Source organism: Pararge aegeria, chromosome 7 (assembly GCF_905163445.1).
Source record: "Pararge aegeria chromosome 7, ilParAegt1.1, whole genome shotgun sequence".
Taxonomy (NCBI): Eukaryota; Metazoa; Arthropoda; class Insecta; order Lepidoptera; family Nymphalidae; genus Pararge; species Pararge aegeria.
The window spans coordinates 19,790,446-20,014,103 of record NC_053186.1 but is presented as its reverse complement, the minus strand read 5'-3'; the positions used below and the strand labels follow the sequence as shown (position 1 = coordinate 20,014,103).

At 37.9% G+C, this 223,658-nt stretch overlaps 9 protein-coding genes and 1 long non-coding RNA gene across 17 annotated transcripts; 5 read left to right on the top strand and 5 right to left on the bottom strand.

The window, feature by feature from the left end:
* Nucleotides 1–6,489: 6,489 nt before the first annotated feature.
* LOC120625068 (E3 ubiquitin-protein ligase TRIM33) lies at nucleotides 6,490–22,586 on the bottom strand. Its single transcript, XM_039891980.1, has 19 exons — nucleotides 22,104–22,586; nucleotides 19,862–20,090; nucleotides 19,663–19,779; nucleotides 18,978–19,089; nucleotides 18,522–18,630; nucleotides 18,164–18,274; nucleotides 17,673–17,821; nucleotides 15,984–16,291; nucleotides 14,177–14,361; nucleotides 13,999–14,016; nucleotides 13,028–13,130; nucleotides 12,793–12,933; nucleotides 12,023–12,253; nucleotides 11,636–11,760; nucleotides 9,157–9,343; nucleotides 8,717–8,858; nucleotides 7,953–8,193; nucleotides 7,202–7,333; nucleotides 6,490–6,742 (listed from the first exon to the last, which is right to left on the bottom strand). The coding sequence occupies exons 1-19, from the start codon at nucleotides 22,245–22,247 to the stop codon at nucleotides 6,608–6,610; spliced, it is 2,919 nt and encodes a 972-aa protein (XP_039747914.1). The 5' UTR covers nucleotides 22,248–22,586; the 3' UTR covers nucleotides 6,490–6,607.
* Nucleotides 22,587–23,132: 546 nt separating this feature from the next.
* LOC120624865 (ADP-ribosylation factor GTPase-activating protein 3) lies at nucleotides 23,133–35,592 on the top strand. Of its 2 annotated transcripts, XM_039891612.1 has the most exons (11): nucleotides 23,133–23,262; nucleotides 23,335–23,526; nucleotides 25,358–25,489; nucleotides 25,883–25,990; nucleotides 26,900–27,031; nucleotides 27,954–28,052; nucleotides 28,139–28,272; nucleotides 28,828–28,941; nucleotides 29,101–29,341; nucleotides 33,075–33,206; nucleotides 33,595–35,592. In XM_039891612.1, exons 1-11 carry the CDS (start codon nucleotides 23,188–23,190, stop codon nucleotides 33,694–33,696), a joined length of 1,461 nt encoding a protein of 486 aa, XP_039747546.1. In that variant the 5' UTR covers nucleotides 23,133–23,187; the 3' UTR covers nucleotides 33,697–35,592. The 2 variants fall into 2 exon arrangements, with proteins under 2 accessions (XP_039747546.1, XP_039747545.1); XM_039891611.1 differs by having other exon boundaries at nucleotides 33,075–33,647.
* Nucleotides 35,593–40,616: 5,024 nt separating this feature from the next.
* LOC120625425 (tRNA:m(4)X modification enzyme TRM13 homolog) lies at nucleotides 40,617–45,071 on the bottom strand. Its single transcript, XM_039892489.1, has 7 exons — nucleotides 44,826–45,071; nucleotides 44,507–44,544; nucleotides 44,186–44,376; nucleotides 43,542–43,736; nucleotides 42,386–42,619; nucleotides 41,537–41,652; nucleotides 40,617–41,384 (listed from the first exon to the last, which is right to left on the bottom strand). Exons 1-7 carry the CDS (start codon nucleotides 44,979–44,981, stop codon nucleotides 40,803–40,805), a joined length of 1,512 nt encoding a protein of 503 aa, XP_039748423.1. The 5' UTR covers nucleotides 44,982–45,071; the 3' UTR covers nucleotides 40,617–40,802.
* Nucleotides 45,072–46,747: 1,676 nt separating this feature from the next.
* Nucleotides 46,748–58,481, top strand: LOC120624930 (prolyl 3-hydroxylase sudestada1). Of its 3 annotated transcripts, none has more exons than XM_039891753.1 (8): nucleotides 46,748–47,061; nucleotides 47,670–47,836; nucleotides 48,599–48,886; nucleotides 49,307–49,513; nucleotides 49,604–49,765; nucleotides 49,848–50,127; nucleotides 50,183–50,412; nucleotides 53,293–58,481. In XM_039891753.1, exons 1-8 carry the CDS (start codon nucleotides 46,839–46,841, stop codon nucleotides 53,572–53,574), a joined length of 1,839 nt encoding a protein of 612 aa, XP_039747687.1. In that variant the 5' UTR covers nucleotides 46,748–46,838; the 3' UTR covers nucleotides 53,575–58,481. The 3 variants fall into 3 exon arrangements, with proteins under 3 accessions (XP_039747687.1, XP_039747686.1, XP_039747688.1); XM_039891752.1 differs by having other exon boundaries at nucleotides 49,598–49,765; XM_039891754.1 differs by lacking the exon at nucleotides 50,183–50,412 and having other exon boundaries at nucleotides 49,598–49,765.
* A 3,701-nt stretch (nucleotides 58,482–62,182) lies between these two features.
* LOC120625283 (cytochrome b5-like) lies at nucleotides 62,183–169,718 on the top strand. The gene is made up of 6 exons (XM_039892302.1): nucleotides 62,183–62,720; nucleotides 153,493–153,602; nucleotides 153,855–153,968; nucleotides 160,121–160,240; nucleotides 162,830–162,955; nucleotides 167,747–169,718. Coding segments are annotated over exons 1-6 (591 nt in total). The 5' UTR covers nucleotides 62,183–62,719; the 3' UTR covers nucleotides 167,867–169,718.
* LOC120625282 (prothoracicostatic peptides-like) lies at nucleotides 73,690–146,893 on the bottom strand. Of its 3 annotated transcripts, none has more exons than XM_039892298.1 (7): nucleotides 146,841–146,893; nucleotides 97,265–97,351; nucleotides 88,084–88,533; nucleotides 87,772–87,876; nucleotides 86,050–86,158; nucleotides 82,297–82,407; nucleotides 73,690–74,641 (listed from the first exon to the last, which is right to left on the bottom strand). In XM_039892298.1, the coding sequence occupies exons 2-7, from the start codon at nucleotides 97,349–97,351 to the stop codon at nucleotides 74,619–74,621; spliced, it is 885 nt and encodes a 294-aa protein (XP_039748232.1). In that variant the 5' UTR covers nucleotides 146,841–146,893; the 3' UTR covers nucleotides 73,690–74,618. The 3 variants fall into 3 exon arrangements, with proteins under 3 accessions (XP_039748232.1, XP_039748234.1, XP_039748235.1); XM_039892300.1 differs by having other exon boundaries at nucleotides 82,297–82,395; XM_039892301.1 differs by lacking the exon at nucleotides 82,297–82,407.
* Nucleotides 169,719–172,522: 2,804 nt separating the features above from the next.
* On the bottom strand, nucleotides 172,523–177,778 carry LOC120624902 (host cell factor 1-like). The gene has a single exon (XM_039891686.1). The coding sequence runs from the start codon at nucleotides 177,540–177,542 to the stop codon at nucleotides 175,086–175,088; it is 2,457 nt and encodes an 818-aa protein (XP_039747620.1). The 5' UTR covers nucleotides 177,543–177,778; the 3' UTR covers nucleotides 172,523–175,085.
* Nucleotides 177,779–180,979: 3,201 nt separating this feature from the next.
* LOC120625252 lies at nucleotides 180,980–181,696 on the top strand. The gene is made up of 2 exons (XR_005658791.1): nucleotides 180,980–181,232; nucleotides 181,513–181,696. It is a non-coding gene; the product is annotated as an uncharacterized LOC120625252 (long non-coding RNA).
* An 11,129-nt stretch (nucleotides 181,697–192,825) lies between these two features.
* LOC120625309 (chymotrypsin-like elastase family member 2A) lies at nucleotides 192,826–206,317 on the top strand. Of its 3 annotated transcripts, none has more exons than XM_039892335.1 (9): nucleotides 192,826–192,905; nucleotides 194,709–195,033; nucleotides 195,429–195,599; nucleotides 196,891–197,098; nucleotides 199,039–199,148; nucleotides 203,065–203,244; nucleotides 203,457–203,613; nucleotides 204,998–205,038; nucleotides 206,097–206,317. In XM_039892335.1, exons 2-9 carry the CDS (start codon nucleotides 194,773–194,775, stop codon nucleotides 206,277–206,279), a joined length of 1,311 nt encoding a protein of 436 aa, XP_039748269.1. In that variant the 5' UTR covers nucleotides 192,826–192,905; nucleotides 194,709–194,772; the 3' UTR covers nucleotides 206,280–206,317. The 3 variants fall into 3 exon arrangements, with proteins under 3 accessions (XP_039748269.1, XP_039748270.1, XP_039748271.1); XM_039892336.1 differs by having other exon boundaries at nucleotides 192,856–192,875; XM_039892337.1 differs by lacking the exon at nucleotides 192,826–192,905 and having other exon boundaries at nucleotides 194,459–195,033.
* A 1,548-nt stretch (nucleotides 206,318–207,865) lies between these two features.
* LOC120625244 (limulus clotting factor C-like) lies at nucleotides 207,866–218,065 on the bottom strand. The gene is made up of 9 exons (XM_039892248.1): nucleotides 217,635–218,065; nucleotides 216,272–216,445; nucleotides 215,376–215,435; nucleotides 214,480–214,672; nucleotides 213,318–213,433; nucleotides 211,019–211,198; nucleotides 209,171–209,327; nucleotides 208,771–208,811; nucleotides 207,866–208,171 (listed from the first exon to the last, which is right to left on the bottom strand). The coding sequence occupies exons 1-9, from the start codon at nucleotides 217,893–217,895 to the stop codon at nucleotides 207,977–207,979; spliced, it is 1,377 nt and encodes a 458-aa protein (XP_039748182.1). The 5' UTR covers nucleotides 217,896–218,065; the 3' UTR covers nucleotides 207,866–207,976.
* Nucleotides 218,066–223,658: the final 5,593 nt, after the last annotated feature.

Sequence of the window (223,658 nt, the reverse complement as noted above, 5' to 3'; positions counted from 1 at the left end):
GTTCAACCAAACTGTACCACATTTAGCAAATAAAGATGATTTGATTGAACAAAAATTCTCAGTACCAGCCCGGAGTTTGGCAAATGCCGGTGATAATCGTATGCAATAATTATTCATTAATTATTGCATAAGATTCGATAGCTCACCAATCCATTTCGAAGCAGCGTGGTGGGTGCTAGATGCTTTAAACCAAGCCGTGGAACATTGATCACATGACTTGTCTGCGATCTGAAATTTCCTTTTATAGCTATTTTTGCCGCAGGGTAGTCAAATCATTGCTTTCAAAGGAAGGCGACCCATTAGGCCCACTAATCTTTAGCCTTAGCATTAAAAAATATTTTAATTAGTGAAATAGCAAGAGGACTGTCGTAATCTATGTGCATGTATACGAGTACATGTGCACACACAGTGTTAAGCTTACGTACTTTTTGCGGACGAAGTACCCAAGTGCTAGTCATAAGTCTGGTCTAGTAGTAAGTGCTAGAAAATTACCAGGAAAAAGAGGAAAATAATAACTAAAAGCGTCCAATAACTGGCATTTATTTCTAATGTAATGTTATATTATTGAGAGATTATCTAAAATATCAAATGTGTTACATCTAGTGTAGCAGTAGGCCGGCACGCGGCACCGCTCCGGCGAGTCTCACTCGCTGCGGCTCGGCGCGGCCGCCGGACTGCGGCTGTACACTAAACTCTAAACCGACAGATTGAGGGCGACGCCATTGAAAATACTCACTCACTAAGTCGATTTAATTAATAATGGTTAAAAAGTTAACTCAAGTAATTTATCTTGTATATTTTAGTATCTCAGTTTGGGAGTGTCTTGTCGCTTTCCGTGCAGGAGCTCCGTCCAAACTCAGCGTCATTTATCAACAAGAAATAAGACTAACTTGACGATACACATAAAAAAAAAATAATAATCATTCGATTCGAATCGATCGAAACTCTCAATTAAGTTGAGAGATTAGTGTACAGCTGAATTAGTACTATAGAGGTTTGGGTCGGGACCAAACTTTTTAACTCTTCACAGCAGAATGAATGATACCAGGAAACTAATTTAGTCCGTAATAGAAATGATCAAATCAATCAAGGGAATCCACCACTCATGTATTGGTTACTTAATTATAACCAGGACTTAATGTCGCGCACACCGGAACTAAGTAGGTATAGCATTTGTACACGATTTGATCCTGACCCATCTGATAAATTACCTTAGATATTATAAGTATACAAAATGTTCTACATTTCGTTTTATGGGAGTTCAAAACCATTTTTAATAAGAATTCAATAATATTCCGAAAATCCTAAAACAGATTTAAGATGTTAAATCAACTGAAGAGCCTGTACCAAGGCGAGCATCCCGCCCGCCTTCGTAGCAAATTATGCTTAAGTTATGGAGCAACGCGGAACGTTCGAACTTTACATTATAGCGGGAGGAATGTAAAATTAAAACAAATGGTGCTGCCAAGGTTTAAAAATTACAAATATTAAGTTTATTTCATTTGTATACCGGATAATCGAGCGAGCATGTCTCATAGGTGCTCGAATGAGACCGAGTAGCCGCAGCCACGCAGAGCGCGCACTCGTTGGACATTGCCACTAACTTCTCTGTAAGGAGGAGAAAACAAATACCTGCTCCAAGTATTTTAGCTTTGTAGTAAAACCAAAGCAGCAGGTCTCCGACATGTCATTCAAAGTTATGAAATGTATAACAATAACGTTTAACGTTTTCGTTTGTGTCGGTAATTTGGTCCCGCCACGTTTGCTTCATGTCATATGTATTCGTGCGGCACACTCTCGGTTTAAATGATTAACATTTGTAGCAACAACACAACTCCCAGTTCACAGGCAAGTCGGTGGCGCTGTTGGCTCAACAATTTAAAACATCTGACCGCAACACTTACAACACATTGTTTCATATAACAATAATTTAACTTTCGACTAAAACAATTAAGAGTTAGGGAGCCTCGAAGACAAAATGCGTCGCGCCGGAGCACCGCGCTGAGCTGCCCCATCTCACATCGGGCCCCCGCATATTGTAACGTCAACTTATTCGGTATGCAGAGGTGTCTGCCGTAAAGCTTTCAGAGTATGCGGGCGCCGGAGCTCAGAGCTACTCTCAACGACGTAACATTTAAAATAATAATAGTAATTAAATTTCGCATTAAGTAATTTGGTCAATTTATACACTATTCAATTTATATTAACCCATACTCCCAAGCGGTGAATTTTCACCAAAAAGAAAAACCAATCATTGATTTTACAGAACATTATAATATAATTCTTTTGGGCCATGTGTTTTATGTGCACATGCCCCGAACAGCGGAAGGGTCCTGGTATATAATACATGTTTAAACTAAACCAAATGGGAATTACTACCATGGCTTAAAGCAGTAATATTTTTAAAAATTTGACGATTTTGTTATAGATACGCTGAGTCTATTAATACGGCCATTTTCAAATAAAACTGCTAGCGGTAGTAATAAGTCCATGAACATGTCCGCGTAAATAAAGATTCCCAGCTGCTAACTAAATGGCGTGAATTGGAGTGAAATAAAAACCGGCTCATCTCGGTTCTCGCTAGACGAGCAATCGTGTAGCGTATATCAATGGTATTATCCAATCTAGCGTCATAAGTCACTTTCACAAACGAGACCTTAGTTGATCATTGACTCGCAAAATTTAATAATTTAAATCTTGGAAATTAATATCTCTAGGAAAACATTATATGAAGAATAATGAACCGTACTCTTCTCAGACTTTATTCACCAAGTGACGAAACCATACAGGTTTTTGACAATACCTAACGGCTATTTAAGTCTAACTTCTGCTGAGCAAAGTAAAAAAGTACATTTTATAATTTAAAGCTTCGGGTTTAAAGCGATGGTGATAACGAAGATTAATGAGCTGAATTTACAAGTTCGAAATATGTAAGTTAGAGGGATTAAATAAAGACCACTTATTACGATCCGACAGGTTGTCAATAAGGTATAACTTATCATCATTGAAACAATGAATTTATATGAATTAAGTTTTTGTTTTGTTTTATAAAAGGTTTTTACGGATGTAGGTCAGCAATGGGAACGAATGTCGAGGAATTTAATTTATGCGCAGATAAAATAGAGAAATTTTAGTCATGTGATTGGCTAAAATAACGACTATTTCAGTAGTATTTTAAATCCAAATTTCAAAGCAACAAGGCCCGTATTTCGTTGATCAAACACAAACGCTAGATTACTGCTACATACTTTATGCGCTGCACGTGAACATGACTCATCGCAGCTCCTCCTACTGAACGATGAACTCGGCCTACTTCAGTACTCTGGTTCTGTCCAACCATCCCTTAGATAACACATATATCTCAACAGTAAGATGTTGTTACATTTGAAGTCGGCGGTGAGCCACGAAAACGCTAAACGCTAGTTGACGCTGTAACGTAGATCAACAGCGTGTTTGCTGGCGATATTGTTTCTAATTGAATCACAGTCAGAGTTAAAAAACTTTAATATGCTTAAGTACAAAAAGCGGTCTTATCGCTGAAAACGATTTATCACACGATCGCCAGGAAAAGGGATAGATATAATATGTTTATTTAAAAGGATCAATTAAATCTCAGTTATGTGTCAGTTATATTGTGGGACACATTATAACAGTCCTTACGTACATCATATTCAAAGGTAATAACGTCTCCCCGTGCCTAACAATTAACTTAACATAAGGGCGTATGATTTGTGCATCTTTCATATCTAGCTATAGTACAAAATAATCTATGAAAAGCAACATTATATATACGATCGCGATGAAATAACTCGAGTGATATATCACAGTTTAAAAGTAATTAGGTGCGTTACGCGACGGCTGCACTTGTGACGCGCGCGCCGAGCACCGCACACTTCACAGCTACACCGGAAGGGACTCTGTGCACAAGCTATCGGGCGTTGGCGACGCGACGTGGAGGCGTCCGTTTGTATTTAACGGTTAGAAATCGTTAAATCAGCGTCAACGCGAAACGAATATTGTCACTGTAACTTATAAAAGGCGTATTTATAAATTACTTTATTAAAATGGCAATGGTTCTTTCGGTATGTGAGTCATGGATAAACGCCAAAGGTGCCAAAGGTGCTGGCTGCAAAACAGATATTTGGAACGGATTTGTTCTCCCGCAAGTGTACATCGAACGGTAAATGATAACGGATACCGACTCTGTTAATAAACTACTTTGTGATTAAAAATATCATAACATACTAGCATTAGATAATTTCTCGGCGAGAGACAATGTCAACAATGGTTGCAAATAAAAAAGCCAGCCAAAAGTCAATAAATAAAGTTTCATCATGCTTCAAAAGAACGTTTTACCTGCTGGAGTACCATGGCGCCTTCTAAGGTCGGTTCTATTCAACTATTTTTAAACAAAAAGCTTGTGCTACTTCAGATGAAATGATCCAGAGTTTAGTTGTGAAAATGACTTACAGTTAGTAGCATCATATTTGGCTCGAATACTGGGTGTCGGGCGCGAAGTCGGGCGGGCCCAGGCCGCGCATGCCTGTGCGCAACCCATCGCGGCCAACGATGCCGCCGTATCGCAACGGTGCAATTTATCACATTTAACAAAATATAAAGTATGGCGGCGTCACACGACACTCACGACTAAAGGTCACGGATACCTTCCAGCTAAGACTCCGAAACACGTTGTCAGTTTATTGCGAGCTTCATATATTCAATTTTGGCCAGACTTCTCTACTATCATTAATCGCACACTGTCCCCGCATGCCGCATGGCGCGCGGGGACACTGGAGCTTCCAACAATATATTATAATAATTAATAAAACGCCGCTGGTCGCGCATTGCCTGACCTGCGCAGGGTGCTAGTGTGGGACGACGTACGTAGCATTCGATTGCATACTAATTCTAGTTTCTTTCACGCAATCGAATAGGAAGCCGTCGGTAGGTCTCACAAGACACTCGGCTGAAAATACGAACATCGCCATATGCAGGGTGGATTTTTGAAGTGAAAGTACTCTTAATCCTGTGGATAGAAAATTTTACTCAAAGAAAACATTCCCTTATTTTTGAACAGAAAGAAATCTGTTTCAAAGATCGATTAGCTTGCCTCACCCGGAAACGAACCGACAAAAATGTGTCAAAATTTAAACCGGTTGTTTTATTTCATAGATCGTTAGGATCAATAATAAAACCCGATTGGCGCAGTGGGCAACGACCCTGCTTTCTCAGTCCAAGGCCGTGGGTTCGAAAACTACAACTGATTTTTTTTTGTGTGATGAACTAGAGTATTTTTCAGAGTCCGGGTGTTTATATGTATATGACAAGTATTTATGTATATTATTATTCATTTAAATATTCATCAGCCATCCTAGTTCCCGCAACACAAGCTACGCTTACTTTGGGACTAGATGGCGATGTGTGTACTGTCGTAGTATATTTATTATAAGGATGAAATATCTCTAAGAAACTAGTCTACTTGAGAAAAAATTTCTATCCACAGTATTAAGAGAACTTTTCCTTCAGGTGGAATTACAAAATTCCACCCCGTATATATTAAGCGACCTGTTACTTCCTTACAAAGTTAACGATTAGTCTACGGTCGCATAAAAAAAATCATTACTGTAACACGAGCCGTAATGTGCGACCAGCCTTCATAGTGCATATAACATAGTACCATATAACATTCACAACTTGTAGTAGCGAGCTGCGCCGCCGCCTCGAGGTGAAGGCGGTCGCTCGTCAGTCAGCGACCACCTTTACTTCTAACATATAACTTAACCTCTATTCTACCACGTAACATACACGGGAATAGAACCCGGAGCACTTCGGTGCACGCCCTCCACGCCTCGCGAGTCGTAAGCCGCCACAAGATTTGCTACGGACTGTACTTAATGTGCAGTTTAGCTAGAGTTCTAGTTAGCGTGCTCCCGACCTTCGTTAACACTTGGCGACACGGCACGCGTGGCGCGGGTTAAAAATATATTCTTATAGATCTACTATGTTAAAAACGTTAAAATAGTGTCCGCGGTCACTCCGACCGCTCTTCCAGTTCGCAGCACGCGAGTCGCCTCCGCGCGCTCGGCCGGCGGCTCGGCCGGCGGCTCGGCCGGCGGCTCGGCCGGCGGCTCGGCCGGCGCAGCGCAAGAGCCGGTACTGTGCAGTGAGTAGCCACCTCGTCATGCTAGTATCGTCATTATTCAATGTCCCAAGATTCGTCATCGTCAATTCTTTTTAGCAGAAAAGTTACACGATACGGCAGATCCGGTATCGCCTAGAGCAGAAACTCACTGTAAGTTCTCGGAGCGCGCCGTTATATTAGTTTGGAAAATAAATAAATTAAAAATATCAACAACTGACAACACAAATTGTAAAAGTTAAGTCTCTCATATGATATTTTTGTATACTTAAATCACAGTATATATGAAGCGGCATATTTTGTAAATTTCTGCGGATATCCATTTCGGTACAGCGAGAATGCGTGCGGCGCAGGCGCACCCGGCCCTACCAATAGTTGGTTGAAAGGAAGAGTAGTTTGCGCACGGGGAGAAGACAACGGGAGGTGACGGGGAGGTGACGGGGAGGTCACGGGGAGGTGACGGGGAGGTCACGGGGCGCGCGCGCGCTTGCAGGGCGGCTCGCCCTCGCCGGGCCAGTGCGTGTAGTCGGGCAGCCACTTGGCGAGCTGCGCGTCGAAGAACTCCTCCAGCCTCCTGGCGTCCTTGTGGATCTGCGACTCCGCCTGCGACAGGGATTGTTAATATTATTTAATTATCTAATTATTTCGTCCTGTATTCTAATTGTTTTTAAATTGATTCTATGTGTTAATAGCAACCGATGGTTTGTAATATTTGCACGCCAGCTAATGGCAATACACTGTGACTTCGTAATTGATATTTAAATGACATCTATCTATCTATGAAACCGATTTTATTGGGGATGCTCAAAATAAAATAAAAAATTACATAATAAAAGGATTGCTCTATGAGGTATTTTAGTAAATTCATTGTTATTTTCGGTGTACCTAATAAAATCTGGCAAGTGGTTAAATATTTTTATACACATCGCATATGGACTTTGCTCGTGGAGTACTAATTTTGTATAGAGGGCATTTAATTTATTTTTAAATGGTGTAAAATTTTGCAGATTTCATAGATGTATGTATACGGAGGAAAGAGTTAGGTGGCGCGGCGGGGCGCACCGGGTTGTAGCGGTAGGCGTTGCGGAACAGCAGGCGCACGTCGGCCACGAACTGCGCCGCGTGCGTGTAGCGGTCCGCGGCGCGCGGCTGCAGGCGCAGGCGGATCACGTCGAGGCACATGGGCCGCGCGACCTGCGGACAGGCGGCGCTCAGCTCTGGGCTCCCGGCCACTCGCCCGAGTGCACATTGCGGGGAACCGGACTACACGCGGACGAGGGTTACAATATACTACGACATAATCGATTGAAAACAAAGTTCTTGCATATTAAAGTTATGGATGGCATTGCACCCACTCCTGTATACTACAAAAACGTTCGTCCGTCTGTCAGCCAGCTGTATGTAATGAACCGTAACAGATAGAAAGCTGAAATTGGCAGGGTCTTTATTTCTATTGCTGCAATCACTTTGCACATCTGTATCATCTTTATCATTATACTTTAAAAATAAAGAAGTATTATTATTATAATAAAAGTATTAAATTAGGTCATACTATTATAGTATCTTGTACGATGGTACGGAACCCCTCGATCAGTCTAATTACAAAAAAAACTAGCCAGCATTAAATTAAAAAATGTGAATTTCTAAAATAATATATGCATTTCTTCTGCCACACCAAACATTCACAAATGGCGTTTTTTCTGTTCACGGTCGAACAAGACATACTGCGAAACTTCAATACAAGTGTAGCACGCAAATAGATTTTCCCAAGCGAACAACAGCTATCAGTATGAAAGTTTCCAAGCGGCCGCACCTTGGAGTGGTAGTGGCGGTTGTGCAGCGGCACGGGCTCGCGGAAGGGCAGCGACAGCTCGTACTGGCAGTACAACTCCAGCGTGAGGCGCTCCACCACGCGGCGCGTGCGGCCGCGCAGCTCGTTCGCCCCGTCCGCCCCACCCGCCCCGTCCGCCCCGTCCGCCCCGTCCGCCCCGTCCGCCTCGTCCGCCTCGTCCGCGAAGCGCACGCACAGCAGGCACTGCCACGACTCCGTCTCCCTGCGCACGCCGGACATCAGCGGTTTCTCGCAAATGCATACATAAAGTCGTTTAAAAAGGGAGAGAAGAGATATATGAAGAATAGATATATGTTTTTTAATTCGTGTATTTTCGACCAGGTTAAGTTTAAAAAAAATGTACATAAAACAATTCATTTATTTTCAACACATTTATTTTGAAAAAAAAAACGCGATTGGTTATTAGTATTTCACATAATTTAATTGGGATGGCCATATTCAGTATTTAGCCTTATTGACTAACATTGAGAAAAAATAAAACAAATAAACTCTCATGCTGCAAGAAACTTACTCGATTCTTCTAAACTCTATAAAATAAAGCATAAAAGACACCTTCGAACTACCTAATTATTTACTTTTTATGTCATTTAATAACTGATGTAGATGTTTTTAAACATTATCCGGATGAAATTTCACGAGACAAAGTATTTAGTAGTTATAGATATGTAGTTAAGAATTGAAGCATTCTTGTCACTCGGGGGTCTACTCGGTTCTACGGTACTCACTCGGGCAGCTTCTCGATGGTGGGGATGTGGCAGTACTGGTGGAACACCTTGGGGCACTTGTCGCAGCACATGAGCTCTCCGCCGTCCATGCACACGGCGCACCAGTCCTCGTTGGGGTCGCCGGCCGCGCCGCCCGCCTTGCCTGCGCACACTCTCCGTCAGCCGCCGCGCGCTACTCGCCAAGTCGATCAACAATATGGCCCTACAAAATCGATAGTATTCGCCAAATCCACTGTTCGTATTCTTCGGCCTGATTGCGGCCCAACTACGAACGTGGTTTCTGCCTGCCGGATGGCTTGCAGCAAGGAGATTAAAGGTTAGGTTACTCCGGCTGAAATAAACCCTTCATTAGGGTTCCGCGACAAGTATACCCCGAGTAAATAGTAAGCTGGTTACTGAGGACATGAGAAGTTTATGAATGCTATATATTAAAAGGTCACCGGGCCGCGGCTCCGCGTCGGTGGAGGAGTGCACGACGGCGGGCGAGGCCGCGTCGCCGGGCGCCGCCGCCTGCTCCGCCACCACCTGCACGCCGTTGGAGTCCAGCTTGGCGATGGTGGCCATGAGGTCCTGCACCGACTCCGCGCACACCTTGTCCAGCTCCGACACCGAGCCGCCGCCCGCGCCCTGCTCGCGTGGGGAATTGAGAATTACAGCGCCTTTACTATAAACCCATGTTTGGAATGTATTTATTTTATGTATTTTGTATACTCATTGACAGTATACTAACAATCCTTTGATAATAGAATAATGGCCTTTACTAGACTGTGAAAGAAAAGTATGTGATCTATGGCGGTGACGCGAGTTTGCCGAGATCGATTGGCGGGAAAGAAAATTTGGCACGGAATTTAATTTATTAATTAAAGAAAAGAAAAGTATGGTGATAAAACGTTACAAATTGGGAATAAATGATTTATAATGGAAACGATAATACTTAATGAAATATTGTTTTGGCGGAACTATTGTTTGTTGAAAGTTGTTGGTTATGTTGCATAAGATAAGTATATCTCTAATATCCTTTGGGTTATTCAGGTATCATATAGAGAGCCCTAGCATAATTTTTTAGACAGTATATGTAGCAGAGGTTGTTCTACAACTTGTTCCAAAAGTCCTGATGTTAAAAATTCAAAATTCATTTATTGCAAGTAGGCCTAATTATAAGCACTTTTGAAACGTCAAGTCTGTCTGTTTGTAGTTTAGATTCTACCACCGGTTCGGAAGGCAGATTCTACCGAGAAAAAGCCGGCAAGAAACTCAGCAGTTGCTCTTTTCCAACATCAACAATTTACATTTTGCATTTTAACATTCATTTTTCTATCTTGTGAGAGCTGAAAGCGGAGCCGGATGCTTCCAAGCAACCTTGTCATTAAAAAATTCATCAATTGTATAGTAACCTCGCTGTAATAAATGTGTTTTAACAAATTCTTTAAACTTGTGCATTGGCAGGTCCAAAATCACCTTAGGAATCATATTATAAAAGCGTATACTCAATCCCACATTACGCAGACGATATGCAGATGACACTAATTTATGACCATTTCTTGTAAGTCGACTGTTTATGTCCACTTTTTGTTTATAAAGACTAATATGTTGTCTTACAAATACTATATTGTTATAAATATATTGTGAAGCTACAGTAAGTATGCCTATTTCTTTAAACTTCTCACGGAGGGATTCGCGTGATTTAAGTTTATATATTGACCGTACAGCTCTTTTCTGCAATATAAATATAGTTTCGATATCAGCTGCTTTACCCCATAACAAGATTCCATAGGACATAACACTATGAAAGTACGCAAAATAAACTAGCCTAGCTATTTCAACGTCAGTAATCTGTCTAATTTTTCTGACTGCGTAGGCAGCCGAGCTTAGTTTACCCGCTAGTGAATCTATATGGGCACCCCACTGTAGCTTATTATCCAAGGTCACGCCCAGAAAAACTGTGGTAGTCTCTATTTTTAGTGATTCACCATTTATCATTATATTTTTATCAATTTTCTTTACATTTGGTAAGATAAATTCGACACACTTTGTTTTTTTTGCATTTAAAAGTAAGTTGTTAACTGTAAACCAGTGCGACACATGCGACATAACACGGTTTACTTCGTCAGAGTTATCTTTACTCCTATCAGACAATACAATGTCGCATGTTCCACTGACATGGTACGGTAGATCATTTATATACACTAAAAATAGAAAAGGACCCAAAATCGAGCCTTGTGGGACACCCATTGAGGTATTTGAACCCTGAGACTTTACATCATTTATGCAAACTCTTTGGGTTCTATTGCTGAGATAAGAGGCAACCAAATTTAGTGCAACGTTAGTGATAATAGTAGTTATGTTTGACCTGTCTTGTATCTAAGGGCCTAGCGTTATAATATATGACAATGTTGTAATTGTGTTCATAAGTCTTGCTTTAATTGATTGAATAAAAGAAATAAGTTTCTTGCCAGTGGTCTTCTCTGCCGAAGACAGCATGCCGAACTGGAAGTAGAGTCATTTAAAGGTAACAAGTAATATGAATTATAGAGAAGCATAATATAAAGTATTAGAGTCGGTCCAGTTGTTTTATTTTACTCCTTGGGTTAGGGTTATATAATACAGACACAACACTGCTCTAATGCAGGTTGGTGGGATTCAATGATATCACTTTCATTATAAATGTATTTAACTAGAAATTTTATAAATGAATATTTATAAAATGTATACTTAATGAACGAAAAAACCGCATACGAATGCTTCGTGATCGTATCGACTTGGCTTATCATTGAACATACGGGGCACTTTCTTGTGACATATCTGGCGAACACGCCGGGGGAAAATCACCGTGCAATTAATGGTCATCATCAATTATTAATGAGTCCATATGATCGGAGGGCTAATTAGTAATCGGTGCTCGAATGTCGCGGTACTCACGGCGAGGCTGGGGCTGGGCGTCTTGGGGTTGGTGGACGTGACGGCGGAGGAGGCGCGCGCGCGTCCCAGCGTGATCTTGTAGTCCGCGCCCGCGCCCGAAGCCGCGCCGCTCGCCGCCTCCGCGCCTGCGCACAGCGGGGGCTATCGACACTTGTTAAGCGATGCATACAATGCAGATTGAGGTATGAATTTAAACAGCCCTTCGGAGCACTCCTTAAGAGCTACTGACTGGCCGGCTAGTCTGGGATTGTCGAGTGATGCAGAGTAACACGATAGAGTTTCCGATAAATAATAAATTTAAAGCCGATATAGAGTCGCTTCAGTCCGGGCGTGAGGCCCGAACCGGTGTAGCGGCTCGCAGCCGGGCAGTGGGGCCGGCGCCGTTACCGTTGGAGAGCGAGTGCTGCGGGATGTGCCACTTGGCGGGCGCGGCGGCGGGCGGCTGCGCGTGCGGCGCGTGCAGCGCGTGCGGCGCGTGCGGGTGCGGAGGCAGCGCCAGGTGCGGGTGCGGCGCGTGCGGCGCGGGCGAGGGCGTGCGCGGGCCGCCGCTGCGCCGGCCGCTGGCGCCCGGCGCGCCCGCGTTGCTGGCGTACACGTTGTTGGCGTACGCGCCCATCACTGCGGACACACGCGCCGCGGCCGGAGTCACTACCGTATTCAAATTACCTATCCGTCAAATGACAACAAGCTCTGTCATAAGTAACACTTGATTTCACACGTAACTTCTCATTTCGTTTCTAAGGTCATTTGATTAAATATTCACAATAATGAAATAGTGTTCGATTCTCGAGGCGCTCTTAAAGCTCCTTTTGGCAAGCGTGCCTGGGCTAAAATGTGTATGCAAAAAGTGATTATGAAATAGGTAAACCGTTTTGTGTCTGTCGTGATTGTATATCAACGCATACGTTATGGAATATCGAAGTAATGTCAAATATTGTACTGACGTGTAACAGAATTACAAAATTATACTTAAGGATGCATAAGTACATTTCATAAGGATATATTTTTTCGTACAAAACCATATAAAACTTTCTAAGTGTTTACTTATGGTAAGCCTACTGGAGATAAAAGACCGACACGCGCATGTAAAAACTATGGTAGTGGTTTACAGAAAAACTACTATGACTGAGTTGAGTGTGTGTAACGGCGCCACTCACTCTGGTGGTAGGCCTGCTGCATGGCGGGTAGCGCGGCGTGCGCGGCGTGCGTGGCGGCGTGCGTGGAGGCGTGCGTGGCGGGCGCGCGCGCTCGCGCCCCGCCCGCGTTGAGCAGCCCGCGCAGGTTCATCTCGCTCATGCCTGCAAGCAGTGCTCAGTGACGCTCCGGCCTCCCGGGGCGGCGGGCGCGGGGCGGGCGCGGGGCGGGCGCGGGGCGGGCGCGGGGCGGACGTACCGTGCAGGTGGTGCGGGTGCGTGGTGGACGTGACGTGCGGGTGCCGCAGCGGCGTGTGCGCGCGCGCGCGGTGCGCGTAGGCCGGCGCCGCCGCCACGTACGACTGCAACACCACGCGCATTGCGACCACTGCAGTTGCGAAATGGGGCACGCAAAGTCGACGCGACATACGCCGAGCGCCTGCGGGCGAGTGTCGGGCCGCGTTCCGTCCGAACCGACCCGACCTCGAAATTGTATATTAATTAAGAGGTCGGGTCGGTTCGACTTCGGTGAGGTGCTATGAAGTGAAATATCTTAAACGTCCGCGGCTACTTAAACTTCTGTATGATACACTTACTAAAGGAGAGGAAATTGGAATCGGTATGCATTCGTTTTTAAAAACAGTCACATTTAATTTAGAAAAAAGTTTCTCTAAACTTTGGGTTCCGTTGTTCTACAAAGATTTATTAAAAAAACTAATAATTCTTCCTAATGTACGGAAAATAGTAAAATAACAAAATATATTCGAAATTAACAAAAAACTCGACTGCGTAGAACTCTTTTAAATAAATAAAAGTTCATAAACTGATACCCTCCTTCTTTTTGAAGTCGGATAAAAAGTTTAAATAACAAAAATCTTATATTTAAGTAAATGGCGAGCGCTGGCTTTCCCACAATGACAATAATTGTGACCTACACGGTCACAATTATTGTCATTGTCCAACCATCAACATCGTCTGAGCCTACTGGAATTCACTGGCTTCTGTTTTTCTTTTAGTTTTGATTTATTAATATTATTTAAATTTTATTATTCACGTATTCTTTAAATGAGTTTTTACGCAATCGGATGTATAGTTTTTTTTAAATATAAATTTTATTTTAACTATTCGCCGCGCATACGGCAAAAATAAAAAGGTACAAATTGCTAACAATTACAAGGAACTGAGAACAAAGGGTTTCTTTTAATATTATGTAAAAATATTGAAACAAACCTGATATCGTGCCAAAGTCTAAGACATGAAAAGTAACAAAGTGAATTAGATATAATGTGCTAGTTAATACATGAATGCAACACAAATCACGCAGCCTGATTTTGAACCATCAGACACTGTGTCGTGCCGGCCGCTGTGGCACGGGTAGTGGCACGATGGCGCGGCGAGCGGGCGGTACCTGGTGCATGGCCACCTGCTGCAGGGCCACGACGGCGGAGTGCGGCGGCGCGGCGGAGAGGAAGGCGGGCGCGGCGCCGGGCCCCGCGCCGGGCCCCGCGCCGGGCCCCGCGCCGGGCCCCGGGCTGCCGGCCGCGCCGCCGTCCACCTTGCCGTCCACCACGATGGCGCCGATGCTGGACAGCACTGCAACCGGAACACGCCAATTATCGCGACTAGCTGTGCGGCGGAATGCTGCACCGACACTGCTAAGCGACAAACAAGCATAGCGGTAGTTCTGCCCCGGACGAGCTCTGACGATGATGACGATCGCAGGTAAACAGAACGGAGACTAAAGTTTATTGTCGCACTCATGGCCTCGTGTAAGCTCGCCGCACATATCCACACACCCGTATATCTACGAGGTATATCTACGAGGTCCAAAAGTTCGTGGAGTGAAAGGGTTTTAACTAGTTAGCTTTTTAATACAAAAGACAATGAATTTAATAAAATACTGAAATTCAATCAAATGGATATTAGTAGTAGAACACACAAGTTTAGAGATTCTACTGCAGACATTCAAAAGATACAAGGAAAATTGTTAGTAAAGAGTCTGGGAAAACCAAATCTCAAGATGTAAAGTTAAGAGTTAGTTGTCTATACTGTTAATAAAACTGTAACAAACCCAATTCGGTACATTCAAGATAATATATATATATATATATATATATATATTACTCGTATAAAGTAAAGAAAACCTCTTTTCTCGAGTTTATATATCGAACCTTTATTAAAGTCACCAGTGTTATTTACAGTCATAAGTGACATTCAAAAATATATATAATGGTTTGTTTTAACAAGAAATTAAAAGTTGTTTCTTGCATTTTCCCAGGTTAGTGAATATAATGTTTAACCACATGAGTATTGTAATCGGTAGAATACTTTGTAAATAAATCTTGTATTTTCACAGAAACGCGAAATCGTCTTTATTTCAACTACCCATTGAAGGGGATATTATAAACATTATTATATTTATATATATATTAGCGAGCATTGTATCATCGATACTGTACATAACACTGAAAGGGAGATAGCGAGTACTTTTTTAGAATGTTCCTATTTTGTTTAAATATACGAAATAGGGACATTCTAAAAAGTATACACTAAATTCGTCACCTAAGGCAGTCAGAGTTAATAGGGACAACTTTAAAGAGAGCAATGTTTCATTTGAATTTAGTCATAATATATATGCCACAGTTAGTAAACTTCAAGTTCTTCAAATAGGAATAAACCGAAGTCTAAAAGCTAACAATATTGACATCATTGCCCCTAGCATCACTAAGTAATGAATGTGTTGATATAGATACTTTTTAAAATCGAATGAAGCATGGTAAACTTATTCCTCTATTTGAATCCGGAAATAAAATTACATTAACAGTTACAGATCTTTTTCAATCTCACAAGCTATGAGTTAGGTCTTCGAAATAATTATATTCTAACAACTTTTTAATCACTTTAATGTATATAACTCACTTAAAGTAAGGCTCGTCTTAAGCTCGTAGCACGACGGATGCGGGCACTTCAATTAAAAACGATGCTTGGGATAGTTCGCAGAATGTTATGAGTGTTTTTTGTGATCTATCTAAAGCATTCGACCGCATCGAACATCAAAAACGTTGCACTCGATGTAACCGAATGCTCTATGTGGTAGAACCCCAAGAGTATGCATAAAAGAGACAATCTCAGAGTTGAACTACTTTAACGGGTGTCCCACCGGGCTCAATTTCGGGTCCCCTTTAACGAGAGGTGCATTCGGCGGGGGCACTCACCGCGCACGAGGTCGGGCAGCTTGTCTAGCGCCAGCGAGATGCGCACGGGGATCTCGGGGTTGGGGATGTCGGCGCGCCGGCTCTTGATGCGCTGCAGGTGCGCCGACACCGTGCGCTTGCTGTGCAGGATGGCCGTGTCGCTGCCCTGCTCCAGCGCCGTGTTGACGAAGTCCACGCAGTGGTCGGTGATGGCCGCCAGCTGCTCCAGCGCGTCCTTCTTCTCGCTGAGCGTGCGCTGCTTGGCGTCGCACACCTCGTTGAGGCGCAGCACCAGCTGCTTGCCGCGCGTGTTGATGGCGTTGGTGAGCCTGCCGACCGGGCTCACGACACTTTGCATACTCAATGTCAACGTAAGTTGCTATCCCGCAATTATGCTATAAACAGATATTATAACCTAGTCCCTTCAGGACTAGGTTATAATATCTGTTTCATTCTGTCCAAATTTCGTGTGAATGCGATGGGTGTGGTTGGATATGGAGGACGGAACGCCTCAGCGGCCGGCAGCGAACCCATCATTTAAGGCTCAGCTATCCTAAATACATAAAGTGCTGCCACATTTATGAGACTCTCGGTGCTAGGACTAAATAAAAGTTGTCTAAAATGTTCTTCATTACCTTTAGCATATGAATCAACTAAAAGTGCGATTTCGAATCTTCATTTAACGATTACTTTTCTTTGTAAGTGATAGTAGGAGCTGAGACTGATTAATTTTATATAAGAATACACAACTTAAAAATTTTAGTACACTTACACCTAAATTGAATGCCACATGTCTTTCGAAAAACGCAGACGAAGTCGCGGGCAACAGCTAGTGGATGAATAAATGGAAATTAATAGCTGCACTGGATTCCTGTTGCCTTGTCATTTTGTGATTGTCTAACCGCGGGTCCAGCGAGCAGTTAAATTTAAATTCATTTATTTCAAGTAGGCCTACTTTATAAGCACTTTTGAAACGTCAAGTATGTATGTTTGTGTGACTCAACCACCGGTTCGGAAAGCAGATTCTACCGAGAAGAGCCGGCAAGAAACTCAATAGTTGCTGTTTTCCAACAACAACATTTACAATCATTTTGCTATCTTGCGGGAGATGAGAGCGAGGCTGGCTGCTTCCATTCTACCTTGTCATTGAGGAATTCATCAAATGTATAGTAACCTCGCTGTACTAGATGCGTTTTTACACAGTTTTTTAATATATGCATTGGTAGGTCAAGAATTTCTTTTGGAATCATGTTGTAAAAGCGTATACTCAACCCCACAAAGGAGTTCTGCACCTTTCGCAGACGATATGCAGATATCACTAATTTATGACCGTTTCTGATAAGTCGATTGTTAATTTCAGCTTTTGATTTATAAAGAGTAATATTTTGTCTCACAAAGACTATATTATTATAAATGTATTGCGAAGCTACTATAAGAATACCTATTTGTTTAAATTTTTCTCGAAGCGATTCGCGTGATCCAAGTTTATATATTGATCGTACGTAGTAAGGGTCGGCGAACTTCCTGGCAACCCCCATAAACCATAACTTATAAACCAATGATATAATTAATAAATGTTTCTAAAAAGGAATTCGCGTATGGTATTGTACTACTTGAGCGTGCCACGTCCCATTAAGGTGTTTTTAGAAATTGTGTATGTCATTGTTGAGCAGAGTTATGTGTCCTTCGAAAGGATCGGCGGCGACTCACTTGACGACGGTCTGCGTGATCTCGTGCACCAGCGCCTTCTTCTTCTCGGCGATGAGGTGCTGGCGGTCGCGGATCACCTTCATGGCCGAGCCCAGCAGCACGCGCTTGTAGCTCACCTCCGACAGCAGGGCCGCCACGCTGCCGCGCGCCTGCGGGACACGGGCGTGAGTACGTGCGGGATACGGCCGTGAATACGTGCGGGATACGGCCGTGAATACGTGCGGGACACGGGCGAGAGTACGTGCGGGACACGCCCGTGAGTACGTGCGGGACACGGGCGTGAGTACGTGCGGGACACGGGCGTGAGTACGTGCGGGACACGCCCGTGAGTACGTGCGGGACACGCCCGTGAGTACGTGCGGGATTAGCCCGTGAGTACGTGCGGGACACGGGCGTGAGTACGTGCGGGACACGCCCGTGAGTACGTGCGGGACACGCCCGTAAGTACGTGCGGGACACGGGCGTGAGAGAGGCGCGCGGCCGGGGCTCACCTGCGCCGCCATCTCCGTGCTGAACTGGTACTTGTGGTCGCGGTGGTGCTGCAGCTGGCAGTCGCGGCACGTGAGGCGGTCGCACGTCTCGCAGAACAGCGCCAGCCGCTCCTGCGCAGTTACGACAGATATTTATTTATTTACACTCTTTATTTGCACACAAAAAACAGAAGAAGAATAAAAAAAAAAGGCAGAAGTAGCTTAGTAGCGATCTCTGCCAGGCAACCTTAGTATATAACGCAAGTTGCTACGAGAACTTGGCAAAGCCAAACAATGCAGTTACTGAGTTTTCAGTCAATATTTAAAATACACATTGAACAATTCCAGCGGATCGAGATCCGCGGGCCGCTCGCCCTACCTGCGGATGGTCCCGGCAGAACATGTCGTGCGCGGAGCCCTGCGCCGCCGGCAGCTCGGCCGCCGCCTCCTCCCGGGACTTGATGGTGTGGTCCTTCGTGATCTTGAGCCTGCAACAACCGCGCGCTCACTGCCGGCCCCCGCCCGGGCGGCGGGCTGACCCGCACGTATCCTATTGGGGCATCACTTAGCGGGAGTGTTGCCACGTGCTCCGATCGAGAGTGCGAGGAAATGTTGCACGTCAGTTTTATCTGAGCCTGCGACAGCTAAGTGTTTCCTCATCGATCGTGGTGTACGCAAAGGCGTAAGCAAGAGAACACGCATTCGCCAAAAACGCAAATGGTTGGGAGATAATCGAGTGAATTACATTACCAAAAGAAGCGATAACTATGCAGAGATTCCTTAACACAGCATTGTGGTCGTGTAAGGCTCAGTCGAGGTCGGAGTCGGCGCGTACCTCTGGTGCGCGAGCACGCAGTTGTCGCAGATGAACTCTGCGCAGTCGGCGCAGTAGCTGGTGGCGGGCGCGGTGTCGTCGCAGCTGTTGCACTCCAGCTCGCCGGCGGCGCCTGCGGGGAGTACAATATAAAACATATTCAAAACAAGCCACTTTCCTCTACAGCTATTTACGTATCGAGAAATCGATCGATCGAAGTGAAACGACACCATCGGGAATTTGAGTTAAACTCGAATAACAAGGTATATTTTATTTTATCTATTAAGGCCCGACATTTTACTTTAAACGAATACGACATACGACATTAAGTAGCCGCTAGTAAACTTAATCATTCGAATGAACATAAATTGTCAGCAAACATAATAATTTGAACTATAAAACTTTTAATTATAATGAGTTTAAAAATTTAAATTTATATAGTTGTGTTTATTTTAATAAAAAATTGAAATAAACACAAGCATATGTACCCTTATTAAAATTATCTATCAAAGCGGACATAAATGACATATAGAACTTTAAGTAGAACAATTAGAATTTAGAATATATACAGTAGTTTTTTTTTAAATTGAGATAGAGTAATATTAAATAAAATTAAACCCAAGAAATTATTACCAGAGTAGCTATATATTTGATTAGAAAATAAAGCTATTAAGAGCATATTTCGATTGTTTATTTGGCTTCTTACCATTACTGCCCGCTTGCTCCATCTCCATTTTCTCGAGGACGAACCGCTGGTCTATCATGTTGCTGGGCTGGCACTGCAGGCGGCACGCCCCACACGATATCGTTACGCAGTTCGCTCCTGTCGACACGAGCGGCGACAGCATTACATTAAGGCCCCAAGGGTGAGGCCGGAAGTACCGGCCGCAGCGCGTGCCACGTACCCAGGAAGTCGCGGCTGGGCGCCAGCTTCTCCTCGATCTTGAGCTTGACGCAGGGCTCGCAGGCGGAGTGCAGGCACTCCATCAGCTTGGGCGTGCCGTCGGCCTGCGCCAGCGCGCCCTGGCAGAACACGCAGCGCAGCGCCAGCAGCGAGGCGCGCGCGCCCGGCGACGCCAGCGAGTCGGCGCCCTGCTCCGCCTTGGCCACGGGCGCCGCGCCCGCCGCGCCCAGCTGCGGACACTTCGTCACACTCACAAGAACCTCTACTTTGACGACCCTGTATATATTTATATGGAGGCCGCGACTTTTCCTGTGTTCATTCTAGCTGTTCCGGCGATTTCACTCGCGTTTTTAATTAAATTCAAATATGTATAAATTTAATTTAAATATGGTATTTTTATAATAATAATTGCCAGTACTCAATCTCAGTTATTTAAATACCTATTAATTATTTCAATAGCTATAACTTGAAAAATAACTTTTCATACAAACTATGATCCCTTATTTACTTACAATTCCCTCACTTGCATTACTTATTTACTGTACAGGGTACAAAAATGATATTTGTAAACCAACCAAATATTGCAAAGAATCTTGTTTTATCCAAAAAAATAGGCAATATAAGTGCACTGTATCTTAGCGGACATTATTGAAATGAGACAGAAATGCATATTATTATCGAGCCCTACTTATGTATGTAAAAGCAATAAATATAACCACAAAAACCAAAACACACAGTTATCTATTTATTTCCATGATCATGTATTTTGAGTTTTAATATCACATAACTTTGAAAGCAAAGCAAATATATTTTTAACCAACTAACAAAAATAGAGGAGGTTCTCAATTTGGTTGTATTTTTTTTATGTTTGTTAGCTCAGAACTTGTGTCATTTATAAACTGATTTGAAAATTATTTTTTGTTTGAGACAGTATATTTCCCTTGTGGTCCCATTTTCATCATCAAGTCAAAATCTGTTTTAGGTATCCAAGAGAAATGGAGGAAGCTCTTCGAATATTATAGGGTCACCTATTATAGCGAAACAGTAACTATTGAAAATATATATATTATAATTATTTGCAAAAGCACCATTTGCTCAAGTGAAACTGATGATAAAGGCCACGGACGGCAACCAGAACTACACAATAATAACTATTACACTGATTTCACTTTCATTATGGTATGTAGTAGGTAAGCAATTTATGCATGTCATAATGAAGGAGCTGATGGTAAAGTGCCAAGAGAAGTCCTTAAGCATTAACAACCTGGCTTAGGGAAAAGCAATATTTTGTAGAAGGTGTCATGAGTAGTTGACATTTGGCAATTATAACTTAGATATGATTGCAAACCTACCAACTAAGAAGCGTTAAATAAATCTGCATATTATCCTATCCTATAATGCCTATCCTTAAGTTTTTTTTTAACTTGTACTGGAGATTTTGTTCATTTTATATCATCTGCATACTCTATGCATACCCTCTATGCACGCCATTGCTGTCTGAAGTCTTTTAATTCTGAGAATACTCATGCGGTAGCAAGCCAGTATTGAGTGGATGACTATAGAGAATATCAGCAAATTCAGAGATAGCAACTTGTGCTGGTCTGAGAAGGCCCCCACAACCTGATATTCTTATTTAATGATCAAGTCCAATTAAAAGTAACTGTAATTTAAAAGAACAGAGCAGGGTCAAGGCTCCTCTGGTCTAAATCCGCATATTGTTTATTTGGTGGAGGGGCAAAATATGTAGATTTGTTTCTAAATCAATTTAAATAGGTATAAGCAAAACTAGAAATGTATTACTGACTGTGTGAGGATAAATGGCACTGGGACATAATCATTTTTTATTATTACAAGATATTGTGGACCAATGTTGTATACATCTGTAATACCACCGTTACACCAATGTACTACAAAATGATGAAATAAGTTTAGTGCTTTAAAGACCATCTAACATTCGAGCATATATTATTAGCTCATTTTATAAAATGTATTAATTTTCTAAGGTCCTATAAAAGGCATGGTACATTACAATTAGTGGAATTTCTCAATTGTGCAAATGTCTAATTATATCAATTATTCCCACATCATGCTGGTGTCTATCAAAATATACTTAGTAGAACACTAACAAACTTATTGATAAACAAATTAAAATTATGCTCCATTGCAAGGAACAGGTAAGCAAGCATATGTGTCAATTTCTATTTGTTTTGTAACTTTTGTTTTTAAAATGTAGAAGGTCATACGTTATTACGCGAGGCCATGCCATCGCCGAGGTCATCAGGCACCTCCTCCTTGATGGACACTCCGAGCAGCGGGCCCAGGTCCATTAGGGCTCGCTCTATGTCCTCCCCGCACCCTTCGCCGGAAGGAAAACCTGCGTTCTCCATTTGCAAAAGCGCACAGTACACTTTCCAAATTATTTCACTCGCTTGAATCTCATTTTCACTGGGAAAAAGTTAGTCCAGAACTTTCACTCACAGGCCTCGACGCTCGCGCACGTCAACATCACTAATTGAGCACTTAGAGAGTGCGAGATGAGCCTACTGCCACTCGAAAGTGATTTCTAGTGCCCTTGCAAACTGTCAACAAGCAATCGGATGGATTTACTGACGGAAAATATAATAGCATTGAGTCTTCCACACCACGAATATGCAATAAATTCCATTTGTTTTATATATTTAGAGAAATTTTACTAGTATTTATTGTAACGTGCGTCCTTTCAACAATTTCCCTAGCGACGAACTATAGACATTATAGAGTTTTATGTCATTGTTATGGATTTGCCATTATTTTTTATGCTATCATAGAATATATAAAAATAGTAAATTTAATAGAAAAATCCAATTTATCGCAATCACTTGTGAAAGCCAAGTAAAGACAAAGCCTTAAAAATATCGATTTGGTATTTTAGTATTAGTTAAAAACGTTAAATCAAAAATCATGAGTAATTGTATCCTCCTTGATGTTCATCAAGCATAATTTTTTCAATTGTGTTGTGCCGTGGGTCAGAGGTAGTATAGGCCATTCAAACAATCCAGTGGTCTCAATTATCTGTATTATATACAAAGAAGTCAGTGAGTGGTCTAGGCAATTTTACCATAGGACTAGCCTTACGTTATCGTTCCCTTCTATGTAAAATCTGTGTCCTACTCCTTTGTCTGAGAAGACATCAAAATAATGCTCCCTTTTATCATATGGATGGAATCTGTATTAATATTTAAAATAATAGTATCTAATCTGTGTTTGTAATTTATAATAATCTCTGGGTTCTGTGTGTGACATCTTGGTGACATCGTGACAACACGAACACGTCAAAATTCTTGAAAAATGGCTGACTCCGGGCCGAGTAAAAGCGATATTGAAGCAATATTTTTACGGCTACGTTCAATTCCTGCAAATAAAGTGGGTGTCGTTGGTTATCGGTGTAAAGGAATCCATGTTTATTGATTATATTAAACGAGTCGGTGTATACAGGTATGTTTCGACTGCAACGCGAAGAACCCTACGTGGTCGTCGGTGACGTACGGAGTATTCATCTGCCTGGACTGCTCGGCTGTCCACCGCAGTCTCGGGGTGCACCTGACGTTCGTGCGTTCCACGCAGCTGGACACCAACTGGACGTGGAAGCAGCTGCGGAACATGCAGCTGGGCGGCAATGTCAATGCGGTATGTATGACGAAATTTCCCTACGTATATACGTCCTTTTAGTTATTCTTTCCCGTTTCGGAGTGCCACTGCCAAGCTAGCTTTACAAATTGTGCATCTAGATAGAACGCTTTCCATAATGGGCTTGCATGCTCCAGTTATAAGCTCGCTTCAAAGGTTTACCAGGTTTCCTAATATCCAAAGACTTTCAAGAGCGAGGCTGGAGATTCCTGGTAGATATTGATTAGTCTTTGCGATTTTTCTGCATCTGGACACAGAAAGTGTTATTCAAATAACATTTATATTTAGTATAATAGTTGTGGCAGTGCAAAACAGTTTATCTAACTTAGGATTTGTGAATGTAAGGCCCAACTTTGTAATGGGCTAAGGCCAGTCAGTTCAAACCCAAGAAGGAATAAAGCCAAAATATTTGGTTTAAAAAATGACCCAGCTTGCCTTGGTTATTTATACTAGTATAATAAAGTAAACTTTATTTCCCTTTATTGTAACTGAGAAGGCATATAAATGCATAGTACTATCCATACTGGATATCTGTGTGTCTGCCTGCCTATCTGGGCATCACGTGAAAACTACTAAAAGGGTTTAAATAAAATTTGCTATAGTTGTACCTGATATTCCGGGTCAACCGTCAATCCGGGTATAGGATACTTTTTATCCTGATAAACAGTAAGTTTCCTCCGGGAAATGATATGAAATTTTTTACCAATTTTACTTCATAGCTCCGTTAAATTTGAATCGATTTTAATAATTCTTTTTTTATCTGAAAGTGTGTACTATTAAGCATGTATTGTCTAATTTTAATGAAGATCTGATGAATATTGTCAGAGATAAAGGACAAAACTCTTCACAGATAACAGCACATCATAAGGCATATGGGACAACAATCGATGCGTATCCTGGAATAGCTCATAGGCTCATTTTTATTCCGGAAAAGTCAACATCTCCTACAGGATAGCATCGCTATTTTTTCCGTATTTGTCTTTCAAAATCCGCGCAATGGAGTTATAAATTGACATGTTTTTTTAGATAGGCATAGTTGAAATATTATCAGGCTTTTGAGTTTGTTGTATTGATTTAAATTTTTTTTTTGGATTGGTAGTATTAATTAAGGCTATATAACATCACGCTACAACCAATAGTTACCATTATTAATGAGAAATGTTGCAAAAAATATCCTTTTTGAGAGTGTGTAAGCATACAACTACTTTTAGCAGTTAATTCATTCGCGGATGAAGTCGCGCGGGTCCGCTAGTATATTATATATTTATCAACAATGTGGTCAAATATATAAAAAATTCTCAGTTATTATTGCATGCTGATGATATATAAATATTAAAAGTAATTAAAACAGAAAAAGATTGTTATAGTATAGAGGAAGAGTTGAAAAATGTTGCACTATATCATCTACATGACAGAAGGCAGTGTCTTACTTATTTATTAAATAAAATCATAAATAGGATACCAAAACCCTTAAAGAGAAATTGTCAGCAACTGCACATTTCATCCTTCACAAGTTACACATTTTATTTTTATTACTGTAGAAATAGATTTCTCCAAAGGTCATGCGATAGATATAACAATAAATACCAACATATTGGTATATTCTTTTATACGTACGAGAGTGTTTTAAGTCGTGGCCTGCTTTTGGTAGCGAACCTTACCTAACTGTAGAACGTGAGCCTATGTAAATATATACCTACAAATTTGTGGAAACTTAACTGGCTTATTGGAATTATCTTGTCGTATTTTGTAACTATGTAAAATGTGCAATTATTTATTTGGAAAACAAACATTTCCAAATAAATAATTAAAAAAAAAAATATTGTCACAGACACAGTTCTTCCGCACTCACGGACTGGTGACAGATGATGCACGGCAGAAGTACAGTTCACGTGTTGCTCAGATGTACAAAGACAAGCTGAGCACCATGTCTGAGCAGGCTATGAAGACTTATGGAACAAAGGTATGATTTAATCATTAGGTCTATAATCAGATTTAAATTGTTAGGACTTTGCATCATTGCTAACATTAGTGCTACTTCTAGAGCTGAGACTTTATTGAAGCACACTCAAATCTTGCTTAAAGATACTTGGTTTTCTTAGGACTGTGATTACCAAAAGCTTTAACTGTAAAACTATAAAGGTCACCTGGCAATCTTTGGAGTCTTCCGAACTTTGTCTTCTGTTTTGGCTCTTTAAGGGTCATTTAAGATCATTGGTCTTGGTCAGTATCACTAATGGCAAATAATTAACTCTATAGCCCTTCTTTCTAGGATAGGAGTTGCGTGATAATAGAGAAATATTGCACAAAATGATAGTGGTACATAAATAAGACTTATGTTGACTTGATTTCCTAGTTGCACCTGGACCCGGCACCCGCTGAAGTGAAGGAAGCCAAGGAGCAGGAGGTAGACTGGTTTGCGGAGCATGGAAAGCCCACTAACACTAATGAAACTGCAGAGCAGGTAACACCCACTGCCACTAACCACTGTTGCAGCTGCCTTAGTTTCATTGGTTTATTATATTATAGGCAATAGCAACAAACAGAGAGGGCACCTAAATAAAAGTGAAACATTAGATACAAAATAAATGCTACTTATGTCAAAAGCTGTGTAAGGCACTGCAGCTTGTTTAGTTTTATGCAATACAATTTATAGTAATGAAAACCAATGAAATACATTTTATTTCATACTAAGCTTTCTGTCAACACATGATATACAAGAATCATTTTGTTTCTTCTATTTATGATTTGAGCAGAGACATTATTGCCATGTAAACAAGTTAAATAGCTTAGCACTGGTTCCACTTATTGTGAGTTCTATGGATATGTGTGTGAAGAGTTCAAAAGAGTGTAATTTGCTTTGATTATAAAGGCCAGTTAATCTATTGGAGTGCAATAGATCATCTGCTTTACTAAAATGTAGCACTACTCCTCACACTGATTATTAAAAATGATAGCAATATTGTTGGTCATGTCAATATCTCATTCTGATGAGTGTGTGGTTTTAAGATTGTTTTTCATTATTTAACTTTCATCATTGGATGCTGTTGTGCCCCAACAAATTAAGATGTCAATAATAATAATTACTTTATTCATAAATCCATTTTTGCATTTGTGTGTATATTTTTGGCAACTACTTTTACATGTAGGATAGAATTATTATGAAAATAGCGTTTTGGATATTGAGATCATACTTGTCATCCCTAATTTAACATCGGCAACAGTGCGCGACTCGACTAAGCGACGTTGTCGAAACACATCGTCACGTGTATTTATTTCCACAGCATGCCACTTTACAGAAGTAACATGATCTTTTTCTTTTTTTATGAAATAAAAGAATAGTGGATTTAGAATTAGTGGTTGTGTCGCGCAGGTGCCGGCGGGCGGCCAGAGCCTGAGCTCGGAGGCGCGGCTGTGGGGCGCCCCGCACTCGGCCCCGCACTCGGCCCCGCACTCGGCCCCGCACTCGGCCCCGCACGCGGCCCCGCACGCGCGCCGCCCCGGGGTAAGCGCCGTCCGCTCTACGTCACGTTTGACGAGCGCTTTGGTTCCGAGTGAAGATCTTTAGTATATAACTATAAAGTTGTTCTTTGGGCTATGTGTAAGCGGACTACAACTCAATTTTTGCACTTTTGCATAAAAGTAAGATCTCTTGCTCTGGGTCCTAGTATGGTTGATCATATTAAAGCATTCCTAACCAACTAAAGTGAGGATAATTGTTAATACAGAGAGTACATAAACACTACGTTGTTTGTTACGTTATTTAATTTTCTTTTTTCCTCAAGATTATTGTAATGTATTCATGAATAAATGACATAAACGACGAGAAGATAATAACGTAGGTATAGTCCGTTCATCATCACTTGACGCGTGGTCTACTATGTATGTAAGTGGTCTGTGCTCGGAGGAATATGAACAATTGGCGGGTAGTCACGAAACTCATAGGTATGTCGATTTTTTTTAAACCTATTCCTTTTCAAGTCAATAGAATATAAATCTTTTAAAGTTTCTTTGAATTTTTTGGATTTTTTTTCATTAACAATATTTTATTTCCCTTGCAATCGAATCAAAAATCAGTGCCAAATTCGGTCATAACCCGATTTTATAGTTCATTTGAATACAAACGAACGATAAAAGCGATTACGGTACGAATATGGAACTCGAATAAATTTCTTAATCGAAATGAAAAGCTGATCGGCGACTCCGTCATAAAACGTTTCATCCTCGACTTAAATATCGACCCTCGCTTTCGGCTCGGGTGTAACCGTCTCGGATGAAAAGGTTCGTTTTATGTCCTCGTAGTCGTGCCTACTAAGTATTTCATATCGCAACGTACCCGAAGTGCGCATCAATCGCAATGCTCTATCGCATTGCGGCCGGAGCGCCGCAGGGTGTCGTAGAAGTGTTCGCGTGCGTGTTCCCGGCAGGCGGGCGCGCGGCGCGGCGGGCTGGGCGCCACCAAGGTGGCCGCCAACTTCGACGACATCGAGCGCGAGGCCCTCCTGGCCGAGAAGCTGAAGACGGAGGTAAGGCTCGCCCGGCGGGCGGCGCGGACGAGCGGCGCGGACGAGCGGCGCGGACGAGCGGCGCGTGACCGAGGGTTTGCCGGCAGGTGCGGGAGGCGCAGGGCGCGGCCGGCCTCGAGGCGGTGGAGCGGGAGGTGGCGGCGCTGCGCCTGGCGTACCGGCCCGCGCGCCGCCAGGACGAGCGCCTCGGCATCGCCGCCGCCAGCCGCGCCAGCGCCGCGTGAGTACGCGCCGCGCGACTTCCGTTTGGGATCTCGTGGCTAAGAGACGATTGTAAACTGAATTGTCGTTCGTTAAAATCAACTTGAGGATTTATTTGGGAAACACAATGGTTTAAAAATTATATTCGAAGCATATAACCTGATGAAAATGTACGTTTCCATTATCCGTCTGTTGTACCATAGCTTCGCTATGATACTTATGGTAATTGTGAACTTTAAGACCCGTAATTAAAATAACTTCTAACGTCTTCCGAACTAAAGCGACCGGATAATTCCGAGGTTAGTTAGTTTTTTTGTACCATGTTCAAGCAAAATTTAATAAATAAATAGTTTCCCACAAATCCGTGTCTGTGGGTGATATAACTCGATCCAGGCGAATCGCGCAACTTTGTCATAGTAGCAATAGTGTTTACCTGTAATAATATTTGAAAAACTTTAAGGAGCACACTAGCACGAGAGTTATGTTTTATAATCAACTACCCTGTGCAAAGTGATGTGAAAGATGTATCGAGCGTCGAGTTCCGCAGTGGTGTCTAACCGGCGGCTGTGCGCAGGCGCGTGTCGCACTCGGCGGCGGCCGACATGACGGCCATCGAGCAGGAGGGCGCGGCGCCGGCCCGCGCGCCCGCCGACCTGGACGACTTCGGCAGCGTGCTCGTGATGATCAGGTGCGCCCACAGTACATCCGATTCCACCATATGTGCTGTGTTTCCTAGTTTGTGATATGAAATATTTTTTGAAACAACACTTTTTATGAAATACGCAAACGAGCGCAATTATATGAATGCAGCCAAATTCGGTATTAACCTCGAAAACTGTCATCTCAGGAGCGAGCCGTACGGCGGCGGCCGCGGCCTCGAGGCGCTGCTGAGCGAGGCGCCGGGCCGCGCGCTGACCAGCTCGTGGGAGAACATCGAGCCTGAGCCCACGCGCCTCGTGCGCACCATGTTCAGCGAGGAGCGCCCCGCGCGCGCGCGCGCCCGCCGCGCCGACGACGACGACGACTCCGCCGTGCGGAAGTTCGGCGCCGCCAAGTCCATCAGCTCCGCGCAGTTCTTCGGCGAGCAGGTGAGCCGCGGCCTCACGAGGGTGCTACGAAAACCCGATGGGAACCCGGTGTGTAGTAATATACGCGATAGAACTTAGATCGTTGCCTCCCTTCAAAGTATCATTGAAGCTAAATACCTAGGTTCTCAACAATAACAGTTCTCTCTGATGAATATTATTATGTCTTACTTGTAAACCTTTTTAAAAGTAAATAACTTTGCAAGTGATGACATTATACCCCACCGACCCTCAATATAACAGCCTCTCTGGGCCTATACTTTTCACTCTCCCATCTCGAGGTAAAATAAAACAACTGGAAAGACTAATATTTTATATTCTGTTAAGTTAATATGTTCCATACAGCTACTAATTCATATTTATTACTTAAAAATGACTCTCCTACGAGTATACAAACACTTCGGCTGGAGGTGTGGTAGCAACCGGCCGATAGAATTACTCTGCGCGATTTCCGAACGCAGCGTTACCGAATATCCCGTACGCAGCGAGCTTCCGAGTGGCGGAGATAAAATGCCAAAATATCAAGGTTGCGCACGAAGACCTCTCGCTTTGTCTCACTCACTCACGTTGGCTTGCATGGGGCTTATTTTTTACTGCTTTCACCTATAGAAATGTTAGTGTTCTTAGCAGAGACAATCTAAATTATTTAATAATTTATATGGACACAAAAAGCAACGGGTTGAAGTTCGTCAGGATGTCAAATTTGATCAACCTCACACTTCTCCGATACATTGTTGTGATTCACAATTTGAAGTTTGTTATTGTTTGCGGATTAGTGCATTTCATTGATTTTTTTTTCATTATTTATTAAAGTTAATTTTGGTAACAATGTGTTTAAATTGTGTAAAAATTGTTTCTTGTGGCGGGCTCAGGTGTGTGCAAACGTTAATTGGTGAACAAAAGGTAAATTATTTAAATTTTTTGGAAAAAAAAAAACAGCTAATAACATTACAGAAACCTACGCCAGACTTATGTATTTCTAAAACTAGTAAAAATCGTAAGGGACTATCTAATAGTCCGGTATACAATACACGTTGGGTTGTTGGATGCTCCCATTCCAATAAATTATATTGTTGGTATTGCATATTTTTTTCTAATGAAAGAATTCACATAAACATTTGAGTGCTGAAATTTATTTTTTTAATTTCGGCAATTATCAATTGAAATTTCCAATCATAATTCGCGTGTTGACCATAATCGTAGTGATTTTCAAAGATAAGTTGATATTGCCATTTGTCACAACAAGAACTTCCTTTTAGAGGTAATGACGAGTCCAATAGTTCATTAAATAAAGGAAATTTCTTAGAACTTGTAGGTATTGTTACTTTCAAAATACGATCTTGTTTTAGAAAAACATAGATATTTATCTTATAAAATTCAAAATGATATTATTCATTCCGTAGCTGATATAATTAACTCCCGCGTCGATTTTGAAATTAATTTGACATCATTTGTTTCGGAAATTATCGATGAAACTCCCGATGTTAGCAACAGAGAACAGTTATGCGCAATTCTTAAGTATTACTCAGATAACGACATTCATGATCGTTTTCTAAGTTTCATGAATGTGTCTTAAGGTCGTACGTCGGACACACTTGAATAATTTTTTTTAGGGCTTGCCTATCTTCGAAACCCTACGAACGCCACTGCTCCTACCAGTTCAGAATGCTGTCTGAGGCAGAGAAGAACCACTGGCAAGAAACTCTGCCGTTGCTCTTTTATAAACCATGAATATCAGACTTCTAAATACAATTATAACATTGTCTTACATTATAGCGCTAGATCTTCTTATACAATACATATAAACTATGTTAAACCTAATTAAAAACTTTTTAAACATACCATATAGCACCAGGATTTTTGGATCAATCGGTTTATATTAGGTAACAAAACTGATATTATATACTGTATGAAATCAGAAGGCTCTTTGTACGACATATAAATATCCCCAAGGAGCATAAAGATATACTTATTCGAGACCACGAGCTGTAAAAGGGGAGAGTGGGGGAATAACATTAGCCACCGTTATTAGATATTACTCATGATAACCTTCCTGGAAGGTTGGAACCCTGTGTAGTGGCTACAACACTTGCTTCTTAGGAACCACGGGTCCTACAAGTATCTTTACAACCACTTATAAAATTAAAAATAGAAGATCCCTACATCGTACAGCACGAAGAGAAAAAGTGTATGTATACTTATCTTAAACACGGCGATTACCACCGTTTACTTTTTGGCTACTCTTTTCGTCCTGTCCCCTTTTATTCTCCCTCGCCACAGAACACTAACACAGATCATGTCCCTTTTCGAAACTTGGAAATAGACTACAATTGTATCCGTCAAGGCCTTTGAATATGCAAACAATGGTTCTAATTCTGATTGGTTATAAATAAATAATCTGGTGATAATTGGTTGGATAAAGAAGTTTCAATGTGCTGTTTATCAAAATTATAAAGTAATCATAGAACTCTAAATGTTTCTGTGAGTTCTGATCTCTTTAATTTTTATGATGCAACGATGATGGTAATTTACGTCATAACCAGCCGCGTTCCAACCATTCTTTTGATTAGAAAAAATATATGCAACATCAACAAACAATTTATTAGAATGGGAGCATCAAACAGAGTTCTACAGATCCATTAGGATGTCTTTTATTGGCTTAGTATGAGAAATACACAAGCCTGGCGTAGGTTTCGGTGAAGTAAAGAGTTTTTTTTTTAAGAAATTAAAAAAATGTACCTGTAATCGCCAATTATTTTTTGATTTCGCCACAGAAATAATTTGCACACAATTTGAGCTCATATTTAGCAATATTTACTTTAATTTATAAGAAAACAAACCAGTAAAATGCACTATTCAACTCAAAAAAACAATAATAAACTCCTAACTAGTTACTAATCAATAATCATGCATCTGTCAAGTGTCAACTAGTTGTAACACAAATAATAATACGCGTGAAGTTGTTTCAATTCGCTCGCTGGTCATCTTCACTAACTTCAACTAGATTGTCTCTGCTAAATACATTGAAATTTCTATGAGAGAGAGCAATAAAATAAAAGTCCCATATATGCAAATGAGTGACAAAGCGGGGCCTCCGATCGCGTACGAAGACACGCGAAGAGTGCGATAGTGATAGTTCGGCGCGGCGTTCGGCTGGTTGCTACCGGTACCGTACATTATTGAGCAAAAGTTAAAACATTGTATTTATATCCTCAGTTTTAATTATTTTGTTAATTTAATTTCGGAATAGTCTAGAAAGAGATTTATTGTAACGCAAGCCCGGCTTTTCGGTTTGTATGGTAGTACCGCCACTGCATATATGATACCTTTATAACCCAAAGGATATAAGAGATATACTTATCTGATGCAACATCAGGTACCAACATCAACTTATCTGAACTCCATCATCAGTATATACGACTCTTGTTCCGCCACAACAATATTTCATTGAGTATATCGTTTCCGTTATAAAACATCTATTCCCAATTTGTAACGTTTTATCACCATACCTATTTAATATCTTTTTCTCAATTTATTAATTCAAATCCGTGCTAACTTTTCTTTCCCGCCAATCGATCTCGTCAAACTCGCGTCGCCCGCCATAGATCCTATACTTTTCCTCGATAGTCTACAGAAGGCCATTATTATATTTTCAATACACTATCAATGAGTATACAAACTACGATTTGTTGATATATTAAATATAATCATCACGTTCATCACTAACACCCCGCAGGAGCGGCGCGAGCGCAGCGCGGAGCTGGCTCGTTTCGCGGGTAGCAGCGGCATCTCGTCGGCCGAGCTGTTCGCGGGCGAGCGGCCCGCGCGCGCGCCCGGCCTCGGCGTGGCGGCGCCCGACCTGGACGACGTGAGTGCCGCTCCACCTAGGTGTCGCCTTCGTCGGCTCGTTCCAGAGAGAACGACACTTGACAGAAGGACAAAATATAAATTTGGTTTTCTTATAAATCTCTCAAGTTAGGTTATATGGGTTGCCTAGTGAAAATCGATCGGTGAAAGGTAAACGGATGCCTAGGTGTCTTCTTTGATTAGGCGTTTCTTACTTAGGCATTGCCTTTTCTGTCGTTAATGAAAGCATCGCTCTTAAAGTGCCAAAATGGGTTCGCCATCGCGGCGTGTCACGCGTACGCGCTATGTTTGGGCTGTATGTTATTCACGTAGGAATACGAGACTAATAATTGACGGACCGAGCCGATGGGCCCGATGGCGATGGGTGACACTGAGCCGGCGTGTCGCAGGTGCGCGAGTCCGTGCGCGCGGGCGTGTCGCGCGTGGCGGGCCGCCTGTCGTCGCTGGCCAACGGCGTGGTGTCCTCCATCCAGGAGCGCTACGGCTACTGAGGGCGCGCGGCGGCCGGGCCGTGCTGCGGCGGAGCCGAACCATCCGCTCACTGCATTGGGATCATCTGCCCCGTCGAGCGGTTCGTTCGCTACTACGCGAATTCATTTCACAAAAACCTTCAAACCCTCAAATAGTTTTGTTCATTTAAAAAACATTCAATGGTAAGAGAGCCTAATAGAACCACTTGAATTTGTTGAAAATTGACATCGTTATATTTTAAACATCTCTCGAGTAAAATGAGTCCAAATAATAAACATATATTGAACAAACATGCATAATAATCACAAACAAACATTCGCCAATAAGGGTGATTGTGCGCTCGCAAGCAATTCGAACATGAAATACGGTTATGGCAGTCTCAATTAAACCATGTCAAAGTGCATACGTTTTATTTTCTTTAATAGCTAAAATCAGACTTATTACATGAACATAGAAACGTTATTGTTTGGGAAAAACTAAATAATTGGCTTTAAAACTAGCTTTTTATACTTTGAGATGCTTCACGGAGACACAAATGTCGAAATTACGTTACATTACGTTGAGACACTTTATAGACAACTTTATGCCACTGTCAATTTTTGAAGATATATATACTTAATCCTAACTATTTTTAGGTGTTATTCGTTGTGTTGGATATTGTTTTATTATAGTATTGTATCACCAGGCAATAACTAACGTTATGAAAAAATATTTAAGGTTTGAAAGTTTTTGTCAAATTGATTCCCGTAATAGTAGTATAGTCGCTGAACGGTTGCTTGTGTGACTGCTCTATTTTTTACCGGTCTTATAATATAAACAATCTTTTCATTAGTTTACAGTTCGTCATTGACATTGAGGGTTGGAAGTATAAAGTATTTTAAAAAAATAAAAATATAATTGTTTTCATATAAATAAAAACGTAAATAAAGATTTTCACTGTGTATGTTTTTCTTAAACATACTTTATACTAAAAGAGTTGCGAAAAGATATTTTACTTTATAAGACAAGTAGTGAAATGCATTTATGCGGAACCGCTCTGTGGCGCGGTGACGTGGCCGACGTTCGTCGGGCGAGGCAGAGCATCGGAAGTCGCGTTACGTAAAAGGAACGCAGACTGGCTGAATGCGCAATGGAACTTGGAAGTGCGACGGGCTGGTGATTTTATTTATAGACACTAAGATAATTTACGAGAGAAACTGTCTTTCTAATGTTTTTATATATTAATATGTATCAGTGAGGTGAACAAGACTAAGACGCGCTTTTCGGCCGCCTGTGACGTCATCTATATATAACAATTATTACACCCATATTTTTTATGATATGCTTATACAATAACTTTTTTTAATTAGTTCTCTATTCGTTAGTATTCAATGAAATATTAAAAACTTTAAGTATGATTGAGCAGCCGTTTTCTGAACAGCTTTCAATCATTTTCAATAGGGTGACGTTATTATGACAACAAATCGAAAAGTCTTTATTCGAGTCGAATAACGCTTCATATTTGCTAGTAAAATATGCCATTTTACAGGCCTTATGATACGTTTATATATATTTTTCCCGTTAATTGTGAGGTGATAATGAGAGCCACATATTCCGTTAACTTCAAAATAAAGTTGTGAAAGTAAATTATTATCATTTTATTGAATGGCCGAGGTCGGCTCAGCTAAAGGCTTGCTGTTGGCCGTTCGCATGCCGAGGCGCATCATGGCGAATGTTATAAACTAATATTGGACGCACTCAATATCGCATGGTTACACTACATACAACATTCATTATTTCTATTTATACCGAAATTCATTATGAATAAGAAATTAGACTAAAAAATATTGACTCGATTGAATATATATTAATTACTTGTTTTTCGGGAATAAGTCATACGGCGAGAGGTAATAACATCTTGCTGAACACACCACAATGTACTCCTGTATCATTCATTATATCCTTACGTTATTTGTTTAGTATAGGAAAAGTTTTTATAACAAAAATTATAAAACTCAGCACAGATTACATTATAACCTGCAGGTAATGTGTAATGTTAAATACCGTATCGCTTCTCTAAATTGTGGTAGAGCACAGATTACATCATAACCTGCAGGTAATGTGTAATGTTAAATACCGTATCGCTTCTCTAAATTGTGGTAGTGCATTTTACTATAACTTTTAACACATTGAGTTCTCTATCGGCTTACAAAGACTGTCGTATAGACTCGCCATCTTGTGAGAGAAAAGTACGTTAGTCCGAAATTTCGCAGGTATTGCTAGATGAGCTGTTACGGAATCGGTGCGGTACAAAACTTTTTCTATGATAGGGCATAGAAAAAGTTTTGTATGTAATTAATTCTAATTTCTTTTATGTTAGGAAACGGTTAAATGAGAGAGTTAAGTAACAAACATTGAAAACATAGGCAAAATTATTATAAAGTTTTTAGCTTTGTGAAATTCCGGCGGGAGCCGTTAGTTTTGCCAGAATACAAACTTACCGTCACCAGGAGGCAAGCCATCTGTATGCAAAATTTCACCCGTCAGAGCTGTTAAACCGCACACAGGTAGCATAGGTTATAAAAGGGTACATTTTTCAACCCTCCCAGAATGTTTCCCTGGTTCTTTTCCGAATAAAAAGTATTCTAGGATTATCTCTAGGAAGCTAGCTACATTATATACAAAATAACACAGAATTGTATTTCATTCAAAAATACAAAAATAATATTAAATTAATATGGCTGACAATGCTACTTGCTACACCGTGCAAATGGTTTGTGTACCATACAGAAATAATTTTTTATTTGTTATGTATACAGTACAAAGTTACCAAATGGAATCATCCATTTATGAGGTTTTTATGAATTTTAATTTACTGGAGTGAACAGACAGTTGCTAATTTGACTTTGTAAAATAGTGTTGTCACATTATTTTAATAATGATGAAGCTCGGTAGTGGTTCAAGTCACTAAAAAAAGCTAATATTAATTATAATAATTCTAAATATGAATTATAGTAAGGTATTTCAATAGGTATTTATAAATAACTAATTGCAATACTGGCAGATTTATTTAAAAAAATGTTTTTTTTTCCAGTTTACATAGTGAGTATCATCATGTGATTTTTTTACCTTCCATTAAAATCTGATAGTTCAGTAAACGTCAGTTTACTACAGTGAATTAAAAATTCTACTTTAGATATTAAGTGATTTTCCTATTTGATTTGATTTATTTATCTGTATATTTTTAATACTTGATGAGCGATAACGGGCAGGGAATAATTCAAAAAGAATACAAATTATGGTATCGTATTAGAAAAGAGTAAAACTTTTTGTATAATGTCGGTTAGAGGGAAATTTAGCGAAGAGTTCGTCAATAAGGAATATATTGACGCTATCGATACCGAAGTCAGTTTTCAGTCGATGATAAAACTCTACATCAATTATTATATGGCGTAGGTGATGTTCAAATGATTTGCTCATGTTTGTACACAGGGCGGAAATTGACAATGCAAGTGGTGTAGAGTACTGTGTAAATATTGTAACATATAGTAAGTACATTTACTGTAAGGTTTGTTTGTATAGCTGGCTGGTGCTTTCGAATTGGGTTTCAAAGCGACAACGTCAATCATTTCCTCAACTTACACGGTTGAATCCGTTCGATTATCTTGATTTAATGATAACACTTAAGTAAGCATACCGGCGTGTTTGATCCATGCATAACCGTATCCTAAAATGTATTTTGTCAATATCCTCTAGTGCAGAACGAACTGATTGCCAACAATGAGAAAGGTCTTGTTGTCTGTTTAGATTTGAAAGAACGCGTGAGCTTTATGTCACAGCGCAAAAAGACTGCGACATCCGCACAGAGGGAAATTATTGTATCTTATAAAAACTATATTTTTTTATTATATGAACGAAGTTCCTTACGCGACGATGCAGAGTTGTATGTAGAAAATTCGTGGAGTCAGATTTTTAGTTAAGATTTCGGTTTGCTATTATTTCTATATCGGTCGATCTGATCAGTATTAGTTCATTAAACGCATGGTGACATACACACACACACATACAAAAATTTATTACATTTGATTTTTATCGATAGCAAAATTATATCTGAATAATTATTTTCTTTTTACCTCGACTAGAACTTGGAATTAATATTTGTGTCATAAGGAACTTCGTTTCGATCTGGTGTCACGAGACACCACAATTTTATAATTGTATAATTAGATTATATAATATTAATACAAATTTCTGTCCTACTTTTTAGTTACTTTAAAATCTCATATTCTTGCCCTTCGTCAAGATTTACTTCAAATTATGAGGCCTTTTACACAATATACACCAGCGCCGGTGTCCGAGTACTACGCGAGCTGACAGACGCTGGTGATTGGTGATAATCCATTTTTTAAACACCTTCTCTAGACTAGTGGGTCTAAGAGTATTTTTCCATAGCTCCTTATTGAATTTGATGAAGCGATCTACAACATTCCTTCAGCTACAGTTACACGTTGCCGTACGCAGTCTTCTACTATAATACGCACTATTTGACAGCGTTAGTTGTACACCCTGCGCTTATTCTGTATACAGATGACAGGAAGCTTAGCAATTGTCACTAAAGGAATGAATAGATCAGAATGTTCAACCGAAGTATCGCCACATTTTTTGTCTAAAAATGTACAAGTGTAATTTATACAGTACTTTGGCGACATTTTAATTTTGGTCATGTTACGTTTAAGTCAGCCGGCGCGGCGTAGGTGTAAGGAGGTAGAATGTATTAGAATCTATTATTTTAATGTGACTTACTTTGTTACTTCTGTACTGGATTGCCTTTCTTGAGATGTGCGGGGTTTGCCTAATCCATTATTCATAGAATCGCTATATAGGCATGATGACTATTTTTGAAAAACTGGCTTAAGATGTTCGGAATATCTACTATATACAAAACAATCTCACTGAGAACCTATATAAAAACACGTTTGGCAAGATTCATGCATCATATCTTATTAGATGAATACAATATTTAAGTAATTCTTTGTTAGTCATCATGCCTATTCGAATATCAGACCTAAAATTGAAATTCAATTACATTACGAGACCTATAGCAAACGCTTTTGGGTTTAGACTTTTGGCACTCACTTTTTAACTCCGCTATTACATCCTCTTTTATCGAAAGGGACGCAATGCAGTCGCAGTTGTATAATTAAAATCGTTTTATTTTCATGAGGGTGAATAAGTTTACCAAATTCCAATAACATAATTAATTAGTTCTATAATATTTCTATATCTTATCATCGAAATAATAATATATAGTGTAAAAACGAGATTTTTGCAATGAGATTCAACATCTCATTGCAAAACTGGCCGTGGCTGATACTGATGTGGGGACGGTGAACAGAAGTCATCCTATCAAACCATTACCGGCCCACTTCAAGGCACGCATCTGCTCCCACAATGAGAAGAGGTGAAGACCTTAGTCCAACAACAAAACAGACATCCTCATTGTGTAACTCTTCTAACCAGTATGAAGACGACCAGCCCCTTTATTCTTTAAATGTAACTTTTCTGACGGTTGGTAATCAGTCCTCACCATCCAAAAATGGCGATGCATGATGCGGTCTTATTCAGAAATATTATATTGTAACGCCTGAACCCAATGCAAACCTAAAATAAAGCTTTCATATCAATTTTATAAAGACGAGCTCGTGCGCGCCGGGCCGTCGCTTGTATGTAAGATATGGATATTCCGGCATTTGTTTAGCAGTTAACTAAGAACCGATTGTAAAGAAATAATTATTATAGACTTTTAGATAACGATTATTATTGATAAAAATATACAAAACTATATTTTGCTCTCGTTGTTTTATTTAAAACTCGCGCTGAATGTTTCGTTTGTACGTTTTCTGTCGTCGCGATGGTCAACAGTCAGTCCATTTTCTAATTGAATGGAAAAAATGTTCAGTCAAAGCGGTTGCCTTCCGCGCTGTATAACAGATATTACTCGTCGAGGTAAACGCAGTAATTTAAGGTTTTGTTCCATTACGATTCAGCAATCAAGGATTGCAATCAGACCTGCTGGTATTTGGTAAGTGAGATGCAGTCTTAAGGTGGTAATGTGGTAACCTGATAGGTATATAGCAGTTATGTTAAACGCATATCCCTGATAGGTTTCTACGCGACGCCGTACCCGAACGCTAAATCGCTCACCGGCACGTCTTTTCTGTGGGTTGCCTAGCCACGAGCGAAGCCGGACCAGAGAAAATATAGATATAAAAAATTCCCACATTTCCCGTCGGTATCGAACCCTTCCAGGAGTTCAGGGGTTAGAACCACAGCGATCACCGCTGCGCCCAGTGTAGAAAAAAACTAATATGATATATATTAAAAGATACGTTGGCTACCTACCTAATCACTACCGTAAAATTAAGAGGATACACGATGTAACTGAAACTGCACGATAGTTACCCGTGAAAATTGTGTATTCAGTAATAATGTCTTCATTTTAACTGTTGCCAATGTTCAAAAATTGTAACAGACTCGAAAATCACTGACTCATGTGACATGTCCAGCAACCGAAAAATACCGAACACTGAAAACGGTCAAATGTCACTACTGTACGTATAACAATACTAGGTACATATATTTTAATTACATACAAGTAAAACATCTGTATTTTGAAATGACATTACACAAAACAACATCGGTACTTAGGAATATATAATATACTAGCTGTTGCCCGCGACTTCGTCTGCGTTTGATTTTGTTTTTAAAGTATTCAGTATCGCTAAGCCTTAAATGAGTATAGTAGTAGATATATATAACATGTGACTGTCAATTAATTATAGACAAAAAATTTGCAATAAAATAAAATTGCGACTATAATTAAAGATCTAAGCTACCCTATCTCTTAAGTCGGACCAGACTGCTTACGGAGTGCCAATTTTATTTAAAATCGGTTAAGAAGTTTAAGAGTCCATCGCGGACAAACATCGTGACAGGAGATTTATATATATTAAGATATATATCGCACAATAGCGCGATACCATAGGACGATCACGACGTCTGTCATCAGTGAACGTAAACTACGCGAATAACTATAATCTTAAGTATAATTAATGATAGGTAGTTATTCTTCTGGTGAGCGGATCTGTCAACCCACAGACGGCTCGTGCACCGCTAGGCCAGGGCTCGCCAGGGCCGGGGCTCCGGTGGCGCCGGCCCCGCTCGCGGCGCGCCTGCTGGCCACGATGCACAAGTTCTCCGGCGACACGGCGGGCGGCACGTAGCGCACGAGGCGCGCGCGGAAGCCGCGCTCGCGCAGGAACAGCACGCGGCCCCAGTCCAGCAGCGCCTTGGCGCGCCGCCCCGCCGCCGCGCGCCGCGCCCCGCTCGGCCGCGCGGCTGCTGCAGAGTCCTCGTTCATTTCATTGGTGCTGCCATCGTCTCGTGCATTGCTTCGACTGACGCTGTCGGTTTCATTTAGTTCATTGAATTCCATATTACGTCGATGGAGGTCATCGTCGATATGCGACGTCGTAGTGCCCGCGTTGGGATCGTCGACTTCGTGCGTTTCGCTGATACCGAGACTTTCAATATCGTCTGCGTCGGCAGTATCCGGTGAGTTTGCCCGTTTGTGTTGATTTCGTAGGTCGCGGCTCCGGCCGTCGCCGCAGGTCGCCCAGGAGACGATGCCCAGCAGAATGTTGAATTCCTCTGCATCTATGCCTAGTTTCTGAAATAATTCAAAAACCTATTAATAAGAGGTTTTAAGTTTTTCGAAAAGTTTTTTTATTTTGAGATTTATTAATTGTCGGCGAAGTATCTAACGCCTGCAGATGTTAACCCGGGAGGGCGGCGGGACTGATGTCTGACACCGGCGGGTACCTGCAGCGGCGCGGCGGGGTAGGCGGCGCGCGCGCAGCGGTGGTGGCAGCACGTGGCCAGCACGGCGCCGCGCACGCGCGTGGCGCCCGGCGCGCTCAGGCAGCGCAGCGCCAGGTCTGCGGGAACATGTAGCCATGATGCCAAACCAACAACCATCCGAACGTACATACTAGTAGGAGACGATCGGACCTCATCATTTTATTATGAATCAAATCTGATCAGCGTGTGGTGGAGCTCGAAACTGCCATTATTAGATAAAGGTTCCATAAAATACTTCTTTTGCTCTATAAAAAGGAAGGAGTGATACATAGTTAATCTACTATGCGATTAACCGAAGATTGCCTGAAGTAGTGAAGTCGAATATGCTATGAAGTATTGAGTGATGAGGTGATGTGTTAATAGAATCTAGTGGTTACCTAGATCCGATTTTTATGCCATTTTTAGGAAATAGAGAATTTATAATGAATTCTTTGACACTCCGCTTTGAGTTTGTCACAACCGGCCGTGAGTATAGAACGAGGCAGCTTCTTCGTATGCTCATATTTAGCAGCGTGAAACGAAGCCGAGACGACCTACGCAGAATCTTGCAGGCAGAGGGGAACACTGAACCCATTCCTTGTCCTACTGCACGGCACATGCGATAATCAGTTTGTTTAGGTGACTTGTAGAATAATACATTCCTCTGATATTGCAAATATATCTTTTAGTCAATTATAATTATCAACCATCACCGGCCCACGACCGGGCAAACGTATACAGTAAGTCTGTATAATAAAGAATATTAGAGACAAGTACGATGCACGAGATAGACTTGAATCGTGGTGTAAGTGAAAAAGCGTCCTTGTTCACCTGTCGCCGCCCCGCACAGGTGCTTCGCGAAGCCCACGACGGCGTCGCAGGCGCGCACGGCGGGCACGCGCTCCAGACACAGGTGCGCGAGGTCGGCGCGCAGGCGCGTGACGTGCGCGCGCTCGTCGCGCAGCTTGTTGTCGCGCTTGTGGCGCAGCGAGGCGCGGTCCACCAGCAGCACGTGGCTGTCGGCGCCGCGGCCCCACGCGCGCCACGCGAGGAACGACAGCTGGCCTGCCGGCGCAATGTCTATTGTTGGGTGCACTTTTCTAAATGATTGGGAAGGGGTCACGCTATCATTAATTCAGATCATTGAATACACTTTTATTGTACACCAAAGAAAAAAAGTAGTTACAGAGATATAAATACATACCAAGAGAGTACAATTTGGTGGCCTTATCGCTACATAGCGATTTCTTCCAGCCAACCGATGGCGTAAAAGGAAAAAACATAGAAAAGAGGTAGGTGGTGCAATAAATAATATTTAAAATTATACAAATATATAAATAATATATATATAAATATAACTATAATATATATAACATAAATACCTATATAAATAGATAACAAATAACTACCTCAATTTATATGAAATACATAGATAATTAAAATTACACTTAAAATGATCCGCTTCAGCGATGTTCGGCTGATAGAGACAAATAATGATCATTGTATGGTTTCTTCGGAGATCAAAGTGGTAGTGAAATAACTTTACAAAGTTCTCATTACAATATGCTGTGACAACCCCAACATTAAACTACTACTAGGACTACGTAAACGATAAAAAAGCTTGGGTGTAAATTATTGCTCTAACCAGGTTGCTCTTCTAATAATTTAAAATGACATTGTGAGATGGTGATAACAAAAAAAAAAAAAACACCCGGCTAAGTTTGTTGTGGGCTTCTTCTTAGACCAGGACGCGTTTGGAACCCTCGTAGCTTTAGTTTTAAGTTTACGAATGTGGTTATCGCCATCATCTCACTACCGTGTGGTTCTTATGTACGCATCAAAAGTGCCACCTGTGGGCCTACTTGAATAAAGATATTTTTGACTTTGAAAAAAAAAAAAAATTAACAGGGTTGAATGGGATCAGTATAATTTGCCAAAAGCTTTATGGCCTCGCTGAGCTACTGCAACGCTGTGGGTGGACTCGCACCTTTCCCGGCGCCCAGCTCCACGTAGGCGGTGCGGTCGGCCACGAGCTGCTCCTCCTCCACCAGCCGCATCAGACTGGAGGCCTGGCGCAGATGACGGCGCGAGCTTTCCGTGCGCCCCGCCTCACTGAACTCCGGCAGCACCGCACTGTGGATTGGTTGCTCAGGCAGTGCAGTTATCTCGTCTTTCAAGTATTCTGCAAGGAACACATGCGCAATCCTTAGTGTTTGTGGATTGCGGGCTACACCTATTTGACTTGAACTGGAAATATTTCATTCTGATGGCATCTGTTCCAATTTAATTGTTACTCTTTATTCATATTTAGTGCACAGATTAACATTTAAATATTACTACTGAATAAATATTTTGCCTAACTAGCATGTAGCAGCCAGTTTAGTTTGCCAGTTTAATAGCACCAGTGGCAGTGTGCATACCAGATTGTTGTCCAAGGATATGTTTATAAATAAAGTATGTGTATCGATTTTTAAGTCTACGTAGGTGATTTCACATAATTTAATAATAATATTTACACTGTACAATAGGGAGAAGATGGTTTAATTAATAAAATAAAAGCAAAAGCCAATGACTGTCTGTTCTTTAAACTGAAGAAATGATGTTAAACTTGTAAAATGATTATCTACTTACTATCATAAAGCACATTTATTTTGTCAATAACTTGCAATATCTTCTCCGGTGGCAATTTAGCAAGCGGCAAGCGAGGACACTCTCCGGTCTCTGCAGGAGCATTGATATTGTGTACAATGTAGTCAGGTTGCTCTTGTTGTCGAGCATTGCAAATGCTGAGGTGCTTCTCCAACTTGCTAGCGTAGCAGGTACTGGAAGTACACAATCCATCAGCATCTGCCTTAAAGACTAACATTCCTAAATAACATGCAGGATATAAAGTCACTACTCAAAGAATTGGCTGGTTATTACATTTCTATCAACATATAACTTAGTACTTACTGTTTTGGGTCATTAGGGCAGGGTATCCGTGTATCATCCTGTACATTCAAGAACATCATATTGTTAAATAAAGTATGCAAAACAATTTCTAGCCTATAACTTAAATAATCTATTTTAAGGATACATTAAATACTTTAGTTTCCAAGTTAATTATATTTCCATTTCTCTCCATCTCTCGTTCTTATTGATAATTACAAATTTTTCGGAGATCTTAAACTGAATAAAAATAGGATTGAAAGACCACATTACATTCATAGATCGGTTTCAGCTGCTCCTGGGTTAACGATAAAGATTGAAACATATTTAGATTATGTGTTACCTGCCCATCGTCAGTTTTCGGTAAAGGTTCATGCTCTCCACAATAACTTTTCCCTGGTTTTACGGTCATACGACAAAGACGCTTCTTTCTTATCACGAAATGCTGGCATTGTGGACTGATGTAATTATTCTTTACCGTTTTACACGACTCATTCATATTATTATTGTATTTTAAAGCAAGTTTTTTTGAAAAAGTTATTTTGTTTACAATTTATTTTCTGCAATCTTCGCTACCTACAATGAAACGTTTACAAGTACAACAATCATTTTGATGTCAATTTCCAGTTGTCACAATCAGAAAGTGACAATTACCTTTAATGGTGCTTAGACACGGAGCTTTTAATATGTATAGGGTAGGTAAGTTAGAAAAATTAGTAGTAGTTTTGGCAGAATATAAGAATCCAGTCTATGTTGTGGTACCTCATCATTATCATGATCAGCCATGATGCAATGGAACGCACAGACATCATTGTCTGTGCGTTCCATTGCTAAGAATCCTCCTCCTCTTAGATAGGAGGAGGATTTTGAGCATAAACTCCTTAAAACTGCGTTGCTCCAATGCAGATCTTTGTACCAAATTTTATTAAAGTCCGTGTAATCACTTTATGTTGTAGATTATAAATAAAGAATTCCACTTTAGACTTTTAAAACAGGCTCATCCTTTATAATATAATCAAATATAAGTCTTACATTAAGTCATTGTAAATTTTGGATCATCAAAAATTCTATTATAAATAAATATAATTATATTGGATAGAAGCAGGCGTTACTTTGCGAAAATCCATGATATATTAAGAAAATTATGCTTAATTTTTATAGTAGAATAGAATAGAATAGAAAAACTTTATTGCAACACAACACAGTAGGAAAAACACAAGGAAAACAGTAATAGTACTTAGTGCTAGGGTGCAAAGGCGGCCTTATCACTAATAGTGATCTTTTAAAGGCAACCTGAGCGTATGAAGCCGATAAAAGAAGTTACAAAAAATAAAATAAACTTACATGAACATACATATTACATTTACATATTAATTACAAAAATACCAATATAAATTTATATATACCATAATAGATATTTATGATTTATATTTATGCAATTATAAACTTACATAGTCCTCAATTACATAGATAAGTAATAGTATATCATTAAGCAAATAAAGCCGTATTTTCATAATATAATAATAATAGTATTTACAAAATACGGACGTTACTAGTCTATACTAATATTATAATGAGGAAAGATTTTTATGTTTCTATGTACTGAAAGTACTGGACTGATTTAAACTATTTCTTTGTCAAAAGAAAGCTAAACTACGAAGTAACATAGACTCTAAAAATTGGCGATCCTTAAGGAAATTGCAATTATGTAACCAAAAGTAGCAAAATTTTGCCTATAAAGTGCATTACTTGGCATGATAATTATTGATGAAACATAAGTATGTACTACGTTCGCGAAGGAAAATATGTAACTATAAAAGTTAACTCTGAATAGCAGCTTTTATGTTCTAAAATTTTATTAAATCGCCGGTATAAAGAAAAGTGGATTACGTTTGTATCGCAGTATTAATTCTTATTCCAATAAATAATTTTATCACCGCTTACTGAGTAACTGTGAGCCTTCTTGTGTGGTCCTTAGTAAGTAGTGGTAAGCAACCAAACATTTCAAATTAGAGTCTCTTTTTGTGTATAAGTCACTAATGGTCGCAAAACATAATAGGTTGTTTCATATGTGGTTTTGTACAAAGATATTATCTAGATCAATTTGAGCCGATTGAGCTGATTCTTATGTCAAAGGTCTACGCCTTCTTTCGTAGTATTTTGAAAAACATGATTATTTAATACTACGAACAAGGAATTATTTTATTTTCGTTTGTTTTTAGTGTTATTAAACTGGCAATATTGTGTAAAAACGTCAAACGTCAACAAAATTTAGAGGTTAGGCGTCGCATCATTTAGGTTGAGTTTTGGTTTCCTATTGTTTTTTTAGTAGATTATGTAGTGTTTGTGATATAAAATGAGTTCACCGACCAAAGAAACTGAGGAGCCGTCTTCGAGCCACGCTGGGAATGCTGCGGGCAACATCGGCGACGCGACCGCTGCTGAGCGACGACCGCCCGCCAAGCGGCAAATACCCAGTACGGTGATCGAAATATCCGACACGGACAGCGACGACTCGGACGTGTGCGCCGTCAACTCCTACCAGGCCTCTGCGGACGAAGTCAAACGAATCCGAAGAGGTCAGTGCGGCGGCGTTAGCTAATGGCTATGTTTTGTGTTGTTAAAGTAACATACGATTGTTTTGCGCGGGAATACGGCGTATTTGAATTTTTGACCGCATCAAAACAATTACACACATGAATTACCTTATTGTTTTTTTTGGCTTTCTTAATCAATTTATCTATTCATCCAGTACCTACGTTATTTGGCTATGTGTCATACCTGATCTGAATTTTAACCCAATTAATTTAAAAGTGGGCCAGGTAATCATTAAATTAAGATGTAATGAAGATCTTTGGAGGTAAAAGACAGAACTATCGACTCATCAATAAGTTATTTATATTGAGTGCAGTACAAAGTGTACATATTAACCATTGCAAGTGCCTGTCAATTTTTTTTTTATCAATTTAAATGGATACACTAAGACTAGCCGTGAAGGGAGTGGGTCCAGTTTAGGACAAATCTATAGCAAGTCTTGCTATGCAAGTCCCTACCCATGTAGACGTGCCCATGTTGTTATGCAGCACTCTGCCCATAGTTTCTTCTTTAGTAAAAGTCAGTAGGGATGTTTTTAGAAAATGATGTTGTTTATGAAGCAGTTTTAATGTATTTTTGTGTGTTTATATAGAGTATTCGTCCACATCATGCTCATCAGACTACAGTTCCGATTCTGAATCCTCGTGGGAGGATGATTCTATAGTAATTGAAGATAAAATAACAGGCAAAGCTGTGAGAGCACAGCTTAACCCAAGGGCAAACAGGATGGACAATCCAAAGTTAAATTCTAATTTAAAGGTATGTAACTTTCAGTGATGCTATAGAATTGATGACATAGAATTTCAGATCTGAATGTGGATACTGATAAAATGGATTAAATCAAAATAAACTGGTTTAGATTAATGATGTAACATCCTTGCAGATTATCTCAATAGCTATAGCTACAGATTTCATCTATCCACTATGTTGTGAAGTAACTGATCCTATGGGTGCCTTTTCATACTTCTTCTTTCTTCCACAAGTCCTTTACTGTTCAGGCAAAATCAATAAAAATGTTTAAAAAACTTGTAAAAGATCACTTTTTGTCACCATCATCATCTGATCACCTGTCATAGTTCACTGCTCCCTTCTCTTTTTTTCATTTTTATTATTTATGCTAGAGGATAATTATTTAATTTGTTTCATGTTTAATTTATTATATTATTTTTGATTAAATATATTTTTATATATTATATTTATAGGTAGCTACTTATTTGTATATAAATTATATATGTTTATTTAAGTAATTTAATATTTATATAATACTTACTGCCAGTCAGGAGCGTTCATCCTTAACGCTTAGGGAGCATGTTAAGGCAGCTATTACCACTAGTATGTATATTAAACATTAACTTGTATTGCAGCAGAGTAGTGTATAATAAGTCTGTGACCAACAGTGGTATGTTAGTAGGCTGATAATAACACATAAAGATTGAAATTATTACGAGGTATAAGCAATATCCCTTTTTCCTGTAAGAGAGCAGCCCTTTTTCATTTTTAATTGTGCAACATTACTTACAGTCACAAGAAGTGATAGACAAAGTAAAAACATATTGGGAAGAGAATAAAGACCACTCAAGTGCCGAAGTTACCTTGACGTGCAAGCCCTTCCGTCTATGTCGACTGCATGACTTGCTGGAGAACTCTGAGATCATTAACAACATAGTAGATGACATGAACACCTTGGATTGGTCACGGAAGAAGATGGACCTGTATGAGTTTCATCAGACCACAGATTTAGCTAATTTGACATGGCAGCGTAGTATAAGAGGAATTTACGAATTATTGAAGACTGAAGTGATGAGTTTGGTGAGTTGAAATTTTTTATTATCTTTAAAAATTCTTTATTTGATATTCAAAACAAGCTTGCTAACTGGTTTGCACTTTACAAAATAGCGTCAAAATTGAATCAGTAGTGCTAATGATGTCAGTACCAAATTGACAGATATTTCACCCCAGCATTTGATTTAACATAATGTTCCCCTGGTCCTGGGTCTATGTCTATACTTAGTTGTCTAGAACTATCTGTTGTATATAGCGTTAAAAGGATATTGTTAACAACTTATATAACTCAATATAACATGTCATACAAATTAAAAAATATCATCATTAAATCCCATACCTTGCAAAGAAGGGTTTAAGCAAATAGATTAGCAGACTCTGAATTAGATAATAGGTATTTAGTTGTACTCATACAAATAATTTATGATTTTGGTGTGACTATTTCAGGTGTCGCAGGTCACGGGCCTCGAGTTGTCGTCGGTGTCGGCGTCGTGCTCGCTGTACGGGCCCGGGGACCACTTGCTGGTGCACGACGACCGCCTGGGCGACCGGCGCGTGGCCTTCATCCTGTACCTGGCGCCCTGGTCGCCGCGCGCGCCGCCGCCCGCGCTGCGCAACGGCGCGCCCGGCGCCGACGAGCCCGGCGACGTCGACGTGGGTACCGACCGACCCCGCGGGCCACTGCGGCCCCGGCCGAGGGGTCGCGGTTCTGGTGTCGGTCAACGGTGGCGCCGTCAGTTGCAGGTGCGAGAGACCTCGGGCGACGGCTGGGCGCCCAACATGGGAGGCGCGTTGGAGCTGTTCCAGTGCGACGACGAGGGCTGCCCGACGCGCGTGGCGCTGCGGGCCTTCCCCGCCAACAACACGCTGGCCTTCTTCGGCGTGGGGCCCCGCTCCTTCCACCAGGCGAGTGCGCGGTGTCGCTGCCCGCCTTTCACGGCGACGTCTCCGTCGCTCTGGCAATGCCCCCTAACGGTGCGCGCCGCAGGTGGGCGAGGTGCTGTCGCTGGAGCTGCCGCGGCTGTCCATCAACGGCTGGTTCCACGGGCCCGCGCCGCCGGCCGCGCCGGCCGCCGCGCCGCCGCCCGCGCCGCTGGCGCCGCACGCGCAGGTGGTGCTGCTCAACCAGTGGCTGGCGGGCGCGTACCTCAGCCCGCGCGTGCGCGCGCAGGTGCAGGCGCAGATGGAGCGCGCCAGCGAGGCCAGCCTGGGCGACGTGCTGCTGCCGGCGCGCGTGGCGCAGCTGCTGGCGGCGCTGCGGCTGGCGGGTGAGTGCCGCGCGTTGCCGCGCGCCGTCCGCCCGCTCACGCTCGCCTCCCGCAGACGTGGCGTGGGAGCGCTGCGGCCCGGCGCAGCAGCGGCGCTACGAGCGCGTGGCGGCCGCGTGGCTGGCGGCGGGCACGGACGCGCCGGAGCACGAGCACCCCGTGCGCGGCCTGCTGCGCGTGCTCAGCAGCGCCGCCTTCCTGCGCCTGCTGGCCGACTGCACCGACCTGCCGCTGGCGGCCTACCGCCGCCTCGAGCTGCAGCGCTGGCGCGCCGGCGACTTCACGGTAACGCCCGGTGAACCGGACTCGGTTCCGGCTCCCCTCCGCATTCATATAAAAAGTTGGCCTAAATAACTCAATTTCCGTGTAAAAGCTAGCAGAGACCTTCTTTTCAATACAAAGTACGTAAGAAACAGTTCCCTGAATCCTACAAAAGACTTATGTACCTTAAGCAGACGATATGCAGATCACACGAATTTATAACCATTTCTTATAAGTCGCCGGTTTATATCCACTTTTTGTTTCTATAGACTAATAGTTGTATGTCTATATACCTATATCTATAAACTTCTCACGGAGGGATTCGCGATTTAAGTTTATATATTGTAACTTATTATCCAAGGTCACGCCCAGAAAAATGTAGAGGTCTCTATTTTTAGTGATTCAACATTAATCATTAAATTTTTATCAATTTTCATTACATTTGGTAAGATGAATTCGACAAGAAGTGAAACTTCTTTAGAATAGTTGTGATTTCAAACCGGATGCAACGGAAAAAACAATAGAAGATACAAATACAAAAATGTGTAGGATTCAGCCGGCGAAAGAATGAGATAGAACACATGTGTTTAATGCATGTTTTTGCGCTTTCGTATTAGAAAGTTTTAGTATAAGTGTGTTAATTGTTGATGAATTTTTATTTGTGTTATTATTTTCATCTCCTTAATGAATTAATTTTAAAAATATGTCAAAAACTAAAGTTAAAAAAAACAACGCACGCACTGCACTACGGAGTTATATTGTATTGCTTTGTGTTATAATAATTATGGAGGATGAACGATCATGAAAGAGACAGATTTATAGATGACACATGTATGGGAGGGAATGAAACAGACTACATTACACATTTTGTTTCGTATTTAAGTTACCAAGTAAACCGAATAATATCTAGATAAAGAAACAAACATAAATGTATAGGACAGAGTGAGTGAAACTAAATAATAAACCTTACATTTATCCTCATAGTTCTGATTCTCTACATCCACCTCAATCTCTCGTAGGCTACTTTTCAGAAGTTACACTTTTGCTGTGTGTAAATAAATTGCATAGGATTTTGTTGCAGTTAAAAGTAAGATGTTGCCTGTAAACCAGTGCGGCACATGCGACAGAGAACGGTTTACATCGTCAGAGATATGATTACTCCTGTCAGTCTTAAAAATTAGAGATGTATCATCTGCAAACAATACAATGTCACATGTTTCACTGACATAGTACGGTAGATCATTTCTATAAACTAAAAATAGAAAGGGACCCATAATCGAGCCTTGTGGGACCACCCATTGAGATATTTGAACTCTGAGAATTTATACCATTTATGTCAACCTTTTGGGTTCTATTGCTGAGATGAGAGGCAACCGAATTTAGTGCAACGTTTTGAATTGTATGTTTTGTACCATAGTGGCTTAGCTTAAGAAGCAAGGTTTTATGATTAGCACAATCGAATGCTTTAGATAGATCACAAAATTCAAAAAAAATTCAAAATTCATTTATTTCAAGTAGGCCTAATATAAGCACTTTTGAAACGTCAAGTATGCATGTTTGTGTGACTCTACCACCGGTTCGGAAAGCAGATTCTACCGAGAAGAGCCGGCAAGAAACTCAGTAGTTGCTCTTTTCCAACATCAACATTTACAATCATTTTGCTATCTTGCGGGAGATGAGAGCGAGGCTGGCTGCTTCCATTCTACCTTGTCATTGAGGAATTCATCAAATGTATAGTAACCTCGCTGTACTAGATGCGTTTTTACACATTTTTTAAATGTATGCATTGGTAGGTCAAGAATTTCCTTAGGAATCATGTTGTAAAAGCGTATACTCAACCCCACAAAGGAGTTCTGCACCTTTCGCAGACGATATGCAGATATCACTAATTTATGACCGTTTCTGGTAAGTCGATTGTTAATTTCAGCTTTTGATTTATAAAGAGTAATATTTTGCCTCACAAAGACTATATTATTATAAATGTATTGCGAAGCTACTGTAAGAATACCTATTTCTTTAAATTTTTCACGAAGCGATTCGCGTGATCCAAGTTTATATATTGATCGTACGGCTCTTTTCTGTAGTATAAATATACTTTCAATATCTGCAGCTTTTCCCCACAGCAAGATCCCATAGGACATAATACTGTGAAAGTATGCGAAATAAACAAGCCTAGCTGTTTCAACATCGGTAAGCTGTCTAATTTTCCTGATTGCATATGCAGCTGAGCTGAGTTTACTCGCTAGGCTTTCTATATGGGTACCCCACTGTAGTTTACAATCTAAGGTCACTCCTAGAAAAACAGTGGAGTTTTCTATTTTAAGTGTTTCTCCATTTATTATGATGTTTTTATCAATTTTTTTTACGTTAGGCAAAACAAATTCCAAACACTTGGTTTTTTTTGCATTTAAAAGTAAGTTATTAACAGTAAACCAGTCTGACACATGTGACAAAGCACGGTTTACGTCGTCAAAATTATCTTTGTTTCTACATTCACAAAGAACCCCCATGGCGTTCTGTGAAAGTTCCCAGGCATCGTGAACATGTTTTATAAGTTTAGCGCGTGCATCTGTTGTGCTACGGCCTATTAGTTAAGCGATACTGCTCAAGGTGTAGTAAGTTATTCAATTATTTTGCTACCTTTCAAATTTTGTTTTTTCATGTCTCTTGTATGAACTTGTCAACGGAGAGCATGTTTGCGTTGTTTTTTCTTTCGGTGCCACATAAAATGCCAGCTTTAAGTGGCATCGTAAGAAACTCCAAAATTTAACACTAGTTTAATCGGTTTCGATTCGCAAACCTCTGGCTGACCACTTTATTTATTTATTAATTTATAGGCAGCGAGAGTGATCTTATGTTTGCATGTGATTATATGTTTGCATGTCCGCCCGTCGGCTACGACAGCTGCTGCCGCCGCGCGAGCACTACGAGCGGCCGCGCCTGGAGGCCGTGCTGTACCTGGGCGTGCCGGAGCACCCCATCTGCGGCGGCCAGACGCTGTTCGTGGCGCCCGAGGAGGCCGAGGCCGAGGCGGAGACCGCGCTCGTCACGCTGCCGCCGGCGCACAACTCGCTCAACCTGGTGTACTGCGACGCGGGCGCCGCCTGCTTCACCAAGTACCTGAGCAAGCTCACCATGACGCCGCAGGAGCTCTTCTACATCGTCACGTGCACCTACACCGAGTGAACCGCCGTGGGACTTGCGATGCCACTACATTGGTACCATGTCGGTAAAAGCTTTATCGTCTCACTCTGTTGGCAGAGATAATGCAGGAAACATTCTTATTACGATGCAACACGATACACCGCGTTACAGAGTAACTCACAATATGAAGGTCAAGGAAAGATTCCAATTATACAAAGTTCTACTCGATTTATAGAAATAATATACGAGTTGGTAACGCTATTATTAACCGCACCTACTGGACCAATTTGACAGATTTTAGAAAATACTATTTACATCGAAAAAATCGCATGATTCCCGCAAGATTTCTAATAAACGAAATTTTACTTTTATCCAATATTTGTAATGACATGATGGTTCACGAGTTCCTGTTTGAGCGTGAACCTGTGTGTGTGTGAACTTCACAATACAACTTTTTAGAGTATTAACTGTAGAATTTTATCTAAATATAAAATAATATATATAAAAAGTATGCAAAAACACTTCACTGATCATCATGACCAAAGATGGTAGTAGTAGCACAGAATACGCTGTTGCCCGCTCTCCCTTATATTCCCTTAGTCGCCTAGTACGACTCCCGCGGGAAGAGCAGTGGCGGTGGTGGAGTGAAGAGAACACACACGCTCATGAGCACTCACACGTGTTTAAATGCGATTTCAAGTCATTACGATTAGTAAGGGTTGTCGATGTTTTTAGGTTACTTTTATAATATGAAGACTGAAATATCGTTGTTGGAATTTACAATTACTTCTCTAAATCGAGTACAAGGGATAATGTTTACGGCTTGTCTCCTAGTAACCTTTGCATACACATTAAATATAAGTATAACCCACTCGTGTGAAACAACCGGCCTCTTACTATAGCTTAAAGCAGTATTATTTTAGTATTGTTGATGCTGCGGTTTCAGATTTAAAACCTTACAAAAGCGATGAAGTATAGTAGGAAGCCCAATAATTTTCAGTTATACATACAAAACTGATGTAATCAGTTCAAATAATTAGCTTTAAAAAACCATAACAGAATATATATCTAGAGCTAGTACATCCTTTATGCTGCCTATAAAATATTAAATTGTAGGTAGTTATTTAATATATGAGCTGCATAAGAAGAGTTGATAACTTTTTCTCTATCATCGGGCATTGACTGTCACGTATCTAACAACTCCATTGACCTTGTACAACCCGGCTGTTTGCGTCGGGGGTAACTCATATCCCTGCTTAAGTATCAATACTAATGGTAGGCACAGACTGGAATCCGAGAGCCCCCACAATGAAACTTGGCCTGCTCCCGTGCCCACCCTCACCACGCCTCGCGCCCCGTTGGAGTGCTATTCAGCCGTGCACAGTATTATAAAACAAACAGTCTGAACGAAGCGATGATAGCCTAGTGGTTAGAACATCGGCTTCACTTTCGGGGGTCGTATTCGAATCCAATCCACGGTGCATCGAGGGGAAGCCTGCATGCCTGAGATATCTCCATATTCTGAGTAGGCCTTCTCCCTTTAACCCTTCTCATTGGGGGTGGAGGCTCGTGTCCAAATTTTAGTGAGTGTCGTTAATGAAAATTTAAAAGCCTCGCACGTGTGAGACGGCGTAAGTAGACTCACGAAGCATTCTAGAAGTAAACTTTCGGTTATGAAACTGGTTTATTCATTTTGAAACATTGCTGAGTGAACCGTATGAATTGCGCCTGGACGCAGTGCAATCGCGAATAATCTGAATGAGTAGTTGCAACCAGATGGTGACAGGGCCATACTCATCTCGCATTAAGGCTTAAGGCTACTGATTTACTAATGACATTACTAAAAATTACTACCAACCAAATATTGTATCGTCGATGGTTAAGGCACTTAAATATTAAAAGACTATTTTAGTCGTATGGTCGAAATCTATCTATCTTACTCATATTTAAGGTATCTTAAAGGTAACTTGAAGATACCTTAAATATGACCCGCACCAATATTTATTTCGCATCCTGTGGTTAGGACTGTTTGTACATTTGTAAACGAGAACTATGAAATACAATAATATAATGCAAAATTACTTAATAATATTTTTGTATAATAAGTTTTATAACAATGAATTGTACAATAATTAGGGTCATATTGTAGCATAGCGTAATTGGTTCTATAGTGTCGGCGGAGCGTGGATAAAACCGAATAGATAACCTATTTTTATTACAATCTATCTTCACCACAAACTCTCTTTTATCCCAAACTCTCTTTACCACAAACTCTACCACAAAAATCGCTGAAGAAAAATGTTTCAGTACACATTTGGACGGACAATGCTTCCTTCATTTAAAAAAAGGGATGGTTTAACTATAAAGGGATTATCGATTTATAATAAAACTGATTACCTATTAGGGTGTAGTACCTGGTTAAGTCACTCTGACCGTGATCTTAATTAGTAAAAAGGTGAGAGACCAACTCAGTAAATTGAATCTTCCCCCCCTAACCTTGGAGACTTCGTAAATTGAGTTGATCCCGACTATTACTCCTGCAATCAGGTAATAGATTACCAAGATTTAAGGTAACACGATCTCATTGGATTGTTGGTTTGAAGTTAGGTCTCCGAGATGTTCGCGTCTGGACAATGTGTTACCGTTGAATCCCTAACAACAGTATCTGCGCAGCCACGCGTACCTACCGGACCACCTAATCGCCTGACGAGCAGATACACGAAGCGACAGAGCAATAGAAACCATTCTTCTTTGTCGAAGTATCGTCCTTTCCAAAGGGTAGAGGAGAAACTACAAACAAACACACCTGCCTTTTAAATTAAATAAATTTTAATTGATTCTTATTTATCCAAATGAAACTCTTGAACTTTTCGACACTTAGTGGCCTAGGCGTTGCATAATAACATATAACACAGACGTAGAGTTACATGCTGATACATAAACTATACCTATACTTTGCACGTTAAGCGATAAGTGACTGTGATATAATATAGAAGTTTTAATCATAATGATTTATAACTGATGGTTGCACACCTTTATTTTTCCCACGGTACCTATTTAAGATCTACGTACAATTTTCTGAACCCAATTCTACTTATTTATGGGTAATCTACGTAATAAATATTTCCAAATATCTACTTGAATAATTTTCTGCATGTAGGTATAAGGCTGCTGATAAACTGACAAAACGTCGCGTGTGTGTACATACTTAAGAAGTAATGCTTCTTTGGTGATAATGACATGCAATTTTTAATCATTCAAATTCTTCAGTTCAATTGAGTTAGACAAAACACGATCACGAACAAATACACAACTCCTATCTCGGAAGTACCAGTGGTGTCGATCACTCAAATTAAAAGTCTTACATTGATCTCTTCGGTAGCATTGCTCAGCTGAACATATTTAATTTGACCGCATATTCTCTTACATTAGGAAAAATTCAATCTCATCTGATTTTCATAACGCGCCAAAAGAAGTATAACTTCAAAATTTGTGTTCGGTTAATGCTATTGCTCAAATAATCATAAAGCTTATTAAGAGGTAGTATTCAGAACTCACAGACACTACAGGAACATGTATTTGTATACATTCCAGCAAACGGCCCAGCTGGCGTGAGAGTTGACACTATTATATTAGTGCAGTACCCATCGTGGTACCCTCTGTACAGCCATCATACAGCTGTTATGAAATTTTAAATTTTATTGTTAACTTCTTGAGGCAGTTGGGATCGCTGGTCGTATTCTACTACCCAGACGACTGGACTGACTGTAGAAGTGGAGATACTGGTCGGCCATACACCGACTAAACACGCGTGAGTCGAACTGTTGTGTAATTGAATTTGCAGTAAAAAATTGCTGCAAAAATATTAAGCGCATCGTTCGTTACTTTAGTAGCAAAAAGTATGCTATTAATACATGAATTAGTAAAGTTGCCGATTGTGCGAGCCGTATCAGTGTGTGTGTCATAAAACGTACCTAATGTTTTTCGTATTTTAAGAACTTTTTAGAAGAGGCTCCTTCTAAGATAGGTCCCTTATGGTATGCCTCGATATGCCTCAAAGTTTGGTGTCTGTCCTGGATTGTCTCCGCCAAGTTGTTTTCAAAGAATCTGCTCTAAAGAAGTTCTTATAATATGATCCTATTAATTCGATTGTGTAAATAGAGTACATTTTATACAGTATAAGGGCACGTTTCGACTGAATCGTAGATGAGTGGAACGGTTTATCACTTCTCTCTATAGTCTAATTGCATTACATTGCACGTCTCGTCTCCGCGCCAGTGGAAACGCACCCTTAGATAGCGTATCAATGTTGGATACAATTAGTGTTTATTTTGGCACGTTAACTGACTACTATTTATTTTTGTTTGTTTCTAATTGCGTGTTATAACAACATGCGGCTCAAAGACTGCTCTTAGTCTGCTGCCGTGTGCGCGGGCGGCAGTGGCTCGGCTAGCTCTTAGTAATGGCACAAGTTACTTGCTGTACATACGCTTACATTTTTTATTTTATTTGCGAAGTAGTTAAGGGCGTTCCATGCAGATTCATCCGCGGTACAAGCATATTATAGGTTGTAAAAAGACTGTATTTGGAACTGCAAAAGAGTTCCAAGTCACAGTTTGGCTGCAGCCTGGCATTCAAACTGCAATTTTGTAACTGTTTTCCTTTTGTTTTGGCCGGATTTGGATTGGATTGTGGAGTGACGGCTACAACGACTACGACGCTTTCTGATTGGCTGCCACTAGTCTTAGCTCAACAATAGCGATGGTCACAAGTTGCGACTCACGGGCTCCCATTGGAGCGGCGTCGCACCGCAGCAGCCACTGCCGCGCGAGCGAGGCTCGTGAGTGTCACGAGGTCACTTGTGTTTGTGTTCTCAGTGCGCCCGCTGGCGACGTGAATTATAATTTTGTACATATTGCAACTGACTCCTTAAATAAATTATAAGAAATTGATAAGTATCCTTGTTTTTTTGTAACCACCTTAATTTACTGTTATCAATAACCATGTGCTTAACCAAGGTATTTAGATACCTATTCGACTAGTTTGTGTAAAATGAAAATATACGAACACCATTAGACGAGTAGGTATATAAACATGGATCCTACATAAGATTCAGTTCTGTAGACCATTTTTACTGATGGTAAACTTTCGGGTGGGAGCGTTCGGATGACGTAAAATATTATAGTTCTAAATTCCTCTTAGAATGAGAAGGGTTCAGGCCGTAGTCCAGCACGCTGACCAAACGTATACGTGTAGCCGAGTCCTTACGTTTCGTTTACCGGCAATGTCGGCACTCTGCGCTAATCCTGCAGTGGATTAGCCGCTAAGTGTATCACTTCAGTATCTTAATTATTCAGTCGTTTGATACAACAAGAATTAATCAGCACAGCGTACACTTGTATTAACGAATATGGACTGAAAGATCTTCGTTTCTGAGGCTTAAAAATAAATAAATAAAGTATCCAAACAAACAAATTGTAATAAACAGAACTAACAATCAGTTAGGATCAAGGAAATTATACCGCCGAATAATAATAATAATAAATAATAATTATACCGAAATTATAATTATATTATTATATTATTATTATTATTATTATATATTATTATATTATTATATTATTTATTATTATTATTATAAATTATTATTTTATTATTATATTATATTATTATTATTATTATTATTATTATTATATATTATTATATTATTATATTATTTATTATTATTATTATAAATTATTATTTTATTATTATATTATATTATTATTATTATTATTATTATATATTTATTATTTTTTATTAATTATAATTTTATTTATTATTTAATTTCAGACCGGAGGGTACTTCCGGTCTGTCTAAAAATGTCATTTACCACGCGATCTTAATAAACTTCTAGCAAGTTTAGGTATTGCTCTTCCAATGCCGACAACCTATTGACACCATGCTTCCCACCTTAAGCTTCCTTCCGTTTCATAGTCGAGTCCCATCTGATAATAGTATAGCTCCTAACAAACGGGGATTGGCAACACGACATGGGCAACTCAAATTTCACCGAACTCAGATTTCAATACTTGAAAATAGATTCAGAACAGGCTGTACCCAAAAATACGTTATACGACTTTATAAAAGTTAGGCTGTTGATTAATTCCTTAGAACGAAATTAAACATTCCAATAATTAACTATTTATTGCTTTGATTAAATTCTTCGCCTAACCTTTTAACTTCTTAATTTTTTTCAAAAAATTACACAAAATCAATATTCTAAATTCATTTATTTCAAGTAGGCCCAGTTTATAAGCACTATACCACCGGATGGGAAGGCAGATTCCACCGAGAAGAGCCGGAAGAAACTCAGCAGATTGCTCTTTTTCAACATCATTGAGGTCAATCTTTTGAATTCACAAACTTGTCAGAGATGAGAGCGGAGCGGAGCAGGCTTCCAAGCATGTCGTTAAGAAATTCATTAATTGTATAGTAACCACGATTTATTAAATGTGTGTTAACAGATTGTTTAAACTTATGCATTGGCAGGTCCAAATATACCCTGGTAATCATATTATAAAAGCATACTTACACTCAATCGCACAAAAGACTTTTGCACCTTTCGCAAACGATATGCAGATGTCACTAACTTATGTCCATTTCGAGTAAGGCGGTTGTTTCCTCCCCTTTCTCCCTAACGTGATGGATATAATTAAGTTTACCTCTCATACAATTCTATTGAGGAATTACACTCAAACTTTTATCCAGTGTACTTAGGTAAGACAAACTAATTACTAATTAAGTATATCAAAGTCAGCTTAAAAGTGATTAAATAACACCCCATTTGATGAGAAAGTAAGTTCACTAAAAGATGTAGGACCGATATCCAATTAAAAGATTATGCCTATACGTGACAGGAAAGACAAAAATATCAGATTAGGTGGAATTTTATTAAGAGGTACGTGAGGTCAGTTGACCGATACGCTGTTACATTATTTCAACAATATCGTAAGACAGAAATGATTTCACGAATAATTTTTTTTTACCCACTAGCATGTCATGTGGCTTTTCGCGAATTACGGAACATTAAATCTGATACCTCACGTAAAGATTTTTTCAATCGTACTGGTAGTGACAAACATACAAACCTATGATATTAAGTAAGTAGCTACCTACCAATAGATATAAAAAATAGTTATGCAACTTCTTTCAACATATTTAAACAAACGACTCAGCTGTGGACTAAAACTAAACGACTATTAATATCTTTATTCTTGCGCCTGTTGATTTAATCGAACCTACTATTCGAAACTTTCAATCACGTAAACATTGCCAAACGCAAATGACCGCCTCGGGGACCCACTCCCGTTTCGTCTTACTTAGAATACTTTTAATTCCTTAATAATAGTTGCAAATAATGTGTCGCTTAGTAGCAGCAGGTAAACGATATCAATAAATTCAATAAATGGATTTTTCAAGTTATGAAATTGTAAAATGACAATGAAGAACATGCCCACCAGCTCTATGTTAAGACATGTAAATGAAGCGGTCGTAATCGGTTGTGTATCTGTCCGAAGCACAAACGTATAGGTTGAAGAGCTTGTTGGCTGCCTATTGAACAACAAGTTAAAAGCATTTGTATTTGATTACAAAGTCTTTAAGCGTATGTCGCCTCTTAAAGACAGCAAGTATTGAGCGCCGGTCGAAGTTGATTCAAACTTTGACCTTTTGTCACTTCATACCTACCAACCTACACTTTGTGGAAAACAATACTGAAAGTTGAATAAAGAAGTTGTTTCAAAGCATATAAATAAATAAATACCATACTTAAGAACTTAAATCTCGAAAGTTTAAAACCGATATGTTTTCAATAATTTTTTTTGGCCAAATATAACTACCACGATTCGTTAAATGAATTCATGATTAATTTCTATTTTGGATTATTGGAGATTGATACAAAACTAGGTACTTATCGCTAACGGAAAAAAATCTCACGCACGTCACGTAGAGAAAGGTTTGTTCATCGAGTTACCTACTTTGTAAAGCAGAAAAGAAATAGAAATGGAAGACTAAACCTATATACCTACCACCGCAACTTATCTACTTACCCAAAGGACTTTGCGAGTATCGTTCAAGGCTATCTAATACTGAAGGAAACGGTCATACGAAATGCTGTATGAAAGAAGTTGCAGGTGACTGCTACCTATAACTTTGATTCACACTAACACCAATATAATGGCGGCTCATATCGTATCTATGAGACCTTAATACGGGACGGTATTGCATCACGTCCCGCGCCCCGGCTTGTGGCGTCCCGCACGCTCCCGCGGGACACAATCAGCAGTGGAAGACGTGACGCGTGCCGCGGAACTAAACAGCGCTGAGCGGAAAAGTAGGGACAACTTGAACTATAAGACGTGATATGAGGAAATAGGTCGATGAGGTTATCATAAGATCTGGTGCGAAGAAGATCCACACTACGATTTATCCCTACAGAATATTGAATTTAACTTATGAATCATCAATCAATGCACGTTAGAAAATATTTCCTACTTGAACTTCATTGGTCGTTTCATAACAATGCGTAATTTATCAGTATAAAAATTAAAGTCACAAAATAAATGTCAAATAAAGTCAGTCTGAGTTCAATGTCTTTGTTTCATTTTCCAATTACAAGTGGCGCAGTTTTTCGGTAATTTTGTTTAATAATCTTCATTATGCCTTACGTAAAGTAAAGTTACATGAATTTGATATTCATGCGGGGCAAAGTGAGATTCCTATGTGCGGCTCGTAGAACAGTTCATTTTACTAAATGCGATCGGGCGTGAGTTACGGGTGGCCACGTTGGTCACGCATGTCGGCCCCGCCACATACGAACTTATATGTGATTTGTGTTTGCCGGATAACCCAGAAGACTAAGTGTTCGAACAGTTGGTGACGTTAGTTCGAGAGCATTTAGAACCGAAGAGATGTGAAATCACCGAGCGGCACGTGTTTCGACAATGGCGGCAGGCGGAAACTGAAAACGTGGGAGCGTTTTTCCAAAACCTCCAAAACCTAACATCTTGCTACACATTGCAACTTTGGTGCACTGCTGGAAGAGAACAACAGGGAATCAGCTTGTCTCCGGCTTGCAGAGTGAAGAAATGCGGTCTTGCCTGTTCTGCCTGCTTGCTGGTGGCGTGGACAAAGAAACCATCCACCAAGTAAGTGTAAATTTAAATTCTACACCTGTAATATTTGTAATTTGAAAGTGAAACACAAATGCATTGAACTCAAACTGACTTTATTTGACATTTATTTTGTGACTTTAATTTTTATACTGATAAATTACGCATTGTTATGAAACGACCAATGAAGTTCAAGTAGGAAATATTTTCTAACGTGCATTGATTGATGATTCATAAGTTAAATTCAATATTCTGTAGGGATAAATCGTAGTGTGGATCTTCTTCGCACCAGATCTTTTGATAACCTCATCGACCTATTTCCGCATATCACGTCTTATAGTTCAAGTTGTCGTTACTTTCCTGCTCAGCGCAAACCCAGACTGACTTAATTTGAAATTTATTTTGTGACTACCTTCTTATATTTTTGTACTCATTAATGAAAATTTTACCCTATACATTTTTACTTGTTGTGTGGTCTTGTGCTGCCTGCGTTTCAGCGCAACTTGTTTACCAAAGCTGCGTTTACATGACGCAGTCTCCATTCAAACACCTTGGGAGAGGCTAGTTACCACCCTACCGACAAAGCGTAGTAACGCGGGTATGCCAAATCCCTAACAGGTTAGCCCGCTACTATCTGAGAGGCATCATCACTTATCACCAGCAGGCCTTTATCTCGTCTATCGCTATTGAAAAATTGTAGTACGGTAGTAATAATCATCTGTTTCGGAATCTTTTAGAGGATTTAACGAATGGGAGTAGATAAACATATTTAGTTTATAATTAACTAATGAAAGGGTTAGAAAAGTGGAGTGTAAGAAAATAATATAACGCGTAATATTAAATCTTCGGAGGCTGAGAATTTAAAATGAAACATCTTGGCAGGAAAACCTAATACAAGCGTACAGAAGCACTGAGTAAAAGCGCACCAGCTTTTATTCTGTTGGCCGATACAAAGGAGCACAATACATCGCCAAGCCGCCGATATTAAACTGTCGAGTAATGTCCCTCCCAACCGCATACATGTACGACCGCCGTGGCCGTTAAGTGCAAATGTACTAAGTATTCTCTGTTTGGCGACAATCGACTCAGTATTGAGCTTTCTGCGATAAAAAATTACTGCGATGTCGGAATAAAACCCTCAAGTTGTTTAAAGCGCGAATTGACCTGATTCGGTTTCGGAACGTTGCAAACGAAACGCGACCTAAAATGTAAACTATATTTGCAACAATATTTTTATTTCCGTTACTAAAATTAAACACGAACACAATAATCAGGAATCCCACTAAACCTTCTTAGTGTTTTCCCATATGAAATTACTAAAAAAACCTTACTTATCTGAGACACATTAACTTAATCCGCCAGCGATTTAGCGCTCTGGCACGATGCCGCGGTGAAACTATCACCGCGGTACCTATGGGTTTTCATAACCGTTACTGGTTAGCCCGCTTAGACTGCATCATCACTTACTACTAGATAAGATTGCAGCCGAGGGCTAACTTGTAAAGAAGTTAAAAAAAAAACCTAATCGTGTATAGCAGATAACCATTCAGTCAGAAATAGCTTATCTTTTTCATCTGTGAAGAACTTCCTAGACTTAATATCAGTTGTTTACAGGTATTTTTAGGATACCCAGCAAAATAACTAGTTGATTCATAATTTAACGAACTTGTTTTGTATAAGTTACGTATATGCATAAAATAACTGATTACAACAGGAGACAGATGGTGCCTACTAAAAAGATAAAACATTACAATCATAGTGTGATTTTGCTTTCTTTGTAAGGAGGCTGCAAACTTGCACTTCCTGAATTACCGCTGTCAGACATACAAACTGACAGCCTACCCTAGCCAGCCTAGAAGTAGGCCTATTTGAAATATAATTTATTTGTAGATACCTAATTATACATGCTTGCTTTTTTGTTGACTTCAGTCGAAAACGAAAAAATAGACGACGGTAAAAAACTGTAACGGAATTTGCGAGCCTCGACTCTGTTTGCGGGAGACTTTTGGAAGATGTGAGCTCAAATCAGTAAATTATATAAAATTTTCATATTCATTACGAGCAAATCCCTAACAGTATGAATATAATCAGATTCTTGTTTGGTCGTAAGTACACACGTAACTCGCATCTTTCTGCAAACCATGAATAATTTTGGTAACTCTTTAGTTAACTTTAACTGTGTAATTTAGAAAAAACTATAACCTAATAAGTGCCATATAATTTATTAAATTGAATTATTATTTAATTTAATTAATGAGTATTTTTCAAGAAGTATCTAAAATGTTCATGAATTTTCGATACACTTCAGTCTTGAATGAGACTCAGACGATGCAAAGATGATGCAATGATTTCTTAGTCGTTCATTCGATCATATCAGGAGATTTCTTCTCGTTACCATAAAAACAAAGAAGCTGTCGTGCAATGGCAGAGGTCGTGCTAAATAACGTGTAACCTTAAAGCTAGGTTCGCTTTAACTTAATTTTATAAACACGCCAGCAAGTCTATGTCTCGGTGGAGCGTGTAAGTATTTGAACAATCTGCAGACGACGAGGTCGCTCCGCAGCGAGCTCCGCGCTGGAAGTGGAAACTAATTAGTGGATTCCTCAAGTTGACTCCTTTTTCATCAAACCACGGGACAATTAATACTTATCGCACTTAACATAGTTCTTATCTTCTCTAAGTTTTAAATAGTTTCTAGATAGTGGCTTGCTTTGAGAACTGCGCGGAGGTAAGTACCTAAATGTTATTTTTGTTATGAGGCAAATTTTTGCATAGTGGGTCGTTCTGGTTTTTCATGATTACATCTTGTGATCCGATTCACTCTCCTTTGATATACGCGATGCTACACTCCAACTCTATGATACAAACTACTCTGATTACGTCCCGTAACCTTTTTTTGTATAAACTGTTGTCGCGCTACCGTATTAAGGCTACAGCAAATTGTGTTCCAACATAAGTTCTATTTCCCTCAAAGCACACTGCACAGTAATCTTCAGTGACCTTTGAAATGACATTCTTACAGTAAAAGGGTCGTAATGCCCCCCACAGACCTACCTACCCTGAGAGGTACGCAGTCTTTATTATCTTGAAACATGCGATTTGACAGTGAACTTTTGCGTCTCTTATTCCGTACCCAAGTCGGCGCCCCACGCTCGACAAGGAAGCTTTATATAATATGACAAAGTCAGTTTTTTTTACAATATACACATCGCCCTATAGCCCCAAAGTAATTGGAGCTTGTATTATGGATACCAAGATACTGATAAGTATTTAGGAATAATGTACATAAATACTTATAATATATATAAGCACCACTGAAAAACATTCATGTTCATCACACAAACATCTTCCAGTTGTGGGAGGGAACCAACGGCTGAATTTGCTTGAATAGGTTTAAAATCGCGCGTATACAAGTGAAGACCTTTGACTCTTTATGGAATACACGTACGCCGCAATTTAATATAACATTTAACTGTGAATTGAACTCGCTCTCTGGCGGGCGGACGCAAAAACAACCATTTGAAGAGTGTCGCCAAGAGGTGCTGGGGGAGGAGGGTGCACAGAAAATGATGTTCTTGTCGAGAGGAGACAGAGCAATTTCTCTGCGGGGCAATCGTTTTAAGTGAGAAGCGTTAAACGGCTGCAGGGCTGCCCGTTACTGCCGCATTTGCCGATCACGAAAGAGTTACTATTTGTTTGTGTTTCTTAAAACGAGTGTAAAATGTAATGAAATTATCTATTGTGAAATTTTCGAAAATATATATTACTAGCTCGACCTAAAACTTTGTCTGGGTGTACTCTTTATCCATACTACTACTCTTCATGCGAAAACCTCTGTTGAATTTACCGGTTATTTCAATCGCATGAAATTTAAAAAAAGCCGTTTTCACAGTTTAACCGGTTAAAGACGAAATGATTGCCATTCCGGTGCTAAGGACCGAAACTGGTTTGAAAATCTATTATGAGATATTAAATCAAAAGAAGCATATTAATTTTTCCATACAAACTAATTCCAAACATTTTAAGTATTTACTTAAACGATCCTATTGAATATTAAAAGACCGACACGCGCATAGTTCCTACGCTACGAGACAAACAACTTTATCTCAGAGACAGTAAATAATATGCGTCTATAGCCTGTGAAGTAATATTTCGGTTTTCATTTACACTTATAGTTTGATAGCTTATGATTGGAATTAGATAGAGATTGCAATTTGATGGCCTTATCGCTAAAAGCCAAAGACAACAACTGGACCGACGACGCCAAAATACATACCCTACTGGTAGCCCTACCGCCTGTGCCGGTGCTGCGGAACACGACACGTGCATTCATTGTGCAGCTGAAGGTTTTACGACGCGGCGTGCGATAAAAACGTGATTTGTGTCGCTGTTGTATGTATTAAGGAGCTGATAATCGCTCCGCTGTAGTGTCCACTTGCAGGTTTATTTGCGGCTGCAGTACTTGACCAGCCCCGTAACCAGAACACTACAGTCCACAGATCCTTTGTGTCCCTAGTAGGCGGAACTAAAGTTACATTTGCTGGGCCTAAGGCTATCTGGAAACCTCTCATTCGTGGTAATCTTCGTGACTGAATGTCGTGTCCGGATGTAATGGTTTATGTGCACCATGATTATTCATCGTATTTACATACTCAGTCAAAAAGTAAAGAGCTAAAAAGGAAATAAAACCTATTCCAAGGTTTACAAAAAAGCCTTTTCATGAAATTAATTTGCAATGGAAATAAAAATATTGTAATGAACTTGATGATCCTACTACCAAAAGAGAATATTTAGGTGCGGACTTAGTTTTCACATTGTATTATGGTGCCTTCTCAAACCTTAATTAAAAGTATAATTTTGTAGTACTCCTTGGTTCGTTGGATTTGCGAGCAAATGTCGAGTGAAGCAAGCATGAGTTCACTGTCAAAGTTACTGAATTGTGGATTGCACTTCCATTGAACATAAGAAAGTCGAAATCACTGGGCATATTTTAAAATGCTGTTAAGGTTCATTATCTCTCTCAACAAAAACGACCATTATTTATTTACTCTAACTCATATTTAAGTATTTATGGTATGTATGAATATTACATTTATTTTTATATTTATCAATAGTATTGTTGTATTTGTGTAGTCTGTATTATGTATTAGTATGTAGTTTTTCTTATGTATGTTTTAAACAGTGTACCCCACCTTTTCGTTTTTCTTCTTAGTTTCCTAATCCTAAGGTTGCCTGGCAGAGATCGCTACTTAGCGATAAGGCCACCTTTTGTATCCTACATTCTTGAAGTGTTTGTTATATTTTTTGTTTTTCTGAACTTGATTTGGTGTACAAATAAAGAGTATAAGTATATAAATAAACTATTTTTCCCTTCTGTTTATTATTACATATTAAACTAAAGAAATACATTGATATGTGTGATCAGTTCTTTACTAGATTTTTGTGGATACCTTAATAGTTGTTGATAAAGGGCCAGGCTAATAAAAAACAAAACCCCTTTATAACCGTGTGTTACATGAGATAAGTAGATTGGCCCCGTGTCAGCGGGGCTCACCGTGACTTATTTATTGGGTGATCCCAAAGGGGTATATCGTTTTGGGGAAATAAGTTTGTACATTAAACAGATAGTTTCTATATCCTAAACAGCTTTGTGCGGTAATTTTCATAAAGCGAGCTAATAATAGTACCTCTATTAACGGCTAGCAATGGGTGATGGCCGACCTGACCGATGGCTCACTGCTCATTGCTGGACATAAGTCTATTGCAGGGATTGCCACAAGATGACCAGCCATTCCCTGTGGTTTATTTGATGTTGTCTGACCATTAGTGAGGTAGTGGCGTGTAGTAGACGACCCCTCGGCGCAGCGGATAACGCTGTGGTTTTAAGTGAGAGGTCCTGGATTCGCACCTCGGTAGGATCAATATGGGAATTTAAAATTAATGAATTTTCTCTTGTCTGATCAGGGCTTTGGCCGGGGCTAGTTATCATCCTACAGAAAGAGACGCTCCGCCAAGCTATTAAGCGTTCCGGTACGATGATGCGTAGAAACCAAGAAGAGGGATTTTCCATTTTATATAATATGTTTGCTGGTCAACACCCTGGTTATGCCCATATGAGTGGTTTCGATTTCAATTTACAAATTCTCAACCCAGCACTTCCCTTCCACGTACTTATAGCACCACAGCGCCCTCTGCTGAACGAGACTGGTAAACTTCAATGTAAAAAACACCACCTAACTTTATATAACAATAATACCGTGATATGCGTGGCATAACTTATTAACATCATCATATCCACCGATAGACGTCCACATAGGTCTTTTGTTGGGAGTTCCAAATTCCACGGTTTAGCCGCTTGGATCCAGCGGCGACCTGTTACGCGCTTAATGTCGTCTGTCCACCTCGTTGGGGGTCGACCAACGCAGCGCTTACCAGTACAGGGCTTCCATTCCAGCACCTTTGGACCCCAAAGACCATCCTTTCTCCTAACTATGTGCCCCGCCCATTGCCACTTCAGCTTCGCGACTTTTTGAGCTATGTCGGTTACTCTGGTTCTTCTACGGATCTCCACATTTCTGATCTGACTTGTAGAGATACTCCGAGCATAGGCTCTCTCCTTCGCCCGCTGAGTGACTCTGAGCCTTCTTATGAGGGCCATATATACTTATTAACATACTATGGTGCTAATACATACCGTTTCTTTTCTCCAAACAGCTACAAGAAAGCAATGAAGTTTTATTTTTCCTAATATTATAACCTTTTCCTTGTACGCGTCGGCACTAGTATAGCAGTACAATAAAAAGCAATGACCGCGGTTCGCGAGTGTTTGCGCGGGTAGCGCGTGTGCGGACAGGAAACCGTACTTAGCCCACTACTCCCGCGCTTCGCACGTAGCAAACGGCACTACAATGCAGTGCTGTTGTATTGACATTGCTATGCGCACATCGTAGCCTTTCCGACGGGATTAGGCTTTGTAGAGATTACAAAGTAGATTGAGTATGCATTCACTCCGTTAGGAAGTCACTCCATTCGCGATGTTGAGCGTTACTGACTTGACCCCGTATGTATGTCTTTAGGGACTACCTATGTATTTTTTATTTGATCCTATGTAACATACGTATATCGAACCTTCTTAAAAGTCACCAGTTACTGACATTGAAATATGTATGAGAGTTTATTTATTGCGAAATTATTTTATTTAAAGACCTGAAATATAGGCTTTAAATATTGCTTCTTGTATTTTCACAAAGAAACGCAATTTCGTCTTTATTCGAACTACCTATTAAATGGAATACTATTATCATTATTATAAACGTAGTACAATAATGAAAGGGTTCCAAGGAAACAAATACAATAACTCTCCAGTGGTAATTATTGAGATGTATTCATACAGCCGGGCCGAGAGCCCGTGCTCTTCTCGCGTAGTATTTAAATTGCTAAACGCCGCCGCAGAGCGCGCTCGCAGGAATTAGGGGACAAATAAATGGCGTATAAACGACATTAAAGTAATTAAAACGTTTTCACAATGCTCTAATAATTAAGTGTCAGTGGAATCGATATTATTGGAAATTTATGAAATGGGACTCAACACGAACTCGACTCAAATTGCGCATTGCAATGTCAGCTTTACGATACCTAGAATAATGCAAACTATTTTCTTGAAATATTTGTAGCACGTATTTATATATCAAAAAATATAATGAATGCACTGAATAAACGGATCAAAAGTGCTTTCTATATGCCAATTTGAATAAAGAAATATTTGACTACGTGTTTGACTTTTATCCACTTTTATCCCAGGAAAACAAACGATTACTATAAACGCGGGCGAAGAATGCTGGCAACAGCCCGTGCAAAATGTAAATATAAAGTATTAAATGTTAAAAGTACCACCAATTTTCAATAATTGTTGTGCAAACAGAATTGCAACAACCTGCGGTCTATTTTTATAACCAAAAAATACGCTTTTGTGTGTGATGAGATGTGTTTCGTAACATACTTTGATTAAAGGATTCCAACGAGATTAAAGAAATTAAACACGCTGGCGAAAACAAGTTTATAGCTCCTTATAGTATTAGAAGATTTAAATGTGCTTCTCTCAGATAGAGGGAAACAAGTTAAACCCCAATTTCCGTTTATTGAAACAATTCCCTTTATCTTAAAGCGAGAAGCCACAATGCCGTCTCGTAATAGCAATCTTGATTTCGACATTCTACTACAATCCTAAACCTAAGACCTACAGTTCTTGATGAAAGCAACAACAAGTAGAAAAATTCACGAAGAATTTATAATATATATTACATTCACTCACGACCTATAATCCAAAAAAAATACCAAACCTGCTATTTTGAGATACAACTGTAATAAAAAAATGCACAACATTTATAGACGAAGCGGTCAAACTTATAAAAACTTCCTTTATGCAACCAGGGTCCTAAATATCTTATTTTATCAGCTATTTCAATACCTTTTCTATTTTTATCACTAGTTTTCCTTGGGATCAATATTATAGAGAAATAACTGTACAAACTTTTCAGTAAAGATAAAAGATATTAAGATTTGGATCTTTTCTCTCAGAATAGAACAGAACAATACCTACTTAAAACGCGTGTTCATATGCGCATACATACATTCTTAAATGTGACGTCGAGTCTATACAGGTGAAATTATAACCATTTATATTAATCGAGTATAAAATATGATTCGGTTTATAGGGGATGTCTTGTAAATGTCCATGTATAGTGAGGAAGATTTGAGTATTAATAAAGAGTAATATACTACACGCGTGGGCAGCGGCGGCGCACAGCGACGTGTACAAACACTACTCAATGTACACAATCAGCTGGATTGCGCGCGGATTGTTCTATTTCGATAGGTAGGCATTGGGCGGTAGGGTGACCAGTTAAATGAGGTAAGAGAACAATAGCACGTACACTGTACTCTTCACTTGCTTCGTTGTTCTGACATACTTGTACTCTCTGGTTCTCAATCAATAATTATATTTGCAACGCCCTGACAGGGTCTCATATACGAGTACCTACATAATAGCCAACTATATGAAATATGAAATATGTGCCAATCCTGCGATCTTTGAATCTGCAAGTTGCTGAATCTAGGGCACGTAATGTATAACATAGTTTGCAATTATTATCCAAAAAACAAAGTAAATTTCATGTAAGCCTTTAAGAGCGCTTTTGAAACGCTTGCTTGTTCCAGGTGTAAAAAGTCAAATTAGTCAATTGCGTTAATAAACTTTTTTTTTGTAATAATTGATGGACTAAGCAGATGGCCGATAATAATAATAATAACGTACTTAGGTATTAAGTCCCATGTGGCTATTATTACACGGGCAACCACGCTCTTCAGACGGGAACACAGCAATGATGCTTGGGGTCAGAAATAATCACGACGGTAGTACTTTCCCGGACGAGCTCTGTTATCAACAGTTCTACTACTACTAAACCTAATACTAATGGTTAAAGCCTGCCAACTCGCAATGGAGCAGCAATTTCTCCTTCTTCCACTTAATTAGGCACTGGCCTAATTAAGTGGAAGAAGGAGAAATTGCTGCCCTGCAAGGAGACTGACAAGGATAACACTAAGGACTTTATGTTTTTAGAACCTATCTTTGGTTATTAAAATACATGGTGTTTATAAGTCAGTCGTTTGTAAGATTGGATGGAAATTGGTCAAACATGGCGTGTTTGCTATGCTGAGAACAATCGCCAATAATGTGTGTTTGCAAGCCTTTAATATTTGATGATTGATCCTGTACTTCCAATAAAGGGTCATTTGTCTATACAATATTTACTTACCATATTATATTTGGACGTCTATCAGTTCGTTAGTATTTTAACCGACAACTAATAGGAGGGTAATTAATTTTACACCATTTTTTATTTTATTATTTTAGGTTATGTGCAGTTTTTTTTTTGAGGACGGAGCAAGGAGATACTCTGTGAGAAATATTGTCCCTACGGTTCATAGGTACAATACATGTCGCTGGAGAGACAACAATATGAGTCAAAAACCTGTTAAAGCTGTAGAACGCTTATAGTGCTTCTTTAGCTAACTAGCTAGCTAGCTTTTGGTGTTAGTTGAAAATTGGAGTAGCAGTTCATTGAAACTTAGACAAAGTCACATATTACAGCTTTACTTAGCAGGACTCCCTATTTCCAGTGAAAAACTTAACTAAGCTAGGGTAAAACATTCACTTATTGATACCTGAAGGCTTGCGATTGAACAGTTTATATAAAAGAATTTTTCATGATAGTAATATAAGGTACAGATAAGCAATGCAGTGCAATGAGACAATTACTGTAACTACAGTTAATATTAGTAGTTTAATTTCTATCACGTGTACTGCACGTTCAACTTTTTTTACAGTTTGCTCGGAGCTGTAGTTGTTGAAGTGTGGAAGAATATTATCTTTAAACATACATAAGTATTTTTTAGAAGAGGCTCCATGTATTATACTTAGCATCTATGCTTATGTACCGTGTTCAAGTAGAATATAAAATAAATAAATAAGTAGGATGTAATAAATGGTAATGAAATAAAACCAGTCACAGCTTTGAATAAAACTTTTATTGGACAAACGTCAACATCGAACGAAGCCCTTCCATGTACATCAACTTTACTAATAAAATACAATGAATCCGTACGCTCTAGGAATTAATTCAACTAACTAGAATTACATACAGAAACATCGCCGCGACTAACGCTACGTATGCCGATATCGTATAAATAAAGATCTCACCTAAACAAAGATAATTATTCTAAGATGCAACTGCCTTAACTTACAGAACCAATACTTTTAATCTTCTTTTGAATGTGTTTACCCGCAAAGTTATAACTTATATAAGTAATAACTTATATAAGTAATAACTTATATAAGTAATAACTTATATAAGTAATAACTTATAATTTAATGAATCTGCTTATTTATTTTTTGAAAACACTCAAATTGTAGTTTTGCAGAATCACCGTAGAGCTGTAGCAGAAATAATTTAGAAATACAAACCAGAAATCTTTCCTCTCTACAAAGTCGAGGCTTATACCATCTCTTTGATTAGATAGAGACCCCAAAGGATAAGTGTACGGATTTATGGGTTATAAAGAAATTCAAAAGGGACAGCATATCCATTTATAAAAGTAAAAAACACAAAAACCTAGATACAAATAAATTGTTGTAAAGTAAAGTAATTGATATAAAAATATTAAGTTCATGCACCATTGCTATACCACAATATGCTTTGGTTATTTCGCGGTAGACGGTACCAATATCTTAAGGATCGAGCGTTTCATCGTCGCTTACTACGGTACCTGCGATTTGTGTAACTTTGATCTTAGCTAAGGAAAAATAACTAGAGTACAATAAGACAGTCAAGGATAAAACTACAAAGTAGGGAATGTAATAATGCCATCAACAAGGCTTCTAGTTCCGGCTTATCTTAAACATATGAAAAGAATACAAATAATACAATGTAAAGCCCAAAGCCGTTGTATACTGACTTTATGTACTCCGTCCTTTTTCCACGTTAAAGTATTGAAGGTTTAGGCCCGTGACTTCACAAATATCACTGTCCCTTCTTGATATTAAAGATATAACAACGTTTTTATATATTGATCCTGTCGGTTAGACGATGCCAGATAAAATAAGACCTAGTAGCACTACTCTAGAAGGTGACATGGTTTTAGAGTTTTATTTGTACGGTCGACTGAGAAACATTAACGAAGTGAATAATATCTATGGTATATAAAATAATCTTATACTTAGGAACTAATGCCGCCAATGTATTGATAAAGCTCCATCGCGTAAATGGAGATTGAAGGGTCAACAATATCTAAACTTAAACATATGAAAGTATGTTTAGACGAATATATTTGGATATGACTAGTATTTCGTGTACATACATTACAGTTGCCAGTAGTCTAGGCCTCGTCCGCAGCTACGTCTGCAAAACAAATAACAAGTATTATAAAAAGGAAATAAAACATAGGTAATCTGTACGGCCTCTGTTGACGGCCGATAAGCGCAGAGAGCAGAGAACCTGCTTTCTGGTTCGATTCCTACAACTGGAAAATGTGTGACGAACGAACGTTGCATGTTTTTCAGTGTCTTGGTGTTTATCTATATATTGTAAGTATTTATTTATAATATGCATAAAAATATTCATCAGCTTCTTAGTACCCGTATTAGTAGTAGTATTGTCGTAGTATATAATTTTTTTATTCTTGTATCGGTTATTAGGCTGTAGTAGTTAGTAAATTAAATATTCAAAATGTGAATATATATAAACAACTTCTACTCGCTACTTTCAATAACAAAATCTATTCCTAGGGGATTTTTCAATTGGCGGGATGAAATTTAGCCCTTGTATGAATTCAGGTTTATAGCTAAATATACTATTGCAGTTTGCTAGTGTGTGCTAAACTTTTCACACTTTAGAATTTCTAACATAAATGTCTTTCACTTTGAAGATATAAATCAGCTTTATCTGTACAGGAAAATAGAGCGAGCCAGATAAATGAAATTTGTCTAATTAACGGAAAATGCCAAAACAAAGTAGCCCATCCTATATAAATACTGGTTTGAGTCATTTATAATAAAATAAGAGTACGCTGTGGCCCAACCAATTTTTTGGTGGACGCGCATAATTTACTATTTACTGCGACATCACCTTTACTATGATGTCTTCTGTGAAATAACTTTCTTGATAATGAATAAAGAATTATTTTTGTATTGACATTCGAACCAACTGTTGCCTGCAGCTTCGTCGTTTTTAAAATCTGGCGGGAATATTGCAAGCCAATAAATATCACAAGTCTTTCTTCAGGATGCACGATGAATAAAAAATATCGGTTTTTTCTACTAAGACGCGAGAAAAGCATCCATGGACCGCCCTGGGTGCTTTCCCAGGATATTTCATGTCCTTCTCCAGCATGCAACCTAATTTGTTGGAGATATGAGCCGAACAAACAAACGAACACATTTGCGAATTCATTTAAATGGATTTAAAGACATGAGGGTAAATAGTTAAGTTATATCCTCCGAAACCTTGTGCATTATCCGTAGGATTTAGGGACTGTTACATTGGAAGGCAATATATAATGCCTGTTGCACGGCCCCGTACCACTCGTATTTCCTCCCTTCCAGTGAGTGACTACGGTACTGTACGCGGTCGTTTATTTCAGGCAATTGTAACAGCGAATGGATTCTGTTATTCGAGCAATTTTGCTGAAACGTAATTTAAGTTTATGTTCGGAAAGAACGAAATATAATTTTTTACTGCATTAAAACGCAACGGATTTGAGCGTATATTTTGTTGCCCGAAATGCCGTTGTTTTAATTTTAGTGTTTATCGTTATTTTAAATTATAAATCTAGATGAGTTATTTTTTATTTACGAAAGTTTGTCAGGACAACAAGGCCGTGGAAACTTCCTACCAAAGACCACAATCTTCAGTAAGGGACGTCGATCGGTTGATATAATATCGTCTGCGAAAGGTGCAGAAGTCATTTGTGGGATTGAGTATACGCTTTTATAATATGATTCCTAAGGTAATTTTGGTCCTACCAATGCATAAGTTTAAAGAATGTGTTAAAACACATTTATTAGAGCGAGGTTATTATACAATTGATGAATTTCTTAATGACAAGGATGCTTGGAAGCATCCGGCTTCGCTTTCATCTCTCACAAGATAGAAAAATGAATTTTAAAATGTAAAGTGTACATTTTTGATATTGGAAAAGAGCAACTGCTGAGTTTCTTGCCGGCTTCTTCTCGGTAGAATTTGCCTTCCGAACCGGTGGTAGAGTCACTATACACAGATAGACTTGACGATTCAAAATGCAAAACTCATTTATTTCAAGAAGGTTATATTAAACCTTCTTGAAATAAATGAGTTTTGCATTTTGAATTTTTGAATTTTGATAGTGGAAGATGACCAACAAATACTAAGAGAAAGATGACCTATAAATCGCTACTTCAGTGAACAGTCCGTGCTCCCTCACAAAAACCCTTCAAGCTGAAACGGTCTAATTTCATAAGCCTCTTTTCGGCATCGACGCGGACGGCCGGTGGAACACGACTCGCAATAATAAAGGATTAATTATGATCGCAGCGCGGCCAGCCGGGGATGGGAGAGGGGGTTGTTTAAGGGAGAATAATGCGTGCTTAACTCAACGAACCAGCTGTTTGGCAGTTTAAATTGTGGATGTGTAAGTCTATGTTACTAAGTAGTCAACTGAAACAGTAGGTTAATAATTTTGTATTCCACCAAACCGCATTGGCAGCATTAGCATGGTGGGTGTACACTCTTGAACTCTCTCTCCTTTAAGAGTGACCCCGGTCTGAGGCCTATAGTAGGACATTGTCAGGATGGATGATATATAAAATTTGATCTAACTCTTTATCTCCGAAAAGAGAGGAAGTCTATAAACAGCAAACTCTTAGAAGTGACGGTGTGAATAATAGATTTTTAAATTAACCTTTAACTAAAAAAAGGTACCAACGTAAGCGTAGCTTGTGTTATGGGTACTATGATGACTGATGAAAAACATTCATGTTCATCACACAAACATTTTCCAGTCGTGGGAATCGAACCCACAGCCTTGGACTCGGAGTGCCCACTGCGCCAATCGGCTGTCATAGTAAAATCTTATTAGAGATTATGTTATTAAAAAATAAAAAAAAGTTTGGTGTAGGCTACTTCTTAACTCGCGTATTTTACTTAGCTCTACAGGTAGCATTTGGATTCAACGTAGCTTTATTTAAAAATTTATAAATAGAGCTATCACCATCCTGCAATGAAAAGTTTTGTATATACGCATCGAAAGTGCTTTCTATGGGTCTATTTAAATAAAGAAAGTTTGACGGACTGCACCAATAGGAACTCCGGCTCATTCCGGATCCCCACGCTCTACGAGATGCTACGCGTGGGTGCCCGTGTTTACGGTGAAACTTAGCGGCGTGCAATCTTTGCTTTTTATTATTTTGCATCTCTGTCTGCACAAAAGTATTTTAATAATCTATATCCCAGGTTTGTGTACATGTTGTTCATATTTGTAAAGAAAGGTTGAATATGAGTGTTTACATTTTTTTCCGAGTTAATAAATTTCCGAAAAGGTTGTATCATACTGTGAACGAGCGGCAGCGGAAGGTTTCCGGCGTAACAATTAGCTTTTATTGTGCTAATTAGCAGTTTTATACGTATTCCCTGTGAGCGTCCTGTGGACATTAGCCGCAGCTTTGAATTGCCCCGCGAAGTACTTTTAAGAAGGTCATTAACGTACAATTATACATTTCTTTTGATATTTCACTGTGGAGCTATTAGATTGAAGAATTTTTTATTTTAAGGACCTCAATATAAGTAGGATTTCTCATTTTCGACAAAACGTTAAAAGTAATGTGGCAATCAGAAGCATTCATCGTTATGGTTATTACAATTACAAAGTGCTGCTGCGAAATTAAAATGCCACGGCGCTGCAATGTGACTACTACACTGCTTTGTGAGGTGGCGGGCTTTGGTATCGAACTTCAACCTCGGCAAACATTTTTACGTCAGATGTTGAGTCGACGGCTTGACATGCTTTCCCAGGCAAAGAGGTTAAGGCATATTCGACTACCCATCCGCTGATTCATTGTTCAGTGAAGAGAACTAATTTGACAAAACACGACCCCTTATATAGGTGCCATTCCGTCGTGAACCGCAAGATTTTATTTTGGTCTCCATCAATACATCATGTGTCTCGGTCTCTCGGAAAAAGATTATAAATAAGGCAACTAGCGCAAAACCAGGCGAGGTAGCTAGTGCCATTAAATATAAAGAACCATAAACTGAATTACATTTTATTAGTTTTTGTAATTATATATGATAAACCCTAACTCTACGTAACAACAGCCATTTTAATTTCTTTCGCTCGCAAACAACTGGACCACATCTTTTTTTGTTTAGATAAACTCGTTTTGTTCATATATACAAGAAATTGTGACACATTAATCTTGTACGAAGCAAAAAGAATGACAGGTAAGAGAAAAAGTTTAAGGGATTTCGACGACGGGAGGCGGTCATGCACGCGGGAAGCTTTGCGTGTTCGCATTGTGTTTGAGATGTCGCCAGAGCTCTGGAGTCGGCAAAAGCCTGAACGGCGTTAGCATAAACATTCCATTTGAGTTTTAAAAATACCATACAACGGCATGATTTGATAATTACAGCTACATACGTTCGTTTTCGTGACAGCATAGCGCCCAAAACTCTTTAGTCCTTGATGACCAAAATCTTTTGAACAAGGCTTGTAATGACTTATACTTCTGTACATGTTACAGACTCGCTAACTATGTATCTCCAGAGTCGCTCTACGGGCGATAGAGAAAGTTAGACTTAGGTCACAATTGGTGAGAAGTGGCTTATTTAGGTATACACCTCGGAGGACTGATGGACGTAGAAGTCCCAAGTTGCTGGAGTAGCGAGTTCGCATCGGAAAACGCAGTGTGATCCCCTTGCGTGGACACATAATGGGAGTTGCAAGGATTTCCTGGATGCAAGCATCATATATTAGATTTGGTGGATACGACTATCTTGTTAGGTATAACGTTAGATGCTAAACTTCAATAGGGCCCACATATAAATAATTTAGCGAACAGCCTAAGTTCTGCAGCATACGCTGTTAAACAGATTCGTCATATGACAGATATAGAAACTGCTTGGCTTGTGTATTTATGTGGCATTTTATTATGGGGTAATTCTGCCGATATAGATTCTATTTTCGTCCTGCACAAGAGGGCTGTTCGTGCAATATATAAAATGGGCCAAATAGAGTCATTAAAGGATAACTTTCAAGAAGTTAAAATAATTACGGTGCATAGTCAGTACATATTTGAACATTTAATTTGTGTCCATAAAAATATAACAAAATTTAAAAAGAAAATGGACTGTAGCAATGTAACTAAAAGCAAAAATAAACTGCTTGTGCATTTTACTAGGCTACATATAATTGACACTGATATTTTATCACGCCAAACACAATCTGTCTCAACTACAAGAAATGATTTTTTTGCAAGTTCAACATGAAATCCCTATAGCTCCATCATACATCGCTGTCTATCCATATACCACGGCCATTTTTATGAGTAATTATTTAAGTTGTAAATGCGGAAGGTTGCATTAAAATGAGCTTGTGACGCAGAATGAATACGTTTAGAACAGACCCTTTGATTCGCGTCATGTTGGGAGGCTGTCTGTGTCGCAGGTGTCGGTGTAATCCACTTCAGGGAAGGGTTCGGGTAAAGGGCCGATATATTCCTTTTTTCAGTATGCGTGGAGTTCTTTATTTTGTTTAAAAATGTATCTATAAGGAAAACAGAAAAATACTCTGTGATACTATTCTCGGTTCTCTTTAGAAGAAAGGCAAATATACTTTTACATTTTTCATTAACGGATGTTGTAGCTCAATATTTACTTAAATTTAAATCTGTGACAACACTAAAATGTTCGTCCTAAATAATAACGTTCGGAGGTATAAAAGGTAGTCTTATTCAATAATTTTATGGACTTAATCAAACTTGAGCATTACGCTCAAAAAAAATTACATTTGAATTACAAATGAAATGAAAAAACTGTAATTGAAGAAAAAAAGTTACAAATCGTGAGCTCTGTATCATTATGGAAACCTGTTATTTCCCATAGTACATAAATAAATTATTTGGACGCCGTAATAAGTTCTTAGCTCACATAAGTATGGTTTTTTATATTGTTTCTATACGCGTTGTAATAAACGCGTTTAAACAAACTAAATGTTCGTACGTATATACCATATCTAGTCATAGTATATATGGGTAGATATGGGCTCGTGGCCTTCCGGGCTCCGGCATCCGGCTCCGTAAATTCCGTCAGAAACGCCTGCAGGTTTTTTGTGTTCACATATATCTGGGAAATGACTATCAGTGTTTTCGTTTTTTGTTTGCACACAACTTCATCCGGGTAACGTCATAAAATAGCGCTGAATGACGTATGTCAGAATTTAAAAAAGAATACTGAAGGTCCAGATAGCGACGTTGCAGTTCCGGTGCGGTTAAATAGTTCTGCAGATTTTGTTTGCATTTTTAGCAACGGAATGAAAAATATGAGTAACATATTTAATTATTTACTTTCAATACGCACGAACACACAAATCCTCCAAAACACGTGTTATATATATAAATTCGCGTGAGTTCAGCCGTCTATTAAACGTTGCAGATTGTTGCAGAATCATTCAAATAAATCTTTAATTTTTATTTCGTCATGGACGTTTTGATAGCGCCTTCTTCTTCGAGAATCATTTTAATTTGAAGCATATATTTTTAAATTATAAAAATATTCATTTAACTGTTTATCGCAACATGTGACCACGTGTTAAGATCTCCATTTTCGCGCGCCGCGCCTCGCTAAGCAGGGATTTGGGTATTTCGTGTAATATCTATAAAACTGGATCTCTATCTCACAGGTTTGTTTCCAGCTCGTTGACTGCACTCTGTCGGAAAGCACATGGTGTTTGATTTTGTTGATGAAAAAATATTTGTTTTGTAAAAGGTGTTAAGGAACTGGTTTCCGTAGTTCTCATATTGATAATCATTTGATTTATTTTTGCTGCATTGGAACTCTAGATTTTATAAAAATGTGGCACAACAAAGAAACTATTATAAATATGTTTGAATTTTATTGACTACGATGAGATGTCAGACCTATATGCTTTGTATTTTTTTTAGAAATGCGGGCGATAATATTAAGTTGTGTTAATATTTAAAACATTTTGAACTAAATTAATGTTACATTTAATACTGAAGGAAAAAATAGAGTTATCGTAGTTAGAAAGAACGAGACGATGAGTGTAGTTAAAATAGTTAAGTGTACTAGATGATATATCTAACATCTGAGTTTAGTTTAGACAACAGTAAATATACATTTTATAAACGTTATGAGACGACAATAACATATATTGAAAATAGTTATATACAGAGATCTAAATTCTAGATGCTAATTTAACTAAATGCAACAACAATAGAGTTAAACTATTTAACTACAGACTACATCAAAATAAAGAAAACAATAGAGAAGACACTTACATGTCAAACAGATCTATTTAGATTCTATAGACAGTCAAGAGAGCGATGTTGTGAGTATATAGGTACAGATTGTTAGATAGGATTTACAACAATAATAGTCCAAGAAGAAAAAAATCTGTGTAATTTGAACAGGTACGATTTTCTGTGTTGTGAACAATAAAAGAATGTTTAACAATGGAATTTAAAAAACTACGAAAAACGTCTTTAGGATAACATAAGGAAGACAATTATTGAAAATGAAAAAAGGGAATAAAGTAGCGTAAATCGAGATTGCTAGATGCTATCTAGGGGGAGTCTAAAGTATTCGAAATGAAGTAGTGCAACACACTAGGTTCTAGATGCAGAAAATACAAGGGGGGCAGCCGTAGAAGAAGAAAGCAATGGTATCACAGATCTACATTCTAGGTGCAGTTCATACTAGGTGGACGGTCATGGAAGAAGAGAAAGCAATGTTACACAGATATAGGTTCTAGGTGCGGTAAAGCGTAGGTCTCCGCGTGAGGTTACCGTGCTCATCGTCAAGTGGCAGGTCATGGGGCGCTGACCTCTTGCCCCACATGCCTCTGAGATTCGTCCAGCCGGGCTCTCTCTTCCAGTAGTACGCTCCTGTAGAGTAGGCTGCCACGTTATTTTGGAAATCATCATAATAAAGACTTCAAATATTGCCGATCATAATATTATGTTACAATTGTGAATTTTCTCTACCGAGTTATTAATGAAAACCATTAAATTAAATTATTCAAAAGTTTTTTATATTAATGAATGAAAGGTGAAACAAATGTTTGCCAGTGTATGCCCGACTAGTTGGCTAACGATGCATTTAAACGTTTGAAAACAAACGGGCAAAAGTGACGTAAAATTGAACTGTTTTTTGTAAAACCAAATCGTGATTCTTAAACACATCACCCCCGGTATTAAATTATATCAACGGAATTGTTGTATTTAAATATTGGAATATTTAAGAGACTTAACGATAACTTTGAATATCTTGGTAAGGGCTTTTCCCAAGCCTTTAACGGTCCAAAGCACACAGCCACTGACTCTCCGGTGACGGCGGAGTTTTCAATAACAGATTTATGTTAGATTAAAAACTCGATATTAGAAGAAAATTGGAAACTGTGAGAAATGTTCTTTTGATGCAACAAAAAGATCAGACATTTTCAAAAGTCTTTTAACTGATTGCTCTTTGATAGAGCACCTCCACTAAATAAAAACGAAAAAAATTTGTAATTTAAATATGACCGGAGGATAAATTTAACCTACTTACTTAACTTGACTTTTGCCAATTTTGAAGTATTAAGTATTTAACATTATTAAGAATTACTTTAAGGGAAAAGCTCGTTTAAAAAACTTAAATTATTTAATTTAATATTATTTTTGAGCACTATTTTTGTTGATTATGGACATAGGTATCTCACAATTTTCAATTTAGTAGCTCACAAGTTGTTCCAAGAATAATTCGATCTTGCCAACGCGTTTTGATTCGAGAGCATTGTCAAAGGCACAAAATTAGCATTACAAAAAGACTGTTCTATCGCGGCCTCATCGTAATCCTAAGCCTATAACCAATTTCGGGATCCGTTTTTCACTGTAACGATTAAGTTCACTAAAATTAAAAGGTACAATTAACCCAGGTTTTAAACTTAAATATAGTTTTAGTAATGTATCGTACTTGTTATTAAATCTCTAAAAACAAAACAATGATCAGTGTCCTTGATTCCTTGATAACATTTTTTATGAATATTCATAACTAAGTATTTAATCAAGAAAATTTTAGAATATTTTCATGTTTAATCTGAATATATTAACATAAAAAACGAAACCCCGGCGCAGAGTATTCCGTTCACGGATAATTTATTAAATCCTCTCGCCTCCAAAATAAATGTTTCCGGTTTCGCTTCGCGTTAGTAAAGTGATTTACGACTACTCGTTTACGAGCAGAGCAAGTATCGCTCTGAGCTCCGCGCTTCAGGCTCACTTGTTGCAGTTTGTCTGTGACGGCAACCCACACCACTTCATTTACAAACCTCGATTAAGTTAGCCGCTGACTTATTTAACTCCGCACCAATACCAGCTTATATTCTTAACACATTAAGTTATAGCGTATGGCTGTGATTGTGTACTACTGAACATGTCGAGCAATTAAACAGCAGTAGTAGTAGTAGCGCGTTTAGTGACAGAGCTCGTCCGGGGAAGTACTATCGCCAGCCTAAGCAGCACTGTTGCAATGCTGTGTTCCGGTCTGAAGGGTCGAATTGATGGACACAGGGCGGCATATTGCAGGACGTGCTCCTTGCATGCCCTGTGAAGTGGTTCTCTGTTTATAGGGGACAATTAAAGCGACAGGTTGCCGGACATGTGCAACATTTCATTATTAGCTGGTGCCTATAGAACGTCGCACATCGACATTGTGGTCAGTGCTGTGCACAGATATAGATATGTGGTCACATTGCCACACGACTAGACTGCATCAAAGGGCACTGACGCGCGACCCGTGCGCTCATGATGAATTATGGTCCACATGCGAATGATGTACCTAAATGCGTCGCAGTGTTGCGAGACATGTTGCGAGACATTGGGCAATTGATGGGGTAATTTTATCCCCCAGTATATCCGCACCTTAGTGTTGACAACGACAACACTAAGGTGTAACTGTATGACGTTATGTTCGACTCCGAAATTCTAAGCTAGATTAAACTGTTTCTGGCTCTCTATTTACAACGAGATCGATTTATTTATCTCAATACAAAGAACGTTGTTAAGTTAAATGAGATGGAAGCAATGGCGGTAGCCATTGTGTCAAGACTCGAGGGGCGATCGCGATCGGCGATCAATCAAACAGACGCGACCGCATCAATCTGAGCTTAGTCGCGCTCAGATAGATGTCTCGTTTGATAGGTTGAACAATTCCAATAGTTAATGCCTTTACAAGACGTATTGTTCTGGTTCTTAATGAATGTTGCTTATTTTAGCAATTCCAACCCCAGCACTCGCAATTATAGCTTCTGGCAACCCCCGACTTTTGAAGGTTTTTATGAAATATATTTTAAGATATGTTGATAAACCTAGCGATCATCGATAAAGCTAATAGTCAAAAAAGCCCAATCTTGAGTCCTTACAGTAGTAGGTACACGGTTTTTTTGTGTTTCTTTGTCATTACCGTAAGAGTTACTTCATTTGATAAAACATATTCCTCATCATCCGCCAGAAACACGATAGTCGCCCGCAGAAACTGCAATTTGCTAAATGACAGAATTGAAAGTGTCAAAGACACACTATGAAGTTCGACTAAACGAAACTACCCATACTTTAAAATGACCTTCCTGATTGAGTGCGCTGTGTTTATAAGTGGTTCGATCCCCAGCATGGGCAATTTAAGAATTTATAATTCTGAGTTATCTTTGGTTTGGTTCGTTTTCGGTCTTGGCTAGTCACCACCTTAACGACAAAAAGGTGCCGCTTGCAATTGAGCGTACCGTTGCGTAGCGATACGATGTCGCGTAGTAACCGATTAGGTTTCATATTAATTCCATAACCCTAAAGGGTTAGCCCGTTACCATTTTAGACTGAATTGCAGTCAGGGCTAACTTGTAGTGGATTAACACAAAAAAGGGAAAAAAGTTCAGCGGGAAAAGTCTCCCTCAAAAATCTGTGAGATGACAGACTCAGTAGCAAAAATTACGTAATCAATTGCAGGCTAAGTCAATTTTCTATATAATTTACCATTTGTTTACAAATCCAAACGACGTCTGCTCTGGAATGGCTTCTTTACGGTAGGTAGTTGAATTGCATTGCATATCTACTGTCAATTATAATAATTAACATTCGTTAATTACTCCTTATTTGGGAAAATACACCTAATATTGAAAATATGGACAAAGAAAGGTATGAACAATAATTTGTTACCCAAGCAATCTATCATGGAATAAACATTTTTAACTAGAAAGTATTTGAATAGCTGAGATATTGTTATGGCTGAATCAGGTAAGTTATAAGTACCTAGGCCTCTCTCATACAGAGCCACACATCCCGTTTGCTTTGGAGGCCTTTGCTTCTAGTGCCCAACACGTTAATTATTGTTTACGCGTATTACACCTGGCTCCTTTTTTGCGTAGCCACAGCCAATACCGGGACTTGTATAGCAATTAGTTTACTATACAAGTTGCGGTATGGTTCTTAGTTGCTTTTAGTAAATTTGGTTGTGAAATAAAAAGCTTATTTCCACATAAGAAAGAGATTGTGAAGGGTCGCGATAGTTACCGTTGTTGTATAGTTGGACCTGCTTGTTGGGCCGCTTGCCCCAGGCGCCGTGGAGGGCCGACCAGGCTTTCTTCTCCGGACTGTCCATGGGTAAGTTGTCAGCTTCGTCCTGGACACAAGCAATTTGATTGTGAAACAAATGAAAATCCTCAAGCAGCTGCATATTAAGCTTGCTAACTATTGATGTCAATATTAAGCTTACGCATCTTGATGTCATAAGTCGTAAGTAATTATGTTTACCTCATAAGAAAGCTAACGTTTACAGAGATAGAGACAGCTATTCTCGGAGCATCTCTACATGATCTAATTAGAAAGGATAAACTGTACGAGTTAAGCGGTGATAGCCCAATGGGAAGGACTTCGACTTCACTTTCGGGGGGCGAGTTCGTATCCCAGCGTGCACTTCTAACTTTTCTAAGTTATGTGCGTTTTAAGCATTTAAAATATCACTTGCTTCAACGGTAAAGAAAATCATCGTGTTTAAACCTGCATTTCTGAGAGTTCTCCTTAATGTTCTCAAAGGTGTGTACCAATCCACACTGGGCCAGCGTGGTGTACTACAGTCTTAACCCTCTCTCTTTGTAGGAGGATACCCGTGCCCTGTAGTGGGCCGTTAATGGGTTGATATGATGGTGATGATGATGAAATGTATATCCTTTTCTGACTTGATTACAAGAAGCTAGTTTTATACTCAAAATAAATGTGTTGTGAACTCGAACGGCCGATGGATTGCGGTGTCCCCAGGTGCTGGAAAAGTGACTCCGTTCTAAAAAGGATAGTGACAGTGTTCGAAGCTCCCTTTAGGTTGTTCGATCATTATATGTCATCAAATGAATCGCCGAACACAAGAACTATGAAGTACTGAAACTGCTAGAGGGTCCTATGAACACCGCCGATTCAATAACCTTTCAAAATAGTTGTTAATCAGTTATTTTCTGAGGACTTCCGCCCTGGCCCCAGTTAACAATCTGCCGCCAAATAAGGATCGCCGAGCGAATCGCGAGCTTGAATTAATCCAGTAGGTATCGGTTAAATAGTTAGTTCGTTTATTTAACTACCCTACCCCTAACAGTTAGCAGTGCACATTTGGAATGCTAACTTGTAGTGAAATAAAATAATAACAATTTTATAGCGACAACTTATAACAGATATCTTAATCTCATAGCACATTATGTCTGGATATCACATAAAACCGCTGGTTAGCAACTGCAAGGAAATTGACTGAAACTGGAATGTTCTGCCGGTGAATTTGTGCCGATTATTATTTCTGACTTTGATTTGCGTGCGCACAATGCGTGGGCGTATATATCTAACAAAAACAAACAAATCCGTAAAAACACGATTTTGATACGCGAATCATGCGATTAATCACAACCCGTCTGCGGACCGCTGCCTTCCAATATCTGCTCCAATATTTCATCTCGCCCCCGCCAGTGCTGACTTGGCCGATAGGTTATGATACTGTCGAGATTTGCCTTCGCATAGATTTATTGGTAATGCATGACGATAATTGGTTTTGTAATATATTGAGGGTATTAATTATGGATCAATGTCAAATGGATTTTAGATAACTTGCGTCCTTAAACTACGCGAAACATAGAAATTAAATCAACGATACCTCTTTTACCTAATCTAATGCGTAGATTAGGAGGAGTTACGACGTAACACATGAACATACAAACAATGGACTGAAAAATTGAAAAATATTGTAAATGTACATACTTGTTGCATCGGCATGGCGTGCTCGTAAGCAACCTCGTAGTCCTCGTAGTCAGGTTCCGGAGCGGTGCGCTTGCCCCACGAGCCGTGGAAGTTGGCCCACTTCTCCTAAACATTGACAGAGTTCATATTACTTTTCAAGCGAGTAAAAGTTATATTACTTAAAACAATACTTAACAGACACGTAGTAATTAGTCTCTTCTAGATTTCAATATTTTTAAAAGTTACTTTTTTCTTATTATGGGCTTATTCCTTTATAGTTCAGTACAATGCTGGAAATAGACGACGGCAAAATAAATAAAATCATATGCTTACTGGTGCACGTTTTCCCCAAGCTGAGCTCATGTCTTGCCAGCCCCGTTTGCCCCATGCCGAGCTCATGTCCTGCCAGCCCCGTTTGCCCCAAGCGGAGTTTAGGTCTTGCCAGCCACGCTTGCCCCACGGAGTCTGATATAAATCCCTCCATGCTCGTTTGCCCCATGCGGTGTTCAGGTCCTGCCATCCCCTTTTCCCCCAAGCTGAGTTTAAGTCTTGCCATCCTCTTTTACCCCAGGCCGAGTTCAAGTCTTGCCATCCTCTTTTACCCCACGCTGAGTTCAGATCTTGCCATCCTCGCTTTCCCCACGCTGAGTTTAAGTCCTGCCAGCCACGTTTGCCCCAGGCCGAGCTCATGTCTTGCCACCCCCTTTTGCCCCATCCTCCGCCTCCGTGTAAACTTGACCACGCTCTCTTCTCTTCTTCTGTGAGTTCTACGTCGGTCTCCGCCTGAAAAAACATTCTACTTAGATATTGTATATTTATACTACCTATGCGCACCGTCCGCATTTAATTTCGGTTTTTTAAACTTTGCGGGAACTGTCTATTTTACCGGGCTACAAAATATCTCATAGCAGTCTCTAAGATGCTATCTCTGTCAAAGATTTCGTCAAGATATTTTTGCTTTAAGTCCTACTACAAGCGAGCAAGTAACAAAGTAAGTTTTTTAATCTCAGTGTTTCACGGTATAGAAAGTTTTATGGCTTTCACAAAGATGCATTTAGTGCAATCAGTGTAGTAGTTGGACCGAACATGAATAAAAACACACTGGCATTCGCATTATACGTATGGAAGTATAGATGAGCACACCTCACCGGGAAATCACCTACTATTACCACTCATGCAGTAAATCGCGGTAAAGTACACAACACAGTTCTTGGTGAGAAGCTAAGCTTCGAATAATGACTGGAATTTTGCCGTCTGTTTAATACTGTCGGTCGGTTTCAATATCTTTCTCCCTCGGATTAGTTTTCAGTGATTTTAATTATGTTAGATTAGTTACACATGATCGGACAGACAGTGTTTGCGCAGAGGTATTCTGTCGATCCGAATATTAATTGTTGTTTTGGTGAACATTTTGGGATTATTAGAGTGGAAACTTAACCTTTTCTCTTTGGAATTATTTGGAATTTTCTTGTTTAAAGTTGATTAAGTTGATAATACTTTGCGTGTTCAAGACGGATTACTAGGTACATTCGATACCGGGGTCGGTCAAAGAATTTGTATTAGATTTACTTTAATACTTATAATGAGTGTGTCCACCACAGAGCTTTTTATCCCAGTTTTTATTACTAACATGTGATAATAAGCATGAAAGCACGCCAATCCACATTCGAATAGCGTGTCTATGTTCTTAAACCCTCTCTACCGTGGGGGAGGCTTGTGCCAGCATTATGATGTTATTAGGCTGAGGATGATCAGCTATACTTTGCGATTCTTTTATGTCAAATTGAAACTTGTATAGAAACAAGAAATTGTATTATGTTTTTTTTTTTTTTTTTTTTACTACGACAATACACACATCGCCATCAAGCCCCAAAGTAAGCGTAGCTTGTGTTATGGGTACTACGATGACTGATGAATATTTTTATGAATAATATACATAAAATACTTATAATATACAGATAAACACCCAGACACTGAAAAACATTCATGTTCATCACAGAAACATTTTCCAGTTGTGGGAATCGAACCCACGGCCTTTGACTCAGAAAGCAGGGTCGCTGCAAACTGGGCCGTCCGTATTATGTTGCAATAAAAATATTAACTTTTATTAAATAGAATTCAACAAAGGATATGTTTTCGCACAAATGCAGGTTTTATTAAACCGATTAGAGACTTCTGTAGCAGGTAGGAGTTCGTTGTTCAAGTCACTCTTTCAAGTAATTTAACTTGTCTAAAGGAAACAAAGGCGGTCTGAATACCAGTACGACTGGAGACGTCTTTCAAGTTCTGTAAACGCTCCCAAATAATAATGTTAATTGCAGTAAAAGTTTAAATGTCAATTACTGGTAATATTGTCTTGTATAAATATGATATATACAAATATTACCAGTACCAGTTCCATACTTAAGCTAAGATATATCTAATTGTTGTCACATTGAAAAGGAGGAGATTATTTTGCCATACATTATTGGAGATGTTAATCGATAGGTCCTTTCATTCTTAATTAATGTATTGGTTTTTCTATATTTTAAAGGGTATCGATTAATTCAAATTCAAGAGGATCGGACAAAAGCTGAGCAAATCAGCTAGAGTGGGAACTTCAACTGCTTTGCTATTAGTTGTTGCAACAGTTAAATTAACTTTTACATGTATATTAACGGTAGATATATAAAACAATGAAGTTTTGAGGAAACTTAGGATCCCTATATTTCCTAGAATAGATTTTATAAACCTCTAAGCTCTATACTTTCTTATTATGACTACTTATTATGAGGAACTTATGTTGGATTATTCTGTGTCATAGTCTAAATAAGGCTTAATTTAGATGTTAAAATATCTATTCTCCCACGGGACTCCTCCCACAATGAGAGTTTATCCTGTTATCGAACAAATAAGTACATAAGAAAGCTTTAATTTGAATTTGAACGTATCGGTCTCGGAAAAAATTTGAACGCGGTTAAATTACAACGATTTATTAGGAAAAAAGTGAACCTCAAAGCTTTGATAATGGGAATGACTGGTTTAATTAGTAACACACGACTGGGTAAAAGATATTGGCGCTAAAGTATTTGTTGAGAAGAATTTTAATTGTACTGTTTTTAAGGCAAGCAGAGGGTTTCTCTCGTACGTATTTAAAACGGTTTTTAACGATCGAGTTTCTTTTACTGTCTTACTGGTGGTAGAAAAAAAATAACTTCTATTAAAATTCAAAATTTATTTATTTCAAGTAACTAGGCATACTTTATATACACTTTAGAAACGTCAAGTATGTCTACATAAAAAATGCATGTCGTATCTAGATAAAAAATACGTACGTAAGTTTACCAATCTCGGGGTTTTTATGACGAAGTAGGTACCAATATAAGGAAAGCTCTTGCTAAGTGTACCTATTACCATTATGTTGTTCTTGTATCTTTGACAAATATGTAGCCATGTTTTTAGGAGATTTTCGAATCAATCTTTATAAATAAAAAAGCTGATCAGTTATTTTGTTCATTGATTAATCGTCTCTTGACCAAACAGAAAGGTTTTTATATTATAACAGAAAGCCGACAACAAACGTAGTAATAGCGTAGGCGGGCGATGCGAAGTGGTGGATTGCGGTAGGTATATTCAAATTCAAAATTCATTTATTTCAAGTAGGCCTAATACAAGCACTTTTGAAACGTCAAGTCTGTCCGTGTGTAGTGACTCTACCACTATATTCCACTATATTATATCTATATTGGGTAGAATAGCGAATGAAAGTTTGTATTCAAAACTTACGTCTGGGAATCGCTAGTGTCAAATTTTTAAATAGTGTGCCACCATTGCTGATAAATAAAAAATAATGTTTATAATTCAAAATTCATTTATTTCAAGTAGGCTTAGTTTATAAGCACTTTTAAAACGTCAAGATTAAGACAAGAAAGTTTAAGATAGTTCATTATCTTATGTTTTAGTTATTCGGAATACTTTATTACTTTAACTAAACAACAGCTGCCGGTAACAGATTATGTTTAAAACGGAAAATTCTCAACAAATATTAATGGCTGCGCGAACCTTTATTCCGTTTTTCTGTTTACTGTTGGTATTTGAACGCATTGTTGCGGCTTTTTAACTTGCTTTGAGCCCGAGGAAACAGGCTTTCAAAGTTATTTAACTGTTTTGTAAAAATAAAGGCAAGCTGCATAGTTAGTTGTTACTTACGTAACTGTAGCTTGAGGTATTCAGATTTACTCTGGAGAAATACGTATAACGACAGTAGTTGAGACACCTAAGCGAGTAAGATTCCCGCGGAAAAGTATTTTGTTTTAATTTTAACATGTATTATTTGAAATACCTACTCAAGATGGATTTCCAATAACGAACCTTCTTATCTAGAACGTTTAAAGTAGCAGTCAGAAGTAGAAGACTGTCAGTAAATATTATAAGATTACAAGTAAAAAATAAGAATATTTGGTTCAAATAAACTAAAACACACGTTTTCATCACGCACTAAAAATAATAAAGTAATCAGATATTAGTTACGACTTAAGCACCTAAGCATTTTACCTTTGCCAATATTTTAATTTCATTGTAGGCGAAACACAACCATTTATTTAAACAACATTAAGCATATTTGTTAGCTTGCCACTTCTTTGATATTCACTCTTAATTAGTTTGAACAATTCGCTCCACAATCATTCGATCATCATTCATCATCTCCAAATGATAGTTTTGTCATCCGCACTACAAAAACAATATGTTATATGACAACAACATTTAATTTAATACTACAGTTAGACTAGTTTAAAATTAACTTTCACATTTTTGTAAGTTCGTTAATCGTTTATTACTTCCATGTAAAGCTGATATGATCATCATCCACAATCAATTACCGGCCCACTATAGGGAACGCGTCTCCTCTAAGATTGAGAAGGGTAGTCTACACATGCCTTTGAGAACGTTATGGAGAGCTCAGGGATGCAAGTTTCCTCACTATGTTTTCCTTCACCGCTAAAGCAAGTCATATTTAAATTGCTTAAATTAAAAATGCACATAAATCCGAAAAGTTAGTGGTGCGTGCCGGGGCTCGAACTCGGTCTCCACGAAAGAAAAGCCGAACCCTTACCCACTAGGCTATCACTGCTTTTTTAATAATAAAATGTTCCCAAAGTATTGTTTGCTTGCTGTTGCTTTTCACTCGAGAAAATCACTCACATCTAAATAATTTTCCTAACGCGGCAATACAAGTACAAGTTAAAAGAACTATAAACAAATGGCACCTACGCTAGCTCTTCGTCTAGACGTTTAAACCAGTTTTCTTTCACAAACAGCATTCCTGCAAGGGTTTTCTTTCTTGTTTTTAGTCATTACGTTCATTTGTTGCAGCGCTGTGTTTATTTTTGTTTACTATGCAAATGCGGCGCGACAGGCGGGACCGCGACCTAAGTTTAAAGTTGCTTTAAACAGATTTTATGTACGGATATTTAATCTTCACCGAGCATTACGGTACCACTTAAGTACTCCAAATAAACGAGGGTTATCTTACGTAGCACGCATTCATGAGAATAATTAATAAGAATAGCGCATTTTCTCTTTGTATATAATATATACTTTTACTACAAAAAAATAATTGGCTTATTGTAGATATTGTGCCAAAATACTAATTGCTTATGAAAGTTTACCAATAACTTTTTTTCATTTTTTTATTCTCTATCTATCTGTCGGTTGGTCTATTTGTTTCGCTTAAACTTTGAAACGGGTGGAGATTTTGGCGGAACTTTACAGGCAGGTACACAAGAAGTAATATAGGCTACTATTTATTTCGGAAATCTACCATTAAGGGGTAAATGGGGGGGTCGAAAGACTATATGAGAGATTCGTTATCAAGCAGGCGTTACTTTGCCAGGTATTGATCTACATTGAAAATTAAGCTTAATTTGGTATACTCTGCGAAAAGAAGGAGAATCTGTACGGTCATTTATATTACCTTTGAATTTATAAAATAGAAAAAAAGACATAAATTAAGATTACCCAAGACTAGATCTAAGTATGGCAGTAAAACTATACAGGTTTAGGGCTACTAACACTACTGTACAATAGTCTACCGAAAGAGATTTTTTGCGAGAAATCTAAATTTAAATCATTTAAGATAAGCTAAAAAGCATTGCTAAAATTTGAATTCATTGTTGGTAAAACCGCACAGCTAGCTTGGAGCTAATAATGAAGTTTAGAAATAATAATATATTTTTTCCAGAGTTAGTACTAAGCTGTAGTAACAAAGTCGTAATGTTCAACGTAACCTGAATTTCATTAAGTCGCAAAAATTAACAGTCCATGCTAGTATAAGAGCAAGCCGAGAGGTCCGAGGAGGCCTGCGCAAGCCGGGGGAGGCCGCAGGGGGCAAAATTTTCCTAATTTCATAAGCGGTCGCTGCTTTAAACGATTCTAAACGGGACGAGATTGCCATATTTACTTCTAATGTTTTGGCAAACCGCATTTCCCTTAATTTGTACATTTTATTTAATGTGTAAGACTTTAGTGTTCTGTACATTACGTATGCTTTCGTATCTACTTGCGGTATATGTACGTAGATAAAAAACTGCTGTCGTACATAGTTGCAATTCCAATTGGATATATATCTACCAATACTGCAAAATTTTTATAATATCGAATAGAGCAGGCGTACTTTGTGGAAGTATATGTTTAGAAATGAACATTATTTGGCATAATATGGCACAACCAGATATATCTGTTTGGTTTATTTAAGTGTTGTTACGTCCGTGTATGCATAAGTTTCTCGTGCATTATTCAACTGCTCCGCCATACTAATGTCACACACACACATACGCTGATTGCTTTCCGGCAACAGTACCTATCTGTAAATTTGAGACGATCTGATTGTCTGACTGCGTCTGGAGATGATAAAAAAGATTCGTATTTCTGCTTTGAACAAAACTGTGGGAGTTACGAAGTGTTTAATTCAACTTAAGTTTATAAAATTGTCATAAATAGCACAGCGACAGCCAAGTTAGTTTCAGTGCTCCATCTCGCAAATGAATAAAGAATATACCCGAGCTTTGAAAGTAGAATTAATTCGCCGGTAACTTTTATTCCAGTAGACAATTTGAAACATCAAGTCTCTCTATTTGTAAACACTAGGATCAGTTCAGCAGGGCAGGCAGGGCTAGCACGGACAGGAGATCATGTCATATCCCCCCATTATATCCCCTAGCAAGCGATATAACTAGCCATAAAATCTAAGCAGTCGTTGTAATCAAAATCCATATTATACAATTTAGATTGCTATTGCTCGGACAAAAGGACAAACAGACACCAAGCTACTGAAGGAGGCGCCACTGACGCACGCACTCCGTACCCTCAATGTGATAGCCGAGAAGACGGATTTATTTTGTTGCACTCTGAGTGAACTCATAAATATAGCGATTTGGATTTTATCATATACACTATCGTTATATATATTATTAAAATTTACATAACATGCTGCATTGTCGTATTAGGATAACTTTTTCCTGTAATGACAAAAATGTAAGATGGGAATAAATAAATAAATAAATTAATATTTTAAAACGTCTGAGGAAGTCATCATCATCACTTAAGACTTTACGCTAGTAAGTGTAAAGTCCTATAACCCGTTATTGGACTTTACACGCCTTTAAGAACATTGTGGAGAAGTAAGCAGGTTCCCTCACAGTGTTTTCCTTCACCGCTAAACGAATTCTTTAAAAGGCACGTTCTCGGAAGAGTTAAGAGTTCGTGCCGCATATTTGTCGCCCTTCCGAAAGCGTAACCCATATGCTAACTTTTGAGTAATGTATTGTTGAAATAATTTTAGGAGCTTAAAAAGACAATTATTTTAAAAGATACACAGATGTTGTAGATTATGTTGTGAAGCTTCTGTAAATAGTGAATAATACTGCGGTAGGGGTACTTTGATTAGGTTTACGTAATAGTTTAATAGGTTTGTCAGTCGAGGCTTTTGTCGTGCAAACAAAAGTACATTCTGTTGTACTGGCTGCAGGCTGCGAAGCGGCCTGTGGGGCGGACAGTTATTGTTGTCAGACTTGAGTTGCCCTTCTGTGGACATCTCTCCTGGACAATATAATCATAGAATTGGCTGTTCTGTTATTAAAGAGACTTATTGTTCTACACATTTCATTGCCATCTATATCATAATAAATTAGTACGAAATAGATGCCATAATTTTGTTTAATAAAAACATACAATTTATATCTCAGAAAATAATTATTGTTCATACCTCTTAGGTTTATGCATTTAGATACACCAAACAGAAAATGTGAGTTGGAGAGGCAGTATCTATTACTGTTTCAGACACTTATTCAGAATATAATATTTCATTGAGCATAAAATCTTCACTAAATTAGATTAATAAATGCACAACCTAGTATCAAATAATGATGGCATGTGTGAACATTGTCTAAACAAAACTACACTGCTTTTAGATTCGTTTAAAAGAGGGGAAAAATTTCTTCTTCTTTCGTTTGGAGCGACACATGCAAACATATTAATTGATTTTCCAACACATGTTAGGTGAAAATATGGCACAAAATTTTTTCTTTGCAAAGGAAATACCAAAAAGGTTTGTATTTGTTTAGGACGTCAGATTTTATGTGTTGCCGCTTCCAACTGCCAACACCCAATAGCTTTTTAATTTAAAATAATTTACCTTTTCTCGTTTCTTTGAAGCTTTGAGCAACAATTAAAATAAATCTACTTAAAGGGGATGTGTCATAGCTGACATCACTCCAGTGTATGTACGGTCTGGTGAAAGTATAAATAATGAACTGAAAGTTATACAATATCAAATTTCAAAGATTTACGCTAACTGGGATGTGCCGATATTGTATATCTATAAATGTATGCATTTGTAACATTTAATTAATGCTTGAGCTATGTCTATGTTTTATATTAAAACGTCCTCGCTAAAATTATTTTAAAGTAGGGTTTGTTAATATGTTTTTATAATGTCAATTGTTGATGAAATTCAATAAACATAAATTAGTTTAATTCTGTAAACATAACGCAAGAATGGTGGGAAACGCATTCCGATCTCTTTATTGAGGAGCACAGAGTTTTTAGTGGGTGCAACAACCGTTTCCCCTATGGGAGTGATCCCCTAAGGTAGATACATTTTTAACTAATAAATAACCGACCTCTTAACGAAATGCTATTCCAAATAGCTTCTAGTTGCGAAAAAATATGCAACTCCTATCTAAGTTAGTTAGATGGGAAATGTCTTCGTACCCCAACTGATATGTCGTAATCATACTGAATACATCTGCGTAACCTTTTTGAGTGAACAGTTGTTATGTTAGGTTGTGTTATTGCGTCTACAATGTATGTTTATGCGATAGAAGCAATCGCGATCGATTTGCAATGTTGATTTGTCATGTTTTAAGATTTCCGTTGTCTGTGTCCAACACTGTTCATCAGATCTATATGAAATTTAATTTTGGAACAAATAAATAATTATGCATATCCGTTATGCTCGAACAAAAGTGAAACCAACCTGCGCAGGCGGCGCGTCGTGCGGCGCGTCGGCCGCCGCCGCCGCCAGCGAGGCGAGCGCGATCAGCGCGGCTACGCAGAACCGCATCTGGAACAATAATACGACATTGTCAAATAAAGGACAGAGAACAGTTGTCACTACCCCTTCTTTTCCCACGGGTGTCGTACGAGGCGACTTAGGGAATATAACGGAGAGCGGGCAGCCGCGTACTCTGTGCAACGACAACCATCTATTGCGGTCACCATACTGTCTGCCCAGACTGGTGATTATGGCCAAACCCCCCCGGAGTACTTAACCAAATCCAAACCGGCTATATACCTTCAATTTTTTATGTTAGGAGGAATTGATTTAGATTTGGAATATGGAGCTAACAAAATGTTATGTCGAATAATCAATTCTTCCTTTTTTAAAACAGTTGAAAAAGCCGATGGCAGGGCTTGCTTGCCGAGACCATGGTTGCATGCGTGTGCCCACTGGTCCCAGCCAATCGTGATTTGAAAAATAGATTCATTGATCTTAGGAAAATAAGTGCAGGGCGATAAGCCACGCTGTAAGTTTGAAAAAATTTACTCTTCTACAGAGTGACGCCACCGGTTTTCCACGGCAACATTCGTGTTCTCACAGCGGTTGTTTAAGCTGATGTATGTCGACTTCCAGGCTTTTATATTTAACGGTTATTCACATATATGGTCTTCTATTAGGATCAATAGCCTTAGTACAAGATAAGCTCGCGCGCAATCGAGTTCTTTATGGAAATACCTATACCTACCATACCATACCCACCCCTAATCGATTACTACTCGACATCGTACCAGAACGTTTTATCGCATAGCGGCACGTCTTTGTCGGTAGGGTGGTAAATAGCAACGGCCAAAGCCTCCAGACCAGAGAAGATTCAAAAATTATAAATTCCCAAAATACCCCACCGGCGATCTTATCCGGGACCACTCACCGCTCACTGCTGCGCCAGGGAGGTTTGGATATTAAGGTTTTCTATCCAGGAGCCAGCCTGAAGTTTGGAAGGTTTGACAGTTTCGAGCTTAATGTGCTGCCCCGTACCACGGAGAGTTCCGTTAAAAACCAGCGTGGTGGGTTAACGCTCCAATTATTTCTCTCGTATAAGAGAGTAGGCCTTTGCTTAGCTGTGGGACGGCAATAGATCGAGGGTGATGGTAACTGTGACCGCAATCCCAATTACTTGCTAATTCACGTATTTAATACTTAGTATAGCGAAGCGATTTTAATAGCTGTGATAAAAATAAACCCCCACGTCACGTCATGATGTTGTGTGGAGAGGCTCAATAAGCACTTGAGTGATTCAAATGCCAGCCGTGTGCCGTGGGCGGGACAAAGTTAATGCAACGCGCTTTATGTCGTCGAAGCCTATAAATAAAATGCCTCCTCATATATTATTACTTGCTGATGCCGACAACTTCGTCTGCGCAGAATTTCTGAGATTCCGTGAGATTAAAAAACATTATTTGCCTAAAGTAAGCTTTTGGCAAAGTTAAAAGCAAAAATATCAAACTTATGGATAAAGGTACCTGGTAAAAAGAAGTTCTTTTCTACTTCCACCTACTACTACTTTTCTAGTCAACTTTTAAACTCCATTTAGTCCTTCAGCTCGGCTAGAAAGCGCAAGAGACCAAAATTTTATCTTTTGATTATACACACTTACAAGGAAGTCAATTTACGTGTCCACCTGCCAAAGCACGGTAATAGTGAATAGGAGAAGTTTACCACATAGGGGTAGAATTAAAAAAGTCCTTTATTAGTTCATCTCGTGCTCAAAGACTTAAAATTTAAAACTATAATACTTAAAAAACTATAATACTGTCTTAAAATTTAAAATTTCTATGTTTGGGCTGTAAGTTCACTCTCAGTCAGTCAGGACTAAGGATAAAGACTTGTATAGCTTTAGAGAATAGATGCTAAAAGTATTTTTTAAATACATATGACAAAAGAAACAGAAATATCAATATGAATAAAAAATATATATTCGACGCTACAACGTTTTCAATTGATTCGGACTCTGTGCAACACGTCTACAAACTTCTACCTTTTGTCCGCTTTCGCTCTCGTGAACAAATAGGGATTATTCCTATCCGTCCCGTGCTCTGTCCCCTTAGGGGACAAATTGGAAAAAAAGTTCAATTGATGAATTTTTTAATGACAAGGTTGCTTGGAAGCATCCGGCTCCGCTTTCAGCTCTCACAAGATAGAAAAATGAATGTTAAAATGCAAAATGTAAATTGTTGATGTTGGAAAAGAGCAACTGCTGAGTTTCTTGCCGGCTTCTTCTCGGTAGAATCTGCCTTCCGAACCGGTGGTAGAATCACTACAAACAGACAGACTTGACGTTTCAAAAGTGCTTATATTAGGCCTACTTGAAATAAATGAATTTTGAATTTTGAATTTTGAATTTTTAGTGCGCTCTCTCCCTCTGCGCCAGACGAGGGAACAAATCAAAATAATTATATCCGCTCTATAATATAAGCTGGAATAAGAAGTTTGATCTGTCCTCTCGTCGGGGGCAGGGAGACAGATTGAACTTATTCTTTGGGTCTATCTATCCCTCTTCTGACCACTAGTCGTTTTTATTCCACCACGACCCTTAATTGCAATTTCAGTTGGTGGTAGGTGACGATGCAGTCTGATATGGTAGCGGGCTAATTTTTTAGGAGTATGGCAGTATATACAGAAGTGGATCCATAGTCAAACAAAATAATAGGTAATTTTCACCTAATGGGCGTATTTAACAAAATCCAAGATAATTTTTTGGATTTGGATTATGTTCAAAAAAGAATAACTCCAATCATTCCGGGCCTCACGATTTATGATCTGTATTCCAGCAATTCCTTTCCCTTGGAAAACAAATGTCTATAACTGCCTAAATTTTGTTGCATCCTTTTGGTATAGATCCTTAGTAGGATCCCGGGTTGGGCGAATCATTAGTGCTTTAACTTGACTTTTTTAGTGAATACAGCATACCTAACGCTGAAAAAATATTATTTTAAAAGCCATGCTGATATTGATTTTCAATAGCCTTGTGGCTTACTACGTCTTGTTTTTTTCGGTTTGTGAAATGTAGGCGGCGGCTCGAGGGCCCTCTGCATTGCTGCCAAAGACTCTCTTTCACGAGCAAATTTAAAAGTAAAACCCAACCAGGCAGCTACTCTTTGTCTTTACCTGTGTGTAACCGCATTGTTTGCCAAGTAGTAAGTGTGTTCAACTACGTTTACGATCACTTGGGTTTGAATCCCGGATCGAGCTAAAAATTCTTAGGTATTGCCATAGAATTATAACCCCGGGGTTTATGAAATTAGCGAGTAAACCCTTAAGCCTTGGCGAGCACGGTTATTATATCTTAGTTATGGCAATAATCATAAGAGCCCAAAACCCATATTGGAGCAGCATTGTGGGCCTATGCTTTAAGCCTTCTCTCCTATGAGAGAGAAGGCCTGTAGCCAGAAGTAGGACGTTAAAAGGCTGATGATGATGATGAAGCCTATACACGAAACGATTAAACACTCGTAAAGCACTTAATTTCCCTCCTAACTCGCAAGTGCTACCACGGGAGAGCAGTTCTCAGCTCTCGTTTTCTCATTGGATCACGGAGGAGCCATAAAGACAACTTTATTTCTGTCGTTATTAACTTAAATTAATTATTATCCTTGTAGAACATGCTCGCGTATTTGTCTTAATGTTTGCTATTGTGTGTTCTAAAGTCATCTCCTGGGGATATTCAGGTATGGTTATGCTTATGTATCTACTGAAGAGTTTGATTTTTTGTTTGTTTGTGTATTTTTGCATTTTTTATTTCGGTTCTTACGTTCTAAAATCATGAGCAACGGGAAAGTGATGCGACACACTAGGTACATGCGAGGAGTGAAAATGTTTGTATATCGAATTAACTTCAAAAGTTGTACGGAGAAGTCGCAGAGAACCGCAAATAGAAAATAAATGTTACGTACGGATATGCCTGATTGTCGCTGAATATAGAAAATTGAGTTTAATATTCATTGTACTCATGTAACTTTAATGCGGTGATAGCTAGAAAGCCGTGATAGTAGTGGCTAGTGGTTATATTTCAGCCTCCCTTTTTGGGGGACCGAGTTATATACCCCGCACGTGACTCTAACATTTCATAACAAGGAAACCTGCATGCCCGACAGTTCTTCATAATGTTCTCAACGAACTAATATGAAGCTACTGCGCTTAAAAGACTACGGCGAAATACATTTCCATATACTGCTGATATAAGCTGTATACCCCTACTGAGTATAAAAAAATAAGTATTAATAAAAGGATTATTTATTTATTGTAGTAGTTATTAACATTTTGTATATTACAATTATTAAAGTTCAGTGTTTTAATACCTAATGGAGGAGTGAGGAGATTTAGTACGTGGCGCGTTGGTTCGAAACGCCAACAGTTTGTATTGCATGCCATGGGACAAAGTCAATTCTATAGAAGCAGTGACGTATTGAATCCAAAGATAACTGCGTTGTGAGTTAATAACACCTTCCCGTGACGCGAGGGAGGCCCACTGACGTGGAGAGGTCAGGCGAGTCGGTGACCGCTCCGTACTCCCGTCTATTCCGAGAGCACCCTTTATCACGCGCTAACAAAAGAACGAAGAGGGGTCATTGGGGCACAGTATACGCTGAACCTACGCGATTAGATGTTACACATCTTGGGGAAGGCTACGAATCGTGTAACGTAATAAAATTATTTAGAAAAAAAACCTTCATTGCGGTTAGTGTTAAAGAAACCCCAACGTTTAATTGTTTAAGTACCTCGAATTACAACATAGCACATTATAAACTCAAATATCAATCTATCTGAACTTATAGCACACTGTTAATTAACTACAAAGTGTTAACTTCTTCAATCTTCCCTTCACGCTTCTGTCCGTACTCCTCTGTACATCTATTTTTCCCGCCATTTTAGATGACCTTTTTTGATCTGGGTTCTTGTCATTTTAAATTTCTCCTCCAACCTATACCGACCACAGATTATGCATAGTTTTGACCAGTCTGAAAGAAGATACCTTTTTATCCTTAACCAAATGTACATACAAAGACAGATTTGCTAACAAGTGTATGTATGGTTGAAAGCAATTTACTTACTGATGTACCTATAAGTAAGTAATTTTAAATGGAAATACAGTACACACACCGTAATACACTTATTTTTTCCGTAATTAGTAATATAGCTTCTTAAACATGATTTAATAATCGGAAGACGATTATTCGAGAGGTTTATAGGTTGAAGATCCAAAGCCGATGAGTCTAAAGGTTTGCAAGTGGGGAACCAGCATCGGTAAACTTCTAGATCTTTAAGATTAAGGAATCGATAAGCTTTGAAACTATTGATCGGATTTAAAAAATTCGCTCACCATTGGAATTTGCAATTAATTTCGGTAATAACTAGATTTCAACCCGAAATATTGGTATTTGCAGATGAAAAAAAATAAGCTACGAGACCTACGAGAGAGGCCAATGTGCAGGTATCAGCTTATTATAATAAATAAATAATGAATATACTCCGACAATACATACATCGCCGTCTAGCCCCAAAGTAAGCATAGCTTGTGTTATGGGTACTAAGATAGCTGATGATTATTTTTATGAATACTCTGTGTAATACTTATAATTTACAGACACTGAAAAATATACATGATCATGACACAAAAAAAATCCAGTAGTGGGAATCGAATCCACGGTCTTGGACTCAGAAAGCACGGTCGCTGCCCACTGCGCCAACCGGCTGTCAAAAGGCATATTGCTATTATTAGTCCCTTGCAAGGCAAGTTATGTTTTGAAGGCTTAGATATAGTAATAAATGATACGTAATAACGGTCAATCCAGGCCTCCAAATGAGAGCGTTTTGAGACCCACCACGATGCTCCAATACGGGTAGGGGGATTTTGTCGATTAAAGTCGAATGTTACGTGTGAGTCAATGATGAACTGATGTTTAACGCACGCTTGATCACAAGTACCACTTAAGTAACAACTACGAACTAACTCACGCAATAACGAAGTTGTGTGCATCACATGTCAAAGTAACCGACAAACCGCAACTTGTAACTGTCAGTTATTGAGTTAATGTTAAATACGGTTCGCGTGTCGACGCTCACGGCTTACCTAACTCGTTAAGTTTGAGCAAATTAGTTAGCAACTTGCCTCCTAATGCAATTAATCCTCCAGATTTAGCTTTATGTTGTGTTATCAGTTATTGGTGTGACTATTTACTTCTAAAGCCAAGTATTCACTAGGACACTAAGTTTTGCTGTGCTGTGTGGATAGCAAAGTAATGCATGAGTGAGATTTTTTGCATAGTGTTGTCGTTCCCGAGAATAACATACTAATTTTTGTCCTGAAAAAATGCAAGATCCCCATGGGATACACCTAAACGTACTATTATTTTGTTATTTTACATTATCTCTATATCTGTTTGGCTAACACAGCTACACGAATTTTGATGCAAATTGATATACCATAATCATTCTTTACATTAAAAATTTTCAAAAAAACAACCAATTTATTTACAAGTTGCTGTCGGTTTAAGATGGATAGTTTGTATAAATAAAGGTGCATTAGCGACACACTTCCGTCTTGTATAGAATTTCAAAAGGCGCGAAGATAGGCGTCGTTTCATCTGATAATATACGTGTGTTCGCAGACTTAGCCCACGAGTTCATTAATAAATGCAAGCGAGGCGCACTGAATGAGTTGCAATTGTCCTCCTTTTGTTTGATTTCTCGCGCTCCAACTCTCCGCAAACTCTCCGCATCCGCTCTACAGTTGGAAGCAATTTAGTTTCTACTCTCGATGGGTCGCTTTTCTGTGTGGACGCCTATCTACTTTGTCACCGCTGGTGTTTAGTCTAAATATGAATTGATTTAAATAACTCGTCACTAACGTTTAATTTTTAAAACAAGGTTCTATAAAAATAAGGCAGAAAGATATTAGCACAATTAACATTCATTATACAATTTAACATTCATTATTTTTATCTTGAGAGGGATGAAAGCGGACTTCAAATTCACTTTCGGGGGACCGAGATCGAATCCCAGCACGCACCTCTAACTTCTCCAAGTTATGTGTGTTTTAAGTAAATAAAACATCAATTAACTTCAACGGGTAAGGAAAACATCGTGAGGAAACCTTTATGACTGAGAGTTCTCCATACCCACTGTTCTCATAGGTGTGTGGAGTCCATCAATCCGCACTGGGCCTGCGTGGGTCAGTTCTATGTCATATTTAACATGTAATGTACGCATCAAAAGTGCCATCTATGTCCATATTTGAATAAAGAAATATTTGACTATGACTTTCACTTTGATGGACTTACGGCCGGTGGACTTAACCCCTCCTCATTGTGGGAGGAGACCCATGCCCTGTAGTGGCCCGGTAATGGGTTGATAATGACACTATAAACTTATGTTGGTAAGTCCACAATAAAGTGGTTTAAGTTGCCTTCGCCCAGCACTGAGTTATTGATAAGCCAATGATGGAGAGGGTAATTGTTGGTATAACATGAACTGTACATTCATTTCAAATGATGAGAAAATTATGTTTATTATTTCCTCTTCACTACATAGCAGTGCATTGAATATTTTGTATTATTTCGATGGTTGTTTATAAAGCACGTTAAAATGGACTACAATATTGTTTGTCCACTTCAGTTTGACAAAGTAAACACTGGGATCAAACTGCTCTAGAGTCCCGGTGAGCGTGAACAAAAATAACATTTGTACTGTGTACCGCTCCAAAGCTATTTGTATAATGTTTTTGCTAAACTTCAAATAATTTTATATATCTTTATTTAATTTTGTAATAGAAAAGCTTTTGACTGCTCTCTTAAACTGATTTTTAGTGAAAATGTGAACAAGTGTGAATATGTCAAGAAAAATCCTGTGAGGACAACATTTGTCACAATCATAAAATATGGTTAATTTTTTACAATTTTTGATTACGCTTTCTAGTCGGTGAAGTAATGAATTCAAATTTAAATTTCAAATTAAGATATGTTTTATTCATGTAGACCTATCACAAGCACATAGTCAAGCACCTTACGAAGCGTTCATACATATAACATGTTACCGTTGATAACTACATTCGTTAAATTAAACTAAAGCTAGGAGGGTCCGAAACGCGCACTGGTCTAAGTAGAGCCCACAACAAACTAAGCTGGGGATGAATTATAGGCCGCGGCGCGCTTGTCTAAAATATGCCTATTACAATTTACATAACACGAGATCACAGAGCTTAACATTGCGGGTTGACACCATCAATTTCTACTCTCTTTAGTAGAAAAATTGAGTCATCATCATATCAACCCATAACCGGCCCAGTACAAGACACGGGTCTCCTCACGACGTTTTCCTTCACCGTTGAAGCAAGTGATATTTTAATTAATTTAAACACATTCAAAACAAAGAAAAGGTTGAGGTGCGAGCTGGGATTTGAACTCGGCCCCATGAAAGTGAAGTCGAGCTCCCACCCACTAGGCTATCACCGCTTCAACTAATTCAGTATTTCATAATTTTTGAATATGCTTACCACTAGACCACCGAGGCAGTTAGTCCAACCGACCCCTACCAAAGTAAATAGTTATATATCTGATAAAATTATTCCATCACACACTTCAAATGTCACACAAAGCTGCCTACTTGCGGGAATGCGTTATTGTTATAAGTCCGATGTTCAGACTAACATTAATCATTTGCACTATCAATTCGATAACATCGAACAATACATTGATAGATAGTAATGTATTGACACAAATTCGATTAATGTCACTAACAAGTGTCATTTTAGTGACGTTCGGAGGGCGGTTGAAATAATTCGAGACTATTTTAATGGATAACATAACAAATGCAGCGAGGGTTGCCAAAAATATTTGATGGTTTTTTGTATAAAAGAAAAATCAAATCAAATTTTAGCGTAGTGTTATGGAGGAATTGTTTGTAGCATAACTGTTTGCAGTGGATGTTTATTAACATCAAGTTTTTTATTATCATCAAGTTTAAGCACAACGTTAAATCCTAAGCTCTACACTATTATGCTAAATCAATACCAATCTGTATGCCATTTAATTTAAAAAAATAATTCTATAAGTGACAATTAAAATTTCCATTTCTACACCTTAAGCTCACTTGTAAAGTGGGATTCCGTGGAAATGGGAATCGTTAAGCGAGATGGTGATTCGAAAAAAAAACACCTGGCTCCTTACATTGATTCATGTAATTATTATAAACACCTCAGAATTGAGATTAAGGTTCAATTTTTGTTGAAATTGTATGTGAGTGCATATTTTGCTGTTCTGTATTGCCTTTATACTATTTTATGATTTTTATACAAGGTGTTTCTTTTCATATTCATCTTCTACCTAGCTATTTGTAGACAAAGTCGGACGAATATCGACCAAATATAATGATATGCGACAACCCTTAATGCAACGCTAATTGCTAAACATGCCCAATATTTGCAAGCTCACTACGACCGCATCAAATAGCATTGAATAGAATATTTCAGCGAATATTGGTTGTGGTCGCTTTGACACAATAATAATATTATATTATCACGTGCACTCGACGCCAGTATTGACGAACACAGTTCGTACCCAAGTATAGCATCCCTTAAAGCACTATCTGCATCAGAGCTTGCTTATCACCACGAGAGCAGCGTGGTGGGCTCAAGCTCTACATCCTTCTCTCATTTTAGAGGGGGAGGAATGTATCCAACAGTGGGACAACTATGTAGTTGACGATGGTGGCATTGATGGCAATGAAGCAGGCAACATATATGCTAGTCTCACTAACTCACTTAAAAAAAAAAAGTGAAGTTCTCAAGTTGTCGCATATTTTAAAGAATACAAATTCCGGCGTGGCTCGGTAGCGGAAGCCGTGATTACTTTAAACTCAAGTCGGAGTTGCATTTCAGTATTTAAATATTGGTTTAGCATCGCGTCGACCGAGTATCGGCAAAGCTCTCGACGCAGATGAGTTTGGCGATACTCGATTTTCGATAAATAAACAGATGCAACGCGATCTCAAATGTAAACGCGTTCTCACTCTATGGAAGGAGTCACAAGTAATTTTTCAGCATTCTGTGTTTTATTATTATCAATCCATTAAGCGCCCACTCCTGGGCACGGGTTTTGTCTCACAATGAACCACAGTTTAGACCACAGTTCAGCAGTCTGGCCAAGTGCGGATTATTCGCCCTCACACGATCTGCAGACGGCCGGCATGCAGCACGGTTAACGATTTACCAAGCAAGCTACAATGTTAACGAATACATATTTCTTTATTTATTTGATGCGATAACAATTTGTACCAACTATGTTTTGTTTTACTACTAGGAACTACCCCTAAGGTAAAATAAGTGAATTTGATAAAAATCTTATTATACGGAAATCGGAGATTAATAAAGTGGGGATATAGCCCTGATCTTTGAGAAAAGATCTATGTTTGTGACACACATTATACTCTGATCAAATAAATAAAAATAAATAAATAAAAATTCTGTGCAATTCACACAGGCAGAAGTGCAACTTCTGAAAAGTGGCATACGAGAGACTAAGATGGATATAGAGTCTCATAAATGTAAGGTTAATCATTTTTTACCAAGCTCTACATTGTATATAATATAGAAGATTGTTCAATAAGGGGGTAAAGGGATGTCTTACGTTACGGGCGCCGGGATACATCGCAAGCAAACGAGCGATTTTAAAGTGACTCCCGAGCGTAACAAGGGTATTGCATCTAGAATCCCTCGTCTGCTTGGCACCCAAAACGAAGGAGGCTTTAACCCTGATCTGAATACTGCACTACATATAAGGCAAGTACGAATTATATTTCGTCATTTATTTCTGGCAGGTATATTTAAGGTTTTTATAATCTTTTCTGTTATGTTGGTGTGCTGATGTATGTTCAACCACGGATGGCCAGGTCACGGGTTCGACTTCCGAATCGAGCTGAAAATTCTTAGGTACCTATTCAAAGTCAAAGTCAAAGTCAAATATTTCTTTATTCAAATAGGCACATAGATGGCACTTTTGATGCGTACATTACATGTAAAATATTACATAGAAGTAAGTTGATGGCGATAACTAAATTCGTCAACTTAAAACTAAAGCTACGAGGCTTCCAAACGCGCCCTGGTTTTTTTCGTTGACGCATTCCTTAACACTATAATATTGGGAATGTATCACTAAATTTTCATATTTATGGCATTATTACTCACTATCAGTATTTATGTTCGTTTATTCAGGAATTATTGGGACAGCGAATGGAGTACACTCCACAAAATACAAAGACATGTCGTCCGGTCTAAAAAAAATCGAAGCATACAAAATCGATTGATTGATTTCTGTAACAATATAAACTAGAAGGGCTGGATTTAGTACGCGAGGAGCGGGAGTGGGGGTGGCATCCCACTCATCAGTCGATCATTGAGCGCTATATTTACTCCACACGCCCAATTAGACATGACAAATGCGGGGCTCATAGATCGATATTGCATTATAAATAGGTAACTGAAGCGGTGACCCTCCGTAAGCCTGTTAACGCTTCGTGCCCCGAACTGTTTTTTTACTATAAAGATACACAGACATTAGTCCGCTATTCGATTGAATTTCTACTGACGTTTAAAACCTCAGTGAGCGAGTGTAATTGAGTCTACTTGAGATCTTAGGCTAAGAAAATGTACTTTGGCTTTGCTCGCAAGTAAGACTGTGATATTTTCTTAAACAACTAATGTTTCTTTAATTAATTGTAAAATTGTTACTTTTCTCATTGTTTGAAACTAACTAAAAACTATTATTATCTTCTGATTATAAGTGAACTACATAGAGAACTAGTGTTTATTTTATGAAAAAAAAATGATATTAAACCGAAAAGAAAATATTATTATATATTGGTATTCGACAAATTTCGGACATTTTGCTGGGACGGCCTCCGACTACGACTTAAGTAATAAAAAAATAAATACACACATCGCCATTTAGCCCCAAAGTAAGCGTAGCATGTGTTATGGGTACTAAGATGACCGATGAATATCTTTATAAATAATATACATAAATATTTATAATATACAGATAAACATTTAGACACCGAAAAACTTTCAAGTTCGTCACAGAAATATTTTCCAGTTGTGGGAATCGAACCCGACCTTGGACTCAGAAAGCAGGGTAGCTGCTCACTGAACCAATTGGCCCTTTAGTAGTCTTACCGGAAACTCGAGTAACTATCAATCCATTTGGTATTTGCTTTGTGAAATGCACACCATATATGAAATGCATTGGCACAAGAAAGTGGTTATTGAGGTCCCATATTACTAGAATGGCGAACCTGCACCGGTCGGTAGACCTCCAACTAGGTCGACAGGCCATATAAAACCAGTCGCAGGCGAGCCGTTGGATGCAAGCGCCCTAAGTCCGTGGCATTTGGAACTACCTATAAAATACCTATGTCTGTCTAGCAGTGGGCGTCGATCGGTTGATTAGATGAACGTCATCTTGTTTGAAAGAAGTTAGGAAGAAAATCATAGACACCAGCTGGTGCTGACCAGCCCTTGGACAGCATCCAAACCTCGATGGTACCGGCCTATTGGCCCTAATAGCGGGCGTATAAGATTTCCTACACAAGTAGACATAGTAGTAGAACAATATGTTCACCTAATCCGCACCGACTAGCGACCCGTGGCGACTAATACTAAAGCGATTACGAATAATTGTGTAGTTCTGGAAATAGATTCCACAACATAATTATAATTTCTCATGGAATTAATCAGATTATTTTTAAGGAATTGTGATATTGTCATGACATTTGGAAACAACTTTTATGCGCATTGAAATCGATTTCCACTCGAATGAAAGACTTCACAATATTTGAAATTTCAGAGAAAAATTAAAAAGTTTGATTTGATCCTAGAAAGTTTCGGACTTCAGGTCAGCCTATCAACCGTTGAGACTTTATGCTATGTAACTACTAACTGAAAGACCAAAGTTAAATGTTTTTGGAGTTAATCAATAGAAAAGTGTTTTTTGCATAAACATTTCGCAAGTCTGTATTTTTGTTGAGCGCGGCGGTAACCTTTTTAATCTAAGCCAACACTGGTGGAAGGTCGAGTAACAGAATTTTCGCAAGAAACTTATTAAATTGAAATTAAAATGTCGTTCATTTTATCCGATCCAAATAATTCTCTTGGATACAATTTTTCTTATATGAATGCTTAAAATCTATCATAATTTGAACAATACTATCTGAAAATATAGTTCATTTTCAGATAGTATTGTTCAAATTCATGTTATTTATTTTCTCAATTTCCTGCACTAATTAATGTAGCGCATTTATAAAAATAGATGGATACAATAGTTACCTCCATGAATCCTACCGACGGAAGGATAGCCGGTATTATAGAGGGTAGGTCCTTCCTGATGTTACAAAGCCTTATATTCTATAGATAATTTTCCCTAAAACTATACTACAATGGTTTCGAGTGCTCCCTGTAGGGCAAAGATGCGCGCCACGTGAATACTATGTCTATCTTGGCCTTCTTCTGATTGATCTTCTTTAGACCAGTCGTGGTTACTGATCTAAAAGGCAGTTCTTTGAGTTTTTCATACTTCGGATATATTTCATTCTGTTCTTTCATAAAATTACGTTAAAAATTACATGTTCGGCGAGCATGTCTTTTGTATAGTGTGGTATGTAAGTCTGCTCTACACAAAGTAAACATCGGACCATTTCGCACGTTAGTGGACCTACCTAGGATGTTTGGAAATAATTTTAACTGGTGCCTAAGCCGGTGGCTTTGACAAAATTATCGCCTACGTGCAAGGAATATTTTGCATAAAATCTCGTTTGTAAGAGCTCAGATTAAAACTCATGCAAACATTGCATACTTGAGTACTTATCCTGTCTAAAGTTATTTATATAATAGAACGGAATAATTTTGAAATTTCCGAGAATGTTCTTCCCTCTTAAGTAATACTGTAATTATTGGAAGATAATTCCGATATGTACTGCCTATCTGTCTGTCTCAGCCTATTTTATTCGAAACGACTCAAAATTAGTCTCATATAAAAAATGCAGAGAAATCTTTTCTTGAAGGTATAGCCCTTATTCTCGGAGTTGTCCCGTAGTAACCGCGTCAGGATCTGATGAGATGATCCCACGGAAATCGAAGGAATTTTTAGCGATGTACAATACTTTTGTTGAACAGTCTTATTCTCGTATTTGAGACAGAGAGTCATTGAAGGTGCTTGAGATTTTTTTACAGTTTATTCAGGCATAAATATTGTGAATAGTATTAGTACTATACGTACCTTAAAGTAGAGACTTAGAGTCACCTACGCTATCAATTTAGCATGTCGAATATGAATTAATAGCCTTCCCCTATTTAAATAAGCTTCACTTTGCTGATCTTGCGAACTTGTTGCGGCTCTTCCAACTTTGTAAACAATATTTGGCTACTAGTTGTATTGAGATAGATTCCAATTTCATTTATCTGTTTACTCAATCAAATGACCGAAAACTAGATTTCATTGTTTTATGTATTCATTATTTTCGTGTGATCAATCTAAGCGACTCAGGGCGCAGATATGAAAGGGGTTTGGATCTTAGACTTACTACATGCTCCTACTCAGTTTGGTGGGCTGTTTACCAGTGTTAATTGCAGGAACCAAATCCCACTGAAGCTGGGCTCTTGCATCTGCATTAGGCCAGAATAATTAACGGTCGCATAGCATGCTACGATTAAAGGAGACATAGAGAACATGGACTTAAGCAGGAGAACAAAATGTAAGCCTTCGAAGTATGGAGTATAGCGTTACGATGTGTAATGCTGAAGTTCTTCCTAGAATGCAGAAGAAAGCCGAGTTGGTCACAACCGTCAAATAGCGTAAGATCGCGTCCGATCGCGAAGAAAAAGAAGGCTTAGAAGACCAGACTATAAAGTATAGGTACAGGAGTAAGAGTAGACCAACAATGTGGACAAACGTTCCGTAAAGCCATGTACAAGCAGAAGTTTCATAAACTGACTGCTGAACTTTCAAAAATGAAGTGGCATATAAAAGTCTTTAAAAAATAAATGCAAAACAATTATCCAAATAAAATATTGGAACCATTGAATTAATATGTTTCCAACTGATTCGAACTGTACACTGAATAATACAGCTAAGACAAAATTTATAAGCTATTTTACTTATTTCCAAAATTCAGAAATACATGATTAAAGATGATTATTCACTAACTTGAAGTGGTGATAGTATTGCGGAAGTAGACCCGTTCTCTGTAGTGGGCCGGTAATGTTTTGATAATGATAATGAATTACCGCCATGTGGAATGTTGAGTCGACCGTTGTTGTTCCGATCGTCGTTTCAGTCAATGGTCTTCTCGCGAAAAGTTTCGATCAACATCTTAAGAACCTTTCGCTTGGTTGTAGCGTATTGTGAGGAGGTTCCTCACAATACAGCCCTGACCGCCGGTTGCTCGGGCATTCAAAAGGCCCGCAAGCGGAGGGTGGATGTTTTTTTTATAAATTTTTAAAGGTTTTTGTTAATTTTTTTTAAGCATTGTTAAGAATAAAAAAAATGAAAAAGAATAAATAATAGATGAATAAATGATTTACTAAGTATACCTTGTTTTCTATTAAAATTATTTCACTGGGTTGTATACCCATAGATTACTGTGGAAGATGTTGGTACGGCCAAATGTAACTAGTATGTAGAGAGGAGCACACAGATTCTGCTTAGCTAATGAATATTGAAGCGCACGCTTACTCCCTTCCAATCCCTCTTCCTTACCCCCGCATATTTGCTTCAAATAATAACCTGTCATATCTCTAGTAAACAAATGTACAGTCAGCCTCTAAAACTCCTGCTTCCTTCCTCCTGATGAAGTCGATTGGATACGGTTCTTCTTTCGATTAATCGTGTTTAGTTTCGTATAAGTAATCAAAAGGGTATTCAGTGTCGGCATCACACTACCACGCCAAACTATATCATCAAACTAAAGCTGTAATTTATATTATAGTGCATGGAAGAAATTGTTCTTTCGTGAAAATTCCGCATTCGCGTGTTTGTTTATCTTCTAATTTTCAAACGAATTGCTGCAATTACACTGAATAAGATGTTGTTCAGTGTAAGGAAAGTAACCATTCCGATACCCCAACCATAATCATTGGAACAAAATGTTTAAAAATGTCACTCTAAGCACGGAAAATTTAGGAGTATTTAGTTTGTACAATACGCAATTTACGAATTCAAGCTTATAAGGATTCTATCAGGGATTCTGAGATACGGTGCGCATAACGTTACAAGTATAGCTATCGCCTATTTTTTCAAGGTTCTTGACCTAAAACATAGAAACACAAATGTTCGAATGCTTTACAAGTAGGTTTTTCCGAAGTTTGTATACGGACGGGTCACGTGTTCACTGTTTTTCGGCTCTTGGGCTTTAAATTTGGCATGATTTTGTGCTACACTCCAGAGTGTATATATTAATAGCGAAACAAAATAAAAAGAGTTATAAAGCAAAAAAAAGGGTAAACTTCATAGTTGATTCGAGTTTCTAGATTTTGATTTCGGGCGAAGGCGAAGCTTAAACAATTATTATAATCGTTATTTCTAATGATAAAATATTGTCATCACGCGGCCGACTGTACGTCGTGTGACATCTTTATAGCCACGTCGCGCTCCGTTAATATTACATGTTATTTGTTTATAAGCGCTTTTCATGTCAGCGCGATACATCGCAACCTCCATGTTGTTTTAATCCCTCTGGTATTGCCCGTCGATCATACGGCGCGGCACAATGTGTAAGTACCAATATAAGCAACATTTTTATATCGATAAAATAAATGTATGCCTAAAAAGTTTAAAAGCGACTAATTTCTAGAGCTAACGACAACGATAAATATTACAACATGTGTCGATTTATTGCGGGGGCCACCTCTTCTAGCCCAGATGATCCAATACAAAGTTACTTATGTAATGATAAAAGTTAAAGACAAAGACAAAAATTTCTTTATAAAAAAAGACATATAGCCATATAAAGAGACATTTCTAAAGGGTATTATATATTCACATACATAAAAAAGCTTACAAAAATACTAAAACTTTCGTGATAAACCTTTCTAGCTAAACAAACTATAGTTAAGGATTGTACGTTAACAATAATCTATTTAGTTAGAAACGTTTTAAACGCGTCCTGCATTTTAAAGAGGCCCACAGCAAGCTCGCTTGGACCGAGGCCCAAATATGATTTCCAAAATATTTTAAAAATTTCAAATTCTGTCACCCATTCTGTTATCTACGAGGGCCATCTTTTAAAAGAACAATCTACTTGCGAAAAAGTCTACACTACTCTCAAAGGGTTTAAAAGCATTCAATAACTCATCCATTTAAGACACCTATTTAACATTGTCATTATCGAGCTCCCTCCACCCCGATAGCAGTTTAATAGGAATAATGGGACGGGCCGATTATCGGCTCAGCCGGCTCGTAATCGGTCTTAAAGCCGATTCAGACAAACAAATTTAATTAAAGCCCAACATTTGTATTTTAACGACCGATATCGTATAAAATGTTACGTAGTAACGTGCCTACTATTTCAGTTTGTGATATAAACTTTAATGTACCGTTTTACTGGAAGTTATTAAAATAACTACGCCTATAACTTTATCCACATCTATAATTTAATATTGTAAGCGCAAAAGTGTACTTTTTCTGTCCGTCTGTTTGTAAGCTTTCCAAGGTTATAGGCAGATAGGCAGACGGATCAAGAAAATAAATGCTTTTGTTATACCTACTTAAGTTCGTCTATATTTTCACATGCCCTGAATAAATAGCTGTTCATTAAACATTCCAGACACTTCAGTTTTATTTATTTGTATAGATTGTACTTCCATACATTTCGAATAACTATTTATATTTAATTGATATTTGTAGTACGCTGAACTTACACTAATTGTTTTAATTATAATTACACTGAGCTCAATTTCATATTTGTCATTAAATACAACCTAGATATAATAGAATAGAATAGTTTTTATTTGCCAGAATATGGGTAAAAAATAGGTCTTAATAAAATACAGCCTCAACATATTCTGCCATTTCGGCGTGCAAATATTAATATCGCACAGGATTATGATAATAAATTACCAAATATTTAAAAAGTCAAAGTTAAGAATAAGATTAGTCCGATACCTTGGATGTACACAACGTCCTAGCGATATTAGCAATTGGAGAGTCTCGGATAAGTACTTAAGCAAATTGCAAATTATAGGCGACTGACTTTATAATTATAAAATTACTCGTGACCCAAGATTTTGCTTTTACGATTATTCTAGGTCTTCTAAGATGCGATTGAAAAGTCTTCCAACTTCACTGTAAAACACGACATTACATCTATAGTCTATTGTTAACTTATCACTTCAATCTCATAAACCCTACAGAGTACGGACCAATCGAGATAAAAACGTTATCTCATCCGGCTCTTCCGCCCGTCTAAGACTCTGTAGCGACAAAGAAACTAAGACTCAAGAAAAAGATAGACAGCTCGACTCAACCGAATATACACAGCTACAGAAATCAAAACCAACTGTCATGCTATCCTGGAGTTGAAAAATTATGAAATCTTAAAATTTAAAATGATCTTTGACCTATGCGTGCCAACTAAAAAAAATAAAATAGCTTTCATCAAAAAACCAAATTGGAAAACTAGAGGCACTGTTAAATCCAGTCGCTTAAATAGGCAACTGTACTGTACTGTAATATACTGAAACGTAGAAATAAGTCTGAGGTTTTACATTACAAAAAATATAACGGAGTTCTCAAAACTACAATACGCTTGTCAAAAAGAATCAGTAATAATAACTTTATCATGAATAGTGACAACACAATACTGTCTTCATGGAAGTTAATTAAACAGCATACGTCCACACATAATGAACAAAATGAAACAATAGACTATTTACAAGATTGAAAAAATTAAATTAGAGACCCGACAGCAATAGCAAATTACTTTAACAACTTTTTCACTACACAAAGACATAATTATACTTGTAATAGTGAAAATTGTGATGGATCAGGGAGGTTTTCATGTAACAGCATCTATTTGAGACCCGTGGAACCTCATGGAATCGTAAATGCCATTAAATCTTTAAAAAATAAAAGTAGTGGTTATGTCGGCGTAACGATTCAAGCTATAAAATCATGCATACCTTTTATTGCGAAGCCTTTAACTTACATCATACATCTAAAGTTCGAAAATGCAACTTTCCACGATAAACTGAAGCTGTCACTAATAAAGCCACTTTATAAAAAAGGGCCTAAACATGATCCTAAAAATTATAGACCCATTGCGTTGCTACCATGTTTTTATAAAATATTTGAAAAAATTATAAACATTAGATTAATGGGTTTTTTAATAAGAACATGCTTTTGAGTCCGTATCAGTTTGGTTTTCGTCAAGCCCGATCTACCTCATTGGACATTTTTTCTATATTAAGCAAACTGTGGGATAGCATTAACTCAAAAAAGGACTGCACATTGCTTTTTCTCGATATGTCAAAGGCATTTGACTGTGTCAACCATAATATATTATTACAAAAACTTAATATTCTTGGAATTAGAGGTAATATTCTTCATTGAATAAAATGATGATATTTAAAAAAAAAAGTATAGGGGTTGTATTGAGGATCTATTAAATCAAGTCTATAAACTAAGTTCCTACTATTGACAATTTAATGATTAGACTATAAATAAATAACTCACTTTCATTACAGTATGGGCAGAGGCAAATTTTGTACAATATTTAAATTAATAATTGGCTGAAAAATAATTGGCTTTACTTTTGTTACCAACATCGTGTCTTAGCCGTCTGTTTTTCTGTAGTCCGAACGCAAAAGAACATCAGTCTGTTATAAGTTTCGGAGAAAGATTCAACTTGTTTATAAATTGAAAGTTTTCTCACTAAATAACGGGATTACGAAAATTTTAATTAAAGGATAAACGTTTGCAAGGCATTCTTGATTGGGCACAAAGTATCTTTGGAGACTGCCTTTTAATTTTATGACTTATTTTGGATAACTTTAATTAAAAACTAAGATTAAAATTCCATCCGCACGAGATCCAAATATTTTTTTAGATAACTTGGAATTTGAAGTAGTCAGTCGTGTAGCGCTAGACGAGTCAGCAGAATGTGTGATGTTTTTAACCCTTGTGTGTATCACCAGTGAGTAAATACCATGTGCGTCTCATTTTAGTTACTTTGGTGATAAATCTAAAGTTACTAATCCAACAAACTTATGAACAACTCATCATTCAAAGTCAAGGGGTTGTCTTAGTAAAAAAAAAAGGTATAATATTAATGACTACTTGCTCCTATAAACATTAATTGATTGTTTTTTTCGGATTTCTCAAATAAAGTTTTTAGGATACTTCCTCTATGCTGGGCACTGGCCTCTTCTGTTATAGGAGATTGTAATTCAGTACGTAGAACCTAGAAGGCTTTAGAGGGGAATGCGAATTGCCCGGTATTTTTGACATATGATATGTGTTGTTTATAAAGTGTACCTGCAGATCTCAAGGTCCTTGCTTCAAGTCGCGGGTTATGCTATTTTTAGGTATGGGACTTTTCTGTTAAGAGAGTCTTCAGTATTGGTTTGAAGTAAAGAAATGTGTTGCACATGAATTTGGTGTACCACGCGGGATCGTTGAGTATAAGTCTGCACTGGAACTCAGATTAAACTAACTGATGTTTCAATAATACTACTCATAAAGTGGTAATGGAGAAATAAATAATTTATTTTCATGAAGTCGCCGTCCTTTAAAATAGCTGCAACGAAACGAAGGCTTACCTGGAAAGAAAAGAAAATTTGATTAGTTACTGCAAAGCTTTTATATCGTTTAGCCATACAAATGATTCTGGGAAAGAATTATTATGTCAATTGAACTACTAGGGAGTTATGAAACACGACATAATAAAATAGATCATAGTGCAGCTATCTTTGTGGCTCTATTACAGAAGACACAAAGGCTACAAAACGCTTTAACAGACCCATTACATCTTCAACGTCGTCCACAGCCTAACTAACGTGCCACCGCTAGTCAGAAGCCAACTCACACACAGACAAGTTAAGAACATAGGAACCGGCTCTTACATACATATAGACCCGGTACTTAATTCTCATAATTCAAAATTCATATAGTCCAGTTTGCCTAGTTTATGAACGCATACGACAAGTCAAGTGGCTCTGTGTGTAGTGAATATCGCCTGTTCGGAAGACAGATAAAAATCTGGAATCTCCTCAGCCGGTTAAAGATACTAAACTGCACTTTGTACCGGATGCACATCAATAGCAGTTTAGCGGAAGACCGTTGTTGGGCGCTCGCTGCATTATTGATGGGTCTGTTCGGAAAATTGTGACGGGGCTTCCTAGCGAGCGGCGTCATACGTCGCGTCAATCGATGCTCATCAGAAATGTATGAGGACTTCCCTGTACAGTGGCAACGTGGGGCCAGGTGACTTTCCCAAGACATTGTGGTCTAATTATTTCAGCTTGTGTAACAGTTTATTTTTCATAAATTAATCGATAAGTAGACTTTCGACGAGCTTCCTGGAGCAGCGGCGAGCTCTGTGGATTGAAGTTGGACGTCAGGAGCAATTTGGGAATTTATAATTTCTGAATTTTCTTTAGTCTGGTCTGATGAGAGGCTTCGGCCGTAGCTTCATTCATTTAGCTTCCGGTAAAAGCGTGCCGCTAAGCGATTTAACGGTCCGGTGACGATGTCGCGTCGAAACCGATACGGAGTACGGGTTTAATAAAACTGCGATACTCCCTGAAAGGTTAGCCCACTACCATCTTGAACTGCGTCATCGCTTACCACAAGCTGAGATCGCAGTCACGAGCTAACTGTTAGTGGAATCAAATAAACTAGCTGCACCCGTCACGCTAGTGTTCGATGATTATCTTCAGGAAATATTCAGAGGGTTATTTTTTTAGTGCATATTTCCGCGACGCTAATCTAATGCAATTTGGCGGGCTTGAGTGTTTTGTGTTCTTCGTACTACGTGAATAATTGGTGGTTTTATATCTTGTAGATATCTCTCATTTTTAACTGCAACCCGAGGATGGAATGCGCCGATGTCTCCAGAGACGAAGATAATTTCTTGCTTTTTTTTCATTTATCCACTTCTACCATACGAATACTTTCTGCAGCTGTACTCAGACTTTTCGGTTTGTTTTCAGGATGTATCGGATTATGACATCCTTCGATGTATCAGGAATTCCTACGTGATATATAAATTTATATTTTTTATGTATTTAGACGAGCGCTTTTCGCAATCACACCTGCAGGGCTAGCACGGGCAGGATGGTAAGCGATGATGAAGCCTAAGGTGGAGCGCGCTTGCCTAGATGATGCCTATTCACTATTGATTTGAAGGTACTCATAGCGTGTCGCTGCCGACGATGTATAAGATTCTGAAGTTTATTCGTCGCCCGAAAATATAACTTACATAAGCAAAATACAGCTCATCGACTGTAATAAAGGCGTTATGTCGGCTTATCTTGTCAAGTTTTGCGAATGAACGGCGGACTTAGGTTTACAAGAAGGGTAAAAGTTTCAGCTTTAGACCGCCATTTTCCTCGTTCAGTGGGACCCGTTATGTGTCTGCTTCACATTTAGTGTTTTTAAACATAACACGTTATTTCGAACTTTATAAAAATAAAGAGAAATCTGATTCAACGATTCTTTTTACTAAGGGGTTGTTAATTTAAACTAGGACACGATATAAGACGAATATTATTATGAATGTTTGTTGTTGTTGTTTGTTTGAAGCAACCAATCAAGTTTAATTTTGGCATAAAGTTTATTTTTAAGGGCGGAGGAAAAAGGATTACCTATGTATTCAAAACTCCTCTCACACATGCGCCGGTATGCAATAAAAACTACCTACGTAGAGCGCTGTTCGGTGGACAGGTATTGTAGGCTGTGCAGGTGAGTACGTGCTAGAAGTCTATTGTTTCAAGCCATTGTGGTCGACAAGCGAGGTGAAGCCGCTTGCGAAAAATATTAAAGTGTAGCTCAAACCAACTCGAACTGTTTACTTTGTAATAGTTTTTGTCGATGTTCCTTGTTGGATAAAAGCAGGCTTTACTTTGCGGAATTCCATGAGATACAATGTTCACTGACTGACAGTTTGTATTTAATAATTTTTTTTTGAGTTTATATATGTTTCACCGTTTTTATTTTTTAAAATTGTTCAACAATTATAATGTGGTAACAAGTTGTATTTTAATTTATAGGATAAGAGCGCCGACTCGCCAATAATGGGGCTGTCTAGCTTGGCGAGAAATTAAATATAAGGACACTTAATTTGCTATACTCAAAATAAGCAGTAAAAACTGTACATTGAATTGTAAAATCAACATCTCCTGAGGATGCTCCGTTGTCGAGATGAAAGTGCGTAGAGTACATGTATCGTAATAATGTTACTATTGTATAACCCCTTCAGTAATCTATATATAAAAATGTTATGTTGGTTCAAAAACTCAAAAAGTTCTGCACCGATCGAGCTGAAATTTTAGCATGGTTCATAATACAATGGTTTTTATCTATTTTTTGCATCAGTCACATAGCAGTCAGTGGAAATACAAAAAATATTGTATATTTACAAGTATTGCAAAATTAAAATTATATGAAATGTATTCTTTATTTTGTTTCTCATTTCAACCATTCAATCACAACGTGCCACAGCGAAGCGTGGCAGAGTACACCTAGTAGTCTATAAATATTTACAAACATGTTTTTCAATTATATTCCAGATCATAAAAAATCAAGAGTAAAGACTTAAGAAACCTTAAAAACGTTGTAGTATATTCAATAACGTAAGTCGTTGCCTTGATAGTTTTAAAATAATGTAATAAAAAATTAAGATACTCTATAAATTCATACTCCCTCATGAAACATTTGAACCTTGGTAAACATTTCTAGTAAGAGTCCAAAAACCATAAATGGTACAACTTCCAAGACTCAAGTGCTATTAGATCAATAACTTAACAATCTTAATATCTACATAGTGAGAATATTGAAAAACCAAACCAGTTTGTATGCTCAGTTATTTTTCCATTAGGAAATAAATATAAGCATTAACTTCGAGACCTTCGCAAACATCCATTTCGAGGTTATGACCACCGAAGCGGTTCATAATTTAGACTTTATACGAGCAACAGCGATACGCGATATTGCATTATAATATTAAGTAGTTCCCTAGCGAAACGGTCCAACCAAATTGACTATACCTGGGCTCTGTTATACGAAATAAAGTATATGTCTATTAGTTGAAAAAACATAATTACAAGACCTACAATAAATATTTAAAGTAACTAAAAGCTAAATCTCTTTTTAATAGAGATACTTATAAAATATATTATTTTCTTGACTCTATCTGTGAAAATATATTAATCACAACAATGATTGTATTTTAGAAATCTTTACTTAAAAGCAGTTACTTTCAACGATAGATCCTCAGGATTAACAAAAATAAATTTAAATAATGTACTCTAAAGAAATATTTTCTTTGCGATACGTAATGAATGAAATGAATAAAATGAAAATGAAATGAAAATTTATTTGTTCACATAAAACAATAGCAGATAAGGCGGAGAATTTCTGTTAAGTTTAAAATCTGTGCCAGAAGATCTCGCTCTTATAATAATACGAGGGCATAGTTCAGTGAGAAAATAGTGACTTGTTGCAGAAATATATAGCCATCGCTATCATTATCATGTACTATAATTACCCGGTAATAGGTTGACTAATGGGTCACTACAGAGTCTGGTCTCCTCTCACACCCTTGAGAACATTCTTGAGAACTCTCAGCCGCAGGTTTGGACTGAAAGTTTTCCTTCACTATTAAAGCAAGTGATATTAATGTGCACAAGTTAAAAACGCAAATGACTCTGAAAAGTAAGAGCTGCGTGCCGAGGATTGAATCCTTCTCTTCGAAGGGAGACCGAAGCCCTATGCTATCACTTTTTATTCTATAGTAGTTTTAGGAACCAGAGGTAAAATCTTAATAAAAAAAAACAATCGTGACTACACACACACATATATTTTTAATAGAAATTAAAGCAAGAGTTTACACAGAACTAATAAAACACTCAACAGATAACTTATTTAGAGAAATTCAATTTATAAATCTAATTTACAACAAAAGCATGTTGGCTTTCCGAACGGACAGGGGTTCCCCTTAAACTAGTTGACGGTACCCAAAGATTCTCTCGAATGAAGCGCGTACCGCATTTTATAGTCTCCAACACCACCACTACGCGTTGTCCCCTCCACGATGACGTGTTGTGACTATTTCTCCAACAGTAGTTTAATTTAATATCCTTTTCGTGTACCAGTATTGTCTGACTATTATTAACATTGCCTATTACATGAATATGCTGAGATAAATGATACCTTTCTTGGGAAATCATTAATAATTATTGTGATGACACGTCTATAGTGCTCTCCGCAATACAAATAGTCAAAGCGTACACTGTTTTACGACATAATCACCTTTTCATTGGCCGTTATCGTTTATGCTAATGATATTACTATCCTTTGCTACTATCATTGAACAAATAAATATTATTGAACAAAACTGCCTCGTTGGCCTATAGTAGGTAGCATGTTGATCCCAACGGATCATCTAGTTCAAAAATTTATTAAAGTTTTATATTTCGTTTGCTCAAAAAAAGAAAATTATTCATTTCAGGTACATTTAAAAAAATCATAACAAGCAAAATATAAAACTTTATCAAGTTACCTTTTGAGTATATGTATAGGACGAGCTCCAAGAAACCAAAAACTTTTGAAACGTCAAGACTATCTGTTTGTAGTGACTCTAGCACCGATTCGAAGGCAGATTCTACCGAGAAGAAGCCGACAAGAAGAAAATAAATTCATCCATAGTGTAACCTCGATGTATTAAATGTTTTTTTATATATTCTTTATGTAAATCTAATAAATATAATATTGCCTTCGGTATCATGTTATAAAAGCCCCACAAAGGTTTTCTGAACTTATGACGATATGCTGATATCACTAATTTATGAACGTTTATATTTCGGTTTATAAGTCGATTGTTTGTATCCGTATATGTGCTAATATACATTTTCTAAGGACTTGATCAAGAATTTACATATTTGTGAACTTGTTGATTATATATGGTACTACATGCAATTGGAACTCGAACTTTTTAAAATAGGATATTCTGTAAATACCCTGATATACCCCGTAAGTACTCCCTTTTTTGATTATCATGGTGGGGTATATACTCGTATATCTCAGGCCTTGTAGTATTTAGCAAATAACTCAGAATACTATTCTAAGTTTGTTTGGTTCAGATTGTGATTTGTTGTAAATGATAGGTATCAATGACTCTACGAAAATGAATATCGCCCAGTTTAACCCAATTTGAATAAAATTAGTGTACATTAACTATGCAGTAGCGATGATTATGTTGGTTTAGGTGTGACCCTAAAAATATGACTATAAAAGGTTTTCGTCACTAACCATACCTCTTGTTCGATACAGTACAAGTGTTTAAGCATTTCAGTAATCATGATATTAAATACAGCTAGTTTTGCGACGTTTTTTCATTTAGCAAGTTTTTTTGGTAAGTCTTAATACATATTTTATTTTCTTTGCGGCATTTTAATTGCGTAAAAGTTATTATATAAAAATGCATAAGCAAAGTTATTTTGATGTTACAGCGCTAATGTATTCTTGATATAAATTAATAATAATTAAATTCTTTATAATGCATAATTTAATTTGAACTGAACTTTTTCATTTAGGGTAGGGTTTTTACACTATTGTAAGCCTTTTCTTATTTGCATGACATATTAATTTACATGACTATGTTAAATGATTTTTCCAGAGAATTTAGCACGGTAATGGCGAGATGTCGTGTAACACAATAAACTAACTAGCAACTTCAATTACGTTTTGTAATTGAAGTTGTTAGTTAGTTAAGTTTTGGAAATAAGTTAATATTAAAGCACCGAACGAATTTCAGCTTGGCGAGTATCGACTTATTTTTTAGAAAGTTAGACCGTGTTAGTGTGGGAATTAATGTTTAAAGTTATAACATTATTTCTATTAGCTCTAACATACAAGAGTGAAAGTATAAGTAGCAACTGTGCAATGCTCAACGAGGCTTAAGAACACGCCTATTTAAAAGTCAGTAAGTTAAAGTCATATCCACTGGACTATAAATAATTAAATATACTACGACAATATACACATCGCCATCTAGCCCCAAAGTAAGCATAGCTTGTTATATGGGTACTAAGATAGCTGATAAATATTTTTATGAATATAATATACATAAATATTTATAGTATATAAATAAACATCCAGACACTGAAAAACATTCATGTTCATCAGACAAACATTTTCCAGTTGTGGGAATCGAACTTTCTGCTTTGGACTCAGAAAGCAGGGTCGCTGCCCACTGTGCCATTCGGCTTTAAAAATTTTTGTAGAACTTATAATAACATACACGTAATACGTTCGTGGTATATGATAAAACTAACTTTGTAGGTATTTTAGAACGTGAGAGTTTTACCCAAAACAAGCCTGAACTTCCACGATGTAATCCTCTCATTAAAAATCAGGAAGAACTGAGAGTGGAAGTTAAACGCGGAACAAATTAAAAACGCGTTCGGTTTAATCCTCGGAAACCGCCGGACGATGAGCGATTAATATGAGTTTAGTGTCTAGAGATTACCGAAAAGTTGTTGGCAGCTTGCCATCGTGTGCTCGCTTGCATTGTTTGCGCCCCCCCGCATGCCTTAACAAGAGTTACAATCAAACTAAATTTGCTAAAATCCAGCCAAATTATATATTACACATCTATGCTAGTATTATAAAGAGTAAAGTTTTATTTGTTCGTTTGTACCCAATAGGCTCCGAAAGTACTGGACCAATTTTAACCATTTCTTCGCCAAAAGAAAGCTAAACTCTCGCGAAGTAACAACAAAATTGGAGCTCCTTAAGAAACCAATAATTAAAGTACCAAATTTTATTATTAAATAACTATTAAATTCATTACTTGACGTGCGCTGAGGAAACTATTGATGATACATACAAAATGATGTTTGACATAATTAAATTACTTATCCCTCGTGGACTTTACTATTACCTATAATAAAGTCCACGAGGGAATTTATCTAACTGTCATAGTTAAGTTGCAACATCAGATTTTGTGTTCTAAAATTTTATTGCTCGCTGGTAGAAACAAATTAGGGTTACGTTAGTACCGCGTTATTAATTCTTATTCAATATTCATCCTTAATTTATCATTAAGGGTATTTTTATAACAGTAAAATACTTTTAAATTTATTTTAATCTGACATTTAATGTAGAATTATCACGAGTTTATAAAAATTAAGGACTACACCTTAACACAAGTTTATTGAAAAGGATTTTCTTCACATGAATTTTCTTTACGCGTCGAGAAGTCAGCATTTTCTATGTTGTATGTTAGACCAACTGAGATTTTTCTTAACACAAGCGCCCAATACCTTCCAATTCTTTGGCTGCACCGGGCATTGGACCTGTAGGACCTCATGGTTCGTAAACACTAACCTTACCGCTACGCAGCTTACCAATTATATCAATTTAAATATAGTTCTGCAAAATCCGTAGCTAATAGATACGTAATAATTCGTTTGCGAGATTGTTAATTGGCAGGGTTTAGCGGAATAGCGTAGGTAGGTGGTACAACGCAATAACTGGTGAATTTGAAATTGAAATACCACGGTTAATTTGCATAGTAACTAACGGTACAGCGCCAGTAAACTGAAGATGTCGGGTGGTAATCCAATCGAAATGATAAATATGTGTAATGCGTATAAGGTATCATCATTACACTAATTAATATCCCGCACATTTGCTTAGGATAATAGGGCTTCTCTCATAGGATATAACTCTTGAGCCCACCACGCTGCAATGGTAATGGTAATATCTAAACACGTAAGCTATACAACGTGTAACGGAACTACGAATTAATATTGAAGGATGCAAAAGTATACTTCATAAGTAATCACCCTGTAAAAATTGTAAATCAAAAAAGCATATTTATTTTTCCATACAAACGAATTCTTCAACTTTCTTAGTGTTTACGTATGACAACCCTATTCAAGATAAAATATCGTCACGCGAAAAGTACCCAGGCTACGCGAGACTTACCTCATAAAGAGACAGGAGTAACATGATTTAAAATTCCTTTCAGTAAAAAATAATACGAGTGATTTACTCAAAAAATATTAGGTTTTCGGTTTCACATATAAGTCTCTGAGATAAAGACAGTACATAATGTACCTCTAAAGCCTGTGAAGTTTTATTTCGGTTTTCATTTACACGTTGTATATATTGTAGGAGCTAAAATCCGAAACCTAGTATCCGATTTAAAAATCTCTCACCGATATTAAGAATGGAACTTATATAATATTATGCCAGTAACATAAAAGGGCTTTTCGTGGAGGCCGATTTTGGAACGTCGTCGATTTTCAGTGAAGCGAAAACGTTTGCAGAACAGCTGCCTTTGCAGATAAATAATTCATAGATTTGAGTAATTTTTGTGGCATATTTGTACATACTATAATGGCATATGTAATCACTATAGTGGCATATGTAATCAAAGGTTGGACTATTTAACAAGGCCTAATGTGCCTAAAAGTGAAAGACAAAATATTACCTAATACGTTTGACGTTTTCGGGCGTGCAGATCTCAACTATACTGATGACGATAAGCCATAGAGATGAATCAAAATATATATCCTTAGAGTAACTCGTTAGCAAACAAGTAGCTAATTATAAAAATACCTTAATAACGACGGTAGAATCACAAGAATTTTCACTTTAAAAAAATTTACCAAATGGTCCATCGGTTCCACTCGGAGATCCGGCGGACGTTAGTATTACGGTGCCTGAATTGCGACCTCACACTGGTAAACAAAGCGTAGGTCGCTGGAAGTCGTCGCAAACAAGGGGCCCGGGGCTGTGATTTTGGTACCCCCTACAAAAGACCAACGTTCGGCAGTGGACGTCAAGTGTTTGAAGTGATGATGATGAAGCCCACCATGTGTTTATTTTTTCAAAAAATTAATAATTTTTCTCATTTATAATTATTTTTGCACGTTACACTTTAAATGTTGTGTTTAAACGGTTAAGCATCCATCCGAGACGAATTGTTATTGTAAAAAATATCAAATATAATAACATACACCCCTGAATCCTGAACACATAACACTATTTTCTTAGGCAGTCATGTAATCATCAGTGCGAGCAAAAATAATAAGTCGTTGGATTATAATAATAATAATAACTGAGAGGGCCAATCGCACCACCAACCGTTGGTCGCTCTACTAACTACCGTTTAATTATTCAATTTGAATACTACACCGTTTAATTTACATATCTAATATTTACCCCAATATCAATTGAGCAAAGTGTACGACTATACTATAGTCAAACTGCGGTGAGAGCTAAATCTTGTAGGTACACCATTTTCCGTCCGTTTTGTTTTTGGTCCCAAAACGCAAACATTAGTTCAATCTAACATTGCCCATGTTTATATTATGCACAAAAATAACTTTTTTTGCTTTTTAGGGTTATTTTAACAATGATTATTTAATATTGTTATGGCTGAGAGTATTTGTTTGCTTAGCACTGGCCATAGTGATGTGCTAAAATAAAGATCTCCAAATAAATCGTGTCATAACTATGTCATAATTAGTATAGACATTATTTCAGAACTTATTGATATTTCGATCAAATGCTTATTGAAAAATAACTTCGGTATCATTTGGGAGTTCGGCCCATTAACTTCAATAAGGATTACAAAGGCTGCCGCTGACACTTGGCTGACATCTCCGACTATGCGCCCGTCCCGCGGTGACAGCCCCATCAGCCGATTACGTGACACTCCTTTACATTCACCGCTCTAATATATTTTTGGACGAAGAAAATGTCACATTTATTTTTGAGTGCCCTGATATATTCTTGTTTCTAAGAGTGTCAAAAACAGTTTTCTTTATCACTGAGAATATGTTTTTCAAAGAATATTTTTTAAATTAAATCTCAGATTCGTCTAAACCATTATAAACCATAAAAAATATGTCCATAACTGATAAGCGATCATAGGTTTTTTTCGAACATAATATTGATGGACTAACCGGAGTGTTAAATCACTGGGAAGCACGTCTTTGCTGGTATGAGATATGAGAGAATTCTAAAATTTTAAATTTACCACCTGCCGGCAATCGAGCCCCGGGGTTTACTAGTTATAGCGCACACCCTGCGTCGTCAAAAAAATTAAACGTCATTAGTCATCGGTAAGATTAACAAAGTTATTGACCTGAAGTAACTCTTCAACTGGGTGATACTAAGTAACGCGCTCGATTAACAATCTTCAGCTCAACCCGCCGCGTCAGCGTCGATAGAGGTCGGGTTGATTAATGGCTGACTCGACATCAGCATCACGGCAACTTTAAATTGGAAGTGTCACCAGTTAGTTTGTGACTGCTCCGCTTATACCTCTTCTGCTAGCTTCATACATTTAGATCTCGCGTTTGATTTACGAATGGAGTTATAAATATCACTTCATTGTAATTCCCAAAATGTAATGTAATAGTGTATGGAAATTTTAAAAGAGAATGTAATTAGTTTGCTTTTATATTGGACGTAACATTATTGGATTTAAAATTTATTTCAACTATATATATATATTTATTACTATGAATGTAAAATACTGATAAATTTCTTAATGACAAGGTAAGGTAAGGCATCCGGGTCCACTTTCCATCTCTCACAGAGAGGATAATATTAAATTGCGAATTGTTAAAGAGTAAGCCTATTTGTAATAAATGAATTTTGAATTTTGAAAAAGATAAAAAAAGATTTGAATTTGAAGTGTCCCAATCTGGAGCCATATCCTGTATTTCAGTATCGAGCTACTATTACAGGTACTATTACTAAGTGTTGGTCGATTTATCTCTCTTGAGGGCGATCTTCAGAATCGGCTTTTAGGTGGATATATCGGTATATTAAGGGCTTTAAAAATATCTGTCAATTAACGTATAGAACATATATAAATATAGTTAGGTTTTTCCATGCAACGTAACTGTGCAGTCAAATATTTTACGTCACGAACTCTGAACAGCAGTGAAATGATCGCTCAGCAGTTTTCAATGAGTGTACACCATTCACAGGCCGATCATAATGAGAAAAGTTGTCGCTCCGGAAAGAGCAAGTAGTTGCAAGCAACTCTCGCTATTCATTCAGTTTGTTTGTTCACGGTGGGAGGTCAGGGGTATCACATCGGAAAACCTATTCAAGCGCTATTTGTAACTTTTTGAATTGAAGGTACTACGAGCAAAACTAGCTTATCGTGAGGATTTCAAATGATCGCCATATCTAATGTATTTTTCAGACATGGCAACTTTCCTCTAAAAGTTAGCCTTTACTGAAATCTTATCTGCTGTTAAGTGATGATACAGTCTACGATGGTAACAAGCTACCCTCTTAGGCGTATTACAGTTATATTACACCCCAATCAGTTCCTACGCGATATCGTACCGGAACGCTAAATCGCTTAGCGGCACGTCCTTAGGTTGGTAACGAAGTGGCATTGGATAAAAAATATTCTGATTGTATTTGAAATATACACACCATTATATTATATTCTTTTAAAATGCACGAAGGAAGCATGATCATAAATTAATAGACTAACATTCATTAATGACACTTTAGATAGCTTACAAAATATTTCACTTCAGTAGCGAATTATATAGTACAGGCACGAAAAGAGAAAGAGAAATAATTCATGCTTTAATCATTCAAAAAAAATACGTCCGTCCAAAGAACAAATACACAAAAGTAAGTTGTCCTGAACAAAATATGTTGAGCAAAGTGGCGCGCTGCCTTGCGGTGAGGACACCGGCCACTTATACCTCCGTCCTCAGTAATGAGGCCCTAATGAGGCCGAGATGAGATCTACTTATAACATTACCGCTAACTTGCGCAGGCCCCCGACCCACAGACACTTTCCTACCGAGCTTTTTTGATAATGACTTGTGTTTACTGTGTGGCAGTGATGTAAAATAGAAATTTGAGTCTCATTTTCGTTTTCCTATTACATTTGACATTACCCAATTAAATATACTCTCAACTTACAATAGAGCTGTTGAAAGTGCTGCTTGTCCTGGATTCAACAAATATAAATTGGAAACTATAGATAGTGTCAATAAAGAAGATGGGTAAATATCAATGTGACCCTGGAAATTCTTTTTGATAGTATTAATCTCACTAGATTTAATTTAAGTGTATGGTTCTCGCTCCAGAGACGGGCGATAATAACTGCGACTCAGTCTTGCACTATAGCAGTATTATCGAATTTGGGTTTCATGATACACATTACCTTATGTTTGCCTTATTTTGTACTATTTTTAATTTGCTGTGTAACTGTTAATTGAAATAAACTTATTATTATTATTATTATTAAACTTATTATTATTATTAATTAAAGGACCAAGAAGATGGCCTGGTATATGATGAATGGTAAATTGAAAATCGTTACCTAAAAATAGAGCAGCATTTCGCAAGGCATTTGAGGAACATGTTCTGCCACGTACCGCCTGTGTCTGTCAACCTAAGACGAGGTTTGGCCACATGCCTGTAATTAAATCGGCAACCACGCGCTTAAAAAAGGAGCATAGCATTGCAACAATGCTACTTGGTGACAGAAATAAGCATGGCGTACTTCCCCGGACGAGCTGTGTCACAAAAGCTACTACTGATTTCAAGAAGATACTTAACCAATAACATAATTACATTGGTGTCTTGCAGAAGTCAGTTGAAATTGCGAGTATAGTTTCAGTTGGCAATAATGATCTCCGTATGCAGTTTCCCGGCTCGGAGTTGACGCGGAAGTACGCGTCATTAGTTCAGTTCTCTTTGTCGCTGTTTGAGCGGAGGGAGCGGGGAGCGAGTGAACGACTGAGCGCCTCAAAGAACGCTGCTTCATTATCGAAGATTAAAAGTCTGAGATACCAGGGGAAAAAGAACGGCTTTTGCCTCTGTCGAACTTTTTAGGGTTGCCTATCTCTTAATGAATCAGAATTATAATGCTGTTTTAACCCCCAATTCAGAAAGAGGTTTTGCCTCCTTGCCAAACCTAGTTAATTCTTGGTCCGTGGTAATTCAAAAATATTACGTGACAGTTTCCAAAGCGCCAATTTATAATTTAATATTTATTTATTTAAGGACACTACATATACATATTTACCACATACAGTAAGAAACTTGTACGATATTTAACACATTCCCTTATATGTACATCCAGTGGTCCAGCATCCCTGAAAAATCTGATGGAAACTAAACTTCAAGACTTTATAGTAATATCTGGTGGAAGGTGTATCTTAAAGCTCAAATAAAACAAGTGGCCGTTAACGCGACAGTAAACGACGATGCCGCGGATAAGCGATACGCGTCGTAAACCCACATCCGCTGATACGATGCGCGTCGTAAATACACGCGGCTTGTGTGTCTCGTCTGAACGCGGCTTTATAGTGGTTAGTCTTTAACGACTGCAAAATATCTTGAACATTTTATTTAATATTTAGAGCTTTGATATACATCGTTACAAGGTTGTAATATACTATTACCTACTTTATATTTTGGCAAAAAATAATAATATAAAAACCGTTTGATTTGGTTATTTTGGGGCGTTTTTAATTTTTTTCTCTCTGTTAATAAATGACGGAGTTACATAGCGTACAAAATAAATACAACCTAATTGGATACCTGCTTTTTCTAAAGCTGACACATGATAGTATCCGATCTTACTCCGATCAACAGTAGCAGAAACCCACCGTATTGTGTACATTTACGCGTATGTGTTTTTGTAACTTAATTCCCGGATCGCAGGTGTGAGCTGCAACACAAACACGCAACGCGTGCCGGCCGGACCGACGCGCAGATTACAGCCATACACCTAAGCTTGAAGCGATGATAGCGCATTGGATAGAAGCTCGAATTCGCTTTCGGGGGGGCGAGTTCAAATCCCAACGCGCAACTCCAACTTTTCTAAGTTATGTGCGTTTTAAGTAATTAAAATATTACTTGCTACAACTTGGTGAAGGCAAAAATAGTGAGGAAGCCTGCATGTCTGTAAGTTCGATATATTGTTTTCAAAAGTGTTTGGAGTCAACACTGGGCCAGCGTGGTGTCCATTACGGCCTTAACCCATTCTCATTGTGGGAGGAGAGCCGTGCCTGTATTGGGCTGGTAATGGGTTGACGTGGTGATGATGATTATGATGACCTAAGCTACTAATAGAGTTTCAAAATGTCAAATATAATATTTTATCCCTTGTCTTATATAGTCTGCTATAGGAGACAAGTTATAGTGAATAGACTGTGGTACTAATCTTTCTCTTTTCTCACAGAGTAATGACCAAAATAGAGGTACTCGGTGATCACCCGATGCTAAATTTTCGAAATCTTAAACCGAAACGATCCCTCACTTTCGGGCGCCAAATGTGATGTTCGCAAACATTAAGACCTCTAAAGCAACGTGTGAATGTAACCGCTCTTAAATACACGTTGAAATCACATGGTCATTCTACTTTGAGCAATTCAACCAAAATGTGGATACTCCGCTCATTACCGGCTTTTAATCGGAATCGGAATACAAACACCGGCGCGTGCCGACGCGACCGTCAGACCTATTGCATGTATTATAGCAGTGCGTTCAACACATTTACATATGCGGGTTTTGCGGTAGCTGTATTGATAAACCTAACGCGTTACAGTATTTTTCGTAAATGGTATAACCTTTGGATAGCGGTGAATTGTATTATGTGGATATTTTGCTTTGTCAGTGTATATATAGATCATACAGCAAATACCGTAAAACACTTTTCCCTAGCTTCGCCATAGTCGGGTAGAAGCTCTCTGTCGGAATCAAGATAAATGGGGTGTTGGCAAATGAGTCTGAAATTGAAATTTTTAATTTTCACCGCGGCTTCCCCTCCCCCCCTCCGAAGCGCTCGAACCGCTGCGAAAAGCCAATCCATCTTTCGTCTGACGAAACTAATTTTTTAGTCCCTTTTACTGACAATATTTTGATTGAGGACGTGGGCTGGAAACTTGTGACGATTACCATCTGCTTCCCAAAACGGAGATTGTCAACCTTCATTGGGTAGGCAGTTGTTTAACCTAATGGTATAAATTTAATATAATATAATGTATAATCTAAATTAATAATAGATTTAAGCAGTGACTAATTAATTTATTAAATATCAACCTCTGTTGTATTCGAATGTTGTACTCCAGAAATCGCTGCAGTCATGTACATTTTTTTGTGGTCACAACAATAAATAAATAAAGTTTATTTAATTTTTAGTAGAATATGGCATGAAGATCAAAGTATTTATAGCAAATTAACTATTCGTTATCTCGTACGTCTCCGCCAATGTACGAATCCTATAGATAGAGAGACATACACTATTAGACAGTAATCGGTAACCGTTTCGAGTATTATTTCAGACAGTAACTTTTGTTACCAATTCAGTGCGGTATCTAACCAAAGTAGGTTAAGCCCAGAAATTTGTTTGCATATTCCTTTTTTATTAAAGTGTCACATATCAAATTGAGTTATATTCTTCTTCTTAGTCGTTACAGTCTTGACAGACTGGTCGTGGTATACAATCCGTCGCCACTTTTCCCTAACGGTTGCCTTTCTTACGCATTAATGCAAAAGAGCCTTGATTGTGGCCTTCACTTGGTCCGTCCATCTCATCGGTGATTTTTGTTTAATTTTTTTAATCCAAGATCATATGAAACGCGTGACATTAGCAAATTTGAATTCAAAAAGCGATTTGCAAGAGAAAATTCGAAGTGAACTGAATGTGCAGATTTCCAAAAAAAAACAAAAAACGCGTGTGTACATAAGTATAACTTCTTACGCGTGTATTCTTGTGCATGTATATATTTGGATTAACAAGATAAAAGTCTTTCCAAAAATTTTATCTTTCGCTTTAATCAGTCACGTTTGCAGTAAAAATTGCACTAACAATAGAAAAAAGGTATTGTTTGAATTATTGAAAGCCAACTGTCGAACCTTTTTTAGAAAAACTAAAATGTTGAGCTAATGCTTCATGGTGTCGGTTTTTTGTGACGGTGTGCGCGCGCATCGTGAAAATTTACTCTCACGGTTTCTCCCCAACGCACCAAAAGAAGTATAACTTCAAAAACTAAACCTACCGAATTTTGAGATATCCTTTAGCTAACACAGGCGTAGTCGCCGTTAGGTAGTTCTCATATACAATTTACGGGTATATGCAGTTTCGGTGACATAAATTAAGTAGCGGAGCTCGCTCGCCTTCCCGCACGCTCGCTTGTTTGATTAGCATTTACAAACTGTAGTGCACGTCGCTAATTGAAACTATGCAATAAATCTGCTAAGCGCTGTTCCCAGGAAGTAGAGGCTAGAGTGAGGTGCAGCCATTTTATTAAAAATAGACAATGAATCTTATACATTGCTGATGGCTGATGGAAATATTTTATAATAATTTGTACCTTTTGGGGTATCATCGTCTCTACAATTATACGATTCTAATTTTTACCTGTTTTAACCGCAAACACCCGGCGGGTCCCTAACGCAAATTAATTTTAAAACGAATCATCCGAGTAGGTACGTGTAGCGTTAAATTGCCTCTTTAGCGTTACTCAAGGTTTTTTGTTATTCGGTATATTTAAATAAAAAAAATATTAATAGTATTCTAAACCCATGTTCATTAATCATCACATCAACCTATTACCAGCCCACTACAGGGCACGGGTCTCCCCCCATAATGAGAATGGGTTAAGGCCGTAGTCCACCACGCTGGCCCAGTGCGGATCGGTGGACTCCACACAACTTTGCAAACATTACATAGAACTCTCTCCGTTGAAGCAAGTGATATTTTTACTGGTGTATTACTGGTGATTTAAAGTTAAGTGCTGGGTTTCAAACTCCCCCCCTCCAAGAGAAGTCGAGCTACCCAAGAGCGCTATCACTGCTTCATGTTCATAAATATTGTTCATTAATTCAATTATGCATTAAAATAGGACAACTGTAAAAATACAAAAAATTATTAAAATTCCACAAGAATACTTTCGAAGCAAGTTCAATGAGATTTCGAATTTGGGGAATCACTCTCATTTCGTTTGGGATTAATTATATCGTCTCGTGAGACGCCCTCTCTGGCGCAGCGGTGAGTGCTGTGGTTTTAACTTGGAGGTCTCGGGTTCGATTCAGAGAATCCCGGTTTTTTATAATATCTAAATTTTATCAGGTCTGGTCTCGGCTTCGGCCGAGTTACCACCTTAAAATACGTGCCGCATAACGATTTAGCGTGCCAATACAATAACGGTGGATTTAATATGACTCTGTAGCCCCTAAAAGGAAAGCCTGCCCCTATCTTAGACTGTATCATCACTTGCCATCAGGTAAGATGGCATTGAAGCTCTTTTAAATTTTTTCTAGTAATTATTGACGGACTATCTGCAACCATGCCCTTTAAACAACTCTGCGGCAGAAATAAGTAAGGCGGTAGTTAGTACTGCCCGTGCCGAGCTCTGCCACAAAAAGCTACTACTACATAATACATTGCTACTAATAGTCTACTAAAGTTATACTACTATGGCTGACTAGTAGTGGCATTAAATCACATTTTTATCATGTGTTTGTAAATTGTTCGTGGTAACTGAAGTTATTTTTAAATAAAAATACCTTTTTACAACAAAAATTGCCAATTTTATTTGACCTTTCAGTGTGTGGAGCAAAAATCATACAATCAGTTTTAATTGCGTTAATATTTACGTTTCCAATTTTAAAAAGCCAGCTCAGGTGTAAATGCGCGGACATGAATAAACATGTCGCCTGCCGCCGGGCGCCGTCAGCTCACCGTGAAGAGCGTAACATATTGTTTACACAAATTAAAAATCGTCACCCTCCGAAATATCGCATTTTTAATAACTACCTCTAAATCATATTTTTCGCATTTCGATAGGCAATTTGTATTGTTGCCTCAGGGGTGGACAGAACTCTTCGGGCGTGGGTAACTAAACTAAAATTACTAAGAGTTTAGTTTTTTTAAACTAGTTTTGTCTGGTTCCAGGCTTTGGTCGTGGTTAGTTACCACTCTACCGACAAAGACGTACCGCTAAGCGATTTAGTGTTCCGGTGTCCAAAGTCGCGTAGAAACCGATTAGGGGTATGACTACTATACTCCCTAACAGGTTAGCCCGCTACCATCTTAGACTGCATCACAACTTACCACCTGGTGAGATTGCTGTCAACGGGTAGTGGAATAAAAAATTACATAGTGCATTGTAATATGGACCTTTGAAAAAGTAGATCGAAACTGCAACGTTTTCTATTAGATGACGCTACAGTCGCTATAAGACTGATGTGAAAGGCATATACTAATTTCGGCATCGACGGTAGGAGAGCCGTAGCTTAATTGGAAAAAGCGCTCATGCCGCGATTGCCAGAGAGTCGCAGGTTCAAATCCTGTCGGTTCCGTAAATTTTTATATGCATTTACAAGTGTAGATAAAAACACTAATACAAATTATAACATAGTATTATTTACGGACCAAGCAGATGGTACACCAGAGAGTAAGTGCAAGTTCCATAGCCTATAAACAAAGCAACACTTCTAACGGCATGTAACACGACCTGCGAAGTGCAGGCCTGTGCCCACCAACTCGAGGCGTAGGTGGTAAACGTCAAGTGCCTGTAATTACAGTAATAAAAATTATTGAAGCCTGCCAACCTGCATTGGACCAGCGTGGTGGGTCAGTGCATTAATTCTCTCCCTCCTATGACTTATGCGTGAGTTATACTGTGCTCAGATGTTAATAGTCTGAGGATGATATTATTGCCTGTGTAGTCCGGAGTATAATAAAAGAACTAGTTATTTATATACGGACAATTATATACTGAGCTTGGTTAGGTAGGCCGAATGGTCCAGTGATATGGTTGCGGTGATCGAATCCGGTAAACGATAAAAAACTGGGAGCACGCAAATATTCCTGATATAAATCCTTGCTAGTCACGTACAAAATGTTCCTTATTAATCAAGGACTAAGAATGTTTCCATTCCTTTGGAAAAATTGGCACGTATATGCAAAAAACTTCGCCACCGCTGCTTTAGAATATAAATTAATATTAATTTTAATATAAAAAAATAAATGAATTAGTTCTCGCGTCGAATTGAAATTTCATTAATATTGCTAGGGCAACATTTAATTTGTATGGAAATCGCTGCCATTGTGTACTCGGCTCTACATCTGCTCTTTATTGTAAGTGAATTCTTGTTACGCGTTTAATTTGCGTCCATTTGCTGACTCCGCAACATGGCGGACCCCTAGCAAGATATTTCCAGAACCGCAATTTACTTAAATCAAAAGACTATGAAATAATATCATACTCATAACAACTGGAACTCTACGAGGCGCGGGATGGACTACTCCAATCGATAATTAATACAAATATCTAAGATGACATACGAACCTATGTTCATTATTTTTGTCTGTCTATACAGACAAAGAAATCAAAATAATAATAACGTCGGATTATGTTTTGTATCCTGGGTAACCAATAAACCATTACTGCGGCTAACAAAGTTTCCCAAATACAATCTTTTAAAAAGTACTGTCTTCGAAGTGCAAATTTTACTTATGAGTGTAATTATCATTCTTTTGTTTGCAGCGTTAGTTAAATTAAATTCCATTTATATTTGTTGGAGCATCTGCGCCTGTAATTTGTATGGAAATCACTAGCATTGTATACACAGCCTAACGTTCACTTTTCTGTAAATTGATTCTGAGTACGTGTTTTGTTTGTAATGCACATATTTATGTTTTTATTGTGTGGGAATAAAATTATATAAAATTAAAAAAATCGGTAGGTATATTATATAAAATTCAAAGTACTGACGGGCACATATATTAACGCACAGCACTGCTGGGGTTAAAACTTAACAGTTGGTTTGACATTTTGACAGTAGGTTTCTTTTATGACGTAACAAGCACTGAGAAAGGATTTTAGAAAATCAACCTAAATAAATAGGAGTTTGTATGAAAGTCTGTCATTTCTCAAGTCATACCGATGAAACTTGGTACCTTGGCTCTTACATTAAAATAAAGAAATATGTGTTTTGTTTCTGTTTTGGCCCGCAGTTTTTGCAAAATCTTTAATAATTGTCTTTAATCCTTTGATTGCTGTAATTATTTTTTCATTTAAAATTTTAACAGTCTGTCTGTCAGTCTGTCTGTGTAAGACTGACACTAATTAAAGTCGATGAAGATTTATTTAAAATTGAATTTACTTATAACCATATCTTCGTCAAGTGAAATGAAATGAAAATCTAATGAAGCCCTCTGGAGTAAAGAACTTTCCAACGCGAGACCGCTACATTTATTACTTCTTAACAGAACACATTGAAGTCCGTTCTTTTCCATCCGTTTCAACAATTCTATTATTTTCATTATTTAACGAGTTTTCTTGACGCCTTTTTGCATTAATTTGACACTTGTGAGTCTTTCTTTGTTTACTTTAAGATGGCTGCTGCTTTTGTCAAGTGTTTGATAGAAATGAAAAACAATGGTACCTAAGTATAATTAGTGACACACCTTTTGTGTTGGATTTTTTTAATAAAATGCTTTTTACGTGACAAAGTAAAAAAAAACTTCAAATAGATTTGTTAGAAAGAACGTTGGATATATTAAACATAGTATTTTTATCAAACGAATATATATAGAACGAAGTTGGGTAAAAAACCTGACCAAGAATATCCGACATTTATAACGAAAATAATTGACTTATTTCATAATAAAAACACTGATTTTAGACGTAAAACTATTGACACTTTTATGTACTATTTGTTATTTCAAAATAAATACTTGAGTTCTTATGTTATCAAATATTTGTAATTATTAATAAGCTTAAACAAACTTGGACTTTGATGTTTATAATTTTCAATTTTATTTTAATTCTTTTGTATTTTTAACACTAGCGGAACCGCGCGGACTAAGTATGGATTATATAAAGCATCCCCCGGTCAAAATTTTCAAAATATATTAAATGTACAGAAATCTAAAAAATATATTTTAACGTTATTACTTAGTAAAATATTTTTAGACAAATATTTTATAATGCAGTTATATTTAATAAATTTTAAATTATTTGCAAACTTTTGAAAGCCTGTAATTAGCTGAATATTCACTAAGCTCACAACGTAGAAATTTGGACAGGAAAAATGTATTAGCTATTGGTTTTCCTAAATAAATAAACAAACCGCACGCAGACGGGTAGCCATTAGTGTTATAGCCAAAGTCAAAAATATCTTTATTCAAGTAGACCCGCCCATAGGTGGCACTTTTGATGCGTACATAAGAACCACACGGTAGTGAGATGATGGCGATAAACACATTCGTAAACTTAAAACTAAAGCTACGAGGGTTCCAAACGCGTCCTGGTCTAAGAAGAAACCCACAACAAAATTAGCCGGGTGTTTTTTTTTTGTTATCACCATCCAATGTCATTTAAAAATATTAGTTTTTTTATCGATTACGTACGTACGTAGTCCTTTATACTATAACTAGCGTACCTAGCCCGCTTCGTCGGGCTAGTTTTTGCTTTATTTAATTTAAACAATAAACTTACATCATTAAATTTTTAATTTAAGTCTCATAATATATTAAATCATTTATTTCTCTCCGTATTCATTATTTTCTATTCTCTTCTCGAGCGGGTGAAGATCATTATCTACACATGTACACCCAAAAATAGAATATCAGCATAGTAAATAAAAGCTGTATTTGACAGTTTGACAGTTCAAAAATAGGAGTGCTCCGATCGTCACAAACAGGATTTACAGGATTACTATAAAACTAATGAATTGTATAGAAATAGATTGCATCCTGGAGATGGTCATTGGATTTATTTTATTCCGGGAAAATAACCCTTGGGATGTTGTTAAAACCCCAAAATAAATTGATATTCAAACATTCTTTATTGATGCAGGCCTATCATAGGCACATATAAAGCGTTCATATGCGCTAATATAAGCCAGTACATTATACTCCTACTTTGCAATAAGTAACATGAGATAGTTTCATGGGCACAAATAACAAGTAGGTACTTCCATACAAGCTATTGAAGTGATCCCTCCGAGGGGGCGATACATCCATCATACGGCCCATTTGTCGCGGCCGGTCAGCCTTACGAACCCATCTTACTATCAAATTGATCCCACAGATAGCAATAGGGTCAATAGAAATCAATAGCAATTAATACTCGTACGTCTTGTTCCCGACGTCGACAGCAAATCGTTGCTAGGAATATAAAATAACTAATTTCTTGATGTCCTACTAGTCGTTATCACCGACTTTGTCCGACTTATTTTAAGTGAAAAATTCGACTGTTGCAAGATATCCTCGTTCAAAAGTTCCAAAGGATCCCGTTGAAAAATAATTAATCTATCTTCGCACTATTTAATAATCATTACTATAAAACGCAAAATCCCGTGTGTGTAAAAAAGTGAATTCGCAAAAATGCCGTATCGAATTTTTTATTTGCAAGCCGAAAAGTCGAAACAAACTAAATTAGAAAATATTGTATGGGATCGGATTATTTTTATAGAGGCTTTTTTACGTGGTTTTTTTACTGGGGCATAAAGATATAAATTATCCATTTTATAATGTACATTTACGTATATTAAGGTCAAAGAAACTATTTAGGTACTTTGGAGAAAAAAAATTATCGGTTTTAATTTATTCGTGTAGGGATGCCAGATATTGTCACAAGACTGTTATGTATGTATTATGATCTAATCTAGATTTTCATCTGACGCACTGTTAAAGGGACAAACGACCCTGATTCGAATGAATATCGAGTTTAGGTTAAACAGTAATTACAATTAGCGTGCGTTAAATTATACAAAATGAGGCAACGCGGCTGCCATTTGTCCTGCACTTTACGAGTGCAAATTACAATGAAAATTGTTTTGTTAAGAGCGTTCTCTCAGCGTTTAATTGCATTGTATTTAATGCAACAATTCCCCGCGGGACGTTATGAGAAATAAGAAAATATAATCCCGTTACCTCTTACTATTCCAGCAGGCGTCACATAAATCCGACAAGATGAGTTTAATATCTGTATAGGTACATTTCCAGCTTTGTGTGAAAATGTAATACGTTGTTCGAATCAAAACACCAATAATAGCAACAGAGTGAGAAAAGTAGAACAATTTTAAAATAGTAAAGATGAGTAGAAGGCGGATCGCGTTATTGGTCTGTTAGACCAAATACCACGAGGTTCGAGTCCCGAGTAGACATTTTCAATGTGACGGAAAATTGTTAGTTCAGAGTTGAAATTTCGCATTGCCTACTTTTGTGCATCAGAAAGCACGTGCTGCTTGAGGCACTAATGGCCGTTGTCACTGGTAACGACGTCGTCTGACGACTGACAAGGTAATCGACAAGCAAACATCTACTGTTAACCAATAGTTATCTATCAATATAACGTTTCACTAACCTAAGAGTTGGTGAAACGTTTTTTTTCTAAAGCTTCAGCCTTTCGATTGAGGCGATGCTTAGGTCAGTATTAATAGAATTATTTTTCCGTGTTAAAATTCCTGTGCCTAGAAGTGGAGTATTAATAGGCTGATGATGGGTAAAGATGGGTTACCAAAAGGCTTTGTCGGCGGATGTTTGCCTCCCCACCGGCGTGTAGGTCCAATTAATTTAGCGATCCACGCGAGTAATAGATTCATGAGTGTTTGCCTGTTTGGAGCTAACTCTAGTTATCCTCAAATGAATTATGTATCTGTTATTTTTTTAAGTTGTAACTGTAAAAATATTATCATATTTAAAAACAAGTATATCATAACAAATTAAATTAAAACACAATTATATTTATACAACTAAGCTAATATAATGCACTTTTGATAGTTACATTCATAAACTTAAATAATAAAGGATATTTGTCCCGGGATCTGATCCCTAGGGATTTAGAGAAAAATCTTTGTTACCTGCGCAAAGTTAAACCAGTGAATCTATCTTGAAGGAAAGTTGCACGGAGATAGCTTGCAACCTATATATTCTGGACTATCTTGGACTGTATTCTAATTTGAAAATGATGTTGTTCTGATTATATTTATTATCCTACTCCTGTCAGGACATCAAGCTTCCATTTCAGACTGCGTCGTCACTTACCATCACGTGAGATCGCAGCCAAGCGTTAGCCTGTGTGTAGGTATATCCCTAACAGTAAATACTTTATCTTGGGCAAAAAAATGGGGTATGATGACATGACATAATGGCATGATTAGATGAGAAATTTAATCAGAGTGTCTTATTTGCATGCTGGATGCCGAATAATATCGGCCACCGTCGGATATTAACGGCCTCCAAGGGCCTTTGACGGAAGCCGCCTTGTTTCATCAAATATTGAAAAATCATTTTGTAAAGCTGAACTTACATGCGCTATTTTTGTGCAGACGGACATTTCAACGAGCAAATTTTGGCAAACTTCAAAATCAAAACGTTCATTTAGAACAGGCGACTGGCAAGTTGTTCGAAATATGAAATCTTTTTTTACCATAATTTCAACTCTTTTCTTTTATGTAACAATAAGGTGTCTGATAGCCAGAGCAAATGAAATATACACAATACCTCAAGTATATTTGCTATTTATTATTAATCAAACTTTACTTATTACAACACAATAGAGAAACTAATAAATGGCACAAACAATTTAACTAATGAACCCTAAGATTGAAACTTCTATACAGATTATATAGAATCAATTCTGTATTTTATTTACTTGTTATTAGAATACACATTTCAGCGTCAAAAGCCTAATACTCTGTTGGGTACTTAACAGACGTCGGCATATTGCTTGGTGTATTTCGAATCTTATTGCAGATACAAATAAGGTCGATGTTTTGTTGACCGATCTGCGAGCAGGACTTTTTAATAGCCGCCATTTGTTACAGGCGTAATGTTCTTCACTGTTCTTTCGTTAACTTGTTAAGAAATTAAAGATATACTAACAAACGCACTCGGATGCGTCCAAACCAGACTGAAAAACCGAGAAACGGATGCTATTGAAGGGAACAAAGTTAGTTATAAAATGAGCATTTTGCTAAATAAATTACTTGGCCTCCTAAAAACAAGATATACTGTCCTATACGGGCTGTGACCACAAATAAGTGTGCCACAATAAGTTGAAATTGCATTTTTCTTTTAGCAAGTTTATCTATTACGAATTTTTAATGAAATTTTCACAACCAAAGTGGACCGTCTCCTTTAAATTTTTCTTATCCATTCTATAAAATACTATTCATGTAAAGATTACTGTTTCTCTTAGTTATGTTTAATCATAACCGTAAACAAATTGATGAATGATTGCGGGTACGCAATGGTCTCGTAGCCCGTAGCATTGGCTACGCTTCTCTGCTACGAATTAGTACATTACTTTATAGTTTGACCGCAAGGTCTTTAGTCGTTCATCAGTTTTATAATATTTTTATCTTGGCAACATTTTTGCATCCCACTTTATTCAGGAGTAGCGTGAACCAAGGTTGATCATATATGTGTAATATAAGTTGAACAATAGTTTAAAAATATAAACGTTATTAGTCAACGGGGTGTTAGCAGTATGTTCCCAATAATTCTGCCGGGCAAAGTCTTGCATTATTGTTAACTTCTCAGTGCTTTTGGTGGCGTAACCTTTTGGTAGAAATCCGGCCTTGTTTTTTGTAATGTTTTATGAAGAAAGTAAACTAAGAATGGTTGCTAGACATAATATTTTTAAATACATGAATTTAACTGAACATTTCCTTACAGGAAACCCGATACTTAACAATTATGTACCGCGTGATCCGTAGTCGAAAATGCTAAAAAACAGTAATATGTTAAATTTATGTCCACACTAATATTTAAGTGTTCGAGTGTAGCCTAGCCTGCCTCAAAGCCGTGCAAAAAATCATTATAATCAATCAATCAATTAATCACTAAATAGGTAAAACCTAAACGTTGTCAAACCTAAAATTAAAGTATAAGTATATTGATATAGTAATTGAGGATTGATTCTAATCACATTCATCGCTTGTTCACTTTGATAACTATATTGTAGACCGTTGTTTTTGATCAGTCTTTGACAAAAAACGTACTTTTAAAGAGTAAAAGGTTTAAAATAAACGTAAAAGGTTAAAAATATTAACAAAAAATATTCGAGCCGTAATAAGCCCCGAGGGTTGGGAAAGAAGAAAATAATGTTCGTATTTTACTCTCGGTAAAGAGACAGATTGCTTGTTTAACAGTAATAACTGAGATGAAGCCATCATCTATAGGTGTTTGTTTATAAAAATGGGAAGAAAGCTTTTATTTATGTCATTTACGAAGATTACTTCAGTTTGACGAATAGTCGACATGGCTAAGTTGACAGCAATGTCGCGCGCGTTTTAGGCTTTATGGTGTTTATTATTGGGATTCCGTAGCCAAGGGTTTCTCAACGGACCCTATTACTAAGCCTCAATCTTTAAACAAATCGTGTATTTGGTTTGCCGTATAAAAATTAAATAAAGTAAAAAATTTAACAGGGAATTAATTGTAGCGGTGATAGCCCAGTGGGTAGGACTTTGACTCCACTTTCGGAGGAGCGAGTTTTAATCCCGGCACGCATCTCTAACTTATCTAAGATATGTGCGTTTTAATGAATTAAAATATCACTTGATTCAACGGTGAAGGAAAACATCGTGGGGAAACCTGCACACCTGAGAGTTCTCCATAATGTTCTCAAAGGTATGTGGAGTCCATCAATCCGCATTGTGCCAGCGTGGTGGACTACGGCCTTAACCCCTTCTCATTGTGGGAGGAGACCCGTGCTCTGAAGTGGGCCTGTAATGGGTTAATATGATGAAGAATTTAGTTTTTTTTGTTTTTTTGACTCGACTTTCTTTTTAATCACTTTTAAATCACAATACTCTGTAGCGTTATATACGAGTATTACAAGAGCGCGAGTACGGAACGTTTTGTTTGCGAGTGCGACTCGCAACTTACCTTTTTTTTTGTCTAGCTAGCTTTGCCTTCTCCGTAAGTACCTTCTGTACCCCTATAAGCCTTCTCGGCTTATTGTAATATAAAGCAACAAACTCACTTTCGCTAATTCGCGATAATGGGTTGCTAGTTGATTTTTTTTTTTCGACAAAATATTCCCGAGGGATTTAAATATACTAACTGGAGCTACACTGATATTGGCGTTGAAGATTTTTATTTAAATAATCTTCCCACAGAATTTTAGGAAAAAAAACCCGTAAAATGCGTAAGTTATTGCAAGCATAAGCTACCAAAATAAAAATTACCGGCGTGAAATTACGTGCCTCTAATAAATCTAGCGTTCCGGTACGATATCGCGTAGAAACCGATGAGGTATACTAAAATTTCAATTTCTTACGGTTTTGAGTTAGCCATACACAGCAAAAATGTACGGCAGGCTTGACAGGTCTTATCCAGTATTATACTAGGAGACCTTGATCGAGGGACATAGATTTTGATTCCTTACTACTTCAGGAATTCTGAAGTAGTAACTGATATATTATATCGTTGCTATTGTTGTTTTAAACTAAACTGTCTTCAATATGTTATTATCTTTGATTACGGAGTGTTCTTATTAATTACGTATAAACTCCTCCACACTCGATGTAAAAGTAGTTATGTAATTTAAGTTAGGTCATTGTAATATGAGTTGGGGTCACTTTCGAGGGCCGAGTTGGAATCCCAGCACCATTCATTTTTCTAAGCCATTTGCGCTTCAAGCAATTAAAATATAATTTGCTTTAACGGTGAAGGAAAACATCGTGAGCAAAACTGCTTGCCTGAGAGTTCTCTATAATGTTCTCAAAGGCGTGCGGAGTCCACAAATCTGCACTGGGCCAGCGTGGTTGACTCCGGCCGAAACCCTTGTCGTTGTGGGAGACCCGAGCCGTTTTGTGGGCCGGTAATGGTTCGGTACAATGATGATGAATTTTAGTTATACAATAAATTTAAGTCCTTCAATTTAGTTTTGAATTTATTTCTATTACAAAAGAATTTTTAGTTGTGTTTGGACTATTAAACTTATTTTATAGTCTCAATATAACTTTTATGTCCAAAATTAATATTATTGTACGAAAATGGTTGTTTAATAAAATTATGTATACCTATATTATTCAGTCCGTTTTTTTTTAAACATACATCGAGAACTGGCTATCGATGTTCGATCTACAGAAAAGCCAGCGGTCTAATTTCCCACACAAATAACCAAACCGATAATTTATTTGTAATAGTTAATTAAAGTAGATTTTTTTACGCTATTTTTTGATATTCCGTATATTAATGGTCGATCTTAAAATCCTTTGGATTGCTTTGAAGAAAAAATAATTAAAAAACTTACCGTGAAGTGGATCAGCGAAAACTTTTGTGGAACTCTCGTAAGCCCCTTCTCTGCTTCCGAAACACCACTGTTGCCCTTTGGCCCGTCGAAGCCTTATATACGGCGAGGGCAAAAGGCGGAGTCTGTACGCGCATGCCACCCCAAGCTCCACCCCTTTTAAGAGCAACGCCGCAAGACGTCACTCGTGACGTCACCAAAACGTTGACAAGAGGAAAAAAGAAGAGATTAAATGTGTCAAAGGTTTAAGGTTTCACTTATTACTAGCTTCAGGTAGGCATATATAAACTTTTAAGAACTTACATCTGAAGAATATTTTTAAAGCTCTTCGCATATTACCATCGAGGGTAGGCAAGCAGCTTTACATTTTTACTGACTTCTATGTACGATTATGTACACTGATTAGTATCTCGTTGGTCTTTTTGAATAAGCATCAAGAAGTCTTGGTTTGATTCTCGGTTGGGTCAATAAAAATGGTGTCACCAGTCCAGAGTTAGGAAATTGGCGTTGTTCAACACCATGCCTCGTGCCACGTTAGATTGTCATCCCCGCTATTATAACAAATACGTGATTATAACATAGTGCTTGTGTGTAAAATATTAAAAAATAATATAGTTGTAGGGTTCATGTTCTGAATCACTCTCTACCACGAGTAAGGTAAGTGCCAAGCAGTGGGACTGAGGCTGGTGGGTGATGATAACGATTTAAATCAATAGTCTAGATACGTAGTTACGTAGCATGTAATAACTCTCTCCGTCCAAATGAGTGGGTCTAATAACGGTGTTTTACGACGCTGCTATAAACACCAATTGTAACAGTAACTATTAACACGAATGAAGATCGTTAACTCTTAACAGTTTAGCTAACACTGAGACGTCATAAAGACTAACTACTGTCCGCTGTTTAATTCGAGGATATCGCAGTCTGGAGACAGATCTTTTGTAGAAAATATAATCATCATCATCATCATCATATCGAGCCATCACCGGCCCTCTACAGAGCACGGGTCTTCTCCCACTATAAGAAGGGGCTAAGGCCGTTGTCCACCAGGTGGCTTGAGAACATTATGTAGAACTCAGGCATGCAGGTTTCCTCATGATATATCCTTCACCGTCGAAGCAAGTGATAGTTTTAATTACTTCGAACGAAAAAAAAGATAGAGGTGCGTGCTGGGATTTGAACTCGGCCCCCCTTCCTTCCACTGGGCTATCACCGCAGAAATTTTAATGCGGAGACAAAAAGGAAAATAATGCTCTATGCACATTAAACTGATGGTTGTTATTTTACCACAGAAAATTAAATTCTTACTGTGTTGATGTTATTAATGTTATTGAACTTTTCGGAGACCTTTTTATTCTAGAGATTTATTGAATATTTTTGTATTTTCGATCGTTTTTACTGATTCTTATTAACAGTTATCGTTAAGCGCTACATTTATAGTTCACGTTATATATATCTAATATTAAATGAACTATAAATGTGGCGCTTAATGGTTCCTTGCCAGTAGCCTCTATGAGAAAAGTGATTTTAGCGAGCTGGGACAAACATTGGAATTGGCTAATACCCCATGCCTTGTTTGCTTTGTGTTTCGTATATTCGACTATGTATACCAGGTCGTGAGATCGATTTCTGGAGAGACACAGGGATAGGAATTAGCATTTTTTATATTTGTGTCTCGGGAAACATGTTATGCCGTCACTTCACTAACTTGTCATGCAACGTAACAGTGTGTTAAAAGTGTTTGACGCGTTGACAGCGTAGGTGCGTTGAATACGATATGGTCAGTGCATGATTTAGAAATTTACGTTAAGCCGAAATTATGTCAATTTTCCATAGCGTAAACTGCATATCCCTCAGCATAATACTAATAATAAGTTCATTTATAAACACATTTTCCCCACCCTTTGGGTTAGAACAACCTGTGTTTCAGAGGGTGGTCCTTTCAAGGACTTTAAATAATATGTATTAGGAGCACTTCCTACTATGAACTATCAAAAATGACAATAATATAAAGAGTAAAATATAAATGCACGAGAGAAAAAATATACAAAATAATCTAAGCTTGCGCGTGAGTTTGTTTGTGTGTTTGTAATGTGAATAAGCGGGTAAGTAACTAATATAAGTAAGTAAATAATGTTCGTAAGTAAATAAAGGAAGCAAGTTAACGAGTAACGAATAAGTAACTAATGTAAGAAAACAATGTACGTGAGAAAATAAAGCGAGTAAGTAAATAATGTACGTAAGTATTTAAAGCGAGTAATTAAATATAGTATGCAAAGAATAAAGCAAGTAAGTAAATAATGTCTGAAAGTTAATAAAGCCAGTAAGTGTTTATGATAATACATAAAGTGAGTAAGTATATACAGTTAATAAAAAATCGAGTAAGTAAACAATTTCGTAAGTTAATAAAGCTAGTAAGTAGCCAATATAAGTAAGTAAATAATGTACGAAAGTAAATAAAGTTCGTAAGTATTTAATATGCATAATATGTAAATTATATACGTAAAAAAGTTAATTTAATAATGTATGCAAAAAATAAAGCGAGTTATTAATTAATGTACGTAAGTTAATGAAGTGAAAAATAAAAAATGTTAGTAAGTAAATAATATACGTAAGTAAATAAAGTGAGTAAGTAAATAATGTACGTATGTCAATGATTTAAATAAGTAATTTAACAAATACAGCGAGTAAGTTATATATAATTACATAAAGTGAGTAAGCTAATAGAGTAAATAAAAAATCGAGTAAGTAAATGATGCACGTAAGTTAATAAAGCGAGTAAGTTACTTATGTAAGTTAAGTTAGTAAATAATATACGTAAATAAATAAAGCGTATGAGTAAATAATGTTCGTAAATAAATAAAGTAAGTAAGTACATAGCATAAGCAAATTATAAAAGTAAAGTTAATTAAATAATGTATGCTAAAAATAAAGCGAGTTACTAAATAATGCACATAAGTTAATGAAGCGAGTATTTAAATAATTTTTTAAGAACATAAAGCGAGTAAGTTAGTAATGTAAGTAAGTAAATTATATACGTAATTATGTAAATAATTTACGTAAGTGAATAAAGCGAGTACATAATTAAAGTAAGTAAGTTAATAATGTGCGTAATTAAATAATGTACTCAATTAAGTAAATTTTTGTATGTTAATAAAGCGAGTAAGTAAATAATTTAAGTAAATAAATTATGTACGTATATAAATAAAGCGGGTAAGTAAATAATTTAAGTAAGTAAATTATGTACGTAAATAAAGAGAGCCAGTAAATAAAGTAAGTCAAAGCGAGTAAATAAATAATGTACGTTAAAAGTTTCGGAGAGTGTGTCAAGAACTGTTTGATCTAGTTCTCCCCTCACCTTTTTACCATCGAACCACGAGGTACAGTAAGGATCTGCATACCTACGTGGTTGAAATTCCTCGGAAGCGTACGAAGCGCTTTGTATCTTCGTTTCTGATTCGTACCGCAAGAATCTGGAATGCCCTTCTGGCTTCCATTTTCCCCAGTAGCTACATTATAAGTACCTTCAAATCAAGAGTGGATAGGTGTCTTCTAGGCAAGCGCACTTCCAGCCAGTTACCAGGTGTGACTAAAAAAAAAACGTAAGAGTTTAAGATACTCACGTAGATTGTTTGTGTAGGTGTGTGTGTGTGTGTTTAGGTATGGTATAATGCTATAGACAATCAGGTCTTTGGAGAATGGATTTGATCAACAGGGCGACGACATATTACTGTCCAAACAGAATGCGCCGTAATTCGGACACGTAAACGTGCGAGTAAACAGCACGTGTTGACTCGCCAGATTGGTTCCGCGCAATCGTACGGGCTTGCGAAAATATTTCTCACTTTGTGGCACAAATTACTTGTAGCATTTATAACCGGAATCAAAAGTAGTAAGTATTTGTAAACGAATGTATGTTAAAATAGATGAATAGAAATAGTCTCAATCATTCCTATTAAAAATAAATACAAATTAAAATTAAAATTTATTTATTGCGTACCAGTTATTGCTTTTGGTTATTTTTTATTTAAAGTTTTGTTGTCTCTCACCAGGATGTAAGCTCATGCTTTGATAAATTATGCCATGTTTACCTTGCATAAGTAACAAAGATTTTAGAACTGGTGCTAATCGCACCAGAACGCCTGAGCGGATCTTGATGAGGCTTGAGGTACTTTTTATCCCGGAACAATTTACTGCACCCGTGAAATAGATTTATTTTTGCTAAGTTTGATGTGGGCTTTTCTTCAATCGTTTGGAACCGGTTTAAGTTAGGTTAGTTAGGTTAGGTTATTATCATCACCTTACAATTATTTAAACATACTCGTATATATGTTTGAACGCATCATAAGTGCCCGTGATAGGCCTACATATTAAAAAAAAATTGAATTTGAATTTTTCACAGAGCATGAGATCGATAGCGCAGGGCAGCGACTCTGATTTCTGAGTAAGGTTGTGAGTTCGATTCCCACAACTGGAAAATGTTTGTGAACATGAATACTTCTCAGTGTCAGGGTGTTTACGTATATTATTCATAAATATATATGGGTACTAAGATGTAGTACCTATAACACAAGCTACGTTAGCTTACTTTTTGCTTAATTGTAGTGGTATATTTATTTATTTTACGCCGTATTTGTTCTTTAGCGTACCCTGGTATATATACTGTCTCAGGCAGTGGCATGAGAGACTCTTTAATGTTATCAAAGGCCTCTGAAGACTACCCACACACTTGACCAGTGTCCTGGACTGCAGCCATTGTATTCTGAAAAGCGACCCTTGCGAAAATAAAGCTTAATTTTTATAATATATCATGGAATTCCGCAAAATAACATCTGCTTCTATCCAATATTTTATAATGATGATGATAATAGGTACATCTAAAGGTTAGATTATTTCATTGTAACTTTCGTTCATTGAACAGAAATCGTAAATCCATCAAGCTTCTGACGTCCGCCTCGTGAGTCGTAACTCAGGCAATGGGTGTAAACCGCGGAGCGAATGCCACTAAAGATCATTTTACTACGGAACACTAATTGACTTCGATTGCCTTTTATTGCGAGTAACTTCCAGTCGCCGATAAAAATGATCATTTTAACTATGGCTTTAAAAATGGAAACGAATTCGATTTTATGATACTCCTTTGCTATTAGAATTTTTTTATTGAAAACATATGTTTCAAGTCATTTAAAATGTGGCCCGTCCAGAACGGTATCTGGAATGTTGGCTGCATTACAGCCCATTAGAACCCTTTTATAAATATTGTTCATTAATTCAATTATGCATTAAAAGAGGTTATTATAACGTATAAATATTGTTCATTAATTCAATTATGCATTAAAAGAGGTTATTATAACGTATAAATATTGTTCATTAATTCAATTATGCATTAAAAGAGGACAACTGTCAAAATACAAAAAATAATTAACATTCGACAAGAATACTTTCAAAGCAAGTTAAATGAGATTTCGAATTTGGACATTACTCTGATTTCGTTTGGGATTAATATTACCGTAAGACGGTATTACTATATACGGACAGGCGATGAGTTCTGTAAGTCCCGGGTTCGTTTTCGGGCAGGGGAAATTTGGGAATTCATGATTTCTGAATTTTCTCTTGTCTGGTATGGTGGGAGGCATTGGCCGTGGCTAGGTACCACCCTACCGACAAAGACGTGCCGCTAAGCGATTCCGGTGCGATGTGGCGTAGTTACCGATTACGGGTATGACTATTTTGCTCCCTAACAGTTTAGCCCGCTACAATCTTAGACCGCATGATCACTTACCACTAGTACCACCGTACCTTAGCCCGAACCATCTACTATTGAAGCGCTATTAGATGACCTGCACTTCATACCACCTTAAAACCATCCATGAAGTGACAATAAAAATTTAACAATTTAGATTTTCAGATATTTCAGCTGTTTTTACAACTTTTCAGGGAAGTCCCAGATTCATTCATGGCCTTAACAGCCTTAGATGAATCACTGGCCTTAACAGCCTGAGTAACTAAATAGCCTCTATTCACTGCCGCAACGCTATCTAGGCCTAGACATCGGTATTAACCAGTGAGATCAAAGGTTTCGAACCACGATAGTAACTATCCACGAATGTAGCCTCACACGTTACCTGTGATCAATTAAAAAAAAAGGTTTTTCCGGAATTAAATCCTGTAGATACCTGTTACTTTTAAAAGACACAAAATAGATGAGTTCTGAAGAAGTTTTCTACGCTTTATAGGATGGCTGAGGGATGATTGGATGTCACGTATCTTTTATAGTTTTCAGGTTTTTTAGCAATAATTAATGGACCAAGCAGATAGGCCACGTGATGGTGAGTGGAAAGCCATCTCTTATAAAGCCCCACTTCGTGAATGGAAAGAACACGTCCTACAAATCGACACCGTGTGTCCGTCAACTTAAGGCGTAGGGTTTAAGTCTTATATGTCTGTAATAACACCGGCAACCACTTCCTTCAGACCGGAATGCTATGAATACAGCAATGCTGCTTGGCGGCAAAAATAAGCATGACGGACGAGCTCTGCCACAAAATCCATGACTTTGACTTAACTTGTCACCTTAATTCTCAAAAACACATATTTATTAGATTTTGATTTCAATACAATATTCGTAAGACGTAACATTGCGCGACTTTTCCAGTGCACGCTGAGCCACAGTGGTCGTGGCAAGAGTTACCATTTATCTGCGATCCAGAGGCTGGCATTCGAGGTCTCCAGAACTTTGCTAGATACGCTGATAAATCTCAGTTGGTAAGTAAAAGTTTCATTACAGTATAGAAGGGGAACGTAGTCCAGTCGCATTCGCCTACGATAGTTTTTATTTATATATAAGGATTTTTATACATATACATTTTTATACAGATATTAACTATTACTGACAGCTAGGTAGGTATTTACTAAAATCCCAGTGAACTTAATAAAAGCTTGAACCAACTTTCCCTTTATGCCAAACCAGATCAGGTTTGGCTTCAGCTTCTATATGTGCTTCGGTTTTTTGTGCAGGATCAGAAACTGTTGACGTGGGAGGATGTGGCGCGGTGCGACGGACTACACGGATCTCCCCTCTACGTTGTGTTCGATAACAGCGTCTACGACGTCACCGAGTTTGCCGACTTTGTAACTTTTATGATTCTTTATTCTTCAATCACATCAACTCATTACCCGTAATCATTAAAGAGCACCACGCTGTAGTCCACCACGCTGGCCTAGTGCGGATTGGGGGGACTCCAAACACCTTTGAGAACATTATGTAGAACTCTCAGGAGTGCAGGTTTCACGATACTTTGATATTCTAATTACTTAAAACGCACATTACTTAGAAAAAAACATTCCCGGATTATTTAAAAAGATTTCCCAGCTAAACCAATATCAATTTACTGCCGATTGGCGAAGTGATTAGCGACCCTGCTTTCCGAGCTCAGGGCCGAGGGTTCAATTCCCACAACTGGATAAACATAAACGTTTTTCATTGTTTGGTGTTTATCTGTATATTATAAGCGGTACACACTGACACACCTAGTGCTCAACATACTTACCTTATTTAGAAGATTTGGCCAATTAAAATTAATAAAATAGTTAATCTGATAACTGTTAACTGATAATTTTTACAAGTTCAGGAATTTTATCCGAAATAAACGTTATTATTTTTACTATTGGAAGTATTTATGCATATTATATTCATAAAAATATTTGTCAGCTATCTTAGTACCCATAACACAAGCTATGCTTACTGTGGTGTGTGGTGTGTGGTGCTAGATGGCGATGTGTGTATTGTAATAGTACATATTTATATTAATTTATATTTATTACCATAATATCCAGCAGGCGACATTAAATACTTTTTATCACGGGAAATGTAAAAACGCGGAAGAAATTTTCCCTGCACGTGTATAATAAGTTGGTGTGTAAAATAGAGAAAAGCATTTTTGCACCGGAGTTTTACAGTTTTAAGTAAGCTCTGAATGCTAATACGTATCCGTATTAATTTTTAATTATTCCGGCATTCTTACGACTAAAATAGCGAACTAAAAGCGCATTCTCAGTACCCTCATTACTAACGAGAGAACATAAACATTAGAACTACTAATAGACTTCCTCGGTTTTCGTAACTTATAATAAGAAGGTATAAAATTATAAAGGAGCTTCTATGAAGAGTTTTTTTTTACTTGACATACATAATTGTTATAAATATTGTTCAAATTGTCTCGCAGTGTAGCTGTAAGCATGTTCATCTACGGATCACGAGTTGTCAAGTTTACGATTTAGCAACAATCGCACTGAAAAAGTGCGATTCTTGCTAAATCGTAAGCTTGACAACTTACACCGAATTCTCAGCTAGCTCTTAATTTCCAGCACCCAGGTGGCAGGCAGCGGCTCGCAGACAACGCAGGCAAGGACGTCTCATTGGCCATGAGGGCCGCTGGCATGCCTAACTACATATTTAATAATGTTCTGAAAATTTTCAGAGTAGGACAAATTAAGACAAATTAATTAATTTAAATTTAAATAAGTATCTATTTTAAACAGCTGTCAAAATTTAAATTGCATTCCTCAATTAAACACTAAGGTCATTTCAAATAATTGTGGTATACCTTTGACTGTCAGTTGAAGCCTTGACTTAACTATTCCGACGCTATGTCTCGTTTATTTGTAGAACCCTAAAAATTTGGTGATTGAGAAAACGGCCCTTGGTTAAGTTACTGCTTAATGACGACCCAATTATTTAATAAAGTGTCAAGTGAATAACTCCCATGGGAAAGAGAAGGGGAGGAGCAGTCGCTATTATGGAGATGGGTCTGTTTTGTGATTAACGACCGGAAATGATATCCGAGTGGAGTGTCCTTAACAAAGGGAATTGCTAAAAGATTCTTCAGCGTGCGTCCCTAAGTTCGCCAAAAAGATTACAACAAGATTGTAAAAGGAGGTAGAAAATAACATCTCTATTGGATAAAAGCTCACCTTATATCCATGATTTGCAACGAAAATTAAGCATAGTGTGCTATAATCTGTGACACTCAGATATATCTGTATGTTGCAATTGGACAGTAGATTTTTCAAGATTACGGTAATAGAATATCTTCGGGGTAAATCCCAAGCGTGAACAGCGATTGTAAGTATTGATAACAACTGCGACACCATGAGGTATCTTTGCATCTTCAGAGTCTCTAACAAGACTGAATTGTATGGGATATGAACCCGTATTTATATCAAATAACCCACCAACACAATGTCAATGGATAGCTATAAATCAAATATAATTGTAATTTTTTCTTCTGATTAATTACTACATTTGTTAAAATCTTAATCAATTTAATAATATATATGGCAAATATAGAGATCTAGGTATCAAAAGTTTAATTATTTACCCACAAATAACTGTAACAGTAGCTCCCGAACGTAGTAGGGTGTTATATTTCAAATCCTGAGAGAAACGAGAAGCATTACCTCTTCCTTGGATGATACTAGCACACCTTGCAGTGGTTTTCAATAACAACACAATATGTATATATTTTGGAAACATGTTTTGGAGGGAGTTTTTAATAATCTACTCTACGGTTCGCGCTTCACAGGCTCTTGCGAGTGAGTAGCATGCGTAGAAGCGAGATAGCAACGGAAGAGAGATGAAGGTCATTATTTATCAAAGCATCATCGCAATATTAATTGATTGAACAGAATTTACTTCGGATGCTAACAATACAAGATGGAAGATCTGTGTGCTGTGGGATATCCTTAGTGTTCAAATTCAAAATTCATTTATTTCAAGCACTAATATAAGCACTTTTGAAACGTCAAGTCTGTCTGTTTGTACTGATTCTATCACCGGTTCGGAAGGCAGATTCTACCGAGAAAAAGGCGGCAAAAAACTCAGCACTTGCACTTTTACAACACCATTTACAATTTAACAATCATTGTTCTATCTTGTGTAAGATGAAAGCGGAGCGGCTTGCTTCCAGGCAACCTTGTCATTAAGAAATTCATCAATAGTAGTGTTTGTTTGTTGGTCGGTCCTTGCTTCACGCCATTAGTACAACCAATCAATTGATTGGTTTTTGGCACAGAGTTAGTTGAAAGAACGGAGAGGAACATAGGCTACTATTTATCCAGGAAAATAAACGGTTCCCACGGGATTTTTATTTTCTTATTTTTTAAGGCGTACGTAACACCTACCTTGATGAAATTTATATTTCGGCACTTGAAGTCTCGCGAAAACGCTAGTGCTAGCTTTGTGTGTGCTGAAGATAAATCGAAATCTGTTGAGGAAAAGATAACGAAACATCACGATTAGTTATAAGTTATAAAGCCGATATATATCTCAACAATTATTACTGTATATTTCAATGGGCTTGGAAAAATTGGCAGTGACATAGTGAGTGGTTATCGAAGTTTGATACAGATATACTATCGCCAGTAGTGCGGCGGCGGCTGATTGGGAAATACAGTGAGGAAAGGCGAAAAGGTGAGTGACTTTATACTATATTCGTATTTAAGTGTCACACATACTTTACGGTATATATATTAACCACTAATCCGGTAAGACAAAATGGTTTTGTGTTAAAAAGTTCATATAATGGGTACCTAAAAGTGATCGATGGTATACAAAATTTTTGAGCGAGCTTATTAATGCTACTATCCTACTATAAAAATAGAACATAATTATATCACTAAAAAAATAGAACATAATTATAATTAATTTTAGGGAGTAAATTTGTTTTATAAATATAACCTAAAGTAAACTATGTAAAACTAAATAAAATCTAAAACGTCTTCGAAACCACCGCAGCGAGGCACAGTTCCTAAGATGCTGGCAGCATTGCCCCTTTGGATGGCCAAACGAATTTGTTGGCCAAGGTAACTGCCCGCTCTAGGATCACCGGTAGACTCGGTAACCCTTTTTGATAACTCTATATTATTTATATCTATATAATTCAAAAAAGTTCAAAACTTCAAAGTTCATTTATATCAAGTAGGCCTACTTTCGAAACGTCAAGTATGTCTTTTTAGTGACTCTACCACCGGTTCGGAAAGCAGATTCTGCTGAGAAGAGCCGGCAAGAAACTCAGTAGTTGCTCTTTTCCAACATCAACATTATAAATTTACATATAATATATCCCTATCCCTACTAATATTATAAATGTCAATGTAAGTTTGTTTGTTACGCTTTCACGCAAAAACCACTTAACCGATCCTCACGAAACTTTGGACACATACTCTTGGAAGTGTTAGAAGTAATATAGGATACTTTTTATTAAGCTCGGTTCCTTTGGGAGATGAAAATGGGTATGAAAATGTTTGACGATTGTACATCATAACTCCGAAAAATTATAACCAATTTAAATAATTATTTGTGTACTATAGAGGTTATAATATGTGTTTAATTTTCTCCAAACTCTGTGTAGATCTGAATGTGGTTGGAGATAGAGGACGAACTCCTCATTTAAGGCTTAGCGTTACTGAATACTTTATTTTTTTTTTAAACTAGAACTAAATTGAATGCCACATCAAAAAACAAAAACGCAGACGAAATCGCGGGCAACAGCTAGTAATATTATAAATATGAAGGTGTGGAGGTTTGTTACTCAATCACGCTAAAACGGCTGAACGCCGAACGGCTTTGGAGTAAATTTGGCATGCGTGTAGCTCTTGACATGGAAAAGAACATAGGGTACCTTTGACATTATTATTTGAGAGAGTAGAGTTTGTGTATAGACGATGGTTTTCCATTTTCGTTCAGGTAGGCCATCTTCTGCAGGGCAGGCATCTAGCACAGGCAGAAGACAATAATTGTATCCCTCGATTATATCCCCTGACAAGAGGTATAATTTTAGTGTCCACCTGCTAAAGCACGGGAACATGGAATAGAAGAAGTTCATCCCGGTTTATTAGTAAACATATATTATTTGGATATTATTTCCACTTGTGCGCCAATGATCTGAGAGTTGATAAGACTATGGGAGAAGATTAACTTTTCCTTTCCCCGGGGAAATGTCTGTAAGTTATGAATATAAAACTGAAACCATACGATAAGCTGCCAAATGAGTACCTACCATTTTTGTAGAATTCATAGCTTGTTATAATTAACACGGAAAAGTAGTCGTGGGTCTATATAAACCAATTCTTAGTACTGTAAAGCTGAAAAGTTAGTTTGTTTTACGATAAATACAAGAAGTAAATAAATAAATAAGTATAAAAATATATCGACAATTAAAACACATCGCCATGTTATGGGTACTAAAAGACTGATGAATATTTATATGAATAATATACACAAATACTTATAATATAAACACCCACTGAAAAAAAAAGTTGTGGAAATCGAACCCACTGCCTTGGACTCAGAAAGCAGACAGCATACTGCAATCGGCTGTAAAACCTATAGCTCTCATTTAATAAATAATTCATTTCATTTTAGGAAAGGTAAATGGCTAATTTAACTAAATGCGGGCGAAACTGCGGGGGCTATGATAGTCTATATTTTGTAATACTGATAATAGCTCGTCGATCTGTGACACTGCACTAGATAAACGTTAACCTTCGTTTAGTTTTCTACATTCCTAGAATGGAAATTACTCTATGACCCTGATAATATAACTATCTCATGACGAGTATGTAATCCTACGAAATATAAGATTTGATCAGTAATTGTGCCATTCTGTTGTACACTAATTTCTAGACTATTTAACCTAATAAAATAATAAAAAAGGTCTGTGTGTATTGTATACTGTAAACACGTAACAAGTAAAACTTCTTTATGACATCTTTTTTTATTTTTTTATTATTGCAATTAATTGATGTTTACTAGATAAACAGTCGTATTCATTAATGATTGCTAGTTTTAATAAAATTATTATTTTCACTGACTTACAATCGAAAATTGAGGTTAACTTGAGATAACTTTTAAAAAAATACCATTATCACACCCACGTGTTGAATGTATTAGAAAAAAATATGGCGCATAACGGAAAAATGTAACTTATAAAAGAAGATGGCGCGTAACAGAAAAAACGTTACAAGATGGCGCGAAACTGAATAACGTTACATTGTTATACAATTTCTTCCATACGTCAATAAAGAAGTTAAACTTAAACCCATATCAAGAATTTAACTGAATTGAATTGTGTTAACCTTGGCCACAAAAACACACAATGGAAGGATTAGCACTACTATAATTTAACTAAGTATTTTATAACCCTTACCGTGCCGCCATACAAGTTTACTATCATGAATACTATAATGAGCCTTGTTTAATGAATTAATGTATAATATTAAAGATGGCCGCCGTACAGAAGTACACGACAGCAGACGTGGCCAGCCGCAACGGCAAAGGCGGCGGTCCGGTGTGGATGATATACAAGGACGGCGTTTATGACGTCACCAGTTACGTGCCGCAGGTAATGACCTATTACGTGTACAAATGTCCTTCCTTTTTGATCTGTGCAGTGTCGTGCACAGGGTCTTTTACCAGGGTGTATAACACTGCCCTAAAAAAATAGGGTATGCAGTGCTTTAGTGCATGTATATTTCAAAAGTCAAAAAAAAAGTCAAAAATATCTTTATTCAAGTAGGCCCACAGGTGGCACTTTTGATGCGTACATAAGAACCACACGGTAGTGAGATGATGGCGATAACCACATTCGTAAACTTAAAACTAAAGCTACGAGGGTTCCAAACGCGTCCTGGTCTAAGAAGAAGCCCACAAGTTTCTATGGGGGTCACCCATATTAACCACCAAACTGACAGTCAGACAAAAATGTTGAAACAGAACTTTAACGATAGCATAAAGTCGGCCCCCTGCGAGGTGGTAATGAAATTGGTCGCGGGGAGTCCCTGGAAACAAGCGGCCCGGAACAGTGTATATTTAAACTCTTTAAAAGACCTATGTCCAGTAGTGAATGCCAATCGGTTGAAGTGATGTTGGTAAAGTTCAAGTTATGCTATTCTTTAAATTATAATGATAAAAATGAGTTTGTTTTTGATTACTTATTAATGGTTTATGCACCATAAATTGTGAAAGTCAAGTGAACATATGATACATGAAGTGTACGAAGGAAAGCTTTTCTCTATAATAGATCTCTTCTGGCTACCCCAGGATGTGAGTAAGATGATTTAATTCAGGTAGGTATAGGTCTTGTTATGAGAGAGTTAGTTAGACATTACAGCTAGACATTTCCGATTTTATTTTGCATGGCACACACATAGAAAACACCCAGAATCGGGATGTATAGCTAAGTATTTTCTCTTTGTACCGTCCGTTTAATCCGTCACATAATCTCTCGGGATAACGAACCTACCGAATTCTTCGAGCCTTAGGACTCTATTTACGGCTGTATTTCTTCACATAACACAACCTCGACACAAAGCTCCCTTCAGCAGAAGAATCAATTCAAAATAAACAGACAGACAACACAAATACATATGCATATATATTTATATTATCAGTAGGCCCGACATCAGTGCACGTACTGATAACGACCTATCACTACGTGCAGCGATAGTCTCGCCTCAAGAGACTTTCCCTTTATCTGTCAAGTATATTCTATCAAGAGTTTTTACACTCTTAAATACCAAAGCTGATAGAGTACCGCAGCTGGCGATAGAGATAGCTATATTCGGAGTCTATGTGATCACCTCTGAGGCACGGAGGTAGACACCGACTATTGTCTTCTGGTACTCAGAATGTTAAATTTTTGGTCCGACCTAGGAGTAGAATACGGGACTTCTTGATCTGCAGTTGAACAGGCTGACCCGACAAATTACTATCCCTGATATTTAAGTAAAACCAGTCAATTTTAGAGTGCGATTTTGCGAAATAATAAAGTTTAAAATCAATTCGATGTCGTGTTGACACCCTTACCCACATGATACCGCAAAAAATATCTTATCGTGTAATATTTAATTATTAACGATAACACAGATCGATTCGATATGATCCATTTTAAATCAGGAACTGATACGGATAGGGTTTTAGCACGTAGGTATAGCAGCCTGGCCGTTGGAGCAGCGTGGAGTTCCATGAGGATTCCATATCCCTCATCATCCTAGAGACCTATGCTCATCATCCCCAGTCGGTTTTTCCCCTGCTGGGCACACGCCACAAGACGGTTTCAATGCAACATGGCGGGTTTCAGCGATTATCACGTGTTAGTGATAACAACAGGGATCCACCACTTAACGTGCTCTTTGAGGCACGAGATTGGATAACATGGATCCCCTTACTCCAAGCTGTTACCGAGTGTTGTGATGGTGTTGGAGTTTTCGAGTACCCGTGATCCGCAGTGGAACACGCTGACCAACCAACGACAGTCAGCCCGACAGTGGGATATAAGGCTTTCATTGTTATACAGGCTAGTGAGGAAAGGGGTCATAGGACACCTCCCACAAAAGTATGGGCAAAACTAATGCCCGTTTTCACTAACCTTGTTTTCAAATAAAATCTGTTAATGTCATCAGGAGTTCTGTCATTAGTTTATTTGCAATAATAACAAAATACCTATAATCTAACATACTAATACATACACTAATACATATAACATATCATTTTTGTGTGTGTTTGTGCATGCATGTATATGTCATGCGTAGAGTACGTAGTACGAAACGTGAACGTGAAACGTTTTTTGTCTATAGACATCATTTAACGCATTCGATTTGTAGTCTTTAGTTTTTATATAGAAGTAACCTAAACATTAAATCACAAGCATACGTAGGTATATGCGTATGAACGTGTATGTGAAATGTGAATTATAGTTTAAATATTATCTAGGACCATCTCCTTCTTCTTCCGTTGTTATCCGTGATCACATTTGCATGAACCGATTTGATGGTTGTCACAGCGTAACTTTTCATGACAAGTAAAAGTATTGTTACCAGGAAAAGTAGTGAAACAAAAGTTTTTCCATTATTATGCAAACTGTAATACCCCATTGGCATAGTACGTACCCCCTTTCCAAGTAGCATCAAATGTTGTGATCGGTTGGTTGCAGCACCCGGCGGGGGACGTCATGCTGGAGGAGGCGGGCGCGGACTGCACCAAGGCCTTCGACGAGTCCGACCACTCCTCCGACGCGCTCACCATCCTTCAAAAGTATAAGATCGGAGAGATCGTTGATGTGAGTACCTTACTATGTTTACACCTCTCTGAAGTAAAGACGAGTGGAGCGAAGAACATTGTGATCTTATTAGTTGACCTCAAGAACAAGAAGCACTTTAAGGTCTTGATATTTGAACTCTCCGGTACTTTTAAGAGCATTATGATATTAATCGTTGACATCTCTGGCACAAAGAAGGTGATGCGCACGAAAGCCTTATAACTTAGGCTCTCTGGCACAGTGAAGCAATTGCTCTATTAGTTGAGCTCGCTGGCATAGCGACGATGACTTTGGCTTTATAAGTTGGCTTCTCGGGCACGATTTATGAACTAAAAAAAAACTATTTAAAACTAAAACGTCCTCGAAACCACCGCAGCGAGGCACAGTTCCTAAGATGCTGGCAGCATTGCCCCTTTGGATGGCCAAACTAATTCGTTGGCCGAGGTAACCGCTCTAGGATCACCGGTAGACTCGATAACCCTTTTCGATAATTCTTTGAAAAGAGCTCTTATTATCTAGTTTATTTTAGGTTATATTTATAAAACAATTATTTTAAAAACTCTAAATAAATTGTAAATAAATGCTCGAACTTAGTTATACTCATGTTTGTTACTTAAAAATTAGTGAAGTATTAGTTAGTATAAAAATATTCCTTCAGATGCGTGCTTTATATACAACGTGTAACGGAATTAGAAAATAATATTTAAGGATGCATAAGTATATTACATAAGGACTCACCCTGTAAAAATATTAAACCAAAAAAGGAATATTTATTCTTTCAGACAAACGAATTCAAAACATTCTAAGTGTACTTAGAATGTTTTGAATCCGTACGTAATAAATTCATTCTACCATAAAGGGATATCTGGAGGAGATCGCTTAAAGCGATAAGACCGCGTTGGCGCATTTTATATAGATATATATATTACTATAAAATATTAAATATACGTCTAGTTTCATTTTTTATATTATTAAAAAGGTATTTATTAGGATTTTTAGGTATTATCAGTTATGTTATTTCAAGTAAATAAACAAAAGCCTTATAATTCCTCTAATAATTTGATACAATAGCGTACCGAAAAAAAAAATTAATAAGCAGACATTGTCGTAGACAATAGACATAGGCATTTCTGAAATGGAATGGAAAACCGGAACCTTTTAAAAACCTATTAGTAACTATTTGATAATTTAGCAGTAATGAGGAAACGTTTAGATACATCGTCGGCCGGTGCAAAAGACCGTTTAATGTAATGTGCACTAAGCTAATGTGTCAATTGTATTTCATAACAAAATGCCGCCAAATGTAACACACAGTAGTACCTAATAGTGACGTCGTTCACTTAACGCCGAGAGTGCCGAGTGGCGCACTACGGCTGTGACGCGTCACACTGATAGCGTTTTTTGATAGCATCTTATATCGCGTCTGGCCATTTTTGTTGGAAATGATAGCAGAGGAATGTACTTACTTCCCTAATTATTTATTCCCCTAATAAAGATAACTTTAATGTAAAACTATGTAGGTACATATTACATAAGGAATTTTCACTCGAACATGACTTATCACATAACTTAGTATTGAAAGGTTTCTTCTTTAAACTGGACAGACTTGTTGCTTTTTTTTGGCTTGCCGTACGGTTATTAGCTTAGCCCATCTGAGACTGCATAATCGCTTCAGTAAACCTACTGAGTGATTATGCATTCTACCTACTAACCGGTAGGTATCACATATAACATTTTATTTCACTACAACTGATCCCTTGGCTAAAATTTCACCTACTAGAAAGTGACGATGCAGTGTTAATGATAACGGGCTCACCTGTTAGGGGTATAGCAATCATATTAAACCTATAGCACTTATCGGTTTACGCGACATGGTACCGGAACCTTCAATCGCTTAGCGGCACGTCTTTGTCGATAGCGTGGTTACTAGCTCCGACAGAAGCCTCCCACCAAAGCAGACAGAGAAAATTCAGAAGTTTGAATTGATTTTTATTTGATTTGATTTCGCATTGAAATCTAAGTATGGATGTTCTTTATGTCTCTCAATAAGGTCAAAGTGTATATAAAACGTAAGCTTACAGAAAAATCCTGATATGAAACATTACATGTATGTTTTTATGTAATCCTTAACAGGATTACATGTATTATAAAAAAGCTTGGATATGAATTGCTATAACTTCATAGGTAAACATTAATTCGACTGTAAGATGGTGATAACAAAAAAAACCTGGCTAAGTTTGTTGTGGGCTCTTCGTACACCAGGGCGCGTTTGGAACCTTCCTAGCTTTAGTTTTAAGTTAACGAATGCAGTTATCACCTTACATAAGTGTTAACATGTTAAATGTATGAACGCTTCATAAGTGCCTGTGATAAGGTCTACATGAATAAAATATTTTTGAATTTGAATACCCGAATAGCATAGTAGTAAAGAATATGAGCGATACAATTTTATAAGAAAGGCTACGAGTGTGAAGGCGCTCTAAAGCGCAGCATCCAATGCCGTTTCCCATGAAGGCTTTTAACGCCATCTGGCGGCCGACCGGCTCGCTATTACACTACACAGTAATGGCGTATGGCGCGATATCACATACAATCATTACAAGCTTTCATTTAACTCGCTATGCTAGTTAGTAGGTATATTGTTGGGACAAATCTTGCATCTGTACTTTGAACAAGGTGTGCCCTATAGATTGTGTTGACATTTTTCAAAAAGTTTTAGGATGATAATGCGTGGTAACTAAAGGCGCAGTGGAGAAGACCTCAACTCGACCTCCCTTTCGGGGATACTGAGTTCCATCCCTGACACGCATTTCTAGCATTTCAGAGCTATGTGCTATTTAAGTATTTAAATAGCTATCAAATTGCATGCCGGAGAGTTCTCTATAGCCTTATTAAAGGCGTGAGAAGTTTACCAATCTGCACTTGGCCACGTAGTGGACTACGGCCCGAACCCTCCTTTTTCTGAGAGGAGACCTGCACCCTATAGTGAGTCAATATAGAAGCGACCTACCTCATTTCAAATGCAATAAGTAAGGTGTGGACTCGAAATTGTACTGTGTCTCTTCTCACAGTAGAGAAATTATGTATAAAATTTAATGGTTGTTTAAAAATGGCAAGTGGACTATCACGGGACATTTCAAAGTAATTCTTATTTGCCTAGCAAATAATTAAGAATATACAGAACCCTCAATCAGCTATTGCATGCAGTGCATTGTGTCCAAAAACAATGAAAGCGCCCCGCGCTCGAATCACTTCACACCCGCGGGATCAAGCAAGCTCACAAACTTTTTCCCATTTTATAATAACCGTTTAAAATATATGAGTTAAAATAATTACTGTCAACTGCTAAATGGTATAAAGTGACTAACCGCCTGTTCGAGAAGCGGTGATAGCGCATTGGGAAGGAGCTTCAGGGGGCCGACTTCGAATCCCAGCACGCACCTCTAACTTTCCTAAGTTATGTGCGTTTAAAGTAATTCACATATCATTTGCTTCAACTGTGAAGAAAAAACATCGTAAAGAAACCTGCATGCCTGAGGCTTCTACATAATGTTCTCAAAGGTTTGTGGAGTCCAATAATCTGCAATGGGCCAGCTTGGTGGACTACCCGTGCTCTGTAGGGGGCCGGTAATGGGTTGATTTGATAGAATCTCTGCTGAGTTTCTTGCCGGCTCTTCTCAGTGGAATCTGCCTTCTGAACCGGTGGTAGAGTCTCTACAAACAGACTGACTTGACGTTTCAAAAGTGCTTATAAACTAGGCCTATTGTAAATGAATTTTGAATTTGGTTTTGAATTGAGAATACTACGATTGTAGATAGTCTTCTTGTATTAATGACATAGATTAAGGCCCAGTTCTGCGTTATTAGCAAATGATAATAATATACAAGCCCATTTATTTGAATTGGAAATTCGCCCAATGAATATTAAAGTATTATTGTTGCTGTATAAAAAGAAATAATTCTGATTGAAATAGGCAGGTATTTGATGATTATGCTGTTATCAATAAGTCACCTACCTAAAATTTACCGCTTAAAAAACTTATCTACTTCCATAAGGAGATAACAAGTTCTTGTATTAATAATTGTAGCGGGTTCCGAATCTTTATGAGCATAGGGGAACCCTAAAAGCCTACTAAATAAAACGTTGCATTACGTCGCAATAGATAATCAGTGTTTTTTTCTAGTCACTTGGTTTTATGTGGACTGTGGCCTAAACCCTTCTCTCTCTGAGTGGAGACCGGTGCCCTGTAGTGGGCCGGTAATGGTTTGCCGATGATGTGATAAATCTTCTGTAAGATATAAAAGTTAATGTAAGCGGTTTGAATACCGGAATAAACGAAATGTATTTTCTATGTTCATATTGTAATAAGTGTTAAATGGTTCGTGTAATTTCAACTTTTTCACGACTTCAACTTGACATGACACTCTACCGCCTGTGGCGCGCACTTCATACAAGCACAAAAGCACCGCCTACCCTAAAAATTTTGTAAATAATGTCTCATAAAAGAGAAGTATTTTTCCATGTTCCTACTATATGCATAGCCAGGTCGAAGACCGCGTTTGTCTACCGCGTGTCTGGATAGTAGTTAAAAACGATACTACTTGTACTTACTTACACGAATTTAAAAACAGCATTAAAATAGTGTTACTATAAGCACTCTCTAAATCGCAATTGAAGAAAATATTTAAAAAATATCTTGACCCGTCGTTAGCGTTATCTATCATTCTTTGGACTATTTTAAATTTGAATAAGTAGAAAAGATATATTATGTGTATTTTGTACCTTTTTGACGAAGCTATACAACATTACAGGAGGAGAAACGCTACGACGCCAATGGCAAGAAAATAAAGAGGAAGAAGGTAGTCGCAGCCGCCCCTGAAACCAGCAACCGCGGCTGCTTGAGGATCATCACTTGCGGCCTAATAGGCTGACCCTGACCTACCGACCTCCCGACCACCAATGCACAACCTCACTTAGTTATGCTAAGTCTAGTGCTTATTTACTTAGACTTCCAAGTCAGGCTAGTTTAAAAGGGGTACGAACATCACCAATCAAATACAAATTCAAAAACTCTCTATTCAAGTAGATAATATATTCTAATGTAAAGTTGAATAGTTACTTTGTTTATTTACTTGAAAGAGATGATCTCAGGAAATCTCCCCTGTGTCTGTAGGTAACCGCATTCCATGCTCCCCATATCCCAGTTTCTCACCTTTTAACAGCAGGTTTACTTAGAATTGCCTTTCGTAACTTATTATAATACCTAGTACAATTTACGTATTACGAATACTTTTAGTTATTTATTGCCAAGAGTTAGATATACCTACGCCTCTGGTAAAATGTTATTACAAGATAGATAGATAAATTCTTTATTGCACACAATTAAAGGATAATGATAATATATATTGAAAACATAAATACAAGAAAAATAAAAATGCGCAAAGGCTGTCTTATCGCTTTAAGCGATCTCCTCCAGACAACCCTTAATGAAAGAAGAAAATAATTATGGAAACTGGATAGTGCAATTTTTAAAAATATGTCGTAATATAAACTACATCAACTATGTATAACAGTAATACATAACCTAACCTAACCTACATACAAAGCAAATATATAAGTTTATGACTCCGTAGATAAATAATATTCTTTTAAACGACTTTTGAAGATGCTTAATGATTTAAACTGTCTTATGTCTCTCGGCAATCCATTCCAGAGTATAACCACCTTGACTGTAAAAGAATTTCCATACGCATGCGAGTGACTGGCAGGACCGTGCAACCTGTTGTTATCCTTAGCCCTGAAATAGCACTGAACAATGCTCCCAAGACAGTTGAATCGCTCTTTTAAATATGGTGGCGTCTGAGGATAAAATAAAATAGAATATAAAAGACAAAGAACGTGCAAGTTCCTACGGGATCGAATTGGTAGCCAGTTTATCCGAGAACGATACTGGGACATATGATCAAACTTACGTATACCAAAGATAACCCGTATACATACGTTCTGCAGCCTCTCCAGTTTATAGAGCATGGTCTCTGATAAATACAAGTAGCAAATATCAGCATAGTCTAAAATAGGTAATAGAAGTGAATTTGCTAAGAGAATTTTAGTTTTTAACGGCAGAAAATTCTTCCACCGTCTCAAGTATCCAACAGGGGCAAAAATTTTGCGACTCAATTCAGAAATTTGAGCTACCCAAGACATTGTATTGTCCAAAATAAGCCCAAGGTCTCTGACTGCACTTTTCCAAGGTATAACAGTACAAATAGAACAGGTGGTAAACTATTATATGATAGAGAGGAAGCATGCAACGAAATATGCCACCCTATATTATTTTAAAACGCATCAAATATAACATGGCCACATATTTCATGAATATTTTAATAATATGGCCTCTATGCACTAGCGGAATTTACCAGTTCAATGGGTATGTTACCGTCTTCTTATTTCTTAATTCTATGCCATTGGTCAGGTTCAAATCGAAGGATTATAGCGGTGGATGGTAGTATTGGCTCGAGTGACTGTAACGGCCCCTAACGCGTAGGTATTTCAAAACACCGACTTATGTGTCGGAACATATTCTGTGGAAATGACGCCCCCTGAAACCTGCCGACGGTATCCATGGTCGCTTCCGCTCTCCGCACTTTCCTTATGCTACGATAGGATCCGCTCTCCTCTTGGCGTGGAATCTATCAGGAATCGCCATGGAATCAGCGTCAGTTTTGAAGGGTCAATTAGCTATCTAAAGATTTAAATCTTTAATGTATTTATATTTTTGTAAAAAATAAAAACGAAACAATAAAAACTTTATTTTATGACATTTTTTGTTTTATTTTCTTAATAGCCTCAGTAAGCTAGGGTTCGATTCTTGGGTCGGGCAAAGTACTAGTATGTTAAAATTTACCCTTTAATGTTACGCCTTTGGTTAAAGCCTGCCTACCCGCATTGACGAACCGGGGAGGGTATATACTCCCTCTCTGATAGAGCAGTGGGACGTTAACATAAGCTGACGATGAAGAGCCTAATTAAAGTACTATGCTCTCTGCTGTATACAGGCCTAAATCATAGGAGGGAGAGACATAGCTATATGAGTCAAGCACCCATTCCAAAGCAATTTGACGTGAACCTCGATTCTTAGGTAAGGTTAATAAGTGCAATTACCGACAACGACGACGGCTTATCGGAATTTCAGACCTTCGAAGTAGGTAAGCATACTTTCCATTCATTTAATATTTTCATTTCGCTGACTTTGCATACACCTGAAATGAAATGTCAAAAAAGACATAGCATTCATTTTACATATATACAAATAACAGTAAACTTTAACGTCACTAACTGTCTGCACAATTTTCACTCAAATCGCATCAAATCACACTATAAAAATTAGGTCAAATATTAAGACGATAAAGTAGGCAAAGATGAATAACGTATTATCTAACTATCTACTTAATACGTAAACTTGATTAATTCATGATCTTAAACCGACAGAGAGAACACTGGATTCCTTTTAAATGCATTTTCTTGTGCAACAAAATGAAATCGTGACCTGGCATATTGATGAACTAGGAAAGACATTTCATATTGTATAAATAGAAGTAACCACCTACCTTTTTGTTTTTGTCGTGGTGGAAAAGCTTTGTGTACTGTACACTGTATTGTCCTTTTGGGCAGGATAGAGGGTATGTGGCAATCGTTTACCCAAATTAAAAACCACCACGGCATGAGGATGGCTTTAGTAAACGTCCGGGGAACCTGTTGTATACTTCCCAGACAGAAGCATCTACCTACCACTTTACATAATATACCTCTGAAAATATTTTTTAAAGTAGTCTAGTAGTCAATTTAGATAATCTGAAGAAACTTTTGTTCTAGTTATAAAAATACTGAAGCTTATTGGTATATAGGATGGGTAGGTACTTGAGTTATAAAAATAGTGGCTAATAGTGACATCTAGGTTAATATATCTGAACTGTTACGAGACCGCACCGTGGTCTACATACATTTGTCCACATAGTTACTCAAAATAATACTAGATGGCGTTGTTATAAAAATTAAAATACCCATGCAATTATGGTGCACTATTCTTCAGTTATTTGCAACTAACTGCTTAGAATTACTAACGAAGATATTTTAAACATGAGAGTTAGGTATTTATTTCACTGTTTTCTTGTCAATCTAGAGACACAAGAACTACAAGTCAAATAAATAGTGCAATAGAAATGTAATCGATCGGCCATAATATTGCATAACGTTGCAACTATAAAAAAAGCTTAGTTATACAAAATTGCCGCAGTTGTGCAGGTTACAAAATATTGTGACATCATCAAATGAAAGGCGCGCTTTATCCAAATCGTTTATTCAAGCAATTGAACATAATATGAACAAACTATAACATTAAATTTATCTACTTATATTTACACTTCATATTCTTACTTATACCGTAGATTAAAACTAAAACTTATACTAAAATGAAATGCAGAACTTTTCATTTGTGAAAAATCTTGTTTATTTTTATTTAACTTACATGAGCTGTAAACTTAAACTTTTGTTTGGAATGAAAATATTCTGCATTCTTTAAATTATGTCAATTACATTAATATTACATAGAACAATATATTATCATTGATATCAAGGGTGTTCCCACATTTGTCCGAACAATTCGACATCGATCATTAAAAAATATTTAAAAAATGGCAAAGCCATGTTTTATTATACACAATTAAGTATAATGAAAATACAATCATTTTAAGGGTTCGGTCTACCACTGACCAACCGAGTTTTTTGAATATGATAACTATAAACTGTGTCAAGTAAAATGAGAGTTCCATGCCAAATTTTTCACTTAATTGGTGGAATGATTAATTTGGGGCGAACAAGTCAGAGAAGTCAAGTTACTCGACCCAGCAACTCGCCACGTGTTAAATAGAAGGTAACTGAAAATTCTTATGGTACAATTATTGATTAGATACCTACAAATGAAATAAATTAAATATAGCTATGTGTATGCTGATGCTTTAATGTCGAATTGGATGACAAATGTGTAGACTCTGAACTGCCTATTTTACAACTGACTTTCGCTTTTTCTATTGGCCAGAGAGGGGCTAAGAGGGGCATGGATTTAAAAGCTGAAAGTTTGTAACATTTGAACTCAACCTTACTTAAATTAGCCAAATTGGATTTTGTGTAAAATTAAATTATTTATAAAAAAACCATTTCTATAAATCAAACAACTGAACGGACGAGACTTTATTCCTGGCTTCCATGGAAATTCCAGGATGGAAATACTCAGAAACAAAGAATGCTGTCCATGCTAACTTACACTGCAATAGGATGAGTGATTTAGGAGAGCATAGGGTACAAACGAATATTCATTGTTATTGATACACATTTAAATAGATATTTATTACATATTATTGTATAGTAAGCAATAAGATACATAGTTATGGTGTACAAGAGGTGAACCACGATTTCACCCACATTCAATTTAAAACAAAATGTACCGCAAATAAGCTATAGCATCAAACAAAAAATTTAAAATACCCTGGTCCTTTTTAAAAATTGTGTTTTCAAATATACAAACTCATACATTAGTAAAGATCATATTTTTATTTATATCATATTGTACTGTAAACTTCACACTCAGGAGCTAACTGTAAATTTTTTTTTTCGCCAAATAATTCAAATGTCGTGTTGTGATAAAACAGCATAAGATTCTGCAAAGACCTAATGAATGGCGGCAGTCGGTCAGAATCGTGGCAAAACATGCTTTATGAAGCAATCCAAAATGCACATGGTAAGTTGCAATATCCAGTTTGTCATCCTCTGGTAAAACCTTACAAACTTTCAGCCTTCCCTAAGCACCCCTTCAAAATAGCTATCCCCCTCTCAGAACATATTCTGTTAGGACTATCATATCTCAGGCATGATTTTTTATAGACCTTAAACTGACTGACAAAATAAAAAGATATTAGTTTGATTTAAGGAGACGCTAAATAATATTTATTGAACAAATTTTGTCATTATAACCACTTGCTTGGGATTAAAAATCATGTATTATCAAAAATATGGAAAGATCTCTTTGAAGAATGAAAGAAATACCACAACCATAGCAAGCTTCATAACACAATTTATGTGTTTCATTGCTTGAAACTTTTCAATATCCCATTGAATTCCCATTAAGAAGCTCAACAGCTCTGCTGAGCATAAGGCCAAATTTAGCACATACTCTATAGTATAATTGTCCACTTATATAGGATCAATACATATACTGATTGACTCTTTACCATGACTAAAATAATGCACCTTCACATTTAAGCCCTACTCCAAGACCAAAATTCAAAATCGTATACTTTCAAACTTCTAAAAGTTGGGTAATGCTAATTTGAAGGGGACTCATATATTATTAGACTAGATCAATGAATGAAAGTGTGAATAAATAAAAAAATAATGTTAAGGTTTTAATAATAGTTTAGTTCAAATTTTGTATATTTCTGTTCCCCATCGCATGGTTTGCCTATGTGTAGATATTATAAAGACAGAAGAGAATATAGACCTTGTTGTACATTCTTAATTAATAATTCTATTTTAACAAAGCTTTCTCTATAGGGATGTAGATGTATCTCGATATTGAATTGCTTTAGAGAATTATAAAAATTTACACAGGCACTTGTTTATTTCTGCGGATAGGTGTATAAACAAGTGATTTATCAGAAGCATACCTGTATGAGTTTCAAATCAGATCAGGCTGCATTGGGAATCCTAAGAATTTTCCCCTCAGTTAAAACAATTCAATTTCAATAAATACATTTCTTATTGTGTACACTTTGCAATACACTATAGTCAGTTTCTAATGACAAGCTTTTACCTAAGCAATGCATTTCAATCAGTGGAGTGGAAACAAATAAAAATAGCCTCCAAACACGAAATATAGTCTCATATAAAAATGATGGAACACATCCACATCATAGATCCAACACTGAAAACACCACATAAACATCAACAATGGTTTGCCATAAACAAAACTTAAATAGTGAATAATATTATATTATATTGTGATTTAACTAATTCTAAAGCGTGTTTCTAATGGCTGATACTAGGACTCTGCACTTGGTGACACTCCTGAGATTCAGCCATCAAAAGCAGGTATCAATATATTACTATCCAATACAGAGTATGCCCAGCCGTCTGTCCAAAGCTCAAGTGACAACCTTCACAATGAAAACAAAGAACTTAAACTGATGCAAGGAAAACAAGATGGAAATCGAAGATTTTATTCATACATATGAATTTGACTCCATTCATATTGAGTGAAGGGGCCCTCTCTTAAGAGTGGTTCAAAAACTAATCACTCATGAAATGTAACAGTCACTTGATATATTCAGACTCAGGTTTGCTACAAAAAGTGTTTTAGATCACCAGTATTAATATTAAACATGAAGCCTGATAATTTGTGAGATAGTATGACAAAAATCTTTGATATTAGTTATAGCTTGTGCCCATCGCACAGTTCAAGTTCCAGGTGGCAGTATTTGGTCATGATTGTGGTCTATGCAGTATATTATTTACTCCTTATGATATCATTACATACAAAAATATTCTAATTTAGAAATAAATCTATAAACACAAAATAATAAACTTCAAATAGAATTAACTTTTTAAAATCTAATTATTATTTAAGTTTACAAGTGATACTCTAGTTCTCCCTTCGCCTAACGTCCTTTTCACTATCGCGGCAGGGAGGGCCGCTCGGCAGGCACTTTCGCATAGTCTAGTAACAACTAGGTCACAGATGTGAGGAATATCCACTTTAGACAGAGCTTCAAGCAAATATTACTTTGAGCTGTATAACAATATAGACAGATCATTGTGAGTTAGGATTCACAGTGCAAACAGACAACTTCCAAATAAAATTATTACAAGAGTAAATAAAATATTTTAGTAAATTTCTCAGGAGAACATTTGTTACAGACCCATTAACATACAAGTGATTTAAAACATCCTATGATATATTATTATAGTATCACCTCACTGCTGTTCTCGTGGAAATTTACAATCTAGAGATACCTCAATCGTCACCAGCCGCCTGGGGCCGGCGCCGAGCGGAGGTCTCGGGGACTCTCGGGCGCGGCGACGCGGCGCGCGGCTCGGACCTCACTGCGGCTGGCTCTGTTGCGCCTGGTTTGCGGACTTGGTGATGACAATCGTCTGCTTGCCGCCCACGCCCGCCTTACCCAGCTGCAGCATGTTGGACGGCAGCGTGATTATCTTGTTGCCACCCACAGAGTTGGCCGAGACCAGTTTCACGATGGTGGCGCCCGGTGCGAGCCCCTGCGCGGAGCTGACCGGCACCGCAGGCCGGTTCTGCATCATGGCCATCTTGGGCACCGTGGCCACGGTCATGCCCGTCGACGTCTTCACCAGCGTCACGTACTGCGGCGCGCCGCCCGCCTGCGCACCTCCGCCCGGCGTCTTCTTGATGATAACGGGGATGCCCGCGTTGCCGCCCGCCTGCCGCAGCACAGTCGCGCCCGCGCCGCCCGCCGCCGTCGTGGCCACCTGCTCGCCCGACTTGGCCGTCACGATCTTGTACACGGGCGCGTTCATCTGCTGCCCCGCGAGCTTGATGGCGCCGCCGCCGCTCAGCACGGGCATGCCACCAGCGCCCAGCTTGACGGGCACGCCGGCCGCCACCTTAGCCTGCACGCCGGCTTGCACAGGCACGCCGCCCGCCGTCTTCACCAGCACGTTGCTTGTGCCGATTTTCACGTTGCCGGGGCCCAGCTTGAGTGGAGTGCCCACTTTCTGCACGCTGTTGGCGATCTTGCCGTGGAGGTTGGTTCCCAGCTTGAGCGGCATCGCGTTGCCGGCTAGCTTGACCGGCATGTTGCCGCTGCCAAGCTTGACGGGCATGCCGCCCGAGCCAGTCTTCACCTGCACGAAGCGCGGCGAGCCCGCCACGCCACCCGCCGTGCCGATGACGATTTGTTGCGACGACTGCGCAGTGGACACGCGAACTGTGCTGGGCGTGCCCACGCCGCTCACGATGCGAGTTACGCCCTGTGGCGTCACGGCGGCCACCTTGATCTGCTGCGAGGAGCCCGGCGCCGGAGACTTGACGACCTTGCCCTGGTAAGTCTGCTTGATCGTGGGAGTGTTGGGGGATATTTTGACGGTGGCCTGCTGTGACGGCATCCTAATCGCCCCCGACATGACCTTCTGCGGTGTAGAAGTGATGGGAGCGGCAATCGCGCTGATAGGGGACGCGATTGCGGCTATCGGTCGCGCCGGGAGCTCTGCAGGCGTGGCGGGCGAGCTGGTGGTGACGGGCGAAGTCAACCCAAAGGCTTTTGTTGCATCTGGTTGGGCTATGGGCGAAGCGGGCGGGGGCGCGGCGACAGGTTCAGCGGCAGCGGGGAAACGTGCTGGGGTCACTTTTCCACATTTCTGAACTTGCAGCAGATACGTTGTGACAGTGTTCATGGCCGGCCAACTCAGCTCCAATGAAGTTGTCCCCGCTCTAACTAAAGCAACTCGGCCAGCCTGTGGGGGCACTCCAACTTCCAGATACCATAGATCCTTGCAGCAAATCTGATTGTTCCATGTTTTCCTGTAGCCATCCCTGCCCGACCAGATGTACAGTCTAGTCTGAATAGCCACAGCGCTGTGACCCGCACGTGCTCTTGGCACACATTCTTCAAACTTGTCCAAGGCAATGCTATCCCACGTCATGGTCTCCAAGTTGAGAGAAGCAAGAGTATTGGTGCATTTCCACTCCTTCTCATGAGTGGCAAGTTTAGATTCATCGGGTACTAATGGCACCCACCCTCCATACACATACATGTGATGGCCAATGACTGTAGCAGTGTGCAGGGAGCGTGGTAAGGGAGCCGGGCCACCAAGGTCTGGTCGAGACCATGACATGCTATCTACATCCAGCACCCACAGGTCTCCTAGACGTGATCCACTCATACCTCCATATATGATCAGAGAGGATTTTCCAGAATTCTTGTCCGTGTAGGAGACGCCGCTGTGAGATTCGCGCGGAGGAGGAGACTGCCCATAGGTCAGTGGAATATCCCAGACGGTCATTGATGAATTAGGGTACATTTCCAAAGTATACAAATCGTTCAGATATCTCGGTATATTGTTCTTGGGGTCATCGCTCTCGTTTGCCAACCCACCAAAAAGATATACCTTACCATTTAGCAGTGTGAAGCTGTGGCCGAGCCGTGGGCACGGTGGCAGGCCCTGCTTGGGGGGCAACGGCTTTAACCGTTTCCACTCCCATCTGGAAGCTTGCAGTTCATACAGATCGTTAGAATACTTGCCGTACTCTACCATGCCGCCAAACACCAAGAGACGGGTACCGTCGACCACGAAGCCGTAGGCGGCGCATCCTGGAGGAACTTCTCCCTTCGTGACAGGGACGAACCACTGGTTTGTGGTGGTGTTGAAGACGTGAAGCTCGTGAACGATTCCTTCATTTCCGCCGCCGAAAACTATCATTAAATCTTTTATAGCAACAGCGCGATGGCCATGGCGGGGTCTTGGTTGAGGGCCACTGGGATTGTACACTTTTTGCCACTTAAGTACAGCGTTTTCCTTCATTTTTACTATACATTTGTTAATAAACTTTACACCGTATGTATCGCTCGGGATGCGTATCTACAGCATAGACAATGAGAAACGTCGTAAATAAGCTTTGAAGAAAATATTCGGGCCAGTTGCAGCTTCGTAATGCTATCTTATTCGACTTTCTCTTTCGCACCAACGCAATTCGCCTATGAGTAAAAAAAAATCACCTTATGAAGCTTCGAGTGTATAACAAAAATGGCGTTAGCAACAGCAATGGCAACTTAACAAAAGGTGAAAGAGCGGCGTCAAGAATTGTCTATGCTTAGTTACAGCTTATAAATGTTAAATCACCACAGAAAAAAAATGTATACTTACATCTGTTTTAGACTTGTATAACTATAACAAAATACGATACCGCTTGTTAAATTAAATAATTATGTAATATTTACATAATTAGGTAGCAACCATATAATTTATGCAGTCGGTGGGGTTGATTATACGATGGCTTCTTTAAATACTATCAAATTATTATAACTGCGAAAAACAATTATCGTAGTGAGATTCATGGAATATATGAATACCGAGTACATCTCTTTTCAGCTTATATAATATAATCCAGTTTAAAGACTAGTTTCCGAAATTGATTTATATTAAAACGCACTACTACTTATGCACGGTTCTCACTCACACGTAACATATTTTTTTTATATCTTTAATGTTATTATGTAGTAAGTTGCAATATCGATAAAACTCAAACGTACCCAAAGGATGCCAAAAATACCCTCTTTCTATGACTCCGTTGTCCGTACGTTCGTCCGCCTGTCCGTCATGCGTCGGTCAGCGAGATGTATCTCATGAATCGAAAAGGAGGTAGGAATTTCTAAAGCGTGTGTATATTTAATATTATCTATTGTCGCTTTAACAAAATATACCCAAAATCAGTCAAGTGCGAATCGGGTTCATCCGTTTGTCAGCGGGCTGTATCTTATGACTAGGTACAAATTTTAAGTTTTCACAGTTTTAAAGAAGGTATGTTTAAAAATTGTCGCTATAACAACAAATGATAAAACCGGTAAGTGTTTGTCGGACTCGCGCACGTAGGGTATGGGTAAGGATTCTACTATTACATGGAACTCTTTGTGCCACCCATTGGGCACGAAACCCTAACAATGAAATCGTTCTTAGCAACCCAGTACACCTTTAAAATGACACCCATATTGTTAAATAGTCAATTTTACACAGTTTGATTTAGGGTCTCATTAATAGGGTATACCCCGCTCTTCCCGTCTATGAGTTCCAGTACCAGGAGGTAGAGGTAATTAGGGAAATAATATTTTGTAATACATTCCTTGTTCCCAACTTATGTGTGATATAAGGTAAATATCTTTCTTTATTAAATGATTGCTATAAGAATGAAGTCTAAAAGAGGGTACATTGCCGAAGAGCTGTTTGGTGTGGATTGCAAAGATTGAAGAAATTATAATGACACCATAGTAAATTAAGGTTAATTTTCACAATATATCATGGAATTGCGCAAAGTAACGCCTGTTTCTATCCAATATATTTTCATTTCAGTATTTTGATCTGTCAAATCGGCAGTATTGGATTTATCGGATAATAAATATTATCGTTATTCAAATAATAATCTTTAATATAGAAAAAAAAGAGTCATTTTCGTGTCTTATGACCGTAAATCTTGCCCTTAACAGTATTTTATTGGCAGCATAATTAGGAGATAATGATTGATTAAAATTAGGGGACGTATTGGAGGGGCTACGTCTGTATGTAAGGTATCCGTGTGGCCAATATAAAATGTCTTTAGAACTTAACAACAAATAAAAAATACCCTGAAAAAAGGAGAAATGTAGTTTTATATAAATTTCCACCCAATTGATAAAAATCAACCAAATGAGGCTTAATAAAACTAAACAGTGGCACTGAATGTTGAAACGCATACATTACTCTCATGTGCCTCTTATGCCTGTTTTCACTAATGACGGACAAGGTAATGCAACAAGCTACACTTACTTTGGGGCTAGATGGCGAGGTGTGTATTGTCGTAGTATATTTATTTAATGCCTAAGTAAGTAAAGTCTAATCAAAGAATTTTTAATAGGCATGCAATTGATTTTCACTTGGAAACTGTTGTATTTTTTGTTTGTATTATCATATTTTGCATTTATTGGATGGCTTGAAGTTAAACAAAGAAAAAACTTGCGAGATATTGCCATCAGTGTCAGATGAAAAAAAATATATATTCGGTTTTTTTAGTACACAAATTTGTGGGTTATGGCCGTGTCCTGACGGCAGATCAGAATACATAATTGAACATTTTACTTTATAAACTCCTCTATTCCCTCTTTGATATTTGTTTAGAAGTTTCAATAGAATTATACATTCTAAATACCAATTTCGTTTTTCTCTATGGTACAAATATAATTCAACACTATATAGCAATCTAGAATAGTAATAACTATTAGTTCTTATATTGGCACCACTGTTAGAACAAAAGCGCGGTTAAATAATAATTCGCAGAACTATATAACTTTTCCATATTAAGTTGGTTTTAACATTGATTACAATTATTCTATTTCGGAAATAATGTAGTTATAGTTCAAAACACTAACATCTGCGTAAAAATCAAATGATATGCGGCTAACCTAATTTTTGTTTCTATTTTTTATTTTTGTACACTATTGTAGGTATAAATAGGACTGTCTATGGTTCGATATAAATATTACAACGCAAACAGACTATGTCAACTAATCCAAGGAGGATACCAACTTTCGCAAAGACAAACTTAAAGATACACCGATAGTGTTTATCTCCTCATTGAGAAACTTAACCATGTATGAGCAGTAAAGTAGGTACCTACTTAGTTTACAATTATACGTTTATTATGTATGGACGCTTAATAAGTGCCTGTGCTATAACAGAATAAAGATTTTTTGATTTGTATAAGAATACTAAGTAAAGGGTTCTGGACAGCGTAATAAAAAATCAGTGTCGATAAAATTTCTTGATATTTAGACTCAAAGTCTAAATATCAAGGAATTTTATGAATCTTTTAATCGGTAACACAAATTAATCGGAGCAGTAACAGCATCTCAATGGCAATACAGCTTTGGCACAACAATTCGGCACGGTAGACGCAGAAACTAACTTTGGTTTTTAAAAAAGTCCACCAGAAACGATGGTTTTCCTGAGCTAAAAAGTTTTATAAATATTGTGTGCATCACAATATTTATTAAACATTAATAAAGGTTAAAATTATGCTTAATAAAAAAACAAGCTTTTTCTCTGCCCCACAACATATGTCACAGTGACTTTTCTGGAGCATAAAAACAAGCCCCGGAAAAAATTAAATGATCTCTTTCTTTTATATACTTTTTGTTACACTTTTTGGCAAGCAAGTACTACAAATCTATGGGTCCTGGATCTGTCATTTACATATTCTGTGTTTAGTTACTTGTCTGTGGGTTTGGTTTGTATTTCATACATTTTGTAGACAATAAACTCTGTAGGTAACTAGTAATAATAAATAATAGTTTAATCGTTGAGGAACTAACAAACCTACCCTACCCTAAGATTATGCAAGTTTTAATTCTATTGTAAGTTTTAGTCCTTAATTAAAATGGGTCAGACTAACGAAAAGTTGCTCAGTAAGGAAGATTATTCTAATTTCAATTATTGATGATCAAATTTTGCGCGCAGCTAACTATAGTAAGTGCAGACTTACCTACAGAACTACCTATATCTTTAAGTATTAATTTGTGTAGCCTAACAAGGTATCCATGCGCTTAGGCTCTCGGTTTTTACGTATTCATAAATCTTAATATTATTACAGTGGAAATTTATTGTTATATTTCCTAATAACAACAGAATGTTATATCAGTATCAAATCTAAAAATTCTTAGTGCTGATATCAACATTGTTTATATCAGGTTGGTTTTGTATTGGTGGGTCTGACTTAACAATCTGAATCATATTGTATGTGTTACAGATTTTGTAAGTGAGTAATGCAACTGCAAGGGCATGGATGAGAGAAAACTAAGTTACAATAATTTACTGAGATATTCAAATGGTTTGTCTAGAAGTTGGGGTGATTCCCCCTGGATTAACCTCAGATTGGATCAACAGCAGACTGCAATAACAAAAATTTTCAATAAATAGAGATGTTAAATTAATATCTGTTATTTAATTTATTAAACATGGGTTAGACTGCAGTGTTTCACCCAGTATCCTAAGAACTTATAGAGTGCTATTTATTGAGGGTACCTTTAACTGAGATCCGATTGATGTATCTATCTCAATGTCTTCATTGGACCCGCTATGCATATAAACTTTTAAGGGCTTGACTTTACATGCATTGATTAAGAGTATTAGACCATGACAAGGTTAATAACTAGCAATTGCCTTTCCTAGTTGGAAATCCTGTGGGAACAATTAATTTTAACTTCTCCCAAAGAATTATTATTACTCGGAGAATTGGTAATATATATGTACAACAATAATCAAAATCAACATAAAGAGACCTCCCTAACTGATACAAGCTCTCTTTATGTGAAGCATTGCATATTAAACAAGGGCTGTATTTCAAGTCTTATGTGTTTTGTAGATGTTGAGTTAGCAACTTTGAAAAGCTGATAGTATAAGAAAGAAGATTTGTAAGCTTGCCATCATATTGTTTTTGAGTAGGTATAAAAAAAAATAGACAGCAAAAAGACCAACTTTCTTTATATCTTGTTCCCTTTTAAAAACCTAATAAAGCATTATAATATTAAAAATCGGTATTTCAGCAAAGAAACTATCTATATAGCAATGTTCTACATTTTTGTGGCACCCATTAAAAATATTGTAGACAATATTGATTTCTTGCTTTTTAGTTGTTTTAGAAAGATGGTTTTTTTTAATTTTCAAGTGTGGTCTGCAGGTTTTAAAATTATATCTAATACAAAATATTGCTCTTCACTTAGCCGTGGCGTTAATGGCTGAGGTGTTCTCTGGGCACTTCAACATCACCACCTTTATTGTACATATATACATAAATGCCTTGCCTACAATATGTCAGAAAGGAATCTGGATACCACCTACTGTTTTTATTTTATAATATTTATATTATTTCCGCAAGCAAGATCTTGACCTGATAAATGATAAGCATAGAGAGAAGAAAACGTATGGATATTCATTGTTAAGATGTTAGTTTTATTATTTTTTCATAATCACTAGGTAGCCATACTCTATGTTACTAAATGTATATTTAATACTAGTTATCACAATCATCATCATCATCACCATTTCGTAAGCTTACAGAAAAGTCCTATTATAATGTTAGGGATAACTTAAACGATAAAAAAGCTTGGATGTGAATTGCTCTAACTTCATAGCTTAATATTAATTTACTGTGAGATGGTGATAAAAAAAAATTACCCAGGTAAGTTAGTTGTGAGCTCTTAGACTATTGCACGTTTGGTACCCTTGCAGCTTTAGGTTTAAGTTGGCGAACGAAGTTATCACCCTCCGCTTACAATCATGTAAACATATATGTATGAACGCTTCATAAGTGCCTGTGATAGGACTACATGAATAAAGAAATTTTGAATTTGAATTTGATCAGCCTAATAATGTCCCACTGCTGGGTAAAGGTCCTCTCTCTGAGGATATACGGTTATAGAGCATAGGCCCACCACGCTGCTCCATGCAGGTTGGCGGCGTTTAAGAAGTTAGATTTCTATTATCCGAGGTCGAGCGCCGAGGCAAGGGTTTGAGTTGGGCAACGCCGATTTGCGAACTTCGAGTTACCTTCGAGTTAAACATTTCGTATAAAAAAAACCCGCCCGACCTGAGAAATACGATCCGCAGTCAAACATGCAAACCACTGACCATTCAGGCAGTCAAAGGATATAATATAAGAATTTTAATTCGACCGTCGACGATTCATTCTATTACAACCTAAATAATACTATATAAAATATAGATGTTTTTTTCCTCGTCTATATCACCAAGTTCGTACCAAGTTTATATCACTAAGTTTATTGATGTCTATTACGAATGGCGAATGCCCAATAAATTCTTTATTATAATAGAATTATTTGAATATCGTAGCAATTTTGAAAAACTGTTATTGGGCCATTGAGTATTTTATTATTTATTACATCAAATATTGAGAAGGCATTTCAATATGCTCTGCTGCTCGTAAGAATTAAAATAAGCTTAAAAAAATATGTAGTAGGTAACATTTAGGTATTAGTGCGATCGGTCGAATCTTCGTCGACTTAAATCTTTTTGAAATTGTCTCAATTAATAAAAAGCCTTTTAGATTCGTTGGATCGCGACAAAAGGGTTTCATTTTGGCGGACGCTAAAGAATGATTAATATTTTAAAAATTTAAAAGGGAAAGCTTGTTTCGAGCATTAAACTCATTTCTTTAAAGTTTAATTAAATTCACAATATAAAAAGACAGACTTCGTTATACAACTAAAAAGCAAGAAATAAATATTTTCTACAACATTGTTAAGTCGGGGCCTAGTAAAAGGTAGAAAGTTACTATGTATATATCATATACTACGTATTCCTTTTTATAAAGTAGCAAGGAAAATACAAGTAATTTTCTAAATTTTACCTGGCACCAACTTAAAAATGTTGTAGAAAATATTTATTTCTTGATTTTTAGTTGTATAAGTTTTTTTTTTTTTTTTTTTTTTTGGTGGGTAGGCACAAAATAAACAAGTCATAAGTTTTCTGCTCTGATTTTAATTATTGATATAAATTAAAATAAGTGATTATTGTTTACAAATTATGTACCTTTAAATAGCCTAATCCTGCCAGCTTACATACAATTATTTGCACAGAATTATTCAACAGCTTACTCAGTATCCCAACTTAACCTCACTTTTCACTGACTCATTGTATATTTACAACTCTAACAATAGAGTCTCTAAAACAAAGCTTGGATGAGATTAAGGATCACTTCAATGCCAGAATGGCAGAGTTCCAGAGGGATCTAAAGGGTGCTGTCCCGGCCACAAGCCCTACTTCTAATGTTAACTCGCAGTTTGGAGCCTTTCGGTCATTTGTCTTGACTGCCTTGGAAAATCTTCAGCTGCAGATGGAGCTCTTGGCAAGGCAGCAGGATGAGCTGGAAATGCGTTCTAGAAAGAAGATTCTTCTGGTGCACGGTGTCGCGGAGGCTGACAAGGAAGATCCTGGAACTTCTGTGTGTAATATTTTATCTGGGCACCTCAAATTACCCCATCTGACCCCAGAATCTCTGAGCCGTTGTCATCGCTTGGGACGTGCTGGTGGTGATAAACCCCGTGCTGTGCTCTTGAAATTTAAAGATTGGGCACTCAGGAACACAGTTTGGTCTGCCAAGACCAACTTGAAGGGCTTTGGGGTAACAGTTTCGGAGTTCCTAATTAAAAGCCGTCACAGCATCTTCCTGGCGGCTCGACAGCGATTTGGCGTGGCGAAGTGCTGGACTAGGGATGGCATTATCATGGTGCTCGCCCCTGACGGTAAGCGGCATCGCATCGTATCCATGTCTGAACTGAACGCTATCCCAACCTCCGTTCAGGGTGTTTCTGTGTCGGCCAGTGCTGCTACTTCTGCACATCAAGCAGCTCCGAAGGATTCCAAGGTGGCTAACCCGAGGATTAAACGAGTAGTCCGCAAATAGGGCTTCTTAAGCATTTTTTTTTTTCTCTCTCTCCAGTGTGCTGTTTGACCGAGAATGTATATTTTACGGTAACTATTTTTAGTCTTTTCATTTCACTGCAGATTTATGCTTTAAAATTGTTATTGTGAATTTTGTTTTGTTGACAACTGACTGACACCGACAGGCGTTTTATTTTATATATTTTTTTCTTTATTCTTTCTCTTAGGGAACGGCAAAGGTATATCACCATACAGCCGGGTCTTCAGTGTTTGTTTTATATACAACTCGGATTATGGAATTTGACATTCGACAGTTCGTTCGGAAACTCTATAGATCTTTTATTACTAGAGCACAGTCTATTGAGGCCTACAGCACTCTGGTCAGAAAATATTTTATATCCGTTAGTTTTATTGAGTTACTATTGTTTTCTTTTTTTTCTCTTTCTTTTTTTTTTTTTTTGTTACTTTCTGTGTAATTGTTTTTTTTCTGCTGTTTTCCATTATTTATTTTACAGCTGGCGGATTGGGAAAATTAGTTCGTATATAGTTTTAAAAGACACGTTGTCGTTGTTATTATAATATACATATATATTTTTTTTTTTTATTATTAAATTTTAATTTATTTTATTAGGTTTATATTTATTATATTAATATTTATTATTTGATTATGTCGTCTGATAGTCTAAATAGTGATCTTTTTCTGTCTATGTCTTCTAGTTCCAATAGTTTCCACAGTACATCTTTCCTTCCTCTTAATGTCTCCCTTGATTCTTATTTCTCAGATTGTCGTCAAACATTTAATGTTGTTCACATTAATGCACAAAGCATCCCGGCTCATTTTCCTGATATGCTTGCGTCTTTTGATTCCCGGAATTTGCATGCTATCTTGGTGTCTGAATCTTGGCTTAAAACTTCTTTACCTTCATCAGCCTTCTCTTTACCAGGTTTTCGACTAATTCGGAATGACCGTGTTGGCAGGGGAGGGGGTGGAGTTGCGATCTACTTGCGATCCTATATTCCTTTCTCTGTTGTTAGTTCGTCTTCTCAACCCCCTCTTCCTGATGCGGCTGAGCACTTACTGGTGGAAGTTCTCCTATCTCATACTAAAATCCTTCTTGGTGTATTCTATTGCCCTCCATCTATTTCCAATTACTTTCACTCTTTTGAAACCCTGTTAGAAAAAGTAATCCCCTCGTACAGCCATTCAATTATTATGGGAGACTTTAATACATGCTTACTTAAAGATGATTATCGTTCCAGGAATCTTCTGGCTACGATAGAATCCTGTAGTCTTTCGCTACTCCCCCTTGCTGCTACACATTATTCTCCCGGCTGTACTCCCTCTCTTCTTGACTTAATTATAGTTTCTTCTCCAGATTTCGTCAATAAGCATGGTCAATGTCCTGCTGATGCATTTTCCTATCACGATTTGATTTATCTCTCCTATAATATACGTCCTCCTAAATCGAAAGCGAGAATTCTTCTGCGGCGTAACTTTGGAGGGATTGATAAGAGTCTTCTATGTGATGATGCCAGACATTTAGATTGGGCGGCTATCATGGATGTGGATTCCGTTGATCGCAAGGTCGAAATATTCAACACGCTGATTACACAGCTCTATGATAAGCATGCTCCGGTAAGACCAATTAAATTTAAGCACTTGCCAGCTCCGTGGTTATCAGAGGAGATTAAAATTCTAATGCATAAGAAGAACACGGCAAAATTTAATTATAAAATTAATGATTCCGATGCTAACCGTATAAAGTATCATAAAGCACGAAATCGCTGTAATACATTGTGTAGAGATGCCCAACGTCGCCACATCCATAAGTCAGTCGAGAACGGTGATACCGCTAAGACTTGGAAATTTCTTGAGTCACTTGGAGTTGGTAAATCATCCCCTAAGACTTCTATCAACATTGATATTGAACTCCTTAATAAACATTTCTCTACTTCTGATACAATTGATAGTGTCAATAAGGAGCGTACTCTTAGTATTCTTTCTTCGCCATCAACTCCAGACTTTTTATCTTTTACCTTCAAGACTTTCACTGAATGTGATGTTAAGAAGAGCATATTGTCCATCGCCTCGAATGCAGTCGGTACTGACAGCGTCAGCCGTAATATGATCTTTCCCATTCTTGATGTTGTTTCCCCTTTTCTTACCCATATTCTCAACTATTCCATCTTGACTAGCAAATTTCCTGAAGCTTGGAAGAATGCACAAGTCACCCCTCTGCCTAAAAAGGCCAATCCTGTTTCTTTATCTGATTTCCGTCCCATTTCTATTTTACCGTTCCTTTTCTAAAGTTCTTGAGAAGCTAGTTTACGAACAATTCCATCTTTTCCTTAATAAAAACTTACTTCTCAGTCCCTTGCAATCCGGCTTTCGTGCTGGTCATAGTACAGTTACAGCGCTAGTAAAAGTAACTGATGATATTCGGTGGGCGATGGATAATAAGGAACTCACAGTACTGATACTGCTAGACTTCAGTAATGCCTTTAACTCAGTTGATTATGATATCTTGTTGAGTATCCTGCGCTCCATTAACATATCTCCATCGGTGATGGATTGGTTTCGGAGTTACCTGTTTGGTCGTCGGCAACGCATTCGGATTGAGGAGACCTCTTCATCCTGGTGTGATGTTGCGGCCGGGGTACCTCAGGGTGGCGTGTTATCTCCCTTACTCTTTGCTATTTTTATTAATTCAATTTCCAAACGTATCTCTTCTCTCTATCACATGTATGCAGATGATATCCAAATCTATCGCCATTCAACCCTTGATAACCTTGGTTCTACTGTTGCTGCTATTAACACCGATCTTAATGAAATTTTTGAGTGGAGCAGGCAGTATGGACTTAAGGTTAATCCAGCAAAATTTCAGGCTATTATTATTGGAAGCCCTGGTATGCGGTCAAGGGTTGATTGGGGAAATCTACCTAGTGTTGATTGGGGAAATCTACCTAGTGTTGATTTTAATGGTGTCACAATTCCGTTTTGTGCCTCTGTAAAGGACCTTGGCTTGCATCTTGATAAAGAGTTATCGTGGTCTGTGCAAGTCAGGGATTTGAGTAGAAGGACTTTTGGCACTTTTAGGTCGCTGTGCCGTCTGCGATCCATTCTTCCAATCCCGACTAAAGTTATGTTAGCACATTCTCTTTTTCTCTCTATTCTCGACTATGCGGACGCAAGCTATCTTAATTTGACCGAGGACTATCTTAACAAACTTGAGCGTCTTCAAAATCTAGCTATTCGGTTCATATTTGGATTACGCAAATATGACCATGTATCTGAATTTCGTCAGAAGCTTAAGTGGCTCTCTATCCGCCGTCGCCGGGATCTTCATGTACTTTCACTTCTGTACTGTGTGTTATTTAATCCTAAGACTCCTTCTTATCTTAAGGAGAAGTTTAAATTTCTTGGAGTGCAGTCGGAACTTAGATCGAGTCGTGCGCTGACTTTGAGCATGCCGTTCCACAAAACGAAGTTTTATAAGCATTCGTTCACTGTCAAAGCTACTGAATTGTGGAATGCACTCCCATTGATCATAAGACAGTCGAAGTCATTGGGCATATTTAAAAATGCTGTTAAGGCTCATTATCTCGCTCAGTAAAGACGACTATTATTATTTATTATTATTTATTTATCTACTCAAACTCATATTGAAGTATTTATGGTATATTAGGATATGTATTAGTATATTTATTTTTTTATATTTATCAATAGTATTTTTAATTTTTTTTTTTTTGTGTAGTCTGGTTTATGTATTAGTATGTAGATATTTGTATGTATGTACTAAATAGTGTACCCCACCTATTTGTTTTCTTTTTAGTTTTCCTAATCCTAAGGTTGCCTGGCAGAGATCGCTACTTAGCGATAAGGCCGCCTTTTGTATCCTGCTTCATTCTTCATGTGTTTGTTCTTTTTTTGTCTTGTTTCTTTGCTTGAGTGGTGTACAAATAAAGAGTATAAATAAATAAATAAAATAAAGTCGGTTCTTTTTTGCCAAAAAAAATTTTTTTACACTGACGTTGGCCATATTTAGGTCCAAAATTACTCTATTTATATCCACTTTATGTTTATAAAGACTAATATGTTGTCTTACAAATACTATATTACTTATTTAGGTTATTCATCATTGTATAAAAATTAGTACCTAAATGCCTCATTAGCATTTTACGAATACACATACTTAAAGACACAGTCTAACTAAATAGTTCGACTGTGTTTTATTTTTAGGAAACTGTGCGTATCAGCCTGGAGTGTAAAAATTGGCGCTATGCACCCCGTCGCTCGGGATGCACATTACTAAGCTATCCGTCCCAATTATTATCATAATAATCGTCATACATATAATTAATTCGTTATAATAATCGTTATAGCCCGCAATCACGCATTTAATCAGCGTGATGGGCCCACATTCTTGAACCCTCGCTCCTAAGAGGCGTGTATTATTAATATAGATTTTTTTAGTGGATACTCAGTAGCTTTATCTTCGTATCCCGGAAAAGTTTTGTTTTATTTGGAAAAAATCCTCATCAGTCATCAGTAATATTATTTATTTATTATTTATCTAAACTCTACACAGGTAGGAAAATAAAGGACGAATAGAGGGAAACACAAAGACTGGAGTAGAATACTAAAGGCGGCCTTATCGCTTAGAAGGCAGGCAACATTAGGATTAGGACATCAAGAGCGAGAACTAATAGGTGGTGTAAAATTATTATAAACCTACATTCAAATAACTACATACGAATACATAAACAACAATTACACAAATAAAAAATATACGTGTATTATGTTGTGGTGACACGACTGAATCTCCAAATCTCGTTTGGCTCAGACTTATTTACAGTACATGTTGGGATGGGATGGTATCTAGTTAGAAGTCTAGATTGAAGCCTCCCACTAAACCAGAGATAATTTAAATTATGTATTCCCAAAATACCCCTGCCAGGTATCGAACCTGGGTAATCACACTTACAAGACCGCTGCGGTCACCACTGCGCCAGGACGGTCGACAAAGGTCCTATAAATTTGTAGATATACCTAAAAATTTATAGGTCGTCCTAGGAATCGAACCTAGAACCTCGTGAACGCACGCATACCAGCAGCGTATAAGGTTTCAGCTCTCAAGTCTAAAAATCAGTGTCCTATGAGGATGATGATGAAGTGCTTAAGACGTCCCAAATATAAAATATTCAGTGACATCGCAGTATCCCTTCAAAGACGCAAATAAATCAAAATGGGTTCCATAATCAGCTCTGCCCATCCCGAAGGACTTTCGGGAATTAAATCAATGAGAGCTATTTCGTTCGTTATCCAATATGGGTTCTTAAACACAAACCTAATGCTATTTTGTTTTTAAGGGTAGGAATGTTTTTTTTTATTTATTTATTTATTTATTCATAATCAACAGCGTTACAGTAAAAATATATTTATAAATAGTTTCACTTAAAACTAAGGCCACAAAGATTACATAAACATAGCATTTTGAAATAGCACGGTCTCGGATTTAACATAAAAATAATTAAGTATTTTGAATTAATAAATATTTAAAAGAGTTAATAACATAAAAGTGTGAACAAGACGTAAAGAAACAAAGAAAAATATTAAGACTAATCGGTCAAAAACAATCAAATAAAAAAATGAAAAAAAAAACGTCGCAGCATGTGAAAAATCACATATTTGTGTGTGCGTGCGTGCTTGCGTGCGTGTGTGTGTATATTTGTCTGTGTGTGTGTTTTCTTTAAAACAGCTTATATTTTCTCCAAGTATATGTTAAAATCAATACAGGCTCAAGCTGGGTACTGGGCTGGGCTGGGCTCGTCTGTCTTAAGATAGACTGCTTTAGATCATAGACTTACCACGATGCTCTGATCGGGGTTGGCGGGCTACTAAAAAATCAACATAATTCTTATACATCAATACTTCCATACCGATATTAGATATATTGTGTGTAAACTCTCGGCTCTCTTATTGCGGTCGCCTGCGGCTCGCGCGCCTAATACAACCTCGTGTATAGTTGTCAATATTGATTATCATCCTCTTCTAAGAGGTCATCTCCTATTCGCTTGAAACGAACGAAACTCGGACGAACCGGATCGCGGTTAGAGCTTGTCCAGACGGAGCGATTTATACGCGATTAAAAAAAACTTGTCTATCAAACTAAAATATTACATTTAAATTCAATTATTTATTCATGCACGCTTATTAAAGAGTCTATTAGAGGTCATACATGTTTTTTTTCATTACAGTGAGGTGATAGTGCATTGGGTAGGAGGTCGACTTCACTTACGGAGGGCCGAGTTCGAATCCCAGCATGCAACTCTAACATTTCTAAGTTATGCGCGTTTTACGTAATTAAAATATCACTTGCTTCAACGGGGAAGGAAAGCTTAGTGAGGAAACCTGCATGCCTGAGAGTTAGTTTTACACAATGTTCTCAAAGGTGTGTAGTCCACCAATCCGCACTGGACCAGCGTGTTGGATCACACTACATTCGTTATTTCAAATTAAGGCTGCGAGGGTATTACACACGCTCTCTAAGAAGAATTCTTCGCATTAATATAATAATATAGTAATACTAGCGGACCCTCGCGACTTCGTCCGCGTATGAGTCAATCGAGAATACATACATACATCCATACATGCACCCTCACAAACTTTCGCATTTACGAGTATAATATTAAGTAGTATGGTACATGCGTATTCGATCGTTGTCCCATATGCCTTTCTACTTGCTACTTGTTATTTGTTAAGAGTAATTTCCTTATCAGATCTTCATTAAAATAAGAAACTACATGTTTTATAGTATACACATTAAAATAAAAAAATAATTATTAAAATCGGTTCAAATTTAACGGATCTATGAAGTAAATTTGATGATAAATTTTCATCCTGATTCCCGGAGGAAACTTATTGTTTATCGGGATAAAAGGTATCCTATATGTTGACCCGGAATATCGGCTAGGTACAACTGTACTAAATTTTATTTAAATCCGTTCACTTACGTACTTGTACAATATTCTAGATAAAATACGGTTTTTAATTGTAAAATAATTATTAAAATCTAGTTAGATCTAGTAGTTTCAGTTTATCAATTAAATTTAAAAAATCATACTCATAAACAAATCTTTTGTATTTAAAATATTAGTAGGGATAGATATATTACTTATACCCATTTCCAAAGGATACAATAGGGGATGCAGGTTTATTTGTTAAAATGCAAAAAAAAACTATGGGTTTTGTACCTACATAATATTTATCATCATGCAACAACCCTTAGAAACCGAGATAACGACTTAATAGCGCAGATAGACGACGCGACGCGGTGGGTACGCATCCAAAGTCCATGTGCCTAGTTGAATAAAGAAATAATTGACTTTGACTTTGACTTTGGTCGGAGTGCATTGTGTAGAACACTTATTCTAAGAAAGTTTGTTTGGGACAATAACAGAAATGGCGAGTCACGCAAAACCAATCTTCATTTTCCTACAACAAAAAATGAAGTTAATGATGATTAAGAACCTTAAGTTTTTTGCGGTTATTTTTGTCTGTTAACCGCTCACCCGCTCACTCGCTCAGTGCGGAAACACCTCTGTTTAATTGGCGTTACACTCTTTCGCATCACATTCCTATAGCCATATGTACGTGAACCTAAGAAGAAGGTCGTGCGCGGCGCGATATACACGTATCGCTCTTATATCGTAATTATTATTTAAAACGTCAAGTTTTAGGTATACTGAATTTCTATCGTATGCGTGATATTTATGTGGAATGACGTCATTTCACGTATCCGGGAACTGATTTCTGAGTGAGCGATCTCACTTGGACATCAATATATAACTTGGCTGTGCCGTTAAAAGTGCAAAAGTATTAAAAAAGTGAACCAATAATAGTCAAAGAAAAAGTGTCAAATAGTATAGAAGTCGAGCAGCTTTTCATCGAATTTTGCTATAATGTGGACATACCGGACAGAAGCACCCAATTTTTTCCTTTAGATTGTATATGTTAAGAACAAGTTCCTACAACATATTGGATTTTATAGCGGCGAGTTTTAAATTGTAGGACCCGATCATAATAAATGTAGTCATTTTTAGATGCCACTTCTGTCGAGCATAAATCTCTGAGCTCAACTAAAGTGACAAAACTAAAAATAACTGTCTGTCCTTTTTCAGGGGAATGTGTAAAGAGTGAAAAAGACACCATTATTTGAATACTTGCCGATGTAGATTAAGACTTTTGTGTACAAGGCAATCAGTAGTTATGATGCTAAATGTTTTAGGATAAGATTGCACATTTAGCTGTTTAGCGTGACTTCATCCGTGTTTGTTTTGTTTTTTAACCCCGCGGGGCGATTGTTCGCCCAGCCTTAAAGTATCCAGTGTCCTTTTCCAATCCTCAAATCTCGATGCAAAATTTCGTCAAGATTAGATATTACTTTAAGCAGTGCGTTCATTACAAATATGAGAGTGTATGTTTATCTGTCAGCCATGTTCGGCTCAGCGTCGGCGGTGCAGTGGTAAATGTTTCCTGCGGGATTAGAAAAATAGTATTTGTTACCTGGCATGCCAACATTACCGACTCCCGTGATTTTTATTGATAGTTTAGTTGTGTATTATATCCGTTTATATGATTACCCTATGTCAGTGCTAAATTTATTCAGGGGTTCAGAAGAACCTTTGATGCTTCTGTCAGGTGCGTCCACATTTCTCAAAATAGATTTAGTACCTAAGTGTTTGTGGTTGTTTGGGATTATAGTTACTTATCTTACGCCAAAAGATCAATACTAAAATAAAGACTCAAAGTTATGTTAAGTTTGAAAAAAATATTACAATACAAAGATGACAGCAGTTCACAAATAAGTGTGCTTTTATCATTCGTGTTTTGGTCGGTACGCTGTTATATTTCTAAATTAATGTTGCTTTTTGTCGTCGACTTTCGGTACAGAGCGTAGCGTCCCAAGATTTGCAATAAGAAAGTTAACATTGCTGGACACGTAACCTACATTTTTAATGATAACATATCCTAATACTTAGTATATGCCTAATTAAAAAACACAGAGAAACTTCTTAATTATTTGCCATTTTATCTAAGCACCTTTTAGACAGTTCTAAACCTTAAAGACTTTTTGACGACCTCCGTAAACACTGTGGTCTTATATGCTATGCGGAGGTTCCGGGTTCGATTCTCGGTAGGAGAATTTGGAAATTTATAACATAAAATAAATAAAATTCATTTATTTCAACCGACTTGGATTATAAACGGTTAGTAAAATACAAAGTAAACTGTTAGTAAACTTAGCCTAAGGAAATAGTTTATATAAAACCCTTCCGGCCCGATTGGAAAGCACGTGTTCCAAGCAGCAATGGCGCAGGCACAGGTATAAGTTATGAATTCTTTATGGTCTGGTCTAGTGAGAGACTTCGGCCGCGGTTGGTTTCCACCTTGCCGACAAATACGTGCCACCAAGCGATTAAGCATAGAAACTGATAAGACGTATATACATAGGTTTAATATAACTGCCGCACCCCCAACAGGTTAGCCCGCTACCATTTTAGACCGTATTAACTCCGATAGTTAGAATTTAAAAAAAAAGTGGCAATGAAGCAAATAGTGTTATTTGTGTGTGTTGCGCTGATGACACTGGAGAGTGACAGTCAGGTGTGGATGCCAGTAGGCAGCCCCATACTCAGTGCGTATCCCTGTAAGAACACGAAGGACATCTTAGTGTGGTTCGAGCCTGGCCTACCATCGAAGGACAATAACCGTTACTATGTGTATATAAACAAGAATTTTCCCATGGACAGCGTTACCAGAGTGTTCTTTGATTCAGAAGTTAACATCACTTTTACGGTCAGATCGGTAAGTTAATTCTTTGTTGTTATCTTAAATCTATGTTATTGCGAATCCTGTAGAACGTTTAGAAGTTAAGCGGATTTTGATCGAATTTTGATAATAAGGCATACCAAGGTTAACCTACCAACTACCGGTAACTACCGGTGCGAGTAAGCATCATGGGACCCCAACGTCCATCGGTACTCAGAGTTATGTGCTTCGCCTATTGTCACTTTAGGTTCGCGACTCTTTGAGCTACGTCGGTGAATCTGGTTCTCTGACGGATCTTCTCAATCCTGATTTGATCACCTCGAGATACTCCAAGCATAGCTCGGTCGTTAAGTGACCGTTAGCCTTCTTATGAGATCCATACTTAGCGACTGTTTAGTATGCAACCATTTAATTAAAAGTAATTAATTCAGGACCAAAAGAAGTTTCAAAGATATTCCCTCGCTGGCGACAGTATCGAGCTCCGCTTCTTCGTGCAACACGTGGGGCTCGGCTTTACGGTGAAGGGGCCGGTGCCGGGCCTCACACCCTACATCACTGGGCTCACCATAAACGACGTGCAATATTGCGATGACCCCGACGTGGTGAGAATGTCGTGAATTCCTTTTATATCTACTATAATTTTTTTTAAAAGTAATAATTGATGGACCAAATTAATTGATTACCATCAGGTGATCAGCTTGGTGCCGTGGAAAATCATGGCTTATAAACAGAGCAACTCTTCGCTAAGCATGCAGCGTCCGTAGGTGTTAAGCCTCACCTACGCTCTGACCAGAACGCAGCTAGTGGCATGCATAGAGGGTATGCACAGGGAATGCAGATGATATAAAATCAAGAAAATCTCCAGTACGAGTTATGAATAAAGCTCAATGCTTTCAAAATTTTCTACTATTGTAAACTAACTGTACTTTTTCGGCAATGTTTAGTCTATGTTATAAGATTGTTATTATATATGTATTACGTTACTTCCATGTAATGACTGTTTTTGCCAAATAAAAAATATACTTAAGGGTGGGTTTTTTATAACTCTTGCTCAATGCCAGTGGCGTGCATAGAGGGTATGCACAGGGAATGCAGATGATATAAAATCAAGAAAATCTCTGCTCCGAGTTATATACATATAAGGATAGGCATGGTAAGAGTTAATAAAAGCCTATCCTTAAGTATTTATGACTCGTATTGGAGGTTTTCTTCATTTTATAACATCTGCATACAAAAAGCTCTACCAATTCTAACTACAAATTTATAGACTGACTAGCAGCGTGAACCTTTAGTTCTCAACTCTCTCAATAAGGGAGGAGGTCTGTGTTAAACAGTGGTACCTGAATATATTTATAATACAAACATTGGCTATCTGTGATTTTAAAACAACTAACGCTAAGCGATTTAGCGTGGTACGATGTTGCGTAGAAACCAATTAGGTTTAATATAACTGCCATACCCCTTACAGATTAGCCCGTTAAAACCTCACAAAAATCTTTCACCTCCACAAATTTTGGTACCTATTTGAGTAGGCTAATTTCCGACAAAAGTGAGCAACCGAAATTAAAGTGACTTTCACCAGTTTAAGGAGGATGAATACATAACAGATAAGCAGCAATGCAACCATACAGTTATTTTGTGCCAGCTCGAATTGACATAAAGATTATTCTTGATTGAGGATAAGAAAAGGAAGACTGGCCGCAAGCTGCACACGACCGTGGAATTGGGAACTTCCTTGAAAAGACCTTTATCGAGCAGTGGACGTCCATTGGTTGATATGAAGATGATGGAGACGAAAGATTCTTAATAACAGCACAGTTCTTCATAAACCACCATATGAGTGACTTAGAGGTTTGTTGCTGATGATGGGGATAAATTAATTTGGGTTTCCAGGGTTTCCTGCACGAGTACGCCGCGGAAGCAGGGAACGCGCCCACGGATTGCGGGAGACAGAAAGTAGGCCACACCGAGCTGATCGTGAGCGGAGCCTCCACCAAGCCCGGTGACTGGCCTTGGCATGCAGCCTTGTACACAAACCGAGGCACGACTTCTAAATATATATGTGGAGGCACCCTTATTACTAAAAACTTCGTCCTAACAGGTGAGTGACGTTTTTTACGACTGGAACAAGGTCTTCTCATCCATCATAGTCAGCCTATCATATGCCCCAATGCTGACAACAGATCTCTTCCTCCAATGCGGGTTGACACAAGTTATTGATAATACTAGGAACTAATTGAATCAACTCAATCTACTCAAAGTAAATTTTCAAACTCCGAACTAAGAATTTCTTGTGCAGAAAAATTCGAGTGATCTGATGTCAAACGTGCTGCCACTGCAGGATAACCGAGGCAGGACGGATAACCTATTAATTTATTATGTGGACAGATAACATATTAAATTATTCGTTGATACAAAACTTCTAGCACCGACTACAGTACATTGAAGTTCCTTTAGTATAAAAAAAAAATGAATTCCTAATATATTGTCACAAGACTAAATGTCTGGTTGTCAACCAGCTTATTCTTGCTGTCTTCACGAGTGATACTGAAACGTGGACTCTTCTCTTTTCGTGGAAACGGACCGATCCACTTTAAAGCTTTGGAAAAACTTCTATCGCTCTGATAGAAGTTTTTCCAAAGGATAAAATCCGAAATGAAGAGATCTGCAGGAGAACCAAGGTAACAAATCCTCATAAAGCTTAAATAGCAATGAGCAGGTTGCTTGTGGTAGTGGATGGTGGTCGTTGGACCCGTAAAGTCATGAAGTGGAGATCTCGGGCAAGCAAGCGTAGTGTGGGACACCCTCAGTGGCGTGCATAGAGGGTATGCACAGGGTACGCTTATGATATAAAATTAAGAAAATTTACGTATGTACGAGTTATTAAAACTTAAGGGTAGGCTTTTATAACTCTTACAATGCATATCCTTTAGTTTTTATATTTCGTATTGGAGATTTTCTTCCCTGTTGCAACGAGTCTACCCTACTCGCTAAATAAACAATATTTAATTTTAGTAACCAAATTCGATCAAACCTGGCCCAATAATTAAGTTTAGAGACGTACTAAAACATGGCTTTATAAAATAAATACATTTGAACAGTTTAATTTTTCATACTTATATGCATTAGGCCCGTCTCGCCCTGCGACTACTATAAGGGGCAATGCGATCGGACGCTCAGTACTTCGGAGCCGGTGTGTTAGTATAGTGTCCATATGAAATGCGGATTATATGTAAAGGCATTGTGGAGGCAAACGTTTGAGAGAAGTGCTCCTGATAATTTGAACTCTTAAAGAAGTGAAATACGGAAATTACGATTTAGGAATAAATCGTTTTTCTGTTTACGTAGTGTTGTGAACGGAGTGTTATTTGTAATAAAGCGATACTTTTTGCGATTAATTGTTAAGTTAGAGTACGTGCAGATACCCAAATGCAGAACACACTGCTTTAAGGTCCACTCCGGTGTCCGACTTGTTTCTAGTCCGAGCTCGGGTAGGAGCCCACCGTTGCACTGCGTGTGATGGGGCTCGAAACTACCGTTATTTCAATAAGAGATAATGGAACCATACATACTTCTTTCTGTACTTAGAGGAAAGAGTTACGCATAGTGCATGCCTGGAGTAGGGACATTAAGTTGAATATGCTATGATGTATTGAATGATGAGGTGAAGGAGACATGATGTTGTTAATGGGATCTAGTGGTTATCTAGATCCTATTTATATGCCATTTAAGGAAATCTAGTCTTGTGAACTCGTTGCTTGTGATGCTCTAAAAGTCTTGAGATATTATGGGACAACAAGTTTGGGTCTTGGTTTCTGGATGATCATGTGCCAGTTTTATTTAAGAAAGTATGAAACCTTACGGAGGGATCTTTGATGGACCCAGTTGGTTTAGTTAAACTGTGTATACCCTCTATGCACGCCACTGGACACCCTTCAGAATGACGGAATGACGACAAAGAGAGTGACGAAGAAGGTCAGCAGTGGACCTTCGCATGCTATTCGTGACGATGATGATGATCAGTATTGCTCTCTTCCACAGCTGCTCACTGCGCCTCCTCTTCGGGAACGTCATTTTCGCCAGAGGTCTTAAGCGTGGTACTTGGAAAGTATAACTTGAAGGGTGGAGACAGAGAATCCGAAGAAAGGAAAGTAGGTATAACAAATACGCAGCACACATATACAAAAATCAACATCAAATAAAATTCCGGTTTGATCTATCGTCTTCAAAGGCTTCCAACGTGCTCCGCAGCATATTTAGTCGGGTAAAGTGGTTGTGAAAGTCGTCTTGTATAGCTAACCACCTAAAATTTTAAATCTTAAAAAGCTCTTCCAAAAGCAGTAGGTTAATTATTTCATTTGTCATTTGTCAATTCGTCGTTTGATATGCCCTCCCGCTCTGTTTATTGATTTAAAATGTCACTACTGAAATTTTTCGTAAGTTCTATGTGTCGTATGATGTACTTATTCCCTTAAACAAAGTCTATCGAAAAGAGATAATAGATATAAGCGTAAACAAACTTTGACGTTATCTATGTGGATGAGAAGACAAACAGATACTAATTTGTCGTTCTCTCTAGTACGCAAATAATGTCAAAGTTTGCTTACACTACGCTTACACATTAATTATCTCTCTTCGTTGGCCTTTGTTTTATTAGTTTCGTGGCTTTAATGGGCGAAGATTCGAGTCTTTGTTCTGTGTGAAAAGGAATATTAAAAATAGTAAACGTACAGAAATGTCGAAAAACAATTTTATCTTCTCAGCATCCGAGAAGGCTGCTGCTGCCTTATATCTTTTAACTTGGTTAAATACTATTAATTTTTCTAATATTTGTTTCTTAATGACTGAAATCTTTAAATAAATAAGAGTAATACTTGATTAAAGAAATGAATTTATTTCTTAACCTAGTAATACTCGCTTTTAAAGGTTTTATCTATACACTAGCTGACCCGCGCAACTTCGTCTGCACCGAATCGGTTATTAGAGGTTTAATATCTTAAAAAAACCTAGAAACGAATTGCAGCGCTACCGCTGCAGTCCAAACTATGTTATTCGCGGCCGGGCAACCCGCTGTTTTTTTTATTGCTTTCTGCGTTTCTATACCCGTCGCAACTTCTAAGCGATAGTTTCAATTTGAATAATTTTAAAAGGAATTTGCAAGTATATAATCAAAATGACCATTTATAAAACTATTTATTTGGATAAGGATTAATATCATGATAGGAATGTCAACGACAGGATAGGATGACATCTTACGATGATACCCGTGTTTTAAAAGAAAAATTATAAAAAAGCAGTTATCGTGACTTAACCATAACAGTTAGCCTTGCGGATTTTTTTGTAGATATTTTTATTTATCATCAGTCATTTTTTTATTGCAATCATCAATATTATTTGGCGGCGTACGCCAGTAAAACTATAAGTCAGTATGACATATTTGGAAAACATCGTTATTTTTTAGTCAATTTACAGAAAACCATAGTAAAATATACACTAAAACCATTCATCCATATTTACATCCATCCATCAATACATCCATCCTCACAAACTTTCGCATTTATAATATCAGTATATCTGTGAAGTGTTATGTCCTTTATCTCCGACAATATTTATGAGATAATTAACATTAGACAAAACATGCTCGTTAGTATACACTTTCAAATAATAAAAGAATTATTAAAATTAGTTCAAATTTAACGGAGCTATGAAATAAAACTGATAAATTTTCATCCCGTTTCCGGGAGGAAACTTATTGTTTATCGGGATAAAAAGTATCCTATATGTAGACCCGGGAGTCTTATTTTAATTCGTCTAGTAGTTTTCGCGTGATGCCTGGACAGACAGACAGACAAACAGACAAAAATTAAATAAAAATCTGTTTTGAACTCAGTATCGATTATCAAGCATTCCCCGGTCAAAATTTTCTAAATATATTTAATGTACAGAAATCTTCCAGTTACAGTTTTATTATAAGTAAAGATAGTTTGTTTCGCGATACAACGCAGCTAAATATTATCGCAGCCGGTTATAAGCTGTGTACTAATTGACACAAGATAGTCGGGATCGTTGTTTCTACCGTCTTATTAAGTACAAGTGCAACTCTAGGCAACGATTTATTGATGCATATTGCGAATTTATATTCAAAATTCAAAAATTCAAAATTCATTTATTTCAAGTAGGCCTAATATAAGCACTTTTGAAACGTCAAGTCTGTCTGTTTTTAGTGATTCTACCACCGGTTCGGAAGGCAGATTCTACCGAGAAGAAGCCGGCAAGAAACTCAGCAGTTGCTCTTTTCCAACATCAACAATTTACATTTAGCATTTTAACATTCATTTTTCTATCTTGTGAGAGCTGAAAGCGGAGCCGGATGCTTCCAAGCAACCTTGTCATTAAAAAATTCATCAATTGTGTAGTAACCTCGCTGTAATAAATGTGTTTTGACAAATTCTTTAAACTTGTGCATTGGCAGGTCCAAAATCACCAATCATAATATAAAATCATATTATAAAAGCGTATACTCAATCCCACAAATGATCCCTGTACCTTACGCAGACGATATGCAGATGACACTAATTTATGACCATTTCTTGTAAGTCGACTGTTTATGTCCACTTTTTGTTTATAAAGACTAATATGTTGTCTTACAAATACTATATTGTTATAAATATATTGTGAAGCTACAGTAAGTATGCCTATTTCTTTAAACTTCTCACGGAGGGATTCGCGTGATTTAAGTTTATATATTGACCGTACAGCTCTTTTCTGCAATATAAATATAGTTTCGATATCAGCTGCTTTACCCCATAACAAGATTCCATAGGACATAACACTATGAAAGTACGCAAAATAAACTAGCCTAGCTATTTCAACGTCAGTAATCTGTCTAATTTTTCTGACTGCGTAGGCAGCCGAGCTTAGTTTACCCGCTAGTGAATCTATATGGGCACCCCACTGTAGCTTATTATCCAAGGTCACGCCCAGAAAAACTGTGGTAGTCTCTATTTTTAGTGATTCACCATTTACCATTATATTTTTATCAATTTTCTTTACATTTGGTAAGATAAATTCGACACACTTTGTTTTTTTTGCATTTAAAAGTAAGTTGTTAACTGTAAACCAGTGCGACACATGCGACATAACACGGTTTACTTCGTCAGATATTGGATATACAAGTATTTATTTTACATCATTGAAGGGTAAAATTTCAAAATGTACTATGTTTAATTCTACACTAGCTATTGCCCGCGGCTTCGTCTGCGTTTGATTTTGTTAATTCATGTGGCATTAAATTGGACTACATTAGACACATATTATAACCTCAATAGTACAAAAATAATTATTTAAATCGGTTATAATTTTTCGGAGTTATGGTGCTAAATCGTCAAACACTTTCATCCCCTCTCCTAAAGGAACCGAGCTTAATGTCGGATAAAACGTATTCTATATTACTTCTAACACTTCCAAGAATATGTGTACAAAGTTTCATGATGATCGGTTAAGTAGTTTTTGCGTGAAAGCGTAACAAACAAACTTACATTGACATTTATAATATTAGTAGGGATTTTAATATTTTTCTTCACTTGTTGTCAATGGCAAATAATGGTTCTCCCACTTGTTTACAATATTAGTCCCACTTTTTAAAATATTATAAAAATAAATATCCACCTACTCAAGAATTTTGTTTTCGATATTTTCCATTTGGATTACAGAGTTTATTAACTTGGCACAGTTTGCCAAATTGAATTATTTCAATTCAATTGTTTTAAATGTATGAACATACTTATATGAAAAGCAAGTAATGATACTTTGATTGTTAGGTGCTTTTTATTTATTATTAATTTTACCGTGGTAAAAAACTTAATTATGATTTGAATCTTTATTGCAATAAATATATTTTTATCGTTTTATTTCATGATCAAAATGTCATGAAAAAAAATTGTCAATGTTTTATCATTTATCTGTCTCATTTTGTTAGTATGGACTAAGCAATAACTCTTCAATTGTGGAATTTAATTGATGTGTTTCTCAGTATCAGTCAACTTGCAGTCCATTACTGTTTTCCAGGTGCATAGAATAATCATTCACGAGCAATATGAATATAGGAAGTTGTCCAACGACATAGCCCTGCTTAAGCTGAGGAACGAGGTGCCCTTCACCGATTACATACAGCCAGCATGCCTGTGGTCCAGAAGATCCAGTGAATTACTGAGGAATGCTACCAGATCAGTCTCTATTATGGGCACCGTAAGTGAACCATTTTTTTTTTTGTACTTTCGGGTAATATACGCTGAACCCTTACTAATTCTCATGTAATGTGTTATTACTTAACTTATTAATAATAATGCCTATACACCTATAATTGATTATTGTAACGGCAAAAGACATAATTTGTAATTCTAACACATTTTTTTATTTTTATGAATGTTGTTACATTTCATTGCTGGTTCCACTCGCAGGTGGTCGGCTGGGGCTTCAACAGCAACGACACGCTGTCCGAGACACTGAAGGAGGCCAGCATGCCGATGGTGTCGGAGAGCACCTGCATCAGGAGTAACCCGCTCTTCTACGGGAAGGCGCTGACCAGCAAGAAGTTCTGCGCGGGCCATCATAACGGTAACTTGGCTAGTTAGTGGCGGTATAACCCGGGCCATTAAAGAATCCAGCAGAAGCCGATGGAGACAGTTTACCAACTCGGGGTTGAGATCTCACCAGGACCACGATCTTCAGTGATGAAAGAACGACCAGAGAGAGAGAAAGAATCCTAATTCCTACTATCCTACTATGTGAAAGTGTTGATATTTGTTATTCAATCACACAAAGAAGGCTGTACGGATTTGGATGAAATTTGGCATGCATCTTTTCCATGTCGCTGGGCTACCTTTTATCCCGATTCCTTTAGTAGTTCACGAGGGAAAATGAGTTTTGACAAAACAGGTTGAAAAAAGATGGAATAGATTATTCTGGATTCCAACATAAATTAACAACCCATTTTTAATAATTCAAACGTTATTATTTCAATATGTACTTATTCTAATTAAATTAAGGAAGTCTTTATTCATGTACTCGTGTTAAAAGCTTTGATGACGGTTATAACTAGGGTTTGAACCCCGACAACTTGACATTTGTTTTCTCCATAATAGCTTGGCCAATTAATGAGATATTTTTTATTCGGTAATCTCACTTTACATACTCTTTTGTTAGCTAAACAAAAATACGGGTCTTATCTATGTGCATCGGAGATTTTTAACAGGGAATCTAAAAAGAAAAAATATACCCTCTTCCATCCCTTACATACCTTGAATAAAATCGGTTCTCAGAAGAAAACTGTTATCTAAATTGGGTACTGAGTTGATGGAGGTACGACTCTTTGACTTTTACAAAAAAGCGGTTTGAAGTTGCGGTTCGTTTAATCACGAGAAATCGGTTACGTTCTAAATCACGAAAAAGAAATCCGATCTTTTTCGTGGTTTAAATCGTAACCGAGAAAAACCCCGTGACTGTACTGTTTTTTTTTATTTTTGACACGATAAATACATTGTAAAATTCCCTATTAAATTACATCAAACAGTTATTTTCTCAAATATTGGATAGAAGCAGGCGGATTATTTTGCGGAATTCCATGATATAATATGATTAATAATTAAGCTTAATTTGCTATACTCCGCGAAAAGCAGGAGAATCTGTCTGGTGTATTTCATAATTTCTTCAATCTTTACCAAACAGATCTTTGGCAATGTACCCTCTACGCACGATACGCTCCTGGAGCATCCTCAGATGTTGACTTTGCAATGCATAATTGTTAAGTAACGAATCGTGTGTAGAGGTACGTACGTGGGTACATTGTCGAAGATAAAAAACAAAAAAATAAATACAAGTCTCCTGCATTTCGCGAATTAAGCTTAATTTTCATAAGTTATTTTCTCAGTTAATAAAAGTTGTAGATTATGAATCATGACTGATAATAAAACGGTTGGTTGATGGTTTTGTGTGTCCGCAGGAACATCAGCGTGTAATGGTGACAGTGGAGGCGGTTTTCAGGTATGACAAATATCTCTCTGAAGTATATAGTTGTCTTTTCTCTACAATTATCCCAAATGTCATTCAGCCTAAATCTGTCAAAGAGAATGAGCCGAGTGAGAGAATTGTAGGCAAATTTAGCTTTAACACACACTTTTACACTGCACTGTCATGTAAAGAAATGTGCTCTTACCAACGAATTAAGAACACGCAGAACCCTCATTCAGCCATTATTGCATGCATGATGCAGTGCATTGTGTCCAAATTCAAATTCAAAATTAAAAATTCATTTATTTCAAATAGGCCTAATTTAAGCCCTTTTTCAACACTGTATGTTTGTAGTGACTCTACCACCGGTTCGGAAGGCAGATTCTGCCGAGAAGAAGCCGGCAAGAAACTAAGCAGTTGCTCTTTTCCAACATAATTTTACAATTAAACAATCATTGTTCCATCTTGTGTGAGATGAAAGCAGAGCGGCTTGTTTCCAGGCAACCTTGTCATTAGGAAATTCATCAATAGTATAGTAACCTCGATGTATTCAATGAGTTTTTATGCATTCTTCGAACTTATGTGATGGTAAATCTAACATTACCTTCGGTATAACATGATAAAAGACTATACTCAGCCCCACGAAGGTTTTCCGCACTTTCCTTAGACGATATGCTGATATCACTAATTTATGTCCGTTTCTAGTAAGTCGATTGTTTATACAGACTTTTTTTATTTATATCAATTATACAACACGCCCGTCTCACTTCACACCCGCATATGTAACTATCTCAAGAACTTTCCCATTTTCCCCATTTTATGGTAAACTTTCAGAACATAAAAGATTAAATAGTTAAGTATTGCTAAATGGAATGAAGTGATTAAGCCAGTTCGAGAAATACTACTAAAGTGGAGTGGTTTTTGATACTTCAATACTAGTTTATTAGTATTGTTCACGGTTTCTGTATGTTCTTAATTCTGTGGCTCTTACGCGTCCTTGAAATTTCACTCTTTTCTTCTCCCATAATATATCGAATATAAATTTAAATAATAAATAGGTAGCCATGTGGTAAATGAAGCTTTTTTCCCAGGTTTTCATCCCGGACAAGGTGCAAGCCGTGCGGGGCAGGGTGACCGGGTCGTGGCACGTGCGAGGCATCGTGTCCAACACGATCGCTCGCCTCGACGCGCCCGTGTGCGACCCCTACGAGTACGTGCTCTTCACTGACGTGGACAAGTACAGGGACTGGATCGACAGCCACCTGGACGACTAGGTTTTAGCAGCATTTAATAAATAAATGTTATATACCTCACAAAACACTTTATTTAAATAATTCATCTATACAACCCATTACCGGCCCACTAAAGCACGGGGCTCCTCCCACACAGCGAGAAGGGCTAAGGGCGTAGTCCACTAAGCTGGCCCAGTGCGGACTTCACACGCATTTGGGAACATTTTAAATAATTACAAGGTTGTAAAAACTGAATCAAATGTGTTGTTAGGAAATAATGCAATGATACATAATGCATAATTATGTAATATTATAAATAAGGATGTTTTGTATCAATTAGGCTCCAAAATTACTGGACCGATTTCAACCATTTTTTTTGCCAAAAGAAAGCTAAACTATCACTAAGAAACATAGGCTATAATTTATTTTCAAAAAAATTGCAATAATGTAACCGAAGCAAAACATTTATTACCTAGCGTGCGCTGAAAAAAATATTGATGATATAATCATAATCAAAGTACCTACTCATTATTACATAAAAAAGTGCAAGAGGGAATATATAACTATCAAAGTTAAGTCGCAATAGAAGCTTTTGTGTGCTAAAATTGTGTTAGATCGACGATAGTAACAAAAGTGGGTAACGTTAGTATCGCAGTATTAATTCTTATTAAAAATTGGTTGTCTGTAAAGTCGGCTTACTGACGAAAGTTGAACGTGACAACGTCGTAAGAAAATACTGATGGTATGGTTGCATTTTTCAAAAGAAAATTTTAATTTTATTTGTTTGTTAGATATTATCGTTGCTATAAACAATTGACACCGAATTAACTTTTCACTGCACTTCATCCTTGCCGAAAACATGTAAATGTATTATTGTGTAGAAGCTGTAGGAGAGAGACAGATGTCGAACGCGGAGGCCGACTGTGCCTCTTTGTCGCTCGTTCCGCGCTCTCGCTTGCACTTCAAGCCTTGAATGGAACGCCTCAGAGCGAGGTAACGCCGCATACGTCATGTTTTTTCGTGCGTGCAGCCGGCTCCATCGAATTATAAGACGTTGTCACGTCAAAAAAAATAGTTTTATCACAGAAAACTACTTTTTAATTCATTCTTATCGGACATTTAATTTAGAAGTTATCGGGACGTTCCATCCAGAAGGACACCCAAAAATCCTGGCGTGGTTCAGGCACACGAGGCTTAAACCCTACGCTTAACCTGGCCTTATGTCCATCAATCTGAATATCTGAATCTGAATCTGTCGTACGAGGCGACTAGAGTAAAAGATACAGCACCGTCCATGCTACTGCTGCCATCTGATGCGACCAAATCGTCTGCCAAGTGTGGTGATTTTGGGCAAATTTTCCCGTTATATAAACTAACAGTCCACTGACTGGACTGTTATAGGTTACGCCAGGTTTAACCACCCGTCCATGGGAGTCACGAGGTTTGTCGGATTTTTATATAGTGGTTCTAAACCGACTAATAAAAAAAAGTTATAACAGATAGGTTATTTGAATTTATTAGAACAGAATACAAAAGTATTTGTACATTTGCTACTCATTCAACTAGCACTGAAGACTCAAGACTCTATATGGACGCACAAGAAAGGCAACCGTCACGGAGAGGTGGAGACACTGAAATGACATCCACGGCCAGTCTTAAGCGATAACGAATATATTATATATGGCTGGATAATGACACTATCTGTGATATGTGGAGGTAAAAAAATTATCAAGTTTGCACTAATTCCCACCGTTGTCATCCAAGTGACTGTCCAGCCAGTCCCCGAACTTCGCCATATCCGTGAATATAACATACTCGTCGTCTTTACATGACTCGCCCGTCTCGCTTTTTAGACCTCTTGATAGGATCCCTCTCAAGTACCAAGCGCCTGACACGTTTCCGCTGCCGTCTTGTTTCTTATCCGGATGGAAGACCTGAAAAGATTTTTACTTGGACTGGAGGCTTGGCCTCCTTCGTTACTTAACTCCAGAACAATTGAGTTTATTGGACATTGGTTATACCACACCCATAATGCCGTGCGCCGGGTTAGTTTACAGTTGTCACCAACCCACCTCCTACCGCAGGTGTCGCACGTGACCATAAAGGAATAACAGCGTAAGGCAGCGTCTTCTGCGCTACTTCTGCCATCTACTGGGAGAGGCCTTTAGTTCAGGCATTTCCTGCATGGCTTGGCGCTCATGTGGAAATAAGAGTAATATCCTTTAAATAAATGGCGGTAAATTTCTCTTATTTCTTGCTTCGGTGTTTTGACAGATCGACACGTTAATTTATAACCGATATAATCTGGGGATATCTTTTTTGTGTAGTGCCTATATGCTGGCCATACCTTATCACTGTGTTGCAGTGATAAGGTTTTGGTAAAATTACTCAGACAAGAAAAAATAAAAGAAAAAAAAAACATTTTTATGTTATTAACTGTTTGTTGTTGTTTTATATCCATCGTTCTAAGATTGGTTCACCGGTATCTACTAACAGTCGATTCATGTTCCGCGTTGCTTAAAGTAAGCCTTACCACGTAACCTCCTCCGCTATCGCCTGGGCATGGAGAAGTTCCTGCAATTGAAATCATATTCATTTGATTCTTCGGTTTTAGAAGCCGGCTCTGGGTTCTAGTCTTTTTGATTTGATTTGAAGGTAAGACCTTTTTGTGAGGAATTTTTGTTTTATGCAAAGATAATATAAACGTTGTTGGTTACTTTTGTTAATTTCCTTTTATTTCTAGATTTTAAATATTTTTTTTACCTTTATATTTGGCTTGGCATTCTGCAGATAGACATTGCATAATTTTAAAAATACCGACAACTGAACTAACTGATTTATCGCATAACAAGTCGCGTGCAACAGTATAAACGAATGGTCATGAAGAAATAGTCATAAAAAAAATCAACGACAGTATACGTTCTAGGAGTTACCATTATTTTTATAACCCGCGCAGAAGTCATTGCGGCTCAACAGTAGAGCGAAAGCCTTGTTACTCTTGATGCACGTGATGGCCGCCACCATCGGCAGGTTCACTTGTTGCAGAGTCGGTGACAGGCTGTCGTCGTCAGAGAATCCCCATCCTGCCAGCTGGAAGGCGAGAAACTATATATCAATATACCTACTTTATAGGTAATTAGCTTATCATCATCATCATCATATTAACCCATCACCGGCCCACTATAGGGCAAGGGTCTTCTCTCGCATTGAGAAGGGCTTAGGCCGCAGTCCACCACGCCGGCCCATTGCAGTTTGGTGGATTTCACAGGCCTTTGTTACGCCACATTATGGAGAACTCTCAGACATGCAAGTTTCCTTACGATGTTTTTCTTCACCGTTAAAGCAAGTGATATTTTAATTATTTAAAACGCACAGGAAGTTAGAGGAGGGTGCTGGGATCCGAACTCGGCCGACCGAAAGTGAAGCCGAAGTCCTAACTATTGAGCTATCACCGCTTGAATTAGCTTATACATTATTATAATAAAACGCTGATTAGTCATACTTAAATTATAATTATACATAGCATAGCGTTTTCCTTACTATAGCCTATGTGTTTCGCATGACAGCGAAACTGTTTGCATCTAATGATATTTATTTATCTTACAATGCTTCTATCACTTAGTCTACAATATTAGCACTTGCGCCAGTTAATCCCTTTGTCAAAAAGCCTTGCAATACTAAAAAACCTTTCCAAATAAAAGCCCTGTTTATAGGAACTTTTGAAACGTCAAGTTAGTCTGTTTGTAGTGACTCTACCACCGGTTCGGAAGGCAGATTGCAGTCGGCGAAAAACTTAACAGATTGGTATATACTCGTATATAATAAATTTTCTTTCCTTTCAGTTAAGTTTATTTATAAAAACGTGATTTTTAGTTTTTCTTGAACTACTAAGTATTTTCACTATAGCAAAATTAATCAGTTAACCATTCACCATGTTGATATTAAAATCGGCTTAAGATAATGGTTGGAAATTAATATTAACATCATTCCTAGCTTATAGATGGAAATTTTATAAATTAACTTCTAACTACTAAATCTTATCAATTTATGTATTGTCATCGATATATCTACAAAGTTTGAACGAAATCAGACCGTTTAAGAGGATCAAAATCAAGTCCAGACGAGTCGGTAACAAACATACATACAGGTGAAGCTAATATGAAGCGTGTAAAAAGAACTGAATCGCAAGTGCAGACCATGACCCTTGCACGTTTTCACGCTACATATAATGTAGTGTGAAAACGTGCAAGGGCAATTTATACTAAACTCTGTGGAACTTTGTTTATTTTTTATTTAATTATTTATCGATTTGTTATGTAAACAATTGCGATTATTTCGTTCATTTTCATAATCTGTACTTTCTATAGGATTCACTCAATATTTCCGGCAAGACGCTTTGTTTTACACAGTCACACGTATAAACGTAGTGATTTTGTCTCTATGGTCACATGAGTCACAGTTCTTTGTAATGGATATTTCTTAGGCGCGACGCACGCGATGCGTTGATTGGCGAGGCGTATCCAAGATAGCGACTGCGGTTTGTTTGTCATTCCCATCAGAATTTAACGAAGTTCTCCATAGTCCGAATTTTCTGGATATTTGTTGTCGACTCGAAATCAATATTTTTTTGTCTTGTCATTCATCTAAGGTTTCGATCGAGTCTACCGTAACCTAACCTTGATGAAATTATTAATATAGATATGACTCCTGTACCACAGGCACGCGGACTCGGGAGCTGTGAGTTGCACCGCAGTCTTCACCTTGGCAGCCAGTACACTTACAGTGCCTATTATTTCATCTTCCGCCGGTCGGTTAGCCGCAGCTGAGCCCGCGGTGCGGTGCCACAGACACACGGGCTGCACGTGAGATGTGAGCTGCACCGCTGACTTCAACTTCAGCAGAGCCAAGTCATTATATAAATTAGCGTGAAGATATCGATCGGAAATAATTATACTGTCAACCTGGAAATAAAAACCATATGCTATGTATTTTTATTTATTTTTATCACGCAAATATATGTTAGCAAATCTGCCTTTGTATGTACATTTGGTTAAAGTTAAAAAGGTATCTTTGTTCAGACTGGTCAACATTATGTATAATCTGTGGTCGGTATAAGTTGGAGTGGAATTCAAAATGACAAGAACCCATATCAAAAAGAAAAGTCATATAAAATGGCGGGAAATTTTCTTTTATATATTTGTATCACGCAGAAAGATCAATTAAAAAACACATAAACAGGAAAACAATATAATATACCCTACTTAAAAAACGTAAAATAGATACTATCATCTTTACTCAAAATATATTATTATTTTCATCACACCTGCTCGTATCGTGGACTTTATTACATCACTATCACCGTTTCTTTCGAAAAAGGTTTTATGGCTAAAAAAAGTAGGAATTTCCTTAAATGAACAAATATTTTTAAGTTCTCAGTTATGTTAAATGAACGTTAAATTTTATCAAATTATTCACAATTCATCATTCGTTTTAACTAAGAAAATGTTCCCTTTATTATATCTTTAATATAGGCTTTATGCAGCGAACGATGCTGGCTGTATATCGCTTTACTTTAGCGCGCGAAAAAAAAGCTGTCACGCCATTTTCCGTAATTCGTTTTTGTTATAGATATATATATATTACGCTTTTTGGTCTATTATTGATTATTTTTGACGGCCGACTGGCGCAGTGGGCCGCGACCCTGCTTTCTGAGTCCAAGGCCGTGGGTTCGATTCCCACAACTGGAAAATGTTTGTGTGATGAGCATAAGTGTTTTTCAGTGTCTGGGTGTTTATATGTATTTTCTAAGTATTTATTTATATATAATTCCTAAAAATATTCATCAGTCATCTTAGTACCCATAACCCAAGCTACGCTTACTTTGGGGCTAGGTGGCGATGTGTGTATTGTCGTAGTATATTTATTTATTTATTATTTATTTATTTAAAATGTCCAATTTCAATTGGAAAGTAGAGCTATAGTAGATTTTACTCCGCCGGGCATAATAATCGAGGCACAAATCGAGTAAATAACCTTTCTAACTAAAATCTATAGAGCAGCCTTCGAAACTTTTATATAATGTATAACAGCAAAAAAGGTCAGTTATTTTCTTAAAACGTACTTAGAAGTGCATCCTGTTTTTTTCCACGCAAGTGTGAAGAAAATCGTCGTATGAAATGGCACTTTACTTTTACACTCTCGTGTTTCATAGCGTCCTAATATCGCCTCGATTGTAAAATGCAATATAACAATACTTGATGCATAATTCACTAATAAATTTTAGTAAAAGCGCGGTAACGTTCCCGGGAGCTTTCATAAAAAGTTTAATACCAGCAAGGCTTGTTAGCTAAATAGCTCCGAAATTTTGCTCCTTCAACATATACTTTTAATACTAGGGATAGTAACGGTTCCAAACAAAAGTCGTGGGTGTAACCGATTTAGGTGTATATAACTAGTATATACCTAAATCGGTTAAAAAGTAGCTTCTTATCTATACAGGGTCATAGGTCTAATAATACTAGGCATGTTTCTAAATGCGAGGAGTATTTTGGCCCACGCTGACTTTGGTAGTTTGACCCGCCGGGTAAAACAAGTACTATTTATATTCCAGTACAATCAAGTGAAGCAGTGTAAGATAGAAGCGCGTTACTTAAGCTACAGTTAGGGGTATGACAGTTATATTAAACCAATACTTCTAATCGGTTACAGTGTCATTGTACCGGAACGCTAAATTGCTTGGCGGCTAGACTTCGTCGGTAGGATGGTGAGTAGCCACGACCGAACGCCAGACAGTAAGGTATCTTTTTTCAATTTAAAGTTCATTTATTCTAAGTAAGTAGGCGTACCTAAACTATATATACTATGTTTGTAGTGTTTCTACCGTAGGTTCTGATGGCAGACCATACCGAGAAGAAGCCGGCAAGAAACTCTATGGTATATAGTAAGGTTTTGGCCTCGCCTATGCCCCTATTCTAAAGCCCAAATTCAAGTAAGGAATACTCGCCAGTCCACAGTGCTGTTTCTAAGCTCTGTGCCTCTTTCTCCTCTTCATTTTTCCAGCAGTTGGTAAAATGTACCTACTTTTTTTTCTTGGGAGTTCATTTCACTGCCAATCAAATTATATCTTCCTAGCGCTGCTCTGATATTTTTCGCTGGATACGGCTGTTCCGAGCCGCGCTGCGTAACGCAGTGAGCAGCTGAGAATGGGGAAACAAAGGACAGTGGTGGTTATTCCAGTAAGCCTATAGAAAGCTAATGTCATGATTTTACATACTTAAAACTGAAGCTATGAATGGCCTAAGAATAGTCTACAGCAAACCTAGCGTAAGCCCGGTTGTTCACAATGTCGACAGTAGTGCAATCCAATTCACTAGCTATGTTCTTTGCGGTAGACAGCATTAGAATCAATAGGAACGAAAGGATCTGTACATACAGAATTGCTCCTATTTTTTATGATAGGGCGCAGCGACGTCTTCTTCTAGGTAACTTTATTAAAAACGGCTTTGTCTCAAATATTGTTGTAAATGAAGTTATTCTACATTTATACATAACATTTTCAAATATGTATTGACTATACACTGTTATTATTTCAACAAAGATTATAGGTTATTTACAGGTATATACATATTTAATGTATCTATTAATAACCTATAATAACCACTAAAGGAACTAAATAGGGGATGAATTTTGTATAAAACCATAATTTTTCAAGTTATTTCCATAAAACTTGCTATTTACAATTAACGTGGTAAAATAAATACTTAAGATTTATATAAATTCCTATTACCAATTAAAGTTATTTTTACGCACTAAATTTCGGAAATACTAGTCTGATTTTAATAATAACCCAATGTGCAATTAGTAACCCAATTTAGGAGCCCGAGGAAACGAAGTTCCTAATAGCGGAAGTGAGCGCCACTACGCGTTAGGTCAGAGTATATTGTGCAGACTATCGGAAAAAAGGTTTGCACGAATTACTTATCAGAAGATTTAGTGAAAGATGTCGTGGGGATCGGCTAGTATATAATACTTCTGTACGTGTGTCAGATTTGCCAGGTATAGTTATTAGTTATTTTGTCGAATACCGTATACCGTATACTCAGTTATGCTCTCGGCTGAAGCTCTGAATATTATTCCAAGGCAGTGAAACCGAACAGACAAACAAAAATTTTGACACACGTTGACATGTTACCTCAGTGCTACAGTGTACACGGCGTATTGTTAAGTTTAAATTCTTATTTACCTGTCAAGACAACATTTTCTGAAATAAGGGTTCCTCCGCAGAGGTATTTTAGTTTCCGGTTCTGTGAAGAGTCTTCTAACGTTTTTAACACGGCGGCATGCCACGGCCAGTCCCCAGGTTGCGAGGGCCCGTCCACTGGGAGCTGACGATCCACTTTCCGTCTTCCGCAACGGAGATCATCATTTTTAATGGACTAATAAAAGAAGGAGATCATTGATTCGAAAATCTGTGTATTTAATAAAACAGCTTAAATTTTATTAGAAATATTACAATCTCAATCAAACAAAAGTAAGAGGTTAGTTTTTTGTCGCAAGAATTATCCCTTTTCAGCGGGGGTTGTTATTTTATCGTCTCATTTTATTAAGCAACCTAAACTCAGATACCTTATGCATTAGACTGAGTTGTGGCATGCAGTTTTGCAACCTTTGAACGTAGAGCGTGGTTTTATTGAATTTGGTCTCCAAATCGAACGCAATTACTTATCATAAAAAAAACCTGTAATATCTCTTGGAAAATTTATATTACTTTGTAAATAATCTTTTGACAAATGAATGAATTACGATCTTTGCATCCGTCTAATGGTAAGTAGATATAGTTTATTTTTAATATCTGGACGTCGATAATATAAGCATCATATCAACCGATAAGCGCCCACTGCTGGACATAGGCCTTTTGTAGAGAGTTCTCAGCATAACTTTAATGGGAAGGAAAAATAACATCTGTATCTGTACCAAATTTTTCTTTGAAGACCATGTAGTCCGTGCGAGAGAGACGAAGCTCTTATTTAGAATATAACAACGACCACTCAGGTGCAGCAATGTGCGCTCAGGTTTATTACCTGGCAGGAAAAAGAAGAAAAAGGGTCAGGTAAAAATCAATGAAGCAAATGTACGTACCCAATGACACTCTCCATCCTCTGGTGGATTTTCAGTTTCGGCGTATTTGTCCAGGAAGTCCTAAAATGTTTCATTGATAAAATAGCTTCGTTAAACGAGGTCTTTGTTCATTTGTCACAGCCCCACAACTACTTAGTTAAGTACCCCACAAGAACTTAGTAGGTACCATTAAATTCGTACAATTCACATATACAGTTTATTGTAATACAACACCCACTGCAGCTATAATTATTAAGGTGTTCTGAGTATCGCATTCTCGGAATAACCGATCTTTATATATCTAGAAATTTTCATTGTTCCACGCTGCTCTGAACCTCTCTTCTATGAGCTTGTGCCCCATAGTGGGGCATTAATCTTCACAACCCATTACCGGGTCATTACAGGGCACGGGTCTCCTCCCACAATTAGAAGGGTTTAGGCCGTAGTTCACACGCCTTTGAGAACATTATGGATAACTCTCAGACATTCTGGTTTCCTCGCGGTCTTTTAATTCATCTTGGAAACAGGTGATGTTTTAATTGCTTAAAACGCACATAACTTAGAAAAGTTAGAAGTGCGTTCGAGCGTTCGAGCTGGACCCCCAAAGTAGAACAAGTTTACTATTATTGATGAATTTCTTAAGGACAAGGTTGCTTGGAAGCATCCGGCTCCGCTTTCATCTCTCACAAGATAGAAAAATGAATGTTAAAATTTCAAATGTAAATAGTTGATGTTGGAAAAGAGCAACTGCTGAGTTTTTGCTGGCTCTTCTCGGTAGAATCTGCCTTCCGAACCAGTGGTAGAGTCACTACAAACAGACAGACTTGGCTTGAAATAAATGAATTTAGAATTTTCAAGTGTAGCCGAGATCCATTATTGGTTGTGGGACATCCATAGGCTTATAATGATAATCTTACCACATTCGGCGTATCGCATTGCTCCACATCATTAATTCTAAGGCTTATCAGGTAGGGGGTGACTCCTGGCCTGGTACCCTTGACAATAAAGCTCAGACCGGCGAGTGGGTTGGCGAAACGAAGTGTGAAGCTTCCGCCATTAGTCAAAGATATCTTAGAAAATTTTTTATCGTCCTAAAACAAAAAAAAAAGTTTAAATAATACATTTTCTCATATATTCCTGTAAAATGTAATCTCTTCACATACATAGGCGACGTGTGGACACGGCAGATCAGAATACATTTGTCACCACCCCTTCTCTGCCCGCAAGTATCCTCCGTGGCGTTTTTGGGAATATAACAGAGAACGGGCAGGAGCGTCGGCTGGTGCTACTACTACCATCTACTGTGATGATTATGAGCAGACCCTCCTTGGGCGAGGCCTTAAGTCCAGCATCGACTTTTATAGGCTATTGATTGATTGATTGTCATACATTTTTATGAGGACATAACTTAAAAAAAAAAATATACGCCAGAGCTTGAAGTTGTCAGACGTTTACTTTTTACCGATTACACAAACGCTTTCGACCTAGGTCGGTAAGATACACTTATGAAAAAAATTAATAGCGAAGTATCTTGGTCCAAGATATCAGAGAATGTAGCAGAAATTATAGAAACCAAAAAACTTTAATGCAATATGTTTTGTTCCGTTTGTTGTTTTCACAATTTGTTTGGTGTGCCGCAAGCATGCTAGGAGCCATTCATATTTCTAAACTAATATTATAAATGCGAAAGTGTCGTCTAGTTTGGTTATTTCAGCTCAATTTCTAAAACAATCTGATTAATTTGGCATATATTATAACTAAGACTGACTTGTATCCTGGTGATGGACAAAGTCCTAGGGTAACGTTCGTAGAGTTTACAACTCCTTTGCTGCATTTGCAAGGATTTAAAGCTATTTCTTTGATTTTATTAATTGACAATTGGCCATTATAAGATCAAAGGTAAAGCGTATCAAAGAAAAAAAATGTATCGATCGATATGTTTTAATAGACTTAGTACTTACTTTTAGTCTCTTGACGGCCGACTGGCGTAGAGGGCAGCGACCCTGCGCTCTGAGTTCATGGCCGTGGGTTCGATTCCCATAACGCACATGATTTCCCTGTGGTGAACTTAGAAATTCCTATGTGATGAACATGAATGTTTTCAGTGTATGGGTGTTTATCTATATATTATAAGTTTATGAATATAATTCATAAAAATATTCATCAGTCATCTTAGTACCCATAACCCAAGCTACGCTTACTTTGGGGCTAGGTGGCGATGTGTGTATTGTCGAAGTATATTTATTTTTTATAATTTTAGTAAGTATATTTTATACTTACCGATCGGACCGTGATAGTGATATTAACTTCTGCATCAAACGACACTTTGGTGACACAGTTGGCGGGTATGGTTTTGCGAATGTATACATAGTAGCGGTTATTTTCCTCCGGCGGCAGGCCGGGCTCAAAGCGCACGGCTATATCGTTTGTATTCATGCATGGGTGTATAGTAATAAAAGGATCTGCTACGGGCATCCACTCCCGACTTTTACTCTCCTGTGTCATCAGGACAACATACATAAGTAACATCACTCGCTTCATGGCCGCTGTTTACTATGTACCACTATGTTAAATTTAACATAACACTAAATCTTCTCAAACCTTGTTACTAACTGGTAGTTAATTCCAAATTCAAATACAACAACTATTATTTTGAAAAAAGGGTAATATTTATATTGTTGTTTAAACAACCTCGTACGGTATTTTGTGAATACGTGTGCACAGACTGACCCTCAACTTGTCACTGCATAATATAATAAATAGTAGTTAAATAAAGGTATCTTCGTACTAGGCGATTGGAAAGTTTAAAAATTTAAACTGATACATATAACATGTGTTTCGAGTACGTACTCGTGCTGCTGTCAATAAATGTAAGTAACGAGATAAGACCCATTTGTGATTTTTCATTTGACCCTAGTCGATAGCTATAGGTATGAGTATTACAATAACCGACTCTGGTTATTGTAATTAGGCATGGACCGCTTTATCAGCTATGATATTTTGTAAACCATAAATAATTAAAGTTATTATGGTTCCACTCATACCTACTGCTTATAACGTGTGTACCTACAGGTTTTTCTTTAAAATTGGATCCAAAACGCAATTCTGTACCTCTTCACACCAAAATAGCTGACCAGTTTCTGAAGAAAGGTTTCTTAAATGTAGGAAAAATACGCAGGACCGTTTTATTTCCGAAAAAACCTAAATCTACTAAGAAATCCGTATTTGACATAATTTAGAACATCAGTGGGAAAGTAATACACGAGTGAGACTGCCGGGAGCAGTTTTAATTTAAAGATGTTGGTAGAAATCATATTACCTACTCACTCAGATCAAATGAGGTGAACTACAACTTAGTAAAGTATTACGCATGGTCAAAAACTAAATAAAAACACGCTTTTAATAGCAAGCGTCTACAAGCTTATACAAGTCGCGTCATCTGCACAAGGACTAAACTATAAACCTGTTTAATATTATGTTTGTATCAAGGTTGGTTCACATCGTAACAGTTTCTGACATCGATTTGATTTATTCTCATCATTTTCCTTGTAGGTTAGGCACCTATAAATAAGCAGTTAATGAATATTCGTATTAATTGATTGTGTTATTCTATATCACGTTGCTTTTTTTATTCATAAGACACACCAGCAATTAATTGTAACTGCATTCATAAAAAAATTTAATTATGTGTAGAATTACAAATTCTGTCTATTGCCATAATCAATTATATGTGTACACAGCATTATCGTTGTTATCTCCTATTTATATTTACATTATATATTAAAAATAATAATGTAAATATAAATTAAGCTACTAAGCTTTTATAAGAGACTTTCGGTGCAGGAAAACATCGTGAATCTGGATGCCTGAGAGATCTCGCCAAGGTTCTCAAAGGTGCGTGTTAATTCTTTTGCACGTTTTCACATTAATGTATTCTAATTTTTAGCAATTAGGAGCGAAAAATAAAAGATGATTCGACAGAATTTCATTCTGATAGGTTTAACTTTACTCAAAAAACAAAGATATGCACAAAACAAATAATTTACGAATTAATCACAAGATGGCGGCGCAACGCCACGACAAAATGATGATGAAATTTAGAAGACAAAATGACTCCAAAAAAATGTGGCCTTTTATAGAAAAATTGCACTGTCTATGTTGCTGGGTTGGGAAATTCTTTAGGTTAGCTTCAACAAAAAATAAACATATAATTCCACTTACAAGCCGAAAATTTGTCGTAGATTTGTTATGATATCCAAATGTAAAACGAATGTATTTGCACTTACAATAAATAAATTCTGAATTTTTTCATCATTAAAGGCCACTAAAGGTTTTATAATAAAAGTCTTCCTTCCGGAGGGACCGAGTGCGATCCCTGGCCTCTAACAATTTAGGTATGCCTTGCTTAAACGGTGCAGAAAAACATCGTGATGAAACCTGCATGCCTGAAAGTCCTCTATAATGTTCTCAAAGATATGTTAAGTCTTCCAACCCGCACTTTGCCAGCGTTTGAACTACGGCTTAACATTCTCATTGTGGGACAGACCAGTAAAAAAGAAAAACAATTCATGAATTACACTATGAATCAACTCTTAGTGTAGTTACATGAATTGTTTTCTTTTTTTACTGGTCCGACCCGCTGCTTGTGTGATGTATGCTTATATATACTTGGGTTTTTCACCGGCCTCTTCACAGAGACCTGGCTAAACCCTAGCTAGCCCAGCGGTTACGATGAAGTGAACCTATTTACTTAGTCCTTACAATTTAGCGTAGACTGCTTTGTTTCCGAAATCCCCATTATGGCACGTCAGCACAAGGCAGATACATGTATAATAGAAGCTACATGCATTGTTCTAAACGGGTCACACTGCCTGGAATATCAAATATAAATTCGGTATCTATCTCGGGAGCTGGGGAAAATTTGCATGCGATTATCAGATTTTACACGAATAGGTAAACTCATTAGTAAATTGTAATGTTCCATCATTAATACTTATTTTTATTTAAATTTTTGCATTAAAATCACATAGGTATTGGTGCCGATTCTGGTGAAAAGAAATCTTTAAAGTAAACTTATTTTGCAGGTCTAAAAGTAGTAACACAACACGCTCGACAATGCCCTTATTACATGGTATTAAAAGATCAAGTACGCCAATACATCCTATAGGCTTAGGGTAAGTCATTCTAATATTGCTATGTGGCTCTAACGTATAATGGCGTCCCTGTCACTCACTAGCGCCTGTGAAGCGCGAACCTTGATTTTTTTGCCCTGCAAGGTGTAAAAAGTAGAGTATTCAACTCAGGGTTGAAGCTGCCTTGGTTTTGCGGCCCCTAGAAACCTCGCTACACACAGGATTCCACATGTAAAACACTCGCTACGCTAGGAAGTTGCTCTAAAATCCCTCGTTTGCTTGGGATTTATGCCGGCGCCCGTAACGTAATACAGTGCGTTACCCCCATGTTGATTTATTTAATATTTAATGTAAGGCACATAATTGATTTATTTGAAGTTATCATTTACAGTGACAGTCAAGCTGTACTAAAGGCCCTTTGGAAGGAAGGATACCACTTCTTCCCTTGTGAAAGAATGTAAAAACAAATTAAATTCACTAGCTGAGACAACAAAAGTTTCGATTGCCTGGGTTCCTGGCCATAAAGGAAATCGGGGCAACGAAAAAGCAGATGAGCTAGCAAGAATGGGCGCAAGCATCTAATTTTACGGGCCTGAGCCTTGTTTACCCATTCCATACAACATCACCAAAAGAGTGATAGAAGGCATCACGGAAAGAGAATCGAATGCAAGATGGAACAATTCAACGCAATACAGGCAATCGAAATTGTTTCTCAAGTCATTCGACAAGAAGACAAAACAACTAATGTCACAGAGCAGAACCAATATAGCACTGGTAGCAGGCATAGCCACAGGACATTGCCTGTTAAATAGACACCTAACGGTAATGAGAATTGCAGAAGATCCATCCTGTCCAGAGTGTGGTGAGATGGAAACCAGTTTTCATTTCATAACTGAGTGCCCCATGTACGCGCTGGTAAGATGGGAACTACAAGGTAAGGACAGTTTTAGTGTAGAAAACCTAGCAATCCTCTCTATAGGGGATATCCTGAGGTTCACAAAAGAGACTGGTAGGTTTCAGGGGGGATGCTGCCGGGATACCAGTAAACCTGTGTCTCAACATGGCTAACAGGGTGGAATAGTCCTTACAAAGGACTGATCACCCTTCTGGCAATGGCAGGCGTCCCCTCTATAAATAAATAAATAAATAAGGCACATAATCAAAGATATTGGATACGCGTGTTTTATTGAAAATTACCGTACTTGTGCTTTATTTACGATGTCCCGATTAAGTATTTACTTCACTGCAAGTTGACCATTTTGAAGTATAAAGATAGACCATTTTTAATATAGCCGAGTAATACAGATTCTTTTTTATAACCAACAACTAGGTTTATGTGCCTAAAAATAGTACCTACGCATTTCTTTAAATGAACAAATATTTTACACCTTTTCAATTATGATAAATGAACGTTTAATTTTATCAGATATGTAGATTTTACCCGTGGCTTTGCTAGGAAGAATAGGGCGCTTGTGTTTCTTTTATTCTTCGTCCTTTCAACTATTTCTATGCCACAAATAAAGCCCTTTGGTAACTTTGTTAGGATGTGAATGAAGGACGATTTTTCAATGTTCCTGTCATCATCATCATCATCACATCAACCGATAGACGTCCACTGCTGGACATAGGTCTTTTGTAGGGAGTTCCAAGTTCCACGATTCTGAGCCGCTTGGATCCAACGGCTACCTGCGACGCGCTTAATGTCGTCTGTCCACCTCGTTGGGGGTCGACCAACGCTGCGCTTACCAGTACGGGGCTGCCATTCCAGCACCTTGGGACCCCAACGTCCATCCTTTCTCCGAACTATGTGCCCGGCCCATTGCCACTTAAGCTTCGCGACTCGTTGAGCTATGTCGGTAACTTTGGTTCTTCTACGAATCTCCACATTTCTGATTCGATCGCGTAGAGATACTCCGAGCATAGATCTCTCCATCGCCCGCTGAGTGACTCTAAGCCTTCTTATGAGGCCCATAGTTAACGACCATGTTTCAGAGCCATAGGTCATCACTGGCAACACGCACTGTTCGAAGACTATCGTCTTCAGGCACTGAGGGATTTTTGACGAAAAGATGGCACGAAGTTTCCCGAACGCTGCCCATCCGAGTTGGATTCGGCGGTTCACCTCCTTCTCGAAATTGGACCTACCTAACTGGATCGTGTGTCCTAGGTATACGCATTCGTCAACAATTTCGAGTGCAGTGTTCTCAACGATTACTGGTTGAAGCGGAACATGAGCATTAGACATAATCTTCGTCTTGCTCATGTTCATTCGTAGGCCAACCTGTTGAGAAGCTCTGCTGAGGCCATTGAGCATCGTATTTAGGTCTCCCAGAGTCTCTGCCATTATGACTACATCGTCGTACTACAAACCGAAGTTGAGTGATGTACTCGCCGTTAATGTTGATGCCAAGTCCGTTCCAATCCAGAAGCTTAAAAACGTCCTCCAACGCAGCGGTAAATAGTTTCGGGGAGATAACATCTCCCTGTCGCACGCCTCGCTGCAATTGGATTGGTCTCGTAGTCTGATCCTGTATACGAACTGACATAGTGGCGTTTTTGTACAAACACTGCAACACTTGGATATACCGGTAGTCAATTCGGCATCTCTGCAGTGACCTAAACACAGCCCAAGTTTCCACCGAATCAAAGGCTTTTTCATAGTCCACAAACGTTAAGCAAAGTGGCCGGTTATACTCTTCAGTCTTCTGTATAACCTGCCGCAGCGTATGAATGTGGTCTATGGTACTAAAGCCCTTACGGAAACCGGCTTGTTCGGGAGGCTGGAAGTCATCAAACCTACGAGCGAGACGATTCGTAATGACTCTCGAAAACAGCTTGTAGATATGACTCAGCAGCGAGATGGGTCTGTAATTCTTCAACAAGGTATTATCACCTTTTTTGAAGAAGAGAACCACCACACTCCTGTGCCATGCCTCTGGCGTTGTGCCTTGGTGAATAACGGAATCAAACAATCGCTGAAGGACTTTCAGTATTGGTTTTCCACCTGCCTTCAGGAGTTCTGCCGTTATTCCGTCATCACCCGGCGCCTTGCCATTTTTAAGCTGCTTGAGAGCCACACTAATCTCGTATAGGCTGACGTCTGGGATATCTTCAGTATAGTGTCGAGTAAATTTGGCTCTAGGATCCTTAGCCAAATCTTCAACAGGCGTCT

Bases quoted from the DNA above. Each gene is read 5' to 3' on its own strand.
- LOC120625309 (XM_039892335.1), top strand. From the start codon at position 194,773: ATGAAGCAAATAGTGTTATTTGTGTGTGTTGCGCTGATGACACTGGAG. The intron at 199,149-203,064 runs GTAGGTATAACA...ACTGTTTTCCAG, and splicing joins GAGAATCCGAAGAAAGGAAA to GTGCATAGAATAATCATTCA. The intron at 205,039-206,096 runs GTATGACAAATA...CTTTTTTCCCAG, and splicing joins ACAGTGGAGGCGGTTTTCAG to GTTTTCATCCCGGACAAGGT.
- LOC120624902 (XM_039891686.1), bottom strand. From the start codon at position 177,542: ATGAAGGAAAACGCTGTACTTAAGTGGCAAAAAGTGTACAATCCCAGT.
- LOC120625425 (XM_039892489.1), bottom strand. From the start codon at position 44,981: ATGAATGAGTCGTGTAAAACGGTAAAGAATAATTACATCAGTCCACAA. The intron at 44,545-44,825 runs GTAACACATAAT...TTGAATGTACAG, and splicing joins CGAAAACTGACGATGGGCAG to GATGATACACGGATACCCTG. The intron at 42,620-43,541 runs GTGCGAGTCCAC...TTGCGCCGGCAG, and splicing joins GGAGCTGGGCGCCGGGAAAG to GCCAGCTGTCGTTCCTCGCG.
- LOC120625068 (XM_039891980.1), bottom strand. From the start codon at position 22,247: ATGGAGAACGCAGGTTTTCCTTCCGGCGAAGGGTGCGGGGAGGACATA. The intron at 18,631-18,977 runs GTACGCGCCGAC...CGGTTGTTGCAG, and splicing joins TGCGTGCTCGCGCACCAGAG to GCTCAAGATCACGAAGGACC. The intron at 12,254-12,792 runs GTGAGTGGCGCC...GTGTGTCCGCAG, and splicing joins GCAGCAGGCCTACCACCAGA to TGATGGGCGCGTACGCCAAC.
- LOC120624930 (XM_039891752.1), top strand. From the start codon at position 46,839: ATGAGTTCACCGACCAAAGAAACTGAGGAGCCGTCTTCGAGCCACGCT. The intron at 47,062-47,669 runs GTCAGTGCGGCG...GTGTTTATATAG, and splicing joins AGTCAAACGAATCCGAAGAG to AGTATTCGTCCACATCATGC. The intron at 50,413-53,292 runs GTAACGCCCGGT...CGGCTACGACAG, and splicing joins GGCGCGCCGGCGACTTCACG to CTGCTGCCGCCGCGCGAGCA.
- LOC120625244 (XM_039892248.1), bottom strand. From the start codon at position 217,895: ATGAAGCGAGTGATGTTACTTATGTATGTTGTCCTGATGACACAGGAG. The intron at 216,446-217,634 runs GTAAGTATAAAA...TTTTTGTTTTAG, and splicing joins TCACTATCACGGTCCGATCG to GACGATAAAAAATTTTCTAA. The intron at 214,673-215,375 runs GTACGTACATTT...TTCTTTTATTAG, and splicing joins AGGATGGAGAGTGTCATTGG to TCCATTAAAAATGATGATCT.
- LOC120624865 (XM_039891611.1), top strand. From the start codon at position 23,188: ATGGCTGACTCCGGGCCGAGTAAAAGCGATATTGAAGCAATATTTTTA. The intron at 28,273-28,827 runs GTGAGTACGCGC...GGCTGTGCGCAG, and splicing joins GCCAGCCGCGCCAGCGCCGC to GCGCGTGTCGCACTCGGCGG. The intron at 29,342-33,074 runs GTGAGCCGCGGC...AACACCCCGCAG, and splicing joins CGCAGTTCTTCGGCGAGCAG to GAGCGGCGCGAGCGCAGCGC.
- LOC120625283 (XM_039892302.1), top strand. The intron at 153,969-160,120 runs GTAACTTTTATG...ATAATATTAAAG, and splicing joins TCACCGAGTTTGCCGACTTT to ATGGCCGCCGTACAGAAGTA. The intron at 160,241-162,829 runs GTAATGACCTAT...GGTTGGTTGCAG, and splicing joins TCACCAGTTACGTGCCGCAG to CACCCGGCGGGGGACGTCAT.
- LOC120625282 (XM_039892298.1), bottom strand. From the start codon at position 97,351: ATGCGGTTCTGCGTAGCCGCGCTGATCGCGCTCGCCTCGCTGGCGGCG. The intron at 87,877-88,083 runs GTAAGCATATGA...GTCAATGTTTAG, and splicing joins CTTGGGGAAAACGTGCACCA to GAGAAGTGGGCCAACTTCCA. The intron at 86,159-87,771 runs GTATGTACATTT...GCTTGTGTCCAG, and splicing joins ACGCCATGCCGATGCAACAA to GACGAAGCTGACAACTTACC.